Raw genomic sequence first — 263,281 nt, 5'->3', positions numbered from 1 at the left:
CGGCAAAGCTCATCTGGGTGATGTACGGCGCGTTGTCAATGCCTCCAGTGAATTCAACAACTTCTCCCTGGTGTTCAAGCTCCTTGGCCACCTCGTACGCCACATTGCCTCCAAAACACATTCCTAATAGCGCATATGGTCCTCGGCGTTTTACTCGGCGTATTTCCAGCACGTATGATCTTACCATTTCGTCAATGCTCTCGAATGCCGTTTCGCCCGGTTGAAGCCCACGAAGCCGGAGGCCATAGACGGGGCGGTTGGGCAAATAGCGGATTAGCTCAATCCAGCAATTCAATTCGCCCCCTCCAGGCGGGAAAAGGAATAACGGCGTCTTTGAGCCCTCTGTGGCGAACGGTAATAGTAGCCCGCGATTGCTTTGTATCGATGTTTTCATGATTTCGACCTCGACAGCACGCACCGTCTTGGCTGATATCAGCGCCGTTATTGGTATTGGCGATGGCAACGACAGTCGTTTCTCCAAGGCTGCCTTGAAAATAAGCAGACCTGCGCTGTCCAGCCCACTATTGGTAAGGACCTCTGCAAGATCTGTGTCTGGCAAAACTTCCGCCTCAGGTACAAAGGAGCCAGCTTCCCTTAACGAGTTAATGATGGCATATTGCGTCTTGCTGATTTTGACCGGAACATGTTCGCCCGCATTAGAATCCACGCGTCCCTCATGGGTGCGTTTCCGTTGGGCCAAGCTGTTCAATGATTGTACCTCAACTCCGCGACGTGTCATGATGAAATTCAGAATTTGGAAGTGATTTTGGAAGTTCCTAGGCGAAGATTTCTCATGGAAGATTGTTTATGGAACCAGCGAGCTTCTAATAAGATCTGGGTTGAGATTTGTTGTCAGTCACACTTTGACCAATTTCGTTAAAGTAGGACCACGTTCGCGTTGACTGTGCACACGGTTTGGTGACTTTCGGATGGTTTCTCCTTCCCACATGTACACCGGGCCTTTTTTTTTTTTTTCTTTGGGGTTTTTTTTCCTTTTTTGGCACAGAACACAAACCGTTGGCTTCGAGAAGGTGTGGATGTGATACATCATCCTGGCTCGGTCTCAGCGTCTAAAATCTGCGATTGATCTTGTCACTCGATGGGAAATATACCTAACATATTGATTTCCGCGATTTGCTATTCCCAAGCACGTTCACCCACGTCTTTACCGTTTTGATGGCAACCGTTTCTCCCCCTCATCCGGCTGCAAGCTTCGTAGTCTCTATCCCATGGATGGAGCTTGAGCTGAATGTCCTCACGACTCTGGGGGTTCTTTCTTCGACGTTGATGAGTATTTCGTGCAATGACTACATGTACATTTTTAGGGATTTTGGTCTGGGTCATGCTCCGATGTAGAGGGGATATCGATCATGGAAGCTATGTCTTTGACTGTCCAAGAGGTTTGCACGAGACCTGGCAGCGATGCCTCCTTTGATCACCAGGTGCAGCAATTCATCTCATCACGATACATCATAAAACCACCTAGGAGTCAACACAGCAATGTTTCATAGGGAAGTCTGGTTAGGTAGTTTATCCAACGATGCATATTACATGAAACCCATTGTTGGGGGTAACCCACCCAAGATCTGACTTGGTTTTACTAACAGCTTTGCAACTGCAGGTACTACGCAGTACACTGATCAGAAATGTTTCGAGGCCCATCACTCTCACCAGTGGCCGTTTCCTTCTGACGGGGTGCCAGGCTTCAAATCCAAGAAATGCTGAACCCAACATATGGCACTGTCCAGCCACACTTGAAGCCTGAGGAGGATCTTTCAATGCAGAGCGCGGAGGCTCGTGAGGCGGAAAGGGTTAGTGGATGTATGAGTATACCTGGTTAGTAGTTTGTCGTGGAAGCCATCGCATTGATGATTGACGCCCTGTCCCTGAATCAGGTCAGAACAACTTTAGCCACGGAATTCACGATGGCTCCGGTCGCCAGATTGCATCCTGCTACTCAAAACAGTGCTTGCGGAGATCACCAACAACGGGTCTTAAAAGTTTCGTCCTTCGAAGCCAGTGACTTAGTAACTCCAACGCAGAAACTTCAGTGCATAGCAGCACACCAGAGATTACATGAAAAAGTCATAAGCAGACTACTTGGTGGTGAATGAACCACAAATCTGATCTCCTCACAGTGAATGACATTCACGTGGCCCCTGTGCTCACCATCTGACCCTTCAGCGTATTTTGCAAGGGCAGATGGCTCAGATGCTCCAGGTAGTGTAGTTGAATCCCGAAGAGGTATTGTAGTCGGGTAATTAAGACAAGGCCTGGGTACACTCCGTTGCGTTAACAGCGTCCGCCCCCAATTTTGACCCAGAAGGAAAATTTTCCACTAGCCTAAAAACCCCCCAAATTATCACAAACTTCACACATTAATAACTCTATACGTACACAGTGCGCGTAAATAAAAATAAGATCATTATAATTACCTAATTAAGGGCTATTAATTAATATATTTTTTATTCTCACGTATTATATACGTATAGAGTTATCTAAGTATAAAGTTTAGGGGGATTTAGGGGGGTTTTAGGCTAGCAGATACTAAACGTAATACTAAAAAGAAAAAACGAAACCCCTTATACGTAGCGTTTATAGTATCCTCCCTAAAAACCCCTTAAATTAACCTAAACTTCACACTTTAATAACTCTATATATACATAATACGTAAGAATAAAAAAAATATTATTATAACCGCCTAATTAAAGGCTATTAACTAATATAGGTTTTATATACGCATAATATATACGCATAAACTTATTAGTGTGCAAAGTTTAGGACGATTTAGTGGTTTTTCAGTAAAAAGCCCCTTTTTTTGCCTTTTTTAGGCTAAAAGTTGCAGGGCGGACGCTGTTAATGCAACGGAGTGTAGTCTATACACTCCGTTGCGTTGATAGCGTCCACCCCTAATTTTAACCTAGAAGGAAAATTTTCTACTAGCCTAAAAACCCCCTAAATTATCACAAACTTCACATATTAATAACTCTATACGTACATAATACGCGTAAATAAAAATAAGATTATTATAATCACCTAATTAAGGGCTATTAATTAATATATTTTTTATTCTCACGCATTATATACGCATAAAGTTATCTAAATATAAAGTTTAGGGGGATTTAGGGAGGTTTTAGGCTAGTAGATACTAAATATAATACTAAAAAGAAAAAACGAAACCCTTTATACGTAGCATTTATAGTATCCTCCCTAAAAACCCCTTAAATTAACCTAAACTTCACACTTTAATAACTCTATATATACGTAATACGTGAGAATAAAAAAGATATTATTATAACCGCCTAATTAAGGGCTATCGACTGATATAAGTTTTATATACGCGTAGTATATACGCATAGACTTATTAGTGTGCGAAGTTTAGGACGATTTAGTAGTTTTTCAGTAAAAAACCCCTTTTTTTGCCTTTTTTGGGCTAAAAGTTGCGGGGCGGACGCTGTTAACGCAACGGAGTGTATCGCCGCATGAAAATGTTCCGAGGACCCGTAGGCAGAGCTTACGGCCCAAGCTTAAACTCAATACCGCTGAAACAGTCAATCCGCGGCTTTCACTGACTTCTACACGCCTTTTCGTAGGCAAACGGCTTACCACAAAAGATTCGGTCTTAGTCGTTTAATATACCAGGGGCCCCTTGACCACAGCGTCTGCTGTCCACCGTCTGACCGCCAAAGCTTACTAGGTAACAAAGGACGTTACCAGCAGCATAGAGAAGATTGACCAAGAACACGATGCCGGTGACATCAGAAAAGCCATGCACGTGTCACAAAACCAGCGATGGACATAAAGCTCCAGCGTTCGGCTATCGTCGTGTTGCTAAGCATCGGTCTCTGCTTGGTCTTGTCGCTCTGCTTGGTCTTGTCGCTCTGCTTGGTCTTGTCGCTCTGCTTGGTCTTGTCGCTCTGCTTGGTCCTGTTCGCGGCCGCAATGGACAATATCATCCTTGTTCCGTAGTCAACATTGCAAAGCCAAGTATGAATCACTTGGCTAATGGACTGTCATGAGCAACGGCTATCCCGGGTATCACGGATGATCTTCACCCGCTGGACGATGCTTGGTGGTGCCGGAGCTCGTATCCAGCCGTCCATAGTAAACCACGTTATAACTTCCTTTGGGCAAAGTTCACGCCTTACCTTACTGGTCTCATTACCTTTCGGGTCAGTTCACTAGTTGGTGTCCCTCGCTCGATAGCAACGATCGCCGGTCGTACTATTGCGGCTATAGGAGGGGCTGTGTTGTACTTTGGAGCAATTGATATCTTGAAGCTGGCCGCTCCGATGAAGTTACGCCCCGTCTTGTTTTTCATGATCTCAAACAACTATATTTGGCGTGGCATCGTTAGTGAGATCTCCTTTAGGTGGCGTATTCACAGACTCGGGCAGACTAATCTGGAGCATAGGTTTCTGGATCAATCTGCCCCTTGGCTCAGCTTCGTTCTGCGTCATATTGGCTGGTCTTAGGGGATCACTCTTAGAGGCAGCAGTCTACCCTCCTGTCTCATACTCGAGTGGCGAGGCATCAAGCTCGGTGTCCGCAGATATGTCGAGATTGCAAATCGTTTAAATGAAAGGTAACAGCAACAAATCCGCTGCGGATTTGTTGCTTGCCCAGCGGATTATCCGCTGGGCACTGCCCTCCTGGTACCTCCTATTGTGAGTTTGCCGCTTGCTCTTCAGTGAGATGAGATCATAAATTCAAGGTCGTCTGAGCGGTTTTGTTGTGTTTTGCTTCCCCGACCGCCGCTGTCGTTCTTGTGCAGGTCGGGGCTATGATGCCTCCGCGGTCATTAAACAGGGTGCTGTTCTTGGGGAAGGGCTTCTGGTGACGTTCCCCTTGACGGCAATGTTTGGGCGCAGCTTTTACTTGACATTCTACTTCCAGATTGTCCCAGGCCCGAGTACGACAGGCTCGGGGTTACACACTCACTACGTGGAGGCCTTCACGTTGAGCGACATTGCAGTAGGGACCGGGATGACTCGCACCGGCATTCACAAGCCATTCTCACAGACCAGCACAGCCATCTTTGTTGCCAGCACAAGACTCTCTACTCTATCCGTACAGCCCGAGGCCAACATGGATACATACGTGGCTTAGGTATTAGCTCTCAGTATGTTAGCATCGGGGTTGGGGTTGCTTAGCAAGTCCCGTTCGTTACAGTGCAGCGGGCGCGCAGTCTAAGCAACGAGGCTATTGCAAATGCGCATGGCTTTCGCCAACTGTCTGCGCCCAGAATGGCTTTGCGTCTACGCTCCATAGGTAACTCGTTGCAACTCCCGGTCTGCAGCCAGAGCAAGTGAGTATTGTGATTGCGAACACGGTAGACGCGGCCGAATTGAGAAACACGACGTTCCTCGCCCCAGACCTCTTGCGACCGGCGCGTTGCGTGCATTCAAGCATGCTATCATGTCAACTTTCATCGTGGCGATAGGTGCTAGTGGAAAGACATTTTTCTCCGGTTTCAACCTTGATCGAATACAGACCATAGTAGGACAAGATCTGTCGAGATGCCAACGCACGAGCATCAATAGGAATCGGCGTGGGCGACTCTGGCACTCTGACGGATCCAGGGGCGAGTGCTTTTGAAAACACCGCCTCCTTCCACCAGGATCGGAATGCATGCAGTCATAGGTATCCCTTGACCAAAGTTCCTTCACTGGTGGTTTGCTGATGTCGCATCCGTCCTGCTTGCGCGTGCCCGTGCGGTGTCATGGCGTATGACAGGATGCTACCTCGCATAGCATACATAGCCTAAGCTTTTTTGTAGTTTATTAGACTTTTCGCCAGCGCCCAAGCTTCGCGGGCCGCTGCGGGACACATTGAGTGCGGACTTCATGGATGTAGCAGCTTCCAGGCCGCCATCGTACAGCGTACCTGATGGACTCGGGATATCTTGTGAACCGGCGGCATGAATGGGAAAAAATGAAAGACACGACAACGCGCGGGAGCAATCCGAAAATAGAGCTCTCCGAAGTTACCGAGGCTTTTACCATGCTGATGATTACTTTCGAAAATGGTGCCATTGGCCAGAAAAAACTTGGAAAGGGGTCTTTGGCAGCCCCGCTACCACCAGGCGATCGGGACAGCCCCTGATTCGGCATGTTCCCCATCATGAGGTTCCTTGCAGATGCGATTCAGGGGTGGAGGTGCAATTTTATATCACGTATCGTCGCCCTGCATCTGTCACTACACACGGCTCTGGATACTAATGGGGAATCGCGTCACATTTGGTCACCTTGACCGGCAACTCCGCGAGCTGACAGCCTCAGTGGGTCATTTCTAGAACGGGCAGCGGCTCTGATCGACCACTGGGCTTTATCTACCCCACGATGTCCTGCCAGTTGCTACCATGGAGGACCCTTCTAACCACCGTTGCATCAAGCCCAGTCCTTCGTTCTTAGTTCCGGCCTGCTCGTTCCGTCTTTGTCAATCGCTATCCTCAAGTTCAAGATGATGTTCAAGTCCGCCCTCGTCCTCTCCGCTGCTCTCGCGGTGGATGCCTTCGCCGTGATACGTCGTGGAGCGAATGACTGGGCTCCTCCCACGTCCGATGACCGTAAGTAGACTCAGTGGAGATGGGTAGCTCTGGGAGGAAACACCCATTAACATTCTTTTGACAGGCCGAAGCCCGTGCCCGATGGTCAACACCCTTGCCAACCATGGCTACCTCCCTCGCAACGGATTGAACGTCTCCCTGGCCGACCTCATTACTGGCTTTACAGCAGCTGTGAACTTGGATCCTGCTGCAACCACTCTCGTTGGACAGAAAGCACTTCTTACGTCTACAACCGGGAACAACGCCACTTTCAACTTGGACGATCTTGATAAGCATGGAGGTAAGTCAATCTAAGGACTCGGACTTAATCCATACAAAGTGCTAATTATTACTCACCCAGTCATTGAGCATGATGGCAGTCTGAGCCGCAACGATGTTTATTTTGGTGACAACCACAGCTTCGACGAGGAAATCTGGGAGACCGTTGCCTCCCACTTCGTCAACGAGACCATCTCTATCCCTACTGCCGCCAAGGCTAGGGCTGCCCGCCTTCAGGCCGCGGCCGCCGCCAACCCTGAGTTCAGTCTGACTGCCGACGGTGTTCAATTCAGTTTCATTGAGACTGCCCTTTACCTCTCCATCTTTGGCAACTTGGACGACGGTAACGCCAAGACCGAATGGGTCAAGGTTCTGTTCCGTAAGTTTAATGGCATGATATCTTGGGCAATCAAAGCTGATATTCTACTCCAGAGGAAGAGCGCTTGCCGTTCGCCGAGGGCTTCACTAGATCTAACACTTCCGTCACGGCTGCTGGAATTCTTGGACTTGTCAGCAAGGTTGCTGCTGCCAGTGTATGATCGATGAAAGTCATGGGTGATTTACGATCAGAAGTAATTAGAAAATTTGAGAGAATTTTTTCATCGTCACCCTTGGACTGTTGATTATTGCGGGATGTTTTTCCTAACTCAGCTGCAACTCCATCAGCCTTGTTCGCACGGAGGTCTTCCAAGCCCGCTCTACTTCGCTACTGAACATGAGGATGGTGATGAATACGCATTTTCTTCGTCTGCGATACGTTTGGCGACATCGCCCTCACCGCATCTCCAGAAATTTGGATAACCCTTTACCATTTCCATTTTCTGACTGCCGGGATAAGACCTTGTTTGTGGGTTTGGGAGGGGTGTGAGAGTGACATTCTTCCCATTCAAAAGCATTTACCTTCTCTCTTGCTTTTGTTGTTCTTAAATCTGGCTAGTTGAGGCGAAAGCTGGACACCGTTAGGGTTGGCAATTACATAGGTGTTGACAGAGAGGTACACCAATCTAGGTTTCCAGATAGACCTCGACAAACATAGCAGCTTTGGAACTCTCTGGGCAGAGAATTGGTCTGCATTATGTGCTGTTCGATTGCGTCTTATGTTCTCTACTTACGGAGACACGTGTCAACTGCAGACTGATTTGCTTCATGTATTGTTCGATTCCACGTATGTCCCCTAATACCACTGATTCGCATAATCTCTTTTTTCAATAATGACGGAACAGGAAATCTTGTCGTGTCGCATACCAGACCACATGATGATTAATCGGGGATGTTCCCGGCATATGACAATTCTCGATTTTCGATGCGAAGTGAACTACGAACTGTTTGCACGTGCACTGCACATCTCATTTTTCTATGCATGACCTACAGAAGCTCCTTGGACTCAACCGAGAAAGTCAAATTCGTGAGCGCCACTCGTGATCGTCGATGTAGCCTAGAAGATTCTGTCAGCAGCATAGTAACCTGATCCCTGAGCGACCCGCTCAATCTTATGCTCGAAAATATCGTCATTCTCCCGAGGTCCAAATTCAGCCAAGAAACGAAGCACAAGCCATACATTCTTGTTGGTCATATTCCATGAAACAGACGAACATGTGAAGTATCTTGGGTATTGGCGCGAAGGTGAGGCATAAAATCAAGCTGATAGATGCGTACTATATCCCCCGCAAGAAATTATTCTGTGTTGTCTTATGTTTCCACATCGTGATAACACGGCTGCTTTAGATGATGATTGTTGCGATGCCCTACGCTATCCACGGATCAAGACGCAACGCGTAGATCTTCCTCACAAATTATCTTGCTCGATCAGAATGCAGATCATCTTGAAAACACGTTGTCATCTGATATTTACTGGCGCGGCTATGCGAGTGCGAATGCCTCGGTCGAATGAAACAGTCGCCGGCACAGCCAGGGTCCAGGGAGAACAACGAAGACCCTGGCAGCAAACCCCAGAACACTCGGATGATGGTGCGTGAGGGGCAGGCAATAGGAAGTCCGTCTAATAACCTGACGTATTGTCCGAGCTTAACAGCTAGTCTCAATGAAACACGTGAACGTGATAGAGCCGAGGGCGGTAATCAGACGAAACTATTAAATGAACCAGCCATCGTCCACGAATCCCATCGTAAGTGATCAATCAGCTGCGAAAATCTTGCCTTGTGTTCCTAACCGCGAACAATTTCCTCGAATTGTCATATTTGCAGAAACAATGAGCGAGAGTAAAGATCCTATGAAATCGACATGGCGCCTTCGCGACAAACGTCTATGGAAAGCTCATCATTGGATTATTGAACGACTCGGCCTACACCACGTGGACCTCGACAGGAAGGTCCCTATCCACGAGAAGGGCGATCCAGTTCCATACGTTCCGCACTGGCAGTTCCATCGATGGATTATCGTACACGCCTGTGCACCGCTTATTCTTCATCAACTTTTTGTGTCTTACACGGGGTATAATCTGCATCCTGTGGCCGCCTTTATCTTCTACAGTGCTTTCATCAAGCTTATCGCTATTCATCAAATCAATATCATGCGCGACCTCGGCCATATCCACGGGTTTCTGGATGGTGACAAGCACGAGCGCGACAGCGTACCGGACAGGAGCGTGAAGAAGGTCTTACGATCGTTGATTTCGACATCGACATTTCGGTCCATGATGGCCGTTATCCTTGCGTACCGGAGCTACGAGGCCCCAAATACTATCAACTGGAAAATGGTACCCCTCGAGGTCGGTCTGTATGGGATTATTCTCGACTTTTGGTTCTACTGGTACCATCGACTTATGCATGAGGTCGACTCTCTATGGCAATATCACCGAACACATCATTTGACGAAACACCCAAACCCCCTCTTGGCCCTGTTTGCAGATTCCGAACAAGAGTTTTGGGACATCGCCGGCATACCTTTGCTCACGTATGCGACTCTCAAGTTATTCGGTTTCCCCATGGGGTTTTACGAGTGGTGGCTTTGTCAGGAATACGTCATTTTCACCGAATTGAGTGGACACAGCGGCCTACGTATATACGCTACAACTCCATCGCCCTTTGCTTGGCTTCTCAGACGGTTCAATTGCGATCTGCTACTAGAAGATCACGACCTCCATCACCGGAAGGGCTGGAAAAAGAGTGGCAACTATGGCAAACACACGAGATTATGGGACCGAGTTTTCGGAACTTGCATGGATCGCATCGAATGCCCCGATGAGACGATTGACTTTGAAAATACGGTAGTTTTTCCACTTCTTTGAGAAACGGCACTAGAGGCTGCGTTAGGTATTGCGCGGGGAGCTGGCCAGCATGGGCTGGGATGAGATGAGGTAGCTAGAAACAACCGTACGTTGATGCCTGTGGAGAAATAAATGAGACTGAGCTCACTGATTTCAAGGTGGTTGAGACGTGACTACATATTTAACGCCCAAGAATCATCCAATGCCTCATAAGCTCTTCATTTCCTAACGCATAAGTTATGATTTGGAGGGTGATTCAGTATGATCCAAGTATGCTATGAACCCCTGCAGTGTCTTAGTAGTACGGAAAGGTGTCCAGCGCCTGCAATGGCCCTGGAATTAGGGCTGGATGCTGCTCTGACAAGGTTGTGCACAGAAAGGATCTTCAGCAGGGTTCCGTCCGAATGGACACCTGTCATGCACAACAACATGCCGATGCTGTCAGCGAAACCATCAACTATTCGCCACATGACTTGACTTTCGAGATGACAGCCTCTGCTACATGAACACTCGATGCCGAGCCCTCGGAAAAGAGAAGAAAAACGTCGGTTGAATCTCCGAGTCGTTGCCCAGACCAGACGGCTGCTAAATTGCCGTCGGTGCCACTCCGCCGGCAAGATGGTGCCGGTCTTGTGCAACAGGCGTTGAGACGCGGCCGGGAGCAGGGGCGTGGGTAAAATTTTTAGTGCCGGATGCCACATCCCAATTGGCCTCAGCACTTGGCGTCGCACAAAGGTGAGGACTCAAAAGACGTTGGACAAGGATCGGCGACATCCAAGCTGACGACATTTGGACAATGGAGTCATGCCATTGGCAAAACAAAACGCCATCCAAGTGGCCTCATCCACGTGACCTCCCGTACAGGCAAAGAGTGGGCGAGTGCGTTTCGTTTGTTCCTTGCGCTGACCTCCGAGTCCTCCGACCTTCGCTATCATATCTCCGAGCCAACATTCCGACCCTGGACTTCAATTTTGAGCCTCCATCGACTTATAAGTGCCGGTATGCTGCGCGAAGGTTCGGCATTACAGAGACAGCATTCATTACAATTCAGCTAGACGAAACTCAAAGCCATCATGTCGTCTGAAACGTCGTCTTGGCTGTCAAAGCTTGCTGCTGAGAGTGGTTTTACCGCCATTGCTCAATCATGCCGCGACACCAAGGTGCTCTGCTTACAGCGCTTCGTGCGACTCTTTGCCTACGGCGCCTCGTTTCTCATCCTTGTCCATTTTCTTTCCAGCCTTGGTTTCTCAGATGAGAGAATCGGTCTGTTCATGACCTTGACTCTTCTCGGGGACGTTGTCATCAGCTTCTTTCTCACAACCATTACCGACCAAGTCGGCAGGCGCAAGATCTTGGCTGCAGGGGCCGCATTGATGGTTATGAGTGGTTTCGTGTTCGCGTACTTTGGCAACTATTGGGTCCTCGTTGTCGCCAGCATCGTTGGCGTTATTAGTCCCAGTGGGAACGAGATTGGACCATTTCGTGCTGTCGAGGAGTCCGTTCTGGCCCAGCTCACTCAGAGGGAGCATCGCAGCGACATCTTCGCGTGGTACACCCTCTTTGGAACTGCAGGTGCTGCTTTGGGAACCCTCACTTGCGGCTGGGTCGTTCAGATGCTCGAAGACAATGACTCGTGGACAACGAACGAGGCATACCGAGTTGTTTTTTTGATCTATGCGGCTCTGGGCCTCATTAAGTTGATGCTCATTTTGGGGCTCAGCTCCGCTGTTGAAGTCGGCTCAACGAGCTCAAAACCTGCCAACGACGAGACTCGACCACTTCTGCCCGACAACTCAGGCAACGAGGATGACGAGAGCAGATCCAGCTCGCCCTCACCTACAATTATCCAACGTTTGCGGTCTCTATTTCCACATATCTCTCCGCTCTCACAAACGATCCTCTTCCGGCTACTCATTCTCTTCTGTCTTGACTCGTTCGCCTCCGGAATGGCATCGCCCTCATGGCTCACCTACTTTTTCACGACGGTTCACTCGCTGCAGCCAGGATCATTGGGGACACTCTTCTTAGTGACGAACCTTCTCGCCACTATCTCCAACCTTGTCGCCCTCCCCCTCGCGCGGCGACTCGGGCCCCTCAAGACGATGGTCTTTACGCACTTGCCATCGGCTGTGTTTCTGTCCATGATCCCTATTCCCGGGCCCGGCCCTTCTGGTACTTGGATTGCCATGGCATTCCTGTCCCTAAGAGCCTGCACGCAGAGCATGGATCAAGCCCCTCGGCAGGCATTCTTGGCCGCTGCAGTCCTTCCCAACGAAAGAACTGCCGTTCTAGGCGTGGTCAACATCGTCAAGACTCTAGCACAAGCTGGAGGAATCGGCGCCGCCGGCGTCTTGTCCGGCAAGAATCTTTGGATAGTTGTTCTTACGGGAGCGGGAATTATGAAGGCTTGCTACGACTTATTGATGCTCGGAATGTTCCTTGGCCTGAGGGACCGAGAAGAAAGTACCGGAAAGTCTAGAACCAGGGACGAGGAAGAATCTTAACGTCACCTTAATACGGAGTAAAATGCTTCAGACTTAGTAGAATGCGTGGGCTGTTCAACTTATTTATAATCAATAGATTGCACATCGAACTATATCTCCCGTGTAAGAATATACGCGTTAGTATCTGTATCACTCAACTCTCTTGACTCCTTCCTTGCGCACAATGGCCTCCAGCTTTGGCAGCTCAAACTTCTTGTACGCAAGTTCATCCAAGAGCCATTCACCAAATAGCAATCTTGCCAACCAAACTGATCCTGCCATGCCACCAGCCCAGAACCAGTTCCTGGCACCGCCAAGCCAGCCTCCGAGCCAGCCTTCTCCCTTCAACGCTTCCGCCACCAGCTGACTCGCAAAGTCCTCTGTGCTGACAGTAGCATTGTTCTGGGAGAATTTCAGACGCTTTGCATACAGGTCTTTGACGCGAGTATATAAAGAGTTGGGTGGAAGCTCGCGGTTAAGCTTTGCGATATCGCTCTTGACAGTGCCGGTCATGGATACCATCACTCGAACACCGAAGGGGCGCAACTCCTGGCGGAGTGTGCGGCTGTATGAATTCAACGCCCCCTTTGTTGCAGTATAAACTGAGCCAAAGACATACGGCGAGACTGATGACAGGGAGCTGATCATGATGATGAGACCTCGTGATGGGATCATGAGGGGTACGAAAGCCTGGACCATAGCCATGACACCGAACACGTTCGTCTCAAATGTCCGGCGCACCTCGTCCATATTGATGTCTGTAGCTGGGACGGTGTGGGTGAGGCCCCTATGCAAGAATTCGTCAGATATGTAGCAAGGCTTGGCGAATTTGTTCGCGCGCATCTGTCATTCGGCCTGGGGAAATTGCACTTCTGGGGTGGGATAGCCTCACGCGTTGTTGACGAGGAAATCGAGGCGTCCGCCTGTCAACTCCGTCACCTTCTGCTTGCACTCGGCAATGCTCTCGGCCTTGGTGACATCGAGAGCAATCGTCGTCATGCCTTTGTCCCCGAGGTCCTGGAGGACTTCCGGGCGCCGGGCGGTAGCGATGACATGAAGTCCTGAAAACGAAGCTGCGTGTGAGCATTCAGGCCGCCAATTGATTGAGGGTACTGGGGTGTTGTTGGTGTGACACCAGACTGCCCACCTTTGGCGTGGAACTCCCTGGCCAGCGCGTGGCCAATTCCTCCCGGGGTGCAGCTACAGCAAAAAGCTTGTCAGCACTAGAGCCCTCTTTCGGCGACCATTCTAGCGAATCAGGCATGTCATTGGTGGCGGGCTGCGGTGGCATACCCGGTAATAAGGACCGTTTTCTTGTTGGCTGGGATGCCCATCTCTTCTGTTGGGCGGTCTGTTTCTGGGTGTTTGGTTGACGATGGGAGAAGCTTAGGGCAACAAAGATGCCCGTGTCGAAGACAAAACTCGAGAGGAACGACGATCACAGACCGTCTGGCCCAAATACCTATCCCGAGGCACACAATAATGGGGCTTTTTGAAGACAAACATGTGGGCCGACGGCGCCCGCGCACGCGTCCGCGGATTTCCGCCCAAAACCATGGAAATGCTTGCATGTAGCTTAGTCATCGCAGATTGTTTGTTTCTTCTTCATCCAAACCAGCCTGTCGACAAAGCCTGTCGACACGCCGTGGTGGGTGGCTCGTGCTAGGCAGGAAAAGTCCGCCGTGGCAGTTAAACAGATTCATTGTGGCTCTTTGCCATGGTCGGGTGTGTGTGTTTCTGAAACCCCAGCGGAATCCATACATTTCGGCCGAGTACGGAGACATCAGCTGGTGCCCCTTGATCACGGGAGGCTGACCAGGGTGCTCGCTCTGCCATCCTCTCTGGGAAGGCCATCGGTCGAATAACTCACTTTTATTCCTGTAGTTTCGGGAAATCCGAAGGTGTTTAGTCAAGAAACTCCAAATGGCGGGTGAGAAATCACTTGTTGGTCACGGGGAGTGTCGGCTCCGGGCCAAGCCTGTGCTGCAGGCTCTGTTGATGTGCTTCCTTGGCAGGATGGCCAATGTCCATACACGGTAAGATTAAACGCGTATTTCCTGTGGATACGACTCATCCAGGGACATTGCCGTATCGTTGAAGCGGTATTTTCACACCGTCCGTCAGCTGGTTGCATCCCCCCGCACACTCAAATGCGGAGAAGCTGGGTCATGAAGCCCTGGCGTCGGGCTCTCCCCAACTACCGGCAACCGAGTTTGCGGGGTTGCCAGGTACTCAAGACTTCTCCGCGCTCCCTGTTTGTTTTGGCAGTTCATCCCATTGACTTCCTCGCTTTAGCTTCCCGGGAGCGCTCCCCTTCACTGGTTTCAAACATTCTACTTCCGATGAAGCTATGTGCTGAAGCCGTGAACATGTAGAAGTTACGAAATGGTCTCTGAGAGGAGAAGCAAGCAAACGCGATATTCAAATAGTCTCGCCTCGATACAAAATCTCAATGGATCACGCAGGCGTCGTCCCACCGGCATTGGTACCCTGGGCTCGGGATTTCCGACCAAAAATGCTGCCGCGCCGGAGATCATCATCCTTCTAAGCATATCGCCCCGTGGGGTTGGAGATCCCACCTTGTTGGTCTGGGGACCCCGCAAGCTAAACGGCCCGATCCCCAGAGATTTCGGGCATTGCAGGACGAGATGGAGGTTGGAATGAGCTCATCGAGCCAGCTTGAGCTCGTCTGCGGCACAAAGCCCACCGAAGATGACTGCCGCGAGTCTTCTCCGGGCTTGCCAACATCGACCTCAGGCAGAGGCAGCAACAAATTCACGGGTGAAGAAGGCCCGAGTGACCCTTGTTATTGTAAGATATATAATAATCTGCTATTTGGGAAAGCCATGTGAGGTCTAGTAGATTCCCAGGCGCAACTCCTCTTTGCCTTGCAGCTCCCTTCAATACAATGGCTGTCTCGATATCACAGCTATCTTTCGAGCACCACCGCCTGGCTCTTGGCATAGCCGAGTCAGAGCCTCGCATCTCGTGGAGGTTCGGAGGCAATGCTGTCGACTGGCAGCAGACTTCTTACGACCTCGAGGTCATCAGGGGTACCAGTGGCGCACCAAGCATTCACAGCGTCAACTCCTCCGACTCACTGCTCGTCCCATGGCCCGAATCGCCTCTAAGCACGGCTGAACAAGCTACTGTGAGGGCCCGAGCCCATGGTCAATCGGGTCAGCCCTCGACACCGTGGTCCGACTGGGTCACTGTTGAAACTGGGCTCCTCAACAGCAGTGACTGGCTGGGCGCTGTTCCCATCGCCGCCGATAGAGACACCGAAATCGACGCTCCAAAGCGGCCCATCTACTTCAGAAAGACTTTCCCTGTGACAGCAAACGTATCAAGCGCTCGCCTTTACATCACTGCGTTGGGCTTATATGAAGCCGAGATCAACGGAAACAGGGTCGGAGATCTTGTGCTTGCCCCGGGCTGGCAATCATACAACTATCGGCACGTGTACGATACGTACGATGTTACTGAACTTGTCAACAGCGGGGATAACGCCATTGGCGTTGTCGTTGGTGAGGGCTGGTTTTCGGGTCGCTTGAGTTATGGAGGCGGCTTTCGTAACAACTACGGTGACACCATTGGTTTGATTTCTCTCCTCGTTGCCACTCTCGATGACGGCAGCACCGTTGAAATTCCCACCGACACCTCGTGGCAAGCGAGCACCGGTCCGATTCTCACATCTGAGATCTACGACGGCGAGAAGTACGACTCCAGACTAGAGGCGGACCTGGAGGGCTGGTCTTCTGCGGCTTTCGAAGCCAGCGGCTGGCTTGCTACGAAGGAGCTAGATGCGCCCAAAGGCGATCTGGTTCCACCTGATGGACCACCCGTCAGGCGGGTTGAAGAGAGGAAGCCTGAAGCAATTTTCCAATCGCCCTCGGGAAAGACCATCATCGACTTCGGACAGAACCTTGTCGGCTGGCTCAGGCTTACTGTTTCTGGGCCCAGCGGGACAAACCTCACTCTCCACCATGCCGAAGTTCTGGAAGACGGTGAACTAGCCCTAAGACCCCTTCGGTACGCCACGGCAGAGGATTCCATCATCCTACATGGCAACGGTAACCAAACATGGGAACCTCGTTTCACATTCCACGGTTTTCGCTACGCTCAGATCGATGGTTGGCCGGCAGAGACCCCATTAACGCCCGAATCAATCACGGCGGTCGTGGTTCACAGTGATATGGAAGAAACTGGTTGGTTCGATTGCTCGAATCAACTTCTCAACAAGTTTCATCACAATGTCCGATGGTCTATGAAGGGCAACTTCCTCTCTATCCCAACCGACTGCCCGCAACGCGATGAACGTCTTGGGTGGACTGGAGACGCACACGCATTTGCTCCCACTGCCAACTACCTGTACAACGCCGCCGGCTTTTTCAAGGGCTGGCACAAGGATATTTGGTCAGAAATGCAACGAAACGACTCCATGGTCGTTCCCTTCACTGTGCCAACCATCCCGCCGGAGTCTCCCGCCACGCCTGCTGCTGTGTGGGGTGATGTTGCCGTCGCTAATCCCTTCAATATTTACCAGGCCTACGGCGACCTTGATCTGTTGGAGGAGCAATATTCTCAAGCTCAGGCTTGGATTGATGAGGGTATCAGTCGCAACGAGGTTGGTCTCTGGAATCGCAGTTCGTTCCAGTTTGCGGATTGGCTTGACCCCAAAGCTCCCTCGGATGCACCTGGCAACGCTACGACTGCGAAGATTCTCGTTGCGGATGCTTATCTCATTCACATGACGGAGTTTCTGGCCAACATGTCAGCAGCTCTGGGTCGGGACGATGCCGCGACGGAATATCGCCGTCAACAGAACAACCTGACCGAGGAGTTCCATAATGCCTGGATTCAAGACGGCGCCCTCGCAAATAGGACTCAGACTGCGTATGCCATGGCTTTGGACTTTGGTCTTTACACCGACGAGGAGCAGCGTTCTGCTGCGGCGCAGACGCTGCGTGACATCGTAGCAGAAAATGACTACCTCGTCGGCACGGGCTTCGCCGGAACTCCTCCCTTAGGGTTCGCTCTCCGCAACATCGGAGCTACGGAGGACTTCTATCGCATGCTTCTACAGACTCGGGTTCCCTCGTGGCTTTACCAAGTTGTTCAGAATGGCACAACAACTTGGGAACGTTGGGACAGTCTGTTGTCGAACGGAAGCGTCAATCCTGGCGAGATGACGAGTTTCAACCATTACGCCTTTGGCTCTGTTGCCAATTGGATGCATCAAGTTATCGGTGGCATCGCTCCTGCTGAGCCTGGCTGGAAGAGAATCGCCGTCGCCCCCGTCCCAGGCGGAAACATCACCAGTGCGGACGCCAAGTTCATCAGTCCCTACGGAGAGGTCAAAGTTCAATGGTGGTTTGAGAACAACACGGAGGACAATGCTTTGCACCGCAACGGCTTTCATCTGAATGTTCAAGTCCCGCCCAACACCAGGGCCGACATCACGTTGCCTAATGGGGGCGCGACCACAGAAGTTGGGTCAGGTTATTACGAATTCCATGACCCCAATTACCAGCTGTCTTAGCAATCTTTACATTCTTTCACTTCCCCAGCATTGCGGGGCTTGTAATAATTTGATTCATTTGGTGTGATGAAGCACAAGCTTTGCTTTCAGATGCCAGAACTTCATGCAAGAGTGAACTAGGTTGGGACTTTTGTCAATGGAAACCCCCAGTGAAGCAATACTTCTATCCAATCAAACAGCTACATTTGACTTAAGCTCAGTCTCCGAAACCATGTAATAAAGGACTGTGCCTATTTATGTTCCATGTTGTTGATGTCCCTTCTTTATTCGGTCTCTGAGCCTTGGGAGCCGAAGGAGAGGTGACGAGTCAAAGTCAAGAAAGTCAACCCTGCCGCCGCAATCCTTTTCTGTAAACCAACATAGTCTCTAAACTCACTAAAGATAGAGTCATACTCATATATGCGTCCATATCTGTTTTTCTTTCGTCTGCTCGGGTCGGTGCAGTGCTCCTGTGACCTCAACACTCTTCGGACCACGTCGGCGGGCGAGCAAACAGCGACTAACAATCATGAAACCAACGGCCTTGAACATGAATAAAATTATTTTCCTATAACTTTACTACTAAAGTACTAGTTTCCGAACCAGCAGGAGCTAGTCTACATAGGAAGATAGGACTCATCCGCACTGGTCTCGGCTCTCTTCATTGGCAGGTAAGATTCATCAGCGGTAGTCTCGGCACGCTTCATGGGCAAATACGACTCGTCAGCGCTGGTTTCGGCCCTCCTCATGGGATCGTAAGACTCGTCGGCACTGGTCTCAGCTCGTCGCATGGGATCATAAGACTCGTCGGCGCTCGTCTCGGCACGCTTCATTGGCAGATACGACTCGTCGGCACTGGTCTCGGCTCTTCTCATCGGGAGGTACGACTCATCGGCACTGGTCTCCGCGCGAGCCTTCATCGGGAGGTAAGATTCATCGGCATTGGTCTGGGCTGTTAAGAGTCAATAGAGATCTATAGGGAGTTCAAAAAGTTTCCAGCCCACCAAGTCCAACATGAGGTGCTGTTGGGAGAGAAACGACGCAGGCTGCTAGAGCTGCGAGGAGAAATGCGGTCTTCATCTTGAAGCAGCGAGATGTATGGAAAGCTTGATGGAAACTTCGAGAAATAACTTTGGCTCGAAGTGTCACGAGCTAATGAGATGTCAAAGAGGACTGGATTCATGAAGAGCTGGAGTAAGTGTCCGCTTGCCTCTTATGATGGAAGGCGTTTGCATTGGCAGCCTCTAGGGGCGACTGGTTCGGAGCCTAGGGGCCAGAGATAATTTCTCATAGGAGCTGATACCTTGCTTGCTGATCCAATGGATCAATCAGGCAGGTGACATGGAACGGCTTTGCGAGCTGACGAATCGCGATTCTTACCTCTGGTGCTAGAGGAGATGGTTGCACAAGCTATCAGCTCCACTTAGAGTCGGCCACGGAGTAAGCGTTTCCCAAACGTCGAAAGGCGGTCAATACAGGATCATGAATTTGAAGGATTTTACCCCATCCGAAGTAGTCCTTTGGGAGAAAGAGTCACAGCTCTGATTGGGGGCGACCTTCCCCATTTACATTAGCTTGCTGACCCACAGCTGGGAGGATTCACGCATACCGCAGAGAAACCTGGAAAGATCGTGAGAGCAAGACCTTTCTGCAAAGTTTCGAGCAAGATGGGCCACTGTAGATTTGTCGTCTTATTTAGTTGCAAAGCCTTCCTAGGCTACATGAAATGCAGGGAAACTCAAGATATCTAGCAATATGACAGCAAGATATTTCTGGAGCGACTGCCTGACAGACGCGCTCATCATTAACCATAATACTTCGATAGACATCATTTCGTTCATGTACGTCTTCCGAACTCGATGCCTGCAGCAGCAAATGCTTATTTCAGCTAAGCTTGTACAAGGAGGATCGAGATGCAAATCGTGTGGCAAGCATGTTGTAGGCTACCTAGTTCAACGAATAGATATGTTCAGATCTTTCGAATGACCTGAGAGCTAGCATATCTGGTTTAGCTACTTTCTCGAAGGATTCGAGGACGCAGACACGGAAAGAGGTCATGCGTTTACAGACTGCTCCAGCCCAACTGGTTCAAAACGCCATCGTCAGATATCATGAGCGTATCGATAGTGACCTTCCAATTGCGGGAATAAGGATCAAAAGTTGAAGCCACTAGATATGCGATTGTCATCCAAGGCGTGATATGGATAGCAGGCAGGAAGCGGGGCTGCAGTCGTTCACAACCCCTCGAATCCTTCAGGATAGAACGGTGGCAAGTGACTGACTAGGCCATGTCCCCCCCCCCCCCCCCCCCCCCTTTACTTTTGTTTCGTTCATTCGGTTTTTCATTCGGCTTGTTTACTAGAGACTCGCGTTTACATTTGGGTTTTCTGGTTCTTACCTCACGCCGGCAGCGTTTTGTGTAATATTTTATTCTGAAATTCTTGTGTTGCCTTTAAGATGGCCCGTCGAGAGAAGGGCTACACGCCCGTGTATTCAGACGAGAGATCCGCAACGAGTCTCGATAATGTTGAGGTCGAGCTGTCGGAAGCTCGAGCAAAGCAGCCGTCACAGTGGTACAGGTTCAGATCATGGACACTTCATGCTATCTTTATCATAGCATACTCAACGATATTCGTCATTTCAATGATCCGGGGCAGACCGAGTGCTGGGGTATTCAGTCAAATTGATTGTATGCTGAATAGCTTGGAGGCATTGTGTTTGAAACCAAACGCTGATCTTGATAACAGCCCCCCCAAGAGCTATCGGCGATGAGACTCATCTTGAAGTCTTCCCCATTCAAGGACCTCCACATGGGAAATACACTGGGGAACCTCGATCTGAAGTTGATCAGGCTTGGAAAGATTTGCTGCAATGTCCGTGAGTCTCTAGCTTATTCCACTGAGTCTATGCTGATCAAACGATACAGACAACAACATCAGAGTATCAGATGAATGGGTGCACCGCTGGGGCCGACAACATGAAGCTGTAAAGCTGCCAGATGGCGGATACCTAGGCATGTTGAGCGTTTTCCATGAGCTTCACTGCATCGTATGTTCTGCTCGCGGTTCCGAGTGTGTTAGGGTCGCTAATTTAGGGCATCAGAAACGGCTTTATCAGACTCTGTCACCCGAGTACTACTTCCCGAACGCAACGGACAAGGAAATTGCGATCAACAGAGAGCACAACCAGCACTGTTTGGAGGTGCTTAGAATGGGGGCAGCATGTCGAGGCGACATATCCATCATCACTCACATGTGGACCGACAAAGATGCCCAGCCCATCGTCAATCAGACGGCGCCTCACCAATGCGTGGATTTCAGTAAGGTCATGGAGTACTCGCGAGACAACACCGTGGACGTGTATCAGGACAACTACATTGTCCATCCAAAGTTCGGTCAGTGGAAACGTCTCATGAGAGAACAAACTTGAGCACCTACTAATCACGCTGTTCAGGCCCCTCGTTCCCTCATGGGCATAGCATCAAACCGTTCAAAGAGCAGGACATGGGACATCACCACTGATAGACATGGTCGACGGTGTGTTTGAGGGACTAAGATTAAATCCTGATGAAATGGTATAGAATGCCATGAACGGCCGAGGAACCTGGTGTTCGCTTTTGGAGATGCTAAATGTGAATGTCGCGTTTGGTGATTGAGGTGTTTACCAACAGCACGTAAAGTAAAGCAGAAGCGGGCAAAATGTTACGGAAAACAACTTCAAAAAAAATTCAAGATACTTCGTTTAAAAAGATTTCAATCCCAAAAACACTTGAGACAGATAGACATCTACAAGAAAATGAAGAAATAACACCGGATGAGATGATGGCACTGGAGTGTTGACACTGATACCAAAAGTGGAGAACAGGCGGTGACCCCATATTTCGGTGAATATCCAATTCGTCCTTCCGGTTGGATCCTGACCGAAGGTCACGTGGCCTGAAATTTTCAAATCGCAAGGGGAAAAAAAAAGTTCTTTGGCCTGCCTGCGCCGACCACCTTCTTCCGCCGACAACCACCACCACACTCACGCCAGCTTAAACGCCGACTTCAAGATGCATTTGATGTACACTCTCGACGAGGCGGGCAACCGTCTGTACACCTTGAAGAAGGTTGTCGACGGCAAGGTCACCAAGTCCGCGCACCCCGCCCGTTTCTCCCCCGACGATAAGTGGTCGCGCCAGCGCGTCACCCTCAAGCGCCGCTTCAACCTCCTTCTCACCCAGCAGAGTGAGTACATGATCCTTTCCTATCGTGGTCATTGGTTCCAGTGACTAACTACCCCTCCACAGAGACCGAGTAATTTCCTAAAACCAAACGAACGGCATCTTACCATCATATACCCGGCCGAGACACAACCGTTCCGACCAGCATCACATGACGGCGACGGATTGTTCGACTGGCAGGAGAGAGCATCAGCACTGCGCAGCGTGGGGATAGAGCATAACGGTTCGCGGGTGCTCCCCGATCCATGGCTCTGGCACATAAAAACTAAAGGCGTTGGGGGGGAAGGCTTGTGTTCATGGGGAAACCGGAGTCTGTTACACGGTCCGTTTTGGGGCAGACCGCTCTGCGATATCAAGCAGAAGCGACGCATTTAAGAATTCAACCTTGTTTTGTCTTCCCAGTCCTATGAAGAGTGCCCTTTACCCATCCGTCCATCCTTTTTGAGGTCTATCATGGTATCATGCAGAACATTTAAACATCTCGTCGACCGCCACACAGCCAGACTATGCCGTCTACCTCTTCTTGCGCCCGTTCACGTTTCTTCCAGGGCCCAACCGCACCTTTCCGTTGTTGCTCGTACGATCACCCGTCAGGATGCTTGGTAGGTAATCCTCGTCCATGAGGTCCCTGCGACGGGCGCGACGGTTTTCACCAACAGCCTTCTCGTACTCCCTCTGGTCCTCCGCAAAGATGAGGTTGGTACCCCAATTGTTCTTGCCACCGGCATGTTTCGCCAGCTTGCCGCTGGAGGTTCCAGCGACCGGCTTGGGAATGCTGAAGACATTGCCTCTGTTATTCCACTGGAAGTTGCGTTTCAGGTGGATTTTGAAGGAGCCGTCCTCCTCGGTGGTGCACGAGGTTCGCGTGAGCGTCGCTTGTCCGCAGCTGGGGCAAAACTGCTTGTCCATCTTTTTACAGACCTGGAAGCAGCCGTGGCAACGCAGAACCCAGGTCTTGAGCTGTGTAATGCGCGACATGGCAGGCGACAGCAGGTTGAGCCCAATTCTTAGGGCGACGTTCTGCATGGCATAGTCAGAGGTGAGAATGCCCACCTTGACGTCGACTGCCGGCTCCGTCGGTTGGAGCCTCTTGCTGTCCTTCTCCTTGTGCTTCTTGACGTTGGACGGCGTGATCCAGCCGTCCTCGTCGTCCGATGCGTCTTCCTTTGCGACGGCTGCTTCGGCGGTACTCTCTTCGACCGCTGCTTGCTCCTCATTGGGCTTGTCCTCTTGAACTTCCAGTTTCTCCATCTCTTGTGTGATGTCCGTCGCATCCGCATTCGCAGGCGGAGCTTGCGTTGTCTCGTCGCTTGCGGTCGCCTCAGTCTCGGTGCTGTCTGCATTCTCCTTCACCCCCGTAGAAGTCTCTTCTTCGACTGTCTCGCCTTCGACCGAGGACACCTCTTGGGTAGGCTTACCCTCGGCAGCATCGCTGGTGGCTGACTTAGGGGTGTTGGGGATGCGCTGATTGGGGTCCTTGCGAAGTCTAGAGTCGCCACCATTCTTCTCGACATCGAGCTCGTAGGTAAGAGCAAGCAGGTGCAAATCGGGTCTGCTGAGAACTTCGAGATCTCCGGTGCGGCGTGCAAAGTTGGTAACGAACTTGATGCTGTCGGGACGCGGGTTGCGCAGCTTGACGAAGGGCATGAGGGTAGTCTGGACGCGGGTGCGGGTGTTGACGTCGCGAATCTCGTCGATGATGGAAGGGAGCATGAACAGTTCGTCGGCCTGGGCGAGAAGAGTGCTCACGGGAGGGTCGTTCTTGATCAACGGACCGGTATCGAGGACGAGGGTGTGGATGGGCTTGCGCTCTTGGGTCGCCGCGGGGCTTGCGACCGCTGGAGCGGGCGCCGTTTCAATAGACATTTTGGCGGTAATGGATATTTCGCCAGTTACTCCAAGTAGTCCGGAAATATTATCGACAGTCGAAAACTTGCAGGGCCACTTCAAATGCAGTCGCAACGCGGGCGATGATTAGGAGAGGCGGCGAATTGATTTTGAAAGGTACGGGAAATTTCCTCTATCGCGGGGTTGTGGTGGGGTGTAATTTTTTTCGATAAGCCAGTGCTGCGCTCGTACCTGTCGGTCAGCACACCAGGTCCCCGGCCTCACCGCTCACCTCAGACCGCTTGCTCGGTGAACAGGTCGTACTCTAGCTCACCTCGGGTCCTCACCGCCCTGCACCCAAATTGCAATTGCAACATGGCCGCTCAGGTCAGGTGCAGATCAATTTGAACGTCACAGGGAATACCATGACAGCAGGAAGACGCCGACGCTACCGCCGCGTGCGCCGTAGGCATTGCTCAACATCTGCAAAGACCGATCACGACATCCCCAAGATCTGCGTCTCCTCAAGTCCGGCAAAGGACAGACGACGGCTAGCTGATCCGCCTGAATGCTGCGGAAAAGTAAGATCCCGCCAACCAAGGTTGCGATGAAGCTTGTGACTGTAACTATGCCAAGGACACGTCGGCTGTCGGTCAGTGTTGAATGAAATTGACTCGTCTGTGAGGTGCATCTGTTGGCCAGAGCATCTCAAGCTTGCGATCAAATCAGAGTCAGTGATGGATGCTTTTCAACACGCAATATGCCTGTATCACATCTCTCCTCAAACCGTTCAGAAGAACAGAACGGTTCTATGAAAAGCAATCGGGCACATGTCAGATCAAGATGCTCATGCAGGTACCTCTGCGGCTCTCGGTGTCGGCTCTCGGCCAAACAGACCGACAGCCTGCCATGCGACAGAACAATGTGGAATATTTTGCGCTCTTTCCGGGTCTGTGTGTCGCGTGACCGTGCTCTCATCGGAGCCTCGAGGTTGAACGAAGCACCGTTGAAGTGATCCGTTACAAATGGTATGTAACTTATGTGTTCTAATCCAGCTGTTTCTTCTCCGGTCTCTGGTGTCTGATGTCCAGTGATGACCGACTGCCGACCCGGGGATCTGGCGGTGGATGATGCTCCATTCAACACGGTGTAGAGTTCCGTGGTCTAGGTATTCTTGACGTGGCTCTCAGTGGACCTGTTGGGCTTTTGCTTTCCGAAGCTGCCGTCAGGAGAGATGCGTGCTCCATTAAGATGACTTGAATTGTACAGCTTCATCTGTCCACCTAAGTAAGTAGCCGAACAATGAAGACTCTGTGTTTACCATGGTATGTAAGTTACCTAGGTAGTTTAGGAGCCAGCTCCGTCTCACTGGCTGCCCTGTCCGTTGCAGTCGGTGGCAATTTTCAGGGCAATCTTAACGAAGCTGGACCCCGTCATTCCCCGGAGAGTTTTTCGGGCAACCGAGTTGGGGGGACAAGGGGCCACTGTGAAGTACCTACTTCGTCGTCAGACACCCCCCTAGAGTGTCTCCGAAAGAGCCCCGGCTACCTGCCATTTGTTGCTTTCGTCCGCGGGTAATGGTTGATGAAGAGAACGGTCACTCACTTATGCCTGCATTCCGTTCCCTGCTTCCACCTGCCGTACTGCGTATGTACACAGCTGCTCATTGCCTTGCCTTGCCTTGCCTTGCCATTGCTCCATTGCCTTGCCTGCCCCGAGCAGAAAATTGTTCTAGCTACGGATAGACCTCCTCCCATCACCTTTTGTTCCACGTACAGCCACCGGCTACCTTGTTGTTCCCCGGATTTATCCTGCATGTTTGTACCTACCGTTCACAGTAAACACTCAGTCGCATACACACACGCGCGCGCGCGCGCAGAGAGAGGACTGGACACACAGGTCGCCGTGTTCTGAGTTGAGACCCACGCCGATTGTTCCCCGGAATGGGAAATCCATGAGCCCTTAGACCGAGCCTCATCCCTCTCCATGTCTGCAGCAGACGCCGCCGAGTTCCGGTGACAGGAATCGAGGCCGCGCCCACGCGTATTCGCTCGTGTCTGGGACAATGGCAGACTTATTCGGTAGTAGCAGCGGCAACAGTAACAATCACCCCCAAATCCCAAACACCATCAATCACAATAGCAACGACAACCTGGGACATCACCTCCGACCCGACAGACCACCGACAGCCGCACCCGCGACCACCACCAACAACATCCAGTCCGACCTGTCTGCTCCCTCGGCCTCAGCCTCAGCCGGTCCCGGTCCCGGTGCTGCCACTGCCGTGACAGCATCAGCCTCGTCCGTGTCTCCGAAGCCAACCAAGCGGTCCTCGACAACGACATGCGTCACTTGTCGAGCCCGAAAGGTCCGTTGTGATGGCCGCCGCGAAGTATGCAGCAACTGCGACCGTCTTGGCTTCAACTGCACCTACGAGGATCCCAACTCGGACCCCAATGGCCTCTCATCCGGTCCATCCTTCCCCTTACCCCGACGTCGCGTACGTCAAGCTTGTGAGAGCTGTCACTCCCGCAAGGCCCGGTGCAGCGGCGACACCCCGGCCTGCCAAAGATGTCGTAACCAGGGCATCGAGTGTGTTTACCGGGCATCCAAACGAGCTCGCCTGAGCATCCATCACGTTCCCCGTGTCGACCAAGTTGTAAGATCACCGACGACATCATCCGCTGCCGCTGCCCGTGAGCAGCAGGTACGTCGGTCACAGTCTAGAGATGATGGCGCTCACGACTCCGATGCCGGTGGGCCGGAAGTCATGGCCTCCAACACCCCAAGTACTTTCAACCAGGAACTGTAGGCTGGCTCTCATTCAATTTAAATATCGCTGTTACTAACTATTCAAAGCTCGACGTCTGATCCCCAATTCGAGTCGCTCATCAGTCGAGCACTCGACAATTTCTTTCGTCATGTTCATCACATCCCCATGCTCTCATTCCTACATCGTGCTTCACTCATGCAAAGGCACCACGCTGGTGGTCTGGACCGACCACTGCTGCTCGCTCTCATCGGCATCACGAGTATGCTCACCGACCTGGGGCCAGGCACGAAAGAGTATGGCGAGAAGTGTGTCGATGAATCCGAGGCATTGATTTTGAAAAGCTTGGAGAACCCCTCAACCATCAAGGTTCAGACACTCGCCCTCATAATCAAGTACCGCATCTTGACTCGGCGCTTCTCCAGCGCCTTTGTACTCGCCGCCACCGCTGCGAGATTTGCCATGGCACTGCGTCTTAACCACGAGAACAGCGACTTGTGCTTCTTGGCTCAGGAATCAAGACGTCGCCTCATGTGGGCGTTGTTCATGATCGACCAGGGCATGGCCGGCGGATACCGAGATCTCACCTTATGGTCTCCCGAGCTCATCCACATCCCGCTTCCATGCAACGAGCGAGACTTTGAGTTCGATCTCGCACCACCTTCGATGCGCAGCTTGGTCCCTCAGCCCGACGAGTCCGAGAACGACGACATCGGTAGCCTCGCACTTCACGTACGTATCCTTTGGGTTCGCGGCAGGATCTTGAAGTTTGCCAAAAGAGCGGCGGCCTGCTCCAACGACGATGACCTGGCTCGCATGCGTGATCAGCTGCAAGCATTTGCCAAGGAGCTCTCAGAGTTCGCCGAAAGATTGCCCGTATCTTTCCGGTGGTCCGATAACAGCTTGCGACTGCGAGCGTACTCACCGCGACTCTGCGTATTCATCATGATTCACATCTGGTGGCGTCAATGCCATTGTGATCTGTACCGCTTAGGGCTCGTCGGACTACGAGACTCCCTTTCACGCACTGCCGCTGAACGGCTAGGACCCGACTTTAGCGCCCAATGTCAACGGCAATGCTTCGAACATGCCCTGGAGATGTCCAACATGTTTACCTCCATTAAGCAGTTGGACCACTACCCTGTAGCAGACTTGGATATGCCTGTCTGTGCTTATCAGTGTGTCCGCATGCTATATTATATCTATCATCTCAACGCGGAGGAGTATGGTCTCACCCCTGACGTCCTCCGGAAGAAGGCTTCGATCTGTCTTGACGTCACTAAGGGTTGTTGTTCCGGAACAGCAGCAAACGCAATTGTGAGTCCTGCAATCACACTAGTTCCCTTCACCGCTGACTTCTCCCCCAGCAAACCGATCTACAGCGTCTCATGGACCACGGTCTCTCAATACAGGCCACGCCTAGCCGACTGGTCAGTGAAGAACCGCATGACGAGAGAAACGGAAACGGACCGAAGCGCGTATCGCGACTGGGCCGGGCGAAACAAGTGCAGCTCGTGGATGATCCGGACAGCGGTGCGCCCGCCGCCGACGAGCTCACCAATCGGCCTTTTGGCATCGGTGCCTGGGAAGACATTCAAGTCGTCGAGTCGGACAAGCCGGACGAGGAGATGTTGCCGGCGCCGCCGCCCGCTGGACCTGGCTCACTCGAGGTCAACAACGCTTTCGAGGGCGCGTTGGACAGCCTTGACTTTAACATGGAGCCCATGGGTCTAGAATCCCTTGCTTGGTTCTCCAACGAGTGGTCTCAAGGAGACTTTCAGGACTTTCAATGAAGCGGGGGATACTTCACAATCAGACGAAAAGCCCCGATGAGTTCGTAAACTCGGGTGAAACGGGAACGAAATTGCCGTCTTGCCGATGACAAAAGGGCAGAAACTGACAGCCGCGAACCTTGCGGTTGGTACTCGGCACGATTTGACAAGAGTCAAATTGCAAAGTCAGGGATCTATCATTCATGTGTAAGTATTTTCTTATGAAGTACACGAGCAGCTTGCTAAAGGCGAGCCGCCAGATAAGCAGGATGTGCTACACACGTACAGCTAGTCTATTCCATACCAATTATCCCACCGGCGATGGACCCGAAAGCCTCGGGAGTTTAAGTGCCGCCGCGCTCTTTCTTGAGTCAATAACGGAGGCTTCGGCGGCATATCTCAGATGATAAGGGTCTTCAAATTACGCTGCAAACCTTGCTGGGAGATAGCAAGGTAACGTTCCAGACCATGAAGCAGATGGTCTGACGAATCCGGATGCAACTTGCGAAGAACCATGACAACCGGGTGTGGGCATTATTGAAGAGGCTTTGAATAAACTCATGAGAGTACTCATAGGATACGTTCCTCTGTAACGTCTTAATGTATACCTACATCTCAAAAAGACACGCAGCGTCATGCCATTGTGCCAACATCCACCAGACCCATACTTATTCTACCGCCTGTGAATGCTAATGTTCAGTTCCAAGGGCTTTCTCAAGAATCCCTCCTTGGTATCCATGTAGTCCTGCTTCAATTCGACGCGGTAACGCCTCGCCCACGTAGCCACAATAAGCTTCATCTCCATCTCGGCAACATTTCTGCCCACACAGGCGCGGGGACCGTGGCTGAAAGGAATGAAGGCGTTCTTCTGCCTGGTCGTGACAGACTCCCATCTCTCCGGGCGGAAGTCGTCCGCGTCGGGGCCCCAGATCTCCTTGGAGTGGTGCATCGTGTAGGACGGCACGCTGAGGACGGTGCCAGGTGGGAAGAAGTGGCCGCGGATCGACACGCCCTGGGAGTCGGCGGGAATCTCGCGCGGCAGACCGATACCGGATGTGGAGTGGAACCGGAGCGTCTCGTTGATCACCATGCCCAGGTAGGGCAAGTCGCGCACCATTTCGTAGGTAGGAACATCAACGCTAGCGGGAATCGCAGCGTCCAGCTCGGCCTGGAGCTTCTCGATGACACCGGGGGTTCTAGCAACGTGGAATAGCAGGGCGCATGATGAGTTGGACGTCGTGTCGCTGCCTGCAATGAGCTGCGTCAAGGCCTCGGCCGTGAGCTCCTCTCTACCAAGCGGCTGTCCCTTGTCGTCGCGGCCCTCCATCAAGCGGGCGAGAAGATCCAAACGATCGACATCGGGAGGGTTGTCCAGACGAGCCTTGACGCGAGCAATGGCCATTCCGGCGAGGTTCTGCACGGCCTCGAGACCTTGGCTGAAGAACGGGTCCGGAATGTACTTGGCCCAGGGCTTCATCTCGGGGTAGATTCCCAGCGTAGCAGACACCTCACCACGGCGGTTGAGAATCTCAATGGCCGGGGCGTAGATGGGCGGGCTGTTTGGTGATTCACGGACCTCGGCAATATCGGCGCCAGCTGCCAGCATACCAAACGGCGCACCAAAGGCGAGGTCACCGATCACGTCGAAGGCCAGATAGTTGAACCACTTGAGGCAGTCAAGCACGGCGCCCTGCTTGGCCGGGCTGTTCTGAATCAGCTCGTCCCACTTCTTGACGAAGAGCGCGAGGTTCTCGTGCATGTACGGCTCGAACTGGCCGATGGACTTGACAGAGAAGGTGTGCGAGACAATCTTGCGCTTGCGGGAGTGCTCATGGCGGTCTCGGGTGTTGAAGAGGCCTCGCTGGATGGAGACGAAGGCATCGTAGAAGTTGCTGGTGCGGGGTCAGCTAGTGTCTCTTCTGAGGAAGCATACGGGTGCGTATTGCTTTGCTCAGGTTCACATATACGTACGATTTCAGGAATCCATTTCCGTGTCCGTAGATAATGTTAATCGCATCGTCGTCCGCGATGCTCACGTGGTTGGGCTGGATCCGCACAACAGGGCCCAGCTCCTTGTGAAGCTTATCAACCGTCTCGTATCTGTCTCCGCGCCGGACAACATACAAGAGCCAGAAATTTGTGAATTGTGCTGGAAATGGAGAGGGAATGCCACGCAAATGTGCGTAGGTGACAAAATATGGGTATAGGTAGTAGGCCACCAAGCCTGCAGCCAGCAAGGCCGGTGCCCATGGCGAGATGAGAAGCTCGATGAGGGCCATTGTGAGGGTCTGCTTTTCTCAGTGTGTCTCAACTCTCTCGGATCAGGAATTGTGTGAAGAGAAATATTGTGAAAATAAAATAAAAAGATGGGGAAGCGAAGAAGCGAGACTGATATAAACCAGTTGAGACCAGGTCATCCACACATCAGCAACGTTTACGGGAATAATCAAAAAGTGTCGAGACTGGGGCGCCGGGGCCTTCTTGTAGTTATTTTGGTCCTCTCACATGAGTCTTTTTTGAAATAGAAGGGATGAAGGGGAAAATGCTAAAACTAGCACCGCCGAGACGGCCGTGACGCTATGCGTTAAGCTTTCTTCGGACCCTGCTGGGTGGATCTTGCGGGGATGCGCGGAGAACCGGTGTCTGTCCAGCCGCCGCCTCTCTGTGGCTCCTGGGCTCCTCTGGGCGCCTCCGAACTTGTTCTAGTGTAAGAGAAAGACAGTGCTGGGGCCAAGGAATGACCACGTCTAAACACGAAATGCCCCAAGACGCTCCCCTTGGAGCCCCCGCGCCCCCGCACCCGGCACTGAGCCCGGCAAGTACGGGCGAGACGGCAATGAATATCGGGATCACGATTCGGCCTACAACGGCGTTTGAAGACGGCGCGAGGTCGTCCTTCTTCCGTCTCTCCAACCGATCCCACCGCCTCAAGTGGGTTCGCTCCGTCATGCAGCTCGGCTTGGCCGCACGTCATATGCCCACTAGACATGTGTCAGTCTGCAGTCACTGCGTGTCGTGTTTCCTCCCCTGACGAGGCCTTGGAGATAGGAGAGGTTCAGTAATCGTTGGTGAAGTAGTGGTCCATATTTTTAGATTGCATACTAAACACGCCGTGAATACATCAACAAGCCACTTGCTAAAGTCCGTTTTCCAATGCCCCAAGAAACTCCGTAGCTGATGCGCCGCGTCTGAGTCGCATGGCTAAATGATGTGAAAATAACGAGAATATGAATGGCGCCGTGTCTCACGTCTTCTATGGTGAAGCAAGGCCGATGTCGCTCTCTTTCTATGTATAGAATCTCAAGATGCCCCAGTTTCATTTCAGCATGTATGATAGGTCAGGCAGATTCCGCAAAATCTGCTGCACCAGCTCAGAATCGTCGGTACTATTCCGCGGCTGAGCTGTGGACGGGGTCCCTAGGCCCGATGTTAGAGGCGTGTTCAGCAGCCCTCCCGCAGATACACCGGCTTTACCATCGTGAGATGGGGCTGGCGGGTCGATCGAGTTTGGCGCTATGGAGATGTTCGGTGGTCGCTTCTTCACAGACGCCGGTCTGAAGGCGTACGTCGACTCTGGCGGCTTAATCGAACCGACTTGGCTATGGGGTGCGCCTGCTGGTGCAGCTGGTGTGGAGGCGGGGGCGGGGCGGATTACATTGCCAATATCCTTGACTCCTGATTTGCTCTCCTCCGCTGTCTTATTCCCGGTGCCGAGACTTTCGGGTCTGGGGTTGGAAGCCAAGGGGCCGTCAGAGGGCGCGGTCAGCAGTGCATCGGGTAGCGGGTTCGTCGAGAACGAATCCCAACTCGTCTTGGGAAGAGACGTCGAGTCTGTTGCTTCTGCAGTTGTCGGAGAAACCATGTCGCCCCATTCATCGTCCTCGTCTTCATCCTCTGCCTCCTTTTCAGACGGCTTATCGGTCGTTGAAGTCGTGGGCACGAATGGTTTAGTGGAGGCAAAGACAGGCAAGGAGGCATGCGACTTTGGTGTGTTGTCAAAGCCTCGGAAACCGAGGGGAAGCGGTTTCGCGAAGTTAGTGCGCTCAGGTGCCTTTGCTTCTTCTGCTGTCTTTGAATCACCAGGTGCGGTGCTCCAGCCAAATGAGGCCAGTCCTCCCCAATTGTCCTTGGCCTGAGCAGAAGCTGGCGTGCTCTCCTTGGACGCAGGAACCATGGGTGCCGTCGAAAGAGAAGGTAGAGCATGAATAGAGTGGGTAGGTCGATGCACGGAAGCTTGCCGCTTTGCCTTGCGTCCAAACACCCGATCCAAGTCAACTGGCGTCGACTCTGTTGTCGAGTCCCAGCCAAAGAACTTGCCGCCTGCTTTCCTGGCCAGACCTCCCCGGAAAGCGCGTCCTCCCATTGAGTCTTCCTCCATCCACCTGCGCACAATCTTCATCGTCTCATCTCGCATCGTGGAGTTCATCCAAGTGATACGGACATAATTCTCATCATGTCCAACGTTGAATTTGCGAAGGGATTCGTGGCGCGACAGGCGATACCACATCTTGCGTTCTGATATGCCGGTGAAACTGTCGGTGATGATCCGGTCCGTCACATCTCCCGCGTCTTCTGGTGTAGGTAGAGAGGTAGGTTCAGGTACTAAGGCGTCTAGATTGCTTAAGTCGACCACGAAAGGATCGTGCTCTGGAATCTTTGGCTTTCGAAGCTCCTCCCATTCGTTTGCAACGTCGCTTTTAGTCTTGGCGGAATCCTTCTCAACGTCTTCAGTGGAGGATGCTTGCGCCGGTCTTGATTCGTCGTCGTTCGAGGATATGGAGTCATCCAAGTCATGGATCGAGGCATCGTCTGTACTTGCGTTCAAATCTCTGCTGGCACTTCGCCGAGGGGGAGGCTGCCGCTCGGGAGTGACGGTTGTCCTCTTGGCTATTCCATCGTACATCTCTACCAAGGACTGGACCTTGGACGAGGCTTTCCTCTGTATGCTCTTGGCAATTGGGTTGTCTTCGATCGAAGTTATGGGGGAGTCGGCGTGTGGCACATCTTGAGGTTCGTCGTCGTCGTCGTCGTCGTCGTCATCTTCAACTTCGTGCTCTTCTCCAGATGATGCGGATGCTGACGAAGGTGACGGCCCGTCAAACTGCGCAGGTTGATAGTCGTTCACGGGAATATCCGCGATGTCGTCGGGGGGCTTGGATATGGATTCGAGTATGTCTTGTTGGAAGTCGAAGATGGGGCGTCCGTTTGTTGAATTACTTTCAGGTATTATTTGTCTCGGGGTATCTGGTTCGAGCTCGATGGTGGGAGTGTCAAGTGCCGTCGACGGCACATCGGGTATCTGGGGCAGTTGCGCCAAAGGCTCGGGGTCGTCTTTGGTGAAGGAGGAAGCATTTGCCCATGGATCTGGTGAGAAGCGGCCTGACGATAGGCTATTTGGTGTAGTTGGTGCCCTCAGGCCTGGCGAAGCTGAGCGGCTCAAGGGCCATTTGGGAGTGCTGCTCTTGCGACGGGGCCTCGGCTCGTAGCTGGGGGTGAGCTGCTCAATTGGCGCAGGCTCGTTGCCCCAAGCCCATGGCGACGCGTTCGAAGCTTTGGCGGGGTCCGGAGATGCCCAATCGCCAAACGCATCGTCGTCTAGCCCCCATGGTGACTGGGCAGAAGGCAATGTCAGATTGCTCGGGGTGGAGAGGAAGGCGGCGGGCGGAGGTTCGAGGATGGTCTTGGAGGGACTGGTTGACGGCGCGGTGGGATTGTCGGAAGTTGCCCACGGGGAGCCCCATGGATCGTCCATAGTGTGGAACTACAGCTCATGTTGTTGTCGATGCTCAATCGAAGGGATCAGGCCTTCACGCGTCGGCGGATTCTGGTGATCGGAGTCCGAGATTAGATGGCCATGGTCGACGGTTCGCGATGCGCAGCTCGAGAGGTCGGTTCCTGGGGTTGGTGGCAATGGCTGAGGTATCAGCCTAGGTATTCGTACAGGATGACGGATGCGGCGTTGGAGAGGGGCGCAAATGTCTCAATCGGTCAGGAAACAGCGACGGCACCAGCGTGGAACATGGAAAAAAAGGAGCTTCTGCAACGCAGGAGGGTATGGACTGTGATGGGAAGCGAGGACACTCGTGGAATGGACGGCTGCATGTCCCAGACCGCGACCACCCATGTCCAGGGACTCCGGACCCACGTCCAAGACAACAGCGCTGTCTCACGGTTCCTCGGGAGCTTCAGTAGCGTCTATTTTGGCTGGCTGCGGCCGGCCTGAGCGCTGTCTTCAGCACAGGAGGATGCTGAGCTAAGCGAGGTGACTAAGCCTGTCACTGTCAACTCTCAGCTCTCATGGAGAATTGTTTGCTTTCCAAGGTGCGTTATCGAATCCCAGGTTCTGGCTGCCTGCAACTTCACCCCTTTGTTTCGAGGAGGACAGCTCGAGTATCATCGCCAAGACGCCCCGGCAGTAGGTACACCGACCAAATGCAGGTCGCGACGTGGTATCGTTGGTTGGCTGCCCAGCCGTTTGCTCGCTCAAAACAAACCGAGAGCTTGACGCCGAAGTTTAGCCAGCCGGAGGAGCACTGGAGGATAAGAAGATTAGATAAGGAGGGGCGCATTCACTGTCCAAGCACCTAGGTTGGATTCAGCGCAGCCAGCGCCGATGACGGCATGTGAGAGGCGAAAAAAACCTACCTTTTAGAATGGAAGTCTTCTAGAACGTGTCAAAATTCCGTTCAAAAGCAGCCTCACTGACAATCTGAACGGAGACTAATCAAACCCTGATCAACCCAGCCACTGGCCAGAATTCCGTCTTTGACTGACTAGTGCTTACCAACCACGGCACCGATTGACTGACCTGGCCGGCAGAGGCGGGCAGGGTGGGGACGCAACATCGCAGCTTCGCCGTCTTTCGTTGATTTGAAATGTGCCGCCCTTGACTTGCTCTACATCCTCACTTCTCAACAACCTTGACTTCCTCCTCTGTAGACACAATATTGGAATATCTCGCCATCCGTTCCAGGCACTCGACTCTTCTCTCCCTCGGAAACGTCAAACCAAAATGTCGCTTACCAAGGTCAAGCATATTGTGCTGGTATTACCCCGCCATCCCACTTTCATCGCGACGACCGTACACTGACTGGCTTGCGCAGGTCTTGTCAGGCAAGGGCGGCGTCGGAAAGTCTTCCGTTACGACCCAACTTGCCCTGTCGCTTTCTTTGGCCGGCTTCTCCGTCGGCGTACTCGATGTCGACCTCACAGGCCCTTCCATCCCGCGCATGCTTTCCATTGAAGCCTCCAAGGTCACTCAAGCACCCGGCGGCTGGCTTCCCGTACCCGTCCACGATGCCGTCGAAGAAAAGGGCATCGGCCCGTTCCGTGCAATGAGTCTCGGGTTCCTTCTTCCTCGGCGCGGCGACGCTGTCGTCTGGCGTGGTCCCAAAAAAACGGCCATGGTCCGGCAGTTCCTCTCAGACGTCCTCTGGGACGAGACCGACTACCTCCTCATCGACACCCCTCCTGGCACCAGCGACGAGCACATTTCTCTCGCAGAGACTCTCATGCGCGATGCTCGGCCTGGCCAGGTGGCGGGCGCGGTGGTCGTCACAACTCCTCAAGCCGTCGCAACCGCCGACGTCAAGAAGGAGCTCAACTTTTGCGTCAAGACCGGCCTTAAAGTGCTCGGTGTCATCGAGAACATGAGCGGCTTCGTCTGCCCGCATTGCTCCGAATGTACCAACATTTTCAGTTCCGGGGGCGGGGAGGTCATGGCTCAGGAGTTCTCGGTGCCCTTCCTGGGAACTGTCCCCATCGATCCTCAGTTTGGTGAGCTTGTCGAGTCGGGCAAGAGACCGCAGTACCCCCAAGGTACCCAAGTCAACGGTCAGGACCTCAACCAGTCCAATACGCACTCAGGCGATACTCTCGTTGAGAAATATCAGGACTGTTCACTCTCAGGTATCTTCAAGGAAATCACGACCAAGTTGACAACGACCGTCGAAAGTCAAGCCCAGTCATGAACGAATTGAGGAAGCATCCATCACACAACCAAGCAGATGCCATTCGCGCACTTGCTGGCTCAAATGTCCAGGCGATGGTCCAGAGGGACTTGAGAGAGCCTTCACGCCCTCCCTACTCCAACAAGATGAAGGCGCTGTGCAGAGACGCCAGCAGCAGCACAATCTGGAGCATGGAAGGCCCCCCCTGTTGGTTTATCGTCGGTTTCCGCTCACATTGCAGCATGACTGATGCGAATCATGGCGATGCAACGCATTGTCGGTGACGACTGATGGGCAGCGTAAAATTCGATGCATGGCACTGGGCAGGCTTGGAGTCGAGACACGTGAGGGTGGCTGAGATTGGCGGAATCCCTGGCCGGGCTGGCGTTCTCCCCAGAAAAAGCCCCGCCAACGTCTCGACGGTGCCTGATTGACATTGGATTGGCCTGCCCTGGAGCGGCCGAACTCAGGCTTCAGTCGCCGAGAGTACCTTATTAGTACTCGCGGTCTCACCGCATTATTGAAAGTGTACCTTACCTTGCGAAACAACGGAGAATACCACGTCGGTTATTCAAGAGCCAGTGTACTAAACAAGACTCAACCCAATATCAATCGATTATTTACACAATTACGGATACTCGCCAGGAAGATTATGTACTCCCCTGACCCCTCTGTTCCCATTGCATGAGTGTGTGTCTCGGTGTCAAGCCCAGACCACGAGGTAAGGTACAGAGTACAGCAGGGGAGCTGACGAAAATGACGTCTCGCTCCATTCTTCACGGCGCGTCTCCCTCCTGCATGGCATAGTCGCCCCGTCTTTAACAGGCAATGGAAGCCAATTAGCTGTGCCTTCCGGGCAGACGTATATTATCCGCTGCCCGTTCTCTCCCGGGCACAGCTCCCCATGAACCAGTGATCTGGCGCGAACATGCGGACGGAAGCTACTGAACGGGAACAAGATGCAGCGAGGAAGGGCTGGTTAAACAGAAAGAAACGGCCAGGTACATGAGATGAAAAACACCTCCTCATAAGGTTCCCTGTCGCTGTTTGGCTGTTTGGGCTGAAATTTTCCAGGTAAGGTGGGGGACGACAACGCGCCCAGCCCGCCGAGGGGGACACTGGCCTGACGGGACGCTAGGGGAGGGGTACCTAGAAATACCTAACCTTACCTGGGTGTCCAAGACAGGGAACCGCCAATCGCCGATGCGCAGAATCAACTTTTTTTTCCACTTTGTGTTCCCCTCCACGGCCTCCACAGAAAACCACAACCACAACAACCTCGCAGAATCTAGCTGGAAGCTTCAAAATTCGAGCTTGATCCTGTCTTCCACCCTCAAGACACGTTGTGCGACTTGAAAACCCGTCCGCCTTGTTTCGTTCTGTCGAGAGCTGCTCTCTGACTAGTTCGATCACTTCAGCTTCAATTTTTGCCATCGCCGGCGCATCACTCTCTGCCGTCACGAGACTCCTCCTCGACACCTGTCCCCCGTATCGTGCCAGCGCATCAATCGGAAGCTTCTCCGACCGACCTTTCTCGAGATACCCATCTAGAGATCCAAATCTTTCGATGATCAATCCTCGAATCTAACACCACATCACGGTGATACACACGTCGTTGGCCTGCTTCTGCCGCCTTCGCCCCTCCATCTCTGCCGATTTCTGGCCGTCTATGAACCGGATCGACCTCCTACGCTTCCTCTCCAAGCCCGCAAAGTACGTGTCTCTATCTCCTCCCTTCTCTTTCAGTCTGCTGCAGAGCTCCCAACCGCTGGAAACAAGGTGCTGGTCGCCCATGGACCAGCCATGCTTCTGCAATCTACCATCCTTCTTCTCCTCATGTTACTAACAGCTTCTCCCAGGCCCAGATAACACCTGCTGATATTCTAAGCACCAACATACCTCGACTGACTGCCCATACGAGCCTCTTTGTCTCCCTCGTCCGTAGCCTCAAATCCCGATCACGCAGATAACCTCGTCTGCTAGGTCCGATACTCCACCACAGGTATCGGTGTCTGCCAGAGCGAGGCCCTTCTATCGAGCCAACATTCCGCTGCCAAGGGTCTTTTTCCTACCCCTCCAAGCCCGGCCTCCCTAACGTCCTTTCGAGTGACGTTAAAACCCCTCTATCAATACCATTGCTGCTGGCTCCGCCAGCCTCAACGAACGTCCACCCTCCTGTGGGCCTACTCTCTCAAACGAACGCCGCAAAGTTCGTTTGAGTGGTAGCTAGTGTCCCGCGGACTTCTAGCCCTCCTGTTCCGAGAACACCACATCTCCATCTCGTCAATAATCTCCCGGGTCGCGCCCAGATAGCCCGCCCCGCTGAAGATGGTCAACCTCTCGGTCCCCAACAACTACACCTTCTCTCCGTCTGAGGCAACTCCCCATCTGACCATCAATCACGATGTCGCTGCCGATCTAGACTCGAGCAACGCCTTTGAGGGCCCCGAGAAGCTCCTCGAAGTCTGGTTCGCTCCTGGTCCTGACGCTCTCCCCGCGAGCGCCCAGCCCGATGGACTGAAGGCCGTCTCCGCCGACACTTGGGTCACCATGCTCGACATGGTCAACTGCAAGATCTTGTCCGTCCTCGAGTCCGACTCCGTCGATGCCTACCTGCTCTCCGAGTCCAGCTTGTTTGTGTTCCCCCACAAGCTCATCCTCAAGACCTGCGGCACCACGACTTTGTTGCTGGGCTTGCAGCGTCTGCTCCACATCGCTGCTGAGCACGCTGGATTCCCCTTCCACAACGCAAAGGAGGCCACCGACATCAAGGCTGCCGCGACCCCCTACCGCGTCTTCTACAGTCGCAAGAACTTCCTGTTCCCTGATCGCCAGGAGGGTCCCCATCGCAGCTGGAAGTCGGAAGTCAAGTACCTGGACGACATGTTTGAAGGCGGCAGTGCTTACATGGTTGGCAAGATGAATGGAGACCATTGGTACCTGTACATCACCTCGCCCAACCAGACCTTGACACCTCCCCGCACTCCCGAGGAGAAGGAGACTCCTCTTGGGTCTGCGTCTCGTATCCCGACTGGCAGCGTTGCCAGCTTCAGCAGCGGTGTCGAGGAGCACAACGACGAAACTTTGGAGATTCTCATGACCGACCTCGACCCTGAGAATGCGAAGCAATTCTATTTGTCGCACGCGAGTGCGGTCGCTAGCGACAAATCGCATCTGCTGCAGACTCAGGCTGCTCGAGACAAGGCCCACGAGAGCTTGGGCGACCTTTCCCAGGTTCCTGAGAAGAGTTCTGATGAGGAGGTGGACGTTTTCAGCAACATTGGCGAGTCGGACCTCACCGATGCTGACCGCGCTGTCAAGGAGGCTATGACAACGGAGGGCCATGCTCTCGGTACCGTCGTGTCTGAGGGATGCGGTCTGTCCAGCGTCTACCCCACGAGCAAGTACCCCGGTGCGCGTGTCGATGCCTATCTCTTCAGCCCCTGTGGCTTCTCCGCCAACGGCGTCGTTCCTGCCATCACCGACGATGAGGACGCGTCCAAGAGCGAGAAGGGGGCCAACGCTGCTCACTATTTTACCGTCCATGTGACCCCTGAGCCCGACTGCTCGTTTGCCTCTTTCGAGACCAACGTGCCCGGCGGCCAGAGCGGCCGTACTACCGCGGAGATCATTGAGCACGTCGTAGAGATTTTCAAACCTGGACGTTTCAGCGTTACCCTGTTCGAGGCCAAGGGGAAGAGTGCCAACCCCTACGGTATGGGTGATTTTGTCTCCAGAACTACTGCGGCCCAGCGTTTGGTTGACCCTGTCCGGGGATACCGTCGTATCGACCGCATTGTCCACGACTTTGAGGACTACGATCTCGTGTTCCGTTTCTACGAGAAGGAGGACTGGGCGGGTGATCGTGAGGCCCGCCTCGGCGAGCTGATGTAGGGGGAAAACGGGATTGCGGAGGATACAGTCTCTTCCGTCTTGCTGGACAACCTATTTCCTTGACTTGCCGTAGTTCATACTCCTAGGGCCCGCTCCCAACTTCCTCTCCTTCTCTCGGGGCACTTTGCGAGTAGCAAACCCCCTGCCACTTGCCATCCATCGGCCCGCGCCATATTTTGAACCGAGACAACCTTGGTCCACCACAATACATGATTTTGAGTTATCTTCAATTGCGGCATGATTCGTTGAACCAATGACAACCTGGCTAGGTTGACTGGCCCTGTCCACTAAACCTCGCAAGACGTAGCCCATCTCGAGGCCATCTCGATTTAACGTGGAGGACGATCGTGATTCACGATGCTAGATAAGTGTTAGGTCCTCAACATCGATCCGCCAGCCTCTCTTTGGGGTTCTTGACTGAAGGAAAATGTTCACGATGGTATGCTGTTCGCAACCGGCTGCATCTGGGGTCTCCAACCTCCAGCTGCTTTCCACTTCAGCCAAAGTACTTGTTAGGACAGCCCTTGTGTGGAATGCACCAGGCTGATCTGCAGTTTAGGACCTTATCCCGTCGTAGACCCTGTCCTACAAAGGCCTCCGGCCCCCAAAGCTTGTCTTACATTGGAATGTTCCCAGGCCCACCCGCCACAACAGCAAGCGTTGGCCGCCATCGTGATTGACCAGCAATTTTCCAGCCATCCAACGCACAGCGATATATGAACTTGCGCAGGAACAGATAGATGAATCCCCGAAAGATCAAGCGAAACCTGCATGATCAAGTCAATCCAGCTCATCCTCATACCATGGCGCCTCCTCCGAAAGACGACGCCGTGAGCGTTGTCGAGTCGCTGGATGTCAAATCATCTGTATCTGGGAGCGATGTTTCCACAAAGTCTCCACCGAAGCCTCTTCCAATTCTTTTGAGCATTGCCATGTTCCTCCTATTCATTGCGTCAGGCGGTGGTTTGACCACCTCCGCTCTCCAGTTCAGGCCTTCAAGATCGGGGAAGCGGGACTGTCTCACTCAAAGCTTCATCCTGTTCGCTGTAAGTCCTCGTCACTCGGCACGCACGCTCACTGGAATGCTCGCTTACACTTTTGCTAGTCCATGATTTCGCCCATGTATCTCGTGCTGCACCTGCTCGTCTCCTTCCGCAACTGCCAGTTTATCAGAAGACAGTCTCTGCAATCGCCTCTGGTCTCTTGGGCCATCATCGTCTCCCGCCTGGCCCTGCTCCTCTGGATTCCGGCAATCATCTTGTCGTGTGGAGCCGTTGCACACTTCCCAGGGTTTCTCGCGGAGAGCCCCATCACGGAGCTCAACCTGGCGGTGTCCATCGTGGGGATGTAAGTGTTACCCAAACCTTGCAGATGTATACCATAGTCTGACCTCCCTCCAGCGCCAGTGCCATAGTGGTTGTCCTTGTTCTGGAAATCGCGGCGCATCCCTTCGAGCTCCCCTGCTTCAAGCGGGCCACTACCGTCATCCTCGTCGAAGACGCAGACAAGGAAGCCAAGCCGGAGGAGGAGCCAAAGCCACCCAGCCGCCCCCCGAGCCGCCAACAAACGCCGCCGGCATACTACTACTTCCCTGCCAGCTACAGACACACCGTCCCGGCACCCGCACGCGCGAAGCTCGTCCGCAAGGCCAGCTACCCCAAGCACCTTATGGCCCAGAACGTCCCGCCTGTCCCCGCCATGCCGTACCCGCACCCGGACTCGCTCGGCATCATGCTCCCCATCCCGGAGCCGCTTCCCCCGCTGCCGGAGCTCGAACAGACGAACCCTAAACCCAAGATCAAAATTACACCGGCCCCTCCCGACATCCTTATTCCGGGAAAAGGCCTCCCGGCGGACAAGAATAAGCCTTGCCCACCTCCGCCGGGAACTGCTTGGGCTAGGGATTGGGAACAGCTGGCGGTGGACGCCGGTGTTAGGCGGAACGGGTCTGTAAGCGACTACGGGTCCTCCGCCGGGACGGAGACTACGGATGGGCGGTCGGAGGTGGGTGGGACCGCGTTGAAGCCGCCTCTGCCGTCCATCATTGTCACACACAGTCCTGAACCGGTTTGAGAATGGTAAGTATGTTGTCGTATGGATTATGGATGATGATGAGGTAACGGGTAACGAGGGATGAAGCGTGTTTCTTGTTTTCAACATTCGATCACCATGTATTATTTCTTTTGTTCCTCCCTTTTGTATAGTCGCTACATGATGTCTGTCTAGTCTCAGTGAACAATCAAGTAATTTGGTTTCATTGCCATGTTTCTAGGACCCATCGACACGTTTTCTCGCCCTGCCGAATTCCTCCATGTGGCTTGGTCTCGTATCTCGCATCGGCTGAGATCGTCCCCCGTTGTCTTGGGGGCATCAGCAAGCCACGTTTCTTGGCGTCGTGTTTCGTATTGCACCTTGTTTCCGCGCAATTCAAGATCTGCAGCTGAAATTTGCCCGTGGCCAAGGGGTCTTGAGTGAAGTTGCCCAATGCCACATTCATGTTTTTGGTGGCACGCTGACCAAAGAGAGGCGCCAATCGGCGCCACATCGTGAGTTTTAAAGTAGCTGATCTTGGCGTAGAGGATCTTGCAGAGGGCGCAGTTGAATAAGGGTGGCATCGCAAGATGCACTTACGTCAGATCATGCCGGGGCATTCTTACGACACGCTTTGGCTGCACGCTGTTTCGACGTAAATAAAAGATGAACTACGACCTTTTGATAAACACGTTATTGTATTGCATGCTTTGTCGACATGTCAATTGCTCGAAAGCTGTAACCATGCGAGTAAACCAATCCCTTCTGCTACCACTTATCGTGGTCTCCGCGCAACCGACTGTCATGATATCTTCAGGGGCCGTCCAAGGCATCTCAACGAACATTGGGGACGGGGTGGTGACAATAAACAAATTTCTCGGGGTCCCGTACGCTACGACACCAGCCCGATTCTCCCGTCCGGAGTCACCAGAGCCATGGACAGAGCCTCTTGATGCCACGGAATTTGGCCCAGCTTGCTATCAGAATTTCGGTCTCAATGGTTCGTCCACAATTCTCGAAGCTGGCATAGTGTATACTAATCCACAACCTAGAACTCGGTCCTCGTCCCGAACTTTTGCAGACTCTGTTCAACACCCCAAAAGCACCCGAGAGCGAGGATTGTCTGCGCATCAACGTCTTCGCGCCGGACTCTACGTCTAACGCCACCCGGGCAGTGTTGGTCTTCATCCATGGCGGAGGCTACCAGATGGGCCACGCAAGGATTGATCTCTCCTCTTTCGCAGCGTATGAGGACATCATCGTGGTGAGCCTCCAGTACAGAACAAACGGTCCGGGCTCCTCCTCTCTGTCATACATGCGCTAATGTGACCTCAAGTCTTTGGGTTTCCCTCCTCGCGCGACATCCCCATCCCGGAACGTAACTTGGGGCACTATGATCAGCGTTTCGCTTTCGATTGGATTCAGCAGAACATCGAGGCCTTTGGAGGTGATCCTGGCAAGGTCACTATCTGGGGTCAGTCGGCAGGGGCTCTCTCAGTTGACCAGCATCTCAAGGCGTATGCCACCGAATTGCCTCTACCATTTCGCGCCGCAATCATGTCGAGTGGCCAAACAAGCTTCGGTCTGCTCGCATCACCTTCTCCGAGTGATGGGAAAGAGTGGTCGGCACTTGCTGCCGCCGTTGGCTGTGCGAACTCGACTGGCGGCTTGGAATGCATGAAGAAAATCCCGGCTGAGGACCTTGTGGAGGCCATGTCGAAACACAGCATTTCATTTGGGCCTGAACTAGATTATGTCACCGTCTGGGGCAATCCTGCTGAGCTGTGGAGGAGCGGCCAGGTTACCAGAGTCCCAATACTGACCGGAACAGTGGCTGAAGAGGGAAGAAGCCTTGTGAATAATGAGGTTGACCTCGCGAGCTGGCTTGAAGCATATCTACCGGATAGTCTGGTTAAGGAAGAAGACAGAGAGGTGATAGTGTCAGTCTATCGCACCAATGGCTTGACAACCGACTTCGATATTGCCTCAGCTATAACCACAGACTTCCTTTGGTTATGTGTACGTTTCCTGGTTTCTCGGATGATACAAAACTGACGCTACGATAGCCTCAGTCTATTCTATCATCCACGGCAGCCTCCCACAAGATTCCATCATGGCGCTATTACTTCAATACCTCCATTCTAAACTTCTTCCCTGAGGATTACGCCTGGCTTGGCAAGTTTCATGGCTCAGAAGCCGTCCTTCTTTTCACTGATCCTAACAACACGACCTATACACCCCAATCCTACCCAGTATATGAGTACCTCAGGGGCGCGATCGGGCGATTTGTCAAGGACCCTAATGCGGGCCCAGGATGGCCAGCCGTTGGTTCGCAATACGCACCTCTAGATCTTGTCGTTTTAGGGGATGTCGGCAACGTCCAAACTGCTGTGACGCCGTTCAATACCACCATCTTGGACGAGAGGTGTGGCTTGTACAAGGGTATCTACTCAAAGTTGGAGGCCATGTCTAGCTAAAAGTATGTCCTCTCGATTGATAGGAGTGAGCTGATGTAGGCGTACTCCGAGACAACACAGTCGCTGACTGGCAACGTCAACTATTGTCACAGGAACGTGGGAGAGTTAAAATCCTTTTATACCCTACAGTATTCTATTCAAAGGGCTATTCAAATCGCTACTCAAATCGAACCGATCATCATTCTCGTACAATTTTGCCGCATTACTCATACAAAAAAGTCCACACGCGCCAATTACACTTACTCATCCCATTGCACACGCATTGTCGTGGGGATAGGCCACAACGAGCTTTGGTCAACAGTCATAAACGCCCTCAGACCAAGCCAAGGCTGTTGATGCGCCGCACTTCCGTTCTGGCCCTCCACAGGCAGACCGACTTGTCCGTTCCACGGGGAAGCGGGGAAGTTCTTCATCTCGCCCCGTCCGCCGGGCGCGCGGCGCAGGTTCTTGAGGCCGACGATCTGCTTGAACAGACTCGTCTGTCCGACGCGAGACATCTCCTTGCCCGCGCACCAATGCGGGCCCAGGCCGAAGTGGACGTAAGAGTCCAGGGGGCGGTCGAGACGAACCTCGTTGGGGTCCTCGAAGATGGCGGGGTCGCGGCCGGCGGTGGCGAAGTTGCAGACCACGCGGTAGCCCTTGGGGATCTTGACCTCGCGCTTGGTGCCCTCGATGTCGGGGTTGGTAATGGGGTCGCGGCCGGTCGGGTCGGACTCGGAGGGCAGACAGGGGGAGTAATCAGTGATGACCTGTGTGGACGTGGCTTCTCTGTAAACTGCGACGGGTCCGCGGAGACGGCAGCCCTCAAGCATGCTATATACTGTTAGCGGTGTTCTTGGAAGAATGATCTTGGGATGCAACTTACTACTTCAGCAAGGTCTCGTCCGCCTCAGGTGTGTTCTCGTGCGCCAGGCGGTACAACTCGGGCAGATGCTTCTTGCCCTCCTTGTCGAGGTAGTAGTCGACGCAGAGAGAAGTGACCTGAGACTGGTTCGCGACGTTGGCCGTGATGACGGGCATGATGGTTCCCCAGACGACTTCCTCGACGTCCTTGCCATCGGAGAGCATACGCTCAATAAGATGGTTGCCGTACGTGGGAAGAGACGCCTCGCCCTCACGAATCTTGGCGACGAGGTCCGTAATCAGGCCCGCCTTCTTGATGGTCTGAGCGATAAGCATCACAACCTTACCGAGATCCTGAGCAAGCTCACGGGCGATTGTGCGAAGCTTGAAGCTGTTGCCAATGTCGGCATCCATGAAGACGGCTTGGAAGAGGGCGCCAAGGACCGAGTACAGCTCCTGGTCGGTGTACACGCCCCACGGCGACTCCTCGTTCTTGATCGGCATGCAGAACAGCGCAGCATTGAAACGGGTGTTTGTGACGTTGATGACGTCCCGGACCAGATCAATCTCCCTCTTGTTTCCGGGGATCGGGAAGCTGTTGAGGTTGAGGATCTTGGGCGTCATGTGAGTGTACCACTTCCAAATTTCCGTCTCCCACGGGCCAGAGATCAGAGACTTGCGGACGAGCGTGCGGTTCTTGGCGTGCTCCTTCCCATCACCAGAGAGGCAGAAGTCCTTGCCATAGTGGGGCTTGTTGGGCTGGGCGACCAAGTGGTTGATAGCGTCGCCGGTGATGACCTTGAAGTCCTGCTGGTTGTAAAGGACCTCGCTGACGGCCTTGTGCGACAGGATAGGGATCAGCGGGGTCTTGGTCTTGGGCTCGTCCCAGGTGTACAGGTAGGCCTTGTCGATGCTCTCGAGGATCTTCTTGTTTTCTGAGGGGATCACGAAGGGGAAGTGGGCGTAGATGCTGTTGTTCTGGAAAGAGTTGGGGAAAGCGCGGAAGACCAGCTTGTAGAGAACGTGGCTCTGGTCAACATTCAGATCGTAGCTGGCTTGATTGAATCTGTAACGATTAGCACCTCCTACTTCCCGGCGGGATATTGAAACTTACCCCCAGTTGGTCAGGTTCTTGGGCGTGTAGTCGATTGTGTAGAAGCGATCGCCGCGAACCAACGCGACCGCATCAGACAAGATGGCCCTAGTCATGGTGAAGTTACCGCAGAGACCACTGCCCGGCGCCATGGGCGGCTTCGCCTTCTCGGCCATCAGGCCGGGGTAAAGCTCGACTGCATCAGGGCTTCCGTACAGGAATCTGAGCTTCGCAGCAACCTCCTTATCAGGGTTGATGTCCTCGAATGTCGGGTGCCTAGTAAGGCCAAAGTGCTCACGGAACTCGTTGAGCGTGGCACAGTTCCAGGAGCGGGATGCCATGATTCCCATCAGCTCAATGGGCCTCATTACCTCGGGAATTCTGTTGGCGCCGTAGGAGCCGGCAACATCGTCGACGGACTCCTTGAAGATCTTGGCCAGGTCCGCCTCGTTCAGTGTGCCGTCGGCGTTGCGAGGCAGGTCCATGAAGCCTCTTTGCGCGGGGTCGTCAGGGATCTCCTGCTCCCAGTCTCTCATCGCATGGCCGAATTCCATCAGCGACATTTCGGTAGGGTCCTTTCCGAGAACCTTCTTCATGACATCCTTCGTCCACTGCTCATCCTTGGGGGAGATTGTGTTGTGCCACCTGTAGATGAGGTTGAACTCGACAGATACTTGGTTTCCGGTGCCCTCGGGGGTCTGCTGGCTGAGAATGCTCTTGCCCTCGTTGGTGCGGGGATCCAAGGCCCAGCTTGACGCAGTGCGGTTCATACCCAGAATAGTGCGGACATAGTCGCGGAGAATGATGCTGACATAGAGACCGCAAGTGATGAGACGAGCAGTCTGGAACAAGTCGTTGTCATACTTTGCCGCCTTCTCCGGGTCGTCGCCAGTTGGCTTCTGGAATCGGCCACCCTCATTGATTCTGCCGATTGTTAGCATTGAACGCAAGTACACAGAAATCGAAAAGCTCACGTTGCCAGGTTGGTAGCGACATAGTTGTGGTAGCGGTTAAACATGATTAAAAGAGTACCAACGCCAGGAGGGAATCCCAAAACTCTCTTAGATGAAAATGTGTCCGGCTTGAGCAGACCGTTCTTCTTCGTCCTCATGAGGTCCTGCTCGGCTTGATTGCGACCGTACAGAGGAGCGAGGTCCAGGTACGAGGAAGTCTGGTTAATGGGTGAAGTTCCATTCTTCTGCAGCCATTTTGTTAGCACTGCGCTGGTGTTCTCGACAGGTGGAGATCTTACAGTCTGGAAGATATCGTGGGTGATGATGGTAGCGAGGTAGAACATGAAGCTGGAGATCTTGTTGGGGTGAGGCTTGAATTCACCACCGCGGGCGAAGAGCATGTCAAAGATCATCTCAGGCTCGGGCTGGTTGGGGTTCTGGTAGCTCTTGGCTGGTGTTGAGCGGGCGTACGGCTGTCCTGCCGCACCCATCTTGGGATCATGAATAGCGTTGCCAGAGCCGTCGGCGGCGCGGTACTTGTGGTCCTCTCCGAGCGTCGTCATGGGAGGGTGGTCGATGCCGTTCCATAGCTGGTTGATCAAGCCGTTCTCTAGCCTCTTGCCCTTGACTGAGTTCTGGGGCAGTTTGGCAAAGAGCTGGATGAGGTGCTCGAGTAACAACTCGTTGTCGTTGATCTGGCCCTCGACGGCCGAAGAAAAGAAGTTTACGAGGGTATCAAAGTCTTCGAAGCCCAGCTTCTTGACATCTTGGATCAGGTTGCTAGGCTCGCCCTGGTCGGAATTTGGGCTGGGAAGAGGCTCTGGGTGAGGAGGCACTGCTGAGATGGCCTTGGTGACAAGCTGGCGGGCTGATGCCAACCTCTCAGCCAGGGGCGGCTGGTTCTTGGGGAACTGCTCAGTATGTGACTGTTGAGACATGTTGTCGATAGATCAGTTCACAGAGGAACAGGTAAGGAGCGATGTCTAGGAACAAGAAGGAGCAGAAATTCTCATCTACTGTTGGGATGGCTGCTTCCTTCATATATAGACATGCAGAGAGATGGCTTTTGGACTACAAGTACGGTTGCGGGACAAACCCACCCCAGTTTAGGGCGAACATGGGGATACGGATACCCTCCTCTCCATAGCCACGAGGACGAGAATGAGGCGCGGATGAATGGGCCTCAAGGAAGAAGTGCTACCGGACTAACTGACGTTGAGGATCAGGCTCTGCACGAGGTAGACGGTAGCTTCAGGTTGGCGCTGAGGTCAGATGTTGGAGGTCCACAAAGGTGTCATGGGTGTTGCTAGCTCGATTATTGGGACTACGCCGTACCTAGACGATGATCCATTTGCGAACTAGAGTCCTGCCAGGGAGCCCGGCCTCTAGGCTTCCCGCCATTAGTCTTGTCAAGCTGCGCAAGTGCGTAGTTTCCGAGGCATGTCAATCGCTCGTCGGTCTTGACCGGAAGAAGCAGCCCCAAAAGGCCCCAAGATTGGTGAAGAAAGATGCAGTTGGTAAAACGCAGGCAGCCATTGGACGGGGTGCGACGCGAGGGACCAACGGGTCCCCTGTCTATCGTGCGTGGCCGAGCCAATAATGGACGATATCGCAGCGCATCTCCTGCATCGTGGGGGCTGCTAAGGCGCAGCTGAACGTACCCTGCGTGCCTGTGCCGTCTGCCTATTTGCGCCGCTGGGGCCGAAGGAGAAGAGCAATGAGGTCGCAATAGAAGCAGCCGATGTTGATTTGTTTGAAATGTCCCTCATTGCCAAATTTGGAGGGGCAGATAGAACGAATGCGGGCAACGCACCGCGCAAGACACACCTGTTGGGTTAGGATGATTAGGATGCTGGGCTGGGGAGCGAGCGGCTGAAGACAATGAGTTCCTGATGTCGCTGACGAGATGCAACGAGGGCCAATCGTTGACGCCTTCTCGTACCTCGCTGGGTTGCCTTAAACCTCACCCTCACTGCGCAAGTCCCCATCTGCGTTCCATCCATCCCTGTTGGCCGAATTATCTGCACCGCCGGAGCGATTCGATGACTCTGTCTCAGATGGAGGGCTTTCGGTGAGTGTCTCTCGCGTGTCCGAGGAACTGTGGGGAGATGAGGACGCATTTGCGCAATATGAGTCGATCTTTCTTTCCCCCCGTCGCTCTACACACATGTGATTGCCGTGTCCGACAGAGGCAGCAAGGCTTGTGACTTCATTCTTGACCGTCGTCGTAACGGATATGGAGATATTCGGTAGCAACTGAAGTCCGCGAGAGGCTGCTTCTAGGCATACGCCATTCCCGGCAAGGCGTTGTAGGGCATCGTATTCTTCATGATGGCCCCCCGGCGCATGCAAGCCTATGGGGTCTGGTACCGCCCAATTCCGGCATGGTTCGGATTGGCGGACTTCGGGCCGTTGTCGATTTGTGTAGATGGCGTCCGTACCTGGGGCTGGGGGCCTTACCGACTGCAGTGTAATGGAGACGGACCCCAGGTAAATGACAGCCTGATGTGATATTTGTTGTTGCTGTTGGTGGTCGTCGTGGTGGACGTGACCAAAGTCCGACGTTTCTCTCACTTGTCAGTATTGCAGGCTCTGAGTCGGCAGCTCAGCGCCGTGCTAGGTAGGGAGGTTTCACTGAGGCCCCTCTGATGTGAGGCGAATTGTAACTCTGCACCAACATGCATATTACAATCGCGGAAGAGTGGCTGGAAGTTGAAGCCGGCCATGTCCGTCGTCATATCAGTCAGCTTCTTGGCCCGTCAGCACTCTGTAAATGCGTCAAACACACCTCGCGGGAGAGGCTGTGTGTAGTGGCTGCAGAAGAGAGAAGCGCACTCTTCCAGTGGTCTCCTCCTCGTGGGGGCTCCGCACAGTGATGATCGGTTCGGGCCCTCTCGCCGGGCCCATTTGACCGGTCGCCTTTCCGTGCCGCTGGGCTGTGCAGCGGGCGTGGCGCCGGGGGGCTTTTCTGCAGAGTGTCATTGCTGACCGTCACTGGCCGCTGTCCGGTTTCGATCGAACGAGCCGAGGCCTCTCTGACGCGAGTGAGAGGCCCTGCAGGCTGCAGCGGCCTCCATTCACCGGATAGGGCCGCTGCCTGCCGTGTCCCCAGCCCTTCGTCTCACCCCACCTTGCCTCGTTGTCCGCGTCGTTAACTCGGTTACTATTAAATTAACGGGGTCGTTTTATTAATTTGCCCACGCTAACCTAATTTAGCTGCCACGCTACTACTGCTATAATTAATCCACTCTTCTAAGTACTACCCTCTTATAATATAACTTATTAACGTTAATACTACTAATTTAGCTAAAAAGCTACCCCTACTTATATATATAGTTAAAATTACTACTCTAAAACTTCTATTATACTACCTATCTTCTAAATATATTAAACTATTAATTTTCTTATATATTTTATATTTTTTTAAAACTAAAAGTATATTTAATACCTAAATCTAAGCTTCTACTTTTAAGGAGTATTAGTTATATATTTATATTACTCTCTATACTAAAAGTTTTATTATATATAAAAAGAAGACCTTTAATAGTAATAACTAGTATAATATTATATATAATTAAGAGGGTAAGTATATTTTAACTATATTAAAATAAAAAAGCTATACTAAGTAATATAACTATTAGTTTAAAAGTAAAATTTAATATATTACTACTATAAAGATCTAAGTATAAGAGGTTCTTAATAGCTTTAAATATTATAATTATTTTATTATTTTTTAAGTTTAATTTAATATAATCTTAGCTTTCTAAAAACTTATTATTAATAAAGTTAAATAAATTATAAAAACCTCTAATAGCCCCTTAAAAAAAAGCCTTTTTAAATATATTAAAGAGCTCTTTATAGTAAATAACTTAATATTATATATAATTATAAACTTTTTTAAATAAAAGAGCTATAAAGTTAGCTTATAAGATATATATAATTAGTAGTACTACTTCTAGTAGGAAAAATATAGCTTATTATTATTAACTTAGCTCTTTTTTAATAAATTTACTAAGAGGTATAATATACTTTATTATATAGTTTAATATAGTAATAATAATAAGATTAATAGTATTTTTTAGATATATTAGCTTTATTTAGAGATATTAAAGAGAAACTTAGAACTATTAATAATAGATAATATATATAAAGTAAATAATATATATCTTTATTATCCTCTTATTTATTATTATTTTATTTTTTATTAATAAAAATATAAAGTAAATAAATTAATTTTAAATACCTCTTTTCTAAGTTATTAGTCTCTTTACTATTAATATTATATTTAATACTAGCTTTTACTTTATTTTTATTAAAACTACTAAATTTTTCTAATAAGTACTACTTTAATTATATAAGTTTCTCTTTAAGAACTTTATATTTAATCTAAGTATTATTATTACTAACTTTAATACTAATTTAAAGTATATTATTAAGGATATATTTCCTCTCTTAAAGTAATAGCTTTATATATAGTATATACTTAAAAAGATTACTTTAAATATTAAGAAAAAATAAGTAAGTTTATAAACTTTTAAAAGTAATAAAGTAGCTATTATTACTTTTAATATTAATAATAATATTATTAAGCTTTAATTTTATACTTAAAGTTATAAGATTACTACTTAATTTATAATAGAAATAGTTATACGCTTAGAAGGTATTAAGGCTCTTATTAAGAAGAACTATAATTATAATACTAATAGCTTTATTAAAGCATAAAATGCTTATATTTACTTATTAATATATAAGGTATATAAAAAAGCGTAGTAATATATTAAGTAGTAGTTTTATAACTAGCTAGGTATATATAGTTTTATAGTACTTAGATTAATACTAACTTCTTAGATATTCTTAAATACTTCTAGATAATATATATTCTATACTATAAAGAGTTTATTAACTACTTTATATATTAATTTTAAAATTATAACTATAAGATAATATTACTTATTAAGAGTAACTACTATAAATTAAAATCTTATTTTACTTATTATTTCTCTAATCTATATATTTTATATATTAAAATATTTAAAATAGTTATTAAGAAGTAAGAGTAATATTAAATAAAGTTTAGTAATAAGGTTTATAAATAATATATTACTTAAAAAAAGTATAAACTTATTAATAGCTTTATTTATAATATTTCTTTTTAAGCTCTTAAACTTCTTTATAATTAATATAATACTATTAAAGATATATTTAAGTAGTAGAGAAGTTTACTTATTACTTATATTAATACGTTTTAGAAGTAGTAAGGTTTATTTTACTACTATAACTTATTAGATTAACTATATAGTAGTAATAATAAAGTTCTCTATATTAAAAATATTAATAACTATTAGTATTTTAATTAGAGTAATATAAATACTTTAGTTTATTAGCTATTAACTTTTTATTAACCTCTTTAGTTTAAATTAATTAAGATTAAATAGCTTATTTTTAAACTTAATCTAAATATTATTTTAAGAAATACTTAATACTAATATTATAATCTTAATTCTTCTAATAATAAAACCTCTTTTATAGTTAACTTAAGTAATACTTAATATATACTTTTTATATAAGAAGTTTATAAAGTTTCTTAGAGGTTTATATTTATATTATAAACTTTAGTAATATTAGTACTAGCTATAAGTTAAATAAGTAGAAGTAGTAATAAGAATATATATTAAAAACTAAAATAAATAATAAGTAAGATTATTAAGCTTTATAGTATAATAGCTATTCTTATTACCTCTATTAAAGCTTTTACTAGCTATTAAACTCTTTATTAATAATAATAAATTAATATTAAAAGACTATATTAGTAGTAAGAAGATATATTATTAGCTTAATAAAAAGAAGATTTTTAGTATTAATAAGTATTTACTATATTATAGTAGTAAAATTAGCTTTTCTAGCTAAAATTATTACTATTATTATAATAGTATATTTTTTTAATATTATTAATATAGTTATTATTATTAATATAGTTACTAAGATAGATTTAGCTATTACTAAGATTATAAATTTAAAAGTAGCTATAAATAGTTATTAAGATACTTTTTTATATTTACTAGAAGTTATATAATATAATAGCTTTTTAATTAAAATTAATAAAACTAACTACTAAGTTTTAAATTATTTAAATTTAAGGAGTTTTTAAACTATTTAATAATTTAATAAAACTCTAGCTAATTTAAGCTAATTAAAAAGCTAAGATTTAACTAGGTAAAACCCTCTAAGTTTAAGCGTTTAGCTAAGGGTATTTATACTTAAAAACTTAAGTATATTAGACTTTAGTAGGATTACTATAGCGTAGCTATACTAACCTATTTAAGTGCCTAATTTAGTTAGATCAAGCAAAATAATAAAATAACCCTATTAATTTAACAGCTACTATCAACTCAGGTCGCCTCAATTATCATTCACATCTGCGCAATTTGCTAATGAGATGAGGTGGCATACCTTGGGAAGAATACTAAAACTTTTGTTGTTAGTGGGCGGAGCACAGTTCCGTGGCCTTGGATTGCGGGGTCCGAGACAAAGTGGTTCACCGCGCTCAGGGTCTTGGGATGGCTTCAATCGGAATGGGGGCCTTGGGGGCTCCGGGGAAAGAAAGGGCAAGTCCTTGCTGATCTCGTAGTTGAGGCCGAATTCAGCCTCGATTCAGCCTCGGCCACACCTTTGAGTTGTCAAGCAAAGCGACAGCCAGTCAGCCAGCCTACGCGATCAGAAGCCGTGTACCCGTCCCCCGAGACACACAGCTGACAGCTCCGTGAAGAGACACAACAACTCGGTGTACCCGGCTTGCATTGCTGACGATGACTAGTAGTTTTGGCGAGGTAAATCGCTGACTAGCTTGGCCGGTCTCATGCATCTCGATTTGCACCGGTGAAGCATGTCAGTGTTACGGCCGCTAGCGAGGGTTCCGGAGTGTAGGGCTGAGATGTTGGTTCTCCATCTCCATGTAAGTGTGTTCATACAGTGTTGTGACTGGCGTCCTCCACCCCCGCGCGGTCAGCTTACTGCGCAAGCGCTGGAGTATCAATGAAGGTTTGTGCGCAGAATCTGTGATCATTGGCCAATTCCATCGCTTGGCCTCGTCTTAGGTGAGGGCGTGTGGCACGGCCTATGGTCTGAAATTGTGTTTGTTCCTGAACTTGCTGAGATATCGAATGAGAAGTGTCGCATAGCGGCGGGTGGATATGGGAAGGTCCACTCAACCTATATTTCCTCCAAAGTCGCGTAAATCCAGATGATTTTAGGGAAGAGAAAACATGCCGTGAACGCCACAAACAGTTGGAGCATGCGGGAGGCTGATGTGGCTAACCTGACTTGACACACGTTGTGCCTGACCGGTATATCGCAAAAGGTCTAGTAGTTTTACCTGGTTTCAACAGCGAAGTATTAGGTGAGAAATGGGGCTTTCAGTGGATATCGCGCGACAACATGGCAACTTCTGCACCTCTGAGCGTCTTCAAGCTTAGAAAGAAGGATGAGTAGGTACGGATAGAACTAGAGTTGGGATGACGCATGGTTCCCGGATGCTGAAAATAAACACAGTTGATGCGTCTCGCCCCAAACGTGAAAATGACGTCGGCAGGCTGATGTGTTTGCCGTTGTAGGCGTCCTCGAACAAGACACGTCTGGTCTGCGTCCCACGGAAGTGCTTCGCCATTGCAGGTGTTTCCGGACTCCTCCAGCAGACAGAGCCGGGCCATGCAGTTTGTTGCAGCTTGCAGGAGTAGTCTTAGACTGTTTGTTTTTGTTTGCTCTCCTGAGGTTTTAAGCAAGGGAGGAAATGCGCCCGCAGTGTTTGTTGTCTCTCAAGTGTGTCTTGCGCCAAGCTCTTGTTGTCGGCTTTAAGGCATGGAAGAGGGTTTAAGGGGGCGGATGCCGAGCCGGAATTTGAGACGAGACGCGTGGTCAGTGTCGAACAAAGTTTGGGCAGATAATTAATAATGAAGAGTTTGCAAATTCAATTATCCACCATGGATCAGTCCGACTGCGGTGCATTCAATATGGCAATAGAGTCCGCGATCACAACCTGGGCTGCCTTAGTGCGTAGAACCGTAGATAAACGTCTGCCCCAGGCTTAGTAAGTCTGAGTCTTGTGCATTAGTTTTCTTAGGGACTTCAGGCACACAACGGACAATCTCTGGGTAGCGCTAAGGAGAGATTGACATTCCTCAAACCGTGCTAGTGAGATTCGCTTGGCGGATGGCGAGATTGGCTTCAGAAGGAGAATGAAGATGGCGATGAGCACGTCAATGATTAATGTCAGAACCGGCTGCCACAGCAGATTGAGTTTGGCAGCGCGTCGCAGAGAAATGATGGAATATCAGACTGGGGCCTGCTCTGTGGACAGACGGTGGTAGCTGTGGGTTGCAGATTGCGAAAATACAGGCGGAATACAGTTTGCAAAGTCGCCGTGACAGGCGCCTCCCTAGCCTGACCCGAGCTTCAGGGTCGCAGTGCTAAGACGCCTGGCTGCCGTTATTTTCCTTTTCAGCTCAACCTGGAACCCCAAACCGAATTGAAGACCCCAAGGACCCTCATTCTTGGGTCGCTAGGTCGCAGTCTTCATCTGGATAGGTGCCTACCTGAGTACTGATGCATACTAAGTTCAGTGTTAGCAGGGAAGGAGAGTCCCACGTCGCACCTGACTGGGTACCTCTTGCCTTACTGTGGCCTGGTTGCGTCTGGGGAAGGAGGAAGGGGGGGTTTTTAAGGGAAAACGGGAAGGAAGGGAGGAGGAAGTTGCCGTCGCTCTTACCTTAGGTTTTGGTCTGAGGCGGGAAAGGAAGGAAGAACCCAAGGGCAGCACCTTCTACCTTAGCTTTAGGTTGGATTGCAGGGCAGCAAGGGGGGGCGGCAGGAAGGAAGGAAGGAAGTAAGGAAGGAAGGAGGATGCCAATTTGCATTGATTGATTGTTCTTACTTGCCCCATGATGCTGTTGCACTCGCACTTTCATTCGCACTTGCACTTGCACCTGCTCTCCTGCTCTTTTCGTCCTCGCACTTGCCGTCGCGCATCTCTCGTCTTGTTCGTGTTGCGTCTCATCTGATTCAGCAACTGCAGACAGTCCGTCGCGTATTCGTGTCCTCAACCCGACACCCTTCGTATCGCTGACCTTACCTGACTCTTCTCTACCGTTTGTCCTTCACCTGCATAACTGTGTCTTCACCTGCACACACCTGCTCACCTCGACTCGACATTGTCCACCTACCTACCTACCTTATCTCGCGTCGAATCGAGTCTCGTGCGAACCTGGGAGCTGCAAGCCATCGAACGCCTCCTCCTTCTTCCCTGCGTCCCCTCCCTTCCCCTCCTCGTTGGGACTTCAATACTTCCGCCACACACAAACCACGACAAACGCCAATCAACCGAACCTTCTCCCGAAGAAGCAACCTGCATCACGCCAACCGCATCTTAGCTTGTCACCCCCTTTCCCGCTCTGAAACTAGCGCCCAAGAGACAATCCGTCAACCAGCAACCACGCGCCGGCTGAATTCACCCTCAAATTGCTCTCCTATCGCTGCGTGCCTCGACAATTATCCCCAAACTGAAAAAAAACCTCGACATTCCCCGACCCGTCTGCGTCCACCCGCTCGTCGCTCCTCGTCCTCCCCTCGGCTGCCTTCGCCCGCCGGATCCCGACGTGCTTCTGCGTTGTTGGCGTTGCTCCCGAGCCGCTCTTCGTCCACAAGCCACGACACTTGCGACACTCGTACTACCGAAACGAAGCGGCACGAGAACTCTCCTGTGCCTCCTTGACGGCGGTATTCAAAGGTGGTGACCAGCCGGAAGAGGATAACAAAAGTCGCAACGCCGCAACCGATCCCACCGCCGACAACGTCCCACGCCGCCATCCTTCGACGGGCATGCAATCGCAATGATTCCCTTGGTTATTCGTTCCATTCGCGGCGCCGTCGCTCGCTACTCGCCAAGCTCCCACTCCTACTCCCTCTTGACCACCTCCAACTCAGAGCCATCATCGCCTGGTGGCTCCAACAATTCGCCCGCGCAGTCGCAGTCTTTCTTGGCCAGGCTAACTGCCATACTCTTTTTCCTCCTGCCGTCCTTCGTCCAGCGCCGACTCCGACCGAACGATTTCAAGCACCGACGCTTATACCCCACCTCGTGGCTTGATGGCCTGCGCGGTGTCGCCTCCCTGATTGTCTTCTTCTGTCACTTCACAGAGAAGCATGTGGGCTGGTACTCTCAGTCTTACGGCATCAGGGAAGAGGACGACCATGCCACATCGTCACCCATGCAGCTACCGTTCCTGCGCGTCCTCTACTGTGGCAGGCCCATGGTCCACATCTTCTTCGTCATCTCCGGCTTCGTCCTCTCCCTCAAAGCCCTGAAACAGGCAAGGAAACATGACTACGATGGACTACATCGCACACTGTCCAGCAGCGTATTCCGCCGTGGCTTTCGCCTGTTCCTCCCCACGACTGCCTCCACATTCATCATCATGATTATGATCCGATTGGGATGGACAGGAAAGCCGCTTCCCACACTATGGGAGCAGCTGATTGACTGGAAGAATGCGGTCTGGCAGATTACCTTTAGTTGGAAGTGGGACATCACCCAATTCTTGCCCTACGACGTCCATCTCTGGACCATCCCCATCGAGTTCTCCAACTCGCTGCTGCTCTTTGTGGTTTTGACTGGGTTGAGCCGCATGAAGACATACTTGCGACTGGCCTCGGTTCTGGCCATCATGGTCTATTCCCTCAAGTGCGGCCACTGGGCAGCCTTCGAGTTCGTTGGTGGCATGGGCATTGCCGAGATCGGTCTCATCCAAGAGGCACGCCGCGAGCGCGCCGCAACCGTTGTGCAAGACAAGGAGGCGTCTGACATGGAAGCATCCGTGTCGTCCGAGTCAACATCAAACACCATTGGATCCCTCGTTTTCAAGTCTTTCCTCCTTGGCAACCTTGTCTTTGCCCTCTTCGTCGCGGGGTGGCCGAATCAGCATGCCGATGTTACGCCAGGCATGTCGAGACTCTGGCACAACACCATGGAGCCCTTCTTCGGCATGGGTGGCGATCTCGTCTCCTTCCCCTGGTACGCGCTTGGCGCAATCCAAATCGTCGTCGCTCTGCAGCAGATCAAGATGCTGCAAAACCTCTTCGTGACGCCACTGGCCCAGTATCTCGCTGATATCAGCTATGCACTCTACCTCGTTCATGGACCCGTCTTGGACGTCTTCTCCCACCGCTGGATGCCGTACATTTGGGCTATCGTCGGTGGTAGGGACACTGCGGGCATGTTTGGGCGACTGTTTGCCTGGCTGGTCGGAATCATTGTCCTCGGAGTTCCTACAATCATTGGCAGCGATCTCTTCTGGAGGACAATCGACGTCAAGAGCGTACAGCTGGCGCGCTGGATCGAGTCGCTTTGCACGAGAGACGAGTAGACGGGCTGTATCGGCGATCGATTGGGCGTTCGGGTTGCATATCGGCGTTTGGGTGGTCGTGTCATTGTAGACATTCGTTTTCCCTTTGTACAAACTTATGAGACTCGTAGAGCCAACATAGGCATACACAAAATGAGACTTTTTTCTCTGTTCAATCCCGTGCCTTGGGTGGAGGTCGATCGATAGAGCGCATGGTGAATCCCCCACCCGAAACAAGATCCAGGAAGCAAGTGGCACAATTTCGACGGGAAGCGGGAGCAAAACCAAGGAAAGCAAGAACAACACGCATTCACGAAGGGCGACACAGACGGGAGGACGTTGTTTTATGGACGGCAAGAACGGGTCAAGCCGTCTGGGTACGACGGCGCAGCGTGGCACGTCAATTAGTCCAAGTGCGACGAAGCCGCCGGGTCCGAGATGGAGGCTTCATTGGCCATCCCGCCTCCCCCGGTGCCCGGATCCCTGCCAAGACCCAGAATAATACTTGCAAGACGATAGGGGGCCGATGGGCCCTCCTCGGAAACTGATTTTCGACTGCGATGGCCAATAATTGCTCGTTCAAGATCACGTTTTGTTGGTTCCAACATGCCTGTCTTGCTGAGGGGCCCATGGTGTTTAGAGGACCATGCAAGTTATGGGGCGAGCCCCAGCGGTAGGATCCCTCAATTGCGCCCGGATTGTTGGCTGCCAATGATCTTGGCTACGGCACAGGCTGACGCCCAGAAGATTTTCCCACCGTTGAAATACGTATGATTGGGGTTTTCTGCGAGTGGTCGCTACTTGGCCGGCCACGCGTACGTCGCACTAGACTGCCACTTGCGCGACGAGCTTCGCAATCATCAAATGTCTCAGCTTCAGCTTGGTGAGGTAGTGCTCGGTACAGTGACGGGGTTCTGAAGAGGAGAGCGTCAGTACCTATCCCGGCAGCGTCCGGCAATGCCAAGATAAGTGCCGGCGGGCGTCCTCCACTTTACTGGGGCGCCTGTCCCGATGTGTCGACCGCCGGCGTCCGGGAGTCGGCAGGGGAAAGCAGGTTGTGACGTTGCAATTTGGCGGTTGGTGATAACGAGCGTCAGGGCTTGAAGTGGGAATTCGATGCCGGCGGCGCTGATCCCTCAGGGGTTGCTTTTGACTGTATCATGCCATGCAGAAGTCGACTGCGATGTAAGTGAGCGGTGGCAGCCTACCTACCTTTCTCTCAGATGTTGCTTTCTAACATTCAGGCTGCACTGGCCTACCTAGGAAATAAATGGTCGGCTGGAAGCCAAACTATCTCCAAACTCCGGCCAGAGAACACTGCAGTCACTCAGACACTGCTGTAGGAACATGCGCGAGGGGCGGTTTCGACACTTGAATTAATAATTCAGGCTTCAAAGTCCGACGTGGTAGCGCAGCATGCGATCGGCGATAGGCGAGCCAACTGCCTGCAAACGTCTTGAATGCCCTGAATCCTTTGAATCACACCCACGTCCAACGGCGCCTAACGCCGATAGCCTGCGTCGTTCTACTCAACGCTAGTTGATAAGTCGATCCTGCAAGACATGCGCCATCAACAATATCAAACACAAGGGGATCGAGAGCCTTGCGGATTGCACATTACCTCCGGCTAAAACCGTTCGAGCCGTGATTTCAAAGTCGTTTGCGAGTTCTATGATCTGACAGCATGGCTTACATATTGGCTCGGATGGTCGTTTTCTTGTAGATGGCGTTGTTGTAAGCCACTTGATGACGATGAGGCGTATCATCATCGTCTTTGTTCATATCTAAGGATCCTACATTGCAGCCCAAAATTGCGATATGCCACTACAAAAGATATAAACCTTTAATCCACCTCAGATAGATCCATTGAATGCATTACAACAAGCTGGACCTCACATAGCACACTTTCAAATTCCCAATAACCAACGCCGTCATACTACTACACAACATGGCTCGTCAACTCAGCAAGGATACCAACGGCAGCGATCTCGTCACCGCATACGCAGACCATATCAAGGGCAAGACAATTCTCGTGACAGGTGTTTCGCCTGGAGGACTAGGCGCCACCTTCGCAGAAACAGTCGCCGCCGCCTCACCGGCGACACTGATCCTCGCCGGCCGTAACACCACCAAAGTCCAGCAAACAGCAGACGCCATCACCGCAGCAAACCCTTCTGTCCGCATCAAGACTCTGGAGCTCGACCTGGGTTCTTTTAAAAATGTCCGCAAAGCAGCCGAGACAGTCAATGGATGGGAAGATGTTCCGCACATCGATGTGCTGGTGAACAATGCAGGCATCATGGCCGTGCCGTTCTCGTCGACAGAGGATGGGTTTGAGAGCCAGTTTGGCACGAACCACCTGGGTCCGTTCCTGTTTACGAATTTGATCATAGGAAAGGTGCTGGCTGCTGCGGAGCCGAGGGTTGTGACGGTCAGCAGTGATGGGCATCGGCTGGGTCATATCCGATGGTCGGATTACAACTTTAACGTACGTTCAAAGCTGCTTGCTAGACATATTATACCAGGATTTGAACTGACTTGACCACCAGAATGGCAAACACTACAATCAGTGGCACGCTTATGGACAGTCCAAGACGGCCAACTGCCTCATGGCTATATCGCTTGCCGAAAAGTTGGGTAGCAAGGGCCTCTTGAGCTTTAGTCTTCACCCCGGTGTCATTTTTACCAACCTCGGGACTCATCTAGAGAATTTTGATTCTTTGAGTGCGTTTAAACGGTCCCCGCAGATTTGAAATTTCAGAGTTGCTGACTAGTCGCCGCAGGGGAACAAGATATTAACGTTGGAAGCAAGCTCATGTGGGCCGAGTTCAACCCCAAGACGCCGGATCAAGGAGTCGCGACGCACATCTATACGGCTTTCAGCCCCGACCTCAAAGGTGAAGAGGATACCAGGACGGAGTCCTGTTTGCATGAGTACCGTAGCTGACAAATGCATGTAGGGTTGAACGGCAAGTACTTCAATGACTGCCGCCTCGCCGATCAGTATAACGAGGAAGTGCACCCTTGGGCGACGGACAAGATCGACGCAGACAGGCTGTGGAAATTGAGCGAGAAGCTAGTTGGCGAAGAGTTCGAGTACGAGTAGTTCACGCACATGAAGACGAGCTGCCGGAGTAAGCCACAAGAATCACTGAAGATGAGTACCGGCCGACGTCAGTTCTGACCATCACCTATATAAGCGACATCACAATTAAGTATGTTTTTTTTGATTATTGATGAATACTTGGTTCCAGTCTACATTCTCATGGGGTTTGAGGGATAATGTCGCTTGGCTTCGGGGGAGTAGTGTAGTCCCCTGGGAGTTCGTCCACCGGAGGTGCCTTCATAACGTCAGTCTAGTTCTTGTCACTAACGAGAAGTCGTTGCTTACCTGAAGCTTCTCAGACCACTCTCTAATAGCCTCGTAGTTTTTGCATTTGTGCTTCGTGTGAAAGTCTGGGAATGGGGCAGGCGGGTTGTTAGCCCAGACCTGGCCGAGGACGCCGGTGTCGAAGTTGCACATGAGAACCTGGCGGACGGCATCAAGACAATGTGCTGCCGCAGATTAGTAAATCATCTATCAATGTGCATCCTGCGGGGAAATCGAAAACCACTCACAGACATGTAGCTTGACAATTTTGTCGTCGTTTGCAAATGCATGGGTTCCCATCCCCTTGTAGTAGTCATAATTGTAGTAAAGCGCTTTTCGTACCAAGTTCTGCATCAACGATCAGTCTTCGATCCTCATCAAGTTCTAGTTTGGGGAGCAGCTTACCAGACAATGGAGGTGATGCATTCCTTCCACGTTGACGAAGAAACCTGCGCCGTACTTCTCGGATCTCTGAACGAACGACATGTCCATGCCGCTCTTAAGGCCGTCCTCGATCGAAATCACACCGGCACGGTCTACTTTTGTCAGTGTCCCGGTATCTATGAAAGAAAGAAAAAATAAAGACTCACAGTCTACTCCCAAAGCTTCCCACGCGGCGTCAACCTCCGGTGAGCCTTCTTTCCGGTAGACATCCTCCTGCAGAAATGAGCCATTAAATTCTTTCCATTCATACTTGACATCCACGTCCTTCAGAAGAGGCGACCATTGTGTAGTATGCTCGGCACAAGCGCCATCGAGATTCGCCTTCTCTGAGGCGAAATGTGCACCGATACGCGCCGAGATGAAGTTGGTCACGATGAGGATGGCTGCTGCTGTAGCGTACATCCAAATCTTTTTCTTCCCGTCCCTGTGTTCCCAGAATCTGGGATTCGATTCGAGGGACTCGAGGTCCTCCTCGGCCTCGTCCACCCGCTCTGCGAGCGGTCTCGTGTAGGATCCGGACTCCTTTGACTGCATCATCGTCGATGAAAGGACTTGATGTTGCGATATCGAGATGTTCGCAGATCACCAAAGGTTAAATCAAGGATGAAAAAGAAAAGATTTCCGCGACATGGCCTGATGTTTTCTTCGAGCTTCACAAACGAGGGAGGGGCGGGTAAGAGCGACGCAGAGAGAAGCGCGATCGAGGAAAGGGAGAGGGCACCACAACGACCAAAATTGTCTGACCTCTGGAATGCCCACCCGCCGAGGCTCGGGGCACGAGAAGGGCTCTCTATGGAGTAGTCAGAAATGGTACCACATACTATGAGGCATTGCAAATCATCGCCCCGATTTCCACGCGCAATTCCGCATTCAGCTGGAATGCCCAACGACCGAAATTCACCGTTGCCCACCCACAGCTGCCACCACCATCAGAACACGAAGCTCGCGGCAGGAATGTCGCCCGATGGTGGTGTTGTCTGCAGCTGATCGAGACAGCGCATGCGGCTGATGGGCGGGAAAAGGTGTTCGGCAAATCCCATGTGTCCACCAAGACAGCACTGGCAGCGCGGCACAACCGGTGCTTGTCTGTGGTTTCTGGCTCCGTGAAGGATTGCAGAAGTGGCAGATCATCCTGCTAGCGGGGAAAAGTGACAAGCTTGGCCAGGTTGACGGCTGCGGGCACCAATCGCAAAGGTTCCTGGGTGTCTCCCAACACGAAGGGAGGGCGCCATGTAAGCTTGCGTGATATCGAGATTGACGGTCTGGGGTTGCGAGATCTCGTATCTGTGCGATGCTGATCGATTGAAACATCTCGGCCGGGAACTTTTGCTCCTCGTGTTGAAGATTGAATGTGTTGCAGTTGCTGGTGGTCGTGGCCGTTTGGACTCATGTCTCTCCTCTTTTGTTATGACGCTGATGAAGCTTATGGGAGACTGGTATCCATCGCAGGTTCATCCCGACTCGTGGCTAACATCTAGAACACAGAATCCCATCTTACTCAAGCCCGTAATACTCTGCTCATCCTATCAACCAAAGAGGAACTGCCACAGAAGCATCTGAAGGACTCAGCCTCCAAGCCACTTTGACAAGTGCTGCATGCCCAGGATCCCCCAAGTACAGCAGGCTGATGCCGGCATATCAGCATTCGCATCCTCCATGTGTAGCTTCTGTTGCGACGAACCCGCTAAGATGACGCCAAATGCCAACTTAGGTATTCGGAGTTTACTAGGATTAGGCTTAGCCAGAGGCGCCCGAAATAACCTCTGTAAAAAGACTCTACCGCCTCCGCCTCTGTCTCCGTGCTGCCGCTTCCAAGCGACCTCCAATCCGGGCAATCCGGAAATCTCATGCCCAAGATGAGCACGAGGCACCCTCGCCAAGATGTTTCGACTGATAGACGGCTGACTGACACTGACTTCGGATCCCTGGCGGAAGAAGACTTGAAGAAAATTGCCGATCACCACGAGGTGCTTCGATGGTAACGGTGTTGAATACAGAGACATGCCGAGCTGTTGCTGTTTCTCACGGCAGACATCTCTGCTGTCAAACATGCAGCTGTCCCAGCTTGCCAGCTCTGCCAGGTTCAAGCTCCAGCGATCTTTCCGCTGCAAAAAAGCAAAAGTTGCAGGGGTCTTTGGGCTTGAGATGGACGCTAACTCTAACGCCATGTTCCCGCAGCCAATTCCGCGTTAGTAGTGCTGATTCCCCATCCTGGGATTGGCCCGGAGAAGCTCCCGTTTGAGTAACCTCCCCTCCTCAAGGTCATATTTCTTTTACACGAGTTGAGGCTATTCCATGATTAGCATCCATGCCTGATCAAGTCCCACGACATTTGCCATGTGTACACGCACGTTAAAGGCTCAGCCCGGTAGCCACAGGGACGGTACCATCTGTCCTACCTTGGGCAACACCGGGTGTCAGTCACCGGTACCTCGTGGCTTCGCGCAAACCGGATTTCGCGGCCAAATCTGCTCCTCCAAAGTAGCCTGTGGCCGGGCAGCAAGACACTCGATATAGCATCCCGTCTCAAGATTTGACACTCTCATCTAGATCCCACGTCCGTGGAGGGAGGATTCGTACCGAGACTGCTTCGCCCTGGCTGACGTCTCCCGTTGCTTGTAACCTTTCGGGCCTTTCACATCTGCAGCTCTGACACCATCGTGTCGAAAGAACACGATGTCGATCCCCTGGTCACTTCAACGTCTCTTTCGAGCGGCGTGTCGGCGTTGAATGACACCTCGTCTACATGGCTGAATTATTCCCAGGCACCGTGAAGCTCTCCATGCCCTTCCGGGATGCATTCGGCCCAATTTGTGACGCCATGTGAAGCCCAGTCAGCCGCTCATGTTCATCGTCTTGCATGTCTCTATTCGTCAAACACCGCATTCAGCAAGTCTCTCTCTATACCCCTCGTCTGCCGATGTACGCCTCTCGTGGCATCCCTTGTCGCCGTTTTGCTTTAGCTTGGAGACCCTGGAACGGTGGAATATTTGCCAGGTTGGGCGTTGGCCTCTCAGCGGAAGTCCTTTCCATCGTTGGATCCATTGCGGTGTCCATGTGTGCTCTCCATTCAAGCTTACTTGCAAGAAACTTACTGGGCCAACAACATACCCTCCGAGCCTGCTCTGTCTTTTCATTTTTTCCATAAGTAGCCCTCTGTCCGCCCTCTCATTAACCTTACTCTCATCATCAGCATCACCATCCTCCATCTTCATCAAAGAATCAGTCGTCAAGGTCACCAAGACAAGCTCAATCTACTCTATCCAACTTCCTTTCTCCAAATCATCAAAATGAAGGTCACCGCCATCCTTATGCTCACTGCCGCCTCGGCCGTCCTCGCCGCACCGGCGCCCGCGCCGGCGGATCCTACTCCCGTCCCTGCTGCCGTTGATGCCTACGCCGACTACGGAAAGTACACCTACGAGAAGTACGCAAGCTACGGCGACTACGGCAACGCGCCTCCTCCTCCTCCCCAGCCTACCAACTACGGGAGCTACGCCGGCTACGGCACCTACAAGCGCGCCTTGGACTGGATCAAGTCCAAGTTGGAATAAGCTTCGAGACTACCGAATGGAAGACTTCCGGCCTCTTGAGTTTGCCAACGTCGTTGACGCGAGCTCGAGCAAGAAGTTGAATTGCGATGGAATTTTTACCTTGACGATTATCCTTAACATACCCCAGCCATACCGTTGGAACTATCAAGACTTGGGCTTTGGGAGTAGATGATATCATCATAATATGGCTTGCATCTGGCGACTTTAAATACAACTTTGGAGATAAAAGTCATGTTCCACGTGAATGCTATAAGCGTGAAGACTTTTATAATTCACGCGCGTCATCGTGTATACATGTAAATTTGTTCCTATCAAGAAAAGATTTGAATTTCCATAGCCGACGTGAATCTTAGTGGAAGCTTTTTGCACCATGGCATTGATTCAACACGACAAGAAGTGCGTGTTAGGCCTGTCAAAGGCGCAAGGTAGATAATACACGAGTAGTATACTCTTCTCCCGTGCTGATAGTTAATGTCCTGAAGCTTACGTGAAGTCAGAATCTGATTGATATCGCCTGGACTTCCTGTTGGGTGGTCTAGATATCATCGACAAATAAGGTACCCTCGAAACCCAATAGTATAGATGGCTTTGTGTTGCTTTACCCCCTTTCCCATCCTGTCTTTCTCTTTCTCTGTTTATTTTGAGACTAAGTCTATTGCACATCTCTCTCAAGTCTTCTCGGAGTCAAAACAGCAAAAAGAAACACATACCTGCCAGACGAGATACGGAGAGCCAAAGCCTTTGTACTGGCTCTCGAAACGGTTGAGCGGAGCCGGCCTTCCTCCATCTCTTTACCCCCAACTTGCTGATTTTTCAATGGCCCCCCGTGAGAGAGCTCCACTGCCGATGGAGTGATCATTGTCTGGACCACGGCGTTTAATCGTCGTTAACATGTCCATCAAAAAGAACTTCTCAGGTGATGTCGTATTGCAGCAGGCTTGGCCACGGCAAGTGAGATTAAGCATGTGTCATGTTTTTAGAAAGCTCTTTCCAAGTGCCACGCTCAGCGGTTGCTTGCTTCACACTGAAACAGAGGCAGTATCTAGATGAGGTTAGTTGGCGTTCGATACTAGTACTCCTATCTATACGGATACTTCGCGGGGCTGAAAGGAGAAAGAGAACCAGAGGCAGACCGACAGCGAGCAGCCATGATGATGTAGAGCAATTTATCAACATTCAGATGTCAACCCTCGTATAGATTGCCTCGTTCTCAAAGAGGAAGAGACCTGGAAACAGACTTCGTCGACTTTGATGTCGTCTGCCTTTGCTTAACGGAGCGACTGTTTGAAGTTTTGCACGGGTTTTGGTCGCCACTTCCAAGTCATCAAAGCTGATGATTTCGGCATTCTACTCCAGAAGACCACTTTAGAACCCAAAAGCTGTTTATTAAACGTTGGGATAGATATCATTTTTGATTCACAGAGGGATCAGCCGAGTCGAACTCGTTTGTAAAAGACGATTTCCTTCCCTTCGAATCGTGCAAAAGAAAGCCCCCTTACAAAGTATTAGTTTTTAGTACATTGATGATGAAACAAAAACAGTGTGATTTCAAGCTTATTCTTCTCGGGGTACAGTCGGTGTGTCAATGAGTCTTGGAACCTGAACATTTATGAGGCGCTCGCACATGGAATAGAACGAATACTCATGAATTCATCACTTGGGTTACAAGATCCCGAATATCTCAGTTAATCCCAGACTGAGTAAATTATGTTATTGGAATATCTCAATCTCTCTTGCATCTGTTCTACATCGGTCCCAATTCAATGCGTCCAGACATACAAACAACATACCGAGCAAACGCACATGGCCGGTCTGTATGGAACGACGTGAAGAAACAACAAGCCAAGTCATGCAGCCAAAATGAGAATCAGGGCCATCAACTTCACGGTTTCAAAAGAGATGAGAGAACCTCGTCATCTCAAGGGCCAAGCTGACACCATCAATGGTTTGCAAGCCGTGCTTTATGATCATATGACCACCAGCTCGCCCGCCTCTGCTCATTCTAATCTCAATTCGTTTGACGTTTAAACTGGGGTCAAGCAAGCAGCCTCAAGCCTTCCAAAGCACAGGGCCATCCGTACGGCATTGAATCCAATGCAGCGGCAAAACCCAAAGACAAGCTAGCCACGTGTCACTCTCAATGGGCGCACTCACAGACGTGACATTCATCGCTCCCTCAAACAATGCATTCAATCGCAATGTCCCTAGCCGAAAGGCACCAAACCGGTTTGCCGTAGCTTCGTCCGCTGCCGGTCGGTCTGCAAGGGAGCATCGAAGCCCGCGTGGAAACCTGCATCCGACGAAATTTATTTGGCCCCGCTTGAGCTGCAAGCACTTCCGCTCATGTCTCACACGTTGCCACTCTACGAGAAAATTCGCGAGGCTGGTAGGAATCCCTGCTGGTTTCGCCTGAAAGAGGGAAAAATTGAGTCTTTCCCCAACCTCCTCAATTTTTGCCTGTTGATAGTTTATCGGCCGAGATGTCGTCTGAAACGCCCGGCGTCCATGCACGCTGCGGCGTGCCCGCTAGCACCGGGTGGCTCCACACCCTTCTCCGATGGCTCGGCGGGGAGCGATGATCATCGGGTTCAGCGGGCAGTAGTGAAGACGATGGAAGAAAGTGAAAAAGAAAGGGATTGTCTATTATTGGGTGTGTATTACATGAGCCAACCTCCTGAATTGTTTGCCAGCGGTAGAAGGAGCCGGCTAGCATGAACCAGATGTCTCAACCTGGATCAGGAGAGTGCGCCAACCTTTGCTTCCTATGCCGATGACGACGGGATCGAAGATTGATTTCTTACACCAGGACAAAGAATTGCATGTGTGGAGGAGGTGAATGCTCGAGGGCCATTGTTATGCAGCCTTTAGTTATAAGAGTGAAGGCTTCAGTGAGACCGAGCCTCTATCCGCGCGGATATCCAACGGATGATGTATGGTTGGTTTCCTCTTACCGTTGGCCGGCGCGGGCGCCCGAAGATCTCAGCAAATGATGAACACAGTTTGCTTTTGGTGGGCCGTTATTCGGTCCTTGCAGATGGAACGCTGACTTGCAGCAGTCGAAACACGCAACTCAGCCGTTCGAAAACCGTCTCGCCAGGTGAAGCGTCGAAGACCAGCCTCCAGGCTAGACTGGGCTGTGTAAGTCGTACTGAGCTACTGCATCACGTAGATGATTTGCATCATGATGAGGGAGAAGCGTCAGAGCCTCACATGAAAATCCTGTCTTGTGGTCTGCGTCAGGGCGGGCTGCCCTTATGCAGAAGATATTGTGTGTGTGATGTGTGTGAGATGATGGGTTTGGCGACGTGGCGCGAGTCGCCGTCCATGACTATGCATGCATGAACTGTGTTAGCGAGGGTAACAGTCGACTGGCTGCATGCCCAATGGGACGATCAGGGAAATTCAGGTGTGTTGGAGTCTGAAATGAGATTGGTAGTGCATTCTGCATCCGAGCCGTTGGCTTTACTGGAATGACCTGCGCTGGTGGTATCTGTTTCGCATCAGGATATGTGCGGCACGACTGGCAGCGCTGGCTGGACCCAAGTTGATGGGCCTTGCATACCAGGTAGATAAAGATTCGGTCTGGGCTGAGAGATATCATAAGCCAGGCAAGACAGTCTGGCGGCTCAAAATATCTGCAGTAGTACAATAAGACCAAAGTACCCAGGCATTGTGGCATTGATGCTCAATAGTCATATCCCATCACATTCATGGTTGGCGTGTGGCGATTGTGGCCGCGGCAAACGGCCAACAATAAGCGGATGGGGGCAAGGGGCGAATGGCAACGCTCGCAGACGGCCATGACCTACAAGATCGTCCGGCGACAGCGAGAGATGGACCAAGGCTGGCGTCACCTCGAGGAGACAGAGAGCCAATGATGGGGTTACGCATGAAGGGAGGTGAGCAGTAATGGTTGAGATTCTCAACTTTGTGGACGGCGCGGAGGCCCGCGATCTAACAGACCCGGACCGCGGGAGGCGAGAGGTCATGGACCGGCTGGCCATCCGTGGTGGGAGGCCGTGATGAGAGACCTGGCGTGCCGTGGTTGTGGTATCACTGAGAGGTAATCAAGTAGGACGAAGTGCTACTATCAAATGATGGACCGGGGCATCCAATGGGAAAGGCAAAGCAGGGCATGTCAAGTCAAGTCAAGTCACTTGGCCTTGAATGCCACGAGCGGGGAAGTGGAGGGCGAAGTACAGATACGAGGAGGGATTCAAGGGCAGCTCATCTCCCCTGCATCTTGACGGGCCGGGCTGTCTTGGACGGACAAGTGAGGGCGGCTAAGCCAACAGGCGGAGTCCATCTGGCGTGGTGCTGAGAGGTGTGGCCATTGGATGAATGGAATGAGGGGCGACTTAGACGTCCTGATGAGGTTGGAAAGACCGGAGCGAGCGGTGACCGTCATGGTTATCAATGGTTGAGGTTTGAAGGGATTTCCCTGAATGTTCCCTATGGAAATCTCTCTTGATGCGTAAGTAGAAAGTGGAAAGATGCATCCATGGATGATTGCTGCCAGTCAGAGGTATGGGTAGCTTGGAGCTTGGACCGTTGCATAACCTTGAGGCGCGGTACGTATGTTCGCAGATTGGCATCTGTACGAAGGCAGACGGGAGTACAAATACAGATACGGATACAGATCCAGGATGGGCGGCAGTGGTTGCAGATGTGGGCGAATGTCATTTCGCGTCAGGTCGCGAGTGCCGATGGAGACGTGGATGGACGGATGCGAGGGGGGAAGGTGGACTTTATCAACGCGTATCCAGACGGCTTTCCGTCTTTTGTCGAGTGTCGAATGTCGGCTCTGCCTCCTCCCTTGGCTGAAGATTAAAGTGACCGGGAGGGAAGCTGAGGGGAAGAGCGCTGAAATGATCTGCGCTTGCCCGAAAGGGAACACGACGTGATTTTTGGCGACACGATTCGACGGCCGTGTCGCAGGTGCCCACTTAAACCACGACGCGTTTGATTGGGCGTCTGACGGCTGCACCACGACGCTGCAGTAGCACCGCCCTCGTGCCTGCCAATGAGAAGCGGCAAGCGCCCGTCGCATGAACTTATGAAGTTCGTTTTGCAGCGGTTCCACTTGACTTGGAAGGAAGGAAAGAACATTGGACTGGCAGTGACACTCGAGTTGGAAGGAACCTGCCTCTGTCTCTTCTGTCTCTCTCTCCTCCTCTCTTTCCCTCTGGATGTCATGTCTCTCACCTGTGTCCTTTCCTGGTCCTGATTGGCACTCATCACGAAAGTCACACGTTTTCACCACGTCCTCCAGTCCTGCCTTGGTCTTTACCCAATTTCGTAGCTGCAGCCAGCCTGCATCCCAATGAAGCCAGTCCATTTTTCTAAGTTAGGTCGCCGTCTGAGGCCTGAGCGAGCCCTGCCAGTGATTGTCCCCTCCCTTGCTTCCCTACGAATGCCTACCGCGCCTACCCACCTTAGCTGGCAAGCTGGGTCCCCTGGTCTGGTCCACGTCTCCACCGAAAGCCGCCGATGGTGTTTTGGCGTGTCCGTCTTTTTTAGAGCAAGGTACCCGTCATCCCGTCTCTTAAACGGCCACCGCGTTTGTACTCTTCTCCTCCCGCTGACAAGGCGACTACTCAGACACGCTTACTTCCCACACCTCACACCTCACACCTCACACCACACACACCACAAACGCACACCGTCGTCTTTCTTTCGTCGTTGCCCTCGGCGGTACAGACAGTAGAGAGTACCTTAGCTTCCTTCTCCAAGCACGTACACCCAAGGCCTCGCATTAATCGACCAACACCGCCTGTTACCCATCCAAGACGATCCCCCTCAATCACTGGCCGACTCAGACCCGACCCGACCTGACCTGACCTTACCTTACACGCCCGCCCATCGATTCCCTGGCCCCGTGCGCGCGCGAAAAGAGAACGACATCCCGCCAAAGAGAGAGAGAGAGAGAGAGAGACAGAGAGACGCTGATCCCTGCTCCCTACCGATTCTCGCGGCCTCTCACACTCTTTTCTCCCTCTATCCCCCCCTTCCCACCCCACGCCAGCTCCTCCTCAAACTCCGTTTCTGTCACTCTTCCGCTCTCTCATCCACTTCCTGCAAGAAGCTCCAAAACACACCACGATTCCTCTGCGTGGACGAGAACAACAAATAAACAAATACGCTCCTTACCCCATCACGCCCACCGCCGCCTTCCAATCCCATACCCTCAACCAACGTCTGTCTGGCACCGACTTGCTTCACTGGGGAGAGACTGGTGTATCGACGGGACACCGCTTCAACCTCCCAGTCCCCGCCTTACACCCCCGTGGTCCCCGTTCCCCACGAATCGAGTCTCGTCCGTCGATCAGAAGAGGAGTCTGTCCGTACTGTAGTCGGGCATCGACTCAATCTTGCCGACGCACAACAACACCACCGCACAACACCGCACCGCTGCCATCCACTCGTCGCGCCCAAAGGACAACACCGCTGACGATCCACACGATGGCTACCATCTCCCGCCAACCCTTCGCGCCCCTCGATGGAGCAAGACTGCAGAACCTGACGAGCATCAAAAATAGACAGAATGGTATGTTTGATCACATCACGACCAAACACATCATTCCCCTTCCTCTCCATCCACCAGTGTCATGTCATCCCATGTCCTGCAAATGCAAACCCAAATCTTGTCGCCCCGTGTGGCCTTATGAGATGATCCGTCATACCACCTGAAAGGATGCGCCCAACTTGCCAGCCTAAGCAACAACCCCCAAAAACACAAAATCAAAAAACTTCGCACAGGAAAGGAACCCCAACTGACGCTGCGTTTTAGCCATTTCTCCTGCTTCCGGCGCCAAGCGCAAGGCCTCCGACGTAGAAACCGACGACTTCGAAAATGTCGATCCATCCGTGTTTTCTAAGCGATCCAAGGGCCTCGACAGCTTCTTCCCCTCCAAGGACTCCCTCAAGCCGTCTTCCTTTATCCTGAAAAAGGCCGCGCCTCTGGCCGAAAGCCCCGCGTTGACCAGCTCGAAGCCGACTCTCCCCCGCCCTCGCAGTCTGCTGCAGCCCAAGTCGCCCACTGCCAGAATCAACGCCGGCATTGTCAAGTCGTCCCCGCTCTCCGCACCTGCCGGCCGCTCGCCGACCCGTGGCAAGCGCTCTGGCCTCCTCTCCAGCCGCCGCCGGACTGCCGGCCCCTACACCCGTGTAGACCCGCCCATGTTCAACCTGTCGTCTACGTCTTCTGGTGCTGCTCCTTTCAGTCTTGATGCCGCCCTCAAGGGCACCATCCCTAGCTATGCCGCCCGTTCGTCTGTCGCCTCGTCTTCGCGCAGCGCGCCCAAAGAGCTGCTTGGGCCCGAGATGAAGTCTTCATGGTTCTTTGACATTCACGAGGACACTCCCGAGCAGGAGATGACCAACATGCTTCAGCACGGTACCTGCGTCCTCGACATTAGCTCCGATGAGGAGAGCGAGCGCAAGCTCAGTCGGGATCGCGCCGAAGGCCGTGACAAGGAGAATGTGCCGCCATCAGATGACGTCAGCCAAACCTCGGCCAGACGCTCCGCCCGCCGCGCAAGCGAGGACGAAATGATCTTTGAAAAGGAGAGGACAGCACTGGGCGAGATGGACGCCAGCGAGTTCTACGCTCTCGGCTGCGACGAGTCATCGGTCATTATCATCCCAGCTGATGAGGACGAAGAGGAGGAGCCTGTTGCTTCCGCCCCAGTTCCCGAGGTGAACGACTGCCCGCCTGAAGTCCAGGCCGAGTTGGACGAGCCCGTTGTTGAGTCCAGAGATGTCGATGACCTAATGGGCAAGTCTACCGAGCCAGCAGCCAATGCAGCTGTTCTTGAGCCTATAGAAGGCACCGGGGAGAGTTTTGAGCTCTGGGAGAGCGGGAGCGCAAAAGATGACGCGGAAGTAGTTGCTGCTACTTCGGAGTGCTGATGTTTCCTCGCGATTCGAATTGGGTCGATTGGCTTTCCTCTGCTTCGCTTCCAACTATTCACCATCCTTTTAATTACGGGACCATGATTCATGCGGCGTTGGTTAGGTTATTGTTTTGCAAGGGTACTCGGATGGGACTGGACGGCCGACAAGCGATAGGGACCCGGGCACTTTTGGTGTCGGATTTATGGGTGTACAAAGGTGGAATCGGAGTACTGTCGTCTTTTCGCTGTTTGAATTATTGATATCCCCATCAATAGAGTGCGTTAGCGTTTGAACTGTCTTGCAGCTATTTCGGTGAGGTCTAGGAGTAATTGCACCGCAACGTGACGAGGCGCAGGCGTCATGCGATTCAGTATATAAGACACATCTGGGCATGCGATCAGAATCCAAAGATTGCGATGCTCCGGCGCATCGCAAGGTCCTTCCAAACCGCACGCCTAAAGACGTCGGCCGTCGCGCTCCACGTGACGCGACTTGCGCGGCCCGATGGCTTCAACGCGCTGAGGCGACAGGTAACCCGGGCGGGGCCTCCACTGCTCTTGCCGCCGATCCAACACCACTAGCATTGACAGCTACAGTGGGTTGGCGCTGTGGCACCGTCTGAAGGTACTGCACCACTCAACGACAGCTGCGAACTTCACAACGTCAAAATCCACAGCATTAAGGTGGTCCGTTTGCAACGTCCAATATCCCTCACAGTTCAGGACTAGAAAAACAGAAAACCCAATCACCTGTCGACCGTCTTGTCTTAGACCGCCGGACCAATGGCTTCCATCAACGACCTGGCCACGGCGGCCATAGCCTCGTCCACCGCAACGGGAGCTCCTGCGGAGGATGGCGGAGCCCCTCCCGCCGGCGTCACCCGTGGCGCCTTCATTGTGTTCGAGGGTCTCGACCGCAGTGGTAAGACGACACAAGTAAAGCTTCTCGAGCAGAGGTTGGTCGAGCTGGGAAGGAAGACGAAGGCCATGCGCTTCCCTGGTGAGTCTTGGCTGTCTGGGCCCTTTGGGTTGGGGCTGGGCTGATGGGATTGAGGCAACAGACAGGACATCCCCTACGGGGAACATGATTGATCAGTATCTCAGGAGCAATCTGGAGATGGAGGACCACGTTATTCACTTGCTATTCAGCGCTAACAGGTGGGAGGCTGTGTAAGTCTCGCACCCGTCATCAACCTTGCACAGGAGGATTTCTTGCTGATATCAACCAGAGAATACATCAAATCTCTCCTCGCATCAGGAACGACAGTCCTTTGCGATAGATACTACCTCTCGGGCATCGTCTACAGCGCCGCCAAGCAGAATCCCTCGCTCAACCTGCACTGGGCCCGCGCGCCGGAGCTGGGCCTGCCGAGGCCCGACCTTACCCTCTTCCTGGACCTTGATGAGTCGGTCGCCAAGGAGCGTGGGGGCTGGGGAGGCGAGGTGTATGAGAAGGCTGAGTTCCAGCGCCGGGTGCGCGAGCTGTTCTGGGGTCTTCATCGTGGTCGGATTGGGCCTGATGGCACGTTAGGAGAGGAGGACCGCGAGGATGCCGATTTCCGCCAGGAGAAGGAGGACCTGGTTGTCGTTGATGCCGGTGCTAGTGTCGAGGAGGTCGCGGAGGAAATCTGGACAAAGGTCGGCCCTAGGCTTGAAGCGGTTGAGAAGGGTGAGTTTGGCGATACCCCAAGAACGGTGTCGTAATGAGGTGAGGGTGCGAGGAAGTCTCTGGTGATGATCCAAGAGTGCGATCAAGTATTCAATATCACGGAGAGGATGAATATCATAAAGCAGAACAGGGCAATGCGCCTCTAATACAGGGCACTTCGGCGAGACCGCTCTGCCATGCACTACACGGGTGGGAAGACTTCCCGCCCGGGAAGCACGATGGTCTTGGCTGAGAACGCCACAGAGGTATCTCCACGAGGTAGATATACTTGAAAGCAAGATGAGAGATAACACATCACTGGTCCTCAACAACGGAGGATGCGTGGTTGGGGCACTTGGTGAGAGCACCAAAACGAAGATGCCCCGCAGCAAGCCCTACTTAGTACGGCTCACTCAGTGGTCCTCCAACAAATCACCAAGCGGGGCTCAGCCCCGTCACTCCCCTTGGTGTAGTTGGTTTATCACGTTCGACTGTAATGGTTCCATTGTCATCGAAAGGTCTCTAGTTCGATTCTGGAAGGGGAGAACCAACTTTTTTGACTTTTGTCGAGCTTTCCTTGCCGATGCCGGCTGTCTCCTTTTTATTGCTTCAGCAGACTGATGAGAGAAGCTGGATTGCCTTATTACTCGTCCACCTGCACTACTCATGAATTAGTCCCTCAATTAGAAAAGTCACCAAACGCATTTGCAATGGATGTCCCAGCTGCCGCTAACGCCCTGGGCACATTGGGCGCAGTAAGAATCTCACAACCACCAAAACATGAAGCCAAACTTACACATCGCAGGTCTGCTGGTCAATCCAGGTCCGTTGCATCTCTCATCTTCACCCGTCATCCCCCGTCTAACTATTCACCAGCTCATCCCGCAAATCATCATCAACTACCGTCGCCACAATGCGACCGGCCTGCAACCCTCCATGATGATGCTCTGGGCCTGGGCCGGTGTGCCGTTGGGTGTCTACAACATTGTCGAGGACTTCAACATCGCCCTTCGCATCCAGCCCCAGATTCTGACGTTCCTGAGTCTGGCAACCTGGATCCAGTGCTACTACTACGAACGGGTAGGCATTCCAAATTCCGCGCTCCTCGTCTCGGACAGCTGACATGTCCAGAACTGGTCCGTCCTCCGCTCCCTCGCGGTCGTGACCCCCATCGCGGCAGTCATGGCCGGGATCCAGACAGCTCTCGTCTTCGCTCTGCGAATCCCCAAATCCCGCGGCACCGAGTGGCCGATGATCGTCATGGCCGTGCTCTCCGCGGCCCTCCTCGCCGCCGGCGTGCTGCGGCATTATTGGGACATCTACGTCCACCGCACCGTCCGCGGCATCTCGTTCATCTTCGTCGCGATCGACGCCGCTGGAGACGTCTTCTCGCTTGCGTCAATCTTCTTCCAGCCTTCCGTTGATATCCTCGGTGTCATTATCTACGCCACCGAGTTCGTACTCTGGTGCGGCGTGTTCGCCTGCGGTGGATACTACAACTTCTTGCCGTGGTTCCGAAAGAAGATGCTTGCGAAGGAGGATTCCGAACGTGCAAGTCCCGCGGAAGTGAACTCAAACCGTGCAGACGACGTTTCGGCAGGCAATGGACTTGCACTGCACGATATGCCCTCTTCAACATCCGTCTTTCGCACCGCTTCCGGCGAGGAGCCTGGCCTTCGCTCCAGGGCTATCGCATCTCGCCACAGTTAAACTGACATCACAGACTAAGAACCGGCTCTTTTGAGGAGTCAAGATGAATTCAGTCCAACGAAGCAAGCTCCGCATTGTCTACCTGAACTCGTATGATACAGCGCATCGCCATTCTTCCAGCATGCCGACACACATAAAGAAGGTCCGCCATAGACAAATTTGAAAGTTTTCTTCTCCAAGTACCACCTTGTGCCTTGTTCCTGGAAGAAAAAAAAAAGATAATGAAATGAAACTCCTCCCAAACGCTTTCCTCCGTTCTGCTTGTTGTCACGATCTAAACCTCTGCGTACGCGCTTACAGCAACAGTGTAGCGAATGCCGCCGCGGCGATGGCACCGATGCTGATGGAAACAGCGCTGGCGCCGGCCTTGGCAGGAGAAGATGTCTTGGGGCCGTTCATGGTGCCGTTGCTGGGCATGCCACCACCCATGCCGTTGGCGTTGTTGCACTTGCCAGGGGAGAAGTTGTCCTTGGAGTCGCTCAGAGACTTAGCGAAGGAACCGGCAAGCTGGCTGGCGACGGACTGAACGCTCTGCGGCACCTTCTTGACAACGGCATCAATGAGCTTCTGCGCGCTGGTGCCGGTCTGGTCAATCTGTGTGACGATGACGTTGCAAAGGTTGGCCTTCTCGAACTCGGGCTTCTTGTCGTTGAGGCCCTTGATGAGGGCGTTGCCGTCGGACTGCAGGCCCGAGACGAACTGCTGAAGGTTGAGGGCCTCGTTGAGAGTGATCTCGCTCGTGGCGTCGACCTGCGTTGTGCCCTGCTGCAGGGTGCTGACGAGGCTGCCGGCCGCCGTGGCCAGGCCGTTGATGTCGCCGTTGAAGCCCTGGACGGCCGTGTTGAGGGACTTGAGCTGGTTGTCGACCTGCTGGATGACACCGGAGATGGTGGCCAGGTCGCGCTCGACTACGGAGGGAACGTCGCGCTGCACCCTTGTGGGCATCTCGGCGAAGGCGCCGGCAGCCAGGGTAAGGAGGGTGACCTCGGTGGTGAACTTCATCGTGACTTTTTTTTCTTTTTTGACGGTTGATGTTCCTTCGAAGAGGTGTAGCGTAGGATTAGGTGTGTAGGTTTAGAGAGGGGGTATAAGTCCGAAGGTATCTCTTTGTTCCGTATTTGACCAGCAATCGTGGGGGATCAAAGGAAAATCGACGGAAAGGAAAGAGGGCTCTCAAAGGCTTATACGTATGGCACAGACTGGATCCGGGACCCAAGATTCGAAGACAAGAGAGACACCCACACCCAGAACAGACACAGGAGGGGGCAAAACAACCTTCATCGCACAGACGGTAACATTATCTGGAATCTCAGCTCATCACTTTCCCAAAAGCGTAATCCGTCTCACATGTAGCCCACGGTTCACCCTCGTAGCCCAACACCACCACATATGGTTTTGAAGAAGCAGAGGAGGGGGAAAACTGCTTCGACGGCGCTTCTTCGAACCGGGGCAGGCCTCCCGTCCGCAATCGCATTGACTTGCTGTCTTCGCTACCTGACGTCAATGCATGGATCAGTTAGGGAGCCCAGCCCCGGCTGGCCTTCCAGGCGGGAACGCGAGAAGGAGAGTGAGTGCTTGCTGAGCCACTCGCATCGCACGAATCGTGAGACTTCTACGGCAGTATCGATGGATCAGTCTTCCTGGGGCGATCGTCGACCTGGGTGCCTCAACCCTGCTCAAGGTAAGGTGCTTATTCCACACAAGCTCGACGGGTAGTCCACTGACGGTGCTTCCTCCCTCCCCCGCTCTCATCCATACTACGATCCGCCGAAAAAGAAGTCAAGATGATTAAGCGTTCGCTTCACTTTTGATGATCCTGAAGGTGGCAACTCTGCTCATCCTGAAGAATGACTCCTGGCTGCTGCGGCTCAAGTTCTTCCCATCTTGCCGGCCAAGCCTCTGTGTATCGCCTGAACAACCACACTTACACACACGGCGACCAGCACAACCACCGACGGAGTTATTTTAAAACATCAAACGGAACTGTCCCCGAAGCAAGTTGGGGGTTAACTGCTGTAAGGCAGCGGCAAGGTACGCTCCAACCCCATCGCCCCGCCCTCCAGCATGATACGAAGTGCCTCGCCGAAGTGAAACGTGAAACGTGCGGACAGATCCCTGCTCAACTCTCCCCGAGCCCAGGAGATCTGGCGATCCCCCACAGCCCCACGGCTGTATTCCACGGCTCTGCTGTGGATTTCCTCGCTCCAGAGTTCTGTTATTGGATATTCGAGAGCTCCTTTCAGGTTGATTGCTGGCTCGTCTTGTCAGGCCGACCCAAGTCGGCTCGACAAATCCATCAAAAATCACGGCAGGTTGAGCCCGAGAATCAGACCACGACCTGGCGCGAGCTCCTCTCGACCCTTTCGTCTTGGCCGTGTCTCTTCAATGTACGAAGGGTCTTGGCCCAGGGGTCCTACCAAACGGGGTAGAGGGATTCGACGATCCCCGGGCATAGCAGACGTGGGATATCGCATGTTCTTAAACTCATGAGCTTTCAGTTGATTGAAAATCGATGCAGAGTCCGGGCCTTGCGACATTTCCATGTCTTGCAGTCTCTGTGCGGCCACCGACGATGGCTTCGTTGGCCGGTGCTGAAGGCCTTCGAGCATGCATGGCCACCTGTCAACGAGATGCCGGTGAAGCAGCTTGCCTGACACAAAATGCAGGCGGACTTCCCGCAACTCAAAGGGCGGCGGTCTGAGTCAACCCCAAGAAACATGGCGCGTGAAGCCGAGGAACCACTCCCACGAACTCTTGCCGAATCCAACCAGTGTTTGGTGTGCCGTATGGTATGGACCGGTCTTTTAGCACGCCAACCCCGTGGCTGCCAGTGGGTGTGATGGGAGACCTGAACCATCGACCGTGGGGGTGGCTGAGAGAGTGAGAGTTTGACGAGGATTGAATCGTAGCCGACTGTACCAACGTCTCAGAGTCGGCTGAGTTACTCCTGTTGCCTCTAGAGCTCTGGAGCAAGATTCTTGCTGCGAGTATCAGAGTCCAGGTGAAACGGAAAAAGGTACAGCTTAGACCGCGGCGGAGACGCGGGCAGCCAATGTATCGCCAGAGAGTCTCGAGGGGAGGGCAAGCTTCCGACCTTCGGCCGACTCTGCCGCGCAGAAACGCCAGACGAAACTGATTGGCCCGGTACGACCGCACCGTCGCACGGCGCGTCAAAGTGTAGGTGCCACATCGCTTGTCAGTTTCTAAACATGCTACTGCACGGAATGCAGAGACTCGGCCTCGGCTCCGCGTGCCCTTCGCATCGGGACGGCCAAAAAGGGAACCCCATAGTGGCTTTCTCACCAATGGCGACAGGACCTCCGGCTTCTGTCCGTTTCTGGTTTCTTACATGCCCGTCGACTTCCCAGTCTCGGTCTCGCCATTTGTGTTTTTGGATGAAGAATCATGGGACGGCAAATTGCTATGTCTCCATGCTGCAACAGCCATTGGCAGCTGATTTCGAGTTGCATGAGACAATCAACTCCAGACGAACCCTTCAGCTGATTCTCCTGCCTGGACGTGGCCTGGACACACATCTCGAAAGCGAGTGAAGTATCCTCATTTATTCCCGCAGTCGCTATTATTCCTCTGCCGCCCGGGCCGCGGCAGAGCGGCGGTTTGCGCGGACTGCGCTGGGACGTTGATACCGCGGAAGAGACTCTCAGATATACGGTAAGGCATCTATCCGTAAGAACTGAGAACGCGGGGCGCTGAGCAGTGTTCTGATAGGCACGTCAAAAGTTGACGTGCGTGTCATCCATAATAATGCTAACTCATAGGTTAGATGGGTATCATGCAAAATCCTCCAAGCCCTTCTTCCCCTTAGTCATCCCCTGTACTGTCCCCTTTTTTTGGCCAACGCAAACGAGACCCTCGCTCATCACTTGAAGATTCGTCTGCCGCCGGTGCGCACAGGGAATCTTTCAACGCCACTGGACTGTTGTTCGTGCCACAGACCCTGGATACCAACCCAGCCGCCGTCGCCTGACATTTTATACCGCCGCCATGCCTCACGGAGATGATCCGGCCGTAAAGGACCTCGCCTGTCTTCCTTGGCGGCCTGACTGGCCTCGCCATTCTCGTCTTTTGAGACGGGCGGTGGTGTCGGCAACTCCGACTGCTTCTCGCCAGTTGCCTTGATCCACTCTCCTTGCACGTCTCGAGCTCTTTCGATGAGCTCGCCGATGAAAAGTTTTGAGACTGACTTGACGGCGAGTGCGACGTTGGGCGGAACGGATTGCGATACGGTTGCGTTGACGACCTGGGCAGTGTAAGTATGGTATAGCGTGGACGGCGGATGACAGGCCGTCAAAAGCAGCGACAAGATGGGAGCAAACTTACTCTCTTGACCACGGACTCCGTAAGCTTCGCGGCACGCCAGAGTTCGTAGCGGTCGTATTGTGCTGGGTCGAATGACTCGACCAACATGGCACGAAGTCTGATCTCTTCCTGCTTTTGCTCTTGCGTTCTGGCTGTAGTGTCGACCAAGGCCATGCGCATATCGTTGTCGTCGTCATCGTCGTTACCGCCATCCTCTTGTCCCTCAGCTCCCGCGCCTGTGCCACTGACCGTCGTCGGTGCGCGACCACCAACAAGCGAGGGTGTCTGCTCTCTGGTTTCCACGTTCGTCTGGTTCTTGGGCTTCCGGCCGCGCTTCTTCTTAGGAGGCGCGCTAACCTGGCTGCCACTGACCACGCTCATGGTATCGGCTGACGGTGATCGCGGGAAAGGAGATCCAGCTCCATCGGGAGGGAATGAAGTTTGACGGAGAGGATGGGCGGAAGCTGCGGAGGTGACGGAAAGGGTAGAGGCCTTGCGGCGCTTGAGAGAGGGCTGGGACCCGCCTTCGGAGGCGCGCTTCTTGTTCGTTGTCGGGAGCGGTGCCGATGTAGGATATGGGGGAGACAGAGCGGTCGGCGAGTTTGCGTACGGAGGAGAAGCCATCGTGGCGGCTATCGAGGTCGGTCGAGGTTGGTCTGGGCCGTCCTGCAGAAGCTACGCCTGCGCCGTCGAGAGTGACTGTCGGACGTTTCTAGAGAGTTTTTGTCGTGGATCTATCTCGAAAAGAAGCTTCCAATTGTTTCTGAGAAGCTCGGGGGCGTTGTTGGAAGGCGGAAGTCAGGGACGTTGGCGTGGAGTCGAAATTCACGATTGGCAGACCAAACTGGAAGTGAGGCGCGACTTGAGGAAGGAAGCTACGCAAACGCCAGGCGCAGGGAAGGTACAAGCTGACTAAGGTGACGGCAGATCACATGACCACCTTGGCTGAGCAGGTACGAAGGTACTGCTACCTTAGCTCAAGGTGCACTGATCCAATGAGCCAGTCAACCTTGGCGGGTAAGCCACATGGCTGGCGAGTGCATTGTGACTAAGCCGAAAGTTCCACTGGACTGGACCCTGACGCCAGAAAAGCTGGGGTGCAAAGGTGCTGCACCTCAAGAAGGAACTTTTGGTGCTACGCCGCGATAAGATAACGAACGCTGCACGCCGCCCATAACCGAATTTTCTTCTCCGACTTAGCTCCAGGCGAATGACTCTCAGCGGGTCGCTTCCCGAGTGTCTTGGTCCTGGTTTCTTGCGCCGGAGCTCCATCATCCTCCTCCCACTTACACCTCTCAATTCTCTCCACATCGCCAATCCGCGCTCCTAATACCTCAAAAATGACACAATTCGAGGGCGCCGAGCTCAAGAAGGGCAAGAAGACCAAGCACAACCACCACAACGGCCTCAGCGGATCCAGCGACGGAAGCGATGCCGAGACCGCGAGCCAGGCCAGCAGCAGCAAGCGGGGCAAGAAAGACAAGTCGAAGCGCAAGCGCGAGGGCGACGACGCCGAGCTCAACGGCAACTCCAAGAAGCATCGTCGTCCCAGCTTGAGCCGTCCGGCTCGCGATCCTCGGGATACCACATCCTCCTCCTCTAAGAAGGTGAAGAAGCCCAAGAACGAGGGCGCCGTGACAAGGTCACCCAGCCCCGTTATTGACTTTGATGGCCTGAGTCGCCCGAGTAAGATCACACCATTGCCCCGCCCCGCGCCAGCCATTGACTAACTCTTTTGCCCTCACAAGGCATTGGAACTCGCGAGCGACTTGAGGAGAGCCCGGAGCAGGCCGCCGCGAGACTTGAGAAGCTCAAGGGCGCCGTCCGCACCATTCTCGAATGCGTCGGCGAAGACCCCGACCGGCCCGGTATCCTCGACACCCCGAGACGCTACGCCGAGGCCATGCTCTTCTTCACGAAGGGCTACCAGCAAAACGTTCGCGACATTGTCAACAACGCCATTTTCCAGGAGGGCCACAATGAGATGGTCATTGTCAAGGATATTGAGATCTTCAGTCAATGCGAGCACCATCTCGTTCCCTTCACAGGCAAGGTATGTAGGACCGCGTCGCATGACTGACTGGACGTAAAAGCTGACTGGAAACACCACAGATGCACATTGCCTACATCCCCAAGAACCAAGTCATTGGCCTGTCCAAGATCCCACGCATTGCCGAGATGTTTGCCAGACGTCTCCAGATTCAGGAGCGCTTGACCAAGGAGGTGGCCAACGCTATCATGGAGATCCTGAAGCCTCAAGGTGTTGCTGTTGTCATGGAGTCCAGCCACCTGTGCATGGTCATGCGCGGAGTGCAAAAGACGACCACCAGCACGATTACCAGCTGCGTGCTCGGCGCATTCGAAAAGAAGGAGAAGACCAGGAACGAGTTCCTCAGCTTGGTGGGTCTGAAGACATAGAGGCGCATTCAGAGAAAATTACCCTGCCTAAGACAACCCCTCCTCCCTCCGAAGTGAGGGGCATGAGTGTGGCGGCTTTGGGTACATGCTACTATTACTACGGCGTTTTGGTTTACAGGGTCATGCATTACGAATGGGAGAGACCATCTTTTCAACATTGGGTCAAGCATTGGCGATATTTCCGAGGGTAGATTTCATGAGAAGGGAGCTCAACGCTCGTTCTGGGTTTAAAATTTTTGTTTCAACAGCGCACGCACGCACTTTGTTTTTTCAACACGGAGCGCAGATACAATTGAACAAGGAGTTGCCGGCCGTTGGCTTGCTTGCTTACTTTCAGCCACCACAACTACTAGCCTGCATCTACCGGCATGTTATCCTGTCGTTGTGCTTGAATGTGGAAGCGGTCAGGTCTCCCTGCGTATGCAGGAGGCCGATGCATCTGCAGGCCAAATGGTCTGCAGTAGGGTCAAGCGGTCTGCAAGAGGCCAAACGAAACAAAACAAAACTAATCGAAATGCAGCGGAAACTTTTGGCACGGTTGGCAAAAGACGTTACAACACAATGTCCACGCCACGGAGCAAAAAGCGCAAAAAGAATTGATTCTCCCCTTCCAGAATCGAACTAGAGACCTTTCGATGACAATGTAACCATTACAGTCGAACGTGATGAACCAACTACACCAAGGGGAGATATTAGAGGCTAAGCCTCTCTTGGTGAGATGCTCGGAAGGCCGGACTGTGGTCCCAAGAGGGGCGGGCTACATTCGAGTCATTTTTCTGCCTGCATGATGCCCGTTTAGAGCCGTATTGGTGTGGGCTGCGAGGTCCACGTGGAGACTGTCCTCCGCATTCAGTTCCGTGGGCAATTGTATTCGAAATTGAGAAATTACAGAATTGAAAGGTGAGAAATGCCGATAGCCAAGCCGCTAACCTCTCATCTCCAGCTTACACCGGACTCGCACAACCGAAACTCGTGGCCTGCGACTTGCCGTTGAACGCCTCAATCAGCCCCTCAATGGACGAGTACATCCCCAGCGCCGTCGTGACCATGCCGCCAAGCATGTAGAAGATATTCCAGGAGTTGAAGAGCGGCTTCCTCATGAAACCCCTCCAGTACCGCCAAAATCCGCCGTCGACGTAGTGATAAATACCCGTCGCGGGGTCAAACCGTTCCTCCCCAGGCAACATTGCGTCCTTCCGGATCCAGTACCCGAGCCCGAGCAGCGCCGGCAGCGTGTAAGTGAAGGACAGGATGAAGAGCGCGCCGATGAAGCCAGAGACGAGCGAGAACTGCGGCACCGCGGCGCCGACAATGAAGGCAATGACCCAGTACACCGGGATCACGGCCGCCCAGAGCATCTTCCCCGCCGAGGCCGTCAGCGGCGGCGCCCCGAAGACGCCCTGCAGGAACTCGACGTAGAGCACCTTCATCCCGATGTTGCCGTACAGCCCTGCCGCGATGAGCCCCGTGATGAGGCTGAGGACGTTCGTGGCCGTCTGCCACGCGTACGGCGACAGGCCCTGGATGACGGGGTTGAAGCTGTACTGGCCCTGGAAGGAGTACACGTAGATGCCGAACATGAGGTAGATGGAGTAAATGAAGACCTCGCCGAGGAGGAGGGCCTTCCAGAAGTCCATCGGGTGGCGCATCTCGGACATGAAGGCGGCGAAGATGAGGCAACCGCCGTAGGAGTAGACTGCCTGGTTTAGGCCGTTGAGAGAGGCCGAGAAGCCGGAGCCGCCCGATGCCATGCCGTTGGGCGGGGTGCCGGCGTACGTGTGGATTGGCCCGGGACCGAAGGCGTCGCCGAAGGAGGCTTTGGTCGCCGCGAAGTTCGGGGGGGAGTGCGCCACTACGCCCATGCTATGTCATGGTCAGTACATTCGAAGGACAATGCGGCAGGGTGTAAGAGTCTGGCATGACTGCGCCGGCTGCACTCACCAGATGAAGATGATCAACAGATTCACCCAAACAGCCAGGTTTGCGATCCACGAGAATCGCTGCAGCGTTCTAATCTGTCCCAGAATGAACCCTGCCGCCATGAAGATGATGAGGCACGCAACGAAACAAATGCCTGCGCCGCCATTGGGTCCCTTGGAAATCTGCGAAATCGACTGTCCGTTGCCGAGGATGAGGACCGCGACAAAGAGCATGAGTTGCAGCCCTTGCGCAAAGTTGATGGCGTGCCGCGCCCAGGTCCCAAAGACGCGAAAGTACAGGTCACCGTAGCCTTTCAGAGGGTACCGGTCGGAGTCGAGGCCGAGGAAGGACTTGTAGAGGATCCAGCCCGAACTGGTTCCGTGAGCAGTCTGCGTGGGTACTCAACCGAGTGGTGAGGAGGACTTACTACAAGGACATGATGCCGAAGACGGTATAGAGAGCCACACCTGGGCCATATCCCATTTGCGCAAAGGCCCATCTAGAACGTCAGTCTGAAGTTTTGATAAAGCTGAAGAGACGAATACTCACGGCGTTGAGAAGGGTCCCAGGATATCCGTCGTGATGAGATAGAATATGGCACCCCAGCCGGCTGTTCTCATCGCCCTGCTAGCCGTCTTCCATTCTTCCTGCGTTACGCTTCCCACAACCCCTTCGCCGGGAGGAACCAAGGTCTTGTCGCTCCCGATGCTCTTCTCCCTCGTGTCCGGAGCGCCGCCGCTGCTCTCATACTGCCCGTGCTCGTCACCCTTCCTGAACCTGTCCTTGATCACGCTCTTGATGGTAACAGGCCCTCTGGCTTGGACGTATCTGGCATTCGCCTCTTGCTCTTCCGCGCGAGTGATGCTCGCCCAGTACAGGTACTCCTCGAAAGTCACGTTCGGGTCGTGGATGTTTGGCGTCTCCTCCATGATGTCGACTACATGTCCATTACCGCACCCGCTAGACCGCGAGTTGGATTTCTCGTGCTTAAGCTGTGAAATAGACAGGTCTCCAGCTTCTTGGCTGCCGTCCGTGACCGTGGGCGCGACCGGGTGGCCGGGCATGGTTGCTCCAGGTGTCTCAGAGACGGGACGACTTCAGGCGCACGATGTCATAGGGGCGAACGAATACAGTTCTACCGGCAGAATGTCACACGAATTACCCCAAAGAGAAGGGATGGACTACGGTCTTTATGTTTCCTACAATCCTACGTGGTCTGATGGCGGTTCATCCGAGTGCTTTCAATCAGAGTGCCCGCCGGGTGCGACCGTCCCGGATAACAGAGCCTACCGCTTGCCATCTACGCCGTGTTTCGAAACCCCCCGCGATATCGACTGGCGTGTTGGAAGAGATATGCCGGGGCGTCCTTGACGTCGTCCCGAGCTAAGCTTTGTGGCACCCCTGAAGGCGATGGAACCTAGATAAGGTGCCACGGCGCGCTGCAACCCTCCCCCCGCGTGACGATGACAGCGGTTGGGGTTCTGATTCGAGGAATATGTGCTAAGCGACGGTATCATCGACGATATCTCGAGCGATATGCGTGGGATGATGGGGCTAGCGATTGCTGTTGGTGCTTGTTTGGCAGGTCAGAACTCTGTCTTATCGTCATACATCGGATCAGGGGGTGGGAAGCTTCGATGTTGGTTCCATTTCGAGATGGCTGTGATAAGGCATGCCCCATCTGCAACGGATTCTCGGCAGTTTGGCATTTCGATATCTCGGGAGTCGGCTTAAGACAGGCAAGACCAGATACGTGATGTGGGCAGTTGTGCCCATTTTCATCCTATTGGAAACTCAATCCCTTTGCTTCTCATCCCACTTGGTCGGGTCTTCATCAACGAATATTATGCGGATGGACTGCCAATGAACAAACCGAGCGGTACTCTGTTATTGAGATGGAGTTCAGATTCTTCATCATCTCTTCTTCTGTGGTTCAGATACCTACAAGCGCAAGTTTCATGTCGCGAAAATATGGACGCAAACCTCTTGTCATTGTTGCAACTCTGTTGATGTTTCTGTCAGTGTTGTGGTTGCACCGCATGCTGCATAAGACTGCTCCATTCTAAAAGAATTGTTCACTCGGCCCTCAGTCGCGTCTAGCAGAAAAAGACCTCGCCAGATCGATAATGCCTGTCAGAACCCTTGACCTCATACGTATACGTCAGTTCCTGGGTCCGAAAAGTTGGGCCACTCGCCACCCAATCGCCGACCTGGCGATCTCAGTCCACAAATACACCATATGATCATCACCAGGCCCACAACGCTGACTGAGTGAATTCTACACAATTTTATCTTTTGACCTACTCCATGGATTGAACGCCGGTCGAAGCTCGTTTTTTCGTAGTAAGACATATTGATAGTTTGAAATGGCTATGATACAGGTTATACAGGTGATAGATATGACGACCTCTCATGACTCGTCCTTGACAACCGTCGACTTCCGCTTGACCTCCCTCTTCTTAGGCTTCAGCCACTCTTCCATGCCTTCGGGCCAATACACCCGCCGTGTTGGGCCGCCCATGGCAAATTCCTCTGGAGGGATTGTCTTTGCTTCGGCCTCGGTTGGGCCAGCCTCGCCTACCCCCTCCTCCATTTCTTCATCGCCATCATCGTCCTTCTTCTTCTTCTTCGGCTTTCTCGGCTTCTTCTTAGCAGCCCCGTTCTTGTTTGCTCGATATTCATCCTCCCGTTCGTAAGGCACGACGTCGTTGAAAAGGTCATAACCAGGTAACTTGAATGTGCGCATGAGCTCGAAGACGGCTTGCTCCTTGTCCTTGGCCTCAATCATGAGATCCATATCGGGCAGACAGGGAGGTAGTGTTTTCACGCGTGGTGAGTGCTTCCTCCGGTCTCGTGGTGTGACAGCACCCGGACACGATTCGCTGTAGTGCATCTTCTGCCTGATTCCCTTGCGAGTCCATGTCGCGCGGATACGATCAAAGACTTGTCTGATATCCTCTGTGCCCTCACGTAATTCATTCGCGTCGAATATGATGTTATGATGATGGAAGTCGAGTACCATAGGAATGTTTAGTTCCTCGCAAATGGGCAACAGATCGTGTATCGACCAGGAAACGTCGTCATTTTCCAAGACGAGACGATTCTTGATAGACTGACTGAGCTTCGCATAGTTGGTTCGAAATCGATCCACAGTGGCGGGCTTGTCGCCGTATGTACCTCCCATGTGAAGAATCATAATCGCATCCTTGTTCTGCTGTTCAGGAAGACGCAGAAGCGAGAGCAGCTCATCGTGATACTCCAAGTCGCGAACAGCGTTGGCTATGACCTCCTTACGTGGGGACCCAAGCTGTGTAAACTGGCCAGGATGTGTTGTTAGTCGATGACCAAGTTGAGCAGCAACCTTGCCAGCCTCGGCAAGAGCATCTGCAGCAAATGGTGCGAGTCGATAACCGTATTCCTCGTGGCTGGCGAAAGGAAACATCTCTGAGCTGAGGCGCATGAACTTGATGCCATACTTGTCGTTCCACTGAAGCATCTTGACAATATCTCGAGCATTTGCTAATCCCAACTCTTGGACGTATTTTTGGCCCAGCTTGATGTCAGCAGGCTGTGTGTCATCGGGTCGGTTCTTTGTGGCATGCTCAGGCTGACTTGGATCAGCGAGAGGATGCCGATGCTGTATGATAGATGCAATGCGACATGTCCTTGAGCTAAAGACCGGCGGGTTGGCAGCTCGTAGATATGTGTTAAGACACGCCTTTGACGACATCAGCACGGTTTATACAAGAACGAAGCCATGAAGCACTTACATAACCTAGACGTCCTGTCCAAGGCAGTGGAAGATAGTCACTATTCACTGGTGGTGCTCTCGCTGCGCCCCGCTCTGGGGCGTCTTCTTCTCGAAGCTTATCGTCTTCAACGTCTGCAATGGCACCCTCAGCCTCAGGGCCCTCGATAGGGGCGACATCCAAGTCCGGGGTCCCGGATCGTTGCTCTTCCACCTCACGGGCGCGCTCTTCAGGATTGGACAGCTCCGTTTTGACAACAGGACGCCAAGACTGATCCTCGGGACGTTTCTTATTGCCGCCAACGAGGTGGCTGGTTTCAACGGCAAGACGCTGATTCCTGGTGGAATTTTGGAGACGGTGTTCCATCTCACTGAGCTCTCTCATGGCATGTCGAACGCCATCGTGGGATTTGAGCATCTTACGACTGAGCTGGCGACGCTTGGCAGGTGGCTCTTTGTCTAGGTCGGAAGGGGTGGGGCGCATGCCGGCGCCGGGCTCGGTGACTTTCTTGACGTCGTGAATGCGGCGACTGGACCTCCGGGGGGCAGGGGGGGCCTTTTCTGGATTGGTAGTCTCCTCGGGTTTGATGGCGGTGTCGGCAACAGCAGCAGCAGCAGCAGCAGCAGCAGCAGCAGCAGCAGTGGCAGACTTTCTTCGCTTGGGAGCAGCCATGACGAGAGAGTTAAGTAGCGGAGAGTTGTAAGTGTAGTCCACAGGCAATAGGGAAAGGCTGAATGAGCGGGCAAGTGATGAGCTCAGGGGCGGGACAGGTGACGGCACGGGTGTGGTGTTACGGAGAAGACGCTTTGCGCAAAGCCGTTGATTGGCTGTGGCGGACGAAAAGCTCCTCATGCAGTCAAAGACCGGGGAGGTACGGATGGAAGTAGAAGACGATGGATTGGGATGAGTGATGTATGAGTGTGTCTGGGCCGTTGGGGGGATGGATTATGCTCGAGAGTGGGTGTTTGTGTGTCTGTGTTTGTGCTGGTGGGCACTGTCTGAGGCATGTATCCCCTGGGTGTCAGATTGTACCTTGCCTTACATGGACTTCTTGCGACGGATAGCAGGCACGGGCGAGAAGCTATTGAGGACGGGAAAGGTCAGAAGAGAAGAGGTTGTCGGGAAGAGAGGATTGTGGACAGGAGGAAGAGAGAGAGAGCGTGAGAGAGAGCCGGGAAGACAAGACGAGGGCATGTTAGCGCGGAAGGAGAAGCAGAGGAGACTGGATGTCGTCAGGAGGCCTGAAGACGGGCACGGATGGCAACGAGGGAGGTAGGTAAGGTACCGCAGGTGCGTAGGTAGGAGGTGAGATGGAAGATGTAATTAATGCCTGCCGGCGACGCTATGCAATTGGATTCTTTCCTTTGTGATGGGTCTAGTGCAATGGCGAATGGGCATTTCGATCTCGGTAAGGAAAGGCCGCATCGATGAGCCACGCGCTCGTCCCCTCATGCCTGCCTGCCCTCCTGCCCTGAGAAACGGGCACACAAAGTAATGCAAATTCTTAGGTGAGGTAGGTGGAAAGCACGGAAGGCGAGGAAAGGCAGGTAGGTATCAAGCTGATGGGACGGGATGGCGGTTTCCTTCTGGAGGTTTCGCCCCTCGCCTTCTCAGACACGGGTCAGGCACGCGGCAAGGGTAGGTCTTTCCTTTTGCTTTTCTTTTTCTGGCCAGGTACCTGCCTTCACTTCGGAAGAAACATACGAATAATGGAAGGCACGATGAAGTCACCCGTGGACCTGTCCTATGGGAAGGGAGGTGGAACGCGAAAGAGAGACAGAAGGCAGGTGCGCCGGTGGCAGGTGGAAGGCAAGTGGAAGGTGCGAGGTGGATTGTGGGGAGGAGCTTGGTCCATTTCACCTGCGTCATTGGTCCCCAAACGAATCGTCGGCAGGAGCTTCGACGTCACTGAAAAAGTCCAATGCACGTACAACGCCACCCGTCGACCAACCACCACCACGGCACTATGTACTTGACCTACCAGCCTCATCTCTCCTTACCTTTACTTACCTTGACCCGAGAAGAGGATAGGAGCGAATTCTGACCTCGCTTCAGTCATCCACTGTAGCGAGTGCAGTGTCACATTGCAATGCGGCTCGTTTGGACAGTGGGGCACAATGTCTGGTCCGTTGGGCCTGGACGCGGATTTCACAGCGTTACGCCACGATGACAGCAGCGACCCGACGAGAACTGTGGTTCACTCCTTCCGCGTCCCGCCTGCCCTAGCGGATGTGTCTCACCGAGCACCCGGCCACTGCACTTGCCCCGTTCCAGACAGCTCCCATCAGCCGCAATACTGCTCTTCGATGAAGCTCGATGGCCACACTCACCCACCTCAGGAAGACAAGCTCCGCCAGCCCGTCAACCCGTCACCTTTCGCATTGGATCCAGATGCCTCATCCCCTGGTCCAACATGGACTTCGGCTCTGGCCGTTGACGAGCTCACCGAACCCAGCCCAGCATATCTACCAATGCTCCGGCGATACCACGACACCTGACCCAAGTCAATGCAGGACCTCACTGCAGATCGCCATCGGTACCGTGCTCTGGCTCTGAGCTACGGTGCAACGCCCTGCGCCCCCCAAGTCTAAAGCGCCGGCCTAGCTGAGCAAAACCTCCGCCCATGACGACGCGATCTCGATTCCACTGTCGCTGCTGCGGTGTCACGGCACTCGTCGATCTCGGTCCCTCTGCATCGTCGCAGAAAATTCAATTGCGCTATCTCAGTCGCTGATCAAGAATGACAGTCACCTTTCTTCTGCGCTCCTCCGCCGGGTATCATCTGCAAAAGAAAAACAACGAAATCACCAATTAACAAGCCAATGACAAACCAATCATCACCCAGTCCTCACATCAAAAATTTGGCACGCTAAGTCGCTCAACCGTAAGCCCGCGAACCCTTGCAGGTGCCGGACTCGCAATTCCGGCATTGTGACCTCCACCGGCTCCCGGTGGTGCGGATGCCGCCCGGGCCCTCATTTCCCGCGTCTGCCAGTACGGGCTCCGGCAGACGGGACAGTCGTACCGCTCAATCAAGAACCACGATGAAAGACACTTGGCGTGAAAAGCGTGGTGGCAGCTCTTGAGCGTCAGGATATCGTCGTCGCCCGAGTCGCCCTGCGAGTTGCCCGTCTTCTCGTCCCACAGCTGCATCACACGCCAGTTGCAATTGCTCGCTGCAAGCTTCTCCCGGACACTGCGAATGCCAAAACCCCTATGCGTTTGTCGCCCTTCACTTTCTTCTGGAACATCGCTGCCCCCGCCCGAGCCCGAAGCATGCGAGGGCACTGCCTGCATCGGGCTTGAGCCAGTCGTATGGATGTTGCTTGGGACGAACAGTGGCCCGATGCATATGGGACTGTCAGCAACAACAGTCAGCGACAGCAACGGCATGCAAAGTGCTGACCAGCTCCCTGCCTGCCATCTCGCAGAGACAGGCCCATCCTAGTGTCCCACGCCGGGCTGGAGAAAATACGGCGAGTACTCACCACTCGGGCGTTGAGTCGTGTTGATTAAGACTCGACTCCATGTCCAGCTTTTCCGGGCTGATTGTCGTGCATTCGGATACAGTGCTCAGCTTTCGACGAGCATCTCTAACCCTGGACGATTTAGGATTGAATCTTCGGTGGTCCTTGACTCGCGAATATGTGACGCAGATTCTACTCGAGAGGGGCATGTCAGCTCTCGTCGCCTTGTGTTTGCGGGGAACTCAAGGCTTCAGCACGGTCTGTACAGTGGACCCAGGACGAGGAGGAAGAGGAACAGCGTGAGCAAGATTATGCCGACTTCGTCCATCCCGTCGCCTGTAGCGCTGCGGGGAGCATCGCAGCTTCCCACGACTGTTTTATAATGATCGCGAGCTCTTTGATGGAGCTTGTAACAATGTCGCGATGCGACGACGTGCAATGGTTCACAGTTTTGCAGCTTCAACAGAATAGCAGTTGACCAATTGCTGCAGAAGCGATCTGAGCAGGCATTTAATAGAGGCAGGACAGCTGAAGAGGAACTTGTTGGTCAGATGACCGCCAATGTTACCTGTGGTCGACAGCAGATAACGTACGCGGCAGGTACGGCACTTCAATCACTCGTCGTGCCAAGCAGTCAATCAAGAGCTCCCCCGCACACTATCTGACATACCGGTACGCTCACAAACCCAAAACACATTGCGAGGCGACTAAATATGTTGCAATGGCCGTGTCTTCTGTGACTCTGCCGTCGTCTGCTCCCGGTCTCCTTTCGTTCCGTCTTCTTCGTCTATGTCGTCGTCGCTGGTTCCACTGTCGACTCTGTTGAAGCTCCAATCCTAGCAACAACTCCTCTACTTCGAGCCAAGAGCCTTGGCTGCAAATTGCAACGACTCAGGTGTGTATTGAACCGCAGATCCAGTGAGTGCACAAGAGAAGACTATTTTTCTTGTGACGTAAAGTTTGTTGGTGACACAGGTCTTGGTATCCTTGGTAAGCGGGGGGTTTTCCTACGCATCCCACGATAGGTCAACGAAGCCGGTCTTCTCTGCGAAAGATACAGGCTAGGTGAGTCTGGATTTCTGGGCAAAGGGCACAGACAATCGGTAACGACACAGTGGAAGAAACAAAACATCGAAGGAGCTGGAGGTGTGTGCTAACTTATCAGTGGATGGGCGGGGGAAATGCTGGGGTGACAAGGGTTGTTCTTCATGACCTCACCAGGGAGCGCCCCTCCATCGCCCCCCCAACAACAGCCCGCGAGCTCCCAGATGGTCGTACCCATGGATGATTGGAGTTGAGAATCAAAAGAATGGAATCTTGGCCCCGGAGTTTGAGTTATCACCCTCAAGATGAAGAGATGGAATGACCAGAACCGCCGACCGACGGCGCCGCTGGAGGAGAGGAAAGTGGACTCCCGACGAGCGGCGGCGGCGCCCAGCTCAGGAATTTTCAGTTGACGTGCCAAATGCCAAGCAACCGCCAAGTTGCCCAAAAACCCTTGGCTGGCCATCCAAGATCAGCTGGCCCCCATCCGATGTCCCACCGCCGGGGCGGCCAAGACGTCCGCTGCCCAATACCATCGTCAGCCTACCCTCGAAACGCCGAAAGAAGGATGGCTGGCATGCTGGGAGACATTGGCGGAGAGGACCCGAAGTAATCTCCCCCGAGCATCCCGCAAGCATTGCAGCATCATGATACGCAGTTCTGGCATGGCTGCAGCTGGTTAGTGATGGTCTTGGTCTTGGTCTTCTTGGGACCATCCCGCCATGACACCGAGCATCATCCTATCTGAGGATCCCACGATAACTTCGACACATTTCCATGAGTCCCCAAAACCGGGCCCCTTCTCTGCTCCTCCAGTCTCTTCCGCCGCCGAGCATCTGGGCGTCTCACTCGGGGTGGCTGTGTTTCTCGGCGGACCCGTCCTCCCCCGCCCGTATCGCGCCCGGGACGTCGTGTATCGCTTACACCGGGACAGTATCCCGGTTCCTCCTCTCTACTTCTCCACGGGGCTCGCAGCGACAATCTGGGCGCCTCTCTGGGCAGGCTTTCTCGTGTGCAGGGGGTCAAAAGCAAGCCTGACCGGCATTGGAGTCGAGAAACGGTACTATCAGAGACCACGATTGATGCTCTGGGTGCAGAGATGGTGTGACGGAGCGCTGATGTTCGGGCAGAGGGAGAGACGGAGGCTCCCGATCTCATTCGATTTCGGATTTTCACGGTTGCCATGTTGGGTGCCCGGATGAGCTTCTCGGAGGTCTCGATTGTCTTTGGCTGTGGTGTTGTCTTCGAAGTTGACGGCCCTTCTCAAAGTCCCCAGTCACCACCCCAAGGGCCGGACCAAACACGGCGCTTTATACTTGCGCAGCACTGCCAGAGGCCTCCTAAGCACCTGAGCACATGGTGCGCGCGTCGTATGGTGCGTACGTCACTTGCTCACAGCGACACTTACTTGGGACGTTAGCACCGGCCTGGGTTCCTGTTGTGAGAGGCCCCGTAAGGTTGTGTAGAACGCAACAAGTCGGACGTCGGCAACAAAACGCAGGGGTTGCGCCGGGTGGAGGGATGGCGCCGAGACGTGGTTCATTCCCAACTGCATGTCCGGGGTCCTCTTCTCCTCTCGGCTCTACAAGACCCTGGCGCAGGAACGCAAGTCTCGTCGAGCGGACTCCAACCCGCGCCGCCAGGAAAGAGCCTCTGGGCATTATCTTGGCCGTCCAGAGCCCTTGCACCCGCCGCAATCACCGCCGCCGGCGTCTCCACATTCATCCTCTTACACTAAACGTGGACTTCTGTTGTTTGTGGTCCTCAACGTCCAGGTCTCCCCGGGAATCAGTTCGGCCAAATTGACCAGTTCACTGAAGTGAGATGGAGAACGAGATCCATCTCCCCGCGTGTCCGCCAGGCGCAGTGCATGCAGACAGAGACTTGAGGACTGGACTGACTGACCTTGGACAGACTTCAACCCTGCCGCGCTACGGAAGCTACGCCGCCATATGTATCCAATAAGGCTTGCATGCAGACAGACATCGATACACATAATATCTTGAGGCACACTACTGCAGACCTGGCAGCACCCTGGTAGCCTTCTAGAAGGAGTGGTCCCCCGCACCGGGCGTTCCTTGGAAGGCATACTCGTGTGCTAACTGGCCGAGGGCGTAGTGGAGAAAACCCAAAGTATCGTTCCTATCTTTCTGGGCGCGGCCATTTTGATCACTGAAAACATCACCACAGCATCCACCCCCTCCTTTCCCATGTCTCGGGGCAACCTAGCATATGGCGGAGTAGGTACTGATACACAATCAAGAGCGAATTACGACGCCCAGGCTCGCCCACGACCTCTCCGAATACAAAATGCCCAGAATGAGGCCCGCTGCCCAGACTCTCGGCGGCCAAACATGGCAGGCAGGAGCGTAGAGTTTCCACCGAAATCTGGATGGCGTGCTCGTGAATAGCTCGCGTGTCCTCGAGCAACTTTTGGACTTTGCAGCTCCAACGCCATGGAAAGCGAGCCCGGGGTCCTTACCCCAGGCAGACCCAGGCAGAGCCCCGCGAAGAGCCGCCAAGGCTGAAGGAGCATGTACCCAACGGACACTCACTCTTCGAAGAACGTTGCGGCTTCGAGGGGTACGATACGCAGAAAGATGGGGGCGCGTTCTTCCGTATCCTTTGCTTGCCTATCGTTATGAAGTCATAACGCCGAGAGTCGTGTGGGCGCCTCTCCCGGCGGACCAAGACTACATCTTCTCCAAGCCCCCCGAATATTTTGATCTTGTCTTTCCCCCAACTCTCGATATCAACAGACATCGTCTCTTCTCCTCGGCCTCCTCTCTATCTTCCTCTTCCTTCCTATGCTCGCCTGTTCTCTTGATCTGAAGGGGGTAAAAGTGCTTGAACCTGGATAAGAGCACTCACACTTTTGCCCGTTCCATGCCGCATTCGTCAAGAGCCAAATAAACTCCTAACCCTCCGATTGGATCCGACGTCGAGTCTTGGCACCGCCCGGAGATCTAGTTGAGGATCGCACGACACCGCCCCATTCCCACCCTCCGCCCCTTAACCACCGTGGTCTGGACTACTCATACTTGAATTGAAAAACATTCAACATGGGAAAGAAGGATCCCGAGGCCGAGGCAATGGCCAACCACGTTTCTGGCCAGTCTAACAAGCCACTGTCGCGTCCGGCACATGCCCTGTCTACTGAAGAAGTAATCCGGGAGCTCAGAGCCAACCCTGATGATGGTCTGACCCCAGAAGAGGCCAATACTCGTCTTGACGAGTATGGCCGCAACGAATTTGGCGCCGACAAAGGCGTCCAACCCATCAAAATTCTCATCGGACAAATTGCCAATGCCATGACCTTGGTAAGAACCACGCTTGGTAGTCTCGTTTGAAGCTGGCTAACTGGCTCGACTAGGTCCTCATCTTGGCCATGGGTGCTTCTTTTGGAATCAAATCCTGGATCGAAGGTGCCGTCGTAGCAGGCGTCATCACACTAAACATCGTCGTCGGCTTTCACCAAGAGTTCAAGGCCGCAAAGACCATGGATTCCCTCCGTTCTCTCAGCTCACCAACGGCCCAGGCTGTCCGCGAGGGCAGAAACGTCACAGTCCCTACCGTCGAGATTGTTCCTGGCGATATGGTTGAGCTCAAGACTGGTGATACAATCCCTGCCGATGTGCGCATTGTTGAAGCCGTCAACTTCGAGACCAATGAGGCCCTTTTGACGGGAGAGTCTCTTCCCATCCGCAAGGAGGCTGCGCAGACATTCGAGGACGACACCGGCCCCGGTGACCGTCTCAACGTCGCTTACAGCTCCTCAACAGTCACAAAGGGGCGCGCCCGCGGCATCGTTTTCGCTACTGGAATGTACACCGAAATTGGCCAGATCGCCGCCGCCCTCAGAGGCAAGAACTCTCGCCGCCGCGACGTCAAGCGCAAGGAAGACGGCTCCGCTTCCTTGGCCCGCTATGTCCAAGCATGGACACTTACCCTCTCCGACGCTGTTGGACGCTTCCTTGGAGTGAATGTAGGAACGCCTCTCCAGAGAAAGTTGTCCAAGCTCGCGATCCTGCTTTTCGGCACCGCTGTCGTCTGCGCCCTGATCGTTTTGGGTGCTAACGACTTCAACACGACGCAAGAAGTTGTTATCTACGCTGTTGCTACTGGTCTCGCCATGATCCCTGCATCCTTGGTCGTCGTTTTGACTATCACAATGGCTGCTGGTACCAAGAGAATGGTCCAGCGCCATGTCATTGTCCGCCAGCTAAAGAGTTTGGAGGCTCTTGGGGGCGTCACGAGTGAGTCAACTGTATCGATGCCCTTGTTTCGCTACTAATACATTCCAGACATTTGCTCCGATAAGACCGGAACTCTGACCCAAGGAAAGATGGTTGTTCGCAAGGCCTGGATCCCCGGAAAAGGAACCTTCTCTGTCAGCAATACTAAGGAGCCCTTCAACCCTACCGTTGGCGACCTCGGTCTTCAGCCGGCACAGCCCAAGGACATCGACTTCCAAGGCCAGGACGGCGAGGGCGAGCAGATCTCTGGCCCCGAAGAGATGGTCCTCCAAAGCAGAGTCCTCATTGACTACTTCAACATCGCCTCGCTCGCCAACCTGGCCAATGTCCACAAGACTGCTGAGGGCGAGTGGCATGCCCGTGGCGACCCGACCGAAATTGCTATTCAAGTTTTCGCCTCCCGCTTCAACTGGAACCGCCTCCGTTTCTCCGGCGAAAACAGCCGATGGCGCCAAATCGCTGAGTTCCCCTTTGACTCCGACGTCAAGAAGATGTCCGTTATCTTCGAGGACACCGAGGCTGGCAGTGATGGGAAGGAAAGCAAGACCTGGCTCTTCACTAAGGGTGCTGTTGAGCGCGTCATCTCTTCGTGCCCTAAGATTCAAATGGGCGACGATGTTGTCGATCTCACCAAGGACATTGAGAACGATATCTTGAGGAACATGGAGGCGCTTGCTCGCCTTGGTCTTCGTGTCCTTGCCTTTGCTAGCAAGTCTGACATTGGTACCGTTGACAACCATGAAAACTTGGACCGCGCAAACTTTGAGAAGGAGCTTACCTTCCGCGGCCTCATCGGTCTTTATGATCCTCCTCGCCCCGAGTCTGCGCCTTCCGTCAAGCAATTTCACCAGGCTGGTGTCAGCGTCCATATGTTGACTGGCGATCACCCCGAAACCGCCCGTGCCATCGCTCTGGAGGTCGGAATCCTTCCTACTCGCATGAACGAGATCTCTTCTGATGTCGCAAGAACTATGGTTATGGCCGCTAGCGACTTTGACAAGCTCTCTGATGATGAGATTGACAAACTGCCCCGTCTTCCTCTTGTTGTCGCACGCTGTGCGCCCCAGACCAAGGTGCGCATGATTGAGGCTCTCCACCGACGTAGGCGCTTCGTGGCCATGACCGGTGACGGCGTCAATGATTCTCCTAGTCTGAAGCGCGCCGATGTCGGTATTGCGATGGGCGAGAGCGGCTCTGATGTTGCCAAGGAGGCATCCGATATTATTCTCACGGACGATAACTTTGCCTCTATTCTTAACGCTGTCGAGGAAGGTCGGCGTATGTTCGATAACATCCAGAAATTCGTTTTGCACGTGTTGGCCTGTAACGTCGCCCAGGCTTGCACTCTGCTCATTGGTCTAGCCTTCAAAGACGAGAGTGGCCTGTCCGTGTTCCCCCTGGCTCCTGTGGAGGTCATGTGGATTATCATGATCACTTCCGGTCTTCCTGATATGGCGCTCGGTTTTGAAGTCGCTGCACCTGATATCATGGACCGACCGCCGCAAGACGTAAGTGGTGCTCAAAACCCGTTATTCGTTGAATTAGTGCTAACAACTCGAACAGATGAAGATTGGCGTCTTTACCTGGGAGCTCATGCTCGACATGCTCGTCTACGGTCTCTGGACCGCCGCCCTTTGCCTTGCGTCCTTCTTGCTCGTCATGTTCGGCTGGGGCAACGGTGACTTTGGCGTGAACTGCAACAACGATTATTCCGACCGCTGCGATACCGTGTACCGCGCCCGCGCTACCTGTTTCGCCGCACTCACCTGGTTTGCGCTCTTCCTCGCCTGGGAAATGGTCAACATGCGACGCTCCTTCTTCCGCATGCAGCCCAAGAGCAAGAAGTACTTTACGCAATGGTTCTGGGACACCTGGCGCAACAAGCTTCTGTTTTTCGCCATTATCATCGGCTTCGTGACCATCTTCCCGCTCACCTACATTCCCGTCCTCAACACCAAGGTGTTCAAGCATGCTCCCATCACCTGGGAGTGGGGCATCGTTTTCGTGTGCGCCGTTTTGTTCTTTGCCGGTATCGAGGCCTGGAAGTGGGCCAAGCGCATCTACTTCCGTCGCCAGTCGCACAAGCAGCATGGCGCCAACCCGGATCTCGAGAGTCGTGTCTTCGGTCACTACTACACTATTGGTGGCGTCGAGCTCGAGTCTTCGCCGACTCTGGGCAGCAGGACCATGACCAACGAGAAGGAGATGCGGGAGAAGGGTGGCAATGGGTACTCGAGCGCGGGTAGCCGGTGATGTTACCGTCTATTTGAACAAAAGTGATTCTAGCTGTAGGCGAATCCTGGAAGAGGAATAGGGGGTGGAGAGGAGACGAAAAGAGGCGCTTGTCAGATGACGATACCTCATGAGCACGATTCACGCCAGTTTGCTAGTATAGAGACGGGTTACATCAACCGAGAATGAAAAGTTCCTGCTTTGTCGAGAGCTTCAGTAGGACCGGCCACAAGCATCGAATCAATAAATCCAGTTATGATCTAATACGCTTGGCTCGTCTTTTGCCTTAAAACGAATGATGACATGTGATCGTTCGCCTTGGAGCTGGCTTCTGGGAACATCCAGGTCACGGAAGCCCTCAAGTCGGTCCCACCCTACGGCACCTACCCTCAACTCCACAACGTCCCCGCGATAATTATCACATTATGCGCAGAATTTTCAACAACATCCGATATGGTGTAGTGGCCAACATGATGCCCTCTCATCTCTGTGAGAGGTTAGGCATAGCCCCGAGTTCGATTCTCGGTTTCGGAACGTATGTTTTTGCATTTTTGCACCATTCTTCGAAGTCATGCCGCTTCCTCACTGTGGCTCGGCTCATGGCGACTCCAATCATCATGGGGAAGAGCGAAATGTGTCCATAATCTAACATGCTATCTAAACAAAACATTTGTCGCCTCTACCAGTCAATCTAATAACCGTACGCCATGTACACCACCCACCTAGTCCGACTCACTTAGAGCTTCGCGCGACCCCTCCAAGGCTGACCCATCTCATCCTTGTACGTCGCAAGCTCGTTGCGCTTGCTGTCTCCGCCGTGGCTGACCTGCACCGGCTCGTCAAACACGGACTTGTTCTCCCTCTCCTTCCTCTGAGCTGCGTCGACGTACTCCCGCTCCCCCTCGCCAATGTACAGCTGCCTCGGGCGCCAGATCTTGACGCCGCCCTTCTGCAGCATCTGCTGCCTCCAGTGCGCCAGCCAGCCCACGCAGCGCGGCACGGCGAACAGCACCGGGTAGAAGTCGAGCGGGAAGCCCATGGCCTGGTAGATGAGGCCGGAGTAGAAGTCGACGTTGGGGTACAGGTTGCGCTTCTTCATGAACTCGCTCTCGCGCGCGTACTTTGCGAGCTCGAGCGCCGTGTCGAGCAGCTGGTTGCGGCCCGTGACGGCGAAGACCTCTTCGGCCAGCTGGCGGATGGCCGTCGAGCGCGGGTCGACGTTCTTGTACACGCGGTGGCCGAAGCCGACGAGCACGCGCTCGCGCTTCTCGACCTTGGCCATGAAGGCGGGCACGTTCTCGGGGCTGCCAATCTCCATCAGCATGCGGATGGCGCTCTCGCTGGCGCCGCCGTGGCTGGGGCCGTAGAGCGCGGCGCAGCCCGCGGAGACGACGCTGTACGGGTCGACGAGACTGGAGCCGACCTGCAGGACCGTGGCCGTGGAGCAGTTCACCTCGTGGTCGGCGTGGATGATGAAGAGCGCGTCCAGGGCCTTCTCGAGGACCGGGTGCGGCTGGTACTCGTGTCCGCTGAGGTGGTCGAGGAGGTAGAGGAAGTTGCCGGTGTAACTGAGGCCCTGGGCGGGGCGGTTGAACGGTCTGCCCTGGCGCATGCGGTAGGAAGCGGCCGCAAGGGTGGGAGCCTTGCCGATGATGCGGAGGATCTGCTTGTCGAGCATCTTGAGGGCCTCCGGGTCGCCGGATGCCGCGTTGGTGTAGAGCTTCTGACCCTGCAAGCTGGGGTTGGACTCGGGCGCGAAGGCACCAAGAGCGGAGAAGGAGGACTGCAGCATGGCCATGGGGTGCGTGTCGTAACGGAAGGACTTGAACATGCCCTCGATGTCGCTGTGGATGTAGGTGTGGTGCATGATCTCATCCTGCCACTTGTTGTACTGCGTCGACGTCGGCAGCTCGCCGTAGATGAGGAGGAACGCGCTCTCGAGGAAGTGCGACTTGTTCACCAGCTGCTGGATGGGGTACCCGCGGTACCGGAGGATTCCATCCTGGCCGTTGATGTATGTGATGTTGCTCTGCACGACGGCGGTGTTCATGTAGGCCGGGTCGTACACGCGGAGACCCTGGTCCGTCTCATCCTCAGCGCGGTCATTGCCTCTCGCGGCCTTGATCTTCTTGATGTCCGTAGCCTGAACGGAATTGTGAGTGATGGGCAGCTCGTAAGACTTTCCGGTGCGGTTGTCGACGACAGTGAGAGACTGGCGCGGAGCGGGTGTCGCGCCACGTGGCGCATTCTTCACAGTAGTGACCATTTTCTTTTTGAGTTATTCTGCCCAAATTCGAATTGAGTTAAGATAGAACAGATCAGGCAAAAAATGAGATGGCAGTTTCACACAATGGTCTTTGATGAGAGAGACTTCTTGTATCCGTACATGGGGAGACAATGCGCGTCACCCGGACAGCTGAAAGGAGGTCCGGCTGGCGTCGGGGGTCGGCAGTGCTGGCCCGAGTGCCGAGGTTGTTTTCCATGCTCCTAATGCGGTAAGATCTGATGCCTGTAGCGTGGGAAGCTCAAGCACATGCCAGGGGTCCCAAAGTCTCGTTGGGTGTTTCGTCGATTGAGCTGCAAGAGACACATGCCATTGTTTGTGAACTTGATCACAGGTCCGACCCGTTGGTTCTGGATTGCTGGAAAACGGACGAGCGGATGAGCTTAATGGAGGGCGCTAGCAGAGTTGCATTTCCATTGCAGATACAGGGGAGGATCCTTGTATGATCAGCTAAAATGACGGGAGACGAACGGCCAACAGCGCTGGCGTCCTTCTAGAGAGCTTCATCAATCTGGGGTATGTATGGGCTGGACACTAGGTCCTGGCCCCAGGATTGCACCAAGGACTTGCCTTTGATCAAGTGGGCTTGGCCTCTTTCATATGTAGGACCTCGGCAATGACTGTTTGGGGGCGCAACGTATCGCGATTGACAATTATGACAAGTGATAGAGTTGGTTGGCTCTTGTGGTGCATGGTGCATAGGTAGTCATGCCCGCCGTGGACTGAGAATTTGTTCTCCTTCCCGTCCTGTGAAGACGAGCAGCCCAATTTCGAAATCAACTCAGTACCAGACTTGAGAGTGGTGTTCGTCTGTTCAGGACCGCAGGTTCAATGATATTTAGCTCCTTTTATCTCTTCTCGTCACCTTTCCCATCGGGATAAACCCATGAACCCATCTTCAAGTCCCAGAACACCATGGCTCAGGCCCGACAAAACCCACCTCCGGTCCCCGCGGCCGCGACACGGCCGGAAATTCATCTCTTGGCGGAGACCCTCACCAGCCTGAATCCCGTCGGAGTCGGCATCGTCTCCGTCGCTGGAATTTGGTCCGACCGGAGTGGATTCACTCAAAGGATGATCTTTTGTAACATTCGCGAATAGTTCATTGGCTGTCGACCCTTGAATGCATCCTGCAAGCGCATAAGCAGCTCCTCTCCGCGCATGACGTAAATCCGTTTGAGAACCTCCACAGCGGCGGTCCTGAACTATGTTTTGCGGAACCGAGGCCACTACCGAACGCCATCCCCGCAGGACTCCAAACTCCGGACCTGACCCCTCATCTCAACATATATTCTGCTGAGGCTGAAGTCAGCAGAAGAATTATTTCGCAAGAGGACTATTAGGAACTCATCCAAACACTATCGAACTTACACACGCTTGGTTGAGCCATCTCAGACGAAGACATTGAGAGCTTCTTGTCTCACTTACAGGCGTTCCTACGGGTAGAGCACGACTGAGACACTCACGCAGCACCCACCAAACCGTCAGCAACTCAAAATGGCGGCGTTGGTGCCAGTTCTTGTGGCTGGTCTGGCCGTCTTTGGTGGTTACACCTACGGGCCAGCCATCAAGCAAACAGCGACGGTTCTCGGAGTATCACGGACCGTCAATAATACGCCTGTCGCGCACGGCGGCGACCTCGTTTACATCGGCGACACGATTCATTGCGAGGATATTCACCACCATGAGGCGAGCGGGCTCCTCTTCACTGCGTGCGAAGATGACACAGAGACGCGCAAGGCATGGTTTCCGCCGCTTGGAACTTTCGAGGACCCGGTCAAGGCAAGCAAGTCTACGGGCTCTATTCATATCATCGACCCCAAGGTAAGTTCAATGTGGCTGGAGGGTAATGTGCAAGTCAACTGACAGGCCCGCCAGGACATGACCACTAAGCGCCTCAAGTTCGAGAACTTTGACAGCACTTTCATTACTCACGGCATCGATGTCATTTCCGACCCGGAAAAGGCTGACGCCGTCTATGTGTTTGCCGTCAACCACGTTCCTCACGCCGAGTATCTCGCAACCAAGGTTGGAGGCCAAGGCGACCAGAAGGTCTTGGACAAGGCCCAATCTCGGATTGAAATCTTCCATCACATCCTGGGCTCATCCACCATCAGGCATGTGCGCTCCGTTCAGCACCCGCTTGTCAAGACGCCCAACGACATTTTCATCAAGGATCCGCACTCCTTTTACGTCACCAATGACCACTTCTACCGCGAGGGAACGATGCGCCTCATCGAGGACCTGTGGCCTGGCGCATCTTGGACAGACACTATCCACGTCACCATTGACAAGCTTTCTGCGCTGAAGCCCACAGACGGCGTCACGGCGCAGGTTGCCTACGAGGGAATGAGAAATAACAACGGCCTGGGCCACTACAAGCCTGGGTACATCCTCATTGACGATTGTTCCGGCGCCGCGATGCACATTGGCAAGCTGTCTTCGGACCCGAAGAACGTCACCATCGATATCGAAGATTCCGTTCATTTTGACTCCTACATCGATAACCCCAGCTATTTCAACGACCCGTACAAGTCCGAGACCCAGGATGCCAGCGGCTTCATCCTGCCAGGTCTCATCCGGCCCTTTGATATTGTAAAGCAAATTGGCGATCCTACCTCTAACATCGGATCTATTGTCTGGTATGCGAAGCCGATCGCGAACTGCGACAGTGCCAAGGCCGAATGCTGGGAGAAACGCGCTCTATTTGAGGATGATGGAACCAGAATTCGTTCAGCTGCCGGCGCAGTCTTGGTGGGCATTGACCCGGCCAAGGAGAACAACAAGAAGAAGGCGTGGCTCTTTGTCACCGGCTTCTACTCGAGCGCCGTCCTGGCGGTCAAGGTTGATCTTTAAAGGCTGTCTTTTGATGGCCAGACTGTAAAAAAGTTCTTCAAATGAAGCCGGCGAAGTTTTGGTGGTGTGTTTTGAAGTCGGGCACAGGGGATTTGGCATACGCCCATGGTATTTGGTCTTGCAAGGCTCAAAAGTGGAAATAATGAGACGTTGGGTGTGAAGAGAGTTGAAAGAGCAGCTTATGAGAGCCATGTGAAAGTGAGAGATAATTCTAAAATCACCAACCTGAAGGCTGAGCACTTTGATTGAAACTTGGTGATCACATATGAGCGCTTGTCAAGTTTGTTGGAGACGTTCTCTTTCAATCCACGATAGGATCCTAGCAACCAGACTATGTACCAAATGTTGCCAAAATATCTCAGGTATCTCATCCTTCAGGTATTAATACAGAATACGACAAAATACAATCTTGCCTCCCACTTCCAAATATGGGGGGAGTACGCATGAGTGAACAAAAGGTATATATACACAAGCTTAGATTCCAACCTTGACCGTAAAGTGGCGCTCTATTGGTTCTCCAAAACATCAAAGATACCCTCCATGACAGGTGGCGTCGTGTCGGCTCTGATGGGCTTATCAAATGAGAAGGAGTCCATCGACAGGATGGGAGTCGTGGCGACGGAGTTGCCCAGCGAGATTGATCTTGTCCCTACCGACGACGACGCCCGCGGCCGGGGTTCAAGCATGCCCAAGCCAATCTCTTCGGCGCCGGAGGCATTGCGCTCAGCGTCAAGCATCATGTCCAGCCTGGATGAATGGCGCCGGAGAGGCCGAGACCCGGGCCAACTGGGCGTCTGGGTCATGGCTCGCCTGGCCGAGTTGGGGCGAGGCAAAGGGAGTGAGACGGGGGAAAGATGATTCGAAGACGGAATAGAGGAGAAGCTGGGAGTTCGTAGTAGAGGCTGCTGGGTGGTCGACGACTGGTACTCAAGCTCGAGAAGCATGAGAAGGTCTGTGACAGTGACACCATCAGGGAGGCTGAAGTCAGGCCGAGGGATGCGCTTGTATGCGACAGACTTCGTCCTGCTCCTGTTCTTGGGCGGCTGGAGAGAGCCGGTCTCAACAGCCAAGCCCTCCGGTCTTCCCCGGGGAACGGGGACCGGGACGTCCGGCTCGCTTGGTCGACGAACTTCGCTTGCACAACTAGGCCGGCGCGCATCACTTGCGTAACTCGGCCGGCGTGCGTCCCCGCCGGCAAAGGTGGTGAAGCTCGCGTAGCTAGGACGGCGATCGCCCGGCTCATCCGGCAGGCTCGGGACGTCACCGGCAAACCCAAAGTCGAAGGCAGGGTCATTGGGCTGATTGCCAAAGGTGTCTCGCTTCTGTGGGGGCTGGAAGTCGATGGTGTCCGTCCGTCTTACTGGCTTGACCTCCGGTGCGACCTCGGGATCAGTCTTCGGCTGAGCCACCGAATCGCGGGTTCCATTGCCGGAGAACCCGAAGTCGAATAATGAGAAGTCGGAAGCCCGCTTGTCACTCTGCTGAGCCGGCCTTGGCTCGGGTGATGGCGACGGCTTCTGCTCAGGTCGGGGGCTGAGCGGTTGGGTGAGAGACTGGGGTTCCGGGGTCTTGAGAGGCGAGCTATATAAGGGTTGATGCGTGGCAGGGCTCTCCGGGCGTGAGCGTTGGCGCAACGACGGCGACCTTTGGAATGCCGACTGCAGACGAAGCTGCCCTCGTTGAGACTTGGAGAGCTGTCGTTGTACGCCGAGCCCAGGCACCGCTGGTGAAGATGCATCCGATGCAGACACAGGTTGTGCAGCGGGCATCATGCTCATTCTCCTCAGGGAGCTGAGGGAGTCCGGGGTCTTGGTCTCGAATGCCGACACTGCCTTGGAGACGGGGACATTTTGATGGCCAGTATGGTTCATCTCCTGGATGAGATACTGCAGTTGGTTGTCGTCGAGGTCGGCCAGGACCTCGTACAGGGAGCCGAAGGACGATGAGGGCTTGTGTCCCTTGCGATGAGACGGCGCCGGAGACTCCATGGCGGCTGATGGTTGCTGGTGGTAGTTACTGTAGTAGTGGGAGTGGTAGTGGGAGTGGTAGTACTGCGTCGACCTGGTCGAGAGCAACGTCTGTCGGCAGCGCTGGCTGTGAAACCGAATCTACACCGTCGCCTGTTACACTGGCGGCGGATGATGGACATGAACTCAGTCGAGGGGGACGACGAAGAAGGCGGAGGTCATTCAAGGTTGCTGTGCTTGCTGGGCAGCGTGTTCGTGTCGCACCGCACCGATGTGCTCCTGTCAAAGCCCTGCTCGACAGGTTTGTGTGGAGTCGACGTGCAGCAAGGAGACAAGCTTGCATGCAAGGCGAAGAAAAAAAAGAAAAGCAACGCGCAGAGTAGCAGCAGAGATCCGCTTCCTCGATGACGGGTGGAGCAGCGAGTTTGAATTGGATGTCGTGAAAATGCCAAAAGTCCGAAGCAGTCGCACGTACACAGTGCCTTGCCTTACTCGCGAGGGGAGGGAAAAAAAAGGCTTGGGATAACTCGTGACAAGTCGGGATATCAGAGCCCATGCCTGCCGATGCCCCCTTTTCGAAAAGGTCGCGCCAAATCATTAAAGCGAAATGATGAGTAATTTGGCACGCTGGGGCGACATCGAGCCCGTCGCAGGGGTCTCGTGGCGCGTTTGGAGCGCGTTACAAAACCTCTTGTACATGGCCCGTGCCGGGCACGTGGAGATCAAACAGAGAGATGAAGGGGAGAGCCGTTATGGGGTCTGATTGACAGCTGACAGGAGGAAAAATGGGCGCTGTTTCTTTGAGTTGATTAAATTTCCGAAACTTTATTCCAAACTGTTGGCTTTGGCAATGACGTGAAACACTGGTCGGATGAGCTAGAGGTCGTGACTTTGGGCTGTAAGTGATATATCCCAGTGAAGAGTGAGTGTGTGAAAATAGCTCATTGAGATCTGAGACTCGGCGGAAGATAAGAATGAGATTGAGTGAGATGAAGTGAGAGAAGATGATTGAAGTTACATCATGTAATAAGAGGATAATACAATCAGTCTCAGCATGTCATTGAGAAGAATCAATAGTTAGTGTGGCTCTGTTTTCGCTTTTTAGTAATGCTATTTTGTGATCCCCAACGCCCTTAACATCGCCCTCTCACTCATAACTCATTCACCAATGTCGCTCAATCACTCATTCAGACTGCCTGTGCGAGCCAAGCACAGACTTCTAACGCCTCCTCATAGAGAACGAGTCTCCTGCGTGGTACACCTCCTGAATGAATCGATCTGCATCGCTGATCATCCTGATGCTCTGATCCACGCTCGGAGAGGTCGGGTCTCCCATGACGGACTGCCAGCTCTGTAGAAGCTGCTTTAAATGATCACCAGCTCCGAGTATATCAGAGGGGATCATGTCTTTGAGTTGCGGAATACGGCAGGCTGCAAGCAAGACAAGCATTGCACCGGCCATCCTACACGCGTGGCACTTTGTTAGCTATGTTCTTCAGCATGAGATGTGTTCACTTACGAGAGCGAGCAAATCCACGTGTCTACCAGAACCGTCTGTCCAAACCCCCTGAGGTTGAGGATGTGCAACAAACAAGCATCCAGACAAGCCTTGCAATTATTCAAAGAGTCCTGGTTGATGAGGAGTTCAGAATTTGCCTCACCACGGCCAGCCCTACCGCTCAGCATCCACATCAGGTATGGCCGGTATATCACACTCCGGCAGGTGAGGTATCTCTGCCGTAAGAACCCACCGTGCTCTGTCGGGGTGCTCTGGTTGCCGATGTTATTAAAGCCTACCTCAAACTTGAAGGCGGCCGGGAGGACATCGCGCCACTCGTCCAGTTGGTGGTTCAGCTCGGCCACGACGTAGGGGAAGCGGGTGTGGTCGAGGGCGGTGCCGGTGTCGCGTGCGTAGAGGAGCTGGTGGACGCGATTGAGGAGGCGGCGCATGGAGATGCAGGCGAGGAAGTACAATGAAGACTTCTCTTCGACTTTGCTGTCACGATGGGTATTGTATTGGCCCGGCAGGGCCGTGGAAGATTCGATCCGGGCGATGCCTGATTGGGGCAGGCCATTGAGCTCCGCGAGGTAGTCGCTGAATCACGTTAGTCAAATTTGGCAGAGGTAAGGCCGGAAGGATGGTTATTACCTCTCCAGAATATAGCACGACCAGAAGATCCTGCGAATGCGTTCCTGGTCTTCTTCTGATTCTGACTCCGGAGAATAAGACAGCAGTAGGAGACACTTGGCGGAGGCTGCATTGATGTACTCCCATGCCTGCAGCGGCCGACGGAGAAAGGCAAAGTACATGCTGCGAGACCAATCGGGTCAGTTCCTGCATGAGATTTTCGCCAAAAACGGGATGGGCGCTTACGCTGTAAAGAAGAGACAATGGGTTGCAGTGCTGCCCACATTAGTGTGTACGACATGCAGCTTCTTCAGCACGCTGTCAAAGTACATGTCGCCCATGGCCCGTCTGGCGAGCCTCCGCTTCCGCTCCTCCTCGCTCAGCGTCGTCCCGGTGGTCAGACCGGCAGTTACTTGACCTGCGCAGCCGAGTGCCATCGTCAGAAGTGCCAGGCACACGAGGATGCTGTCTTCTTCAGGGATCCCATCTGAAATCAGCTTCCGCACTTGCGCGAGCTGACCGCAGGACATGGTCGGGTACCAGAAGTTGATGGTGAGCTCGAACGACTCGATGATGCCATCAATCTCCTCGGCGGTCACGTAAGGATACATGACCGTTGAGCGTGTCTTGACCACGGGCCGCGACTGCTCGAGGTGGAAGATGGAGACGTAGTCATCCTTCATGCTCGGGAAGGCCTCGAAGTGCGGCCATTGGAGGATGGACTCGGTGGTGCTCGTGTGCATGGAGTCCAGCACGGCGTTCTCGTAGTTGTTCTGGTACAGCGGCTCGGAGATGGGGGTGCGCTGCGGGTGGTGGATCTCGTTCAGGGGCGAGCCGGAGAAGGACCCGCGCGAGGCCGAGCGGAGGGCCGGCGAGACCACGGCCGGACGACTGTCGGTGAACGGCGGCGCGCCCTTGAAGACCCCATCGTGAGACGGGTTCGGTGAAAAGTGGAACGAGGAGGCGGCGGGACTGACGATGGTGGCCTTCATCTCGTGGAGGAACTTCTCCACCCTCAGTACGCCCTCGAGGATGAGGTCGCTCTTCCCGCGTCTGATGACATGCAGCACATGAATGGTCAGAGCTTGGTCTCCTTTGTCTCTTCTCTTCGCGCGAGTCCCCGGGTGGGCTTGATTCGCCCGCCGGGGATCACGGCGCCGACAGCCGGGCGGGACTTACGAGTTCGCCTCGGATCCATAGGTGCATTCCTGCTGCGATGCAGAGCACGAGGCGCATGGCGTGTTGCCGTTGCATCTGGGCGAGACATCGTTAATCTTCTCTTGTTTCCTGCAGATGGCGCGGAACCGAGAGCCTGGGACGACCTGGGCCTTGTTGCTTGGTCTTGGCCGCACGTACCTGATCTTCCTGGCGCGGCATGTATCGCACTGCGGGACGTGACGTCGGTCAGCTTCATGGTTCTTCGGAGAGATTGCCGCTCGGCGCCAGGGGAGGTGCCATTGCGGCTGCTGCTAGCAGGATAGATGGCATTCTCCACAGGTGGCAGATCATGGGGATGACAAAGTTGAGGATAAGCGCCGTTGTGCGCATGCCATTCCGAGTGGAATTGGACCATCGTGAAAAACCTGGCATTCTTGGTCTTTGGTGGTGGTCTAGACCCCAGTCTGTGCTGGGCATTTTGTCTCTCCCCCGAATACGGCCCGTAGCGACAACGCTTGGTTATGAACACCACAAGGACAATTACTGAACATCAGATGAGACGATCAAATTCAACTTACGGCATGGCTCGTCCTCAACCTCTTCCTCGACGGCTCAGTAATCGACTCATTGTCCATCGTCTCCATTGAATCAGTCGCAATCACGGGGTGGCAGGCATGGCGTAGCACCCAGTTCGGCCGTTGGAGGTCCTTCGATCCGAAGCGGACCGAGTGCAGAAGGCACTGGAGTTTGCAAGTGGGAAAATAAAAAAAAAGAATGGATGCACAAGGGGGGGCAAACGAAGAATCCTGGCAGAAGGGGGGGAGGAAATGCATTGGATACATATGCAAACCCACGTGTGGTGCGGGGGAGACACGCTGTGGAGAAGGGGGTGGGCGGGAGAATTGGAGAAATTGGACGGGCTTGGCCCAGGAAGGAAGCCTTGAGGGGAAGCTAGTTACGCGCTGCCTCGCTCCGCCATTCCCCGACTGCTTTCACGCGGTGAAGGTGACATTGGACGATGCTGTCGCTGGGGAACTGTCCGGGGATGTAGCCGTTCGAGGAAAGGCGGGCTGGACGAATTGGAGAAAACGCATGTGATGGGGGACACCGCTTGGCGAAATTACTGGACGTTATAAAGTGATCAGATGTTCTCTTCTTCATCGGTTGCGACATGGAACCTGGTACGGGAGTTTTGCTGTTGTTGGTCATTATGGTGCTGTCCTAGAGTCTGGTCTCACTCTTGCAGGAGGGCCGTGCCGCTCCAATCACGAAGCCTAGGCGGGCAAGGTTACCCCAATTATCCAATAATCCACCAGCGCACAAGAACTCGGCCGACATGTCAATCTCAGTTATTTCCTGAAAAAAATTGGAAATTTCCAGATATTTCTGGACGACATAGAGCACTGGGAGTATTATTATTTATGTGTACGCTAGCTGCGATAAGAGGCATGTGAAGCGGTACCGTGGATTGGCCCGGGCATCGGACCGGGCCCCGAGCCGGTATCGCCCCACAAGCATCGCCAAACCCGGGCCGGGGTGGGTCCTCAGACACCGGCCAACTTCTCGTCCACGTTCATGGTGTTCAGCACGGTCTGTGCGGACCGCTTCTCCAAACTCTTCTTGACAGGGTTGGGAGCACTGAAAACCTCCTCCAATTCCTCCAGAGTACGGTCCTTGGTCTCGGGGAAGAAGAAGTACTGGCCGAACAGTTAGTGACGCAACGTTAGGGTGGCTGCAATAGAACAGGTACTTACAATGAATACGGCCTCGAACAAGTCCCAGAAAATGAACACAATGTAGAAGTAGTACTTGATGTTAAGGAAGGCGGGCCCACTGGCGTACTGGATGATGGTGCTTCCGACGGCACTGGCAAAGTTGCCGACGGCAGTGCCCTTGGCACGGGTGGCCGTGTTGAGGGTCTCGGCAATGTACATGCTCTGAAGCGGTGTCCAGCCGAAACTGAAAACGATTCCAAAGATGTAAATGAAAGCGATCGTGGTGTTGGCAGCGGCTTCGTTGCTGGCGTCCTCCGTGGCAAGCTTCGAGGTTCCAGTGATGATGGCGAAGCAGAACGAGCAGAAGATGATGGAGTAGATCAAGAGGGGCCGGCGACCGACGACATCCGTCATACGGGCTCCAGCAAGGGCAGCTCCAAAGCACAGAATGGGGTTGATGGCGTTCAATGCCAAAACCTTCTTCTCGTCGTCGATGCCGGCGTTCTCTAGCAGAGCGGTCATGTAGTAGGAGCTCAGCGAGTTGCCAGACACCTGTCCAAAGACAGCCATGCCCAAGACGCAAATGAGTCTGCGACGAGCCGAGTGGGTGTTCCAAAGCTCGCTGTAGTCCCACCACTTCTTGTCAGACGCGTCGGTCCGGATCTGCTGTGCCATTTCCTTGAGCTGGAGCTGCACGATAGGGTGATCCATGGAGCCCTCGCCGTGGTAGGTCGCAAGGATCTTGGCGGCTTGCTCATGTTTGTCGTTTGCCATCAGCCACCGAGGAGACTCGGGGATGAAGAAGACGCCGACGCAAATGATGCCAGAAGTCACCTGGGTTTCTGTTAGGGGAACTGTGGGTGAGGGTTGAAGAATGGGCACCAACCATCTGAATCCAGATCGGGATACGCCAGCCACCGTCATGTTCGATGTATGAACATCCGTAAACGGTCCAGGAGGCGATGATCGAGCCGACATACCTGGAAACATCCAGTCAGTACACAGCAATGAACGCGATCGCTCCCAAAACATACCAAGTGCAGTTGTATACACCCGTAATGGTTCCTCTCCACGCTGGGTGGGCCATCTCGGACACGTAGGTGGGAGCGGAGACGCAAACGAAGCTGACGCCGAATCCTAGAACGAAACGTCCGGCAAGGAATTGGCCGGCGCTGAAAGCCATCAGTATGCTGCGTGCAGTGATGCGTCGGTGGGTACCTATTCTCACGTCTTGGTGGGGGCCTGGATGCAGGTGCCGATAATGACAATCAGGCTACCGATAAACATGCCCCATCTGCGTCCGAGATAATCGTTCGTGGGTCCGGTGAAGAAGACGGCGGCGACACTGCCGATGTTGTACATGGCAAAAATGATGCCGGTGCTCTGATCGACCGTCTCCCTATCAGTCACGTTAGGTAGATTACGAAAGTGCTGGCGGGGATTGCTGACTTGTTGAAGTAATTCATGTACGACTTCATGCCGTTGAGACCTCCCATCTACTGTGTGTTAACCAGTGAGGAACTTGGGCTATTTGCCATAGCACTCACGAGAGAGCCATCGTAGCCGTTGAGAGCACCGCCAAGGTAAGCTAGGTACAGGTAGTTAGGAAACCATCATTGAGATATTCGAAGCATGGCACGACGTACCGATGATCAGAATGCCGTAAAGACGGAACATGGACTTTGTCCAAGGCGAGTACTGGCCTTCCTGGGACTCGTGGGCGATCTGGACGGCGGCATCGACATGGACCTCTGGCGAAGTACCGGCCGGGCCGGGCCTCTCGGCGACGTGTTCGCCGGCCGCCATGTCGGACTTCTCGGCGGACATTGTGGGTTGAGATGCAAGATAATACCAAGTACCAATCTATGCGTAGGCAGACCAACACGGGCTCACACCAAGTGGACCAAGTGGTCAGGAACAGTGGAGAGACGTGGAGAGATCGAGTCTTGGATGGGTTCCATCGATGGAGACGAAGGATGGAGAGGGCGATAACATGGCCCTCTTAAATGCTGCGACGACCAACCCCAGCCTGTTCAAGACACAAGCTCTCCCCGCATTCGGGCCATCAGATCATTCGAAGAAGGTCACAAAAAAAGAAGAAAACCTGGGGTGTCAAGAGTCACGGCCGACCGTCAGCCCGACAACACGGGTGCGCTTGCAGTTCTCGGCCCACATTAGCCGGGGGTCTAGACGGAATTCGATCTGGGGTAAAAGACAAAAGAACTTTCCGTCCGTGGGAACATCAGACTAGACGAACAGGGTCTGTAGAATGGGATGGATGGAGGGTTGGAGGGCAAGGGGAAGGGAGCGAGATGGATGGTTGGGGGGGGGTCGGGGGTGTGAGTGTGTGTGTGTGGCAGATGTTGCAGCGGTGTTAGCCCCCGAGGTCCAGTGGTCCTCTGCTGCGAAGGTGTGGGGCCGGCCCCGACTTCCCCGAACCCACCTAATAGATGCCCACCACCCCCGGTCCGGGGAAGCTATGCCCCTTGTGGCCTTGGACTCTACTCCTCCTCCGGGGTTTCATTTGTTAGCTCAGCAAGGGGGCCACTGTTTATGTCAGCACCCGAATGTTCTGGTCACGTTAACAGTGGACCCCTGTCCAAGCTAACATATGAGATCCCGGAGGAGGAGTAGGTTTGGTGCGGACCTTCTCCGACGAGGGGTGGAGGGGTAACGCGAAGACCTCCACTGCATGCGAAGAGGTATCTCTCTCGGGGTAGTTTCCCTCGTTACACCGACCACCCACCCGCCTGGCCGCCTGACTCGGAGCTACCCCGAACAGAGCAGTGAGGGGCAGCGACTTGCAAGAAGCACCCGTGGACCTCACTCTGCACCGGCCTGCAGTTGCCCCACGTTCACTCGTCATACCTTAAGGTACCTATGGCGGGACAACGCTGCTTCACGAGAGCAAACTTGCAGATTGGATGGATAGCAGTCCCTTTCCCCAGACACGTTACTTCGCGTGGAGCTTTGAGCGTGAATAAATAACCCTACGACCGTGGGTTGCCGGCCGACTTGTCTGCCCTCTCCCTCCTCCTCCTCCTCCTCCTTCGTTTGTCTCCCTCTCTCTTCTTCGTCTTTGGCCGTCGTCTCCATCGTCGTCTCCATCGTCGTCTCCATCGTCGTCTTCGTCTTTGTCGTCGTCGTCGTCATCGTCGTCGTCGTCCTTCCTCTCTGACACGCCCTTGGCCGTTCAATCCGTCTACCAAGCCATCGTTACCCCTCCTCCGAAACCGCCACGATGGCCCCCCAAAGCTTACCCCTCCAAGCAAAGGAGGGCGTCCACGACTACGAAAACCCTGAGGTGTTCCGTCGCAATACCCTTCCCCCTCGCGCATACTTCATTCCTGAGACCTCCATACTCCTCAATGGCGTTTGGGACTTCCACTACGCTGGCACTCCTGGCGAGGCCCCGTTGCCTGACGACAAGGACGACAAGTGGGAAACCATCAACGTCCCCGGACACTGGCAGCTCCAAGGCCATGACTACCCGTGGTACACCAACACCCAGTTCCCTATTCCCGTCGACCCGCCCTACGTTCCCAGCGAGAACCCCACCGGCACATACAGACGTACCTTCCACGTCCCCTCCACATGGGACGAGAAGTCTCAATTGCGCTTGAGATTCGATGGTGTCGACAGTGCCTATCACATCTGGGTCAACGGTGTCCTCATTGGTTTCGCCCAGGGCTCGCGCAACGCTTCCGAGTTCGACGTCACGAGCATTCTCAACCGGGATGGCCCCAACGAGGTCTTTGTGAGAGTCTACCAATGGTCTGACGCCACTTACATCGAGGACCAGGACCAGTGGTGGCTGTCCGGTATGGAACCCTTACCCCTGTCCATGTCGTCTTTCTTTCCTCTAACCAATTGGCATAGGTATCTTCCGCGATGTCACCCTCTTGGCCGTGCCTGAGCCTGCCAGAATCGAAGATTTCTTCCTTCGCACCGACCTAGACGACAAGTACGAGAATGCCACCCTTCTCGCCACCGTTGACGTCAAGGCCGCCGAAAAGGGCACCGTCAAGCTCACTCTCAGCGAGCTGGGCAAGAACGGCGGCGCCGTGATTGTCACCAAGGAGGCTGAAGTCAACGCCAACGACTCCAAGGTCGAGCTCAGCATCCCCGTCACAAATCCCCAGAAGTGGACTGCAGAGACGCCCTACCTCTACCGCGCCGAGATCACCTTCGCCTCTCATACAGTTTTCCAGAACATTGGCTTCCGCAAGGTCGAGCTCAAGAACGGATTGATCTCTGTCAACGGTACCCCTATCCGCATCCGCGGTACCAACCGCCACGAGCACCACGCCCACTTCGGTCGCGCTGTTCCCCTCGACTACGCCAAGCGCGACCTTCTTCTGATGAAGACTCACAACATCAACTCCCTGCGATGCTCACACTACCCCCCTCACCCCAAGCTCTTCGAGCTTGCCGACGAGCTCGGTTTGTGGGTCATGGACGAGGCCGATCTCGAGTGCCACGGCTTCTATGACTGCATCGCTCGTCCGCAGGACGTTCAGGAGGAGGCCGACTACGAGGAGCGCAAGGCAGTCACTTTCCCCAAGGCTGGCAAGTACACCAGCGAGAACCCCGTTTGGCGCGAGGCCTACCTTGACCGTATGGTCCAGTTGGTTCAGCGTGATAAGAACCACACTAGCATCATCATGTGGTCTCTCGGTAACGAGGCATTCTACGGCGAGAACCATAAGGTCATGTACCACTACGCCAAGAAGTTTGATCCCGGCCGTCCGATTCACTACGAGGGCGATGTCAATGCCGAGACCGCCGACATGTTCTCTTACATGTACCCTCCCATTGACCGCTTGACGCGTCTCGTCACAACCGAGCAAGTCAAAGAGGACGGCAAGTTTGACAAGCCAGTCATTCTGTGCGAGTACGGACACGCCATGGGCAACGGCCCTGGTGGTCTGGACGACTACATCGAGGTTTTTGAGAAGTTCCCTCGTCTCCAGGGTGGCTACATCTGGGAATGGGCCAACCACGGTATCTGGAAGGAAGATCCCGACGGCAAGAAGTACTACGCATATGGCGGAGACTTTGGCGAGCGTCCTCACGACGGAACCTTCGTCATGGATGGTCTTCTTCACAGCACCCATGACCCTACCCCTGGTCTGATTGAGCTGAAGAAGGCTTACCAGCCTCTCTCCCTCTCTGTTGAAGAGAACAAGCTCGTTATCTGGAACAAGTACGACTACGTTGGCGTCGACCACCTCTCCGCCTCTTACAAGGTGGAGGAGTTGGGTGAGAAGTAAGTCAACTACTACCTACGCCTAACGCACCGAAGCCAGAGTACTAACGATTGGACCATAGCTCTGCTCTCCTCGCCGCTGGCAACCTCGAGGTTCCCACGATCGCCGCTGGCGAGACGGCCAAGGTCGATCTGCCGTCCTCCCTTTCGAGCATTAAATCTGACAAGGAGGTCTACATCACCATCACCTTCCGTCTGAAGGACTCTACCAACTGGGCGGAGCCCGCTCACGAGATTGCCTGGATTCAGCACAAGCTGTCCGGCGTCGCACTCGTTCCCAAGCTCGGTCATGATACGCTCAGCTCCAAGCTGCAGGTCAAGCAAGTTCGCTCAACAGCAACCATCTCCGGTTCCGACTTCACCTTCACATTTGACACGGCCCGCGGCTACCTCACCTCTTGGACTGCCGCCGGAGTGCCGCTCCTCGAGAAGGATGCGTCCACTAATGCCGCTATTTCTCCCAACTTCTGGAGAGCCCCTACCGACAATGACAAGCCCAATGATGTACCCTACTGGGTCCGCTATGGCGTCAACGCCTTCGACAGCACTCTGCGTTCTCTCAAGATCAACGAGTCTGCTGAGAAGGTGGAGATCATTGCAACCACCTACCTCAGCCCTCGCATCTTGGATTGGGGCTGGAATACTGTGACCACCTACACTATTGACGCTGCCGGTCGTCTTACCATTGCCGTCGACCTGAAGCCAAGAGGCATCAAGCCTACGCACATCCCCCGCGTTGGTCTCAACCTCCGCCTGCCCAAGGCTCTTAACAACGTCAAGTACCTCGCCCTTGGCCCCGGCGAGTCATACCCCGACAAGAAGTCCAGTCAGCGCCTCGGCGTATACCAGGCGACCGTTCCGGAGCTGCACCAGCACTACGAGGTGCCTCAGGAGGGCGGCAACCATCTGGAGACCCGCTATGTAAAGCTCACCGAGGGCTACGGCCGCGGTATCCGCGCCACCCCGGCTGATGCTGCGCTCTGGTCTGAGGAGGAATGGCGCCAGTTCAGTTTCCAGGTCAGCCACTACAAGACCGAGACTGTCCAAAACGCCGCGCACCCGTGCGATCTCTTTGAGGAGGACGCCACCCTCCTGCGTCTTGATGCCCGCGTGGCCGGTGTAGGCACCGCCGCTTGTGGTCCTAACGTTCGTGAAGATCTCAAGGTGCATGTAGGAGACTTCAAGTTCGCCTTCGTGTTGGAGCGCGTTGGATTCTGATGGGCCGATGATGACTGAAGCGAAACTTGGCTAGAAGGGCCACCGAGTCTTATGAATGTTCATGGCTAGAACTAGTAATGATACGAAACGTTATGATGATGCATCTCTGAGGTGAATGACCACGTGACGACGACGACGATGACAGAGACGGAATGTCTGTGGAAAGCTGCCTGGTTTTGATGCTTCGGAGAGAGACGACAAAGATGCCATCCACTTTTTTGCGTGAAGGGCATGACTCGGCGTTCGGGATGTGGACAAACACTACTTGTGCTGCCCCGCACCCTACGACGTGCACATAACGGCATCTCGTCTCAAGGATTTCCGAAACTGGCCGGTTGGCCCAATGGCAAGGCGTCTGACTACGATTTATTGTGATATCAGGAGATTCTGGGTTCGACCCCCAGGCTGGTCAATTCTTTTTGTATTTTCACGTCATCTTCACTTTTGCGAGGCATGGAAGCAAGTTCAACGAAACAAAGGTGACCTAGGGTAGACTGAATTCTAACGCCAGCCTAAAAAGGACAATGGGTGGTCGTCGAAGTACACGGATGCCACGAGCTGCTCGTTGTACACGAGCTGGGCGCTGTATACGTTTGCCTCGAGCTTGCACAGGCTCCCCAACGCGTACTGCTTCTCTGAGCCGTCTGCGCATTTGCATTTATTTGAGCACTGCGGGCTGCCGCATATTCGTATGCCCAGTGTTTGACCAACCAAACTGTGAATCCAGTAACAGCCACCATTGTTTCCCACCTCTCCCCGAAAACGCCCATCAGCCCTGTTCCGAAGAAGGTAATTTTGGGCCCCGCATTTAACACAGCAACGATCTCGCCGCCGTCGGAGCTGTAACCGACTGGTCTGTTCCTTCGCTTGCCCCCAGCACTGGGATTGAGGTTTGTTATCCGAACAAGCTCGTGTGCGGGTTGGCGTCTCCACCAATCGCGTGCCCTGCGCTCCTTGACCTTCGTCGCTCTCCATTCGAATGTCTCCGTCACCCCATTGATGTTCATCTTGAATGGCAAGCACTGGATGTTGCCGTCTCGGTCTCGCTTGAAGCGGTTGAGACTGGTGACTTCTTGATAGTACTCTTGCAAATCCCCAGCAGGGGGGAGCTTGAACAACAAGGGGTCCCACAGACTTCCAGAAACCGTCGCCATTGCAGGGCTGTGTGCGTGAGGTCCGTCATGGAGGTCAAAATGAAATCTGTCAGATCCCCTCAAGTTGCTGGTCCAATAGTGGTGGGTTGTGGGAACAAATGTTCCATTGTGGAAGTGCACACTGAACAAAGGCCTATCTGGTGAAAGGCCCAAGAGGTAGTGTTGTGCGCGTCGGCGTCGCCACCAGTGTACCCTTGGTCCTTCCACGGAATAGCCGCAGAATGACGGCGGGAACTTGGCCAATGTTCCTGTTGAGCTGTGGGAATAGGACCTGTAGGAATGGGCACTGCCATCAACGCCGACGGCTTGCTCTTGGTGCGTGTTGTCACTTGTAGCCATGGCGTGTGTTGGTGGTGGCAGGTGCAAATACTGGGTGATTGACGCAGTAAGGAAGGCCTAGGGTAGAGGCGAAGATGAAATAAAATACCACAAACGATGGAAGAGAGTCAAGGAGATTGCTTCATAGGACTGGAGAGGTCGGCTGTAGGTTTGATGTTGTGATGTGCGATGGAGGGAGAAGAAGGGCGGGAGAAGTGCAGCACAAATCAGAGATTATGCGCCCTCCTTAAGGTACCTTACCCAGGCAGGCAGGGTAGGATAGAGCGGCTTCCCAGGCGCAGATGGTGCGAGGCAGGTAGGAGGGAGGTCCGAGGAAAGCCTCATCGGGAGCAGGACCTCTCATCCCAACTGCACAGCTGAAGATATGGCACAGCAGGTGCTTTGGTTTCTATCTCTGACACTGGAAATCATCAGCCGCGCCTGCCACCCTTGGCCTTTTTGACGTCAATATCCCGCCAGAACAGCACCGAAATCCACGCAGCCGCAAGAATGGACGTTCCCGTGATGAATATGACCCGCTGCGTCTCTCCATACGCCCGGTCGATCGCCGTCCTGGCCTCGCTTCCGTCCGCGTACGAGGACTGCACCTCGAGACTCCCGTAGATACTGTCGAGCTTCATGAGCTCGGACGAGGGCAGGTGCGCCGCCAGCTTCTTCCGGAACAGCCCCGTCCATATCGCTGTTGCGATGGCAGAGCCCGCCCCCTTGCCACACGCCACGATCGTCGTCTCCACCGCCAGCAGAGCCGGAGTGTGCGCGTGCGACACGGCCATGAGCGTCAGTTGCTCAATCGGGTACATGACGCCGTTGCCAAACGAGATAAGGATCTGGCACAAGATCATGACCCCGACGGATGGGTTGGGGATGTGCAGGCCCACCATGAGGCCTTCGCCGAGGATGTAAAGGGGGACTCCGAGGAGGAGGGCGTAGTATTTGATGCGGCCGTTGTACCGCAACGCCACCCCGAGAAGCAGGTTCGAGACAGAGGCGCCAACCATCTCAATGTTGTTGATGTAGGTGGCATTCGTGACAGACTGGTGGAACTCGACGATGAGCATGGAGTAGATGTATGCTGCGACCACGCCGTCTGACGTATACAGCGTTCCGGCAAGCAAGTTGGTAAACACCACAGTCCGGTCCGTGAGGAGGTGCCATGGGAGAAATGTGACGGGAGCGAGATACTTCTCGTACATGAGAAATCCCACAATCATCAGAACGCCGATGACAATGAAGGAGATGATCATCGGCGAACCCCAGCCTTGGGACTGGTACGAGTAGATGCTGATTGCCAGCAACAAGAAGCAAAGACCCGAAGCCAGAAGCAGCAGTCCGATGACGTCGAACTCCTTGCAGTAGTGAATGAAGTTCTCCTGCCAAGTCTGCTTGTGGATTGGCCTCGAAATAAGCCCGGCGTCCCGCGCCTGCTTGTCGTACTTGAACATCAAGTACAGCAGAGGTAGTGAGCAAACCGGGATCAAAATCGCCCAGATACCGAATCCCCACCTGAAGCCGATGGTTACCAGGACACTCTCCGCTGCTGGACCACACGCCCATATCGACAGGAGCGACGGGGTTGCGAGGACGCCCATGACGAAGGCCCGGTGTCGCATGGGGATGGCATCGGCGATGAGGATGGTGAAGCTGAACTGGATGCCAAAGAAGCCAATGTAGTAAAAGACCTGTGCTGCGCAGTAGGTCTCGACGTTCTGGCAAGCGGCCATCATGACGGCGCTGACGGTCGTGAAAAGCACCATCGAGGCCATGCACTGGGGTCTTCCCCAGAGGTCCAGGAGCTTTGCATACGGCAGCTTGATGATGCCGCTAGTGACGTTGGCCACGACCGCTGTTGTTGCTGTGAGAGCATGCTGGCTAAAGTCGCTCGTGACATATGGGGTCAAGACTTTGAAAATCCCAGAGGAAAAGCCCAACGTGAAGTTGTAGAACCAGACGCTGGTGAGAGTTAGCCAAAGTGCTTATTCTGAAGAATTCTAGAATTGAGAGAAGGGTTACACTGTAATCAAGATAACCAGCTGGCGGGTGCTGAGAATCTGTTGGAGCGGTCCAATTTCCTCCTTCTCGGACTCCACCGCAGTGTCTTTCTCGGTGTCGTAGTCCTTCTGGTCGTCTTTGACGCTTGAATCCTCGCTCGCCGAACCAACGGCGGTAGCTACCGACGGCTCCCGCTTTGTGGCGTTCTCCATCGTGGAGACCGCGCGGCCGCTATCGCAGGGGGCCGTCATGGTCGTCGAAGATTTGGCGAGCGCCCCTGCTTGGAGTGTACTGACTCGGGGTTTGTGAGGGGGGAAACCGAGCAAGCGCGGCGTTTACAAGATCATGTCCAAAGAGGATTGTTCTTCAACCGGATACGAAAACAATCCAAGTTTACGATAACTCGAAGAAAGAGATACGTCGCCTTGTAAGGCACAGCTTCGGCACTGGAAAGATTTTGACATGCCCCTGATTGCGGGGCTTTGACGCGTCGTACTGTTGCTTCCCGGATAGTGCTCCTTTTAATAGCGCCCAATCAACGACACCAGGTACCGCTGGTGGAGCGAGTCAGGGGCCTTTACAGCGGTTGAGCCACGCTGTAAACGCGTTCTTTAGGGGAATGTCTTGCCGAGACGGGAGATTGCAATGTTGTAGTGAGACAGCTACAGCTCTAACCGATTGCGAGCTTGCGATGAAGACTTCGGCCTTGAGTCTTTGAACGAGACGAGTGGCTGGTGGTCTTGTTGGCAACGAAGCTTGACATTCGACAACTCAGTTGAGTGATTAAAGGGATAAAGCAGAAACTGTCGCTTGGCTTTTTCTGCCTATGTAGCAGTGGAAAGTAATTTCCGCTGGTGAGACAAATCGCTGTAGGGACCTTCCGCTCCTGCCTGTTTTGGGGGCGCCGATGCCAGCGCCGGCCGAAAAGGTGTTGCCGGTCGGAAGTGTGGGGGGCCACTCCCGGGACATGCTCCGAGATTTGAGCCGCCACATCCGGGACACGGCAGCATTCAAGTAAAATCCGGTCGCAGCCAGTCAAATGTGTCCATGAGGTCAAAATTGAAATCCAGCTGCGCAGACACGTCCCAGCTTGAGATGTCCACAGGAAGGGCATTGCCGACGGTGCCGGTATCGTTCAGTGCGTGGTCGAGTACATGCTGGATCACGACTTTGCAGTCGGCGCAGAGGTCTGCGTTCGGAGCGGAGGGCTTGACCCAGGACAGGAAACCGACCAGCAGACTGAGCTGTTGAATGATATTGGAGCGGGAGGGTTTGGGGCTTTGAGGGTCGCCGCTGGGTGTAGGCCGAAGAAGCTCTAGGCAAAGAACACCTCCGCCCGGAGCGGCGTACGCCATTACCTGCGATCAAGGTCAGAATCATCAAGAGACGGTTCGTAAACCGTACAGAGAAAGTTGAGCTCACCAGCCACATGAAGTCCCAATGCAACGGGGTAAACCGATCCATGTTGGTCCAGAACATGACGGCAGTCGACACCATCTCGAAGCTAACTCGCAACAGGTCATCGTTGTTCGTATGCCCCCCACGAAACAGCAATTGTTCGACGAAAAACAGATTTTGCAGGTGCTCCAGGTGCACAACCATCAGCGTGTAGAGCGTACCGTCGTTCAGTGTCGAATTCTTCACCTCCGCAGTGTTCAAACGCATCGCTGACGGCAGCTGGGCGTAAGCCTGCAACTGTCGCTCTTTGATGCCCCTAAAAACCAGTCAGCGTCATACTCTAAAGACCCACGAGATAATGCGTACATGAGAGTTTGTAGCGCTGGAACTACCACGGGTCTGACGGCCAGAGCAATCTCAAATATGTCATCGCGGATCATGGAGAAGCACACTCGGGCTCGCAGGTTACCGACAGGCGGAAGGACGCCGTCTCTATTCCACCCATGGCTGTCTAGGGCTGCTGCTGCCGCTTTTCGGGTATCCTCGTCTGCCAACAAGTCCTCGTCCTGCAGAGCAAGTGGTAAGGGTGTCGAAGTAAACTTGCCGCAGAGAAGAGGCGGACGACCAGTGAAGGTAGACCCTGCTTTGTCGCTGTGAAAGACGTGACCAAACAGTCTTCGCCGCAGTTCGGACGCGAGAGTTGGCACGTATGGCTGGTTTGGCGCGCTGTCGTCGATGTGAAGCCCGAGAGATGTTAGGAGTGTCACGCATTCTCCGTGAGATTGCCAGCACGAAAGACCTAGGATCGCAGATCAGCCATAAAACTTATCAAGGATTGGTGCAAAGGCGATAATATCTCCTGGAATTTTCAACAGCAAGAATAACGAGCTTAGAACTTACTGGCATCGCCATCAGCGACAGAGTCAACAATTCCCCGCTTGTAATGGAGGTAGACCGACAACGTATTTCCTGCCTTCGAGGCCGTGGCTCTGGCGAGCAGAACGCAATCGTTGAGACACTTTCTCAAGACTGCCGCAGACTTTACTGTTTTTGGTGTGTTCTTTACTCCCCGCGAACCAAGAAACCAATACGCGAAGAGCAAGCCAAGAGTTTCCCAGCGGGTATTTTCTCCCGAGAACTGGTCAATGTAGCGGTTGCCGTCCGGCTCGTCTTCCACGAAGACTTTTGATGTGTTCACGCAAATGGTCTCTGCCAAGTCTGATAGCTTCGCCGCGTTGTGATCCATCGTCTCAAAGAGCCTGCCATAGTGGTGATAAAAGCGGTCGAGGGCCCGTGGCGCAATGAGCTGGAAAGCGATGTCACACTCGTTGAAGTGGGAGCCGAATAGAACTTGTGCATCCTCTCTTCGAGGGATACTTTGAAGAACAGAAATGCATGTCTTCAAAACTGCATCTGACACTCGTTTGTGTTCTGGTTCTGTGTTGGGTGTGTTGATACCGCTTCTGCGTGCCCTGCTTGTAAGTTGGGGTTGGAAAGGCGACAGAGCGTCCCGCGTTTCTTCATATATGCCGAGGTAGGAAGTGAAGCCAAGAAACCCAGGGGATTGCGTGTCGACTGGGCTGTTTATTTCGGGACTGGTGCGTTCCTGCTCAGAATGATCCCGGGTCCTGGTGATTGAGCGACGGCGGGTCCGGGCTTCGGGGCTGGCTGAAGTAGGCGACGCACTCCTCGTCCTTCGCCCAACACGCTGCCGAGTCGTCGATGCAGGCGGCTCGGAATCCTCGGTCTCATATTCACACGGCTCTCCCGGCCTTCTCCGTCTTCGACAGCTGCTGCAGACCGGGCGAGCGCGATCGCAGGCAACCTTGCGCCGATGGCATGGGCCGCAGGCGTGCGGCCGTCCATTTCTTCGGCGAGTATTCGGCGAACTGGGCGTGACCAAAGACATGACGACTTTCGGCGATTCGATTTGGGCAAGAAAAGAAAAAGGCAAGACCTGCTACAAGATTAGAAGAAAAGACGGTTTACTTCTGGAACTCGGTGCCGAGAACGTGGTGTGTTGGTGAGCGGGAAGAAATTTCGGGGTCGGCCTCGGCTGAACTGACTAAGGCCCACTAGTTCGGTGCCGAACTTTGGCTTTGCCGTGCCGAGAATCAGCGATGACATGCACACCTAGCTGACAGTCCTGATGAACAGGCTTGGGCGAGAGATTCTGCTTTTATTCATTTGTCAGAGTATCAAGTGAGTTGGGTGGCTAACCTTCCATGATCATGAAGCCGACGAACATATCCCACGCTCCCATCCCGTGATGCCGCCAAATACCGAAAAATACACGATGCGAAAATGCAAGCAACCGGCAACCTATGCAACAACTTCGCTTCGCAAACCGCTCAAACGCCCTTATATGTCCCTATACTGACGCACAAACTCATGCAATTCCACGAGAGACTCGTGGCCAACTTTTTGCATGTACGCCGAACTCCGATCCCCAGAGATGGCGACTTTGATGATCTGCTTCGCTGCCCAGCAGAGCTCAGTGTTGTATCTGACCATTCCACTCTTTTCGAATACAGTGGGATCCATGCGGCTTTGTATGGTCTCCCACATTGCCTCCCAACGTGAGATGGCGCGAGAGAGATTCCGAGTGCTGGGGCCCAGGACGCCCATCAAGTTTGCAGTGAGCACCATGCCATTGATACCTGCAAATCGTCAGCTTCAAAGTACCACTTAAACGGCCGAGTTACCATACCAAAGATGAGGATTTGTAGGTCCGTCGCATTAATGTCTTGAAAGGGGAAGCTCCCCATACCGTTCCAAGTATCGCTCATCAACGCATCCATGCAGTGCTTAAGTGATACTATCCTCCTCGCAGGATTGAACCCCTTGGTATTGGCAATTTCATAATACTCCTCTGCATTGCTGGCATCCCATAGTTCCAGCGGACAGGGGAGATCGCACGTTATCTCTGAGGTGGAGATCATAGACGGAACGTTGAACATGCCGGTTTGTTGCCAGTCTGCTAAAGCCATCCAAGTTGCCAGCCTTTAATCGTTAGATTAACTAAAACTTCGGATAAGACACGACCTACCTAATGCGAGACTCGTTCCGCACAAATTCATCGTACTGAAATAGCGGTGCATGCCTCGTCTGAGCCAGCCCAAGACAACGCACGGCCTGGACCAACACCGGAAGTCTTTGCGTGCGGTTCTTTCGCCGCGTTGCCATGTCGTTTCGGAAGAACTGCACACTATGAATCATGACCGCTGCTTGAAGGCTCGCCTCCAGCTCAGGGGTCCACTCAGGCGTCACGCCGTTCGGGATCATCCTATGGAGCCTTCTGAAGATGTACTCCTCGATGAGACTCAGGTAGGCCCGGGCAGCTAGAGCATCATCGCTGGGCGGTGATCTCAAGGCGCCAGAGACAGCAACAGCGATTAGGAGCTCTTTCGTTGTCCGGTTTGTGCCAAAGTCTGGCCGGTGCAGGATGGGAAAGTCGATGTGGCTCACGCGGAAGTACGTGGCAGCAAACATGCAGAGATTCTCCGCCGAGAAGACGGAAGTCGCAGCAACGGGGTCAAAAGCCCCGTCATACCACGGGTCGCAGATCTTCAATGCATGGTGGAGCTCTTCAAGTTCAGAGACGATCATGGCTGCCCGCGACTCGAAGATTGCCGGGTCGTACGATGAAGTTGGTGTATGTATTAGCGACGCTGTCAGTCCGGACGTTTCCGCGAGCCCGGACATGGCATAAAGGTAGTCAATTGACTCGGGGACGAAACCGGTTGCGAAAGGGTACGGTAGGAAGGCGGCAAAGTCCTGGTCGATGGACAAGTTCGGAGGGAACGGGGCAGGCACCACCGGTCTCATACTCGAATCAAGCCCGTCGCCTTCAGTCCTGGCGGCTGCCTCGCTGGCGAGGAACTCGAGAATGTTTTCCGAGTTTGGGTTGGTGAGGCCGAGGAGGAAGGCGACTGTGATCTTTGTGCGGTCCTTGTCGTTGTTGTTGGTGGGAGTACCGACGGCTGTTGACGAAGCCGAGGAATCCGTCGCAACGGACGGCGCGTCTTCGAGCCTGTGGTAGGTACATGCTAGCTTGCGAGAGACGCAGCGCTCGCATGGATCGGATGTGTCGCATGATTGTTTGCTGTGGAAGCAAGCATCGCACGCTCGTGGCTTTTGGCCGCGCTTGAGGATGGGGATGGCTTCATGGTCTTTCTTGTTCGGGCAGTGAATAGTATGCTTGCGGCAGACGTCGCTGTGCTGGTTTAGAAAAATGGTTCTAGAAGAAGATCGTCAAACATACCGTCTAGCAAACGACTTTTCACAGTAAGGACACTTATAGCTTGCGCCTTCGATATCTAGAAAGGTGTGAGCGTCAAGAACACCGAGATAGCATGTGAAGATGATGGCAGATGAGATGAACGGTTCACACTCGACTTCAGCTGGCAAGTCGATGACTGAACCTAAGCTACAAGGGATGAATGATCTCCACAAAATTATGAAGGCAGCCAAACCACATCAGGATAGCAGAAAAAAGTCCCGTTCAGGGGGGCTCGCGAATGGCCTCATGGTCTCGAGAACAAAAGTACCCCAATTGAGACAAAGATATTGCCCATCACGCCCGGAACAAGCCGACGGAAGAGATCACAGATCGTAAGACTTACGTGTGGATTCGTGCCGTCGCAAATGAGCGCTCCGCTGATACTGCTTACCGCAGGTTGCGCAGGTGTACCCGCGGCCGCCGACGCCGACGACAGACTCCGGCATCTCGGGTCGCAGTAGGCTCCCGAGGCCCAACGCTGATAAACTGGGAGATCAATCGAAATCGGGCATAGAACCGAGACAGATCACCCGGTGTTTGTTGGTGGGTTTGGACGGAAAGGGCGTGAAGGAATCGTCAACGGGGATGGTGAAAGGAGGTGGGTTTTATCCGAGCTAGTCGGAATCTCGCGGACTGGGCGGACTGCAATTGTCCTTGACGGAGTGAAACCCTGGACCTGGGGCCGGACAAATCCCACTGCCGGGGTCGTTGGCTGCGATGCCGGTGGGTTTTCACCTTAAATCCAGCGCGATCCACTCCTGACGGGTGGCTGGGCTAAGCCTGATTCGGAAGTCTGGGCATGCCGTGTAAGTTGAGATCATGGGGGCATGAACGGCCATCGGGGACATTAGGAGTGCGGTTGAGGTCCTTGAATATTCCGAGAGAGAGATTCTCCCTTTTTTGTTTTCACTGAGATTTTCTGGGGATATTTCTGCTGAACATTGATGTTTTTGCGGCGTCAATCTGATTATTGGACATCAATGGTTCTCCGGCTGTGTTTACTTCGTCTTCACTTGATCAATCGATGTTTCGCTTAAGCGCACTATTTACAAGTCCTATTACTTTCATTGCATGAAATCCAATTTCTTCTGTTCTTCCCCACGATGAACGGTATAACTTTGCAAAAAGGTAGCCCTTCGAACGAGTTGCCCGATAAGAGCCTTGACAAGAGTGAGCAATTCTAAAGTGACAAACAGCGATTTCCCGTCATGCGACGCGAAATATTCTAGCAAAAGCTGGTACTCAGATCAGTCCGCGCATTCCGTTGCTTCCGCAGACATCAGCGCAGACAGAACGCTATCGACGAAACCACACCGACGCCAAAACGAAAGGGGCGCCACCTTTCAAGATTCCACCTAAATCAAAGGCATTGGCAAGAAAAGAACCTTCAAATGCCGTTGAATACGCCTTGTAAGCATCTCCTTACTGATTCCCCTTTCCATCTTCTATTGTCCATGAACTGATTTGAGGGGGGCAGAACGACGCTCGATGCGATCGTCAACTGGGCCAGACAGGGCTCCTTTTGGCCCCTGACGTTCGGTCTCGCGTGCTGCGGCGTCGAAATGATGCATGTTTCGATGCCGAGATATGATCAGGATCGATTGGGTATCATCTTTCGTGCGTCTCCCAGACAAGCTGATGTGATGATCGTGGCCGGCACCGTCACCAACAAAATGGCCCCTGCCGTCCGGCAATGCTACGACCAAATGCCGGAGCCGAGATGGGTTATCAGTATGGGCAGTTGCGCGAACGGTGGCGGGTACTATCATTACAGTTATTCGGTGGTCAGAGGGGTTGATCGCATCATCCCCGTGGACATCTTCGTTCCGGGCTGTCCACCGACGCCCGAAGCGTTGATGTATGGCGTCTTCATGCTTCAGGCTAAAATGAGGAGAACGAAAATCACCAGGATGTGGTATAGAAAGTAGGGGTACAACTCTATTGTTCATCAAAGAAATACATGGCAGACACGAGATGTCATGTTGATATCAAAAGACTGGACTACCAACCGCCACAAATCACGGATTGATATTCAACACTTTAAGTCTCTATGGTGAGATTGTTCCTTGATAACGACAGACATATTACTGTCTCTAAGCGGCATACGTACGTGCATGTTTGACCAGATAAATCACGAAGGCGTCTGCGTTTCGGGCAACCAATCGTTCAGCTCTTCGACCCTACTTGGAACCATACTTGAAATCGAGCAGCTCGGTCCCCACAATGGTCATTATGCCCGGAAAAGGATGTTAGAAATAAGGATGCGCAGATGCTCGGTTGACAACTAAGTTTATTAGGGACGTATGAGCGCTTTCAACGTGCCGTCCATTGGAGTGGGTACTATGACCGAGATCTCAATTATCATGAGGACACCTAATTTTACTGTGTTTTGCGGCTATACTTCCTGTGCACTTGATTACTCCTGTCGAGACCGCCTATTTTCCCTGTGCTAGAGCGACTACTTTCCCTCCATGTGGCCTTACTCTAATCACTTTGCCACCGTCGTCGTCGTCGTCGTCGTCGTCGCTCCTATTGCTATCGTCGTTCTCGTTATAGTCGTCCTTGTCCTCCTCCTCATCCTCATCGTTCGTTGCCGCTACTATTGCCTTCATCATCATAGAACACAGAGCTTCCAGTTGTTCCAGTCGAGCAGTTCGACCCGTTTCTGGTCCGGCGAGATTTGGTGAGCATATGTTTCCATTGACACCGTTTCAACTTTAAACACCATGCACGTTTTTGCATGCATGTTGTTTGCAAAAGTACTTAGAAGGTGCTGCATTTATGTGCAAATACTCAGGCAGATTAGAGAATCATACCTCAAACCTGTCAGCGAACAATGTTTGTCTGTTGAACAGCTAGGGTGGCACCTGATCGGTTGTTGTTTTCAGGGGCGGCAACTTACAATCTTCGCGAGCGTAGCATGAGCCCCAACTCAGCTACATCACACATGCCTCAACAAAAACGAAGCATAGCTTGACGTTTAGTCGGCTGGAAGTCTTTCTCTGGAAGAAAACCTCATCAAACTTGGCCAAAGACGTGTACACAAGTAACCTCGACCTCATTTCCACAAAAGACGCAAACAACAGCAGTGCTGCATCAAGTCAGACACCTTCACGTAAGCTGATGATATTACATGCCCTGGTCAACAGCCATCCGGAGGTTGTGTGACCTTTGCATGCAAGAACGGGGTAGAGTGACCCAGATTGGCTCGTGCGACATGTGCCACTTGAGAGACCGCAGCAGTGTGTATCACTGATGAACGGAAGGATTCACGGATAAGCCCGCGTTCATAGCCTTGAAGGATGCTTCGAGGCTGTGCGTCTTCGCATTCAGCCGCATGAACACCTTCGAGAAGGAACACCGGAAGCTGAAGTTACTAGCTTCATTTTAAGGGTCCAGTGTGTACAGCCTTTTGCCAAAATTCCCAAGAGATGCCAGCCATCATGTGTTTTCAAAGGTACTGCGGGCCCAAGGCGGGAAAGTTGGACACTATCGATGTGTGCTGGTCTAGTGACAACACAAATGTGACTCATTACAACAAAAACAGATATTCGAACATGGACATGGGAGGGACGAGTATTGGCCGCAAATAAGTTCACTGCAAAGTGGACCGCGATGTGAGCAGTCTAGAACAGGTTTGTTTGCGACCCGCATCAGGATGTTTGTTTATTCCCAACTCAGGGAATGTTTCATGGAGATTCCATCGGGGATTCTAGTGGAACCCAGAGGAGCGGTTCAACGGGGTCTCCCACGGGGATTAAACACACGACGGATGAGCGGCCGGATGAGGAAGAAGAAACAACGGCAGAGAGCGGGCCGTTTGGGAAATCATGTGATGATAGTCGGAGGGTCAAAGCGACATAGCAACGGGGTTCCGAGACGTCGGACAGATTGGACGGACACCGAAGGCGGAAGGAGAGTGGCAGCGAGAAAGGCAATGTCTGACCACCGGGACTACGGCAGCGCGCACGCAGTAGAAGTTGACTGGCCGAGCGCGGAGCGGGGACGGATCGGCAAATGTTTTGGCGACAGAATTAAAAGAAGAACAACCAAGTGTTGACTTGCTGACTTGGATGCACCCCGGATTTTGGACTGGCGACGACGATGATGGTTGCGTGCCGGCGCCGGGAGCCGTCCGTCGATGACGGAGTGATGAAGGGCGAATGGCTCGATTAACTTCATTAGCTGGGAGGAAGGCCCCCTACAGAGAATGGATAGGGCTTCCGGGCTAGGTTTAGCTGGAGTGCATGAAGTCTGGGGAAGAGTCTAGTTGAATTTGAGTGTCTGCATGAGGTCATGTTTTTGGGATGACAGGCGCGGTTTGCTGGATGCGATTGAGGGGATTCCAAGGTGTGGAAGGGATTGAGTCTGAGCTCAGCGTTGTATGGTTTGTGGGTGGTGGTGGTGGTGTGAGAGGGGTGATGCATGTCGAATGACGTCGTCACGATGGGGGTAGCGAGGGAGGGAGGAAGGAGTAAGACGGATAATGTGAGGTCGGAGGCGGCAGCAGTCAGGAAGCGAGTTTGACGATGCAGCTCAGTCAATGGGAGCGGGCCGGCTCGAAATGCCGCGGCTGAAGCGTGAAATGGTCAAGCAATTAAGTCAAGCTGGTTCGGGCCTGGTGCGGATGGGATTCCGGAGACGAGGGAAAGAGTCGGAAGAGGAGCGAGCCAGTGGCGCACTTGAGGTGAATTACAGCTTGCTTACCTTGTCGAACGCAGCAGGATGCAGATCTGGAAATAGGACGATTTTCGGGCGGTGCAATCACACACAGCATTGCGCGGTGGACGAGGCAGCAGCGACCAAAAAAAGCGCTCATCGCCTCGTTTCCAGCAGACGGCAGAGTCAGTCAGAGGTGCGCTTTTCTGGTGCAGGTGCAGTGCGGCAATGCGGGCGATCGTGATGCAGTGGTCTCAGTCACTATGCAATAGGTAGGTAGCGACAGTAAAAGAAGGAACGGCCAACGGCTGAGGTCCTGCCCTGGACGTTGGACTCTGAAGGGAGGTCCTGCATGTTCCAGGGTCCACACCTGCCGGCCTCGTCCAATCCGGACAGCGAACTGGTAACAAGAAGCAAGTAGCGGGTACTTTTGCCGGGCCGGGCTCCCTTTCGTCCAGCAGGTTCCACCAGTCGCCGTGTCCGACAGTTTGGCGGCCAACGGGCGCTGGCAGTGGCAGCCCAAGCAGCCTGAGGCAAGCCCAACCCCGCCATGGGCACTCACGGTGCTGGCGGCCAATGTAGTCGAAACAGGCACCAAGATGCCCTCCCGTCAGTTCCATCCTGCTGCGCCTTGCTCGCCTCAGTTTATCTTGGGCGAGGCACGGCACCTTATGTGTACGGTACCTCAAGATGCCTTCCTTGCCTTACCTTACCTCACCTCAGAACATAAGCTAGAGAGGTAGGTACCTAATAAGCTACCTAGGTAGCTAGGTAGGTAAGCTACAGTACCTAAGCAGAGGCTAATGCTGCAGTGACACCCGACGTCAAGTTCTTAGGACGCTCCAACCGTGACTTAGGTTTGCAGTGAAGCCGCTCCAGCAGAGAGAGGCATCCCCAGCCTCCATCTCCACACCCTCACCCTCCATCGCGAAGCAGGGAGCCATCTTGTTGGATGAGGTTGAAAAAAACAGGAAGAAGACGACTTGTCGAAGAGAGGCATCTGTAACGGACTTATTTGGGAGCATCCCTTCCCTCACGTGTCGTGTCTTGTTAACTACACCTGCACCCGGCACCTGCTTCGTGCATCTTCATCTCTTCTTATTCGAGAGTGTGATTGTATAAGACATCCCCAGCAGCAGCAATACCCCAAAAGCCTCACCTGCCACCCTCATCACCACCTCTGGGGCACCAGTGACCTCCATCACACCTCACCGTCTTTCGTCTCCTTTGCTATTCGTGCCGCATTCTCCAACTCTGAATCACCCATCCCCCTCTTCCGGTACCCGCCCTTCGCCCCGACAACCTCGTCACATTCCTCCTCTGTCTTCTCGCCCTCGCCCTCGCCCTCGCCCTCTCTCACCATCATCCATCGCATTTCCCCTCTTGTTTCACAAACATCACGAGCCTCCTCTCTCCATCTATCTTTCTCAGGTCTCTATGTCAGGCATCCGTCTCTAGCAGTGCCAGTGTCAACCCCTGGTCCGGCGCACCCACCCTGCTGCACCACGCTGAGCGCACCACTGAGCGAACCGCACCACACCCGCACCATTCCTCCACAGGTACTGGTACAGGTACCCATAACGCCCTCTGCAGGTCACGAACCACCCGGCCTCACCTGCACCACCCCATTCTCCGTCCTGAGTCCTGTCCGTCGCCTTCAACTCCTCAAGACCCCCCGGCAAACCGACCGACCACCTTCGTCACCAGATTTACGGAACCCCGCTATTTTTTACCTACTGCCTGCCCACATCTGTGACTACACAACTTCCCTGCTGGTAAACCAAAGCCACAACACAACCTACACCACCACACCTCACGAGGTTCGCATCACGTCTGCAACTTCTTCCCTCTAGCAACAACACCAAACCATCAACCCTAAGCTCGTCCGGCCTAGTTCATCCACCCGCGAACTACTTCAAAATGGCAGCCGTCGTCGAACACAGCCCCCCGTCGCATTCCCCTCCGGGCCACAACGCGAAGCGACCCAAGGGTAAGTCCTCCATCTCTCTCTCTGCCGACCGGCGCGAATCCCACCATACGCGATAGAGCTGCAAGACTGACTGAAGTCGTTTGCAGGAATCCTCAAGAACTCATTCCAAAGATCTCCGCCCACCTCGCCCAGCGAAGAGCACCCTCTCACCGAGAAGGAGCTCACCATCGTCAACACCCAGTACAACGCCGGCCACCGTCGCTCATCTTCCGCCGCTCGCCCCTCGGGCTCCCGCCGCCAGTCCAGCCACACCCCTTCCGCCCACGGCGACGACGAGCAGGACTTGGAGTCTTCCCAGCGCCTCAAGTGGGACGAGGCGAACCTGTACCTCACCGAGCAGGAGCGCTCCTCGACCATGAAGATCGATGAGCCCAAGACCCCCTACGCTAAGCACTATGACCCCACCGAGGATCCCTCCGAAGACGAAGAGATGGAAGACCCGACCGTTGAGCGCAAGCCTCGCACGGCTCGTGCTGGCCCTGGCGTGGAAGATGATATCCCTGTCATGTCGCTTGGCGAGCCGGAAGAGGCGGTCCCGGAGAGCGAGTCGTCAAAAGAAAAGGCCCTCAAGGCCGTCCACGTCGAGGAAACCGACTCCTCTCACGGCGGCGACGAGGATGACCTGGCTGGTCTCTCCCCCGAGGAGAGGGAGAAGCACCATCGTTTCGAGCAGTTGCGCAAGAAGCACTACGAAATGAAGGATGTGGCCCACTTGTTGGGCCACCCCGAGGAACTACCCGAAGAGGAGGACGACGAAGACGCCGCCAACCCGCCTCCTGTCCCTGCTCTTCCACGACCCAGTCAGGCCACCAACGGCCAGGCCTGAGCCCCAACACCATCAACGACCATCGCGAATGAGTTTTGGCCGGCTGGCTCGGCGGTTTGTCCACCGTTTGGCTGCGCCCGCGTCAAGGAGAGAAGACATGTCACGGGAGACGTATTACGAGCATTTTAACGGATTGTTTACCTGTTTTGGGGTTGAGGTGGAGATCAGCATCCGGCAACGGCGTGGTGACACACGAAGGAGTTCTGGGTGGTTATCACGAATGGTTTTTGCGGCGTTCCGGGGCCTTCGTGTCTGTAATCGTCGCGATTCACCAGTATTGCAGCAGGCGCCCCTCCGTCCTGGTGGTCAGGTGGTTGCAACACCGCCACCAGGCAGGAGCGTATCAGCACGAGTAGGTAGGCTTTTTGCTTCCGCCAGCAAATGGCATATTCAATAGAGTCTCCATTGCCTAATAACTCCGGTCCCGTTCGTGAATTAATAACTGTGACATTCTGCTGGCCGCCCCGTGGGGACGTGTCCATTGGTATCCTGCGCCTGCGATGCTTGGTATTCCCATCATTCTCTACAGTCTAGCAATCATCATCTCTTAGAGCATGCCCTTGCGCGCAAGCTCAACCTTCCTTGCCGCCTCGCCAGCAGCAAAGCCGCCCCTCGAAACGCAGATGCGGTTGCCCTCGGCGAGCTCGACTTTGTCTTGGTTCGCGGGCCAGGGGCAGGGGCAGTGGTGCGGGAAGTGGACGCAGGCGAGGGTGTCAGGGCAGAGGTAGTGTTCGCAGTAGGCTGCAAGGCGTTAGCTTTTCAGTCCTTATGATATACAACCTCCTGGAAAGCACTCACATCCGTCATATCGTTGCTGGTATTGCGATGGGTCGCTGGGGACGTTCTGGGGCTGCTGTTGCTGCTGCTGGCCGCCGAACATTTGCTCAAAGAAGCCAAACTGGGCCTGCGTCGAGCTAATCAGGGAGAGCAAGACGATGGGGAGGGAGGCGAGGAGGCGCATCGTGGGCAATTGGTTTCAGAAGCAGTTCAGCGATTGAAAACGTGTTTTGCAGTGATTTTAGGTGAGCGATTGTTTGTGCATCCGTTGTCGTTGTTCCTGCATCTGAATGCGCCCAGCTGTCCAAAAGACACATGCACCAAGAACATCCACCACCACCAACGGTCATCCTTATCGTTATCGCACCCCGCTGACTCAGCCGGAAAAATATCCTCAGGCGATCTCCCTGGGCAAACTCCAAGGTCCATCGAAATTCGCGATCGCCGAGCCAGCCAATCCATCCGACGACGAATGGGCAGCCCGTCCTCGAAACACACCTCATGCGTCTACTCCAAATGCAGCAGCCCTTGAGGGCCGCTGCCGCCGGTCTGCTCCGGCCGACGGTCCTCCCGACCCAGCAGCCCTCCGTCGTGGCAGCCGCGAATGCCCTCGTTGCGGGACGCCGATACGCCTCCGTCAAGTCGCAGGGTGCCTACAAGCTGCAGCCCAAGAGGACGATACCGAAGAAGCTGGGAGCGAAGCGGACGGGTGGTATGTGATCATACAATACATGCTCTCTCGGAGGAGGAGGAGGGGGAGACTGCGATTGAGCCTTTTGGTTGGGTTTTGCTAACCTTTCCCCACACATCACAGACCAGTATGTCATCCCCGGCAACATCATCTACAAGCAGCGCGGCTCCCTCTGGTGGCCCGGCGAGAACTGCATCATGGGCCGCGACCACACGATCCACGCCATGGCCTCGGGCTACGTAAAGTACTACCGCGACCCGGCGCGGCACCCGGACCGCAAGTACATCGGCGTCGTCTTCAACAAGGACGACGTGCTGCCGTACCCGACGCACGCGGAGCGCAAGCGCAAGCTCAACATGGCGGTGCACCCGATCTCGAAGCCCGTCGAGACGCCCGCCGTGTCGGCCTCGGGCATCCCGACGCAGGTCGTGCGCGCGGCGCCGCGCACGACCAAGGGCGTGGCGACGCAGCCGCCGCGCGTGCTGAAGCTGCGCGACGACTACTCGTACCGCGAGGACAACTGGCGCATCGGGCGGCTGGTGAAGCTCAAGACGGGCGGGATGAGCCGCAAGGCGCGGTTCAGGCATAAGCGGTGGGCCAAGGAGAAGATGATGACGGGCCAGAGGGCGGCGGCGGCCAAGTTTGCGGACATGGAGATTGACGAGTGGACCATTGCGGCGAGCAAGAGGCTGCAGGAGCAGAGGAACGCTGCCAGCAGGGCCAAGAACGTCAAGGCGAAGCAGAAGGCGGCTAAGAAGGCGGCCAAGGCCCAGAAGGCGAAGCGGTGATGTGGTAGGGCGGCTGCGTCTGATGAGGGGATGAGGGGGGATGTGTAGTACGGCCTGGGATCTTGAGACAGGTCTTGGGCGTAGATGTAGAATATCTTGTACAAATCATACGGACCATCCATGACATGACTGTGTGCAGCAGAGGGGCTACCTTGATAGCTCACCTCACTTCCCAAGACTACCAACAATGGGCGAACAGACCGTCGCAAGATGGCCTAGAGATGGATCGTATGCCTGGTTTCGGCAGAGGTTGATGGTTCAAGTTCTTGAGGTGGCCCTGTATATCTCCAGTCGTAGTCAATTGTTTTTCTTTTTATCTTTTTGATTTCACCTGAGGCCCATAGTGTCGATGAAGCGATGCGTCTGGTGAGGGTAGTCCTGTATATAATAACTGAGGGCACGAGTAAACGATGAGATTGGATATTTCTTTTAATAAGACTATAAGACCACCTGTGAGAATTGGAAGGAGTTTCTCAACCTTAGATTTACTCTTCCTTCCGTTTCATGTGAACTTGGAGATATTCCAAGTGGGGGTGGGTCTTGCCTTCCTTGTACCTCACTGCTGAATTCCCGCGGCAGGTACATGCCCTGGTCCCTGCCACTTTAGTCGCGTCCAGTGTCCCGGTCGCGTCTCCCACGAAACGTCAGTCTTCACTTCATTCCTACTATTCAACTTCCACATTCGCTCATTAGATCGCCATCAACGGCCGGTTGGCGCCGATTTCGACTTGAAATTGACACGCTCCCAAATAGAGACGTCTGTGACTTTGACGGCGCTTCAACCTGTCGATAGGAACGCCGTCAGCGCCCACAGCAGGTACCCCGTGCAGCGCATGCTCGCTCAAACGGGCATCGCATTCGCGACGACAAAGAAACCCGATGATGGCATCCAACCCCCCACGCATCACACCCATACCAATCCCTGTACCCGGCCATGCACCATCGCCTCAGCCGGCTCCCGCCACGTCGGCAACGAAGGTGCTGAATTCAACCGCCGCCAACCGCAATGCCTCACCATCGTCGGTTTCCAGCGCAGGAGAGGACCCCGCGAGGAAGATGAAGCGTACTAGTGCCAAGGTGAACGTCAAGCCCGGCGCATTCCTGCAGGCGCCTCCGTGGGCAGCTTCACTTCTGAGCTCTAAGCCCTCCACTTCAACTTCGACCGGATCAGTGGGAGCCAACTCCGTCTCTGGGGCCGGGGTACCTAACCTTGCCCCGCCAACTCAGGATCACAGCATGGTCCTGGACAGCCCGGAGCCCATTCGTATTGAGAGCGATATCCTGCCTCCAGATCCTGAAGGCCCCGTGAAGTCGGAATTTAGCCCCGAGGATACGCTGTTGGAGGATGTAACACCTGCCAAGCCGTCACTGTCGATGAGCTCCCAAATCCAGGCATTGCAGCAGTCGTGGCAGGCCAAGTCGACTTCAGCGGATTCTCAGGAACCGGAAGAGATTATGAGACGGGTGTCAAGTGGTGGTGAGTGCGCCTTTGGATGACCCGAGGCGAAGCCTGGCATAGCTGAGGAGGCCAAAACTGCTTGGATGAACCTCGAAGAGCACGATCTAACATGCACTGCAGATGTTCAGCCTTCAAGGAAGGCTCTCAATTGGACTCAGGCATTACAGGCAAAGACTCAAGCGTTACAAGCGAAGAGAAAACAGTCATCGGGTTTGCCGGGCGGTGATTCCAAACGCAGGCTGACAGAGAATGGCGTGGGATCTGGATCGGAGGATGCCACGGCCAACCATGGGTCGAGTCGACAGTCGATGTCAACATCAACGTCTGCTGAAGCCTCACATGCGCCAACGTCTAGCGCCAAACCGGGCTTCATCCCAATCAAACGGCAGCCCCTATCTGTATCGTCCTCAGACGACAATGGCATGCTTGGCGATGATTCAACCGACTCCGACTCTGACTCTGAACCCGATGCTCCAGTCCAGCTTGACAGCGGAGACACTGACCCGCCACCTCGCCCGTTCAAAATGTTACCAACAGTCTGTGAAACCAAGTCCTATCTCTTCAAACATATACTAATGGTAATTGCCTCGTTAGTTGTATGGGCGACCCGAAAATGAGCTTACAACTACCAACGACGGCGATCGTCTCTATTGCCAGTGGAAGGGGGAGAATACCCCGCTGGAAGCGTCATGCGGCGCGCTTTTGCCCACTGGATACACCTTGCACTCCGATCCCGAGTATCCCTTCATCTGCCCCGATCGTATGTGCCGCTCTATCTTCAGGTCGATTCAGGGGCTCGGAAAGCACTTCGGAGTAAGTTGTGAGGTTGTATGCATAGGGCCACCTTGGCTAACAACATGATAGGCAAGGCATCGAAACACTATGTACAACGACAACTTGGATGGCACCGTTTCGGCGGTCAGCTTCTTTGACATTCCGGGAACAACACGAGCCTCGCCCGTCATGGTTTCTAGGAACCCGCTCCAGGGTGACGAGCCGCCGATGCCAGAACCACAGACCACAATCTATAAGCCATATGGTTCAAAGGTTCAAGCGATGTCAACAGCAGCGGGGATACCTCAATCTCAGTCTTTGTCACAACCCCTATCACAACCCCAACCACAAACGACAGCGACCAGGACAACTCGCTCGCACGCTTCCCCTCACTCGACCCTACCAAACCACCACGAGCCGGCACAACCGTCATATTTCCAATCTGCAAAACCCATGACCTTATTGGAGTACCTCACCTCTCAACTGTCACCGACTTACAGACTCCCGGCTGAGAGGCCGGACTTCAAGGCTCTATTGAAACTACCAATGGCAAGGCATTTCCCTCCCCAGTGGACGATGAAACACTCGGGCGTTGGGAACTTGGCGCCCCTTACTGCACTTTCGCTCTTGGTATTTTTGACTGGTGATCCTGCGCCTGTGTCTTGCTCAACATGCAATGGGCCAGACCATGACGCATTTGAAAACACTCTTCGCCCATGTATTGTCCTTTCAAGCCGAGCACCTTCGTGGCTGAAGGAGACAGTCAATGAAGCATGCGCATCCTGCCAGTGGCGGTGCAATTACAAAAGGCAGAAAGTGCAATGCGATTTTCTGCCAGCCTTTAGAGGGCGGACGTTGACTGCTTTACCATCCCCTGCGCCTGCCGCAACTCCTACTCCCATTCCGTCTCCCGCCATCCCTCCCTCGTCTGCAGCGCCATCCTACAGCCTGCCCAAAAACGCCAAATTTCCTTATGGAGGACCTGCTGGTGATAACCAAGCCGGCGTGAATTCACCGGCTCTTCGTTCCCCAGCCATCACCACACCTCCCGTCGGCACAACGCCTGTGACTACGACGAGACCAAGCAGCCCGCCGAGACGAGTTACGAGGCATTCTGCGGCCACAAAGACCGCTTACGACTCTGCCCCTGCGTCGACCTCTTCTACCAAGCCGGCTCCCGCCGCTATCGTCCCGCCCAATGCAGGTCAGACAATGCCAGCAGAGCTCTTGGACATGGAAGAGTGGGAAATCGCTCCTGGACGTGTTCGCGACGACCAGAGCCAGGAACCGACGAGTAAGTCGATGATTAACCGTCACGCCATGCATCTTTCACTGACAAACTCGCAGACGTGGCATTCTCGAATGCGTACCTTACATCCAACCAAGCCGTCAGCGTCTCAGAAGATATTGCTTTTAACGTCATCGTTATCAAGCCCGGCGGCTCTCATCGATGGACCGATGAGGAGGACAAGGTGCGCATATGCTCTGTCGCCGTGGGCAAAGTCAAGGTGAAGTTGGACATGACAGACCCTTTTCAGATTGGGCCGAATGGCATGTTCAAACTGAAGCCTGGCACGTCATGCTCCATCGAAAACAGGACATACATCGACGCCATCATCCACGTTACATCCGTGACGCTTTACTAGACCATCGGCAAATCTCACGGGGCAAGAGACATGTATTTATATGTAAACGACATTAGCGACTTATTTTTAGACACTTGGCGGGGGTATTCAAAGCCGGCGCAAACATATTAAACGTCATTCACCCGCCAAAAGGGGGCATCTTCTATCTCAATCTTACATAGAGTCTCAACGTGCCTCATTCTCCGCACATGGCAGCGTCGGGCTGTTCTACACCTTCATCGCCACCTTCTCATCCGGTCCTTTCATGTCGACGTTCTCGGGCATTGTTACAGCCTCGATAACCTGGGCATCGCCGTCTTCCTCAGGCCTCACATAGTCCCTGGGCTCCACCCACTTCTCCTCCATGATCGGCGGCGGCCAAATCTTGCACGTCACCCAGAAGGTGAAACCCGACAGTGCAAGTCCAACCCAGTACGCAAAGTAGTAGTATCTTGTGACACCAATCGGCGCCGAAACACCCATGTTATTGAGGAAGCCGTAGAAGTTAGGGATGATGCCGATGATGTAGGCAACGTAGGCGCGGATGTTCCAGCCGTGAGTATAGTAATACGCTCCTGACTTCATCGAGGTGAAGGCGTCGGGAATGTGGATCCGGCCGCGGCCGATCAGGTAGTAGTTCACAAGCAGCACGCCGGTGATGGCAGACAGAAAAGTCTGGTAGGACGAGAGGAAGGAGACAAACACCGACGCGGAGCCCTGCGCTTGTTAGCATCTTAGGATTCGTTGAGGCAGTCGGCACAAGACCTACCAGCAGAAACCAGGGGTTGATTGCAAACGAGATGACGGCACAAACGAAGAAGCCCCTCCTGACGGTAATGTACTTGGGGAACAATGCCGCGATATCGTTGCCAGCCGGCAGTGAGTTCTCGAAAATCGAGCTGAAGATGCAGCAATACGCAAAGCATCCTGCAATAAAGAAGCAACCCGCGCGGTTCGCGGCGGTATATTCCGCCGTCTGCAAGTTATCCAGCAGCGTAACCGGATTCCACACCAGCTCCCCGAAAATCAACTCGCTGCTCGCGCACACGAGATTTCCCACGGCGGCGACGATCAAGTTGGCCACGGGGAAACCAAAGATGTTGCCTAGAATCACGTCGTTCTTCTTCTGGGCATACCGCTGGAAGTCTGCCGCGTTGGACGCGAAGGTTGCGCAGTTGGCCGCGCCGAGCATGAAGAACTGCACAATCAGCCACGCGCGGGTCGACCCCGTCGCGGTGCCGCCGCGGCGGACGACGGGCCCGAGGCCACCGGCCTTGGTTGCGGTCCACGCCAGCATCGCGACAGCGGAGACGACGAAGACGGCGAGCTTGGCGTAGACGAGGCCGCGCATCTTGGGGACGGGGATGACGAGGAAGGCGCAGGTGATGAGCCAGAAGATGACGAAGCCGATCATGCCTGCGGTGGTGAGCGCGCTGCCCTCGCCCATGGTGTTGGGTATGTCCGCGATGCCGGGGATGATGGCGTGCAGCATGACGTAGATGCACTGGCCGCCCTGGACGGCGTTGACGCCGTTCCAGACGATGGCCATTACGGCGCGGTTGAAGGTCGGCCACCAGGCGCCGTAGACGCCGAAGGCGGTGCGGCAGAAGACGGGGAAGCCGACGTGGTAGGTGGCGCCGGGGCGGCCGTTGAGTGTGATGATGATGGCGATGAGGCACTGGCCGCCGAAGGCGCAGCCGAGGGACTCCCACATGGAGAGGCCGAGGGCCTGGGCGGTCGAGGAGGCGTACCAGTTCGAGACGGTGGCGACGGCGGAGAACCAGAAGGTGAAGTAGGTCCATTGCGTCCAGGTGCGGTCGGCGAGCTTGAGGGGCCGGATGTCGTCGTTGTTGAGGAGGGCGTCGTGGCCCTCGAGGGTGCCGGCGGCCGGGGGGACCCGGAGGCGGTTGAGCAGGCCCATCTTGGTCAGCTCGTTTGTTGGAGTTCAGTCCGGTGTTCAGGGAGTTGATCAAAGTTGCCCGCCCACCCGCTGTACGAACAGCACGAAATTCGATGAACATGGTGCAGGCGTGACGGGAGACAACATGTGTGCGAGCGACTTATACCAAATCATGGCGATTCAAATTCTAATCATATCAGAGTCTCTTCGTCAGCGGCAATGATAAACCGAAGATACTGGGTGCCGTCGACGCGGTGGGATGTGGGGGAGATAAGCTGCCCCTGCAAGGATTACACGCAGCGGCATGATCAGCGCGACTCGTAGGACGGCCCTCTCCGGGGCGCATGTGGTGTTCGCGATGGTTTCGAGAGGCGAATGGGGTGTAACTGATAGGTGCAAGCCGAATTCAACTTATAAGAGCATGATATATCCAGCACGTGGTCTTTGAAGTGCAACAAATCGCCCATAGCTTACACGCAGAGGCTCGAGATGGGCCGCAGAACAAGCCCCGGGAAAGCACCCCTGGCGCTCCGAAAACCGGGGTGAACCCCGTACCCCACACGGCCGTTGTCGGCCCAGACCTCCGACCGATAAGGGACCGACAAACCGCATCGCACGCCATTATCTACGCCTATCGTGCAATCTCCCGCAGCAGCTGCAGGTTAGGCGAGATCCGGTGAACTCCGCCGGAAATCGAAATAAAGCCTCATTGAGGCTTTACCACAATTGAGGCTCAAGCTGTTCGTCGATCTGAGCCAGGGGCCCTGTCGTCGGAGTTGAACGGCCTCATCCGTTCGTCTGAAGCTATTTATCCGTGCGCCAGAACCTCGCAATCAATCTTATCGCCACTGAAAGATGATGAGACCATAGAAGAAGAAATCTCACCACTACACATCCACAACTCATCACGCAGTTTGCCTACACAGGCAGTTTAGACTCAACACCGCCAACATGTCGACCACGGTGACGGAAACGGCGCCGGAGAGCTACAAGCTTGAGCTCATGTCCGCCTACGGCCCCGTCTACCGCGACGTCCTCCGCACCCCGCCCCGGGACTGCTCCCCCTCCGAGGTCCCCGTCATCGACCTCTCCCACATCCGCGGCGCCGAGGCGGACCGCAAGGCCCTAGCTGCCACCATCCGCGACGCCGCCGAGAACACGGGCTTCTTCTACATCAAGAACCACGGCATCCCCAAGGCGACGATCGACGCGGCCTTCAAGCAGGCGCAGGCCTTCTTCTCGCAGCCCAACGAGAAGAAAGCCCTCGTCGCGCAGAATAAGTCAAAATTCTTTAACGGCTGGACGGAGAAGCGCGCCGCGCAGATCTCGCCGACCGAGACCAAGGACCACCGCGAGGGCTTCAGCTTCCGGTACGACCCGGCGCACGACCCGGAGCCCAAGGACCCGCAGGCCGTGCCGGCGGAGGTGCAGCCGTGGATGAAGCACGAGGACTTCGTGTGGGAGGGCACGAGCCACCTGCCCGGGTTCAAGGAGGACATGGTCACGTACTGGCGGGAGTGTCTGACGCTGGCGCGGAGCATGATCCGCATCTTTGCGCTGGCGCTGGACGTGCCGGAGAGCTACTTTGACGACGTCATCACGTACCCCGGCAGCGACAGCGTGTGCAACTACTACCCGAAGAACACGGAGCCGCAGGACGCGACGATCGACGTCGGGCTCGGGGCGCATACGGATCTCCAGTGCTTCACGCTGCTGTGGCAGGACAGCGTGGGCGGGCTGCAGGTGCTGACGAAGGACGGGCAGTGGATCAAGGTGCCGCCTGTGCCGGACACGTTTGTGATCAACATTGGCGATTTCCTGCAGAGGCTGTCGAACGACCGGTTCAAGTCGACGGTGCACCGGGTGTTCAACTACGCACCGACGGACCGGTACTCGATGCCGTTCTTTTTCGGGTTCAACCACAATGAGCAGTGCGCGGTGCTGCCCACTTGCGCGGATGAGAAGAACCCGCCCAAGTATGAGCCGATCAGCTGCGGAGAGGTGAGTTGAAGCGCTTCTTTATTTTACATACTTACTGACGTTTACCAGTGGTGTCGTTTGAGATTTGAGAGGACCTTTGAGTTTTCGAGGAGGAAGAATCAACTCGAAGGCAAGACGGAAAATGTTGCACCGTATTGAGAGACACAGGGCAAATAGCGGTCGTTCTCAAAAGCTTGATTCATTATATCCAAAGCAGCGCTTGAAATAGAGTAAAACTATGAACTTCATTCATGGTCCAAGTACACAACTTCGGTCCACCACCCAAAAGTAGTCCTCACGTGCAATAGTAAGAGCCGTTGCAAGCCCGCTTACACTGGCTGAACTCCGAAATGATGCTGCAGTCCCCGCTTGAGTTACACTGCATCCCTCCCGGATGACATTTTGAGCTTGATGAGGTTGTGGTGTGCGCGGCCGCGGTGGTGGTGGTGGTGGTAGTCCCGTCACTATTGCCGCTGCCGCTGCCGCTATTGCTCGTGGAGGCGCTGCTCCCAGACGGCGACGAATGTTGAGTAGAGACTCCAGCGGCAACACCAATGACAATGATAATGACGATAGCGAAGAACACAACGCCGAATATGATGGCCTTCTGGCGATTACGCCGGAACCAGGAGCCGGTCGGAGGTCCCTCGGTCTCCCCGGGGCTTTCGTTCACCGAAAGGTACGACTGCAGCTCGGTTACGCCAACAGTTTCAGTTTTGACAGGAAGACCATGATGTTGTTGCTGTTGTTGCTGTTGTACTGACGAAAAGACTTCTGGGCTGACTTGCTGAGGAGTTACTGGTTGAGGGGCTGCCATGTTTGTAGTGTAGATCTGGGCGCGGATACCAAAACCTGGGGAAATGAGTAGTGTGAGATTGCCGTGAGACAAAACTGCCAATGGAGCAGCTTTAAATGCCTTGGCAGGCTCAGGATCTTGGACCAGGCTGAATTTGGCTTTACGATGGTGGCGGGTCGCTCTTTGTTGCCAGCAGAATTCATCGCAGCCTAGCGTAACGCCTCCTACCAGCAGATCGACTTACAAGCCGGTAAGAACTCTGTTATTCATCGCCAAAATTGCGCTATGTTTTCAGCTGAACGCCTCAAGGTGCCCTGCAGCCTTTCAGCTGAAAGGAAATATCGCCGTAACGGCCACAGGAGGCATCTTTTGGCTTTTTGACGATTATTGAACATGACCAGACGGGTGCAGCACTCGTTTCAGACGTTCAAACAGCCATGAATGTGAACAACTCTCGTGGTAAGATAAAGAATTAGAAACTACATCAGAAGAATGGAAAAAAGCGTTATGTGTTGGTTGGAAAGAAATCTGACAGATGGCCTTAGGAAGCTAGGCTCAATGGAGGCGCTTGAAGCGCAGAGACTGTCTAGCCTTACAAGCCGACTTAGCCGGCCGAGAAGCAGAAGAAGTAGCGTTGACTAAATGGGCAGCAGCAGACAAGAGACCAGAAGAAGTCGGTACGGCAGTGGGTGTCGGCGCCAAGCCAGCAGATCCATTGACGCTCGGCGGCAGGGTTGGGAAAGCGGAGGAAGTGGATGATGCCGGAGGACTACTGCTGTTAAGCTTGCCAATACCAGCATTGGCCTTCACAAAATCCGGGACGTCGGAGACCTTCATTGGCTTCAGGAGAGACTCCGACGCATACTTGAGCTTGTCGATAGCAACGGTCTTGTTCAGGGGAAGCAGTTCGCCAGACTGGCCACCAACGCTGTTGGGCTCGCAAAGGCGCCCCATGGGATCCTGGCAGGCCGCGGCATCCGCGGAGGTCTCCACAACGAAGATCTCTCCGGCGCTGTTGTAGGTGTTGGGCTCGATGGGTCGGGAGACATTCTCGAAATGGTTGCCCTCGAGCAGGGCCTGGATATGGTCTCCGATGGCAAAGGCGTGGTCGTCGTCTCCCTCCCACAGATTGTTGACGCCCTGAAACATGACTTCCTTGGATCCTCCGACGTTTGGCGCGCGCCCAGAGACATGGTGAAGGTAGTTATAGGCGAAAGTGTAGTTCGCCTTCGAGGCGATGAGGAGGGCGTTGTAGTAGTGTTGCTGGTTGCAGGAGAAGTCCGTCTTGCCGTCGAACTCGTGGTGGGAGATGGTAACAGCACCGGCAGGGCCCCATCCGGAGACGATGTGCTGGCGGCCAATCAAGGAAGTCTTGCAGTGGTCGATCCAGATCTTGTCAGTGCCGTCCATGGAGATGGCGTCGCCGCCCCAGATGTACTCGGGGTCTGCGAATGAGCCTCGTCAGCGTCTTTGATCCCTGGACACGACAATGCGTAGGCGGGGCTACTTACTCAGCTCTGTGATGTGGATGTTTTGGAAGATGACGTTGCTGACATCGTGGGACATGCGGAATCCCTTGCCTCGAATGACGCCGCTTTCTCCAACACCAACAATGCTTTTGTTGCTGGCAACATAGATAGGTCGAGTCGGTGCGTTCCAGTAGGTGCAGGAGATCTTCTGCATGTCACCACAGTCGTCGCCAATGTACACCTGACCATGGCGACTAGAATCCTTGCATTGGTAGGACTTTTCGTCCCGACAGCATGTTCCGTCTGTGGATCCTTCGGTCTCAAGGAAGTCAAACAGACGATCAATCATGATAGTACGGGGCTGGCTGTCAGTGAGCCATTCGACAAGCCTTGATACTGAGTCAACCTGACGAAACGCCTCTGCCCTAAGCATTTACTTACTCTTCATTGCTTGATGGAACTTGAGGCTTTGCGTCGCCACCACCTGTGGTGCCGGCTGCAAATCCAAATGCCTCTCCGGTGACTTGCGCAGCTATCTTGCCCGCAGCAGCCGCTGCAACAATGGAAAGAAAGAATGACTTCATGTTGGAATCAAAAGAGTGACAATGAATGAACGTGAAAATCCGCAAAGGACCATAAGGAGTGGACTGAAGAAATGTACTACCAAAACAGCATTGATTCGAATTCCGTTGCGTTTGAAATGTATTTAACACCGTGATCCTTCAACGCGGAGGTTCCTGTAGACTGACCCCAGGCCATCTATACAATAAGATGAACGGATCGTATAGAGTGGGGTTTTCTAGACCGATTTGGTGTAGATATTCCGCGCTTTTCTGCTTAAGGTCAACGCAGCAGGGCTCAAAGTCCTTAGTGAATCTCAGGTGGCCGTTTGTGGCCATCCGCGGCTCGAATGTCCGACAGCTAGTCAGCCAACACAGCAAACAATGATTACCGATATCCCCTGATTTGCTTACACATAATACGAAGTCTTCCCAAATGGACATGTCTTGAGCCTTTCCCTAATGAAATGCCAAGTATCTATGGGTTGAAGAAGGGCAAGTTCCTTTCTTGTGGACCCGGGCGGCAGTTCCCTTATCCGCTTAGCACCTCTGTTGTCGATTTCGCTCTTCAAACGGACCAGGGACACACACTGTTCCCGTTGTCTTTGCCATTTTTATCGTCATTCCTATTGCCTTTGTTGTCGTCTGTCATCCCTGAAGTCACTTCGCCCAGTGAACAACGACACCGAAAGGATTGTAGCCAGAAACGTGCTACCCAGCGAACTTCGAAACACGACCAAGTTCGTGATGTGTATTACGACACATCGATGTTTACAGAATCCTTCCAACACTTTTAACACACAAAAGGGTCGAATCTTTCTTAGAGGTGAATTCCAGTCTGTTGTGGCACAGTCGTAGAAGATCATTCTCTTGCGTCTTGCGAGATAAGGAATTTTTATCAAAAGCATGCTTCGATTCAGAGTTATATATGAGTGCGAGTGTATAGAATGAGTGTGGTAAAAGCTCCTTAGTCATAAGAGCTAGAAGTCTTCAAAACAAATTGTCTCCAATCAAGAATTGCATCAATAAACATAGGAGTTATTCCATCCCCCAAACCAAGTTTTACTCAGATACCAGTCTGAGGGCACTTTCATCAACGACGATTGTTAAATCAATTGCACCAGGGCGTTACTGGCCCTTGCCCTTGCACTTGCGCCACTGAACATAATATTTCTGGGTAACCTTAAGATCGTTGGAATCGACCTTGAGTAGAGTTCAAGTAAGCTTTGAAGTAGGAAAGTAGCATGTCACAGACTTACAGTCATGAGGGAGGCTTTTGTACTGCTCAGGGGATTGAGCTCGATGGCAGTCTTGATGTTGAGCATGCCTTCGGTGCCACAGGGAGACCAGACGATCGACTCAAGACTGAACTTGTCGGTCTTGGTGTAATCATCGTTGATCGGGCCCTTGAAGGACAAAGTTCGGTGAGCCTTATGAAAGGTAAGCATGCGTTGTCTGCGATTGATGGGGAAAGAATTAATAGACTCACCGTCTTCTCATCTCCAGAGAAGTAGTAGGTCGCCTTGCAGTAACCTTCGACACCCTTGGCGAGGTTGACGTGGCCTCGCACCGTGGACTGGAAGATGGAGAATCTATACTGTGGATTAGTACGTGGAAGTATCCCTAGGGAAGCAATTCAGGTCATGTGCAGCAAATCAGCGTGCTACTCACTGGTATCCTTGAGGATAGTGCATCTTGACATTGAGTTGACACGCCTTGCGGTGCTCGACAGGCTTGATATTGGGACCAGACTGGACGTTGTACTGATCGAACATGAGGGTTACAATATCGCGGGCGTCACTGAAAGACTTGGCCACGCTCCCTGCAGGGCAACCAGAGCCACCGTAGTTCACGTCGACTAGCCTCACCTGGTTCAATGGAGGAGTGTCACCTCCCATGGGGATTGCGGCAACGAGGCCCAGGGCAAAGGGAATGAGAGCGGCGACACGCATTTTGAGCTTCAGTGAAGTTGGTCTGTGAGAGAGTGCGTTGGTAGTGCGAATGAGAGTGTCTGGGGACGAGTAAGAGATTCAACTTGCCATGGTTGAGAAATCATCGTCCTTTTATAACGAGACCGCAACCCATCAAAAGGTCCAAGACGAAAGAGACTGACGCACTTTCAGCTTTTGAGACACCCTCAATTGTCACCGCCACTTGTTCTGGGCTTTGATCCAGCCCACGATAAACCCCATTCTCGCCAAGCTCGTATCTGGAGGTGCTTGCTAAGTGAACCAAAGGCAAATGTTAACTGAACCGGTCTCTCATCACCCCGGACTCGTAGAACGCTGACAGACCTTATGAGGAACAGCGGTGACTTCTTTCCCTAGCTACTGCATTAAGATTCGTCGGGTCTAAAGGCTGAAGAAGCTTGCATATAGCTGACACGAAAAGGCTGTTTTAGCTGTGTTCAATAAGATCACTCATTGTATTTCTCCTGGAGTGTGCTTAACACACGAGCGTAGCTCACTTTGCCGTCCCACTACTCCTATAATTCGCTTTGAACTTCGCGGCTTCTCGCAGAAGCAAATTTCAACTCCTTGGTCAGACACCGAGAGAGTCATGTCGTCAGTCGCATATTATATCCGTCATGTGACGAGTCTGATGGACCGTGTATGGTGCAGCGCACTTGTATATGTTCAAGTAGTATGAATTGGTTCTTTTTGAAGAGGCGAACGTCGTATGTGTGAAATGTCGAACATAATGAGGCTAATGTGGTGTCTGGATGTCGACATCCGCGAGCTGATCGTTGTCTATAGCTGTCTAGTCACTAATATCCAACGGGGGAAGCACAGACGGGAATCGGCCCTAGGAAACATGAGCCTAGACCTTTCCAAAGTTTCCTCACTTGGGCTGATATGTAAGCACTGCATGCAAGTACTCGGGCATATTGAGGCTGAGTATGACGAGTGTCACTTCAAGTTAGTTGGCGACAAGCTGGAGAACAGGGAGTATGACAAGACATCCCTCAACAGACTTAGCGGTCAGGATGTGCGCTGGCGAACGCTCCAAGCGAGACGTTTCACGACAGATTCGCGCGTTTATGAAACTATCCTAGCCATGCTAACGTTGGTTGGCCCGATTCAGCTCGTGGCCGTGAGGTGTAATACGCTGCGTTGTTGGCCAGGCTAACATGTGTGTAGTGTTGAGTGGGTGTTCCACCACGCTTCGTGATACGTCTTGGCAAGTTGAGGATATCGATCAGGCAGTACAAAAATGAGCGACTGAATTCTCTTACGTTTCATTGTTCCGATTAAGCCTGCCCTGCCTCATACTCTTAAGGGAGCAAGCAAGCTCTCCCGGTATGTTCAGCAAACTTGGGATTTGCGAGTAATTTGAAATTGGAGAAACAGCTTTGATCGAAGACTCAGCACGATTTCGCAGGCTTATCATTAATTGGCTCTCACTATCACAATTTCAGCTGATGAGCTGACTTGGAGTCAAAAGTAATGAAATACATAGCTCTTCAGGTTTCTAATCGGATGAGGATACGACTGAATATTACTTAATGTTAGAGATTATAAAGAGAAAAAATGAAAATGAGTGAAATTCATAAATAGACACCCAGAGCCGTATTTGACGGATTCATACTGCGGGTGTTGTCTGATGCGAGGGTGGTCTTGGTAGTGTGGAGCCGTGGGTAAGGTGAATTTATTAGACAGTGGATCGCCAACAACACAGTAAAATGTCACGAAATCTTTTCACACACTGTGCTTGCCAAAAAATTTGGTCACCGAGTCGCAGGTGACCTTTTCGGAAGCCAATCTCATGAGGCAATCACACACCAGAACTCTACCCGCGCAAACTCATTCAACTTACTGAGATCTCATCCAGACCTGAACCAATTTTATCTCATTGCGGTCAATCATTTTAACCGTAAACGCCATGGGTGACGAATTTCAGACCAAGTCGCAGGGTTTCCTGGCTTGGTTCAAGTCCCTGCCGGGTGCCACCTTCCACAACGACATCGAGATTGTCGATTTGCGTGGACAGAACGCTGGACGAGGAATCAGTAAGTCTAAGGACCAGAAATTTCTGGCGAGTACCTACTAACAGTTTCATAGTCGCCACCAAGGACATACCGGCAGAGACAACGCTCTTCACAATTCCCAGGAGAAGCATCATCAACGTCGAGACATCTGAGCTCCCCAAGAAGATCCCCCAAGTTTTCACGGGAAATGATGGCGACGACGAGGACATGGAAAACGAGCCCTTGGACTCTTGGGGCTCTCTCATTCTAGTCATGATCTACGAGTTCCTTCAAGGTGCTGCGTCCCCTTGGAAGCCATACTTCGAGGTCCTCCCTGAGAAATTTGATACTCTCATGTTTTGGGAGTCATCCGACCTCGAGCACTTGAAAGGAAGCGCAGTGTTGTCTAAAATCGGCAAAGAGGAGGCCGACGAGATGTTCCGCTCTCGCATCCTCTCAGTCATCGCGGCCAACCCAGCGATTTTCTACCCCGAGGGCTCTTCACCACTTGGAGAGGCAGAGCTATTGCAGCTGGCCCACCGCATGGGTAGCATAATCATGGCTTATGCCTTCGATCTGGACAATGAGGAAGAGCCTGAGCAAGAGGAGGACGACGAGTGGATCGAGGATCGTGACGGCAAGACCATGTTGGGCATGGTCCCTATGGCCGATATTTTGAACGCCGACGCCGAGTTCAACGTGAGTCCGGAAATGCTCTCTCATTCTTGAGCAACCACTGATAAACTTCAGGCACACGTAAACCACGGAGATGATGAGCTGACGGTAGCCGCACTCCGTCCCATCCCTGCGGGAGAGGAGATTCTCAACTACTATGGCCCTCACCCGAACTCCGAGCTGCTCCGCAGATACGGCTACGTCACCCCCAAGCACTCAAGATACGACGTTGTGGAGATTCCATGGGATCTTGTGCAGGTTAGCGTCTCGGAGCACTTGAAGATCGGGGACGACGTCTGGAAGCAAGTGGTACGTCGCTGTTTAACCCTCCACATTATTATGGCTAATGAGAAAATAGGAGGAGTACCTTGGCCCCGAAGAACTTGAGGACGTCTTTGTTCTCGAGCGGGAATCTGGAGAGCCTGACTCCGAAGGCCAGATCAGGACGGTCGCAGAGGTCCGTGAGATCTCCGCTGAGCTCGAGGAGCAGCTCAAGGCCGTCTTGAAGGCTATTAAGAAGATTAACGGCGATCTGATCCCCGACAAGCGCAAGAGAGACGAGGTATTCCACGCAGTAATTGTCTCGACATTGCAGAAGATCTTGAGCCAGTATCCCACATCTACTCAAGAGGACGAGGCCCTTCTTTCTACTGGCGATCTGACCACCCGACAGAGAATGGCTATTCAGGTGCGTCTGGATGAGAAGAAATTGCTCCAGGAGGCTCTTGAGTTTGCTAAATCCACAGCGCCTGCGGAAGGAGAGCAGGAGGAGCCTGAGAGGTCTTCCAAGAAGGCGAGAACGGCATAGAAGGGTCACCAAATCAGCACATGCAACAAATAAGGCATTTGAGTCGTGGCGAAGAAAGATACCAACAATATCAATAGACCTTTGAATTGAAGTGCAAACTTGCACAAGCTTGATGGGGTCTACATAATTGTCTACATAAATAGGGAACTTCAAGTAGCGAAAGCTGTCTGTCCCGTCAGAACTGTGCTCAAAACACCCTTGTCCACCAACTCGTTGATCATGTTGAACAGAACAAAGTCGCAGCCCCTCTTGGCCACAAGGTTTACAGTCACCGGCATGATCTCCTCCTGGAAGGTGACATTGCTAAAGTAGGAGACCTGACCAATGGGCACAGTGAAATCCGCATCGCCAAAGTACGAGGCCGAAGTCGATGCTGCCTGAGCGGTGGTGGGGTTGACAGGGAGGGTTGCCCCCGGACCGCTGTTCAGATCCTGCTCTCTGAACGTAGGAATGCCGCCAGTTCCGACGTCGTAGACGAAAATCGACTCTGAGCAAGAATCATTTGTGGTAAACAGAAATTTCTCGTGCCAGGCAGCTGCATCACGGGTTCTGTTGGCCATTGCGGACTTGTAAGCGTTGTCGTCAACGGTCAGACTGTGAAAGACCCCTCGGTATGGGTTATCAAGAGCCGGAAAGCTAGGGCTGTACTTTGCTAGCAAAGGCTCTGAAGTCTGACGGATCAGATCATGAGTCCAGAGAATGAACAAATCGCTGAGGACTTGCGAGATGGGCCGTTCTGTGGTCTCCTCGATCGTTTCCGTTAGGTTGAAATTCTCCACTGTGGCGCCCAAAGCTGCAGATGCGTCGCTCAAGAACTTTTGGAGAATGGTCTCGGCGGCAGCATTCTTCAGCGGCAAATGGTCGACGGGGTAGAGAATACGTTTGGGAAACGTGCGGTCGTCGGGCACCGACAACTCAGGCAGGCCATTCACCGAGGTGGCCTCGTGGAGTGACGGATCGTACCACGCCTTGGCAAAGGCCGCCCACTTGGCAGGGTCGCGAGCAAACAAGCCGGCAGTGTCGGCATTGAGAGCGTTGGTGATGACATTCTCCATGACAATCATGCCCTGCGAGGGCCTGTTGCCAAAGGTACCAGAAAAGGCAGCAGGCTGTCGGACCGAGAGACCAGTATCGGTACCGACGGCAAAGTCAAGCCAGTCGTACGCGGCAACGGAGCAGCCAGCTCCAGCAGAGGAGCCAGAGCAGCTCAAGAAGGTGTCGCCACGGGGATTGCGAGGATAAGAGGCGTCGTTCCAGTCCCAGGGGTTCTCGGGAGAAGCAAACTGAGCTGTCTTCTGCTTGCCCACGATGACTCCGCCGACATCGATAATCTGCTGGAGCGCTGGCGCAGTCTTGCTTGCGACGTCGTTGACCGCAGCGTAAGCTCGACTACCAGCAGTAGTCTGAATACCTTCCAGATCATAGATGTCCTTGACTCCGATACGCTGGCCTGCCAACGGGCTGTCATCCTCGGTACTGTAAAGTCTTGAGGGGACAGGGATCATGGGATATCCCCAGTCGGCCTCTGCCTGCGTCAAAGACTTGTAACTGCCATTCGACTCGTACACGCCAGTCACGAACGTTCTGTACGTGTCGACATACATGCGGTGGACCTTGCTAAGCCAAAGGCTCTCTCCGTCGGTAATGGCGAAGAAGGGGCAGGGGGTGAGAGTTGAGCTACCACAAGTGTTGGGCCCATCCGCGCCGGCATAGATGATAGTTGACCCGAGTCCTTCGAGATAAGTAATCACCGAATCATTGAGGTCATCGGAACTACTAGCGCTGACAAGGACGTTTCCGAGGAAGTCCTGAGTGAAGACGTCGTCCTCTCCCAAGGCTTTTTCAACAGCCTGCTGAAGCTGCTCACCGGTAGTTTCAACGGAAAGAGCGGATATATATGTAATAGGTCCTTGAGAGGGGTCCGAAACACAAGGAATAGATGACACAGGACCAGAGGTGACGGCGAGATACTGATTGTCTCCAACACGGAAGACTTGGTCCTGGTCGTCTGAAACGAAGGTTGATTGAAAAAGAGTGCCATTTAGGGGTGTGAGACCGTGTACTGGCACGAAAGCGACGGCTGCAGTAAGCCCGAGCGGCAAAAGAACGCTTCTCATCTTCATGATAAGGGCTGTGATGGCCATTGAATGCTGAGAGAATGATGCTGCAAAAGAACACTCTTGACCGTCTCGTCCGGACGTGCTTTTATAACATAATTATAGACGCTTAAAATCAATGAGATCTCTCTGGTCATCCCAAAAAAGTGAAGCAGACAGGTGATACTTCCAGGTTGACAAAATTTCCCATCATCTGCAGCTGGGGATATTGAGACCGAGAGCCCAAAGTGGCGTCGTTCCACAACGCGTTCCACAAGGCATTCCACAACGCGTTTTCCAGCGCGTTCCACGCGATAGTTTTCCTGCTTCCATGGATATCCTTCCACAAAGTGAGGGAATTAGAATTCAACTTACCCATCGTGATGGATATCGGCCTTACTACCTTGTATCACTGGATTCTACCCGATGATAACGACAAAAAGCCCGCAATCAACACCACCGTAGTCGTCCTGGCTATGGGGACAGCTTCGAGGCATGCGGAGACAACTAGACTGAATCACTGCTAGCTCTGTGTTGTTGCCGGAGCTTGCCCTGAAAGGTATCTGGTGTCGAAGACTTGCATTCGAGGCACGTTGTGTGTCCCCACCCCCGCCGCCTTCAGCGATGCGCGCGGATGACAAGCTTTGCATTGGACCCTGATTCCTCACCTTCGCATGGGCGCCATGTAGGGTCGCTCCACTTCAAGAACTTTCTCATCAATTCCAGGGGCATAGCGGTGGGGCACCTGATCTATGTTTTCATTGATGAGGCGGGCTCATTGGCGATAATATCCGAGAATTACCACGCGAATCCGCCGAAGATGTTCGTCGTTCATCGTCCAACCAGCCCCCATTTCAGCATCACATCTTACGAATCAATATTGGCGATTGGGCTATTGTCTGTCTAGACCCTCAGGTACCAAACGAAGTCAAAACTTTCGCGGCAGCATCAGGGGACAACCAAGGCAGGACATGTGGCTATCCTTGTAAGGCACGGCGCCAAGCTGTCAAAATAACCATGTCTAGTGGAGATCACGGAAAGGGCCTCACGGAAGGGGCCGCTGCATGGACCCATCAGTGACCTACCCTGTTCCCCTGGATCCGCTCTCTACAGCGACAGCAATCTAGCCAGACGACAAGGGCTGTCAGGGACAAGTAGACTTTCTGAGTCAGTGGCATATGCCAGTTTTGTTGTTGAAATCGTAAGAAAATCATGCAGAGTGAATCTGATGAGTGATACTAATTGCAACCTTTTGCAACCCTTCCTCACGAGGTACTTCCACCCTTCCATGAGCATTGGAAAATTCCGCGCTGTTGTTGAGCAAATTATCAGTTCACGACTCATCGAATGACTCGGCCTATGTGATCCAGTCTATCCCCTTGTTTGGTATGCTCAACCTCATAGTGAGCTTCAGTTGCCGCTGGATTTGAATATCGCCAATACTGGTTGTCACGACCGGGACTATTAGCGTATGCATCGCATTCGTCTCTGAAAGGTTTGAACATCTGCTTCTAGCCTTGAACGAGCACAATACCGTCTAGTATTGGTAACTGAAAATCATCATCAAGAGCTCTTTTCTTGAGTTTCCGAAATTCGGAAGGGATGTGCGTGCTGATCACGAATGAGATATACTTTTTAACAGCGCTGCTAACCAATCAATTAAGCTAAATCTGAGGGTTAAATTTAACTAATTAACTTAATAATTATAATAGTCTTATTTAAATTAACTGTTTTAATTAGTCTTAAATATAATTACTTAAATAGGAAGTTAGTAATACCTCTTATAATATTTTTAGAAGGTTAAAATATATATTATATAATAATCTAAAACTATTTAACTCTTCTTAGCTTCTCTATTTAAAGTAATAACTACTTATAGTAATAGTACTACCTTAAACTTAGTTCTAAAAGTATTAGGTCTACTTAAATATTAAGGGTATTATTAATAACTTTTATAATATTAATAGAAATTTAGTAAAGCTAAATATCTTCTTATAGTTAGTTATTATTATTAAGATAATAAAGATATTAAGAGTAAGTTTACTAAGCGTTAAGAAGGTTTATTAATATAAAATCTATTATTAGATAAGGTTATTAATAAGCTAAGTAATAGAGAGATAGAAGTATTACTTTAGCTTATTAAAATTATTAATAGTAGCATTATAAGCCTTATTAGCTAACTATTAATAATATTTAGAGTCTTTAGCTTTTAGAGTAATAGTAATTAATATAAATATAACTTATAGAAGTTATAAATAAAGCTATAAATTAGCTTAGTTAGATATATTAGTATATTATTATTATTAGTATTTATAAAGTCCTTTTTAGGTATTATATACTTATATATAAGTTTCTAAGGTGTTTTAATACTTCTAAAGCTATTATAGACCTTACTTAGGATATAGAATCACTATAGTAATATAAAGGGGAGACTTTATAAACTTAATATAATATTTATTAAGTATTTATTAGCTATTAATAATTAATAAGTATAGATATTTATAAGAGTTAAAGTTAATACTTTAGAGGTGTTATTATTAGTCTTATAGGACTAGCTAGCTAGTAGGGCACTATAGGCAGCAAATATTATATTATATTAACTATATTCATAGTGATATATATAAGGTTAACTGCGTTAGAAGCAGTAGCTGCAATCACAGCGTTAATTATAGAGGCTGGTGCCTTATATAATCGCTAATTATATAAGGCGCGCCTAGCTTAATTAACGCTATAATAGGCTGGCGTTACTAATACTAGCAACTTTCTCTTTTTATTAGTATTAATATAGTTAATAGTAACTATAGTATAATTCAAAAAGAAGTTATTAAATAATATATAACGTAAAAAGTAGTAATTACTAGTAATTACAGTAATTACCCTATAATTACTTATAACCCCTACTATAGTAGTTACTCTATAACTATTACTTAATCCTACCTCAGGCTAGCGTTAGTAATTAGTACTACTTAGGCTTATATAACCTATCCTTCTATCTATATTATTACTAAGTTTATATTAAGGAAGTATATAAAGTATTAATTAGGTTTTATTTTAGTAAAGGCGTTAGTAAGGTTATTATTACTATTAATTCAGTATATTTCGCATAGCTTATAGCGTTTATATAACTACTATAGAGCTATAATATTAATTATTAAATACTTCTCTTTTATAATACTTAGCTTAATAAGATACTTATATAGTAAGTATAAGTTAGTATAAATAATAATAGATATTAGAGGTAGGTTAAGCTATTTAGTAATTATTTAGAAGGTTATAAAAATAGTATAAGCTATATTAATGCTAGTAACTATACTATAAACTTTAGAAGCTAATATACTTTAAATAACTTACTTACTTTTTATTAAACTAAAATAGATAATATTACTATTAATTATAAATTTATTCTTATTAGAAAGGGTCTTATTAATAAGAATAATAGTAAAACTAAGCTGTAATATTAAGTTAGTATTATTAGTAAATAAGCTATTAATAAAGACGAAGAGTTTAGTAGTTAATAAGTTAATAGGTATAAATATTAACCCTCATACTAGTAAAGCTATCTACTACTATAGTTATACGTTAAAAGCCTTAATATTATTAAGTAAGAGGTCTTAATACTAAGCAGTAGTTAATAGATTATAGTATACCTTAAGCTAGCAGATTAACATAATATATACTCTATATATATATTATTTAATATATTATTTCTTAATAATATTAGGGGTAGTATTAGCGTTAATAAGGGTAAGCTTCTTATTTTAACTTTTTTAGTAGAGGATAATAGTTCCTAACTTATTAATACTAATAATACTGCTATTAAATATTAGTAGTTAGTTAATAGTAAGTTATTACTTAGCTTTTGCTATAAATAAGGCTTTAGTTAGAGCTTTATCCTTATAAGCTGAGAAACTAGTATTAGTAAGGCCTAAAGTATTATTAGTTTATATACTAATAACTATAAAGTTAAAGTTAATAGTAAAAGGGACTAAAAAGTAGAGATTATAGCTTAAAGTAACTATCTAGAGAACTTTTCTATAGTAATAGCTATATATAGCCTATTAGTAGGTGCCTACCTTAGTAATACTATAGAGTAGCTTAATAACTCTTATAATAATGCCTTCTAAGTATTAATTATAAATCTAAGTAAGTAAGTATATAAAGATTATTCTATTAAGCTTTATTACTAACTAAATATATATTTACATTATATTATAAAGCTAGAGGATCTTATTAAAAAATAATAACTATAAGGTGATAATAAGGATAAGGCGTTAGCTTATATACTAAATTATTAGAGATTATATTAAAATTACTTCCTTATTATTATTAATATATCTTTAGATAATAAAGTAGGACTTCTTATAAAGCTTATTAGTATTCTTACTTTTAATCTTATTAACTATTTATAATTAAAAGATATAGATATTTATATACTTAATAGGGTTATATATAACTATTTTAAAGACGCCTTAATTAATAAGTCCCTTAATTTTAGCTTTATTAGATTACTTAAAGAGGTAACTAGGTATATTAATCTTACCTACTTTATAGAGCTATATAGCTAGGTTAAAGTTAGTATATTCCTTATTAGTTATAAAGACTTTATTAGTAGTAAAGAACGTAGTAATAATATTAATATTATTAACCTCTAATATAAAGTTAACGCTAAAGGTAGGGTTAATATTAACTATCTTTACTATAAGTATCTATCTTTATAAACTTTAGTGTAGCTTACTTAGAGGTAGTTTTAAGCGTTCTTCTCCCTTATAAAGCTAGCTATATTAGTATAGTAGTAGTAATATTAGCGTTAGTAATCCTTCTTAGTTTTCTTTTATTAGTATTATTAATACCTTAGGAGTATTTAGTAGAAAGTTAGTATTAATAATATCTTTATTTAAGTTATTATAAAAAGGCTTAATATAGGTTAATTAAAACGTTTTTAGCTTATAAAGTAGGTTAAGTACATAATCCTCCCTATTAATAGAGAGAAGCTTATATAAGCTAGCTTAGCCCTTATTCTTACGCTATATAAGAATATCTAACTATAGTAAGAGGGCTAGTATTAATAATATACTTAGGCTATTATAGAGAATAAAGGTATTAGAGACTTAGTACTTAGTATATATATAGTAGAGTTTATTAGTAGCCTTTTATATAGCTTCTTAACGCTTAGTAATACCTAGAAATAGCGCTAAATCTTTAGTTATTTAAAGGTAGGTGCTAAAAATAAGTAAGGTTAAAATTAAACTATTAGGCTTAGTAGTATTATTAATAATCTTAATAGTTATCTATAAGGCTTACTTATAAGGGATAGAAAGGTCTTTAGTATAAATAATATTATAAGTATAGCGTAAGATAGTATAGTAATATTTAACCTTATTAATATTATAGTAAGCCTTAATAAAGACTTCTTTAATAGTAATTACTAAGGTGTAAGCAGTATACTTAAATTTATAGCTATAGAAGTTAGTACTAGTATTTATAGTAATAAAGTCTAGAGGGCCTTAGTATATATTAATTTAATATATATATAAAGCTTCTTAAGTATATTAAGCTAATAGATCTTTAAGGAAATAGGCTATATTAAAGCTAATAGTACTATTAATAATATAGAGTATTAGTTTATTACTATTAAGATATATAATATCTATAAAGATCTTATAGTTAAACTTATAGTTATTATAAAAAGTAAATTTAAACTTTTTAAATTAATTAGTATAGAGTTAATAGTACTAATAAACCTTAGTTAGATAAGTAAGAAGGTTTTTATTAACTTTATACTTAGCTTTAATAAGGATATATTAAAGTCTAATAACTAATAAGTAGCTAAAATAGTAATAAAGTTATTAAAGTTTAACCTTACTAAGGTAGTAATAAGTAATTAACTATTCTTATTAGAGAAGTATCTAAAGATACCTTTATTTATAGATAATTAGAACTTTAAGGTTTTTCTATTTTATAATATTATTAAAGTTATTAAATATAACTTCTATTTTATCTATATTATAAAGGTAGTATAAAAAGGATATATTTATTAGTATAACGTAGAAAGTAATAAAACTAAGTAGTATAAAGACTTTAATAGATCCTAATAAGTAAATAAAGTTATTAAGGCTAAATCTAATAGTAGCTACTTTTATAGTATTAACTTTAAGGTTTAGTATTAATTATTAAAGTATAAGGATTTAAAGTTAACTTACTGTTAAATATTTAGAGGTATTAATATTAAGTAGGATACTTTAGAAGATTATTAATTTATACTTTCTTTTAAGAGAGAACTATAAGGTATATTCTTTAAGCTTAACTATAATATATAGATCTTATTTAGTAATAGTATAAAAGGTAGTATTATTACTTAATATACTAGTAACTTTAAAGCTATTAAAAGTGATATTAGTAAAGTAAAGAGTAAGAAATTATTAATTTTTATTATTTAAGCTATCTAACTTATACTAGCTATCTTTAGTATTAAAGTTATTAATATTAAGAGTACTAAAGTAGTTTAATATATCCTTATTATAGCTATTAATAAGAAGGTTATTAATACTTTTAATACCTTTATATTATACTAGAAAGTAATTAAAAATAGGAGTAGAGGTATCCTTATTAATATATATTTACTTAAAGTAGTTAAAAGCTTTATAATAATCTTTAGTAAGGTACTTTATTAACTAATAGCTTATTTTGCTATAAATATAGCACTTCTTCTTAGATTTAGGAAGTATAAGTTAAAAGTAATATTAATTATAAGGTGTATATAAGTAATAGCTAAATTAAGAGCTATAGCTATAGCTATTATATTAGCAATTAGTTTAGTATTAATTATTAATAGGAGTAAGGTTTATTATAAAGTATTTATAAGCTTAGTTTTATATTATAATACTAATAGATAATTAAAGCTAGTTAGTAATACTCTTATAGTCCTTAGTAAGGCTTATAAAAGTATAGTTATACTTAAGTATACCTTAATAAGTATTAAGGACCTAATTATAAAAAGTATTATTAGAATAATAAATAGTAGAGAAAGTATACTAAATAGTAATAAGCTTATTAAAAACTATCTTAAAGTACTCTATTTTAATCTTATTAAAGTTCTTAAAAATTATATAGTTAAAAGTAATACTATACTACTTAGAGAGATATACTTAATAAAACTCTTTAATTTTAAAATAAGCTTTAACTTTAGTAACTAATCTAATAAGGTTAATAAGTATATTATTACTATAGAGCTTATTATAATAATAGTTAAATACCTTACTTTTAAGTATAATAGAGAAGATACTTAAGGTTTAAAACTAATTAATATTAGCTTTAATATAAGAGTCTTTAAAGATTAAAAGCTTAAAGTTAAGGATATTATATATATTACCCCTAAATTATATACTATTATTATATAACTTTATAAGATCTATAAGTTAATAAAGAAATAGCTAATTAAGTATAATAAGGTTAAGTATGTTACTTTTATTAAAGTTAATATTAGAGCTTCCTAAATAAGTAAAGATAGTTAACTAATAGGTTCTAATAAAGCTTAATCTATATTAAATTAGTCTAAAAAATAGAGCTATACGTAAAGAAGTATAGCTAAAAGATACTAATAGCTCTAGCTTAATACCTTTAATATTATTAAAGAAGTTAATATCCTTAATAGCTTTCTTAAAAGAGGGAAATTTAGCTATTTTATTATTAATATCCTTATTAAACTAATAATAGAAGTTTTAATAAAGGGTAATATAGATATTAAAAGTAATAGATTTACTATTTTATATAATATAAACCTTATTAGTAATAAAGAAGTCCTTAAATTCCTTTATAGTAGCCCTATTATAGTAGTTAAAAGTAGATTCTAATATATCTTTAAAATTAATAAAAGCTTAATTTTAGAGAGTAGAACTAGTAAAGCTATTAAGTTAATAACACTTTATATTAAATAAGAAGTATAAAGTTACCTAACTTTAAGTAGTAGTATCTAATTTTATATTAATATTACTAAACTTACTTTAAATACTATAGTTAATTATACTATAAACTCTAATAAGGATAGGAATAAAGTAATTATTAGCTAGAAGTACTAGAGGGGCTAAAAGAGCTAGAGGGTTACTTAAAAGGTTTCTTAGAGGAGCTGTAGTAGATAATTTAGATATAGTTAAAGAGGCTTAATAATAGTTATTTAAGAAGTTATATAAGTTATTAAAAGTATGGAGAAGTAGGTATTAATATTCCTAATAGAGTAAGGTATTAAGTTAAATTATAAGTAAGGATTACTATACTATAATTATAAAGAGCTTACTAAGTACTATAGTAGCTAAAGCTTATTTATCTAATAGATAATTTACTACTTTATTACTCTTATTTAACTTAATATAGCTTAATAGTAGTTAAAGATAGAGGTATAAGGGTTAAGAAGGATCTCTATAATAGACTAAGGGTTAGTTAACTATATAGAAAAGAATACTAAAGGTAAGTATTAATAAGAGGGTAGATAGGTTTAATAAGTAATATTATTAATAAAGTAATAAAGTTTTAAGGATAAGGAAATAGTATAGTAATATTATAGAAGAAGTAAAAGAGCTATATAATAGCGTTATAAAAGGAGTATAGGTTATTAAGGGTAAAAAATAGTAAAAAATTCTCTTATAGTTAGTAGTTAGTAGTTAGTATTTAGTAGTTAAATAATAGGAAAATCTTATAGTAAGGTATGCTGTATGCTATATATATAAGTAGTTATTATTAAATAGGCTTAAAGTAGCTATTTACTATTAATATTAACTTAGTAAAGAAGAAAGTAGTTAAAGGTTATTAAAAATAGAGTAATCTCTTATTTACTTATTTAGTGTAAAAACTCTACTTATAAGAGGTAGGAGGCTAAGTAAAGTAGTTAAGAGTGAGGTAGGTAGTTAACTTTACTATTAATTATAAGTTAATAGGTTAATATTAATATTAAAAGTTAAGCGTATAGTAGATGCTTTTTAAATAAGAAGTAAGAGTAATTATTAAGAGCATTCTAGGTAAAATAGACTATCTCTTAGGTTATATTATAACTACTTCTATTAAATATAAAATTAGAAGCTATAAAAGCTATTATTATAATCTTACTATTATTAATACTATAAGGAGATATTACTTAATCTTATTAATACTAGTAATATTAGTATTAATATACTTTTCTTAGAGATTAAAAGAGGGTAAGTTTAAAGTAGTTTAAGTAATATAAGCTATCTTTTCTTAAAGTTATAACTACCTTATTAGTATAAGTTAATTAATTAAGCGTTTCTAAGTAGAATAGATCTAAATAAATATTAATAAGACTACCTCTTCTAAAGCTTTACTAATCTATAGTTAATTAATATATTATATAGTAGTAACTATAAAGTTAACTACTAATTAGTATTAGTTTTATAGGACTAGCTAGCTAATAAGGCACTATAGGTAGTAAATATTATATTATATTAACTGTATTCGTAATAATATATATAAGGTTAACTGCGTTAGAGGTAGTAGCTGTAATTATAGCGTTAATCATAGAGGCTAGTGCCTTATGTAATTGCTAATTATATAAAGTGCGCCTAGCTTAATTAATGCTATAATAGGCTAGTGTTACTAATAGTTATAATTATAAGTATTTAAGCTATAAGTAAGTAGGGATATTATTAATTAATAGGGATTATAAAACTATTATTAAGCTTTACTAAAAGTATTAAAATACTTTTATAAGTTAAAATAGTTATTATAACTAACTCTTAATAAGTTAAGTAGCTATATAATTAATCTTAATATTAATAGGGGTATTAAAAAGCTTATATTAGTTTTTAAAATAATCTAAGAGATATTTTATACTTATTAGAACCTCTTAGAGTTAGCTATACTTATTACCCTTACTTTAGTTTTTATATTTTTTAGTTTATTTATAGAGTAGCTTAAATACTTTATATAACTCTATAAGGACTTATTAGTCTTTATTAATAAGGATATCCTTATTTAAGATATAATCTATATTATTAAGAAGACTTAGAGTATAAAGGATATAATTATTAATCTAGCTATATTTAAATAAAGCTTACTTAATTATATTATATATTAAGTTCTATTAAGTAGTATTACTTAATATTAGATTTAGCTTTTAGGATAACTCTTCTTATAGAGTAAAGTTAATATTATTATTAGTAGTTTTATTACTAATAGCTAAAAAGCTTTTAGATTATTATAATAATAATTTAATATACTTAATAATATTCTAGAACTTACTAATAAAACCTTTCTACTTCTAATAAGTTAGATTATCTTAAACTCTATTAGTATTAAGTAGATAGTTAGACTTCTCTTTAAATACTTTATTATTAATATTATAAATAATAATATAACTAATAAGGTTAAAGATATAGCTATAGTATTAAATTTAGTATTACTAAGTATTAGTTTCTATATATAAAGATAATAAAGAAAGAAAGAGAGTTTTAAAGTAAGTATTATTATTTATAGTATTATTAGATATAATAATACTAACTTAATTAATAAAGCTTTAGTCTATAAAAGTAGTATAAATAGTTATAGTAATATTCTTACTAGAGTAAGTATTAAGCTAATAGTAGAGAGCTAATAAATATTAGGTTTATTTCCCTAATTAGTTAATAAAATAGCTAAATATAGTAATAATAGTATATTAATTAGGGGAGGTCTATAGATTAAATAATATATAAACCTTTATAAGTATTTTCTATATCTTACTTCTAATCTATTCCTTCTTAGAGATATAGAAGTAATATAGTTAAACTTTCTAAAAGTCTTTTAACTAATATACTTAGTTATAGATATTATAATTAAAGAGATTAAGTAAGTACTATATATATTAGTTACTAAACGTTAAGAAAGAGTTATTAATATTAATAAAGAAGCTAATAGCTAGCTTTTTAATCTAAGAAATTTTATTATAAAGTATAATAATAAAAGTAGAGCGTTAGTATTTAGGGAGGTACTTATGTTAGCAGTCTAGTTAACCTATATAAGTAGGTATTGCAGTTCACTCTATACTTTTTTTTTCACAGTACTGAAACCTAATAGCAGCACTTTAACCTATGCCCAATCTTAATAAAGTAAACAAATAAATCTCAGTATAATTAGTTATTAACGCTCAGCTTAACTTATCCCTAGCTATACAGAAGAGGGCAGGCAGGTAGGCAGCAGAGCAGTAAAACGTACTAGCAAGAGCGTCGTTCACAACGTTACAAACGCGTTATTCGTAACACTCTCATTCGCAAGAACATTATTCACAATATCGCAAAGGCGTTATCTGTAACGCAGAATGCTAACAGCACTTACAGCTAATACAGCTAAAGCCTAGTAATAGCTTAAACCTACACTTAAGGGTGTAAACTTAATAGTATAACTCTTTATATAGCTAAAAGGGTTCTTATAGCTATAATATAAGAACTTAACTACTACTTTAAATAAGGCTTTAAGCCTGTTCCTTATATCCTCTTATATACGTAATAACCCTATATAATATCCTTCCCCCTTATTATACCTATATATAAGCTAAGTAAAGCTATGCTAGATAACTTAATCTATAAGACTAAAGTTAATAAAATTAAGGGCTCTAGGTATAATAACTTTCCCTATACTAATAAGAAGATTCTACTTAAATTCACCCTAAATTACCTACTTAAGATAGCTAATAAGGATAATATAATAGAGTTATATAGCTTTAAGGTTAATATAGAGATAGTTAAGGCTATTAATAGTAATTCTAATATATATAACTACCTCACAGACTTCTTTAAGATAGCTAAGGCGGCCTAAAAACTTAGTAAGTTAAGAAGGGTGAATCTAATATTAAGAGTATAGCTAATAGCAGTAGAGCTGTTAAGACTGCGTAGTAGGGCGGAAAATGTTATCTAGGTGTAGACGTCTAAATAGTAGAGGAGACTTTAATAGAAAATAGGCGTGGATTGAATATAGCGTAAAGGGTAGGTGTAGCTTAGAGGAGCCTTAAGAGATAGAGGAGACTAATAGAGATAGAGGTAGCTAGAGGAAGACAGTTAACTTAGCTTATTATAATAGTTAAAGTCAGAGGAGCGTGGAGGCGAAGATAATGTCTAAGTTTGAACTACCTATAGTTATATGACCTAAAGGTTGTTAGTAGAGGGCGAGGGGACTAGTCTAGCTTTCGCAGTTAATACTAGTCAAATTTCACAATACAAGGCTAGCAGCCCTTAGGGAGGTACTTATTATCTCTAGAATTATTATTAAATAGATACTTAATATAGAGGTATTCTTTATAAATATAGTAAGTAGATTTAAAGTATTTTTTAGTACTAAATATAGTAATAGCTTTTTATAACTCTCTAAAGGTATTAGCTTTATTATAATATTAGTAAACCTAATAAGTATTATTTAAATATATTATTAGTATATAAAAAAGTATAGTAGAAAGTAAGTAAGTAATAAATATACTTCTAATACTACTTAAGAGGATCTTATAGATAAAGATACCTTTATTCTTAATCTAAGAAGTATAGCTTTAACTACTTTTCCTTAAAATAGCTTCTATATTAATATAATACTACCTTTTCTAGATAGTATAAAGTAGGGTTTTAAGAGTAGTATATTTATTAAAGTTAGTAGTTAATATATTATTAGTAGTTAAAAAAGCTTAAATCTAAATAGTAATTCTTTAAAGAGTTACTTTATAGCTAATAAAGTAATTAATATATTAGTTATATACTAATAGAGGTATTATAATAGTAAGAGAGAAGTTAAAAAAAGTATTTAGAGGTATATAGAAGTAAAGCTTTAAGGTATAATAGTAGTAATAATAATAATAATAGTATTAGTAGTAATATTAAAAAGGGTTATTTTTAAGAGCTAATAAAAAGGTTAAAAATAAGCTTTTTTTAACCTTTAATAAGGAGATTAAAAATATATTAATTAAGTAGTATAGTAAAAAGTATATTTCTAGTACTTTTAGTACTTCTTAGTAGTAAAGCTAATACTATTAGGAAATACTTAGCCTTATTTTACTACTTATTAGTATAAAAATATTACTAAACTAATATTATTAACTACTTACTTTTTTTCTTTTTAGAAATATATTATAATAAGACCTAATAAGCTAGTAGTAAGTCTACTATATAAGAAATTATAAAAATATTAGTTTAAAACTAGCTTAAGTTATTAACTATAATATAAAAACTTAAAAAGTTATAACTTTAAGCTACTAAAAAAGAATATCTAGTTAACTTTTTTATTTTTTTATTAAATCTTTTAAAAATTCTAATTAGTTTAGAAGCTAGATTTTTATTTTTCTAAGTAATATTAATTTAATTAAAATAGTTAAACTAAAGGTATTATAAGTTTAGCTAATTAACTCTAAAAAAAGCCTCGTTTTAATTGGCTAATTGATTGATTTAATTGATTTGGCTTGATTGGGTAGCAGCGCTGCTTTTTAAGCTTGATAGTTGCATAACTGTAACGCGTAGACGGAACTTCATGTTCTCTGTCGTGCTCCCTGTCCCTGCCTTTCCCAGCCCTCTCCCTTGTGGACCACCTATTTAGAGCATTCTCCACTGAGGGATTGTTTCAACTTGGGATGGCTTTTAGCGTGGGGTGGAGGGGAATACAAGCGCGCAATGAGTTGGGATGAACTGTCATATTCGGAGTTTGTTAGAGTGGGGGTGAAGCGACGAATTGGGTAGGTTCCTGGCCGTTTGCCATGCGTCTTACCAGACCTCTCGCGGGCCGCTTGCCCCTATTCCTAAACCGACTCAATTTTCAATTTTTTCACATGCATAATTCTTCAACGTTGCATCGACAATGCCACCTCTATTCAAACAGCCATAAGGTATACAGCCACTTCTTAGAATGCGAGAAGGAACCGCTGCAGATCAGAGTCGTAAGTTGTGTCTCAATGGCGAGTTTAAGCTCTGTTCCAACCTGGCCTTACTTCATCTCCTATGCACAACCTGGTGTTTCTCTCAATTCAATGATCAACACATGCTGTTGGGCTGTACATCAGCCATCTCAATGACGTTCAAATGCTGACATTCGAATTTGCTACTATGCCAATGGAATCATCGATTATGCAAGGAACTTTAACGTGAACTCTCCAAGAGTGTGTCATATGCTCAACTACGCAAACCCCTTGTACTTTCAGATAATCCTGGATATGAGGAGGGCACCCCTCGCCATTTTAGAAAGGCACTCATCTGAGTTGAGAGCTTCTGTGCAGCATCGGCTGACTCGAAGCCAAATCCTACCTCAAAGAGCTCTCATCACTTCTCACCGGGTCCATGTAAGTGTTTGTTAACATCCGTTTGGGCTCTGCTCACGCAACAAGCATTTCTCGATGAGTGATCTTGTTCAAGAGTCGGTTCGTCACTGCGTTGTCACAAACTCTATTCGAAGCTCGAAATCCCTCGTACGACAAAACCTTGGAAATTCCGAGCGCCGTTGAGCAGAAAAATGACCAAGTCAGTGGAGACATGGTCGCCTTTCAAGGAAGTCCGCACGGCGCAAGGAAATTGGGCAGCCAAGGAGCAAGACGGATGCCCTCGCGCTGCAGGATTTTCTTCCGCGCCTGCGGCTTTCTGCCTTTGTGAGCACACTCGAGATGCATACCATTGTAACAATCCTACTAGGCAGAGTCGTATCCGGCGGCAAACTCGGCATCAAGATGATTGCGCTCACTGTTCTTCTTTTTTCTTGAGAACGTCGGGTTTCAACAACGACACAGCATCGATGTATAAGAGGTAGACATCTCCCTCTTCATCGAGAGAATCTTTTTGAAGACATCACGCTCACTCAGTCTCAGACCCTCTTTCAAAACCCACAGATAACACTTGATTCACTCTTTTCAAAATGATCCCCTCTTTCAACTACAAGAAGAACGCCGCCTACGCGCCTCTCACCGTCCGTGAGACTCCCTCCACCAACAAGAAGACCTCGTTTTCTCAGCTGGCCAAGAGACAATCAACCACTCCAACCGAGCAGAAAGCCCGCCCTCAGGCTTGGGTCGACACCCCTCAGCTGATCTACTCTGCTTGGCCTCAGGCTGCTGGCGACATTAACCAGCCCCTGGGCACGCTCCCCTCAGACTTCAAGATCGGTCTCGTCGGAGCGGGTATCACTAACGTGGTTCTCGCTTTCAACTTGGCCAAGGCTGGCGCCGATGTTACCTTGATCGAGGCGACTGATTCTGTTGGAGGTCGGCTCCGTTCCCTCCCAACTCCTGATGGGGTCAACGTCGCTGAGATGGGCGCCATGCGCTTCCCGCCCTCGGAGGACCTGCTCTACTACTACGCCAACGCCTTCAACTACACTTTCATTCAGAACTTCCCCGACCCTGGCAAGGTGCCTACCATTGTCTTTTACGAGAACAATGCCACTGACTGGGTTGACTCGAACACTCCCCCCTCTGGATTTGAGAAGGTCAACAACGGCTGGATCAAACTCATCTCTGGTGGCCTGACCAAGGGCGGTTCCTCTGCTCTGACGGCGGCCTCTAAGATGACCGAGTGGCTCAGCTCTTCAGATGCTACCACCCGAGCTCAGGCAGTCCCTGAGTGGCAGAAGTACCTGGATACCTTTGGAGACGACAGCTTCTATTCTGCTCTCCAGCGCATCTTTGGTGAGAACCACGAGTGGGACGTCCCAGGAGGCGAGGTCTGGACCGAGGATGACTTCACGCGCTTTGGAACGTTGGGCATTGGCTCTGGCGGCTTCGGTGCTGTGTACACCTCTGGCTTCAACTCCGTCTTCCGTCTCGTGGTCAACGGTCTTGAATCAGACCAGGCGGTCTTTGCGCAGAACACCACCAGCGGTCTCCAGCCAGCCGGCATCCGTGATCTCGCCACCACAATCTGGGACAAGGCCACAGAGCTTGGGGTCAAGACCAAGTTCTCTACTGTGGCTGAAGTTACAAGCGGTGGTGGAGACCCTCTGGGCGGACTTGCCGTCGGCGTCCGGGAGACCACGTCGTCTGGCACCACGGACACCGAGTATGACCTTGTCATCGTCGGAACCAGCAACAGGGCCATGACCTATGCTTTTACTCCAGTCTCGGAGACCACTGAAGACCCCATTCTTTCGAACGAAGTTCAGCGGGGTATCAACGACCTGCACATGACGGCTTCTTCCAAGCTGTTCATTCGCACAAAGAAGTTCTGGGAAAACCAGCCTGCTGGATTTCCTCGTGTTATTCTTTCGGACACCAACCTGCCCCAGACCTACACTCTCGACTATGGCCATCCCGACTACGGTATGGTCCTTGTCACCTATGCCTGGGAGGACCTTTCTCAGCAGATGATGGCCATCTCGGACCCTAAGGAGCTCCTGGCAGACCTCAAGACCCAAGTCGCCCGAATCATGCAGGAAACCGACTACGCCCAGTACGCCGACTACCTCACTCCCGTCACCGATGACGACCTCTACCTCATTCACTGGCCTCTTGATCGCTACTCCTACGGTGCCTTCTCCCTTGGACTGCCGGGACAGGACGACGATATCTCGGCCATGTTCTACGACTACGAGAAGTTCTCCATCAATAATCAGAGCTCTCGCGTCCTCATCAACAGCGACTGCACCTCCTTCCTTGGTGGATGGGTCGATGGCGGCTTGCAGCCTGCCCATAATACCCTCTCGGCCGTCTTTGAACAGTTTGGATCTTTGAACCCCTTGGCAGCTTCCTTGGCCCCGTCCGCTCTTCTGAACTCTTCTTTGTACCTGTACTGATCATCTTTTTCATGACCATGCTGAAATCCTCGATGTCTTTCCTTCTTCAACGACCTTTTGACTTCTACCACTCATCTTTTGGGACCGTATTTTGAATTAAATTCCATAGCTCAATGAGAAAATCTTGTTTTCCAGACCAACCACCTGCTTCGCGTGTAGCATTATAACCCCGTATTGGTATTGCCAGACAAAAAACATATTGCCAGCTTGCAATTTGTGGAATTGTGAATTTGAGTATAAATTGAGCAGGACTGAGTAAACTATCCAGTCTAGCTCTTTCCTTACTGCATGCTTACTCTCCCGAGGGAAGGATGTAGGCATACTTCTCCTGCACATACACAAAAGGGGCACACGTGGAGATCAACGGAAAGACCAACAAATAAGGCAGGAGATGACGGGCGCGGACCACCTCCTTCTCGACAGATGACCAGCGCTAAATATTGCCAAATTCAACGTCACACAAACAACCAACACCGAACTCCAGCCTCAACATCGTCTTTCGGGAGCAGTTTAGCTCCGCCGGAGCACCATCTGGCTGCAATCTCACTGTGACAACATGGAATAAACCGTACATTGTCTCCCAAAGACCGTCGGTAATGACAAGCTTGAAAGATCCGCGCATCTTCCGACTTGGTCATGGTCTGCTGTACGGCCGACCACATCAACGGCTCGAAGCCCAACGATGTCTGCCAAGCCCCGGACGAACCCCGCATCACTTCTGCCCGAACCAAGCACGACGGTCTTTTCCTCATTGGCTCTGGACTTTTATCGGTCAATGCATTGCAGACCGGTTTGGCTGACTGGCTGGAATGCAATCCATTTGGGCCTGTCACAGTCGATTGAGGCTTGCCAGCGGTTACCGATTTCCCGATTTCGTCCTGTGGTACCAAGGACAGCAATGTGTCGAAGTCATACACTGGACGACGGGCTCTGCAGGCGATATTCCGACAGCCTAGACTAAGATCTCCGCCGCCTATCAGACAGACGGGTAGAAGCAATCGTCGGCACTACCTCACCGAAGCTGCGCAATTAGGGCTTGAGAAATCAACACCCGACGACTGAGGTAGGTAAAGATGCACGTGTTGAGTTTTCTAACTACGGCGCTCGATTCTCGTCTGTGTTCTCCTCACTTATATGCCCACATTCCCAGGCCCAACCCAAGTTTGCTTCAACCCCTGTTTCTATCCAAGCCTGAGTACTTAATCCAAAAGAATCCACAGATCAACCGCATCGATTCAACGGCATCACAATGCTGCATCTTTCCCACGCAGTACGAGCCTCCACACCCACACGTTTGGGCTCAAATGAACAACGCCAATCACCTCCATGCATATGAAAAGGCTCCATCAAATGCCTGCCGGGGAGGTCCTGCCCAGCCGGCAGAGCACCCAGTTGGCTCGCATAGGGGGGCCAAAGTCAGAAGTTGCCAGACATCATGATTTGATTATCAAAGCCCAGGGTGTCTGTCAACCTCCCACTCTAGACAGCGTGGGCGTGGGGAACCGTCACACGAGCTGACCAATACCTTTTGGAAAGCCGTCTGGTCTGCGAATGGACTTTGCGGCTGCTTTGTCCCGCAACCAAGACGGTTGGCGGCAGTAACGTCATTGGTCAGAGTACTGAGACATCTCCCTTTGAGTCTACCATTGACTCATTGATAGGTAGTGCAGCAGGTTCGAGGTACCCAAGGAAATTCCGCAGCGCCGAGTATCCCGCTGTCGAAGGCTTTGACGACTGAAATCATCGCATTTCCGAGCTCCCGAGCAACGCTGCTACCTTCTCATTGGCCTGGGAAATAGAAGTCCAGCATGTGGAAGTGGGAGCCCGGTTTCCATTGGTTACCATTCATGCAAGTCATCTCCATGCTCCAGGTTCGAAAGAGGAAAACCCACACACTCTCTCCCAGCATGGGAGACAGCGCACCCCTGTGGCCAACTCAAGCTACTGCAATCAGTATCGACCATGACGACGTACTTGCAGAGAAACGTGGAGGTGCCGAACCTTGGATTTCACCAGATAACGACAGCCATGTCATTGAAGCTGTCTCCCCCATGCGGCAGCAATTGGCGGGATTATCGCAAACATTTATTCGTTGGGTTGAAGCGGCATAACTTCTGGAAAAGCCGAGCAGCCGCCAACGGCATTCCAGCATTGGTAATCGCATATGGCCTCGGAATGTAGTCGAGCTATCGACAAACCACCGGGCATCATGCAGTCATTCTTCACCGACACAACGTGGCGGCATGCAAGCCAAACAACATGTGACCACGGGGTGCCCGCCTCTGCTGTCATCGGAGACAACGAACAGTATCAGAGAAGCCATGATGATCTTCTGCAAAACAAGCATGTCTGCAGGGCGTCAACGCTGAAGAGTTGGGCTCGGATACTGCGTTGACCCTGAGCAGCCTCCAATCAGACGAAATACCGTCGAGGCGGTCGACGACGTTGCCCAAGCTGGCCTGAACGAGATATGCTAGGCTGTTGCTTTGGGCAAACGCAGCCTGTTTCGGGCCCTTAAGTGTGATGGTTGCATAAGAGGCGGAGGCAATCTTTCTCTGTCATTTCTGATCAGATCAGCCAACATATCACGTGGCAGTGGCGGCTGTCGAACGGCCCAAACTCAGCCCCAAGGGTCCATCCACACCTTCTCCTACATAGCTTGATCCAACGTACGAGAGTCTACAAACTATACTGCGACGAAGATGTCTTTTTTGTTACCGGTAGGACGCAAGCTCTGTTGGACAGATATTCCAAGGCTGACAACGACAGAGGTCCCATCGACAGGGCACAAAGAGCGAGAAGAGACCGAAGCCGAAAGAGAGCAGTAGCAAGAAGGGAAAAGCACCAGCCCAGACACAATTCAGCTTTGTCTTTGTCGTCAACGAACTGTCATTCACCGAAGAAGGAAATGGTACCGTTCCAAACGTAGATCGATGGGGGAACCCGCTTCCACCAAATACATCCCAAAGCTACGGATCTGAGACGCCCGGCAAGATATGGCGATACAGAAACGGATCCATCAGTCTAGCAGGCGAAGGTTTCAGTTGGTATCGTGAGAACCCCGGGCTGGAGGGAGCCATATGGGGTCCTGTGGACATGAGCACCGATGACGGGCAGAGGTACTGGGGTACCGGACCCCTCGAGGAACACAGCACATTTAGCGTCTTCAACTGTTGGCGTTTCCTCCCCTGCCTCTACGCAGACGTCGACGTGACGACTGTTGGAGAGATGGGTGTGGATAACCGTTGGTTTCCACTCGAGTTCTCTCGAGATAGTCATGATCCAGGGGCAACTCGTATCCATGGTTGCAGTGATACGTATCGGCACGTCGCGGGGCAGAACCCCTCATGGATACCCACCCTTCTGCCGCCGACCTACGCAGCTCTAGGTTCATCGGGTCCGAGATCGACAGGTCTAGGTGGCTGTTTACCGATCATACTTGCTTTGATCGCTCTCACCACAAGGCCAAGGCATGCGGACGACGCATTCAGTGGCGGTTTGTTCAATGGTCATTGCTGGGCAGGCCAACGGCATCATCGTGCCGGTAGGTTGTCTCGCGTTCCATAGGAATTCAAACCAGACGAGGCTAATATCAGAGATTGCCAGACCCTCCACCTACGGGCCCCGTTCGAGGAGTCCTGGTGCAGGTGTGTTGTGATCCGTTCAACCCTTACGGGTCAACCTTGGATGACATCGATAACTTCGAAGAGCATGGGAAATTGATCGTTGAGTGAACGAGGGTGGGAAATTGTTGGCGCGGGGAGATTCAGCATCGTTGCAAATACATCTATCACGACTTGATGACCTTTCTTTACTCAATATGGGTACACTCAACGGCAGTACACTCACATCCTAGGCGCACAGAGCGATTGGCGATTACCAAATCTGGGTTTCCATCTCAGGGTCATAGCATTCGCATTTCAGAACTTGATATATTTCATGCCTCCAACATCATGCGTCCCTCCTGTTCTATAGACTCCTGGTCATGGCGACCCTTTACTCAGGGTCCTTGCGTGAGCCTCCGACGTGTCTACCATCGTCCAGCAATCGAAGATGCATGACCCAATCCACCTTTTCGCTCAGTAAAATAGCTTGGGTTGTAATTAACGACCCCCTTTCCAAACCGCAAATCATATCCTCAACGTTGTGTCTTACACCGCGTCGGGCAGTCTCACGGCTATGTCTCCTGATTGAGTGATGTATCTGACCCATGGCAACGAGGGATATTGCAACTATGTATGGTTAGTTGCGTGCAATGGACGGAGGGGAATGGGAGTAAACGTACCTTGGGCTCTGTAATCTTGAGGTACCGCACTTGAATACCACTTGTCGTGAAATAGGGGATCTCAAACTTGACCTGGATCGGCCTCTTCGCGCCCTTGCCGGGAGCGCCAACACCACCCATACTGCCACCGAAACCACCAGTCATACCACCGCCGTGCTCGTCGTCGCCTCTGACAGATGGGAGACCGAGCTCTGCCCTCATCAAGAATTCCTTGTTGCCACCGAACTGTTTAATCTTCCACACAATGGCGCTCTGCTCAGGGGCATAGTGGACAGCACCGATGTTGGTCCTGAAGCGCGGGGTATCGGCGTCGTCGGGTACAGGAACGATAATTTCGACGTTGTTTGCCGTACTCCTCCGCTTGAACTGGGCCTTTGCCTTGAGCATGTACTCGATACGCGATCCGCTGTGGCTCTCGACAACACACTCGACCCAGATCAGGGGCTTGACCTGGGTGTTAAGGCGGTAGCTCATGAGCTCGAATTCGCCGTCGGGAGGGATAAAGGAGATTGTCCTGTCGTTCTCGAAACGTGAGAGGCGCACGCACTGGTGGAACTTGACGTCCTCCATCTCGATGGCCTTGCCGCGCGTCGTGCGGCCTGTCGTCTCAAACATGACCTTGTCATTGAGGCCGAGGCGCAGCTCGGGCATACCGGAGAGGTAGCACTTCATCTTGATCGCGCCGAGGATCTCGGACCGGAGGACGTTGCCGTTGGCGCTGACGAGCAGGTTCAGGGACTCGACGACGTCGAGGAAGACCTCGTTCTTGCGGTAGCGGATACCCTCGGAACGCCAAGAGACGGCGTTGGTAACGGCGATGGGCGGGCGGGCCTGGATCTCGAGCTTGTGCGACTCCTGGGTGATGTACTCCTGCAGGATCTTGGATTCCGTGGTCTGGGGGTAGCCGAAGTCCATCATCTCGTCGAGCAGTTCGTAGATGATGACAAAGTTGTCGCGGATGGATTCCTCCTCGAGGGCCTTGAAGTATTCTGTGAAGACTTCGACGATCTTGTGGAGGAAGAGGAGGATCTCGGCGGCGTTCGTGTTTCGTTTCGTGAGGGCGAGGAGGTAGAGGTTGTTGTGGCGGATGTAGAGATACTGGCGGTCCTTGGTCAGTCGAAATTCGGAAAGACTAGGCCGCGGGCATCTATACGTACGTTGATACCCTCGTGGGAGAAGCATGGAGGCACAGCCGATGATTCTTCTTCGGCTTCACTAAGAAGGATAGGGAACTTCTCGACAGCTGACATGGGAATGTCGCCGCGATAGTTTCGGGCAAGGAGGGTCTGTCGCACGTCTCGTCAGCATATTTTGGTCCATCAGCATGCAAGCCAGCTTCGCCATGCGCACCTTGCCCTTCAAGTCGAGAAAAAAGACGGCGGAAGCCATGGTGGGTGTGATGCCAAGGCGGGGGACGGATCGAGGGGCAGTCGCGGAGCGAGGCGGTGGATGTCAATTGGCACGCTGGCCAGACGAACTACGGCAGAAGAAAGACTCTTATCATGCAATTCGTTCAACGAAGCAGCTCGGCGATGTGTCAAGACGTTGGGAGAGGCAGTGGTTGGCAAGGTGTCATCAATTCGCGGGTCGTGTCGTGGTGACCGCGCGCAGGAAGCTGGCGACATTGAAACCACGATGTCTCCTTGGAAGGTACGGTGCACGGGCCATACAATGACAGCCTTACGTCCTGGGCAATAGGTGGCTGCTGTCGCTGAGGCGCGAATCTGTGGCGCCTCTCTGTGGCGTAGGCAGGCAGACAGAAGTCGGGCGGGTGCCTTAGGTAATCTTGCACAGGCAGTTGGGAGTGCTAGATCACGTGCTTTGACCGGACTGTGGGGCAGGCGGCTGGCCTACAACCCAAAATTTTCCTCACGGCCATTGCTTGTATCTTTCTTCTCTCCTTCACCGCGTCCATTAGACAGTGCAGCGCATTATTCAAACCACGATTGGACTGGCATTCTGCTGGGATCATTCGTGTCGTCGTTGATGTGATAACTGCGATTTCGAGACGCGTAGAGGAAAACTAATTGGTCCCATAAGAACTGCCCGCGTACCGCATTTCTTGCTTTCGGGCAAAAAATGCGACTGTTGCTTGGGCGGTGTCAGAGGGGCCAGACATACTACGCCGGAATTTTCGTATTCGCCTTCTTTTTGCCGCATATGTTTTCCCTTGACATGATTTGCCGACGACGAGGTGTTGCCTCTCTGCGACAGACAGCTGCCAGATGACCCGTCGCAAGAACCCAACCTGTACGGCCAGAAGTGTTCTATCACAAGCGCGGCTTCCATGCATGGAATGTCGGCCCTGCGGCTTTTCAGCCAGTTCCTGACGCCGAGGCTCACGAGCTGAAGGCTGGAGCTCCGCTGACAGGTGCCCTTCTGCCTTTTGGCTCGGAGCTAGCAGAAGGGTCCTGCTTGAGTTTCTGTGGCTGGCCTCTTGTGTAAGCCCTCATGCAATGTCCTCCTGACAGCCATAAGGCAAGGGGAAGGTTGCGGTGGGCGACGCCCGGCCCGCTGGCAGATCTTAGATGTTGGCTGCTGTCCATGTGTGTGTATGTGTGCCGCACTTTTTGCAGGAGTACTGCGGTATACTTCGATAGAGGCTGCCATGGGCATCACACCCCCCTCCCTCATCATCATTATTATCCAGCCATGCAGAGTTAGACGCCCCCCAATCTTGAGCCGGAGCCAACCTGCGAGTTTATCTCGTGAAAATCGGGAGGACGGGCAGTTTGGGAGCTCGTGCTCTGATGGGAAACGCGGCCGATCCACTTGTTCGGGTCTGAGATGTCATCACATGGCCAAAAATCGTGCCGGAAAACTTGTCAGGAATAGCGGGTAGCAGATGCGCCTGAGTCGCGCATTGCAGTCGAACAACCGAACGCTGAGCAGAAGCCGGATGGAGAGAGCGGCGGGATGAAGGCAGCAGGCAGGTGGCAGGCAGGCCTTGGAAATGGGGGAGTTTGTTTCCAAACACATGCAATACCAGGGACTCTTGGCAGAGGTGGTCGGGCACCTCGAGCAGGTCTTCTGCCATGACATGGCTCGTGGGAGAGTGCTGGCTCCGACCCCCGAGTTCCGTTGTCTCCGACGCTCCGCTGATGGTGGCCTCTTTCGAAGCCGGAGTGTGTCCGGATATGCATGTGCGTGCGTGTATCGTGTCTATCTGTATCGTGTGGTGCCAATCAGTTCCCCACACTTGTGATCTGGCAAGGAACCGCAGGGTCAGGTCAGGGCCGTCAGTGGTTCACGAGAAATAAGCCAGTGGCGGGCTCCCAGCGAAACCGAAGGCAATGGGTGGGTTGCGTGAAGGCGACTCTTGCTAGCGGAAGCCGGCGGAGATGGCATTTTGCGTTTGGGAGGAATAAGGTAGGCATGGAAAATCCATGGAAAATAGTCAGTGTTCGGGACGTCAGCGAGAACCGACTGGACCCTTGGGCGGATCTTGACAAAATTGCATGGTCAGTTGATGGTCATCTGGCCCCCCCTTTCTCCATTTCTCCAACTCCAAGTCTTTCGCACGTGATATTGCGTGTTGCGATCCGGTGTCGGTACGAGGGATCGGGACACAATAGCTGGGGGGGGGGGGGGGGGGGGGAGCATCAGACAGTCCAAGGGAACAATAGGGACGGGTGAAGGAAGACAAGGGGAACGATAAAAAGAAAAAAAAAAAGAAAAAAACATGAAAGTCAGGCTGTCTCCAAGTCTCAACATGGCGTGGGTGTCCCGTCTGGTTGATGGTCCTTCCGTCCATTTTTTACGCTTTCACATGGAAAGAAGGCGTCCGTGCCCGGGGTGACGTAGCGAGAGGCAAGAAACAGACCAATCAACAGACGCGCTGGCCTCTTTTGCGTCTGGGGCCGAATGCCGGCTGGGCGACCGTTGGTGTCCCGTGACGATTCACGGGGACAAGTGTTAGGCGCCGCTGTGGGTAATATATGGGAACACTAACAGCGCCATTGCTGCACATGCTAAGAGACTTGTTCATCCCGTCCAGTCAGATGCATGTGATGACGGCCCCAAAGAGGTCTGACACGTGCTTCCCCAACTTTGGCCCTGATCTTCTCTTCACCCCTGAGACCATGTACCAACCAGCCCGACCTGTGTCAGGGCACTCCCTCGAGGACGGGCAACGAGGTACTTCCCTGCGGTGCGCTGATAGCAGCGGTTGAAAAAAAATAATGGTAGGTAGGAGACTTGCAGAAGGATTCAAGCGATCAACAGCAGCAGCAAATGGGCATCGCCATTATTCCAAAGTTTTCCGCCCCTATTCTCCTGGTGGGCGCGCGTGCATGTGCCTTGAGGGGGCGTAGGTAAGCGGCTAGACACATTATTGTGTTGGCCGAGGAAGAAGCAAATAATTCATGCGTGTGGTCGACGCACAAAGATGCGGTCTGCAGCCGTCAGGCCAGAGGTGTCGGCGCATCGTGTCTGTGAGACTGAGACTGGGTGAGACTTTTGGAGACAGACGTTGGGCCACCAACGTGTCGCTCAGCGCTGCTGTTCAGCACTCAGCACCGCCCGCCCTAGGGAGTAATCATCTGTCAGCTGCAACGCGAGGCAAGGTTAGGTTTTGGGGAGGGGAGGGAAGGGGATGGGGGGTTTGCCGCTTGTCTGACGGATGGACTGGGGTTCTGAGTCCTGACAACAAGCTGACTCCCCGAGTTTGAATTTGTTTCTTGGTGTAACCGACTCCCACCCCAACGTCGTCGGCTATTTCTGCGACCTCGTCGGGCGAGCTTGTCATGTCACCTCAGTGGGCAGAAACAAACACTACCTAGGTAGGTAGGTACCTAGTAGGTAGGACGGCAGCCAGCCAGTGCCTCGGACCCTGCAGGCTCCCAGCGAGATGGACAGCTGCTGGTTCTGCTGTTGATGTTGTTGCTGCTGCCGCTGCTGCTGCACCAGCGATGCGGACGGGACGCAAGACTGCAAATGGAGGGCGGCTGACCTGTCCACAAAGGGGAACGTGGACGGGCAGTTGACAGTTGATTGGATGTGCTGGGGGCAGGTTTGGGGGGGATACGTCGGACCCCCATCACCGTCACTCGGAGGCTGTAAGTGCTGGAATGTGGGCATATGGAGGAGGTCGATCTGAGAGAGGGCAGGGTGCTGATGAATTCTCTGAGTCTGAGTCTGAGTCTGACTGGTTCCGCCCTCTGGAGGCGTGTTATCACCCCCACCGAGGATAGAGTGATGAATCAAACAGCTGGGCAGACGAGAGGCGGGCAGAATACCGGAAGAATGTCACCCTCATATGGGTGTTGCAGATGTTGCAGTCGTGTCGTGGGACTGAGATGGACTGCATACCAGAGAGGAGAGTTGGCCGTATCGTATCGTATCGTATTCATGCGTAAAATAGGCGACCTCGTCGTCGCTCGTGTCAAAACGAAAGAAGGAATTAGCGACTACGGTATCAAGCACCCACGCACCTACCTCAGAGTCGTGGTGTCGGGTGCCTTCTCATGCTCCCCGCCTCTTGCGTTGCAGTGCGGTCACTGGTGCAGTTGGTTCGTGTTGGGGCAGTCCCGTCCTAAAATGGCGCCTTCCCGGCAGCCGGTACCTTTAGTGCGTTGTTGGTGCCTACCCGGGACAGAAGGAAGGCAGGTGGTCCCACTATCGCGCCTGCCCTCGCTTTCGACTGCCCTGGGGGGGCACTTGCCTCGTTTTCCACGAGTGTGTCGTCGCGCCTGCTCCTGCTCCATATTCGCCGGGTTGGTGCACCTGGGCTGCGGCCGTTCCCCTCTGACCCCCGTCGCCTTCAAGGGCAATTCAATCAATCAATCAGTCAATCAACAGCAGGCCGAGGGCCAGGGCCGGGTTACCAGGTCAGATCCATCAGCTATCTATCAATCATCGAGTCAAACCGTCATCCCTCCCTTCTGTCGTGTTGGTCTCCTCTGCTTGTACATACATCGTGCAAGCCAGGACGGCACCGACCTTGTTTCCCGCCCGCGCGCGCCCACCACACACCACAGACCAGACACAACCGCAGGAACAGAGACCAGTCACCAGAGACACACCACCACCAGCAGCACACCCAGAGAGAGAGACAGGCCGACAGACAGGCAGACAGACAGACGGATACACCCATCATCGCCATCTCCGTCCCATCTGGACCTGGGGAAAGCATCAACACTACACCATAATCTAAACCAACGCCAACTGTTCACACGTCCCAAATCTGGCGCTACTCGACGGACGGACTCTTCCTTCCCACCCCCATCCCGACCACCACCACCACCACCAACCACCTCAGCCATCCCGAACCGTCCACACATCCCATCCATCCATCAAGGGCAAAAGACATCTCAAGCAAGCAACTAAGCAAGCATCCGCCATATTCGCCATCACACTCACATCGACAGTCGGGCTCCTCCAGACACCAGACAGACAGGAGGCTCCAGTTGTTCGGCGGCTGTACCCCGAAACCCCCCCCATCCATCTCCAGGTCCTGCCGCCCTCCCTTGTCCGCGTGGGAATCCCCTCCGTCGTGTGAATTATCCTTCGCCACTTCACCCAAACCGTACTACATGAACCTCTGTCGCGCCGCCCGCAGCCACCCTCACCCCTTCTTCTCTCCCTCGCTTCAAATCTGACCCGTCCCGCCGCTGCCCAATCTGCACACGCCCTCCACTCCACGTCGAAGCCAAAGCCTGTGTGTCTGCTGCAAGCACGTTGCAACTTTACCTCGAGGCCAGAAGGACGCAGCGAGCAAGAAAGAGGCTTGCGAAAAAAATTCCTCAACAATCTCAATCAAACCAAACGGCGCCGGGCAAGTCGCATCTCCACTCATGCCAGTCCAGAGTTGACCGCTGAGACACCCGCGCGCCGGTCTCGCTCCTGGTCCTCCTCCTCGGCCTGCCTCTCGAGTCTTTTCCTTCTCCCTTCTCTGCCGCCTGGGGAATTTTCCAGCTGGGGGAACCTGAGCAGAGTCCGGCCAGCCCAGCCTAGCCCGCAGGCTCTTCTCCGCTGACCCCTCCCCGCCAAAATATTCGACGCGCCGTCCGAATATACTTTGCGAGATGGACAAGAGTCTGAGCCAGAGCATGAGCATGAGCATGAGCCAAAATCACATGCTGCACGGGCCCAACTCTGGCGACCGCCAGCTGCCGCCATCTTCCTCGTCTGTCCCTCCTCCGCCCACTACGCACACGCACAACCACCACCACAACCACCACCCTCACACGCACTCTCGTCCTCGCCCTCACGCTACTACTTTTTCTCCTGCCGCTACCACCATTTCAGCTGCCGGCACCTCTTCAACTACCGCCGCTTCCTCTCCAGCAGAGCCTTCATCTTCCAAGACCAAGCACATTCTCTCCCACGCTCGCTACGACCCGACACACCTCCCGTCCCAGCTGCCCTCATATGCTCCTCCGAGCTATGCGCATGCCCAGTCCCACGATCCCAACTTGCTGAGGTTTCCCGACGCTCCGACTACCGAGCTTGCACCCATCCTTCCCGCCGCCAAACATAATGATAACGTCGGCCATAATCTACCATCTCTGTCGTCTGTAACAGGTCCCCCGCCCCCGCGCTTTGCTCCTCCTCCACCACCACCACCACCTTCGTCGCAGGCCCTCGAAGCCAAACATCGTCGCCAAAAACCGCATTCACAACAACCTCCACCTGCTCTTACGCGAGCCTCGACGACAACCGTTCCTTTGACGCACTGGCCGAGCCTCAACCCCCTCACCACCTACTACACTCCCAGTCATGCTCAACCTGCCAACACTACAGCGAGAATGGACCTCGACCTAAGCAACAATACTCCTATGAGTGCCGCATCACCAGATCGATACTACGACACACGAGAACGTAGCGTTCTTCTCGAGGACCCGGATGTGCGAATGGCTGCTGAAGCGCTGGGCGATCTGAAAGCTGGTATGAGATTAGCGACCTGTTTGTGATTACTGTAACTTGCTGACGGCATTAATAGGTGATGATCACTCCATCAATTCACCACAACCATACCATACCCCGTTGCCAGTGGGCTCTCCGGCGATCTCCATTACGTCGAACCCGCAAGCGAGCTCGCAAACATCCGCCGAAGAGCCCCTCCTATCGCTTTTGACGACATCTCATCCTATGATCGCCAACACCATCAAGAATACCGCCGGACTCTACAACAATGGAAAGACCTTCTCTCCTCGATTCAAGACTAGCGCCGAATACGTTGAAGGATACATGACGCCAATCACAAACGTCGCTGGGAACATTAGTCGGAAGACGGGTATTGAGACTGGTGTTCGTTGGTGGCTGGGGGCGAATCGGCGACACCAATCCACAGACTTGGAAGCCGCTGATGGAGGGTCTCACAAGAGACGCAAAGTCGATACTGGAGGCGACTTGGCTAGACACTTGGCCGATTCGCAAACGAACGTCATGCCTGATATCGACTCTCCACGAGACCCCTACGTGTTCAAGCATGACCGCCGACTCTCCAGAGCGAGCACCATCGACACGCTGCCCGCGTACGACGACTACCGCTCACCCGCCTACACCGAAGACGAGAAGGCTGAGAGGCCCAACAGTTCTAACACTGCATGGCAATCTCGACTCATCATGTCTACGTCTGGTCTCAGTATAGCCATGAGTGAAGAAAGTCTTCGGAGTCTAAAGTACTGCCTGAGCTGGTTGCGGTGGGCTAACGGCCATCTTGGTGGTGTCATCAACAATCTCAAGACGGTTCTCGAGCAGTATGAGAAAGCTGGTCGATCTGAGAGCCAGGGTGAGAACGGCGACGGCGACCACGCCATGACCGACAGTGATACCGAGGCAGCGGAGTATCAAAAGCGTGCCCAGTTGGCGGGCCAGATCAGTGGCCTCAAGGGTGATATCTTGAAGACCTTGAAGAACTGCATTGAGACCGTCTCCAAGTACGCCGGTGGTGCTCTCCCCGAGAACGCGCGTCTCCTAGTCCATCGCCATCTGACCACGCTCCCACAACGCTTCCGCTACGCCAGCGCCCTTGAAAAGCAACAGGGCGATAAGACTGGCGCCGAGGCACAAGAGGAGGCGATGCGTGAAGGTGCCCATCGTGTCCTGGTTCTCGCCAAGGAGGGTCTCGACATGATGTTCCAGGTTAGTGGTGTCCTTGATGGCACCATTGTCAGTGCTGAGGAATGGTGTGAACGCCTGGGCAAGAAGAAGAGGGAGCAGCCCGAAACCGATTCTCCTCAACCTCAACCTTTCGAGGGCGACATCAAGTCCGCCCCCGTTTGAACGAGCGACGATTTTACTTTATACGTGGCCAGGATTTACCAGACGACAGGGCGGCTAGTTCTTTTCCTTTATCCTTCAACAAAACCAAGTGGGTGATTGAACGGCGCAAAAACGGAACACGGAAAAAAGAAAATAAGAGAAAACCCCCGGGCAAGTTACTGCTGCGGCAGACAAAGGGCATAAACCAATGATACCATCCCGAGGATGCCCTCGTTCCCATTTCACTTCAAGTATACCATATCATCACACATTTACAAACACCCCAACTGTCACGGACATTTCATTCATCTCGTCTTGATACGCTTTTGCTCTTGGTTATTTGGCAGTTCATAGTTAATGCCTGATTTTTTTTTTGTCTCTTTGCTGGTTCCTTCTCAAGCCTTAATGGACGGTCCACAGAGTACTGAGGCGTCTTGTCGAGCCCAGGCCCACTTGGGCATAATTGGGTTTGCTGTGTATAGAGCTTTACGTTTCGTCCTAGTACAAAGCAAAGCTGATCTATGATTCAAATCAACTGAACAATTCACAAATCCTGAACTGTGGTTTCCTAGTGCTTCAATCACATGATTTGATCCTATCTGCGACTTGATACTCTTTTGTACATGCAGCAAGGCCCCGAAACTAGAACTTGACGGGACGAAATGCGATACATTACGAAAGAGACTAGCGTATGGCGAAAGGAGTTCAAACCCAATCTTCGGCACGCTTCGTGCCGTCAATTTAATTCCGTCGCACCGGCAGTCAAACACCGTCCGATTGAGTGAGCACGTCTACTGCGCGTGCGGTGGTCTTGCGGAGATTACACGAGCAAATCCACGCTCACTTGATCCGAATACGGGAATGAAATTCCGAACGCGATAGGCTAATTGAAGACGGACGGTCCACGGTCACGAAATCCGACCAACTTCCCGAATATGCTAAGCAAACGTACCCGACGTGCCCGAAATTCGAGCGCCCATCGCCCGTGCCAACGAGGGATCATAGGGCTGAGCGGGAGGCTCTTCAGTTGCATTGCACCCTTAAAGCTTGGCTGGGAATGGCGATCTTGAATTGGACCATGGTTCATTTGGTAGATGCCAGCGTTGAATTCTCGTCGGTCAAGAGCCAGAACTCTCAATTTGTCACATGGAACACGCAATCGATGTCGCGACTTTCAGCAGACGGAATACTGGACATGCGAGATCCGCGTGGTCCATGAAACATGTTGTTTACGGTTGATCACATTCGCAAAGTGTTCGGAGCAGCGAAAATTGCCACTTGAGGTATCGTCGGGCGCCGTCCCCCACATGATGGGGGAAGTCCGGGAGCTACCGACGCGGGAGCACATGCTATTTCTTGATACCGTCCTCTTGGTCCCATGTTCGCTTCAGCGATTTATGATGAGTGAACGGATGGTCCGTCCTTCAATTTCTAGTGGTCTTGTCCGACCACATTCCATCATGTTGGGTACGCCGGAGTCGACTCCGCTCAAGGCATGTATCAAGACGTCTCTAGTAAATGCTGACGTGGCGCCCTTTGAGTTCCACCATTCTGAGCATATCTGTCGTTTTTCCATCAACAGAGCCGAATCTCGCAGTCTTCGTAGTTGGCCCAAAGCAACGGCCGCAAAACCAACGCTGTCCTGCTGAGCAATTTTCAGAGCCCAACTTCAGCATGCATTTAAATACTGGCAGCTACTTCCTCATCCATGGATATTCAATCAGCCGCGTGTCTAAGTATGCATCACCAACATGGCCGTGATTACGAAATGGCACCTGCTTTTCAAACACTTTTCCCCGCAGACCCCTATGCACCCCAGGTTTTCCGCGCGGTCACAAACAGCAGGGAGATCGACAAGGGTATCGCGGCATCCGACGTCCTCTCCCCCGCACTTGTCACCGCAGCGAACCCGGGAGATTCGGTTAGCAGAGTTTACCAATGCAGCTCTTTCTCTAGGATACACTCGGCAGATGACAACCGGGGCACTTGTTTCTGGTAGATAAGAACTTGAACATGCAATGCTAAGTTTCTGGTAAAGTCTGGTTCTGACTCTATCGATCTCATTGACGAGCCACCATGTTTCCGTTACCCAAGTTGCTGAGTGATGCCCCAGTGTCTCTGGTCGGCCTGCTTCCGGGGGCTGTCGTAGCCGGTGTGTTTGCGTATGTGATATACCAGAGATACTTTCATCCCCTTGCTGCGTACCCGGGGCCCTTCTGGGCGTCCCTCACGGACTTATGGCAGGTGAATGAGTTTCTTTCGCTACAGCAGCCGTACAATCTGACTGAACTGCACGCGAAATATGGGGAGTTCGTGCGTTATGGGCCAGATAAGTTGAGCATCACGGCCGAGGAGGTCGTTCCTCTGGTGTATCAGAAGGGCGGGCGGCGACTGCCCAAAACGGAGTACTATGACGCGTTTGGGGCCAAGATACCGAATGTCTTTGGCATGAGAGATGTTGAAGTAACTCCGCCCTTTCCCGTCTTGTTTTTCAAAGCGTTTATTGAATATGGCCAATAGCTTCACTCCATCCGTCGACGTCATATGTCCAACTCCTTCTCGTTATCCAGCGTCAAGGGCATGGAGCACTACCTCGACGACAACGTCAAAATCCTCCGCGAAAAAGTCACGCAGTTCGCGAGAGACGGCGAGGCCTTTGACCTCAAGAAGCTGCTGCAGTACTACACCATCGACGTCCTCGGCGAGCTGGCCTTCAGCCGGTCCTTTGGCGCGCAGGTCTCGGACGAGGCCGAGTCCCTCGTCCCACCTGTCGTGCCGCATACGCTGCTCGGCTCGACGACGGGATCGTGGCCGGCGATGACGCAGACGCTGAAGAAGTGGCTGCCGGCGATCCCGCACAGTGGGCTGCGGTGGTTATTTGAGGGGCGCGCCAAGTGTGCGCGGTTGGCGGCTGAGTGTGTTGAGATACGGCTTGGAGAGGTGGATCGCGACGCGGAGAAGGGGAGCATGCGCAGGACTGATTTGTTGACTAATTTGATATTGGCGAAGCATCCTGATACTGGGGAGAGACTGGCGAAGAGTGATCTTGAGGCGGAGGCTTTTGGGTTCATGTGAGTTTTGTTTCCTGCCGTTTCAACAAGTTGTCACGATATTTACTGGGGGCAGTATTGCGGGAACACATACAACAAGTGCGACGACGACGTTGCTGTTCTGGAATTTGCTTCACAGCCCTGATACTCTTCGTCAGTGTGTCGAGGAGATTGATGCGAACTTACAACCACTTGACAGAGAAAAGGCGGCTTATTCAGTCACGGAAGTTGAGAACTCGCTGCCGTTTCTACGAGCGTGTGTAAAGGAGAACTTCCGACTGACTCCAGTGTTTACCATGCCGCTAGCAAGGCGCGTGACAGCACCAGAGGGCATCGTGGTTGCAGGACGCCACATCAAGCAAGGGGTGAGTTGAATTTCCCCGAACATGCGAAAACGCTAACGGAAATTTGCTGAAAGACATCGGTTGCTGTCTGCAACCACGCATTCCACCACAACCCCCTTGTCTGGGGCGATGACCACAATTTGTTCGACCCATCGCGCTGGGATCAAGAGGAGATTGCGGAACGAGCGCGGTATCTCATGCACTTTGGCCTGGGCAGCCGCCAGTGTATTGGGAAAGCACTTGCTCAGACCAATATCTACAAACTTGCCAGCACACTATTGCATGAATTTGACTTCCAGCTTGCCGATTCGCAAGAATTGGAGGAAGTTTCCAAAGGGCGCTTCTTGGGGAGACTGCCTGATATGATGAGTGTTGGAGTGAGTGATCTGAAGGGACCGCTGATGGTTATAGCGAAGACTAGAACTTAGACAAACGGCTTACTGCGTCACGTTTGCCATTTACAATGCGATTCACGGAAGGGGAAGCTTCAATATTAAGCAGCATCAAGCATCATTCATCAATTCTCATCTCTCGCTATCCAACCCTAAATACTATCCAATAATAAGAATGAGGGTGATGTCAGTCACTCCATCCCACGAAGAAAAGTCCTGTATGTCCATCTCCTCAAGTCTATATACATGTGGTGTGTTTGTGTGTCTTTGGCTCACGAAGCCAGTCTCTTAGTCAGATCAAAGAGGCTAAATTTAACCGGAGTAGGAGACAGTGACGGTGCTGCCGCTGACGGAGGCCTTGGCAAGGACGGTGTTGCCGCCATCCTCGGAGATGTCGATGATGGTGGCGCCGGCGGGGGTGGTGGAGCCGGAGGTGCCGGAGGCAGCGGCGGCGGTGAACTTGACGGTGCCAAAGTCGGCGAGGGTGACCTGGCTGCCGTTCTCCTGGAAGGCCTCGACGATCCACTCGGCGTTGGTCTCGCAGAGGGTGGAGGGGGTGCTGGAGAAGGTGTGGGTGACGGTCTTGCCGGTGGTCAGGTTCTCGAGCTTGGCGGTGCCCTTGGTCTTGGAGGTGGCGTCGACGGTCATGCGGATGGAGTCGCCGACGCTGACGCTGAAGCCGCTGAAGCTGTAGGCGTAGTCGGGGATCCACTCGTACCAGGCGTCGAAGGTGCCGTCGGCGTAGAAGGAGACGCCGGTCTGGAGGATGGCGGTCTGGCAGGTGTCGCCGTCGATGCCGACCCAGGCGGAGGCGGCGGCGCCGGAGGAGCCGCTGACCTCGGGGACGACAATGGTGCCGGTGACGTGGTTGTAGCCGGTGCCAATCTTGACGGCGCCGCCCCAGTTGGAGGAGTACTCGACGTTCTTGTCGCCGGTGACGGCGTCGAGGGAGACGACGTCGGCGGGGGCGGTGGAGGTGCGGTTGATGGGCTTGGAGCTGAAGCGGGCGCGGCGGTCGGAGCGGGGGGTGACCGGGGAGTAGTCGCGCTGCTTGAGGGGAGTGCCCGGGGCGGCGGAGGCGAGGCCGGCGGCGGCGGCAGCGAGGAAGAGGGAGAACTTCATGTTGAAAGTTGGGGGTGGGTGGAGTGAAGACCGGAGAGAGAGGACTTGAGGAGTGAAGTTGGATGCTTGAGGCTCTTGCTTTGCTGCTAAGGATGCTGCTGCTGCTGATTCCAACATTTACTTGTCTTGGCGATTTGAGTCCATCTTTATACCTGTTGACGATGAACTGACAACGGTGTCTCGGCAGGTTGTCTTCAGCGAGGCCCGCGATGTTTCCATTGCCACTATCCTCCTTATCGCAGGTGAGTAGATATCGCGATGCCGGTTTGCCGAGTGTCGTTCGTTCGAGGCGCGGGAGCGCGTCTACCACGCAGCACAGCTGTACCCATCGTGAACAAAGCTCCTCCCTAATCCGGAAGTATCGTGAGCGCCCCCCCTGGTGTTGAAGTCGCATCAAGCTTTATTCCCATCGGGCAGCGGGGCGGCAACACGGGAGTTCGGCACCTGGGGACCCCACATCGGCTCCGGACGCGCCAAGACGGGAGTTGGTGATTGGAGGGCAACCAACACGGTACCCTCCTTTCATTTATTTGCTCTCCACACCCTATCAGCTACCCGTCAGGCCCGTCGAGGCCCTTGTCCAGCTGCCGGGTGTGAAGGATCGATTACCACTTTCCTAATCAGATCGACCTTTTGCAATCGCGCCATCACTCATAAGCATAAAGTGCCGAGAAAGTTTCCCGCATGTGGGGTTTCTCGGCCGACGGATAAGACTGGCGATCGCCGTTAATTGGAGGTAAGCTTGATGCCAGACGGGGATTGGCTGGCGATTGGGGCCTGTTGGCCAGAAGATCTTTTGCTTGGCCCTCACGGACGTCCAGCACCTTTGAAGAATAGTGCGCATGGTCCCTGGGTACGCGGATCACGAGATAATACTGGGACATGGTGCGGGATGGCGCAATGTTCCCTGGACTGTAACACAATTCAAGAATGCCATAATTGCATGTGGAGACAAGGGAACACGATTCCATTGATTGACTGTGGAGATGGCCAGCGGAGTGTGACATGTGAGGCTCGTATCGAGGACATTGTGCGGATTCCTGCGATGAGAAGTCAACCACGCCGGCCTGTGTGGCAGAAAGCACGGTTTCAGGCAAGTCCCAGCTCTTGTAATATCATGTCTGCTGCCTTTTCTCCAAGCATCAGAGCCGTATTGTAGGTGTTCGCAGCAACTTGGTGTGGTGGCACGCTGAGATCGGCAATCTTGAGGCCGGAAACGCCATACACATTCAGATTGGCATCAACTGCAATGCATCAGCAAAGACCTCAGCGATATCTTGGATTTCGTGTCTTACCAACTCCCGTAGCTTCCCGTGGTGCCATCTTGCAGGTCCCCAACGGATGCCTCGAAGTGCCGATGTTTTCTCGAATGTACTGCACGATGGCGGCTTCATCTTCAGCTGAGTACTCAACATCCTCTTCAATCGGGCCATCTGCGACTTCTACGACAGAAGCCTGTGATCCTTCAGGAAACTTGGGCTGTCCTGAAGCAAGTTCGCCTCTGAAGATGTCCATCTGACGAGCCATCTTTCTCTGGGTCTTGTAGCCCCAGATGTGACTCTTCAGGTCGATGTCGTTCTCGTCCAACAGCCAGCCTGGGTCGAAATCGTAATCATCATCAATAGTAGGACCAGTGATATGAACGTGTCCCCTGGCGTACGGGTACGTCACCCACGGCGCGGTAGTGACATACTCTGCATCGTCGGGCAAGATCGAAGGGTCACCGAAAAAAGCGTTGAAGAGACCCCAGATCATGAGAGGGCGGTTGGGCGAGTCTTTGAAGTCTCTGTCCCACACTTTTTGAAACTCAGGCCCCAAAGCTGCAATGTCTGCAGGAGATGGACGAAGCTTGCTGGAGGCGTCATGGCCGTTCCACCCCAGTTGCAGATCATTAGCGGCAATCATGGCGGGAACGTCACGGCCGCGATCGTTGCGGGCGATGCCGTTGATGGTCTCATTCTGGGTTAGAGAAGTGCGGTAGACATAGCCAACAAAATGGTGGTCTGTAAGATGTCAGCATGCAGGCCCACGAAAAAAAGGGATGTGCGCATGCCTTGAAAATCGTTGCCCACTCCTGGAAGAGATTCAACCAGAGGTACTTCAGCTTTCTCAAGAACTGCGGGATCACCAACTCCTGAACGCTCGAGAAGAAGCGGCGTCCCAAAGGAACCAGCAGAAGCAACTACAAGCTTCTTCGCTGAGATAGTTCTAGTACTGTTATCTTGCCCTGCCTTCGCGAAATTGGGATTTGGTCGGAACTCAACGCCAGTGGCACGCTTAGTGTCATCGAATAACACGCGAAGAACTTGGGACTCAACCAGCACGTGGAGGTTGGGGTAGTCACCGCTCTGAAGAAGAGGATGTAGGTATCGGTGACCAACGTCCTGGCGACGGCCGTCTTCGGGCGATACGTAACGATACCATGGACCAGAACCATTATTAGAATGTAGACTCTGAAGATCGACGATCTCCTCGAACTCAGTCTTTGTGGCGCCTTCAATGAAACTGGCTTCAGCACGAGGTGCGGAGTGGGTTCCTTTGGATACGTGAATTGGTCCGCTGTAACCGTGGGTTGACTCATTGGTTGTTGCTCCATGATATGTCTCCGTCTATAAATGCAGCAAACCATTAGCTTGTTGTCTAAACAGTGAGAGATACTCGCGATGCTACCGCAAACACAGGCTCTGGTTACGCTAACCTTCTTCAAATACGGCAGGACGTCTTCAGCAGTCCACCCAGAAGTATTCCACGAGTCGAAGTCATCCCACTGCCCGCGGGTGTATACCATCCAATTGATCGATGACCCACCACCTAAAATACCTCCAGTCTCAACGATGGGCTCGCGATCTGCCAGTTGCGGCGACTTGTTTGCTTTCCAGAAGAGGGCTGTATCTGACCCAGGTAAGGTGTTGCGCTCAAACAAGGCCGGGTAGATGACGTTCGTCACATTATAGCTGTCTCCTCCCTGCTCAATGACAAGGATAGTAGCAGAGGCGTCTGCTTCAGCAAGACGGGACGCAATTATGCTCCCAGCTGTGCCACCTGCAAGTATGTTAGTCGGGAATCAATCTTGGATGAGAATCATGACTTACCTCCAACTATTATCATATCAACCTCAGTCAAATCGCTAGGGAGCTCCGTATAGACGGACATAGCCACTCTCACAGTTGCGAGAGTGGCGATGATGGCCTTTGAAATGCTCATGCGACCCATGGAGACTGTCAATCAATGTGTGACCAAATTTGTGTCGTAGGTCTTGAGGAAAAGAGACAAAGTAGGGCAGGTCTGAAATATGCGGCAGTTCTTGTCAATAAGTACTTGCTGCCCCTGGCACAGATATTTGATAAAGCTTCTGATCTGCAAATCTTAGGTGATGAAATCAGCAGATGATGCTTTGCATCGCATTGTCCGGCCATCCTCAGGGGCGTATGCGCGGGGTTGCATTTCATGTAGCAGTAATCTCTTGCTAAAAGTCTTGGTATTGACAAAATGCACTGCAAATGGTTTCTGAAGTGGAAGACCACTGTGACATTTCAAGTGAAGCTGCATGGCTTGGCTGCTGGGGGTTCGGTCCGGAGAGGGGAAGCTTGCTGCGAGTTGCTGATCTTCCGGTCAGCGTGGTAGCAAGCCCCACGTTAGCGCAGAAAAGATGCTAGAAGCGGGCAATAAGTAAGTTTGAGCTTTAAATCAAGGCGATTGATTCGTTTGCTCGCATTCTAGATTCATTATTATCAGCAGACAGAGACGGTAGTATGTCGTCTTTTGGCGGGCCCTGCAATCGAGGAAAGAACTTCTTCTTTACTACAAAGTTCTATTCGGTAAAATTCTCAAAGGCAGCCAAACAAATGTTCCTTTTTGTTTCTAACTACATTGTGCTCTTCGTATGTTCGCTTACTCGTTCCGCTTTTTCGATATCGAGTCGTAAACTGCAATAAGAAGCAAATCTTCCATGATAACCATAGCTTGAAGATGGGCAAGCTGAGCAGTTTACTGATCCTAAGTGCGAATAAGGTTGTGCAGCAACACCTCTACGCGACCTGAGATACGTAAGCAACCATATGAGCATCGAACTTTGCCTATGTAAATCTTGATGTTTTGGAGATGTGCAATCTCACAGAACCTCAGGCGGCAAGACTTGGGGCGATTGTTTTCATGCGAGCGTGGATCAGCAATACTTGCGACCGCGCATAGCTAAACCCCAGATGGACTTCTGTCGCAGAATCTTGCTTTTAAGTGTCACATTTGAATCTTCGTTGTTCCTTCCCAAACCACTTTTAGATTGATGAACACCTGCTATACAACAAGAGTCTAGATCAATGTTCACGGGTGTATTAGGCCCATAAATTACGATTTGAAAAACGTCGTACCCTCTTTAGTGCTCCACCTCACCTCCCGTAGATTCAGGAAGCGCTGTCGCAGCCTCGAGATGCTATATCTATCCGATTCGGCTGTCGATAGGTTACCCAGGTCAAGTTTGCGTATATCACTAAACCTGCTCGTGGGGCTGCATTCGCGCCAGGGACTACATTCGACCAGTCCGCCGATTGTTGTTATATGGAGATTGAGTTGCAAATAATCAACTTCCCAATTAATTAATACATCTGGGACCGTTTCAACAGATGGGATAGTTGACCACGTTGAATCATAAGTCGGACTGCACCACATCGGGAGCCAGAACCGGGGCCGGATCTTCGTAGCCACCAAGTACGACTCGCGATTGATTGTTGTGTCGATGGCTGTAAAGTACTGACGCCGAGAGCCCACATGATGAATGGAATGATTTAGGACATGTGCCCGAAGGTGTATGCTCGAAGATGTTATTCCATATTTCCAACGAACTTCGAAGTATCTTGGTTCGAGATAGAACTCCCTCCATATCATGAGTCGTATTTCTGTTGGAAACTGTGAGAATTTGGGAAAGCCCGAAAGAGGCATTGCAGTGGGCATCCCCAAGTTGGAAATCTCAGTGGCCGTAGAGTCGATTTCCATCATGATTCAAACCAGCCCGTCTGAAAGCGAGTATGGGCGATGGGAAACGTCAATGAAAGAGTTTTGCTAGCCGGGCAGTGTCAGTTGGCTATTCGGGCAGTGTCCCCTATGACTTTGATCGTAGCGTACCTAATTCTTCGACAAAGACAATGGTGGCAGAGAAAACGATGGGGTAGCGACGAGTATCGATGACCATAGAAGACGATGATAGCGACGATGACAATAACGAGAGCGAGGATATAGGCTAGTCGCTTTAGTATAGGAAGGATAGGGGTCTCAGCAGGACCAACGGAATACACGCGTGTGTTGTCGAGACTGCCCGAATAGCCAACTGACATTCGGCTAGCAAATCTCTAGGTAATGAAACAACGGAAAATGTTGAAAAGCAGGATCGAGCAAAGAAAAAAAGGAAAGAAAGTTTAAGGTACATCTCGTCGGCTTGAAACACGTGCTGTCGAGACATTCGCACCATCCATTCCTTAGAACCACCCTTTTGGGATGCAATTGTTGCTCAAGGTCAAAACCCAAAAAGGCCGCACGCGTCTTCTAGCCAGAATTTTCATCCCGAATTTCTCAAGTAATAAATACCAAAGTCCAGAATCTTCCTTATAACCATTAGCAATAGAAACTGCCGCCGCACAAGTCCGGTACCGGACGGCGTGTTGACAGCTTCCCTTGCTAATTACAGCCTAAATGCTTACGTGAACACCAAAGCTCCAGGCATTGCCGAGTTTTTAAATTCAATGCCAATCCACTGGAACATCATCTGCCATTTCTCGGTGACATATCCTCTACGTGCACGTACCCAGAAAACTTCTTTACGTGCAACCATGTCCACCACAGCTTCACCGTCGTTCACTCCTAAAGCCATCATCTTCGATCTCCTAACGGCGCTGCTCGACTCATGGACTATATGGAATGCTTCGACGCCAACAGGGACGGCTGCAGAGGGCCGCAAATGGCGAGAGCGTTATCTGGAATTGACCTTCAGTCAAGGAGCATATGCCCCGTACGCGGCGTTGGTGACGCAGGCTGCGGACGACGTCAACTTGCCACGATCTGCACCTGAGGCCCTGATCAGAGATTGGCCCAACTTGGCTGCATGGCCCGAGGTTGGCGATGTCCTGTCGCGTCTGCGAAAGAAGGGATACAAGCTGGGCGTCATCACGAATTGTTCCGTAGAGGAGGGCAACATAGCGGTGAGAAATGCGGAGAAGGCGGTTACGGAGACCGGGCAGAGAAACTTCAGGTTCGACGCGGCTATCACAGCTGAAGAGAGCGGGTTCTACAAGCCGATGGTTCAAGCATATCATGCTATCTTACCTGAACTTGGCGTTTCGGCGGATGAGGTACTATTTGTGGCTGGAAGTAACGGTGATGTCGAGGGTGCGACCGAAGCGGGATTCAAGGTTGTCTGGCATAACAAGATAGGCCTACCCAAGAAGGGCCATACAGAGCCGCTGAGGGAAAGCGGGACGCTAGATGACACGCTGATGAACTTTCTGTAATTACATCCAAAGAGAATTGGTGCCGGAGGCTGTCAGACTGGTCTTCATATCGATATACGACAAGAGGAATACATTATTATCGAGGTAAGCAATGGAGTCTACAGCGGGGCTTACATATAGCACACATTCTCAGCAGAGGAATATTCGCGTGTCACGTACCTTATGTAAACGGCTGTGATTGAGGACGTCCAGAACTAGAAGTCTTCTCCAACGATCAATCTCATCTGTTTCTTCATACCCTATACACCAATACTCTCGTAGTAGGAAGCAAACATATCGGCGCGCATCTCGATGTAATTAAGTGATTCATTCAGCGCTCTTGTCTTTTGGGGGAGGACGCCCCTTGATCAACAGCTGGCCATAGAGATTCAGCCAAATTCTCGAGCTGTGCTCGAGAAGGATTACTGTAATGAGATTATTTCAGATAAAACTCTTTGAAAACTTTCTTGTATTGGAATTATTAGCGTGACTTAGTACATCAACCAAAATGGCCCAGCTAGCATACCCTCTCTAACCAGCAAAAGTATTGATACGGAATCCATATCGCAGCGAGTGCAGCTATTACCGCACCCAATCCAAAGGCCGAAGCTGCGTCTGAGGCTGCTATTGCATATATGACCACAATCGCAGTGATTGCTATGCATGTCAAGAGAATGATATACAGAAAATGGGACAAGTCCAACTTCTCATTTAGTCTTATACCCCATCCAATAGCTGTATCATCTGAGCCAGGCACTAATAGTGGATATCGAAGCTTTTTTGGGAACCTCTTCAGCCAGAAGTCGTTGCTGTGTGGCCCTGGCTGTGTCAGGTGCCACAGTGGAATTGAATAGATTTCAACATTAGCATGTCGAAAAGACTTCATACTGTATGAGTACCTTCCATACTCTACTTCCTCTGATGGAGGAAGTCCTGGTACAAAGTACATAGGTACACATACTTCTCGCATGGGAACGAGCTCAAACTAGATCTATCTTAATAGCAGTCCTGAAAGGAGGTATAGAGGGGTCCTTACTTGTACATATGTTCCGGTGTACAGTTTATAGAGACTAATTTCTCCCAGAGTTTGAAAGAATCGAACTATCCAACATGCATAAGTTGAACACCAACGCTCAAATCGTTTCATCCACCGTGATAGCGATGACGGCAGAAGAAACGATATTTTCCAATGGGATTCCTCTCGTGCTGCCCGGTAGGTTCGCAGGACTTCCCGAAAAAGATACTGATCATTGAGAATATTACTGCATTCGATGTCTCGCAACACTGGAAGTCTTCTCTGATTGATACACATCAGGAGATATTGTAAAAGTATATCTTCATGGTCATCGAGGCCTTCTGCGTCAGGCCAAGCCGATGCTGATTCTGGTGTAGAGGATCTCGATATAGATGAAGAAGACCTGAAGTCAGAGCTTTGACTGGAGCTGGCTGATTCATGTCTCTCGGTCCGAAGGTGAGCTGGAGGAGGGGTACAGAGCCCGCTGGCTTCAATAGGTCCACTAGCTTGATAATGGGCAACAGCACTTGCTTTATCTTTAGCAAGATCTTGCAAGAATCGTTGCTTCCCCCCTGATTTAAGTTCCTTCAGATCTAAGAACATATCTTTGCCACAGCCCTATCAAAGCCGTTAGTTCCAGTTTTGTTGCAATAAGTGGACAACTGAAAGACAGAAACTTACACACACGTATCGAACTCTGTCATAACCAGGCTTTGGTGGATACCATATATCGAAAAGGTCACCCCAAATCCTAGTCCCCGAGCTGAGCTTGCGACGCCTTTCAGCCTGCAGTGCTAAAATCTCCGTGTGTGAGGCTTCTTGTTGGGGCTCGGAAGTCGGATGGAGAAAGTTTCGAAACTCCGCTTTGAAATCTTGAAGCGAAACTCCTGAGACGAAGAAGGTTTCCATGGCTTGAAGGTCGGTAAGATTGATGCTGCTTGCATCATTCTGTGCCTCGTCCTCGTCCGAACTGTCGCAGTCGGGTGGCATTTTCATGCAGTATGAGGGGTCAACTGGCTGACCATCCAGATTATTGAGAAATCGTTGTAGAGTCAGCTTTTGTTCATCTTCTTGCGGCAGTTCCACTGATATCCTTTCTCTTTTGGTATTGAACTGCCCGATCTTGGTTGATATCAATCGCCTGTGGACACGGGATCTCAGGATCTCGACCGATTCCTTTTGCTTTCTGTTCTGGACTTGCGAGCGTAAGGACAAATAGTAGGTCTTGAGCAAGCGTGTGTGGTTACGAACAAACCGATCAAAATCCAAAAGCTGCACAGAAGTCTCGTACAAAGGACTCAAATCTGAGTCTCGGGAAAGAACTTTCGCGAGATAGTCAACAGCGGCTTGTCTTATCTCTCCGCTCACAGATGTTGATCCATCTCTAGATTGGATGTCTTCCATGTCTGATAAAAGTGATGCGATGTCGTCTCTATTGTCCGGATCCGAAAAGTCGTTTTCCAGGTGGTTGTAGAAACTTACAGGCTTCTGAGGGACAGTGTGGGAATTTCCCTCTTCGGTATAGATTCGGCACTCTTCAAGTGACGAGGGCGCTGTGGAGAGATTTTCTTCACTGAAAAGTAGACTTATGGCCGTTCCATTTTCATTGCTGAGCTGCTCACTCTGATCATCGCCGTATTCAGAGTTGTCTACTTCGTCGTACTTTTGTGTTTCTACGTGGTCATTGGTCCGTTCTGCGTATAATTCGCTGTTTTCGTGATCTGATGAGTGCAACTCTGAAATGACAAGAACTTCGTCGAGCTTAGATCCAGACGTATCGAGTTTCGGTGACTTTGTCAAGGCTGGTCCTCGTGAGGATTGTGAATAGGAGAGTTCCTCAAGACCTTGCATGGGGGGCTCGAGGTTAGAGTATACCGGCCTTTCAGACGCATCGCCGAAGGAATCCTGTTGTGACTCCATCGTTTGATACGCCTCTCTACCTGAGATCGTATGTGCATCATTTGCCGATGCCATAGTGTCATGAAAAATTCCCATAATTTGTTCAACTTGAGCGGCATCTATTGTGCTGCTGCGCTGAAATTCTTCCAAAGAAGTTCTGAAAGAGTTCGACCTTTTGTGATGAAGAATACCCAAGACATCGCTCTCGGCATCGGCGAAAGGAGATTCAGGATGCGGAACGCCTGGGAACAAGACATCCCACATCTTAAACCAGCGCTCTTCGCCATTGCCTCGCGCGGTCTTTACCAATGCTGACTCCTGATCGAAGGAAACAAGGTCGTCAAAAGGGTTTGCTTGTTCTGAAATGACGCACTCTCTAGCCACAATGTGGCCATTGACCGACGATCTACTGTCAAATGATTCGTAGCATGTAGGACAATGTAACGGTTGACGGTGCTTTCTGAGAAGGTGTGTTTTCACATGTCTCGCGGCCGGTTGATTGTAAAGCATGCAACCAGCATGCTCTGTAGGCCACCTTTTGTAGTAAGGGCATGCGAAACTTCGAGATTCCTGAGCATCTTGCTTTTGCTGGGCTGAACTGGCTGCAGCACCTGAGATAACAGTCCTTTGTTAGTGATATTCTAAACAATCGTGAGATACTCGCAAATTTCGAAGTTGGTAGTTGCAAGTTCATCACATGAGGAAGTATCGTCGAAATACGTACCAGATTGTGCTGCCTCATAATTCAAACTATGAAAGCTTGAATCATGGATTTGACTTTCATCTGGGCCTTCTTTTACTATAAGACTTATCGGCTGCGATGACTCATGCAGTGCAGAGGCGAGAGACACTGCTGAATTCGAAGGAGTGGACTCGGCAGTGTCAAGGGACGATGGCTGTTGGAGATCCGCCAGATCCTTCTTTTGTAGGTGCCACTTGCCTTCATGGTCCTTCCAAGCTTGTCGTCGTAGCAATGTAGCGAGGCGAAGACCTTCAGATCCTGAACAAAATTTCAAGCGTTCATCGAGACGGTTGACAGTATCAATGTTGACAATAATGTCCCCACCAGTTCCTGATCTCGTCAGACCCACGTGTACTCTCTGCAGAGCGAGTATCAGCTTTTCTTTTGAATCGTTCAATTCCATACGCATAGCTTCCAGCTTTGGTTGATTCTTGTTGAGATTTGTGTCATGCTTCATGTTGATACAAGGCGACTCTGTGCTCTCTTCAGGTCTCAAGGGCTGATCTTCCAGGGGCGTATGGCTAGTGCTGGCCTGTACAGATGCGGGCGCTAGACTTCCCTTGGGAGAGAGAGACAATTCTCCGTTACCCATAGATCCACCAGATACATCAGGCATCCCTTCAAGATCATGAATTATGCCGTAAAGTTTCACGGCTTTAGCGATGACTATGTTGGCTGCTTGATTGACTTGTTTTTGCTGCAGCTCCTGTTCCACAGTAACCAGGTTGAGCAGCCCTATTGTAGCTTTAATATCAACCACAATGCCGTTGAGATAGTCTTGGTCAAGTTCCTGAAGCATCCGTGCACTTCCAATGCGCTTGAGAATGTCAAGGGACTTGACGAGATTATCGATGCCTTCTGAATCGGCGAGAGCGTCCTTTTTGGTGAAACAGATCAGAAATCTCACCGGCACAGGCATATAAGGCGACTGAGTGTTCTCTTACCATGATGAGAGTTTTTTGCGCCGGTCTTAAAGCGCAATATCTGGGCGATTGGACGAAGAAAATCGTACAGGATGTCGGGGAAAGTGCAAACAGAATCGAAGCGGAGACTCGAGATAAGTAGCCAGCCGAGAGGCTTCCGTATTCACGTGGCAAAGACAAATGGCATATGGTATTTGGCAACCCAGGATTTGTGTGTGACATCGAGGTGGGCTATGCCGGACGGGCCGGCGGTACTCAGCCTGATTCTGACATGCGGTCTGCAATATTCCCATGCAAAATATCCGAACTTCGCCACGTGCCAAGACATACGACCGGATGCTGGCATCAAATCAATTGGATCAAAAGCTAATTTCAGAGCCACTAGCTTGGACTTGGCTAAGTGCATAGAAGTAGGCTGCCATGCGATGGGTTGGCACCTTCACCGCAAATCGCCTCCGGCCAATCAGTATAGAACACGACGCGCGAGCATTTCGCGGGGTATGGGATGACCTTTCGCGAGTAGTATATCGGGTGCAAGTGAGCATTACGCCCAGGGCAGTCTTATGTATGTGGCTTAGTGCGTGATTACCTTACAACAGAAAGAGGGGGAAGACTCGGTCGACATCAGACAAAAAACCGCAGATATCACCTGAAATGCGTAGAAATGCTATGCATGAGGAGGTCTCATCACTGATTTGAGTGGCATTAGTGATAACCGCTAAAAGCAATCGTGCGACAATCTGAAAGCGAAATGAGCTCACAATGGTTCAGCCTAGAGCGTGGACTTTCCCTGTTCAATACGCCGACTCTGCCCGCATACTGTATATCTCAGCCTTATGCTAGGATGGCGAAGATTGAACAATACCACCTCCCCTACCGTGGCGAGCGAAGGCAATCGAGCAATATCATATGGCCTGAATTGAGAATCGGACACACGATGAAAGAAATTTTCATTTTGAAACGAATACCATAATTATTTAGAGGCCTCTACGTACGCGTTGGCGCCGGGTTTCTCAACCCACCGGCATTGACTGCGGCTAGCAATGTAATCATTGAGATTCAAGCGAGTGTTAGCAGTTTCAAGAAGCAACACTGCCATCACGTCAATTAATAAACAATGACTAGCGCCCGAAAAACATTGCTATTACTTCTCCAAAGCCCCTCGTGTCAATTTCCGCAACTAGCATGAAATAAAGACTGTGGATTGCGGAATTACTGTCGATTACTTAGTATTCTATACCCCCAATAGACTGGCGTGATTCAACTCCACAGCGGTCAACGAAATCAATTGACGAGACCGTCGACAGAGCCGGTACTATCGTTTCCGTCTTGTCATTTAGTGTGACATGCTTTGAGAATTTGTTAGAGAAAACAAACTTCTTGCGGAATCGACATGTAATTAGAGACATAGTTTCGAACAATTCAGATTCACAGTTAATTAGAAACAATTCTTTCGACACGTCTAACCTAACCTACTAACCATCACTTATGACGGCTTAGGATGTGTCGCATGAGACACCAATCGTCATGAGCCGTCGCATGAGAGTCAGCTATTGCGTGACAAGCATTCTCTATCTCAACTTCCTTTTCCTTTCCTATGATTTTCTCAAACTGTTCTCGCGATTATCTTTCACAACCTCCCCGCAGTCGAACTCTTTCGACATAGTCATGATGTAACCCTTTATCGCAACCTTTTTGCCGAAGTCCTCGCCTACGATGAGAACTCGAAGTCCCGGGGACCCAAACCTTCGCATTTTCATCGCCAATTCAGCGATGATTGGCATCTCGGCAGGGTAATTCATAGTGACTACCAGTCGCAGTGTCCTTAGGGAAGGCGGTAAACAAAAATGTGGCATGCTGCGCGCCTCCTCGGCCCAGGGATGCGGGAGAACAATTTCGAAAGTGGTCAAGTTGACCAACTCTCGCAAGGGTTCCAGGGCATCGTGATCTTGCGGCTGTGAACCTATCGGCATCGAGAGTGTCTGTAGCGTGCTAGCATGCCGTCGAAGTGCCCTCAATATAAGGCCTGCTTTCTGAGTACTCATAAACGCTCTGGTTTTGACTTCTAAATGAGCAAGTCTGGAAATTGATGACACAACGTGCTCTGGTGCGTTGGATTGGGTGCGACTAGCGTCCAAGCTGAGCCTGCATGTGGTCAAATTTGGAGCTTTGAAAGGTCGCGAAGGATTAAAGGTGATCCCGCTTGTCTCTAGACTCGTAATACTTGGTGCTTCGTCTAGAATGTGTTGAATTCCTTCGTCTCTGAAGAAGTTTTCATGAGGCATTTTCAGCAGATGTAAATGTCGAAGATTCTTAAAACGTGGCGGTCGAAAGCTCATTGCCCCTGCACCCGGGACAAGACATTTGAAAAGAGTATTACCAACGCGCCGAAAGTTCAATTCGAGGCTCTCGACATTAATAGCCCGAAGTGCCAGGATTTCGGTGGCCAGGTCAATGTTGTTATGCGATTGAGCCCAGCCATCTGGTAGTTCAACATTCATTTCGGAAGCCGAACGAACTACGACAGCGGCGTCCTCTTCTGACATGTAGTCATCGGCAGATATAGGCTCACATACCAGCCGCCTGACATATTTCGATCTTATTGGGCGTGAATCCCAACATCTCATGATGGACAAAAGCTGTCTAATCGTGGGCTGCGGAAGCCAAACAAAGCTGAAAAGAAACGGCTCCGCTAAGTCTCTGAGTGTGTGGCTCGTCCGGCAAAGAGCAGCCATAGCGGCCAAATCGCAATGCAGGCGGGCCACATCAAGAGTGTTGTCGCCACAAATTTTGTGATCATGGACAGATTGGTACCTCCCACGATCGGGATCAGCGAACTGTGAAATGACGTGTAGGAGGATCTCCGCTGGCAAGTCGAGAAGGTGAAGCATGTTGGCCAAATAGCATAATGTAAATGACATACCATGTGTCGGGCAGGTTGGATCTATGCGTTTTTTCGAGTGCTGCTTGGGGTGAACTTTTATCGAGGTGTCCTCGAGGTGTCAGCTGTTGTTTGCAAGGTCAGTTGACTCGCTCACAGCGAGATCGGCATCTAGTAAGGTCGTCAGTAGCACCGCTGCACAACCTAGCTGCATGGTCCCCTCTCTTGTGGTTTGCTTGGATGCCACAACGGAGAACCTGAGATGAACTGGAATTGATTCTTGGTTCCCTTTTGTGCTCAGTATTTGAAAATATAACTAGAGACTTCTTGATTTAGGCAAGTTACACTCAGCCGTTATTTTCCGCCAAGCCGATCTCGGCAGGTGCGTTCAACTTCGCGAGATGAGGAGTGCGATTGACAAATTTCGCAAGACAGCTCGCCAATTCTACAAATTCAAGTAGAAACAAAAGTAATGATGCATCAGCACGGAATTCAGCACAGGGAATTAATTAGATTTGGTGGCGAATCTCCTAGGGCTTTGGTAAAAATGCATAGACTCCTTTGATGGATGACGGCCGACTCGGATTAGAAGTAGACAATAAAATGTGTAAAAGTTGCACCTTATAACATTTGAGTAGCCCGATTGAAATGACAGTTAAAGATGACACGGATAAGTCTGTATGTGGTCAGGATAGATATCAAAGTTTAGGGAGCGGATAGAAGATAGTCGAGCAGCTTCTTTCCAGCAAACCAATTAACGGTGGATTACATTTAACACCACAGCCGATGATGAGTAACGACGCCTGCTCAAAATCTCTGGGCTAATTCACTTAACTCCGACAAGTCAAGTAGTTCGGGCATGTTTTGGCCGGTCATAATTACTTTGGTCCGTTGCACTTCAAGTTTCTAAATGGTATCTCCATGTCCGTGGGCTCTTTGTTTTCGGCGCCCTTGAAACCCCGCACCAACGTCGGTGCCGAGCCGGCATCGATCTTAAACTCCCCGGCCCCATCCAAGACTACCTCAACTTGAGGAAACAACTCAAAAGCTCTACTGAACCTGCCCTCAATTGTGTTTCAATAACCAAAACAAAAGCTTTCGATTAACCAAAAATGGCCCAAACCAAGTCCGACGATCAAGAGTACCTCGCAAAGCCACCCGGGCCATGTTGCTTCACAGGCACCATCCATGACGGCAACCCCGCCGGAAAGGTTGAGGACATAATTGAGGTGCCGACTTACGTTGTCCGGCCTGCCGACATGGGTTCCTCTCCCAACGGTCACGTCGTGCTCTACTTCCCGGACGTGTGGGGCCTCTCGGTCAACGCCAAGCTGCTGATGGACGGCTTCGCGTCCGCCGGGTACACGGCGCTTGGCATGGATTACTTCCGTGGTGTGGGTACATCACTCCGAGTCACAAACCGATACTAATCATCGGAACATAGGACCCCATTTCCAAGTACCGCACCAACAAGTCTGATCCGCTGCCGCCCGGGTTTGATCACGCTGCTTGGCGCACGAAGCACTGGACGTTTGCGACGGAGAACGTGCCGAAGTGGACGAATGCTGTGCGCGAGAAGTTTGGTGGCCAGGTGGCTGGTACGGAGACCCGCTATGCTTGTACAGGCTACTGCTTCGGTGCACCATTTGTATGTGATCTTCTGGCTGGTGCGGCCGGAGATGGTGAGCCGGTGGTGTCGGCCGGTGCATTTGCCCACCCTACGGCCTTGAAGGAGGAGCATTTCTCAAATCTCAAGAGTAGGTCTTCCGTGATGAACTCCTTCGAGATAGTCTGATGACTGACATGGGCAGAACCGTTGCTGCTGTCTTGCGCCGAGAATGACCAAGCGTTTAATACCGAATCGCGACGAAAGGCCATCGATGTTCTTCAGCGCGAACAGAAGGCCTACCATGTGCAGCTTTTCTATGGCGTGGGGCATGGGTTTGCTGTGAAGGGCGACCCTGCTGATCCGTATCAACGTGAGTTTGACCTGTTCTCCGGTAACCACTGTTCGCTAATGACCATTACATTAGGTTGGTGCAAAGAGCAAAGTCTACGTGCTATGATTGACTGGTTTGATTTGTGGTTGGCGAGAAAGCAGTAAAAGGGGCCGGGGTCTCAGCCGATGTGAATACTTGAAACTAGGATAAGGTCGTTACGCAGCAAATTACCGTTGCAGGGACTGACATGAGAACAACGCCTTGACTTGCAATAAAGCAGCAAAGCTACAGTCACGAGTGAAACCTCTGTTCATAATTGGTCATGTCTCTATTTCATTGTTATAAGGCGCCCTATTGTTTCCAAGTAACCCCGTACACCGAAGCAGAAGTACATCCTATGGCGGTGTGACCTTCATCATGGCCGCCACCAACATATCAACCTGATCACCAGTGACCTTGGTAGCCGAAGTCTTGAACCCCTCGTCAAACGGGAACCTCTCCTGCTCAAACATTACGTTCATGTACTTCGTCGGCGCCTGGGGGTTCTGGAAGTCTCCTGCGAGAACACCCAAGATGAACGCAGATTCGGCGAACGACAGCTTCAGCTGTGCCTCCGTCATGTTGAATGTCGGGTTTGTCTTCATCGCCACTGCAACCCTGTCCTTGCGCGCGATGGCCATTGTCTTTGTATCAATTGTCTCCCCGGTGAAATGCGCCTTGACCCCGTTCCACACGCGCGCATCAAACTTGTTCGCGTTGCCAGTCACGGCGACGTCTTCGCGCGAGAGACTTCCATCGTGCTCGATGACATTATGCTTCTCCATATCTTTCAGGTTGACCGTGCTCGAGTTGCCGGTGGTCGAGACAGGGAAGGTTGGTTCGGCAAGCTTGACGGTGACCTTCTCGTCGATGTTGAGGGCCTTTGTGAAGGCGAACTTCAGTTGCTCCATGTTGATGTTCATTCCGTCTCGTGGGAGGTAGCCATGGTTAGCTAGTGCGTTGAGGACGGGGCATGGCGATCTGTTGGCGTCCAAGGCTGGGACTTTGAAGGGAAACTGGGGGTCTTCAGCGAGGGAAAACGCCAGAGTGGAGCGTGAGATTCCTCCCAGAAGCAAAAGAGCGACGTAGCCCTGCATTTTGATTCAATGAATGTTGGAAATGCGTAGTTGGTGAGCGTGTAGTATGCAGGTGCTGTTACATGGATTCCGGAGCAAAGTCTTCGGCCGAGAAAGGAGACGACGATGGCCCGAAGAGGATCATACCGTCTTAAATGGGATTCAAGAAAATCGATCCCGCTTAACAGCTCACAATGACGAGTCAACGCTTTCGAGCAGAATATTAATATTCAAAGGGATATAGTAAACTCTCCAATCCCACGACGCCGGCTTGTTTCCAACCGAATGCTTAATCCGCAGGCGAGAAGTGAGGGAACGGCACTGCGCTTTCATTACCCAAGTACGGGTCGCTCCGTCGGACCTTTCCTAAAGTCCTTCTTACACACTAAAAATGCCGTGGGTAAGGTGAATTAGAGAGATTGTGCTGAGGATGGGGACTTAGGAAAGGGCGAAGAAACATGTTTAACTCTGTCCAACGGTCTTGGTCAAACATGAGGTGTTTTGCCTACTAGTATGAATAGAGTTCAGCAACGCCAAGCTTGTTTGTAGTGCTTCATCCCATGTGTTCTAAAGCATGTGTAAATGCTTAAATGTTCGGAGGAAGCCGATCCGCGAGGCGCACGGAGAGTCGGACGAAAGGGCTGAAAACTCCGCAATTGGGCAATCCGGGGCAGCTGGTCGGGCAGATGGGAGCATAGACTTCCAACTTGCACAGCTAGCGCCACCGGACGACGCCATCTGAAGCATCTCAATGCCAAGAAGAGAAACGGCTTCGGCCGATTTCGTGTATTGCGTGATTCGATTGGTAAACGGCCAAGAGGGGGCTGTCAACGAGTGATGGGCAACTCTCTTGCGAGTTATAAGATTGATGCTATACGCGGGCAGAAAAAGCTCAACTTTCCGCAAAGCTATCTGCTCTGGGTAGTTACCTCATCGAGATTCAATGACTGTTGATAACAGATCATTAATCACACCTGTGAACCCAGCGCCTCTCAAATTCATTAATCATCACGGTACACTAATCGCAGACAGCTGTTGTGGTCTTCATAAATGTCTACTGCATTGAAGAGTGGGAAGAAAAGAACCTGAGACACCCTTTCAGCCAAGACGTCTCCAATCATGATGTCTCGTGAGTCAGAGTAGTGTTGTTCCAAAGGTTGCCTGTGCCACGCCTGAAACTCCAGAACATTATGAGAGACTCATTTACTATAAGTTACTAGAAGTTGGAAACGAAACAAAGAGTCAGACGACGTGGGGTTCGCAGTAAGGACAGCTTACCAGAAGCAACTCACCAATCATCATTACTCGTAGGTCATAGTCGACGTACAGTCACTTGTAAGTAAATATTATAGTCGGTTTAGTGTATTTGCATGAAGTTGAGCGAATGCTTTTCATACCAATGTGTACAAGAGACACCTTGCCATTTCATTTGTCGCGTTGTAACTTGTAGACACCAACTTATAGACACCATCATGACACATTTATAGCGTCAACACCACTCCAACACACTTCATGGCGACTCATCTCCTCAGATATTGCAAGTTGACCGGTGTGATCGGCTCTCCGCCGCCCAAGATAGCCATGATGTTCCTCATACTCAACTCCTCAAACCCAGCATGCGTCTCAACCGTCCCACCGGCATTATGACAAGTCAGCATCGCCTTCGTCCCCGCCATAGCTACCAATCGCGCATGCGGCTTCGGCTCGTTCTCGTGAACATCCAGCGCGACGGCGCTCAAACGTCCATCCTCAAGCGCATCCGCCAGCGCCTCCTCGTCCACAAGACTGCCCCTCGCGATGTTGACGAACCGCGCCCCGGGCTTAAACCACGCCAGCGACTCCTTGGTGATGACCTTGCCTCCCGCCGGCGTGCACAGAACAACGCAATCCGAGCTCTGTAACAGCGCCTCCAACGTCGGATGGAACGTCGCCTTATACGCGCCCTCCGTCGCCTCGTCCTTCCTGATCAGATCGAAGTAATGCACCGCCATCCCAAATCCCACGCCGAGCCTCTGCGCGATCTGCTGCCCAATGTTGCCGAACCCAACGAGCCCCAGCACCTGGCTACGTAAAGTATGCGACACGCCCGTGGCCCGCGCGTGGCAGTCCCGGAAGGCGGCCTCGTCGCCCGCGGCCCCCATGCACCACGGCAGGTGCCTGAATGTCGAGATGACCATGGCGACCGCGAAATCCGCGACGGCCTCCGCGGCCGCCAGGCCGGAGTTGCAGTACACCACCCCGCGCTCGCCGAGGAGCTGGGTGTCGGCCCAGTCGAAGCCCGCGCCGGCGCTCGCGAAGACGCGGCAGGAGGGCGGGAGGAGCGGGACCAGCTCGGCGTCCCACTTGCCCATTTCGCCGCCGGTGCCCCAGAAAGGGCGGAAGACGGCGGAGAAGTCGCCCCACTTGCGGTCCCGGAGGGCGGCGGCGAAGGCGGGGCGCTGGCGGTCCGGGGTTGACGGGCGGATGACCTCAAATTGTGCGGCGAAGGCGGCGTACGTGTCCGGGTTGTATTTGATGGGATCGCCGATATGCAGGACCTTGGGTTTTTGGGTGCTGGGCAGGGGCGCTGGGGGAGGTGCGAGAATGGGTTGGGGCTGGTGGGGGGATGCAGAGCGCGGCGTTTGGGCGGCTGGTGTTGCCGGGGGATAAGGCGTATTATTTGGTTCTGCCATGATTTGCGACTGAGTTGATTGAGTATGGAAGTGAAGATGGTAATGAGGGTTTTGGAGCCGCGCAAGTTGGGTCGCGATGCGATAGATATGGGATGACAAGGGTAGCTCCCGATAGCTGGACTAGTGAGAACAACTGATGGGAGATCGTGCAGCCACGTGGGTAAGCCACTTGAAGTCGTCCGATAAGGCTGCGACAATGGAAACGGATTCAAACGCAATAAGTGGGCGGTTATCCGCTATTTGAAGTGACACAAGAGCAAGGCAGCATTGGTGGAATCACGATTGGGGTGGTCGGTGAGTGGATGAGGCGAGATTGGGCACGTCTTGCGCCTCTTGGAGATGAACTCTCCCGGTCTTGGCCGCAGAATGGTCTCCCCACTCGCCCGGGCCGGTTCGCGTGCTGGTTGTGACACTTTTTTATTCTGTGTTGTGTTGGGCTGGGCTCTCATTGTGTTTGGCTGGTTCAGATAATGCATGTTGCTCTCAGTTCGCAAGATAACCATTCAGTAGTCGCAACCCTAGGAAGATTGCTTTGGCCTCCTAAGCACATGCTATTTGGTGGTATCTGATCATGACTGCCCATAATTTTCTAGAACACGAAACCGTATGAATTTGAATAATACTGCCCGCAAGTTTCGCGGGGAACGGCGAAGGCAGCAGACCCCGCCGCGGGGGTGCAGCAGGGCAAAGTTGTGGGGTGAGGATGACGATCGGTCTAGGCTCGCCTAGTTGAGGCGGCTCTTGGCTAATTTCCCGACTTTTTGCATCTCAGCCCATCCGTGTGGGGGGCAGGTGACGGCTCCGGGGCCCCGCGAACATTAGCTGATGTATGAATGGTCTGATAATCTCTCCATCAGCAAGACGCTGCTGTCTCAACCAAACACGCGGGGAGATTGACCGAGGTGGTTTGCTCGAAGATTATCCATCAATCGATTGACTTAAAAATATCCAGATAAAAACATGTCTCGCTCAAACAATAATCTGCCTGGATTGCCATAGTATTATTGCCATGCTGCCTATTTCAGCCGGTGTCTGGCTTAGACAGACACCGGCTGCGTACATCGCCGGCACGGGTCCGATGGTGTTGGCATCATTGGTGGCACATGGTTCTCTCTTTTTAATCAATGCTTCTGTTATCAAAGGGATTTCAAGCAGCACTGTATTCTACGATACCCATTTATCGTGCGACGTGTTGTGCATGTTCTTCCGAGACCATCCCTGGGCCACAGACAGGTCTCGAATTCCCTTCCCATGGCGTTCCGTGGCATCCAACCCGAGCCAAGCCATCCTGATCCTGATATCTTACCAACGCCGTGCTTCCCAAGTAATCAATAAAATTCACAGACAAGTCAAGCATCTGCCTTGACAGCCGGCACCTCTTGAGCCTTCTTGGCATCATCTCCCTTGGGCTTCTTGCGAATCAGTCCCCCACCCAGCACATTCACAGCCGGGGCCTCTTCAGCTTTCTTCTCATCCGCAGCCTCCTCCGTCTTGGGTTTCTTCCGAACGAGCCCGGTCGCGAGGACATTAACCTTGTTGGCGGGCTCATCCTTTGCCGCATCATCGGGTCGCTTACGCTTAATCAAGCCGGAGAGGTTATTTACCTCTCCAGCAGACGACTCGTTTGATACCGGCGCAGGAATCTCGCGCTTGCCCACCACATCTAGGCCCCAGGTCTCACCCATGCCGACCTCGTTGATCCAGCGGCGGGTGCTGCCAGTCGCGAGCTCCAGCTTCGAGAAGTCGAGGTGAAGAAGTAGCTCGTTCGTCCGTTTGTAGCCGGCCTCATCGACGATCCGGCGACCACGACCTTCAGCTGGCCAATAATAATACGCTGTGGAGATGGGCTTGTCGAGTAGGTAGTTGCGCTGGTGCTTCTTGATGCGAGGTTGACGGGTCATGACGATGCCGGTCTTCTTCTTTTTCTTCTGGCTCTTCTTGTCGTCAGCCTTCTTCTCCCCTGACTTCTTGGTCGGCGTCCCTGATGGCGACACGGGGAATAGCTTTCGCGGAGTTGACATGGGAGTGGTGGGCCGGACTGCCTTCTGACGGGACGGGGTCGTGGGTGGGTTGGACGGGTCGAACGAGGGGTTTGGCGTGGGCAAAGTCGACGCTGCGCTTTCGCGCCGGGGCTGCTCATCCTTCTCAGCTTCAGGGTCAAAGACTGCCCAGATGAAGCCTGTCAACCGCCCACTCGAGCATTCTTGTCTGAAAGCCATCATCTCCCAGAACGTCTCGAGCGTCTTCACACTCTTCCACAAACCGGTGGTCTTGACCTGTTTCGACTTGCCGGCCTCCTCATCCAGCTCATCTCTGAATCTGGACTTGGGATCGTCGGGGAATCGAGGGATGAGACATCTTGCCGGGACCCAGTCGTACTCCTTCGTGTAATGCGATATCTTCTCGAGGGCATGCCCCAACACCCAATTGGCAGCACTCTTCGGTCCCCGGGGAATGGAAGCTTTCGTCTCGTAGTCGTCAAGGCCTGGAATGACGAGGTATCCTTTCACGGAACCCCACGGATCGCCATTGCCCACGGGAGGGTTCTCGAGGAGAGGGTCCAGCACCTTGCACCACCACTTGACGAGCCCCCTATCATCCAGCACATGCTTGCCGCTGTAGTCGACACTGCCGGGAAAGAGATATTGGTTCTGGGCGCGGGCGAACAGGCTGACGACTGTTTGGATGCCCTTGCGTCGGCGCTGCTCGACGAGGTATGTGACAAAGGCGCTGCTGATTTCCTTAATCGGGGAGGGTGTGCCTTTGGGAAGGTTGAGCAGGTTCAGGTAGCCGGTCGAATCGGCTTTGGCGACGAAGATTGTGCTCGAGTAAGCAGTCGTGTAGATGTACACCTCCAATGCCAAGACGAGAACCTGCTTCGCGTCGGTGTCCTTGGCCGCGATGTCTTTCGAGGCCTCGTCGGTCGTCTTTGGTCGAGAATCGATCGAAATGGCAAGGAAGTGCTTCTCGCAAAAAGTCCTGTCGTCTCGCTCGTCAGGCGGCGCAGAGTAGAGCGCTTGCGACTTGGTAGGTGGTGTCGAGAGGTGGTACACGCCGAACCGGTAGCCCTTTGGCAGGATTGCCGCAAGCTTCTCAACGAGCAGAGCACTGCTCTGGGCGGTGGTTTTGGCTCGATTGGGTGTCGCCATGATGGATTAGAAGCAAAATGTCGACGAAAGCCAATTCTTCCCTAGCAATTGTCATACCATCGTAGTTGCAAAAAGCGCAAACGTCGTCGACCAACAAGCGAAAAAAAGGAGCCGTGTCTGCCAAACCAGTTCGACGCGTCGCTGACGGGAGCTGCTCCCTTCACATGCGTGTCAGAGTGGGGTGGAGACGCGAGTGGAGATTGAAATGTGAAAGGGAATGGAAGCTGCAACGTTCAGGGGGCCCTGCCGTTGGTTCGCACGGAAGCCCGCCAGCCCAGTCCATCACCAAAGCAGACTAGCGCCGGTGCTCGCATGATCCTCACTCCGCGCGAAGACACGTGACCTTCAAAGTGGCCCGTGCAGCAGACCATCGCGAAAAGTTCTGGAGCATCATGATGAAGCTGCCAGCTCCAGGCGGGATAAAAACCACCGGACCAGCACCACGATCCCGCAGCCAGCCGCCCACCCTCCCAATGGCTACCACCACCTCCCGGTCAGCATACGGCCTCACGAGGCATGCCCTCAGGCATTGCCAACCGGCGCCCCGAGTTGCGTCCGCAGCATCCTCCCCCGCCCCGCAGTGCCTGCTCGCCGCCCGAACATTTGCGACGGCCGCCGCCGACAGCAAGATCAATGAACTGCCGAGGAGGGACGATACGTCGGAGCGGCCAAGATGGTCCTACACACCCGAGGCCATGAAGGCGCCCTTCTCACCGCACATCACCATCGACCCCAGGCGCAAGGTCTGGAAGGTGAACAACGACCCCAAGGTGCTGGACGAGATGTACGTGCGGTTTTTGGGACGGGGCGGAGACACCATGTTGCCTGAGGAGGTCAAGTGGCTGGCGGTTACACACAAGAGCTTCGACCAGGGCCGCAGAGGTTTCAACGACAGGCTGGCATATGTCGGTAGGTTTTTTCCTCTCAGTGATTTGCTCTGGGTCTAGGGGAATTGGGAGGTTTGAAGCGAGAAGAAAGGATGTAATCGAAGCTGACTCGGCGTTTGCGTTCGCTTCCAGGTCGTCAAGCCATCATCTTCGAGACCACAAAAAGCATAGTGGCGGCAGAGAAGGAGGGCGCCATCGTCCCAGATGAGTATGGCCGTGAACCGTTCCAGCACCCGGCCCTGGCCCAGGTCGATAACCTCAACGTCGAGATGCCGGTCAAGGTCGTCAACAAGGAGAAGATTGAGCAGTTGGCCTTCGATGCGGGCATCGACAAGGTTTTGCGGTGGAAGCCGGCAAAGGTAAGCGCCGATCTCACAAACCGTCTCATGAGGCATGCCCCCTCTCAGGGGCGGAAACAAAACACACGCACGCGTACACGTATGGCTAACGAAGAAACTCAGCCTGAAAACCTTGCCGGATCAGGTCAGCAGATTGTGCTCAACTCGGCAGTCTTTGCCATTGTAGGAGCCATCACCCTCCAGCACGGCGCCGATGTGGCAGGCAGAGTTATCAGGGAGAGAATATTGAAGCCGCTCTCACTCAGGCAATAACGCCGAGGAAAAAGAGAGACGTCTGTTGTATCATAGGTGTAAAACATTGACGAAAAAGATATCATCCCAACAACGCAACGCAATGAGAGAGACCGACGAAGTCACATTTCGTCACCAACTTTTTGTTTCTTTCCCCTTCGCATGACGCTGTGCCAACACCGGGCCGTGAGGAAGTTGTGGTAGCAGACAAGGAAACCCGCGAACAGTTATAGAAACCTACCCAAAAGGGGGCCAAGAGGAGAAGCATCGACGCTCGCCACTCATACCGTTAACGGCGCCGTGGTCAGGTGCATGACATGGGAAATCTTGCGGTCCGGAGGCTGCCATGCCAGCTGGAGCACTCGGCCTGTTGCCGACGAGTCGAGTGCTTTCTGCACGGTGGTGCTGCGGAAGCGCGTGCTCATCTCGACCGTGACGAGGTCGTCGACCACACGCTGTTCTACGTCTTTGCTATGAACCAGAGTTCTCCTCACTTCGCTGTTGCTAAAGGTCCTCATCAGCATGCGCGAGTGCGACGCCCAGTCGATCATCTGCATGCCCTCCTGGCCAATCTCGCCCGCGACGGCATGGATGTAGCCCTCGCCCAGTGGACGGACCATGTCTGACGTATCAGCGGTGCACAAAACAAAGCTTTTGAGGAAGGCCAGCGATTCGCTCAGAGTGGCCATCCCGAAGCCGGGGTCTGGATTGACGTCCCTAATGCCCTGGGCCCCGTAGTGCACCACGCCTTCGTGGTTGGGATCGTAGGCCAGGAGGTCGCTGGCAAGGATGGCCACCGAGCGGGTGGCCCCCTGGTAGAGGACGAGGTCCCAGTCGGGGTTGATGTAGATGCGGTCCCACGCCGGGTTTCGCTGATTCAGGGACGGGCGGCCGTGGCTGTCAGGATCGGGAGAGCGCATGGGCAGGTGGATCCTGAAGAAGGCCAGCGCCTCGCGGCGGGATTCGGAACACACGCGGAAGAGGACGGGGCTCCTGTTCTCGCAGTACCAGTGGGCGTTGCATGCAGCGTTGCCAAACTCGTTGCCGGAGGTCTCATTGCCGGGCGTGTTGCAGTCCATGGAGCCGCGGATCACGACGATGCGCGGCCAGGAGAGGCACATGAGCCATATCCTGCAACGCAACTCGTAGGGCAGTTCCGGAAAACGGTGGAAGGCTACGGTTGTAGCCCTGATAATGTCTGCGGAGGACGCCAATGGGGATGACGGGGAGGAGGGCATCAACACCGACGATGAGCAAGGCGAAGTAGTTGTTATTATCGGCTCATGTCCGGATGCGGAAACCCATGTGCGCAAGTCAAACCCTTTACAGGCTTTCAGTGCCTTCCAAGGCGTCGGGGGCTTCACCCGCGCGGCGGACGGAGCAGGGATGGCCGTGGTTCGTTGGGTTTGATGGGCACCATGATCGTGCTCGGTCTCATCCGCGGCGTCATAAGCGTCATGTCTTTGCGAAGAGCCAGATTGGTGGGTTGGGCGGACGTTCAAACCTATCGGTCGATGTGAGGGAGACGACGTCGAGCTCGAGCTTGGTAAGCCGGCCGTATCAACAACAGCGTTGTGAGTTGGTTCCATTAGGGGGTGCTGGTAAAGCTTGGCGGTGGACAAGGTTGGACGTCAAGCAGAGTGTAAAGGCGTGACAGGTTCGACGAACGCCGACAACGGCGCTAGCAACGGGTCGGACGACGGTTGGAGGGCGGTGGAATAAGCCGCGGACGCTAGAAGGTGTCAAAGGTATCAAATGGGTGTGCAGGCGAACGAGGCCCCGAGTCGGGAGGGTGCGGCGGCGTAGTGCGTCCGGTGTATGTCGTGATGTTGGCTCGAGTGTGGGGAAACGTAGACGGGAGGCAAATGAAAAAGGAGGCTGTACAGAAGTTGGAGCAAACGGCGTGTTTGACAGTCGGACAAGGTTCCTTGAGAGAGTCGTGGTGTGTTTGTGCTTCATGATACGAACTCGGACACGATGAGCAGGTTCCCCAATCAGGCAACCAGGCGGGGGATTCGAGGCGGAAGGGTACGTACCTCGCCGGGCCACTCGACCGAAGGAAAGAGCCTCTGTGGCTGCCGGTAACGGGCCGCCGTTAGTTAGGTAGCTGCCAAGGGGCTGACTAAGGCTGAGGTGGTGAGCCAACTGATTGTGGCTCTGTGGCTCTGAGAGCATCGCCTGTGTTCTAAGACATAGACGCTGCAATATGGATGGAGACATGTCAAGTGTCAAACATCAACCATGAGGTGGCAGGTAGGCAAGTCCCAGCAATCCGAGTACGGCTCGTTTTTGCAGGGTCTTTCCTCTCTGGGAAAGGTCTTGCGGGCATCTTGCGAGTTTTTCTTTTTTGAGAGGCTGGAGCTGACAGAGTGGCTCAGGGACCCTGGGGCTGGCTGTCAGAGAGTGACTTGTTGCATAGCGCCTGAATGACGCTGTGGCCCACCAACACAACACAGCCAGCACCAACACAATGGACACTAACACCGCTGCCTGCGCTGCGCTCCCCGAAGTACCTTCCCAATGGAGGGGGCTTGACGTCTTTACGCCTGTCTCTGCGTCTCTCTCTCTCTCGTCTCTGCGTCTGTGTTCCTTGTCAGATCGTGTCACATCACCAACCCTCACTGCCGCCACTGAGGAACCGTTGTTGATCTGAGACGGGGGTGGCCCATGGACTGTTTCCTGTCTCTACTGCGTAGTATTATCCAACATCCATGGAGCAAACAGCTTAATTCGTCCATTACATCAGCAACCACGGGTCAGCGAAAAGTGTCACTTACACCCGTCGACCAATCACCGAGTCACCGTCGCAACGTCACTCGACCGTCTGAAACTCCCATCGTGGGCCACTGCTTAACAATCGTGCTTCTTTTTTCTCTGCGCACCATATCGCATGGCAACTCTGCTCATCCCTTCTCCCTGCACATGTCACCCTCACACACACTATTGACCACCGTCTCCTATGACTGACTTGCCCTAAACAGTTCGTATCTCGTACACGTATTCAGCCCAACCTCGCATCGCACACACCTACTCTATTCAACCTTGTTTTGCTTCCCTTCCACTCTGTCTCCTACTCTCCCTCTCCCTCTCTGTCGGGTCTCGGACGTGCAACCCCTGCAGACATAACTCTATCTACCTCTTGGGCTCTCTCAACCATACATACTAACACGACAAGCCTTTTCTACCGTACTCTTTAGCGTTCGGTTGACACATCTCTATAGCCTAACTGTAACCTCCTGGAAACACTCTTGGCTCCGGGAAGCCTGCCCGTCACTGACAGAACTCTCTAACCCCCCAACCCCGGTCCCCCGTTCCGACCACCGACGCCTACCTATGCGGTCTCTTCAACACCGGATGTAGTAGTAGTACATGACACCACGTAACGCGCAAGCCACCTTTCACTGCAGTAGAAGTTGCTTCTGACGTCGTAGGACTGTATGTGCGCCTGTCAGTGGGCCACTTTCGGCCCCGGCAAAGAACGTCTGGGACGCTCGCAAGGGGGCGCCTCCCGGTTTCCACCACACAAATGTGTCCACCCCGGGCGGGCCACACCTGGGCCCCCGGTTGTAAGTCAGTCAATCACTGCCATGACCGAATGAGCCAATGGGCTCTGTAGTAAGCGGAATCCCGCCGCAGAATGGACGACACACACCCCCTGGGGGCTTCCGGAGGGCTCCATATCACGGTGATCGTCACTCCATGTTTTAGACTCGAGATCCTACTCGACGGTGATCCATCTCTCCTATATCTCGTCGTTCATCCCTCGGCGTTTCGATCCCGGTTCTTTTGTTTCTTCACCTCATCTGGTATTCTGTACCGGCTAAATCGACATAAATCCCTTTTTTCATCATCACGACTGCTGGCAGCCTTCCTTTTCCTGTTTTTCGTATTTGCTTATTAGAGATACCCAAAACCTTTTCGTTTTAATGTCATCGTAGACGTTTGGTCATCTACCATCTGTCCGCCACAATGGATTTCACCATGGAGATGAACAACAAAATATCACCATCAGAAGAGGCCTCGGAGAGGCAACCGCCTCCTCCTCCTCCACCGCCCCGGAACACCCTGACAACCATCATGATAGGCTTCCTGATGGTCTTCTCCATCTTCAGCGTCGGCAGGGAGATCAGGGACCAACTGTACCCTCGACCCAACGTCAACAGCCGGACAGTGACCAAGCGAGAGTTGAACTCGTGGGGCCAGGCCCTCGACTCCATCGTCTCCGCAGAGACGATCGACGCGCTGGGCAGCGACCCCAAGCTGCGGCGGACGCTGATGTCCATGGTTGACTTCACCGTCGACCTGTCAGATACCCTCGCTGCGCGGTACGAGTCGCCCCAGTTCGACGAGACGAAGCAGCTCCTGCAGGACTACAAGGAGAAGATCAAGAGAAGCCTCGAGGGCTTGGGCGAGGAGGTTGACGACACAGCAACGGAGGGCTCGAGGCCGGTCAAGAGACAGTTCGGCGGCCTTGGTGACCTCTTTAGCTCGGCGGCCAACGCGTTAACCGGCGGGGCGACAGCACAAGCGAATGGTGCTGCTGGTGCTGCTGACGGAGGTGGTGCAGCTCCCGCTGCCCCAGGACTGCCCGGCCTCCCAGGCCTCCCGGGAGCTCCTGCTCCTGGAGGAGGAGCAGCAGGCGGAGGAGGTGGTCTTCCTGGTCTCCCAGGACTCCCAGGACTCCCAGGAGCAGGTGGTGGCGGTGGTGCCGGCGGCGGCGACGTCGGGGGCATCCTCGCTCCCCTCCTCCAGCCACTGAAAGACGGCCTCTCCAACATCGGCAACTCCCTCGTCAAGAACCTCGACGGTCCTGCCATGTTCCTCGGAATCGGCGTGGGCGCCGGCGCAGCCCAGGGCCTCAACCTCTCCTCGCAGGAGAAGACGATGGCCATCGCCGCCAAGGTCGCCGCGGACAACAAGATGGAGGCCACCGGCCTCAACCCGGCGATCCAGAACCTCGGCGTCGGGCTCACCTCCACGCTCATCGGCTCCGTCGACATCTCCAGCCTCGGCGGCAACGTGACGAACCAGCTGCAGCCCATCGCCATGTCCCTCGCGCAGGGCCTCGGCAACGGCACCGTCGCCGGCCTCAAGCTCAACGCCAACGCGGCCGTCAGCCTCGAGCCCGTCAACGACTCCAGCATCCCCAACGTCATCGGCACCTTCGGCTTCGGGCTGACAAAGTCCGTCACCTCCAACCTCGACCTCAACTCGCTCTTCAACCAGGCCAGCAACCCCAACACCACGCGGACCATCATGCGCATCCTCCCAGCGGCGGCGTCCGGCTTCGGTAAAGGTCTCGGCCAGGGAGCGGCGGTAGGCCTGGGGCTGCAGCCTGACGCGGCGATCCCGATGCAGCAGATGCCCGACGGTCAGATCGACTTTGGCGGCATCTCGCAGACCTTCGCCAAGGGGCTGACGAGCAGCTTCCTGCAGAACGGCACGGCGACGGAGCTGGTGAACAAGCTCGGCTCGTCGATGAACATGCAGAAGAACGGCGGCGGCATCCCCTCCACGATCGACTTCAACGGGCAAAAGATTGAAGTGTCCAAGGTCGCGCAGGGCTTCGCGCGCGGGTTCCTCCAGGGGGCGGGCGACGCGATCCAGGGGATGGGCGGCGTGGACTCCCTCATCAAGGGCAACGCGACGATGCCGGCCAACGGGCTGCCTGACTCCAAGGTCCAGTTCGACGACTCTCTGGGTGGAGCGGCCAGCGGGTTTGGTGTTGGTATCGGTGGACAGGGTGTTCTTGTCGTCTCTGCCCTTATCGCGAATCCGCAAGGCACGCCGATGCCTCAAGCGTCAACACCAGCGCAAGGAGGAGCGCCGGCACCCGCAGCGCCAGCAGCGACGCCGAGTAACCCTCCCCAGCGCCGTGGACTCGGTCTCGTCCCGCGCCAGGACAACCAGAACGTGCCTCCCGTGGTGTCCGTCAACACGACGAACGGCTTCAACCTCTCCGTGGTGATCAATGCGCAAACGATCTCGATGGCGGCGCAGGCAGGCGTGAATGCCTTGACATGTCAAGGTGTCGGCGGTCTGGGGCTCGTCTTCCTGGGTCTGTTGAAGAGCAAGACTGTAGCGTTGGACCAGTTCAATAACAACGGCAACGTGACGAAGGTGCTGAAGCAGGCCATCCCGACGGGCATCATCAAGATTGCGAACGATGGCAACTTCTACGCCATCGATGGCGGCATCGTCCGGGACTCTTTGGGCAACAACATCATTGGCGCTGCGAGTGGCGTGGAGATCAACGGGATGAAACTCCCAGGATGGATCGCTTTCCTCGTTCTTCACAGTAAGTATCCTTCTACCAACAGAAAGAAAGATCCGTGTGGCTAATCATACGCCCAGTCCTCTTCGCCATCGTTGCCTACATCAACGTCCTTCCCCTCGCCATCGGCCTCGAACACGCACGCAATCTTCTCATCCGCATCAACGTTCCACACATCCTCCCCAATGTACATAGGTGGAACAACATAATGTGGCTGTTCATCATCGCGCCGTCGACAATTGTCGTCCTCATCTTCGGTGTCCTGGTGTTTGGCCAGTCAGGCCACTTCCGCACTGCCCACGGCGTACGTCTCATCCCTTCTGCGAATCCCCTAAAATGTCTACTAACACAAGAAACAGATCATCAGCCTCCTCACAACCCTCGTCGGAATCGGCGCATTCCTCCTCCACCTCGCCATCAAAGCCCGCGCGCCTCCTCCGCTCCCCAATGCTCGCACTCCACCTATCCCCCTGACCGCCCTCCCAAACATCAGAGTCTACGTCAACCAGCTCTTCCTCATCCTCTCCTTTGCCTCCGTCATCAGCGGCTTCGCAGACCTGTCCTCCGTGGCGCTCTGCTTCACGCAAGTCGTCCCCTTCGACCTGGCCATCATGCTCGGCTTCGGCCTGTCGACCGTCTTCGTCCTCGGGTCCTCCATCTCCGGGCTCGATATCGCGTTGACAGTCCGCGACTTCCTCAAGCGCCGCAAGGGCGAGAAAGATATCGGCGCCATTGAAGGCGGCAAGGGTGTGATGAACGGCAAGATCTCACAGCCAGTGGTCCGCGAAGAGAAGCTCAAGGGGAAGAGTTTTGCATAATTGATCCTCCTCATCAATGCGAGGCTTGAGCTGGGCTCAGCCTCGTTGTATTTCTTCTGTACATATACCGGCGGCGTACATGTTTTTGGGATGGGACGACGGTGCCATAGGTCATTGGAGTATGGGATGGAAAAGACTGGTTGAAATGCCTGTACAATGACGGATGTGTATGAGATCATGGACACGGATATACTCCCTATGTTGTGTTGTGCTGCAGAAAAAGGGCGGCCTTTACTCTCCTTATACCCGCTTGCTTCAGGAGGCAAGTCAAAAATTGCATAGTTGGTTCCCAAACACGCAGAGAAACTGTACTGTGAACACTGGCAATGCACAAAAGTGGACTGGTATTCCTAATTCTTGCTATTCGCCTGTGATCTGTTTCCCAGGCGGCGGTTCGAATGATGCCTGCGCGCAGATATGTGACCCTTACCAATCCTTCTTCAAACGCCATTAATTCATCAGCTTATCCATGAAAGTCCCCTAATCCTCGTCCCACAGATGCCAACTGCTGCTCGGACGCACCTCGAGCGCTGATCTCCTCTTCTTTCGCGGCCCAGCTACCTCTCGTCCATTACTCAGGAAGAACTCTTCCGTCTCTCCTCCTGGAATCTGCCTGACCATACCCAACCCGGCGAGGTCCGTCTTAGTGCACTTCATCCGTAGATGGCGGAAATACTTGCGGTAGAACATTCTCTGCATCACCAAATTTTCCGCCACTTTATCGGGCAGGTAGTCTCCAAGCTGTGTTCGAAGTGCCTCGAGTGCGTTGCGCTGATTCGCCGCATCCGGAGGCTCGTAGTCGTTGCTGAGAAGCAGTCGGGGTACGTCATGGTAAAATGCGTCCTTCGCGGGAATTCCGCTCGTTAGATAACCCTCGTGAATCATCCACACTGGAAACCGTGCAGCGGCGCGGTCATCCATCAGCTGAATCGCCTCTGTGTAAGATTCCAGGTTGGCCAAGCTCTTGGACAGCGGTGCGCACCCCGGCACCGGCGTCAGATCCCATGTCTCCGGCCCGCCTCTATCGCGGGTGCCGAAATGGCGGATGCCCACACGCAAAGGGTCAAACGCGAGACAATCGCTTAGGAAAATATCAAGCGGAATCTCGCTGCTCCAAGGGAAGGTGAATATGACGGTATCGTACTCTGGATTGATGATGACAGGCCAAGCGATCTTATTCGTTGGGTGCATCGGCAACTGCACGCGATAAAAGGCGCGTGTCTCGGCACGGCACTCCCGGTTCACCCACATCAACGCGGGGAGGGTGTTGTCTGCGCTCCACGCAATGTTGGATGCAAGATTTCCCAGAGCATTTGGCGCGAAATGGATCTTCTTCAGATCGTTCATGCACCGAATTTCGACAATGCGGGGCCGTTCCAAGTAGAAGCGGAGAATTTTGGAACGGAGCTCCGGAGGCAGGCGGGAGAAGGGGTGGAATGCAGTGAGGGGTCCGGGAGCGGGTTCAGCTGCACATTCGACCTTGGTGGCTGGGGCGGGAACTTCGGACGGTTCGCTGCACACAGCTTGGGGTGCAGGAGTGCGCGGGGGGTGAGTGATGGTCCATGGTCCGTAAGGCACACCAGAGCGAAACTGGAAACGGTCTTCGGGCTTCACGGGAGTCGGGGGTCGGTGGAGATCGACATGACGGCGCTGGCCACAGGTGGGACACGGTGCGGAGGAAGATGGAAAGTTGCCGATGGAGGCGCCGACGCTTACGCTGAGGGATGTCGAGGAGGAGGAGGACGAGGATGAGGGGACGGCAGTGGTCTGAGCGGTGGTGGAAGTCGCGGCCGAGTGCTGGCTAGCTGTCCCGGCGGTGGAGGGGTCGGAGTCCGTAAGACGATCTGACTCGCTTGGGTGCGCAAGCGTTTCTGATTGCTGCAGTGTTTGTTGACCAGTGGTGGTCTGGGTGCCCCTCTCGACGTTTCCCGCAGGCCCTTGTCCTTCAGCTACTGCTTCACGCCCAGCTGCTACTGCTCCACCTCTTGCTGCTGCTGCTGTTGGTGTTGCTGCTCCAGGTGGTGTGGTAGTCGCACGTCGCGGAGTGTCTTTGCGAGGCCGAATGCGGACCGACAAACCTCTAAGCCAAATCTTCTTCCATTTCCTCTTGAGTTGCTGCTGCTGCTGCTGCTGCTGTTGATGGTCTTGGTCCTGCTGAAGTGACTGCGGATGAGAGCCAGACGGGACGGCGATTGCATTTCTGTCCGGATCCGTCGCCATTACGGACTGGGTCGGGCGTTCCGCCCTCGTCCCTGTCGTGTCGTCTTGGTCGAGGTGGTGGTGTTCCGGGTGAGCTGAGGAAGTTTGATGTGAATCGTTTGAGTGGTGAGATGATGTTTGAGAGACGGTAGTGAGAGGAATGCCCCACGGGATTGGAGGGACGAGGATGTAACGCTCAATGAGCCATTCGGATGCCTGACGCAGGAAATGGGCGTCTTTGGCGGTGTTTCTGTTTCTGCGGGCGCGGGTTCCTGTCGCTGTCGGTGACTTGGAGTTCGGGTGAGATGGAGGTGAATTGAGGGAAGATGCAGGTCCAGAAGGACTAGAAGAGGGGAGAAAAGGAATGTCGGTTTGAGCAGGACAGGCGGTCGCAGTGGAAGTGGAAGTTGGACGGCTGGGCGACGCGGGGGAGGGCGTGGAGGGCATGTTGGTTAAGATAGAGTTCGTCCATGTGCCCGTCCGCGTCTGGAAAGGTCAGTGTCAGTCCAGAGTCGCCTCGCTGCCTTGCTTGCTTCTGCGGTCGGTGTGTGTGTCTCTCTGTCCTGACCGGTGTCGTGTCGTGTCTTGTCGTGTCGGTGTCGCCTTCGGGAGATGATGGGCCTTGGTCTGCACCGTGCCTGCTTCTTGGACGGACCTCGGAGGCTGGCTTGGGCCTGTCGCGCAGTGCCTTGCCGGTGCGGAGCGGACGGGAGTGGGCGAGAGTCAGGTTGAGCGGCGGTATGGTCAAGGAACGTAAGTTCGGGTCTGTTGGGGAGGAGGGAGAAGAATGAGAGGCACACGAGGAGAGACGAGGAATTGGCTTTGGGGAGCGCGCGATTGTGCATCAAGGTCAATGTTTTGCATGGCAAGTGCGTGCTGTGCGTTCGTTCGTTCGTTCGTTCTTGCCGTGTTCTGGTGCTTTTTCTTGGGGGGAAGGCAGGTGCAGCTGTCCGGGTGTTTGGGCTGCACCTGCACCTTGCTGCACTTGCAACTGCAAACTGCAACAACAAGCCGTGGAAGGTCCAGGTCCAGGTCTATGTCCAGGTCCTTCCTTCCTTTCCCCGCGTTAGTACCACCACCTGCCACCTGCCTTTTCACTGAGGTGGCTTGAGTGGCACTTGCCCAAACACCTGCCACCCGCTCTAGCACCTCTTGGGCAGTTTGTCCGCCCAGCGAGGCGTCGCTTAGCCACAGAATAGCGCCCCGAGTCCGCTGTAGGCGTTTCTTCCATGGCATGGAACGCCGCCCATGAAGGAAAGCCATTGGAACCGTGCCCCATCTCCACCTCATGCTTCCCAGCGCCGTTACAGCGCCGCCTGGACCTCCCGCGAGCTGAAACGCGCAAAGGGGCATATGCGACGTCTGCTACCAAAGGATGACGCTGACAGCCTTTCGAGATGGAACTCAAACTTGGAAATGTTGGCCATGAGCTCGATGGATATCTGATACATAAAACTGGATAACTTCTAGTGCACTGAGGCAGATGCGATTGTAAAAGTACCATGGATCCAGGGTTGGTAGCTAAATGAACAGAACAAGTATTGTTCAATGGAATCTTTAGTGAATTGAACGAATGCTTTGATACCGTCACTAGACTTACGCACCATTTCACCTCTGCGGATGGGATTCGGAGCTCCGACTGGGCTAATGAATGGAACGATCCATTCTGGATGCCGGATAACACGGTCCCACCTACGCCGTACTTCCGTACCGTAGTGGGGCGGTTGGTGCCGAAATGCCCCGGGCGCACTCCGGATTGGGACCCAACATCAATCATGGTGAACATCACACGCTCATAATGCATCGAGATTCATTACGTTCCCACCCAAGACAAACAATTTCATTCTTGCTGAGCCCAAGTAGGGTGCCAAATCTGCTCCTACACGCCGAATTTTGACCACACGCGGAATTTAGTCCTCCCCACCCTGTGTGCCCTCTACGCCGTACAAACCAATGGAGACTCTGCCAGGCTTTTGAGAAGTCATTCGTTGCCCGACTGACGCCGGGCGGCCAATCGGCTGTCAGGCTAAGTGACCAAGCCGGGCCGAACAGCCAGGCCTCCAGTTGCTGCGCCGCTCAGCTGGGTCTTTTGCCAAGAACCCCATTCACATCAAAAGAAGAGACCTGCCCGAGCCCACCAGTGTAGCATCACAAGTAGGCTTACATTTTGGTCATCCATATGCCAAGGCTGTACAGTAAGCAAATTGCATTAATTAAAGGGACCAAAAGAACGACCCGTGTAGGTTCACGATGGATCACGAGGAGCATCTCCCACTAAATCATCATTAGGAAAAAATGTCCGATCTGGATCCACAAGCCCCCATCACCTGTTACCCCGAGCCTGTCGACTGCCACTGCCCCCACGGCAACTACAACGGCCCTGCCGGCTTCTTCAGGGTCGTGGAGGCGCTCGTTCACTACTACGTCCCGCCGAGATGGGTTAGACAAATCATAGGGTTTACGTTATTTCTATGGTTCGTCGTTGCAGCCACGAACCGATGGCTGGAGTTCTGCGTGAGGGTGGCTCGGTGCCGCAAAGTCAGAAGATTGGGTGGCGACTGGCCAGCTGCCCTGTCTGTCTTCGGGCACGAGTCTTCCGAGACTGTGAAGCAAAGGGAGGCTTGGGAACAGAAGAGAATCCGTGAGATGGGTAAGAAGTAGTGAAGGGCCGTCTTCACTGGGAGATCCCAAGGTGGTCAAGACGAGGTTTTGGGTTCATCGTCCACCAGCCTGTAAGCATCATCACAGCAAACTTCTACAAAAGGCGATTCATGCATTTAGTGCGAAACAAACGCTTTATTTTCTATATCGTCAGAATCATTTCTCAAGTCATCGGTAGCTAAACAGTGGGGTCCAAAGATAACCAATCCACGACCGCTAGCCCTCTGTCGAATAGAAACCGCCCTCCATACAGCTACCCCAATCCACCGGTCCAAAGAATTATCAAGCCAGGCTCATCGAAAAGATGCCGAGCCGGAAGAAGAGAAAAAGGAAACATCGTCTCGTCGATCTACAGGAGGCCCCCTTCTTACAGGAGGAAGGCAACACCGAAAACGATGCTGAAGGCCAGGGCGCCGAAGCTGGCAACAGACTGGCTGGAGCCGGCGGTGACAACAGTGGAGGGTGTGCCAGGCGCGGGAGTACCCTGACCGCCGTTGCCACCGTTGCCTCCGTTACCGCCGTTGCCTCCATTGCCGCCGTTGCCGCCCTCGTTGCCAGAGCCTCCGTTGCCACCATTGCCGCCGTTTCCTCCGTTGCCGCCGTTGCCGCCCTCACCACCGGGAGTGGTGCCAGAGGGAGCAGGGCCGGGGCCGGGAGCAGGGGCGCCAGAAGGAGCAGGGCCAGGGCCAGGAGCAGGGGCGCCAGAAGGAGCAGGGCCGGGAGCGGGAGCAGGGCCAGGAGCGGGAGCACCGGTAGGAGCGGGGCCAGGAGCGGGAGTGCCCTCGCCGCCGTTGCCACCGTTACCGCCGTTGCCTCCATTACCTCCGTTGCCGCCGTTTCCACCGTTGCCGCCATTGCCTCCGTTACCTCCGTTACCTCCGTTGCCGCCGTTGCCGCCGTTGCCACCGTTGCCTCCGTTACCACCGTTGCCACCCATGCCGCCAGTAGGGGCAGGAGCGGGAGCAGGGCCAGTGGGGTAGGGAGTCTGGGTGATGGGAGGAGGAGTAACGACAACAGTCTTGCAGGCATCGCCGTTGCAGACGACCTGGGTGGTGGGGGGAGGGGTGATGATGATGTTGCAGGCGTCACCGGTGCAGGGGGGAGCGGGCTTGCAGGTCTCGCAGGGCTTGACCTCCTCGCACTTGCCGTCGGTGCAGTCGAAGTGCTTGTTGACGTCGGAGTAGGGGCAGGTCTGGTGCTGGCACGAGCCGTCGGAGCAGACGTACTTCTTGTTGCACTCGTCGCCCTGGCACTCCTCGACCTTGCAGACGTCGCCGTAGCAGATGATCTTCTCCTTGTTGCAGGAGCCGTTGCAGGTGGCGTACTCGCAGTTGCCGTTGGAGCAGATGACCTTGCGGCCGCAGTCGTCGCCGTGGCAGACCTCGGGCTTCCAGCAGTCGTTCTCCCAGACGAGGCGGCGTCCGCAGGAGTCGCCGTAGCAGGGGTAGTCCCACGTGCACCAGTCACCGTAGCAGACAAGCTTCTTGTAGCAGTCGTCACCCCAGCAAGGCTGGCCAGGGACGAGGGGAGTCTTGGGCTTGTAGCAGAAGGGGCCCTGGCAGTCGGCGCAGATGGGGCAGTAGGTGGTGGTGACGACCTCGACGCCGGTGCCGGCAGTGCCAGTGGTGGTGACGGTGAAGGTGGTGGTGACGGTGGCGGTGGTGAGAGCGCCGGTGCCGCTGGCACCATCGACGCGGACGTAGATGGTGAAGCGGATGGTGGCGGCGATAATCTGGCGCTTGAGGACGGCCTCGGAGGCACGGCCACCGCAGCGCTGGGTAGGGTTTCCGGGGCAGGGGATGTTGCACTCGTCCTCAGTGACGGCAACCTCGTTGACATCATCGACGAAGTCACCGCAGAAGCAGTCGTTGCCGAAGAGACCGGCGTAGCGCTTGCCGGCAGGGCAGGCAGCAATGCAGCGGTCGATGGTCATCACCTCAGCGGAGAGAGTCAGTTCGAAGGTGGGGAAGCTGGAAGGAGAGCCATAGCAGCCCAGGAGAGTGAAGCCGCCAACGTTCTGAGGGTTGGGAGCGACGGTGGCGCTCGGCGTGGAGGTGGAGTCGGTTCCGGTGGCCGTCTCAGTGCCGGTGGCACTCTCGGTGCCGGTGGCGGATTCAGTGGCGGAGATGGAGTCGGTGCCGGTGGTCTCAGAGGGGATGTCGGTGGAGCTGATGGGCTCCTCCGTGCTTGTGATGTCGCTGGTCTCGGTGGCAGAGGGCGACTCGGTGCTCGTCGGGAACTCCTCGGAGGACGTGGCGTCCTCAGTGGGGAAGGTGAAGCCACCATCATCGGTGGAAGCGGAGACGATCTCACTGACGCTGGTCTCGGTGATCGGGATCGCCGTGGTGATGGTGGAGCCTCCGGAGGTGATGACTGTCGGGATGGAGGTGGTGATCACGGTGGTGGAGGAGGAGGTGAGCACAGTCGACGAGCGAGTCGTCGAAACGGTCGAGGAGTTGGTGAACAACTGGCCAGAAACGACCTGGCCCAAAAGGGCAAGAGCCGCCACACGATGCATTGCGAATGAACGAGCGAAAAAACACAGGTAAAGAGTGACTGAAGACCTCGGGTACTAAACGAAAGAATCGAGGCTGAAGCGAGAGTGAGTGGCGAAGGATGCCGGAGTAATGATGGTGAGGGTGAGGAGAGAAAGAAAGATGTCCTGAACTCGGAGACTCTTCAGTCTCTTATACATGCCGGACGCTCCCTTTCCCTCCAGCCAAAACAAACCAGAACTCCTCGTGTGTTGTCCCCGCCTCACGTCTATCCCTTCGTCTGGCATTGTCTCCTGTGTGACAAAATGAGCTTGCATGCCTCACTGGCACCAACACACACTCCCCCGTCTCCCAATCGGCCCCCAGCCCTCAGTCGACAGACTGCAATTTCCTCGCTATCTTTTCTTGTACCTGATTTGATCATGTTGAGTTTAGCCAGGAGGTGAAGAATGGATCGCCTCGTCTGGGAACTCGCCGGTTCGCGGTGTCTCACCTTCCCCGCAATCCAACGAAGGGGGCGCACAACTCAGCAAGGGGCCAATCAATAGCCACAGAGACCATCAGAGAAAAACAAATCCTCGTTCCCACACCTCAATAACCGTACATTCCCTCCGGCTAAGCTTGGAAATTGGGCCCTGTCCATGGCGTTCCGCCCGGCGCCCTCCCGAGCTTCTCCTTGACGACACTCTGCATTTCTCATCCCTAGGCGAGGAGGGAAAAAACGTTCCATTTCCAAATTTACTCCCCTCTCTTCGGCTTCGTACTCGGCCCAGCCAGATCTCCTGACTTTGCTTCCCGACCCCCGAGATTCCCTTCCCCCCTTTGAGGTTTGCCCCTGTCCATCACCATGCGGCTCCCGATCCCGATCTTTTGGATACCAACCCCCAGGCTGCGAGTCAGACTCGTTTATTTGGCTTGGCCTCGGCCCGTTGGATGTTTTGAAGCGGAGACGTTTCCGGAGGGTCTCATCCAACGATGTTCTCCCTCTCGGGCAAACATTTCTTATTTCTCGATCTAGGAAGAGGCGACAACGAACCATGACAGCATCAAATCTCTGTCAAGGATCGTGATCTTACGAGATCAATGGGTTTGTTCATAGCGCAGCATTTCTGGAGTGTCCTAGACTGGATATTCTTTCCACAACTCCCCACAGCGGTGGCATTATTTCCACTTGCAAGAACGTGAGGAGTCATTACCTGTCATGAAAGCATCTTGACGGAATGGCCCAGCTCTGCTTGCAACATGCGGAGTCCTGACGAATTTCTGGCATTCGTCTCAATCTCAAAAGCACTGAGATTTGATTCGATGACCACCATGCTTTGCGTCACCGCCACAACCACAGCCCTTAGATCTTGACAACCATGCTCTTGTATGATCCATTGACTTCAACTTAGTTGCCTTCCCGTCCCTGAAACCGATCAAATCCAAAACCTGTTTGGTGTCTTATATGAAGTTAGATGATGAACTGATGGAGATTAACAGGCTTCGACTTTCCTGAACTCTGGCTGTTTACATCGACGATCTTGGCCGAATAATAAAAGGTTTTCCGTCGTTCCTAGGTGATTGTTGAGGTATATGGCGCTCATAGGAGGTTTTTAATCGCGTACAGATAGTGGCCAGGTCCCGAGCCTACTATCATACGACTCCCCTTGTATCGAAAGCTACTGTAATATGATCTGCAGGATGACATCTTATTGGCCACTTCATGTTTTGATATGTTGTAGCTTCAGCCTCTACTCATTTCATGCGCTATTTTCAGGAAGAAACGGCTCGATCCACTGAGATTGATCCTCGTAGGACTATTGTACACGCTCAGGAGTCATTTTTCAGGGTGAATACATCTATGTGAGGCCTTAGTTTTGTACTCAAAGAAGCTCAAATGACTTGCAATGAGTAAATGAGCTGAAACGGCCATGGTTTGAGACAGTGAGAATAGAGCGGTGCAATTCTACTCAAAGATAGGTTTCGAAAGCCTCTTTGGTAATTGATCCACAGTTAGTTAGTTTGTTGGGTTAGTATCGTGAAGTCAATTGTGAATTGAAAAGCTGCGATAGAACTTTGACTGATGCTATCAGATGTAAATATTGAAGTAAGTTTGTTATTCACATTTTACACTTCAAGGTGTTCATGAACATATACATATATATGTTCCTTGGTAGATCTCGAAGGCTGTGACTGAAATATGCATGATATCTTAGACACGACCTCACACGAGCCAACCAGCTTCTTGGAAAAGGCAGCCTCGCGCATATGACACGATATCGACGACACCCAATCAGGGGCGGCATTGAGCTCTTGGCCGAGCAATAAATAGCCACATGACTGCGGGGTAGCATAGGCTCTCTTACTTCAGTTTCTGAATCATGCCTCATCGTTTCTAGGCTGCAATCCAAGTTTAAATGCAACTCGATTCTGAACCTATAACCAAGCCATGTCTTTAGGCCCGCTCCAGTCAGACCCAAGCTTTGCACAACAGGGCTCCGTGGACTGGGTCGCACTCTCGAACACCACCGTCCAAACATCGATGGCAGTTTTGGCATGACTCTCTCGTGCCGGTCTGGAGCCGCTGACTGCAGTGGTATGTCAAGGAATCTTTTCCCTGATTCCTATCGGCATTAGGGGGGAAAAGGCTATCCATGATGCTTTACTAAAGACTAAAGCCTACAGCACCTTCGGAGATGTTCTTTGGTTCGGGATTGGGGTCAGACACATTCTTCGCGAGTTGCCAAAAACATCTGAAGGTGCCTCCAGTGTCGCAATTGCTGCAGCGCTGGCGGAAGGCTTCTCGGTTGACTTTGGGGCAGCAGTGCTTTTTGACCTTGCCAAGTTAACAGGCAGCCCTGCTGAACTTACACCGTCTTTTTCACAATGGCGGGTGTATTCGGAGATTTGCTCACGCATCCTTACCGCAACTGGGTTTGGTGTCAGGGTGAACCAGCTCGTCAAGGTTCTAGGGTTTGCCAAAGGCTTTGGCCCCCGTGACCGTTGGCCTGTTGGCAGGGAGTTTGAGGATGAGGCAAACGACGCAAGGAAAATCGCAGGATTCCTCCTTACAATCGGATCAATCAAGCGGGGAGAAACCCAAGCAGTTGAAATATCCGGTGGGTTCTCCTGCCTTTGGGCATACGCTCTGTGCGACATGATTTTCGGAATATGGGCAGAGATTTTCGACAGACAACAAGACGGCCTTGGGATGGTTGCACAGAACTATGACCAAGGCAAGAACTCCTATCAAGTTCGTTTCATGGTCGATGGACCTGAGTCTTTCAAAGGGATGTTGCAAACCAAGTCGACATATTCATTGCAATACGGCGTCCCGGCCAAACACCTCAATGGCCGTGATATTGGCTGCAAGCTTCGAGTTTCTGCAAGCGAGATTATATCAAGCATCTTTGGTGATGAAATCATCGGGGCCCTTCAGAAGGAAGCTCATCTATTAGCTGAGGTCTTTGGTCGATATGTATTGCTCAAATACTACACATCTTCCCCTCAACTTTCAATGTATCTGAGCAAACACGATTCTCCACAAGATCTCCTGGATCATCTCATTACTGCAATGCCAGAGCTTGGGTTTTCCATCGACCTCACAGCAGAAGTCATCCAAAGGGAGCAAGAGAGATATCAGGTACCCCAAACGAGCCGTGGGGCCTACCCGTCAAGTGGCATCCATGAAGCACTGCACAACATCCCGGTTGAAATTAAAAGAATCTGGCTTGCTTCCATTCGACTGGCATATGCGCTTTCAAACGTCATATTAGATGAGCCATTGCACCCAACGAGAATTGGATTACGTCGCTTCTTTCAAAATAGGGACCGAGACTTCCGATACCTGATCACCGGTTACACCCGCGCTGACAATGAGACTGAACAGTAAGTCGATCCGGAATGGACTGCTGTGGACTACATCGGCTTGTTTTCTGGGTGGACGTCCGAAGAGATATGGAAGGTTCCTTCAAAAGAGAAGAAGATACTTTCAGGCACCTTTCAAAACCTAGCGACAAGTAGAGAGGGTATCTACTGCTACTATCAATACTTGGCAGACCCCTTTCAATCTTATCAAGATGCGAAGAAAGTTCACATAGGACGTGGCACTGTATCTGTCGGTCGCAGCCATCACGTTTATCGGGATATTTGGTCTCCGGATCGGAGCGACATGATGCCGTTCTATGACAACCTATTCTGTGGTGTTCCAGTAGCCACTAGCGCAAGACTTATGGTCGATGAAAGCATTGCGGGCGTTAAAGTATGGTACGAGCAATGGGGTGAGACTCACATCGAATATGTGGAGGCTTCTCATACAGATGAGGTTGATAGCAGGCAAGCAGTAAGCCTTGGCGAGGCCTTGGAGAATGGCTGGCTGGGATTCAAGGGAGCTTAGAGGGGCCCATACGGCACCGTTGGCGATTCGGTGAGCTCACTCAAAGACGAGACATTGGAAAAGTGGAAGAGTGTCTTTATGGCACCATAGGTAAGGATGCACAAATGCCTTAAGGTCTTCCTCGTCGCCGGTCCCCACAGCGGGTGCGAATTCGGTGCTAACCGGGCGAGCATCCAAGGGAGACATCGCTGAGATAAGGCTACGTGTTCCAAGCTTCATGTAGTGTCGCAATATCAATCTTTCCAATCTCCCTTAAATAGCCTGTAATATCCTCCTCATCTCTCCTCACTTCTCTGGCTGTCAGCCCGTTGCCGAAGTACTCGAACCGACTCTTATCAGCCCCAGGCCTCCGGACGAAGTGGAAGTCCTCCCATCTGGGGTCGCGAAGAATGTCGGCGCGGTGATGGAATGTTCCCGGCCACGCGATAAGCACGTGAGTCGCGCCGGCTCCCTGCTTGAACCAGCTGTTGCATTTGTCAGTCGTCACCTTGTTGTCGAAGTAGCCGTTGACTATGTCGTTGAACTCCCGTGCAGCTTCCTCACGTGGATTGAGGGACGCATAGCTCTGAGTTTGAACCTTGCGGATGCACTTTGCGATGTAGGTGGCTGCGATCTCAATCTGCAGTGGTACAGTTCCGCCGCGAGCGTTGCCTTGGGCCTAGAGGTAACATCAGCCCGGGATTTCTTTCATCGTTCTTATGCTGACCGTACCTGAAGAACTGTGAAATAGTTTGGGAATCCTGGTGCCATGATGCCCAGGTACGTCTCTGGATACCCAATTTTGCCATCTGGTGCCCACTTCTCGCGCAGATCGATGCCATCATTCCCGACCAGGGGAAATGCCGCAGAATAGGTCGTATCGAACCCCGTTGCTGCTATGATCACGTCGACCTCTCGTCGCTTGCCATCAGCTGTAATGATGCCTGTTTCATCTACAGACACAATTGCATCTGTCACATAATCAACCTTCTCCGACTGTAGTCCCTCTAGATACCCTGGTGCGGGGGTTAATCGTTTGCATCCCGGGGCATAGTCAGGGAGGACTCTCAGGAGCCAGTCTTCGTCTCCGTTGAGCCGCTCCTTCATGCATTTGATGATTTTCTCCCGAAGCTCGGCATTCTCTTTGCTTCCGATAACATCTGCCGCAAAACGATTATGAAACTTCGTCTCGAAAGCTCTGCGATGCTCAAGGTAGTAAGCTGGATCTTCTTGAAAGCGTTGTATCTCCTCATCAGTGTACTTTGGACCTCCAGGAGCATCTGCCGTTGCCTCATGAAGGTTTCCAGTGAAGGTTGGAGTAACCCACGTTTTGGTGCGAACATAATGGTCGATATGAGAAACTTCAGGGAGGATATTTGGCAAGATCTGCTGACCGGAGGCACCGTTTCCAATCACAGCCACCCTCTTTCCTGCAACTTTGAAACTTTCAGGCCACCGTGCAGTATGGATGACCTTTCCTCGGAAGATGTTTTGAAGTCCATGAATATTGGGGAACTTTGGGTTGCTGATGCGACCTTGCGCGTTTACGAGAAACTCCGCTGTGTTGACGAACACATCCCCGTTTCTCAAGTCGCGAATCTCAACGGCCCACTGAGATGCTTCTGAAAGCCAAGTCGCCTTGACAATCTCGTGTTCGAGGTGGACCGAATCGTCTAAGCCGTGCTTGCTTATAACCTGCTCGTAATATGCCTGGATCTCCGCGCCTTTGGGGTAGTATTCAGACCAATTTGTGTTCGGTTCGCAGCTCAGTTCTGCGGTATCAAGTTAACTGACTGGAGACGATTTGAGGAGAGTCAAATGCGAAAGAGGAAACTCACGATAGGCATGAGAAGGCACATCGCACCGAACTCCCGGATACACGTTCGCAGCCCATGTTCCTCCCTGGGTCTAGAGTTAGAAGGGAGCTCGGAAGTCATCAGTCATGGATGGGATAGCCTCACCACTCTGCTTTGTCGCTCGTAGACTTCGATGGTCGAATTCTTCACCTTATGGGACAAGAGAACGGCAGACGCTATGCCTCCAATGCCAGCCCCGACAATGATGATCTACCTCGAATCAGCAACGGCAGTATAGATGTTCGAACGCCACGTAATTTAACTTTAACAGAACGAAAAGGCTCCCAAGGTCTGTTCTTTGGGAAATATTTGGCACTGTTTCTTGACGGCTCGTTATCACCGTTGACTGACGGGCTCGCCTGCTCTTCCGTGTCACTGGGTATCTCCATCCGTGCCATGGTCCGCATCAAGAGAGATGTTTGTTGTGTCGTATGAGAAAACACGTTTACTCTCGAGACTTTTTGCCACTCAATTTCTGTACTGCCATAAGTATCTTAGGTAGAGTAGGGCTGTGGTTCTGACCGAAACGCGTCATCTATCCAAGACCCGTAATTGACAGTCGTCGCTGGAGATAACTTGACCGCGGGAAACACGATAAGCTTGTAGATGGACTTACGAGCAATCGATAAACAAATTTACAACCAGTCTTGGACGCATTCTATTCGCGCTAGTAGCATCGGCACCAAGTTATGGTGATCATAAGGTATTATCCAAAGAGCGACACCCATTGCGACATACCGGCTCCACATCACACAAGACAAGACAAGAGGTTCAGATAAGGTGTGAACCAGCAAGGATGGTGACACAATTTGGAAAACTGTCCGTATTAACCCCCGTTGGCTTGCTTTGCTGAAGATTTATCACTGGTCAGAGGCAACAATTTTAACATGGGTGTGATCGCGTCAACGGCGTGGCCCCCACGTGCTCAGCCGTTGATACCCGGAAATAACGGTTATCATATCTTGGCCTCAGACACAACGTTGCTGAAGATCCAGAAGCTCTCTTGGGTAATCGTTACGGGCAAGAGATAACATCCCATTGCGCCATTCTGGGTGTTCTTCACGCAACAGAATGCGATTGCGGTATCGGAATTCTTGCGAGAATCCTGATTGGGCCTTTTGGGTTCGGCAGGAGCGTGTGCTTTTTGCCAGGTCCTCAGGAAGGGTTCAATGATCAAGTACTGAGGATCAAATAACCAAGTCTCCAAATCGATCAGTAGCTGAGCATTTAGCCCACGCAAGACCCAAACATTACCAATACTCTTTCATTAGTTTGTTCTCAAAAGGTTTGTTCTCGGAAAAGTGTTACGTTGTATTCTAATTCCTGGAGCCATGGCAGAGAAACAGAGCTATGGTGTTGACATAGCCGCAAAATACCGGCTAGAGAACGCACGCGACGAGGACCGACAAGAAGATACGGATGATCCTCCGGAGGAACACCGACCGAACCGAAACTTCAGCAAAAAGTCATTTTTTGCCTGGTTCGACAGAAACGATGGACCCTTGGAGCGAAAAGTGATACTGAAGCTTGACTTTTTCATTCTGACATATGCTTTCGTGGGCTTCTGGGTATGCAGTTGATTGTCAAGTGATTTGTCTGGGTTGGGTTTCTTGCTAATCATAACAACAGATTTTATACATCGATAGAGGAATCCTGACCAATGCGTACATCAGTGGCATGCGAGAAGGTAAGCGATATTCATTATATTGAAAAATCAAGATGACTCAACACTAGGCAAGATCTCGAGCTCTTGGGCAATGAATTGGTGCAATTGGGGTCCATCTTCAGCGTAGGGTACTGTGTGTATGTTGCTTTCATTTCCTTTTACAAATGTCTCCTATGCAGGCTCCTGATCGGGATTACAGATCTATGATACCAGCAACGCTCCTGGTCACCAAGTATCCTGCTCAATATGTAATTACGACTTCGATGACGATTTGGGGGGTATTTACATTGTTGTGCTACCGTGCAAACAGTTTCGCAGAGCTGGCAGGCTATCGCTTCTTAGTTGGTCTTCTTGAAGGTGTGTTGCGAGGTGTCGCGGAAAATGATGACGGCTAATTTAACAAGGACCTTACTTCTGCTCGATACATTATGTTCTCGGAAGCTGGTGAGTCACACCTGCTACCAACCCCCAGACTCTTTCAGGGCGACCTTCTGAAACTTAGGCTACAGGTATCGAGGCGACGAGCTTATGCGCCGAGCTGGAATATTCTACGTGTCAAGCGGCGTCGGCACGATGACAACCGGCCTTCTTGCTTCCCGTATCTATCAATCCTTAGATGGCGCTATGGGCCTTCCGGGGTGGAGATGGATGTACATTGTTGCGTCGATCATGACTTTCCCGATTGCCGCATGGGGGGCAATTACCTTCCCAGGTACACCAAAAGATGGGAAAAGATGGTACTTCACAGACGAAGAGTTTGCCTTGGCGAAACAAAGAATGATTCTTGAAGGTCGATTCGATCCTGAGGGACTGAGCTTATCTTGGCTTTCCGTCAAAAGATTCCTCGGCAGATGGCACTTTTGGGTGCTCGTCCCTTAGAATGTGATGTGGCTGATGGGTTATGAGAGTATGGTCACAGGGAGCCCAACTTTGTGGCTGCGAAGCAACGAACAATATTCTGTGGCACAGGTCAACAACTTCACCGTGAGTCCCGAAACCCCCTGGCGTAAACTACCATTGCAACTCATTGATTTGTATCTCTAGGCAATCAGTCCAAGCATCGGGATCTTATTCATTCTCGGGTTCTCATGGACAATTGATAAGGGTGGGCAGAAAGCAATCGCTCCCTTGATTGGAGCCGTCAGCCTGCTTCATTTCATATCCAAATTTGCTTGGATAGTTTACGATCACACTTCATTTGGTTTCAAGTGGTTCGCGGTGGCAATTAGTTACATCGAGGTCTCCCTCTCTCCCATTAACTACAGTCTGGCGAATCTTGCTTGCGCCGGCGATGCTGAAGAACGAGCCTTTGTCGTCAGTTCCATGTTAGCAATCAGTACAGCCTTCGGAACATGGGTTCCTATCGTGGCGTTTCCAACGGTTGAAGCTCCTCGCTTTTTCAGGGGTTATATCATGGAGGCAGTCATGCAGGTGACATACTTTTCATGGACTTGTTTCGTGGTTTGGTACTCGGCGAGAGATCGGCATCGTCAACAGAACGCAGAGGACCCTACAAGTTATTCGTCTACATAGACGATGTTTCTGCGAGCCTAGAGGTCTAGATGGATCTCCTCAGAGCCACGACCAGCTTTTTCTGGTGTTAGTTGGCGGAGCCTTTGTATCCTCCCAATCGAAATCCACGCAAATGGACCAGATGCGCGTAGTAGCCCTGGAAGTAAAGCTTTATCAATTGCGCAAAAGCTCATCGCGTCCAATCACTATGTACGAAGTGACAAGACCTCCATACATTAGTCGAAGCATACGCTTTGACCTTTGCTGTTCGGCCGGAACAAAGACGACGACGACGACAGCGAGAATACGGGAAGTCCTCCCTCCGCATTGCGCAAGTATAATCTTTACAACATTTTCGCAAAATAGGCTGCTTGAATTCGTTCAAGACGTAATCAATCTCCATTTGCAACGATCACTTGGCCTTACGGGATAAGTTCCGTCATGACTCCGATGTCGCAATTCCGTTTCATCAGAATTCGTTGCCAGAATTGATGATCAGGTTACTCGTATGGCTTGTTTTGATGCACCTTAGGACGGCACATTCGTGCGGAGTGCATACAATTGCGTGCTAGATGCACTACAGCGAATCGGAGGGGTTTGGATTCACTTATCAATGGCGCAATTGAACAAAACATCCCACATCCAAAGGATCAATCACGCAAGCTTTTTCAATGCCAGCAGACGGGGCATTCTTGAAATCAGCACACATACTCGAAGATTAGTACAGGTTCTTCTTCTATCTCTAGGAGGTCTACGTCACCTCCAGTCGTTCGGTGCCAACGTCGTCCGCGACTCCTAATAGATCTCTTCCTTTTCACTTTCGCGAGATTTCGTTATATCCCAAGTACAAGAGCAGCAATTTTGATTCCTTCAAAATTGTAGTCAACTCATTGCTGAATAAGCTTATTGACAGTTACTTCAACCCATCAGCTTCACCGAGACATAATGGCGCCGGACACCCCTCTCCACCCAGCAGAAGCCACGTCAATCGATCTTCTCAAGGGCAAGATTGATGGGGAGCGAAGATACGGATATTACGTAAACGGAAAACAGAAGAGAATCCTTTTAAACGCGTTTGATATGAACGGCGTTGGACATATCAGGTACGCGGATGGTTGAGTGGTCTGTCAATTGGTTATACTCACTAGTACTGAAAGCATAGGACAGTGGCAGAACCCAGAAGACAAGAGCTCACACAAAAATCGCTTGCCCTACTGGATCGAGTTAGCGCAGCTCCTTGAGAAGGGCAAGTTCAACGCTTTATTCTTAGGTATGTCAAAATTCCATGTGCTTCCTTAAGCCGGGTAGCTCATCTGTGAAAGCAGACAACTTCGGAAGCCACGATGTGTACCAGAAGAGCCATGCCCCTGCCATTAGATCGGGAACCCAATGGCCACTTTATGATCCATTCGTGGTAAGTTACGTCTCAACTCGGAGCCTCTCAACCATCAACTGACGCAGAAAAGGCCATCTCGGCTATGGCTGCTGTCACCAAGAGCCTCGCTTTCGGCGTCACAGCATGCACCACTTTTGAGCCCCCGTTCATTCTGGCCAAAAGATTTTCGACCTTGGATCATGTCACTGAAGGCAGAATTGCGTGGGTAAGGTTGTCTCAAAGCACAAGCCACTTTTGACATAATCATTGACAGAGAACACGCAGAACATTGTCACCTCCTGGAGTGACAATGCTACCCGAGCTATGGGCCTGGAAAAGCTTCCGGAACATGACCTTCGTTATGAGATGGCGGATGAGTATTTAAGCCTAGTTTATAAGTAAGTAAACGTGCTCACGGTCATGTGCAGATATTGTTTGCCAGCTAACATGATAATTAGACTCTGGGAGGGGTCATGGGCAGATGATGCTGTGGTCAAAGACTCCAAAACATCTACGTTTACTGATCCTTCTAAAGTCAAGAAGATCGTGCACCAAGGACGGTTTTTCAAATCCGAGAGTGCTCATCAGGTCGATCCCAGTCCTCAGAGAACCCCTCTTCTTTTCCAAGCTGGCATGTCGCCAGCTAGGTCAGCATTTGCTGCAAAGCACGCAGAGTGCATATTCATCGGCGGCCCCAACCCGGCATTTCTTGCGGGCAAGATCAAGAAGACCCAAGACCTCGCCGCTGCACAGGGCCGAGATCCATACGACATCAAATTCTTCATTCAGTTTACCCTAAATCTTTCTTCCCTTCTAACTTTTCTTCTTCGCAGTTTGCCGCCTAGAGGCGCACCTTATTAACTACTATATAACTCTCATAGAGAAATATTTAAGGGCTAAGATAGCTTAAGCTTTATAGAGAAACCTCTTATTATAACTTATAAATAAAGATAATAGCTAAATAACCTACTTAGGCGTTAAGTAGCTAAGATAAGATATTTATACTATAAAATTATAAGAACTATAGGGATTTACTTAATATAGAAGAACTATATATTATAACCTATTATGCATAGATAATAGTTAACTAACCTACTTAGGTATTAAGCAGCTAAGATAAGATATTTATACTACTAGATTATAAAAATAGTAGAGACTTACTTAGGGATAGAAGAACTATAGTATAAGTTATATAATAATAAGATAACGATTATATTAGATTAATATAATCTAATATAACTTAGGAGCTAAATAATTATTTTAGATTAGAATAATTTAGAACGACCTAAAGTATAAAGGAATATATTTAGAATTAGATTTATATATAGTATAACTTTAAGCTTAGTTTATAGTTAGACTTCTATAGTTTTTTAATAATTAACTTAATATTTATCTTTAAGATATTTTTAGTTTATCTTTATTATAAATAACTTATTAAGTTTAAAACTAATTACTTTAGTCTCTAAAGATCTAATTTACTATAGTTTATAACCTTTAACTTAGATTATAACTTAGTATACTATTAGAATATATTAATCTTTAGCTTCTATTAGTAGACCTTATTATTAGAAAACTAACTATAATATTTTAATTACTCTTATTTAGTAAGTTAACTATTAATTCCTACTAATAGTAATAAATAATAATATCTTCTTATATTTTTATTAAGTTACTTATTTTTAGATTTTTATCTACTTCTAAAAAGTAAACTACTTAGAACTTAGTTTAGGAACTAAGAGATTAGAAAATAAAGGATAACTTAGATAGTAAAGATAATATTAAAGAACTTAAATACTAACTTAATAAAACTAATAATAACTTTAAAATAATATATAAAATATTTAATTAGAATACTATAATCTTTAGTAAACTCTAAGAATAAGCTTATAAGAATTAAGATTTAGAAAAAGAAGTTACTACTTTTTAAGCTACTACTAATATTATTTTAGCTTTAATTAAAAGATAGGAATAACTTAAGCTTAATTTCCTTACTATTTTTAATAAGATTTTAGGATAACTTAAAAAATATTTAGTTTAGATATAAACTTATTAAACTTTCTATATAAATTCTTTTTAGAATAAAACTAAATAAGTAATATATATAGTTATTTTCTTTAAAAAATAAACTTTAGCTTAATTTAAACCTTTTTAATAGGAATAGCTTAATAACTTTATTAAGAAATATAGCTAAGAAGTTAAGAATATCTTCTTTAGTTTTATAAGATATATTAAAACTTTTTAATTACTCTTCTTAGAACTAAATAAGAAAAAATAAACTAAGTATAACTTAGTTTATTTTAGATAAATTAAATCTACTTCTCTCTATATAGCTAAGTTTTAAAGAATTACTTTTTAACTTAATATAACTAATAAGAGTAAAATCTTTACTTTCTATTAAGAACTTAAGGATAATATTAAAGATAAAATAACTAAAGTTAATAAACCTCTTAGTTTTAAAAACTATATTAAATATATTATTAAGATTAATAACTAACTTTTTAAATACTATAAAGAAAAAAGAGAAAAAAAACTAAACTTTAATATAAGATATAAGTATTAATAGTAACCTTAATATAAGTTTAATAACTAGTAGAATAATAATAGACTATATAATAACTAGAATAATACTTACTAAAATACTATTTATAGATAATATAATAGACTTATAAACCTTAGTATAATAACTAAACTTAATAATAAGAAACTTTAAAACTTTAAGTATTATAATTATAATAGATAAAGATATATTACTAAAAATTATAAATAACTTAAGAAGTTCCCTTAAAAACTAATAGTAGAATAACTTTAATAAGTTAATATAATTATAAAAGCTTTATATATATCTTAGTTATAAACTAAATATTATAATAATAAATATTAAATTTATTTTAAAGATAAGGAAATATTAGGATATTATTTAAAGAATAATAACTTTAGATAATCTAAATATAATATAACTATCCTTAATACTTACCTTAAAACCTTAGCTATAATATATTTTAGTAATAATAGAATTATTAAGGAACTAGCTAAACTACTTAATAAAAAGCTATAAATCTAATAATTAAAGCTAGTTACTTTATATATAACCTCTTAATAACTCTATTATAAAGAATAATAAATCTAGAAAGAAATAGAAATAATTTAATAAGAGGATACTAAATAGATATAACTATACTAATAAGAAGAGTTAGAAGAAAAACTAGAATATTAATATAACTTATTAATAAAATAATAACTCTTTAGTATAATTAGTAACTAAACTTTTAGAGAAAGTAAAAATTTACTTTATAACTTAAATAAACCTTATAATATTACTTAATAATATACTTAAGTAGAGATTACTTATAGTTTTACTTTTAGTATAAATAATTTTAGCTTTAGAGAAGAATTTAATAACTAAGAAAATAAAATTAAATAACTCTTAAAATACTAAGAAATTAATATACTTTAAAATAAATAATAGTACTATTTCTATAGTACTTTAGTAAACTAATAAGACTAAGATTATACTTCTTAGTTATATATAGAAAATTATCCTACTTTATAAAGTAACTATTAATAATATTAAACCCTCTTTTAGTTTTAATACTTCTATAATAAGTATAAAAAATATATAAGAGATAAGTATAACTATTAATTCTATTTTAGAAAACTTAATAATAAACCTATTAAGAATATCTATACTATATATATTATAATTAGATAGATTATAATAGCTTTTAATAGAAGGATTACTATTTTTTAATTAAGTTTATAGTTCCCTATAAGATATTAATATAATAATAGTATAAAATAGGATAAATATTAGTATAATAAATATTAAGTTTACTACTAAAATAAAGCTTATATATAGAGAATTATAAAAAATAGACTAAGACCTCTATAAGTTAGAATCTATAAGAATAGCTTCACTAAAGTAGTATAGAAAAGAAAATAAATTACTTATTTAAAATAATTAGAGTAGTTAAAAAACTAAACTTACTTATTAATAATAGATTATAATAAGTAATAGGGAAAAGATCTATCTATTAAATATTATAAAAATATAAGAAGAATTTAAAACTTAAAATTACTTTTAATAAATAAATAATATTTATATTAATTAATAGTAAAGCTAAAGTAAATTTTATTACTTTTTAAGCTATTAATAAGCTAAAAGTATAATAGGGAAGAAAAGAATAACTATACTTCTTATATATAGTAAAAGGAGAAGAATTTAAGTATAAAGGAGGTATTATCTATAATAAGATTATACTTCTTAAGATAAGTTATTTAGATTAAAAAGAAAGAATCTAATTTAATATTACTAATATAAAGATATATAATATAGTACTAGGATTACTTTAGCTATAAATAAATAACTTATAGATAGATTAGAGTAAAGGTTAACTTTAGTAGGATTATAATAGTTTAGTTACTAAGTAGCTTTATAGAAAGTAGGCTTTAAATAAACTAATATAGTAAGAAATAGCAAAATAATATATTTATTACCTTAAGGCAAAAAGAACTATAATTTAATAAAATCTATAGCCTTAATCCTATAGAAATAGAAGCTTTAGATAAATACTTTAAAGAAAATCTTAAGAAAAGATATATTAAACCCTTAATATTACTAATAAGAAGCTTAATCCTATTTATACTAAAGAAAAATAGAAAATTATAACTATATATTAATTATTATATACTTAATAAAATAATAGTTAAGAATTACTATTTACTACTACTTATTAATAAAATAAAGAAACTCCTCTATAAAACTAATTAGTTTATAGCTTTTAATTTTAAAAAGACTTATAACTTAATTAGAATAAAATAAGGAGAAGAATAGAAGATAGCTTTTAGGACCTAAAAAGAATATTTTAAATACCTTATTATACCCTTTAGTTTTATTAATACCCCTATAATATTCTAAAATATAATTAATTTAGTTTTATATAAATATATTAATATTTATATAGTTATCTACTTAGATAATATCTTTATATTCTTATTAATATTAGAGAAATATAAAGAAGATATTTATTATATCTTATAAACTTTTTAAGAAGCTAAGTTTTTAATAGAACTTAAGAAAAGTAAATTCTATACTTAGAAAATAGAATATTTTAGATTTATTATTACTTCTAGAGAAGTTTAAATATTAGAAAATAAGATTAAAGCTATTAAAAAATAACTAGAACTTAAGAACTTTAAAGAGTTTAAAGATTCCTAAGTTTTATTAACTTTTACTAAAAATTTATTAAGAGCTATAATAAGATTAATATAACCTTTATTAACTTTAGCTATAAAAATACCTCTTTTATATAAGAGGAACTTTAATAAATAGCTTTTTAAAAAATTAAAGACTTTATTAATAGTAAATTAATTTTAATAATATTAAACTTTATTAAGTAGTTTAAAGTAAAACTAAACTTTTTAGATTATACTTTTAGAGTATAATTATTATAATAAAACTTAAAAAAAAGGTTATACTTATATACTTTTTTCTCTTAGAAACTCTATAAACTTAAACTTAACTATTAAATCTATAATAAAGAACTTATAGTAATTATTAAAGTTTTTAAAGAATAGAGATTTAAGTTCTTAAGAACTATATATAAAGTACTTATATATTCTAATTATAAGAACCTTTTATATTTTACTATATCTAAAGTATTTAATAAATAATAGATTTAATAGTTAGAATTCCTATCTAAATTTAACTTTTAGATTATTTATTATAAAAGATTAGAGAATAATAGAGCTAATACTCTTAGCTAATAATTAAACTATAATATCTTAATACTTAAAAAAACCTAAGTAATTCTTAAAGAAAATAGTAATAGAGACTTAGTATTAGCTATTAAACTCTTAATAATAGCTAGATAATTTAGTATTAGTTTATTTAGTAAACTAGATAATAAAGTAATTATAGAGTTCTATACTTAATTTATATATAGTTACTAAGGAATTATAAAAACCTAAAAATAACTATAATAGTAATATAGAGAAAAGGTTATTAGAGAATATATAGTAAAAGTAATTAAGGATTATAAAGTTTACTTTAAAAGTAAATCTACTTAATATTAACTTTATAGTATACTATAATTTTTACTTATATTATAAACTACTTAGTAATCTATATTACTTAACTTTATTATTAAGTTATTAAAGTCTTAAGAACTTCTTATAAGAGTATACTTTAATAGTATTCTTATTATTATAGACTAACTTATAAAATATACTTACTTTATCTTATATAAAGAATTAAGTAATACTAAAGAATATATTTATATATTTCTTAAATATATTATTATTAATTATAGAATACTTAAAGAAATTATATTAAATAGAGATAAGATATTTACTTCTAAATTTTAAAAGTTAATTATATTATAACTTAGTATTAAGTAAGTAATATCTACTATATTTTACTTATAAATTAATAGATAAATAGAATAAATTAACTAAATCCTTAAAATATATCTCTATATTTATATTAATTATAACTAAGATAATTAGGTTATATTATTACTAATAGCTTAGTTTATTTATAATAATATAATTAGAGAAAGTATTAAAGAATTCTCTTTCTATCTTAACTATAAATTTAAACTTACTACTTATAGAGAACTATAATTAAACTTAATAGTAATTAAAGCTATTACTTCTATATAATAAATTAAAAATATCTAAGAAAATATATATAAAGAACTTAAATTTATATAATAAAGGATAATAAAATTTAGTAATAAATAAAGGATTAAGGGACTAACTTTAAAAGAGGGAGATAATACTTACTTTATATAGCGAAATATTAAAATAAAATAACTAAATAATAAACTTAACTATAAAAAACTTAAACTTTTTAAAATTTTATAAGTAATTTTACTAATTAACTATAAACTTAGACTCTTAGAAATTATAAAGTATTACTTAGTATTTTATATCTTACTTCTTAAACTAATATTATATAGATTATAAATAAATAATATTATTATTATAGAAGATAATAAACTAGAATATAAAGTTAAATAAATTATTAATTATTTTAAAGAACTAAAAAGATATTAATATTTTATTAAATAGAAAGGATATAGATATAAAGATAATATATAAGAACTAGCTAACAATATTATTAATATAATAAAAGAACTTATAATCTACTAATAATAATATTAAGAATAAGAAATTATATTAATACTTATTATACTAATTTAAAAGAATACTAAATATAAATAAATTAAATATTTATATTACTTTACTAAACTACTTACTAAAGTAAATTAATTATAGTAAAAAAGACTATTTATTTACTTAAGAACACCTAAAGTTAGTTAAGAAACCTTAAAAGAACTTATATTTAGAGAGATACCTAAATTAACTACTTTAATATTTAGGGAAAATTAATCTAATTTATTCTAAGTACTTTATAGTAATAAATTCTCTATTACTTAGGACTTTTAAATTTCTAGAGTATACTTTATAACCTCTTATTTATTTATAAACTATATTCTTTAATAAATTAGATTTAAACTATACTTCTTTAAGAACTTTTTCTATTTCTAAAAATAAAATAAATAACTTAAAGTAGTAGTAAGCTAAGTTTATAGTACTTCTAATACCTCTTTAGCTTCTTCTTCTTCTTACTCTATTTTTTTTTTTTTATTAAAATAATAATTTATTATTTTAATAAATTAGTAATATTAGGAAAAATTAAAGTGCTAAGGTACTTATAAGTATTTATTATATTATTATTATTATAGTTTAAGAAACCTTACTTTATATACTTACTATAATACTTTAAGTTAGTAAGTATTATAAGCTACACTTATTATTAATATCTAAGTAATGCTATAAACTTAGGAGAATTCTACTCTTAGTAACTACGTTTACTTAACTACCGCTTTATACTTATTTTTCTTCTATATAAGGGGCTTCTTAGAACCCTCCCCTCTTTAGCTTAGATTCTTATAATTAAAGTACTCCTAAGTTAAATAAACTAAAAGCTAGCTTTTTATATATTTAAGCTTAATTTAAACACTTATTTTACTAATTATATAGAGTAATAAATAGTAAATAGAAAATAAAGCTAATTAAGCTAGAAGTAGCTAGCTTAGAACTAATATTAGTAAATAAAGAGGTATTTAAAGTGATCTATATAGCTATTAATAAGCTTAATAATTAACTTAATAACCTAATAATCTTATAATAGATTAATAATAAACTAGCTATAGATCTAATATAAATAATAGTAGTTAATAATATATTAATATTAGTAATACTAAACTTTATAGTAACTTTATTAATATTACTACTACTATTATTATTACTCTTTAAATTAGATATTACTTAAGAAATAAGTAGTATTTAATACTTAAAGCTCCTCTTTAACTTTCTTAAGTTTAGGGGAAGTTATAATAAGTATATTATATAGGTATAATAGATATATAATAAGATTAAGATAGATTAAGCTTTCTATTTAAGTAACTAAGAAGTATAATATCTTATTAACTTTTACTTAGAACTTAGAGTATAGTTAGTAGTTATAGCTTTCTATAGCTTAAAAAGTAGTAATAGCTTATTTAAGTTAAGCACTTTTTTAGTATATTTAGATTATATTTATAGTAACCTAAATATAGAAAATAAGGTTTTTAGAAGATTATTAGAGCTTAAGATAAAATATAATAAAGTTTTTGCTTTATTTTTTTCTTATTTTAAATATATTATTATAGAGGTAAGTAGTATGATTTAGTTAGATAGTATTTAGATTAATTACTTATATAGAGTATTATTATATAAGCTTTTTAATTACTTAGTTAATTATTTAACCTCCTATAAGTATACTAAGTATATAAGCTTTATATAAAATATTATATAGAAATTAAAGGGATTATATTACGTTTATAACGTTTTATACTAACTTAAGACTTTTAGAATAAAGTTATTACTTCTAAAAGTAAATATAGATAGAGATATTAAGATAATAGGTTTAGTATATACTTTATATAAAAAAATAAATAAAAACCTTAATAAGGAAATATATTATTATTTTAAGTATAATTAAGTTAGCTACTTATAGAAAAACTACTAAAAAACTAAGAAGTTAAGGAATAGCTTTAGAGTAGTAAAAGCTATTAAGAAAATAATATATTTAGACTTAAAAGAAACTAAAAAAGAAAAAGATATTTCTAACTTAGGAAATAAATAACCTTAGTATAAAATTAAATATTAAAGATAATAGAAGAAGAGTAAGCTAGTTAGAAATAGTTTTAGTTAGAATATAGTATAAATAAGCTTTCTATAATATTAGTAATTAGAGTTAATAAAAGTATTCTTATTAATACTTTAATAGATTATAGTTATAATATTTATATAATAGTAAACTATTAGTATACTTACTACTTTTATTTACTATATATTAACTATTAAGTATAGTAATTATAAAGTTTTATTAATAATTTAGCTTAAATTATTATAAAAAGAGTAGCTATATTATATTTTGAAATTAGAGGTTATATATAGTAACTTTTTATTTATATAATAAGAAGGTTAGATATTAACCTCTTTTTAAGGAAATTATAAATAAAATAAAATAATATTATTTATAATATAATAGAAAAGTATATATTTTATAAGAAAGTAGAAGTTATAGTTACCTTATAAGGATAAGAAGAGCCCTAAAAAGTAAGGGAAATCTAAAAAGTTTACTAGTTAAATACTACTTTATTTATAGTAATTTACTAAAAAGTTAGTAAGAATAAGTTATCTAAAGTAGTAATAAAGATATAAACTATAAGTTTAAAAGATATTAAGAAAGTACTTAAAATAAAGAAATTAGAAGATTATTCTAAAAAATTACTATAATATATTTATAAAGAATTTATAGAGCTTTTTAAAGCTATTAAATTATATCTCTTACTTCTAAGTTACTTTAGTATAGATTATAAAATCTATTTTAATTATAATACTTTTAGCTAAGAGGTATTTTTATTTTAAAGCTCCCTCTATAATATATTAAGGGAAGAGTTATTAATATTTAAAAAGATACTTACTAACCTACTTAATAAGGAGTTTATTTAAGCTAATAAGTTACTTATAAGCATATTAGTCTTTTTTATATTAGCAGTCTAGTTAACCTATATAAGTGGGTATTATAGTTCACTCTATACTTTTTTTCATAGTATTAAAACCTAATAGCAGTACTTTAACCTATACTTAATCTTAATAAAGTAAATAAATAAATCTTAGTATAACTAGTTATTAATACTTAGCTTAATATATCCTTAGTAAAAGAGTATAGGTAAGTAGGTAGTAGAGCAGTAAAATATACTAATAAGAGCGTTATTTATAATACTATTATTTATAAGTATATTATTTATAATATAGCTAGAGCTTAGTAATAGCTTAAACTTATACTTAAGGGTGTAAACTTAATAGTATAACTCTTTATATAGCTAAAAAGGTTCTTATAGCTATAGTATAAGAACTTAACTATTTAAATAAAACTTTAAGCTTATTCTTTATATCCTCCTATATATATAATAACTATAATATCTTTCCTCCTTATTATAACTACGTATAAGCTAAGTAAAGCTATACTAAATAACTTAATCTATAAGATTAAAATTAATAAAATTAAGAGCTCTAAGTATAATAACTTTATCTATATTAATAAGAAGACTCTACTTAAATTCACTTAGAAGTACCTACTTAAAATAGCTAATAAGTATAAGATATTAAAGTTATATAGTTTTAAAGTTAATATAGAGATAGTTAAGGCTATTAATAATAATTCTAATACTTATAACTACTTTATAGACTTCCTTAAGATAGCTAAAGTAGCCTAAAAGCTTAATAAGTTAGGAAGAGTGAATCTAATAGTAAGAGTATAGCTAATAGTAGTAAGGCTATTAAGATTATATAATAGGGCGGAAGATATTATCTATTATAGCGTAGATATCTAAATAATAGAGGAGATTTTAATAGAAGATAGGTATAGATTAAATATAGCGTGAGAGATAGAGGAGACTAATAGAGATAGAGGTAGCTAGAGGAAGATAGTTAACTTAGCTTATTATAATAGTTAAAGTCTAATAGAGGAGCATAGAAGTGAAGATAATATCTAAGTCTGAACTACTTATAGTTATATAACCTAAAGGTTATTAGTAGAAGGTGAGGGGACTAGTCTAGCTTTTATAGTTAATACTAGTTAAATTTCATAATATAAGGCTAGCAGCCCTTAGTCTTTTTTATTTAAAAACTAAGTAAGGGATTATAGTTCTATTATAATTATAGAATATTAAATATAATTATAAAATAAGACTATTATTTTCTATTTTTAATCTAAAAAACTTTCTAGAGAGTTAATATAGTGAAGTAGTATACTAAACTAAATATTATAGTAGCTTTTTATAAGATTTATATAATAGAAAGGTATTAAGAGAAAACTACTTTTTATATATAATATAAGCTTTTTAAGTAGTTAGTCTACTTATTTAAGCTAAGTAAAGCTTTAGTAATATTTTAATAGTATATTAATAATATGCTCTAGAAGTTTCTTAATAACTTTATAATAATATATATTAATAATATATTAGTTTATAGTAGTAGCTCTTAAGTAGACTATAAGTAGAAGGTTTATAAAGTTTTTTAAGTACTTAAAGAAGTTAGCTTTAACTTTAACTTAGTAAAGTATAAGTTCTCTATAAAAATAGTAAAATATATAGAGTTTATTTTTAAAATAAGAGAAAGTATTACTTATAATATAGAGGAAATATAAGTAATTATTAAATAAGAAGTACTTATTTCTATAAAAAGGTTATAAAGTTTCCTTAAATTTATTAATTATTACTAAATCTTTATATTAAAGTATTTAGAGGTTATTAAGCTTCTTACCCTCTTTATAAAAAAGGAGTTTTATTTATTTAGAGTAAAAAATAAAAAGATATATTCTAAATACTTAAACGCTATTTTTAGATTATATTAATATTATACTATTTTAACTTATAAGCTTTAATAACTATTAAGATAAACTACTTAAGGTTTATACTAAGAGGAGTATTAATTTAAGAAGATTTATAGGGGTAATAATATTTTATTACTTTTTACTTATAGAAGCTGATTTTAGCTTAATATAACTACTTAATTTATAATAAGGAGCTATTAGTAGTAATTATATACTTAAGTGTATAGGATATAAAGTTAAGAAGCTACTTTAGATTTAAGGTTTTAATTAATTATAAAAGTTTTAAATATTTTATATAAAAGTAATATTTAATAGAATACTAAAGTTATTAAGTAGAATAGCTTTTAAGATATAACTTCTTCTTAAAATACTAATTAGGTTACTTTATAGCTATATTTAATATATTTTTATATTATAAATAAAATACTTTAAAAAGTTAAGAGGATAAATAAGAAAAAAGAAAAATAATATAAATAATTTCTAACTTTATTTTAAGAAAAGTATATAGATTAATATTTATAAAAGCCTCTAAAATATTAATATTTAAGGACTTAGCTTTTTAGTATACTTAGAATAAAGTATAAATAAGTAATAATTAATATTAAGGAGCTTACTCTATAGTAAAAAGGGGGGATTAAAGTTTTCTCTCTTAGTTAAGCTTAGAATTATAAATTACTAAGTATAATATAGATATTCTTAATTAATTAATATTTAGGGATTAAATTTAAGTATTAGGATTAATAAATAAAAACTACTTATAAAATACTTTCTAAATATAGTTAATCTAGAAGTACTATAACTTAGTAATAATAAGTTATTTTAGCTAAAATAATATATTAACTATCTTAGCTTAATAATATTTCTAGCTAAGGTAGTTTATAGCTATTTATTATTTTATAAGGAATTATAATAGTTATAGCTAGAGAATAATATAGTAATAAGTAAAATATAAACTTTTTTAGCTATTACTAGTAATAAAATAGCTATATTATAACCTTATTATAAATTTTATAATAAATCTCTTATATAGTAAAAATAAGATCTAAATATCTTTAAGTAATAGTTAATAAATTTTTAAAGATAATAATACTAAAAAGGATAATATTAATAGATATAGAAGTATATATAGAATATTTTATAAACTATTATTATTAGTTTTATAGTATATTAAAGTTAATTATTAGTAATAGAAGTAGTAACTAAATAAGTTAGTTCTAATAATAATTTTATATACTTATTAAGATTAAATAATATTTAAGTACTACTTTTTACTTATAAATAGATAGAGTAATTAAATATTTTAATTAAGAGATCTAAGTAGTTTTATAAATAATAATTAACTTTACTTAAGATAACTAAGAAGTTTACTTACTATCTATTTAATTAGTAATTAATAGTTATAATATAGTTATAATAAGAGTAAGCTTATTCTTTTTTATTTATAAGTATTATATTAACTTAATATTAGTAATTTAGCTTATATTAAAGCTAGTAAACTTATATAAGTTAGCTATTAATAAGTTTATTAGTAAACTAAGGTTAATTATAAAGTTAGCTTAAGTTATTATTATAGTAGCTTAATAAATAATAAAATAATTAATAAATACTAAAAGGATACTAATAGAGTGTTATAAAATAAGTAATAAAGTTTAGTTATTATTAGTAAACTTCTATATAAAATAATTTTATAAGAAGTTAGATTAATTATACTTAAAGTATAAAGTAACTAAAGTAATCTTACTAACTATAGTTAAGTTAAATATTCTAAGTAAAGTTTATAACTATTTTTATATTAATTTATTATAATATATTATAAATAACTTACTCTTAAGTTAAAAAGTTAATAATTTCTAATTACTACTTATTTTTAAAAATAGAGAAGATAAATAAGAAGTTAAGTTTATTTTAATAATATAATAGAAATATATAAATAAGAGTAAATACTATAAGTTACTAGTTAAGTAGTTAAAATATAGCTAGCTTATTTAGAAACTTTTATAATTTTTATAAGATAACTAAGTAGTAAATAAGTTTAAAGAAAAGTATAGCTTTATAAATAAAAATAATAATAACTTTTAATATATAGTATTATAATTAAATAATAATAAATAAATATAAATAGAATAAAAAGAAAAGTAATAAAGTAGTTTATAAGTAAAAAAATAAAAAGTAATAAAAAGACCTTATTATAGTATAAAGCTATAGAAAAGTATAATAAAGCTAAAATAAGCTTAAAATAAGTAAATAAATAAGTAAAATAAAAACTCTAAAAATAAACCTTTTACTTTTTCTATTTAGTATAAATAGTAATAGTAATATTAATAAACTAAAAAGAGTTAAAATACTAAAAATAAAAGTAGAATAGAGGTATAATAAACTTTATAGAGGATTTTAGCTATATTTAAATAAGCTTAAGTAAAATAATATAGCTAAGCTTTATTAAGCTTAATTAAGAGAGATATTAAAGTAGAAGTAATAATAAAAGTATTAAAAATAAAAGTAGCTAAAGAATTAGTAGAAAATATAAGGGAAGTATTAGTACTAATAATAGCTTTAATAGTAACTTTAGTAATATATTTCTCTTTAGTTTTAGTATAGATTTTATAGCTCTAAATAGAGGTAGTATAGAGGAGTTCTATATAAACTTTAACTTATATAAAAAGCTAATAAAAAAGTTAATAATTTTATTAGAATAATAAAGTAATAAGGATTTATTAAAGTCTTTTTATTAATATTATAATAAATAAGATAGTTATAATTAAGAGAAGTAAACTCCTCTTAATAATAAACTATATTTTTATTATTTTAATAGATTATTAGCTTTATAATATTAGAATAATAGAAAATAAGTATTTATATTAATATAAGTTAACTTAATAGACTTATTAGAGTAATAGATATATTAAGTAATATTACTTAAGGAAATAGTTAGTTTTAAAATAAGCTTAAAGTATAAAGATAATATATTTTACTTAAAAATATTATAATAAGCTATAATATTATTAAACTTCTTAGCTTTAGCTATAATAAATATATATTTTAAATAAAGGACTTTATAGGGAAGTTTTTAAGTATTATTTAGGGGGATACTACTAAAAATAAGCTAATATAAGTAAGAACTTTAATAGAATATTAGAAAAGTAATAAAAAAATAAAATAAAAATATATAAAAATAAGCGTTTTAATAATAAAGTAAGAAGAGAGAAGTTAATTAAAATAAGTATATAAACTTTAACTTTTTAGAGTATAGAGGGGGTTATTAAAGAAGTTAAACTCCTTAAAAATAAGTTTTTTATAATTAGAGAAACTAATAAACTTAGAATATTTAGAGAGTAAAATATTACTAATAATAATAGAGAGAGACTTTATCTCTATATTAGAGTTTAATAAAGTAAGCTATATTAAGTTAATTATAGTGAAATAATAAGGAAAAAGTAGGTATTTTTATATAAATAGCGCTATTATAAAAGTAGAGAGAGTAGATTAATTAGATCTAAATAAATTAGTAATTAATAAAGATTAGAGGTTAATTAACTTATATAAATAATAAACTAAAAATATATTAGAAATACTACTAGAATAATAAAAAGTTAGCTAAAATAATATTATAATTAATTAATTAACTTACTGCTATATAAGTTAATAAGAGAAGGAAAAATAGGAAGTAAACTAAGTGTAAAAAATCTTATTATTATATTATTTATTTATAGAGCGTAAAGTAGTTAGTAGCTTAAATTAATATAATACTAGCCTTACTTATAGCTTATACTAACTACTTTTAGCTTATACTATAATTATACTTATATAAAAGCTAGAGGGGGGGGTATATATTATAAGCTATACTTATTATTAACGTCTAAGTAGTATTATAGATTTAAGAGAATTTTGCTCTTAGCGACTATATTTACTTAACTACTACTTTATACCTATTTTTCCTCTATATAAAGGGCTTCTTAAAACTTTCCTCTCTTTAGCTTAGATTTCTATAATTAAGGCACTCTTAAGTTAAACAAACTAAAGGCCAGCCTTTTATAGTGAGATTTATTTTATATATTTAGTTATACTAAAAATAAGGGGAATAAGGTATTACGTTATAACTATAGTAATTAACTAAAGTATTAAAAGCTTTATAGTTACACTAAATCTAAGTATAATAAGTCTTATAAGAATCTAATTTCTAAATATAACTTAATATAATATTAGTATTATAGGTAAATTAGGAAGTATAATTAATAAGACTCTAACTTAAGACTAATAACTTATTTATATTAAGTTTTAAGGATAAAACTTTTAGAGAGGGGACTTAATATTATAACCTATTATATATAAATAATAGTTAACTAACCTACTTAGGTATTAAGTAGCTAGGATAAGATATTTATACTACTAGATTATAGGAATAATAGGGACTTACTTAGAAATAGAAGAACTATAGTATAAGTTATATAATAATAAGATAATAATTATATTAAATTAATATAATCTAATATAACTTAAAAACTAAATAATTGTTTTAGATTAAAATAATTTAGAATAACTTAAAGTATAAAAGAATATATTTAGAATTAGACTTATATATAGTATAACTTTAAGCTTAGCTTATAGTTAGACTTCTATAGCTCTTTAGTAATTAACTTAGTATTTATCCTTAGGATATTTTTAGCTTATTTTTATTATAAATAACTTATTAAGCTTAAAACTAATTACTTTAGTTTCTAAAGATCTAATCTACTATAGCTTATAACCTTTAACTTAAACTATAACTTAGTATACTATTAGAATATATTAATCCCTAGCTTCTGTTAGTAGACCTTACTATTAGAAAGCTAACTATAACACTATAATATAAATTATATAATAATAAAATAAAGAAATAATTAGTAGAGTATAAAATAGAACGTTTAGTAATTAGTTAACTTTATTAACTAATTATAATTACTTTATATATCTAAGTAATTACTTATAAGTAAATAAAGGATATTATTTAAGATTTATATATAGTATAATTTTAAATCTAGCTTATAGTTAAACTTCTATAATTTCTTAGTAATTAACTTAATATTTATTTTTAAAATACTTTTAGTTTATTTTTACTATAAATTACTTATTAAACTTAAGATTAATTACTTTAATTTCTAAAGATTTAATTTACTATTAATCTACTATTTATAACTTAAATTATAACCTTAATATACTATTTAAATATATTAATCTTTAGCTTCTATTAATAAACCTTATTATTAAATAGCTAACTATAATACTTTAATTACTTTTATTTAGTAAGTTAACTATTAATACTTATTAAATAGTATAAATATAATATCTTTTTATACCTTTACTAAATTACTTATTTTAAGTAGCTTTACGTTATTTAAGTAATTAGTTAAAAACTTAGCTAAAGAACTTAAAAAAACCTTAATAATTATAGACTTAAATAATAAAGTAACTTTTAAAAAAGAAACTTATAATAAACTTTAATATTAAGTTAAGAAAAGAAATAAAGATATTACTAAACTCTAAGAAATATATAATAGTACTACTATTAACCTATAAAACTTTAAGAGTATAATTTAAGAACTTAGTAATAATTTTTAATATATCTTAAATTTTAAAAATAAAGTATATTAATTTAGAGAGTAAAATAATATTTTCTAAATTACTATTTATATTATAATAACTCTTATTAGAGGATCTTAAAAACTTAAACTTAATACTTTTATTATTTATAATAATATTTTTAAATAACTCAAACTATACTTAATTTAGATTAAAACTTATTATAACTTCTATTATAATAACTTTATTAATTAGATAGAGAAAGTTATTTATATAGCTATTTACTTTTATAGATAAATTTTTAAGTAGTTTAAACTTATTTAAGAAGAATTCTTTAAGTATAAAATTTTAAATAAATACTTTATAGAAATATATAATATCTATAATAGTTTTTAAAGATTTAAAGATACTTTTTAATTTTTTTTTAAAAATTTAAATAAAATATATTAAACTAAATATAATCTTATATAGTTATAATAAACTATATTAGCTAAAAAAATATATTATTACTTTTAAATAACTTAATATTTAACTAAATCTTATTAAAGAAATTAAGATCTTTATATTCTACTAAAACCTTAAAGATAATATTAAACATAAAATTATTAAACTAAATAAACCTAAAGATTTCTTTTAATATATTAGTATAGCTATTAAAATTAATAATTAACTTTTTTTTAAAAAAAAAAAGTAAAAAATAATAAAAAGCTAACTTTAAATATAAGTATTAATAATAGCTTTAATATAAATTTAATAACTAGTAAAATAATAATAAACTATATAATAACTAGAATAATACTTATTAAAATACTACTTATAAATAGTATAATAAACCTATAAACCTTAATATAAAAACTAAACTTAATAATAAAAAACCTTAAAACTTTAAATATTATAACTATAATAGATAAGGATATATTATTAGAAATTATAAATAACTTAAGAAACTTCTTTAGAAGCTAATAGCTAAATAACTTTAATAAGTTAATATAATTATAAAAGTACTATATATATCTTAATTATAAACTAAATATTATAATAATAATTATTAGATTTACTTTAAAAATAAAGAAATATTAAGATACTACTTAAGGGATAGTAACTTTAAATAGTTTAATTATAATATAATTATCCTAAATACTTATTTTAAAACCTTAATAATAATATATTTTAGTAATAATAAAATTATTAAGAAACTAGTTAAACTATTTAATAAAATACTATAAATCTAATAACTAAAATTAGTTACTTTATATATAGCTTTTTAATAAGTTTATTATAAAGAATAATAAATCTAAGAAGAAATAGAAATAATCTAATAAGAAAATACTAAATAAATATAATTATACTAATAAGATAAATTAGAGGAAAAACTAAAATATTAATATAACTTTCTAATAGAATAATAACTCTTTAATATAACTAATAATTAGATTTTTAGAGAAAGAGAAAGTTTACTTTATAACTTAGATAAACTTTATAATATTACTTAATAATATATTTAGATAAAGATTACTTATAGGTTTATTTTTAGTATAAATAACTTTAGCTCTAAAAAAGAACTTAATAACTAAAAAAATAGAATTAAATAACTCCTTAAGTATTAAGAAATTAATATATTTTAAAATAAATAATAGTATTATTTCTATAATATTTTAGTAGATTAATAAGACTAAGATTATACTTTCTAGCTATATATAGAAGATTATCTTACTTTATAGAGTAATTATTAATAATATTAAAACCTCTTTTAAACTTAATATCTTTTTAATAAGTATAAAAAATATATAAGAGATAAGTATAATTATTAATTCTACTTTAGGAGATATAATAATAAACTTATTAAGAATATTTATATTAAGGAAGTTTTATAGCCTACTTTATAAGAGGGTTTATAGTAAATAAATCTAATAAGAGCACTTTAGCTAATACTCTATCTAATAAGAAGATTATAGTATATACTTAGAGGCTTAGAATAACTACTTATACTAAACCTAACTATAGCTACTATACTATTATAACTCTTAATATTATATTAATAATAGCTTTATTACTAATAAGGTTAATAGCCTTACCTATATAACTTATTATATAGAGATAGTCTTATAAAGTTAGCTATATAAAAGCTTATCTTAGCTATATACTTAAGATATTACTACTTATGCTAAGCTATAAGCCTATTCTTTATTATATAAACTACTTAGATTCTTATAAGTAAACTACTTAGATTCCTTTATAATATATTCTATCTTACCTAATCTATAAAGCTTTATACTATAAAGCTTTACTTAAAGTATACCTTAAAATATTAGAATTAATACTAACTATAAAGCTAACCTTATTATAATTAGTAAGATAACGCTTTTTAATATATAAAGCTTAATAGATAGGATAACTATAGCTATATCCTACTTTATAGTCCTAAAAGCTAATATTATAGCTATAGTTTATACCTATCCACTATAGTAAATCTCACTAGAGGAGGTAGCTATATTTACTACTAATCCTAGCTATTATACTTACTTTAATAATATCCTTAATAAGGCTATATAGTTAGTAAGTTAATTAAGCCTAATAATATTAAGGATATTACTAATAACTATAGAACTATAAAGATATTAGCTTAATTAATAGAAAGCTTAGATTATAGTAATAATATAATAGCTTCTAAAAACGTTATAATAGATATTAGCCTTAGAGGGTATAATATAAGCTATAAAGAAAATAGCTAAGTCTAATAATAGAAGGTATATATAAAAGTTAAAAGAAAGGTTAAAAGGTTAAAGAAAGTCTATAGTAATTAAACTAAATTAAAGTTATAAAGTTATTATTAAAGTAATATTAAAAGTAATAAGATTATTAATAATAGCGTATATTACTATATATATAAGGGGAAATAGGACTAAAAGGTAATAATTATATAACTAATAGGCTATTAGCTAAAAAGGTAAGTTAGAGGTTATTATAGTATAGGTTTTAAGTAAAAATTATAGTAAGTAGCTAGAAGCTATTAAGAATATCTATATTATATATATATAATTAGATAAATAATAATAACTTTTAATAAAAAGATTACTAATTTTTAATTAAGCTTATAGTTCTTTATAAAATATTAATATAATAATAATATAAAATAAGATAAATATTAGTATAATAAATACTAAGTTTATTACTAAGATAAAGTTTATATATAGAGAATTATAAAACATAGACTAAAACCTCTTTAAGTTAGAATTTATAAAAATAGCTTTACTAAAGTAGTATAAAAAAGAAAATAAATTACTTACTTAAAGTAATTAAAGTAATTAAAAAACTAAACTTATTTATTAATAATAAATTATAATAAGTAATAAAAAAGAGATCTATCTATTAAATATTATAAAAATATAGAAGTAATATAAAACTTAAAATTATAATTAATAAATAGATAATACTTATACTAATTAATAGTAAAATAGAAGTAAATTTTATTATTTTTTAAGCTATTAATAAACTAGAAATATAATAAGAAAGAAAAGAATAACTTTATTTCTTATATATAGTAGAAAGAGAAGAATTTAAGTATAAAAGAGGTATTATTTATAATAAAACTATATTTTTTAAAATAAGTTATTTAGATTAAAAAGAAAGAATTTAGTTTAATATTATTAATATAGAAATATATAATATTATATTAAAACTACTTTAGTTATAAATAAATAATTTATAAATAGATTAGAATAAAGATTAATTTTAATAGAATTATAATAGTTTAGTTTTTAAATAGTATTATAAGAAACTTTAAATAAACTAATATAATAAGAAATAATAAGATATTATATTTATTACTTTAAAATAAAAGAAGCTATATTATAACTATTAATAATAATAGATCTTAAATTAAAAAATAATCTATTTCTATTTATTTTAGAAGAATATAAAGTTTATAAAAAACTCTTTATAACTAAATTAGAAATTAAACTATTAGAATATATTAGCTTTAACTATAAAATCCTTTTTAGAGAAAGAAAAGAACTATAGTTTAATAAAGGCCTCTAGCTGTTCACTATAATTTTTATCTGCTTAGAGCGACAAACCTTCTAACTTTATACCTCCTAATAATATATATAGCTTTTAGTTATATAATCCCTAATAACCTCTTAAGTCTCTAACTACCTCTCTTAACCTCAGCTATACTTATATATATATATAACTTTACTATCTTTAACTTTACTTTAGTAATAATATAGTTTATAATTACTTAA

The 263,281-nt window shown here is 49.0% G+C and overlaps 69 protein-coding genes across 69 annotated transcripts; 34 read left to right on the top strand and 35 right to left on the bottom strand.

Annotated features, from left to right (window-relative positions):
• Positions 1-6,462: 6,462 nt before the first annotated feature.
• CGCS363_v005903 (putative sterigmatocystin biosynthesis peroxidase stcC) lies at positions 6,463-7,365 on the top strand (the record flags this gene model as incomplete). Its single annotated transcript, XM_036637752.1, has 4 exons — positions 6,463-6,568; positions 6,633-6,848; positions 6,909-7,205; positions 7,259-7,365. 4 exons carry the CDS (start codon positions 6,463-6,465, stop codon positions 7,363-7,365), a joined length of 726 nt encoding a protein of 241 aa, XP_036498811.1.
• A 3,760-nt stretch (positions 7,366-11,125) lies between these two features.
• On the top strand, positions 11,126-12,556 carry CGCS363_v005902 (uncharacterized protein; the record flags this gene model as incomplete). The annotated part of the gene is made up of 1 exon (XM_036637751.1): positions 11,126-12,556. The coding sequence occupies one exon, from the start codon at positions 11,126-11,128 to the stop codon at positions 12,554-12,556; it is 1,431 nt and encodes a 476-aa protein (XP_036498810.1).
• A 129-nt stretch (positions 12,557-12,685) lies between these two features.
• Positions 12,686-13,869, bottom strand: ayr1-1 (NADPH-dependent 1-acyldihydroxyacetone phosphate reductase; the record flags this gene model as incomplete). The annotated part of the gene is made up of 4 exons (XM_036637750.1): positions 12,686-13,322; positions 13,428-13,596; positions 13,683-13,735; positions 13,829-13,869. The coding sequence occupies 4 exons, from the start codon at positions 13,867-13,869 to the stop codon at positions 12,686-12,688; spliced, it is 900 nt and encodes a 299-aa protein (XP_036498809.1).
• Positions 13,870-15,443: 1,574 nt separating this feature from the next.
• Positions 15,444-18,077, top strand: CGCS363_v005900 (uncharacterized protein; the record flags this gene model as incomplete). Its single annotated transcript, XM_036637749.1, has 1 exon — positions 15,444-18,077. One exon carries the CDS (start codon positions 15,444-15,446, stop codon positions 18,075-18,077), a length of 2,634 nt encoding a protein of 877 aa, XP_036498808.1.
• A 596-nt stretch (positions 18,078-18,673) lies between these two features.
• CGCS363_v005899 (uncharacterized protein) lies at positions 18,674-19,136 on the bottom strand (the record flags this gene model as incomplete). Its single annotated transcript, XM_036637748.1, has 2 exons — positions 18,674-19,008; positions 19,061-19,136. 2 exons carry the CDS (start codon positions 19,134-19,136, stop codon positions 18,674-18,676), a joined length of 411 nt encoding a protein of 136 aa, XP_036497953.1.
• A 1,377-nt stretch (positions 19,137-20,513) lies between these two features.
• On the top strand, positions 20,514-21,577 carry CGCS363_v005898 (uncharacterized protein; the record flags this gene model as incomplete). The annotated part of the gene is made up of 5 exons (XM_036637747.1): positions 20,514-20,726; positions 20,804-20,933; positions 20,983-21,104; positions 21,159-21,450; positions 21,510-21,577. 5 exons carry the CDS (start codon positions 20,514-20,516, stop codon positions 21,575-21,577), a joined length of 825 nt encoding a protein of 274 aa, XP_036497952.1.
• A 1,214-nt stretch (positions 21,578-22,791) lies between these two features.
• Positions 22,792-24,144, bottom strand: nob1 (20S-pre-rRNA D-site endonuclease nob1; the record flags this gene model as incomplete). Its single annotated transcript, XM_036637746.1, has 1 exon — positions 22,792-24,144. One exon carries the CDS (start codon positions 24,142-24,144, stop codon positions 22,792-22,794), a length of 1,353 nt encoding a protein of 450 aa, XP_036497828.1.
• A 2,026-nt stretch (positions 24,145-26,170) lies between these two features.
• On the top strand, positions 26,171-28,668 carry CGCS363_v005896 (uncharacterized protein; the record flags this gene model as incomplete). Its single annotated transcript, XM_036637745.1, has 3 exons — positions 26,171-26,913; positions 26,965-28,192; positions 28,243-28,668. 3 exons carry the CDS (start codon positions 26,171-26,173, stop codon positions 28,666-28,668), a joined length of 2,397 nt encoding a protein of 798 aa, XP_036497950.1.
• Positions 28,669-29,320: 652 nt separating this feature from the next.
• Positions 29,321-30,926, bottom strand: bphA-1 (Benzoate 4-monooxygenase; the record flags this gene model as incomplete). The annotated part of the gene is made up of 2 exons (XM_036637744.1): positions 29,321-30,539; positions 30,619-30,926. 2 exons carry the CDS (start codon positions 30,924-30,926, stop codon positions 29,321-29,323), a joined length of 1,527 nt encoding a protein of 508 aa, XP_036497829.1.
• A 1,037-nt stretch (positions 30,927-31,963) lies between these two features.
• CGCS363_v005894 (uncharacterized protein) lies at positions 31,964-34,399 on the bottom strand (the record flags this gene model as incomplete). The annotated part of the gene is made up of 1 exon (XM_036637743.1): positions 31,964-34,399. One exon carries the CDS (start codon positions 34,397-34,399, stop codon positions 31,964-31,966), a length of 2,436 nt encoding a protein of 811 aa, XP_036497951.1.
• A 1,260-nt stretch (positions 34,400-35,659) lies between these two features.
• Positions 35,660-36,617, top strand: CFD1 (Cytosolic Fe-S cluster assembly factor CFD1; the record flags this gene model as incomplete). The annotated part of the gene is made up of 2 exons (XM_036637742.1): positions 35,660-35,692; positions 35,751-36,617. The coding sequence occupies 2 exons, from the start codon at positions 35,660-35,662 to the stop codon at positions 36,615-36,617; spliced, it is 900 nt and encodes a 299-aa protein (XP_036497948.1).
• Positions 36,618-38,924: 2,307 nt separating this feature from the next.
• spe2 (S-adenosylmethionine decarboxylase proenzyme) lies at positions 38,925-40,490 on the top strand (the record flags this gene model as incomplete). Its single annotated transcript, XM_036637741.1, has 1 exon — positions 38,925-40,490. One exon carries the CDS (start codon positions 38,925-38,927, stop codon positions 40,488-40,490), a length of 1,566 nt encoding a protein of 521 aa, XP_036497947.1.
• Positions 40,491-41,293: 803 nt separating this feature from the next.
• CGCS363_v005891 (uncharacterized protein) lies at positions 41,294-42,563 on the top strand (the record flags this gene model as incomplete). The annotated part of the gene is made up of 3 exons (XM_036637740.1): positions 41,294-41,536; positions 41,596-41,837; positions 41,891-42,563. The coding sequence occupies 3 exons, from the start codon at positions 41,294-41,296 to the stop codon at positions 42,561-42,563; spliced, it is 1,158 nt and encodes a 385-aa protein (XP_036497827.1).
• Positions 42,564-43,265: 702 nt separating this feature from the next.
• On the top strand, positions 43,266-44,998 carry CGCS363_v005890 (putative secreted lipase; the record flags this gene model as incomplete). The annotated part of the gene is made up of 4 exons (XM_036637739.1): positions 43,266-43,521; positions 43,574-43,810; positions 43,858-44,540; positions 44,588-44,998. 4 exons carry the CDS (start codon positions 43,266-43,268, stop codon positions 44,996-44,998), a joined length of 1,587 nt encoding a protein of 528 aa, XP_036497949.1.
• Positions 44,999-45,237: 239 nt separating this feature from the next.
• LIDS (Linoleate diol synthase) lies at positions 45,238-48,825 on the bottom strand (the record flags this gene model as incomplete). Its single annotated transcript, XM_036637738.1, has 5 exons — positions 45,238-45,811; positions 45,864-46,907; positions 46,956-47,858; positions 47,909-48,132; positions 48,187-48,825. 5 exons carry the CDS (start codon positions 48,823-48,825, stop codon positions 45,238-45,240), a joined length of 3,384 nt encoding a protein of 1,127 aa, XP_036497760.1.
• Positions 48,826-57,768: 8,943 nt separating this feature from the next.
• On the top strand, positions 57,769-59,301 carry CGCS363_v005888 (uncharacterized protein; the record flags this gene model as incomplete). The annotated part of the gene is made up of 1 exon (XM_036637737.1): positions 57,769-59,301. One exon carries the CDS (start codon positions 57,769-57,771, stop codon positions 59,299-59,301), a length of 1,533 nt encoding a protein of 510 aa, XP_036497761.1.
• Positions 59,302-61,228: 1,927 nt separating this feature from the next.
• On the top strand, positions 61,229-62,441 carry Rdh14 (Retinol dehydrogenase 14; the record flags this gene model as incomplete). The annotated part of the gene is made up of 5 exons (XM_036637736.1): positions 61,229-61,768; positions 61,830-62,004; positions 62,064-62,177; positions 62,241-62,376; positions 62,438-62,441. The coding sequence occupies 5 exons, from the start codon at positions 61,229-61,231 to the stop codon at positions 62,439-62,441; spliced, it is 969 nt and encodes a 322-aa protein (XP_036498184.1).
• Positions 62,442-62,543: 102 nt separating this feature from the next.
• cctO-5 (Cyclochlorotine biosynthesis protein O) lies at positions 62,544-63,628 on the bottom strand (the record flags this gene model as incomplete). Its single annotated transcript, XM_036637735.1, has 5 exons — positions 62,544-62,621; positions 62,672-62,835; positions 62,899-62,998; positions 63,056-63,186; positions 63,241-63,628. The coding sequence occupies 5 exons, from the start codon at positions 63,626-63,628 to the stop codon at positions 62,544-62,546; spliced, it is 861 nt and encodes a 286-aa protein (XP_036497757.1).
• Positions 63,629-66,384: 2,756 nt separating this feature from the next.
• Positions 66,385-66,648, top strand: CGCS363_v005885 (uncharacterized protein; the record flags this gene model as incomplete). Its single annotated transcript, XM_036637734.1, has 1 exon — positions 66,385-66,648. One exon carries the CDS (start codon positions 66,385-66,387, stop codon positions 66,646-66,648), a length of 264 nt encoding a protein of 87 aa, XP_036497755.1.
• A 6,462-nt stretch (positions 66,649-73,110) lies between these two features.
• CGCS363_v005884 (uncharacterized protein) lies at positions 73,111-74,559 on the top strand (the record flags this gene model as incomplete). The annotated part of the gene is made up of 2 exons (XM_036637733.1): positions 73,111-73,195; positions 73,439-74,559. The coding sequence occupies 2 exons, from the start codon at positions 73,111-73,113 to the stop codon at positions 74,557-74,559; spliced, it is 1,206 nt and encodes a 401-aa protein (XP_036497756.1).
• Positions 74,560-75,326: 767 nt separating this feature from the next.
• Positions 75,327-76,247, top strand: tmp1 (Thymidylate kinase; the record flags this gene model as incomplete). The annotated part of the gene is made up of 3 exons (XM_036637732.1): positions 75,327-75,543; positions 75,605-75,713; positions 75,773-76,247. 3 exons carry the CDS (start codon positions 75,327-75,329, stop codon positions 76,245-76,247), a joined length of 801 nt encoding a protein of 266 aa, XP_036498197.1.
• A 654-nt stretch (positions 76,248-76,901) lies between these two features.
• Positions 76,902-77,901, top strand: CGCS363_v005882 (Uncharacterized protein; the record flags this gene model as incomplete). The annotated part of the gene is made up of 4 exons (XM_036637731.1): positions 76,902-76,946; positions 76,997-77,014; positions 77,068-77,271; positions 77,323-77,901. The coding sequence occupies 4 exons, from the start codon at positions 76,902-76,904 to the stop codon at positions 77,899-77,901; spliced, it is 846 nt and encodes a 281-aa protein (XP_036498555.1).
• A 294-nt stretch (positions 77,902-78,195) lies between these two features.
• On the bottom strand, positions 78,196-78,903 carry MP1-1 (Cell wall mannoprotein 1; the record flags this gene model as incomplete). The annotated part of the gene is made up of 1 exon (XM_036637730.1): positions 78,196-78,903. One exon carries the CDS (start codon positions 78,901-78,903, stop codon positions 78,196-78,198), a length of 708 nt encoding a protein of 235 aa, XP_036497758.1.
• Positions 78,904-81,781: 2,878 nt separating this feature from the next.
• Positions 81,782-82,845, bottom strand: taf11 (Transcription initiation factor TFIID subunit 11; the record flags this gene model as incomplete). The annotated part of the gene is made up of 2 exons (XM_036637729.1): positions 81,782-82,162; positions 82,243-82,845. 2 exons carry the CDS (start codon positions 82,843-82,845, stop codon positions 81,782-81,784), a joined length of 984 nt encoding a protein of 327 aa, XP_036497759.1.
• A 716-nt stretch (positions 82,846-83,561) lies between these two features.
• Positions 83,562-84,639, top strand: gch-1 (GTP cyclohydrolase 1; the record flags this gene model as incomplete). Its single annotated transcript, XM_036637728.1, has 3 exons — positions 83,562-83,907; positions 83,970-84,274; positions 84,334-84,639. 3 exons carry the CDS (start codon positions 83,562-83,564, stop codon positions 84,637-84,639), a joined length of 957 nt encoding a protein of 318 aa, XP_036497274.1.
• Positions 84,640-85,583: 944 nt separating this feature from the next.
• On the bottom strand, positions 85,584-87,623 carry mtr-8 (N amino acid transport system protein; the record flags this gene model as incomplete). Its single annotated transcript, XM_036637727.1, has 4 exons — positions 85,584-86,502; positions 86,581-86,931; positions 86,987-87,058; positions 87,109-87,623. 4 exons carry the CDS (start codon positions 87,621-87,623, stop codon positions 85,584-85,586), a joined length of 1,857 nt encoding a protein of 618 aa, XP_036497273.1.
• Positions 87,624-88,969: 1,346 nt separating this feature from the next.
• On the bottom strand, positions 88,970-90,980 carry mus-18 (UV-damage endonuclease; the record flags this gene model as incomplete). The annotated part of the gene is made up of 2 exons (XM_036637726.1): positions 88,970-90,277; positions 90,330-90,980. The coding sequence occupies 2 exons, from the start codon at positions 90,978-90,980 to the stop codon at positions 88,970-88,972; spliced, it is 1,959 nt and encodes a 652-aa protein (XP_036497278.1).
• A 2,181-nt stretch (positions 90,981-93,161) lies between these two features.
• On the bottom strand, positions 93,162-94,103 carry CGCS363_v005876 (uncharacterized protein; the record flags this gene model as incomplete). Its single annotated transcript, XM_036637725.1, has 3 exons — positions 93,162-93,666; positions 93,797-93,967; positions 94,033-94,103. The coding sequence occupies 3 exons, from the start codon at positions 94,101-94,103 to the stop codon at positions 93,162-93,164; spliced, it is 747 nt and encodes a 248-aa protein (XP_036497277.1).
• Positions 94,104-97,881: 3,778 nt separating this feature from the next.
• ENA2 (Sodium transport ATPase 2) lies at positions 97,882-101,328 on the top strand (the record flags this gene model as incomplete). Its single annotated transcript, XM_036637724.1, has 4 exons — positions 97,882-98,139; positions 98,193-99,075; positions 99,124-100,583; positions 100,639-101,328. The coding sequence occupies 4 exons, from the start codon at positions 97,882-97,884 to the stop codon at positions 101,326-101,328; spliced, it is 3,291 nt and encodes a 1,096-aa protein (XP_036497276.1).
• Positions 101,329-102,043: 715 nt separating this feature from the next.
• gltA (Citrate synthase) lies at positions 102,044-103,573 on the bottom strand (the record flags this gene model as incomplete). Its single annotated transcript, XM_036637723.1, has 1 exon — positions 102,044-103,573. The coding sequence occupies one exon, from the start codon at positions 103,571-103,573 to the stop codon at positions 102,044-102,046; it is 1,530 nt and encodes a 509-aa protein (XP_036497275.1).
• A 1,515-nt stretch (positions 103,574-105,088) lies between these two features.
• Positions 105,089-106,447, top strand: Pon1-0 (Serum paraoxonase/arylesterase 1; the record flags this gene model as incomplete). The annotated part of the gene is made up of 2 exons (XM_036637722.1): positions 105,089-105,415; positions 105,470-106,447. The coding sequence occupies 2 exons, from the start codon at positions 105,089-105,091 to the stop codon at positions 106,445-106,447; spliced, it is 1,305 nt and encodes a 434-aa protein (XP_036497282.1).
• Positions 106,448-106,953: 506 nt separating this feature from the next.
• Positions 106,954-108,435, bottom strand: CGCS363_v005872 (uncharacterized protein; the record flags this gene model as incomplete). The annotated part of the gene is made up of 1 exon (XM_036637721.1): positions 106,954-108,435. The coding sequence occupies one exon, from the start codon at positions 108,433-108,435 to the stop codon at positions 106,954-106,956; it is 1,482 nt and encodes a 493-aa protein (XP_036497281.1).
• Positions 108,436-109,633: 1,198 nt separating this feature from the next.
• ecdB-0 (Echinocandin B biosynthetic cluster transcription factor ecdB) lies at positions 109,634-112,335 on the bottom strand (the record flags this gene model as incomplete). Its single annotated transcript, XM_036637720.1, has 6 exons — positions 109,634-109,877; positions 109,934-110,509; positions 110,564-110,725; positions 110,789-111,595; positions 111,722-111,927; positions 112,279-112,335. 6 exons carry the CDS (start codon positions 112,333-112,335, stop codon positions 109,634-109,636), a joined length of 2,052 nt encoding a protein of 683 aa, XP_036497280.1.
• Positions 112,336-113,244: 909 nt separating this feature from the next.
• On the bottom strand, positions 113,245-115,242 carry CGCS363_v005870 (Lactose permease; the record flags this gene model as incomplete). Its single annotated transcript, XM_036637719.1, has 8 exons — positions 113,245-113,397; positions 113,455-114,249; positions 114,302-114,395; positions 114,450-114,587; positions 114,644-114,814; positions 114,865-114,911; positions 114,963-115,003; positions 115,062-115,242. 8 exons carry the CDS (start codon positions 115,240-115,242, stop codon positions 113,245-113,247), a joined length of 1,620 nt encoding a protein of 539 aa, XP_036497279.1.
• Positions 115,243-116,656: 1,414 nt separating this feature from the next.
• Positions 116,657-119,902, top strand: CGCS363_v005869 (Beta-galactosidase; the record flags this gene model as incomplete). The annotated part of the gene is made up of 3 exons (XM_036637718.1): positions 116,657-117,236; positions 117,295-118,684; positions 118,747-119,902. 3 exons carry the CDS (start codon positions 116,657-116,659, stop codon positions 119,900-119,902), a joined length of 3,126 nt encoding a protein of 1,041 aa, XP_036498781.1.
• Positions 119,903-121,805: 1,903 nt separating this feature from the next.
• On the bottom strand, positions 121,806-123,635 carry MFS2-3 (MFS siderochrome iron transporter 1; the record flags this gene model as incomplete). The annotated part of the gene is made up of 2 exons (XM_036637717.1): positions 121,806-123,345; positions 123,406-123,635. The coding sequence occupies 2 exons, from the start codon at positions 123,633-123,635 to the stop codon at positions 121,806-121,808; spliced, it is 1,770 nt and encodes a 589-aa protein (XP_036498782.1).
• Positions 123,636-124,394: 759 nt separating this feature from the next.
• On the bottom strand, positions 124,395-126,028 carry CGCS363_v005867 (uncharacterized protein; the record flags this gene model as incomplete). Its single annotated transcript, XM_036637716.1, has 4 exons — positions 124,395-124,742; positions 124,807-125,098; positions 125,149-125,581; positions 125,683-126,028. 4 exons carry the CDS (start codon positions 126,026-126,028, stop codon positions 124,395-124,397), a joined length of 1,419 nt encoding a protein of 472 aa, XP_036498783.1.
• A 1,115-nt stretch (positions 126,029-127,143) lies between these two features.
• Positions 127,144-129,510, bottom strand: CGCS363_v005866 (uncharacterized protein; the record flags this gene model as incomplete). The annotated part of the gene is made up of 5 exons (XM_036637715.1): positions 127,144-127,442; positions 127,493-127,785; positions 127,832-128,998; positions 129,047-129,101; positions 129,456-129,510. The coding sequence occupies 5 exons, from the start codon at positions 129,508-129,510 to the stop codon at positions 127,144-127,146; spliced, it is 1,869 nt and encodes a 622-aa protein (XP_036498784.1).
• A 1,116-nt stretch (positions 129,511-130,626) lies between these two features.
• On the top strand, positions 130,627-130,992 carry CGCS363_v005865 (NADH-ubiquinone oxidoreductase 19.3 kDa subunit; the record flags this gene model as incomplete). Its single annotated transcript, XM_036637714.1, has 1 exon — positions 130,627-130,992. The coding sequence occupies one exon, from the start codon at positions 130,627-130,629 to the stop codon at positions 130,990-130,992; it is 366 nt and encodes a 121-aa protein (XP_036498785.1).
• A 4,651-nt stretch (positions 130,993-135,643) lies between these two features.
• GLC8 lies at positions 135,644-136,539 on the top strand (the record flags this gene model as incomplete). The annotated part of the gene is made up of 2 exons (XM_036637713.1): positions 135,644-135,713; positions 135,800-136,539. 2 exons carry the CDS (start codon positions 135,644-135,646, stop codon positions 136,537-136,539), a joined length of 810 nt encoding a protein of 269 aa, XP_036498786.1.
• Positions 136,540-137,086: 547 nt separating this feature from the next.
• On the bottom strand, positions 137,087-137,500 carry LCL2 (Long chronological lifespan protein 2; the record flags this gene model as incomplete). The annotated part of the gene is made up of 2 exons (XM_036637712.1): positions 137,087-137,280; positions 137,338-137,500. The coding sequence occupies 2 exons, from the start codon at positions 137,498-137,500 to the stop codon at positions 137,087-137,089; spliced, it is 357 nt and encodes a 118-aa protein (XP_036498787.1).
• Positions 137,501-137,817: 317 nt separating this feature from the next.
• CGCS363_v005862 (54S ribosomal protein L2) lies at positions 137,818-138,795 on the top strand (the record flags this gene model as incomplete). The annotated part of the gene is made up of 2 exons (XM_036637711.1): positions 137,818-138,028; positions 138,131-138,795. The coding sequence occupies 2 exons, from the start codon at positions 137,818-137,820 to the stop codon at positions 138,793-138,795; spliced, it is 876 nt and encodes a 291-aa protein (XP_036498788.1).
• An 882-nt stretch (positions 138,796-139,677) lies between these two features.
• On the top strand, positions 139,678-142,674 carry CGCS363_v005861 (uncharacterized protein; the record flags this gene model as incomplete). The annotated part of the gene is made up of 6 exons (XM_036637710.1): positions 139,678-140,272; positions 140,375-140,790; positions 140,849-141,067; positions 141,119-141,293; positions 142,062-142,322; positions 142,376-142,674. The coding sequence occupies 6 exons, from the start codon at positions 139,678-139,680 to the stop codon at positions 142,672-142,674; spliced, it is 1,965 nt and encodes a 654-aa protein (XP_036498789.1).
• A 207-nt stretch (positions 142,675-142,881) lies between these two features.
• On the bottom strand, positions 142,882-144,574 carry FUI1 (Uridine permease; the record flags this gene model as incomplete). Its single annotated transcript, XM_036637709.1, has 2 exons — positions 142,882-143,370; positions 143,423-144,574. The coding sequence occupies 2 exons, from the start codon at positions 144,572-144,574 to the stop codon at positions 142,882-142,884; spliced, it is 1,641 nt and encodes a 546-aa protein (XP_036498790.1).
• A 930-nt stretch (positions 144,575-145,504) lies between these two features.
• hxnY-2 (2-oxoglutarate-Fe(II) type oxidoreductase hxnY) lies at positions 145,505-146,622 on the top strand (the record flags this gene model as incomplete). Its single annotated transcript, XM_036637708.1, has 2 exons — positions 145,505-146,554; positions 146,617-146,622. The coding sequence occupies 2 exons, from the start codon at positions 145,505-145,507 to the stop codon at positions 146,620-146,622; spliced, it is 1,056 nt and encodes a 351-aa protein (XP_036497367.1).
• Positions 146,623-147,884: 1,262 nt separating this feature from the next.
• pelF-1-3 (putative pectin lyase F-1) lies at positions 147,885-149,382 on the bottom strand (the record flags this gene model as incomplete). Its single annotated transcript, XM_036637707.1, has 3 exons — positions 147,885-148,774; positions 148,841-149,187; positions 149,240-149,382. The coding sequence occupies 3 exons, from the start codon at positions 149,380-149,382 to the stop codon at positions 147,885-147,887; spliced, it is 1,380 nt and encodes a 459-aa protein (XP_036497366.1).
• Positions 149,383-150,486: 1,104 nt separating this feature from the next.
• CGCS363_v005857 (uncharacterized protein) lies at positions 150,487-151,310 on the bottom strand (the record flags this gene model as incomplete). The annotated part of the gene is made up of 4 exons (XM_036637706.1): positions 150,487-150,561; positions 150,618-150,788; positions 150,848-150,950; positions 151,030-151,310. 4 exons carry the CDS (start codon positions 151,308-151,310, stop codon positions 150,487-150,489), a joined length of 630 nt encoding a protein of 209 aa, XP_036497362.1.
• Positions 151,311-153,240: 1,930 nt separating this feature from the next.
• On the top strand, positions 153,241-154,808 carry RKM4 (Ribosomal lysine N-methyltransferase 4; the record flags this gene model as incomplete). Its single annotated transcript, XM_036637705.1, has 4 exons — positions 153,241-153,367; positions 153,420-154,024; positions 154,076-154,309; positions 154,359-154,808. The coding sequence occupies 4 exons, from the start codon at positions 153,241-153,243 to the stop codon at positions 154,806-154,808; spliced, it is 1,416 nt and encodes a 471-aa protein (XP_036497361.1).
• Positions 154,809-154,957: 149 nt separating this feature from the next.
• Positions 154,958-156,952, bottom strand: AMI1-1 (Amidase 1; the record flags this gene model as incomplete). Its single annotated transcript, XM_036637704.1, has 1 exon — positions 154,958-156,952. One exon carries the CDS (start codon positions 156,950-156,952, stop codon positions 154,958-154,960), a length of 1,995 nt encoding a protein of 664 aa, XP_036497398.1.
• Positions 156,953-171,757: 14,805 nt separating this feature from the next.
• iaaM (Tryptophan 2-monooxygenase) lies at positions 171,758-173,629 on the top strand (the record flags this gene model as incomplete). Its single annotated transcript, XM_036637703.1, has 1 exon — positions 171,758-173,629. One exon carries the CDS (start codon positions 171,758-171,760, stop codon positions 173,627-173,629), a length of 1,872 nt encoding a protein of 623 aa, XP_036497363.1.
• A 4,151-nt stretch (positions 173,630-177,780) lies between these two features.
• apm1 (AP-1 complex subunit mu-1) lies at positions 177,781-179,303 on the bottom strand (the record flags this gene model as incomplete). The annotated part of the gene is made up of 4 exons (XM_036637702.1): positions 177,781-177,861; positions 177,915-179,012; positions 179,072-179,200; positions 179,265-179,303. 4 exons carry the CDS (start codon positions 179,301-179,303, stop codon positions 177,781-177,783), a joined length of 1,347 nt encoding a protein of 448 aa, XP_036497400.1.
• Positions 179,304-184,939: 5,636 nt separating this feature from the next.
• ccg-8 (Clock-controlled protein 8) lies at positions 184,940-187,142 on the top strand (the record flags this gene model as incomplete). Its single annotated transcript, XM_036637701.1, has 2 exons — positions 184,940-185,801; positions 185,857-187,142. The coding sequence occupies 2 exons, from the start codon at positions 184,940-184,942 to the stop codon at positions 187,140-187,142; spliced, it is 2,148 nt and encodes a 715-aa protein (XP_036497399.1).
• Positions 187,143-189,197: 2,055 nt separating this feature from the next.
• On the top strand, positions 189,198-190,943 carry gsfF-3 (Cytochrome P450 monooxygenase gsfF; the record flags this gene model as incomplete). Its single annotated transcript, XM_036637700.1, has 4 exons — positions 189,198-189,584; positions 189,642-190,192; positions 190,371-190,536; positions 190,590-190,943. The coding sequence occupies 4 exons, from the start codon at positions 189,198-189,200 to the stop codon at positions 190,941-190,943; spliced, it is 1,458 nt and encodes a 485-aa protein (XP_036497365.1).
• A 276-nt stretch (positions 190,944-191,219) lies between these two features.
• PRTA (Aspergillopepsin-2) lies at positions 191,220-192,029 on the bottom strand (the record flags this gene model as incomplete). Its single annotated transcript, XM_036637699.1, has 1 exon — positions 191,220-192,029. The coding sequence occupies one exon, from the start codon at positions 192,027-192,029 to the stop codon at positions 191,220-191,222; it is 810 nt and encodes a 269-aa protein (XP_036497364.1).
• A 1,089-nt stretch (positions 192,030-193,118) lies between these two features.
• AOX1-0 (Alcohol oxidase 1) lies at positions 193,119-195,242 on the bottom strand (the record flags this gene model as incomplete). Its single annotated transcript, XM_036637698.1, has 5 exons — positions 193,119-193,273; positions 193,325-194,032; positions 194,158-194,638; positions 194,728-195,071; positions 195,122-195,242. 5 exons carry the CDS (start codon positions 195,240-195,242, stop codon positions 193,119-193,121), a joined length of 1,809 nt encoding a protein of 602 aa, XP_036498293.1.
• A 2,606-nt stretch (positions 195,243-197,848) lies between these two features.
• On the top strand, positions 197,849-198,526 carry hdl-1 ((S)-2-haloacid dehalogenase 4A; the record flags this gene model as incomplete). Its single annotated transcript, XM_036637697.1, has 1 exon — positions 197,849-198,526. The coding sequence occupies one exon, from the start codon at positions 197,849-197,851 to the stop codon at positions 198,524-198,526; it is 678 nt and encodes a 225-aa protein (XP_036498294.1).
• A 496-nt stretch (positions 198,527-199,022) lies between these two features.
• Positions 199,023-199,475, bottom strand: CGCS363_v005847 (uncharacterized protein; the record flags this gene model as incomplete). Its single annotated transcript, XM_036637696.1, has 1 exon — positions 199,023-199,475. The coding sequence occupies one exon, from the start codon at positions 199,473-199,475 to the stop codon at positions 199,023-199,025; it is 453 nt and encodes a 150-aa protein (XP_036498301.1).
• Positions 199,476-207,077: 7,602 nt separating this feature from the next.
• Positions 207,078-208,069, top strand: AIM2 (the record flags this gene model as incomplete). The annotated part of the gene is made up of 4 exons (XM_036637695.1): positions 207,078-207,359; positions 207,410-207,722; positions 207,777-207,944; positions 207,999-208,069. 4 exons carry the CDS (start codon positions 207,078-207,080, stop codon positions 208,067-208,069), a joined length of 834 nt encoding a protein of 277 aa, XP_036497163.1.
• A 231-nt stretch (positions 208,070-208,300) lies between these two features.
• Positions 208,301-209,041, bottom strand: CGCS363_v005845 (putative sterigmatocystin biosynthesis peroxidase stcC; the record flags this gene model as incomplete). Its single annotated transcript, XM_036637694.1, has 1 exon — positions 208,301-209,041. One exon carries the CDS (start codon positions 209,039-209,041, stop codon positions 208,301-208,303), a length of 741 nt encoding a protein of 246 aa, XP_036498299.1.
• A 1,499-nt stretch (positions 209,042-210,540) lies between these two features.
• Positions 210,541-211,692, bottom strand: gyaR (Glyoxylate reductase; the record flags this gene model as incomplete). The annotated part of the gene is made up of 1 exon (XM_036637693.1): positions 210,541-211,692. One exon carries the CDS (start codon positions 211,690-211,692, stop codon positions 210,541-210,543), a length of 1,152 nt encoding a protein of 383 aa, XP_036498300.1.
• A 1,349-nt stretch (positions 211,693-213,041) lies between these two features.
• rtt109 (Histone acetyltransferase rtt109) lies at positions 213,042-214,841 on the bottom strand (the record flags this gene model as incomplete). The annotated part of the gene is made up of 1 exon (XM_036637692.1): positions 213,042-214,841. One exon carries the CDS (start codon positions 214,839-214,841, stop codon positions 213,042-213,044), a length of 1,800 nt encoding a protein of 599 aa, XP_036498297.1.
• Positions 214,842-215,314: 473 nt separating this feature from the next.
• Positions 215,315-216,339, top strand: CGCS363_v005842 (uncharacterized protein; the record flags this gene model as incomplete). The annotated part of the gene is made up of 3 exons (XM_036637691.1): positions 215,315-215,750; positions 215,861-216,087; positions 216,190-216,339. The coding sequence occupies 3 exons, from the start codon at positions 215,315-215,317 to the stop codon at positions 216,337-216,339; spliced, it is 813 nt and encodes a 270-aa protein (XP_036498298.1).
• A 260-nt stretch (positions 216,340-216,599) lies between these two features.
• Positions 216,600-217,556, bottom strand: CGCS363_v005841 (uncharacterized protein; the record flags this gene model as incomplete). Its single annotated transcript, XM_036637690.1, has 1 exon — positions 216,600-217,556. One exon carries the CDS (start codon positions 217,554-217,556, stop codon positions 216,600-216,602), a length of 957 nt encoding a protein of 318 aa, XP_036498295.1.
• Positions 217,557-223,890: 6,334 nt separating this feature from the next.
• CGCS363_v005840 (uncharacterized protein) lies at positions 223,891-225,630 on the bottom strand (the record flags this gene model as incomplete). The annotated part of the gene is made up of 1 exon (XM_036637689.1): positions 223,891-225,630. One exon carries the CDS (start codon positions 225,628-225,630, stop codon positions 223,891-223,893), a length of 1,740 nt encoding a protein of 579 aa, XP_036498296.1.
• Positions 225,631-227,904: 2,274 nt separating this feature from the next.
• CGCS363_v005839 (uncharacterized protein) lies at positions 227,905-228,270 on the top strand (the record flags this gene model as incomplete). Its single annotated transcript, XM_036637688.1, has 1 exon — positions 227,905-228,270. The coding sequence occupies one exon, from the start codon at positions 227,905-227,907 to the stop codon at positions 228,268-228,270; it is 366 nt and encodes a 121-aa protein (XP_036497477.1).
• Positions 228,271-228,637: 367 nt separating this feature from the next.
• On the bottom strand, positions 228,638-230,788 carry Col6a4 (Collagen alpha-4(VI) chain; the record flags this gene model as incomplete). Its single annotated transcript, XM_036637687.1, has 1 exon — positions 228,638-230,788. The coding sequence occupies one exon, from the start codon at positions 230,786-230,788 to the stop codon at positions 228,638-228,640; it is 2,151 nt and encodes a 716-aa protein (XP_036497476.1).
• A 4,554-nt stretch (positions 230,789-235,342) lies between these two features.
• moxY-6 (FAD-binding monooxygenase moxY) lies at positions 235,343-237,376 on the bottom strand (the record flags this gene model as incomplete). The annotated part of the gene is made up of 5 exons (XM_036637686.1): positions 235,343-235,801; positions 235,855-236,894; positions 236,961-237,024; positions 237,084-237,188; positions 237,242-237,376. The coding sequence occupies 5 exons, from the start codon at positions 237,374-237,376 to the stop codon at positions 235,343-235,345; spliced, it is 1,803 nt and encodes a 600-aa protein (XP_036497475.1).
• Positions 237,377-238,309: 933 nt separating this feature from the next.
• CGCS363_v005836 (Pantothenate transporter liz1) lies at positions 238,310-238,771 on the top strand (the record flags this gene model as incomplete). Its single annotated transcript, XM_036637685.1, has 3 exons — positions 238,310-238,546; positions 238,608-238,665; positions 238,767-238,771. The coding sequence occupies 3 exons, from the start codon at positions 238,310-238,312 to the stop codon at positions 238,769-238,771; spliced, it is 300 nt and encodes a 99-aa protein (XP_036497474.1).
• A 2,330-nt stretch (positions 238,772-241,101) lies between these two features.
• dmoA-3 (Dimethyl-sulfide monooxygenase) lies at positions 241,102-242,450 on the top strand (the record flags this gene model as incomplete). The annotated part of the gene is made up of 7 exons (XM_036637684.1): positions 241,102-241,259; positions 241,314-241,426; positions 241,482-241,570; positions 241,623-241,757; positions 241,817-241,929; positions 241,990-242,363; positions 242,443-242,450. The coding sequence occupies 7 exons, from the start codon at positions 241,102-241,104 to the stop codon at positions 242,448-242,450; spliced, it is 990 nt and encodes a 329-aa protein (XP_036497473.1).
• Positions 242,451-263,281: the final 20,831 nt, after the last annotated feature.

Source organism: Colletotrichum siamense, assembly GCF_013390195.1.
Source record: "Colletotrichum siamense strain Cg363 chromosome Unknown KSG_Cg363_contig03, whole genome shotgun sequence".
Lineage (NCBI taxonomy): Eukaryota > Fungi > Ascomycota > Sordariomycetes > Glomerellales > Glomerellaceae > Colletotrichum > Colletotrichum siamense.
Note: the sequence above shows the minus strand (reverse complement) of the source record. Positions and strands in the feature narration are given on the sequence as shown.